Source organism: Dendropsophus ebraccatus, chromosome 12, assembly GCF_027789765.1.
Source record: "Dendropsophus ebraccatus isolate aDenEbr1 chromosome 12, aDenEbr1.pat, whole genome shotgun sequence".
Lineage (NCBI taxonomy): Eukaryota > Metazoa > Chordata > Amphibia > Anura > Hylidae > Dendropsophus > Dendropsophus ebraccatus.
The window spans coordinates 53,400,628-53,688,985 of NC_091465.1; the positions used below are offsets into that span (position 1 = coordinate 53,400,628).

The following is a 288,358-nucleotide window of genomic DNA, read 5'->3' on the forward strand; positions in this document are numbered from 1 at the left end:
TGTACATTGTACGGAGTACAGTGCCATACAGTAGCCACATGTTCCTGTCATGTGGCCACTAATAGTAATTGATCAGGTAGATCTACAGCTCCAGACCTACAGAATGAAGCAGCGATGTGCCAAGGTAGATTGTTTTCCGTATGGTGGCCGGCATGCTCAGCTGCATAGGAGACATGACGGCCAGCTGGGGAGGGAGGATGTCACTGTGCACAAAGCTCCGGTCACCCCTAACCTGGCCAACAGCGCCCCACGACACCTAGCAGGTCTTCATACTATACTGCATGGTGATGATCTCCTCCTCCAGGCGACCGGGGTGTCTCCTATGCAGCTGAGCATGCCGGACACCTGGAGAGGGAGGACTGTGCAGGACCTCCGGGGCCATTCACCAGGGCCCCCCCCGAAATGCCCGGCAGGAAGCCCCTCTCTGGCTCCTGACGACCTGTTTAGAGTGGGGATTTCCATGATTATGACGGGAATCCCTGCTCCTTTACAGTAAGCAGAGAAGCACGATGCGCCACTACTTACTGATTGTCCAGAGGAGGCAAGTGGCGATGTTACACAACTCTTTACACTCTATGGGCCGGCCACTCTGCATCTGACCCATGAAATGTAAAAAAAACAATTAGGGTAGCTTCACACGTACCGCATCGCAGCAGATTTTCTACTGTGGATCTGCAGCAGACTTGACTAAATGAATGAACACAGCATCAAATCTGCACCATTAAATCCGCTGCGCATCCGCAGCAGATATGCAGCAGTTTTGACAGTGCGGATTTAATGCTGTGTTCATTCATTTAGCCAAATCTGCTGCGGATCCGCAGCAGAAGATCCGTTGCGATGCGGTACGTGTGAAGCTAACATTTACATTGTTCCCTATGGGAACACACAGCTCTGTTCTTGAACTGCTCTGTGGAACAGCCTTCCAGAATGGATTGTGTTAGAGAACAGAGGTATTACTGTACTTCAATTAAAACAATCAAGCCTTCCAGTACTTGTCAGCTGCTGTATGTCCTGCAGGAAGTGGTGTATTCTTTCTAGTCTGACACAGTGCTCTCTGCTGCCACCTCTGTTTATGTCAGGAACTGTCCAACAGTAGCAAATCCTTACAGCAAACCTTCTGCTCAGGAGAATTTCTGACGTGGACAGAGGTGGCAGTGGAGAGCACCGTGTTACACTGGAAAAAATACATAACTTCCTGCAGAACATACAGCAGCTGATAAGTATAATAATCTGTTTTTCTTCTAGCTTTAGGGTACTATTACACAAATCGATTATTAGCCTTACTTGGTTGATAACTAGCCATAGATCATAAGTCATGTTTATATCAACGATTAGCCGACATGCATGATTAGAAAGAGGTCCTAAGCACCTTGAAATGCGTTGTCTGTGGTGCAGTAATGGTGTATCTGTATGCTGTATCTTTCATCACTGTGTCCTTGGTGCATCTACAGTCTCCAGCACACTGGTGGTGGTTTTACTATTACCCCAGCACTCCTTACTACAGCTAACAAAACAATCATTTGTGGTGATGGAGATGGCTGCAGCTAGAGATGAACGAACATGTGAAAAGTTCAGTTCTGCAGGTTCGCCAAACTTTAATATAAAGTTCAAGTTCATGCTGCACCAAATTTTAAGAAGCCACTCATTATATGTACATGTTTGTGCTCCCCTTTGGGTCCTTCTTCTCTGGTCCAGTCCCATCGTCTTCTTCAGTGAAGTCTCCCTCAGCCAATCCCATGCTGACTAGGATGAAACAGCACCGCAGCTGTTTGGAAATGGAGTTAAAAAAGGAAAATACTAAAAGTGTAAGAAAAACTGTTAAAATCAAAGTAAAAAAACACTCATTTTCAGCATGTTGTTATAAAGCTATTATATCCTACATAGCATTAAAGAGGTTTCTGATTATGTTTTCCAAGTATGTAATAACCCTACCTTGCCTAGCACTAAAGATCTCTAATTGGCTTCTACTGCCAATTCAGGCTTCTTTGGGGTTTCGGGGGTTGGTCACATGAAGCAGTGATGTTAGTGATTTTGTATATTGTGGGCCTTTAATATCAAATCCTTTCTCTGGTTTATCTCCTGTGTTTCTACAAAGTCTTAGGCCAGTTTCACACGCACAGTTTCACAGCAGATTTCACACTACAAGTTTCACAGCGAAATCCGCCTGGCCTGCCTACTTAACTAACTGAGTACTAGACTTTAACAACCTCATACATTACCTGCCCACACTCCTATCTGCTTTTCTGGCTCCTGGGTCACTGACAGCCCACTCAGTCAATCAGTGCACTGTCCTGCCGCAGCCACTGATGGGCTGAGCGCAGGGCTGGACTGGGACTGAAAATCAGCCCTGGCTATTCCGAGCACACAGGCCCACTCGCCGTTCGGTGATAAGTTATGAGATGATGTTGTGAGTGCAGCATGGCTACATGTTGTATCATCATGGCCATGACTGGAAGTACAGATAATAACATAGTAAATGGAGTCAGAAGCTTCTGTCTCTGTACTGTGTAGCTGAGCTGCAGTTACAGGTCCTCACCACTACACTGTGTACAGAGACAGACTGCTTCCGGCCCCGGTCACCGTGCTGAGGTTAACACCACCACATACTGACTAATACCACCACATACTGACAAATGTCACCGCATACTGACTAATACCACCGCATACTTACTAATACCACCGCAAACTGACTAATTCCACCGCATACTGACTAATTCCACCGCATACTGACTAATACCACCGCATACCTAATACAACCGCATACTGACTAATATCACCACATACTGACAAATGTCACCGCATACTGACTAATACCACCGCAAACTAATACCAATGCAAACTGACTAATTCCACCGCATACTGACTAATACCATCGTATTCTGACTAATTCCACCGCATACTGACTAATACCATCGTATTCTGACTAATACCACCGCATTCTGACTAATACCTCCACATACTGACTAATACCACTGCATGCTGACTAATACCCCCGCATACTGACTAATACCTACACATATTGACTAATACCTCTACATACTAATACCACCGCATGCTGACTAATACCACCACATACTGACTTATAACACTGCATACTGACTAATACCAACGCATACTGACTAATACCACCGCATGCTGACTAATACCACCACATGCTGACTAATACCACCACATTCTTACAATCTCCTCAGCCCCCCCCCCCACCTCATGCCCGTCTAGTGCTCTTCCCCACTAACTAACCTCTCCACCATCACGGAAGAACATCTCTCCAAACTACTCTCCACATCACATCTCACCACCTGCGCACTTGACCCAATCCCATCCCACCTTATACCCAACCTCTCCTCAGCACTTGTCCCAGCACTAACATATCTCTTCAATCTATCACTAACTTCTGGACTCTTCCCATCTCCATATAAACATGCAAAAATCACACCCATCCTTAAAAAGCCATGCCTTGACCCTACTTCCTTATCCAGTTACCGCCCCATCTCATTTCTCCCTTTTTCCTCAAAACTTCTAGAACAGCATGTATACCATAAACTAGCCTCCCACCTTTCATCAAACTCACTTTTTGACTCTGCAATCCGGCTTCCGCCCCCACCACTCCACAGAAACTGCCTTAACCAAAGTGGCCAATGACCTGCTAACTGCCAAACCCTCACGCCAATATTCTGTGCTCCTTCTCCTTGACCTATCTTCTGCCTTCAACACAGTCGACCATTCTCTCCTCTTACAAATTCTTTCATCCCTTGGCGTCACTCACTCAGCCCTCTCCTGGATCTCCTCTTACCTCTCCAACCACATTTTCAGAGTCTCCCACTCCCCCTCCTCTCCTCGTCTGGTCACAGTTGGTGTTCCCCAAGGCTCTGTACTCGGGCCTCTTCTCTTCTCCATCTATACCTATGGCCTGGGACATATCATAGAATCCCATGGCTTCAGGTACCACCTCTATGCTGATGACACTCAGATCTACCTCTCTGGTCCGGATGTCACCTCTTTGCTATCTAGGATTCCAGATTCTGTCGGTCTTATCTTTCTTCTTCTCTTCCCCCTTTCTAAAACTCAACATGGACAAAACAGAACTTATCATTTTTCCCCCATCCCGCTCCACCCTGCCTTCTAATCTGTCAATCACTAATCTGTCTTTTAAACCACATATTCAGACCCTAACCACCTCCTGCTGCTTTCACCTCAAAAACATTTCCAGAATCCGCTCTTTTCTCACCCCTGACTCCACAAAACTGCTGGTACATGCTCTCATTATTTCCAGCTTGGACTACTGTAACATCTTCCTCTCTGGCCTTCCATCTAACTCCCTTGATCCCCTCCAGTCTATCCTTAACTCTGCCGCCCGACTAATCCACTTTTCCCCTCGCTTTGCCTCTGCCTCTCCCCTCTGCCAATCCCTCCACTGGCTCCCTATTGCCCAACATATTCACTTTAAATTGTTGACCATGATGTACAAGGCCATCCACAACCTGTCCCCTCCGTACATCTCTGACCTGATATCCTGCTACCGTCCCTCACGCAACCTTCGATCCTCCAGTGACTTCCGTCTGCACTCCCCCCTTGTTCGTACCTTGCACAACCGCCTCCAAGACTTTGCCCGAGCCTCCCCCATACTCTGGAACTTGCTACCTCGACACATCCGGCTCTCATCCACCATCAAGTCCTTCAAAAGTAACCTGAAAACCCATCTCTTCAAACAAGGCTACAACCTGTAATAATTCTGCATCACACTTTACTGGCTGCACTTTACCTCCTGTCTCTCTCCCATTACCTTATAGATTGTAAGCCCTTGCGGGCAGGGTCCTCTTTCCCATGTATCAGTTTGCCATCTGCCTTCATGTAATGTGTTTTGATCTTGTTTGTTACCTTTTTCTCCTGTATAGCGCTCTGGAATTAAGTGCACATTATAAATAAATAGTATAACACTGATCTCATTGATCTTTGCTGTATAAATTTACAGAATAGATCTCAATAAGAGATCAGTGTGCATATACTAGAAGTCCCCAGGGGGGGCTTCTAGTATATGAGTAAAAAAAAACAAAAAAAGTGTTGTTAATAAAAAGCCCCCTCCCCTAATAAAAGTCAGAATCACCCCCCCTTTTCCCATTTTTTAAATAAAAATAAATAAATAAACATGTTTGGTATCGCCACATGCGTAATCGTCCAAAATATTAATTTATCACATTCCTGATCTCGTACGCTAAACGGCGTAAGCACAAAAAAAAACCAGAGTGCTATATTGCGCATTTTTGGTCGCATCAAACCCAGAAAAATTGGAATAAAAAGCAATGAAAAGGTCGCATATGCTCCATCAAGGTACCGATAGAAAGAACACATCATGGTGCAAAAAATGACACCTTAACAGCCCCATAGGCCAAAGCATAAAAGCGCTATAAGCATGGGAATAGAGCAATTTTAAGAAACATATATTTGTTAATGGTTTGAATTTTTTACATAAAATAAAATAAAAGTTATACATGTTACATATCGTTGTTATATCGTTGTAGTCGTACCGTACATGTCAGTTTTTCCATAGGACACGTGGCATAAAAACGAAGCTCCCCCAAAGAAAAAGAATTGTGTTTTTTTTCTCAATTTCGTTGCGCATATAATTTTTTTTCTGGTTTCGCAGCATATTTTATGCAAAAATTCAGTCTGTCATTGCAAAGTACAATTAGTTACGCAAAAAATAAGGGCTCATGTGGGTCTGTAGGTGTAAAAATGCAAGTGCTATGGCCTTTTAAGCACAAGGAGGAAAAAACGAAAACGCAAAAACGAAAATGAGCCCAGTCCAGAAAGGGTTAAAGGGCTCATCTGGGGAGGTAAAAAGGTTTTACCTCTCCTTGCCAACAGGTGGCTCACTTCCAGTTTGGTTACATTATTTCTAGAGATGAGCGAATGGTGAAGTATTCGATTAAACTGGATTCGATTCAAATAGCTCCCGATATTCGACTATTCGATCGAATATCGAATCCCATTATAGTCTATGGGAGAAAAAACCTTGGGACCTGGAAATCAAGATTCGACTATTTGAGGTCACCAAGTCCTAGACATCTTTAGAAAGTGATGCAAACACCTCTGGAATGCATCTGGGAAAGCAGGGAATTAGTATTACAGGGCACTGTATTTCCGGGGTTAGCGATCCCTGGCAATAATGCCGAATTCTGTAATAGTTAATATTTAATTAATAAAACAAAGTTTCGTTCTAAAAAAGTTATTTTCGTTGTTCAATAGCTTAATTAAAATGAATCCATGCTTTTGCAATTAAATATACTGTTAAAAAATAAATAAATAAATAAATATGTATATTTATTTATTTACAGTATGTTTAATTGCAAAAATATGTATTCGTTTTAACTAAGCTATTGAACAACGAAAATAACTTTATTAGAACGAAAATGTGTTTTATTAATTAAATATTAACTACTACAGGAAGCTCTATTGCCAGCAAAACCTATTGCCGATAACACAGCTGAATGTAATAATTAATACTTTAATTAAAACCGCAAATGTTTCTTCTAATGATGCTATTTTTTTTTATCACAATAGCAACATTAGAAGAAACATTTAGATTTATATGTCCGCTCAGTTCATTGGCTGAGAGGACATATAAAGAGCCAGTCCCGTCACACTAAGCTCAGTGTGCCGCGGACCGGTGAAGAGAGAAGATAGTAGAGAGAAGATAGAAGAGAGAAGATAGAAGACATCGGAGGGTGAGAAGAAAGCTCTCCCCCTTCCCCCTACGCATCTCTCAACATGCAACCCATTCAGCACGACTGTACTCCTTGCTATACTCCTATTACAGATCTGGATCCTGTCAAGTGTACAGAATCCTGTCAATGCACTACTGTATGTTCTGCTGCACACAAGAACTTCACAAGTAAACAACAGATTATTTATGGTAAAGAGACTCTTTGATTCTCCGCCCCGCACTAACACAGTATATACACACTCCTTGGGATATTTCCCCTTTCTGTGGGTGGCAGTACCAATAGTCCAGGAGGGTCACTACACCACTCTGGCCCACCGTGATAACAACCCAAGGGACCCCGTAGCAACCCGGCAGGACACTGTCCACAAGGGAACAAGGTACAACCAGCCCTTTAAACTAAAAGCAGGTGTGCCACCATTGCTGTGTGCCCAACCGTCACTGGCGTCACGACATATCACTGGGCTTAGCTGTATCTCGGCCAACCACCACCGGAGTGGCGTCACACTCTACCATCTGACAAGTGACCGGCCGTACCTTCGCGGGTGCAATAGCACCGTGGGGGGCTCACCACATAGGTAGTGTAATATACAGTAAAATATACAGCCAGGGCCAACGTTAAGGGGGGGGGGGGGGGGCAAACTGGGCAACCTCAAGCCCAAGGATCACCTGAGCCATGTGAGGATGGGAATATTCTGCTATGAGCGGCTTTCTGAGCTTGATAAAGGCAGCAGCACCTCGCCAAAATGCGTTGCTCAATAAAACAAATTATTTTAATATTACATTTGGTACTGGAGAGTGTATTCTGTGTATTCTACAAGTCAAGCGCAGAGGCTCTATCTGCTATCTACAGTCCTTTCTTCACCACATAGGTAGTGTAATATACAGTAAAATATACAGCCAGGGCCAATGTTGGGGGGGGGGGGGCAAACTGGGCAACATCAAGCCCAAGGGGGCCCCTGCAGCTTCCATGATGTCTGTAGGTCAGGGGCTGAAGTGTGTGGGGAGATGCCTGCAGAGAGAGACCTAGGTTGCAGCTGCCCGAGGATCACACACCCTTTGGCATTGTCTAATGCTTTGCCTGTCCGATCTATGTACAGTCTGCACAGGCACTGAGACTGGGCAGCAGTAATACATTTAATCTTGCAGCTACTCAGTTCCTGTACTGTAGTGAGATGTAGAGCTGCCAAGCAGTTTCAGTGCATGTGTAGACTACATAGATCGGGCAGGCAATAGATTCAGGGGCGTAGCTAAAGGCTGATGGGCCCTGGTGCAAAATTTTAGCTTGGGGCCCCCCCCATCTCACCCGATCAGGCAAAGTCATATCTAACGTTATATCCAAATACTCTAATGTGCCACCATGTTCTAATGCCCTGTCACTGCCTCCACCTCATGTACTGCACTACTGCCCCCTATAATTAATGGACTGTACTGTGTCATTGTCTAATCATTGTATTCCAATCTTTAAATCTCCAGCTGAAAAACTACAACTCTCATCATGAACTGCCAGTTGGAAACGATGGGGGTTGTAGTGCTGCAACCTGAAGAGCCACATGCTGCAAAACTACAACTCCCATAATAAACTGTCAGCAAGGCACGATGAAGTTTGAACTTCTGCAACCTGGATAAGTCACCTGATGTCAACTGCAGTCCTATGTAACACCACAGATAACACAGTGGTATCTCTGAGTACAGATAATGTAGTAGTCACCTGCAGTCCTATGTAACACCACAGATAACACAGTGGTATCTCTGAGTACAGATAATGAAGTAGATGTCACCTGCAGTCCTATGCAACACCACAGATAACACAGTGATATCTCTAAATACAGATAATGTAGATGTCACCTGCAGTCCTTAGTAACAGCACAGATAATGCAGTGATATCTGAGTACAGATAATGTAGTAGATGTCCCCTGCAGTCCTATGTAACACCAAAGATAACACAGTGATATCTCTGAGTACAGATGATGTAGTAGATGTCCCCTGCAGTCCTATGTAACACCACAGATAACACAGTGATATCTCTGAGTACAGATAATGTAGATGTCACCTGCAGTCCTATGTAACACCACAGATAACACAGTGATATCTCTGAGTACAGATAATGTAGTAGTCACCTGCAGTCCTATGTAACTCTCTGAGGAGAGGTGGATTGCAGCACAAGCTGGAGCTAAAAGGTACGGCCATAGGACACAACTTGGGCCGCCAACGCAGATGTCTGGAGGAGGGGGCGCTGGTACTTGCTGTCATCTGATTAGCAAAACACAGCAATCGCTTAGCTCAGGGAGACCAGCGGAAAAAAAAATCATCAAATGGAGTACGAGTACTTACTGAAGAGTCTCCCCCTTTAAATTTAAATATGCAAAAGATCTGATTAGGTAAGAGGCCCAATCAGATGACAGCATGTGCCAGCGGGTGCAGCAGCACAGATTAGTGCAGTGCTTCCCAACCTTTTCCACCTCGGGGCACCCCTTGGAAAAAAAAATTAGCTTGGGGCACCCCTACCAAAATAATGTTCTACAAAATAAGAAAACTGTCATTCAGTGACTCACAGGTGACGTCTTCTTTGATCTGAGGCGTCACTTTGCCTTTTCCTCTTCATCCAGTCCAGTCCTCCATGATGATTCCTTCCAGATACGTTTCATCTTTTCAGAACCTGCGAGACAAACATCTTAGGCTCCGCACATTTCTAGCAACTTCCTTTCCTTTCTCCCTCCTGTAGGCTCCCAAAGTAACTGCGCTGTTTGGTGTTATGTGCAGTAAAGCGAGTAGGAATGTGGGATGCCCCCTGTATGTACGATCCCCTGCTGTGCCCCCATGAGCTAATAATGCCCCCAGAGGTGCCCCCTATGAACTAATAATGCCCCCAGAGGTGCCCCCTATGAACTAATAATGCCCCCAGAGGTGCCCCCATGAACTAATAATGCCCCCAGAGGTGCCCCCATGAGCTAATAATGCCCCCAGAGGTGCCCCCTATGAACTAATAATGCCCCCAGAGGTGCCCCCATGAACTAATAATGCCCCCATGAATTAATAATGCCCCCAGAGGTGCCCCCTATGAACTAATAATGCCCCCAGAGGTGCCCCCATGAACTAATAATGCCCCAGAGGTGCCCCCATGAGCTAATAATGCCCCCAGAGGTGCCCCCTATGAACTAATAATGCCCCCAGAGGTGCCCCCATGAACTAATAATGCCCCCAGAGGTGCCCCCATGAACTAATAATGCCCCCAGAGGTGCCCCCCATGAACTAATGCCACCAGAGGTGCCCCTATGAACTAATAATGCCCCCAGAGGTGCCCCCATGAACTAATAATGCCCCCAGAGGTGCCCCAATGAGCTAACAATGCCCCCAGAGGTGCCCCCCATGAACTAATGCCCCCAGAGGTGCCCCTATGAACTAATAATGCCCCCAGAGGTGCCCCCCCTATGAACTAATAATGCCCCCAGAGGTGCCCCCATGAACTAATAATGCCCCCAGAGGTGCCCCCTATGAACTAATAATGCCCACAAAGGTGCCCCCATGAACTAATAATGCCCCCAGAGGTGCCCCCATGAACTAATAATGCCCCCAGAGGTGCCCCAATGAGCTAACAATGCCCCCAGAGGTGCCCCCCATGAACTAATAATGCCCCCAGAGGTTCCCCCATGAACTAATGACCCCAGAGGTGCCCCTATGAACTAATAATGCCCCCAGAGGTTCCCCATGAACTAATAATGCCCGTAGAGGTGCCCCCTATGAACTAATAATGCCCCCAGAGGTGCCCCATGAACTAATAATGCCCCCAGAGGTGCCCCTAAAAAAAACAAACATCCTACTCACCTAATCCGCGCTGTGTGGCTTCGACCTCCGACAGGCGTGATGATGTGAGGAGAGGTCACGTCCCGGCGTCCCATAAGCTGCTGGTATGAAGTGCCGACAGCCTATGGGAGGGAATGAAGGAGCAGGACGCTGACAGGTCCTGCTCCTGCATTCTGCTCGCTTTAATGTTCCGCTCGCTCACTGTGCGGGCGGAACATCAAAGCGATCTGTGCATCCCCAGAAGCTGCGTGGCCGCAGCTTCTCGAGATGCTTAAAGAGACAAGTGGCAAGGGGGGCCGTGCGGGCCCCCCTAGCGTAGGGGTCCGGTCGCCATGGCGACCGCTGCAACCCCTATAGCTACGCCACTGGATAGGTTGCTTGTGAGAATCACCCTGCCAGTCACCTAGGCCCCCTACACACTGGCTGCAGGCTGCTCCTGTATATCAGGGTGTGCTGTGTCCCCTGAGGTAGGAAGCTCACATAGCTGCTACAAGTTGAAATAAAGTGCAAAGCCTGCAGAGAAACTTTATGTGGAGGACAATGGATCAGATAATGACCACATCCCCTATGTCTCCTGTATTGCCTGAACTCACAGTGCCAGGACAGCAGCCTATAACAGAATATACCCTCAGAGATCAGCTGCTGCAGACTGGCAAGATTGGCAGCTTGTGTCACCAGCAGGGGACCACCTCATCTCCTCTGACTGCAGGCTCACCCCCTCTCCTTTTGATCACCAGGTTATCCAGCCCCAATATTCTAGCAAGCAAGTCATATGTGTACATGTGTTTTTATTGTTATGTTGTGTTTAGGTGTGGTATACCCATTCACCTCTGGCCACTCCCATGGTTACATTATGGGAAGCATATTGGTCTTTGAGCAGTGGACCGTTATAGTGGTGTTACTGATTTATTACTGACTGATAATGGTATTATGTCATGATGCAGCTCTTTTATCTGTTCTGTTTGCTTTGTTGAGTAACTTTATGGAGGTCATAGAAATGAGCATATTTACAAAACAAAGTGAATCGCTTTGTTAGCTCAGCAATCTGCTTATCAGTCCCCTGCCTTTGAAGTCCAGGGCCCTGCACCCCGAGTGCCTGCAAAAGGTGGAAGATGTTTCCTGGGACTGGATGCAGCTTTTCCAGGAACCCAAGTTGGAGTGGCAAGGACTTCAAAAGCAACAGGGTAATAAGCAGATTGCCGAACTAACGAAGTGATTCACTTTGTTTGTACTGTTAATTTGCTCATATCTAGTTATAGTTAATTACTGTATGTCAGTAAAATTTGCTCTTGCTATAGTGGTACAGTATGTACAGTGTATAAAGATGTGTGTATAGGAAATATGTAATTGGTTTAGAGGCTGGGGAGGCTAGGGCACGCCATTTCTGACTAAACTGAGTGTGACTGTGTTGCTAGTTCAATATTTTAGCATTTGAGGCCCCACTTTTCATTTTGTCCAGGGCCACACTTTGCCTAAGACCGGACCTTTATACAGCATAAGACTTCCTGCATGTGTAGATGTGCAAAAGCATGTTGATGTGTGTAAAAGTACAGTATGTGTGTAAATGTGTGCCAATGGATGTAAAACAATGTTTGTATGTGTGTAAAAATGTGTGTGTGTGTAAATTATGTGCATGGTAGGGAACCAGTCAGCCCAACTGGGTTCCCTGGAGCACAGTATAAAGCTCCTGTGGCACATATCGGCCATAGCAGCAGGGAGGTAGTCATCTGGGTGTCTAGTCACCGCTCTCTGCCTGACAGCGCGCCCAGTGGGCATGATTGACAGGAAGAGGTGCCAGAAATAGGCCTCTCTGCCTGTCACACATCTCTGCCGAGCGCTGACAGGCAGAGAGCAGTGACTAGACACGAGCGGGGAGCCACCTAGATGACTACCTGCCGCAACGCTTCCTGCTGTGTCCGGGGGGATTAAATGTAATTTTCTCCAGGAAAAGGCTGCAGCTGTAGACTGTATGTGCCGCGAGCTGCACAGCAGCTTTATACTGTGCTCCAGGGAACCAAATCAGCCCAATTGGACTTATTGGTTCCCTTTAAACGCCTGACCGTGCGTAAAACCATGCATGTAAATGTATAAGAATTATATATATATATATATATATATATATATATATAAGCAAAAAAGTTTAAAGACAGCGTCCCTGCAATATCCAAAAGTTTATTTAGCCAAATGCATACACAGAATACACGACGTTTCGGCTCTACGACATACTGAGCCTTTCTCAAGTATATGAGAAAGGCTCAGTATGTCGTAGAGCCGAAAAGTCGTGTATTCTGTGTATGCATTTGGCTAAATAAACTTTTGGATATTGCAAGGACGCTGTCTTCAAACTTTTTTGCTTGGATAAAGAGCTGGGTATTAGCCAACCAGGCGGAGGACTGTGCGCCCACCAGGAGATACCGCTGTCTTCAAGTGGGTTGGATCTATATATATATATATATATATATATATATATATATATACACTTAAGGATGTCCTAAAGCTGTTTTGTTTGCTCTCTGCTGTAGATTTCCCACAGCATTTGTTTTAAATCCACGCCAGATTATAATCTGCTTCAATATTTTTCTCTAGAAAGGAGCCCACACTTCCCATACAGCCCAGGGACCATGGTACCCTTAAAGGGGTTATCCAGCAAAAAAACCTTTTTATTTCCAATCAACTGATATCAGAAAGTTATATAGATTTGTAATTTACATCTATTAAAAAATCTCAGGTGTTCCAATACTTATTAGCTGCTGTATGTCATGCAAAAAACTTTGCAGTGACTAAAGACAAAGCAGCACAAGGCGATGTTCACGTGGGTTTTAGGCATAAAACGATGTTGTGTCCCCAGAACCCTAAGCTGAGGTTTCTCCCCAGCTCTATAGCTACAGCCAGGGGATCCCTGATAGTATATGGAGACGGATGTAGCTGAGCTGGTGGTGTCCTAATCCTATGAAGGGTACAGTGCTGTGTACCTGGTGGACCCATCCCTCTCCCTGCTCATTGCTCTATAACTGCAGCCAGGGGATCCCTGATAGTATATGGAGACAGATGTAGCTGAGCTGGTGGTGTAGCTTTGTTCTATGTACCTGGTGGGCCCATCCCTCTCCCTGCTCTATAGCTGCAGCCAGGGGATCCCTGATAGTATATGGAGACAGATGTAACAGAGCTGGTGGTGTCCTATGAAGGGTACAGGGCTGTGTACCTGGTGGACCCATCCCTCTCCCTGCTCTATAGCTGCAGCCAGGGGATCCCTGATAGTATATGGAGACAGATGTAGCTGAGCTGGTGGTGTCCTATGAAGGGTACAGTGCGGTGTACCTGGTGGACTCATCCCTCTCCCTGCTCTATAGCTGCAGCCAGGGGATCCCTGATAGTATATGGAGACAGATGTAGCTGAGCTGGTGGTGTAGCTTTGTTCTGTGTACCTGGTGGGCCCATCCCTCTCCCTGCTCTATAACTGCAGCCAGGGGATCCCTGATAGTATATGGAGACAGATGTAGCTGAGCTGGTGGTGTAGCTTTGTTCTGTGTACCTGGTGGGCCCATCCCTCTCCCTGCTCTATAGCTGCAGCCAGGGGATCCCTGATAGTATATGGAGAGAGATGTAGCTGAGCTGGTGGTGTCCTATGAAGGGTACAGTGCTGTGTACCTGGTGGGCCCATCCCTCTCCCTGCTCTATAGCTGCAGCCAGGGGATCCCTGATAGTATATGGAGACAGATGTAGCTGAGCTGGTGGTGTCCTATGAAGGGTACAGTGCTGTGTACCTGGTGGGCCCATCCCTCTCCCTGCTCTATAGCTGCAGCCAGGGGATCCCTGATAGTATATGGAGAGAGATGTAGCTGAGCTGGTGGTGTCCTATGAAGGGTACAGTGCTGTGTACCTGGTGGGCCCATCCCTCTCCCTGCTCATATCTCTATGCCGCCCCTCTCCCCGGCCCGGGACTGACACATCAGCTTAATAGCAGCGGGAAGGGCAAATCCCATTTCAAAGATGTCAGCTGTCGCCTCCTCCCCTGGACGTGCCCTGTGCTCTGCCTCCTCCCGGATCTCACGCAGCTTCCTGTTGAAGACGTGGCTCCGGTACTGCCATATTGTGCGGAGGACCGTCGGAGGCCGATCAGCAGGACAGGCCCAGTATCCGGCATTAACCTTCCGCAACCATGGTAAGCAGCGCTCGGTGAGGGGTAGTTGGGACCGTGCGAAGCGGCTGGGTGGCGGTGGTCCGGGAGATGGGGATCAAGCCGGGATCAGCCCGAAGAGTCAGTGACAACTGTCCATACAGGGGGCCGGGATCTGGCCATGTCCGCATCAGAGTGCTGCGGGCGGGTGACGCTGCCTCTTCTACTGTCTGCATCTTGTTATCCGCTGCGACACTTGTCCCGACTGCGCGCCTGATCATGTCTGACACAGGTGACCGGACGTGGTGACTGTCCCTTCCTCATTCCACCTGGAGTCACCCCCCAGTGCCGGCAGTGTGACCGTCATGTAGCTGTCACCTGCGGGAGAGGGCGCCCTCTGTCCCTACCAGCCAGGCCCGGGCTCCTTAGATTGTGGCTTCTATGGGGCGGGATGATGTTGGCATCCAGTGCAGTGAGCAGTGCCATGGTGGCAAGGAGAGACACAGGCTGCCCCTTCACTATACAGGAGGGATTGGGCGTTCAGCTCCACCAGGTTGTTTGTTTCTTATAGTGATAACCAAGCTGCTCTGGTAAAATGAACAGTTTTCTGTGACTAGTTGCTATGGGAAACCAAGACAGTTCTCCTTTTAGGCGGTGTGTGCTGTGCATTGGGGCACAAGCAGGCAGGCAGAAAATGGCTGCTGGAAGAAGAGACCATTATTCATAAGTATAAGGGGGCTTTCACATGTACAGTCCCGCAGGGAAATTCTGTTCTGTAAGCTGCGGCCTACAAGCGAACATGTCACCTGATCGCTCTCCAGCTTGCTTCTCCGTTTCCTGGCTTCCCGCTCAGCCAATCAGTGCTCTGTCCCACCGCAGCCACTGATTGGGTGACCGGGGCGGCAGTGACCTGGGAGCCAGAGAAGCAGGCTGCAGTATGGGCAGGTAATGTATTCCCTTGTTAGCCCGGCAGATGCTCAGTTAAAGGGGTTATCCAGCGCTACAAAACATGGCAACTTTCCCCCCTACTATTTACTTCAATGGAACTGAGTTTCAAAACCCCACCCAGACTGTAAACAGTAGGGGAAAAGTGGCCATGTTTTTGTAGCGCTGGATAACTCCTTTAAGTGGGCTGTGGCTACATTCTCACAGCGGAATGAAAATCCACAGTGAGAATTGGGAGCCATAGGCCATAACATTACACAGTATTGCTGCGGAACTTGCAGTGTGAAATCCGTTGCGATGCGGCACATGTGATGGCAGTCATATTGAGACAATTTATCAAGTTCATCCTATAACTCTACTGTGTTATATAAAGGCATAAAACCTGTGTGGGGCAGATGCCAATTGCCCCAATTCAGGGGTAAAATTCTACCGGCCATCACAGTATCATGTGACACAGGGATAGGAGGCTGCTCAACGCAATCCCGGTATCCAGTAGCCTCTGCAGAGGGAGTGGTGGTCTGTGCCAGACACTGCGATCACACCGGGCAGCCCTGATTGTTAAATCTCCAGAGTACCCCTCCATGTTACACTTGGATTTTTCTGCCACAATAAACATGAACATACCGTCAGCCCCTGGTGAGATGTATAAAGCCATGTTCACTTTTATGAGCCAAAAATGGAATTAAACCTTAAGCAGTAACACAAGATGCCTAATACACAGAACACTGCCTTGTCTTCACTAGCAGTTAAAGTGGTTGTCCAGACTTGGAAAAACATGGCTGCTTTCTTCTTGAAACTGCACCTCTTATGTTCTCAGTTTGGGTGTGGTTTTGCAGCTCGGTTGTATTGAAGTTAATGGAGCTGAATTGCAATACCAAACACAACTTGAGGACTGTAGCTGTGCTTTCTCTTTCCTGGATAACTTCTTTAAGGTGAATGTACCATTAGGCCCAGGCTGAAGCTCAGGAGGCAGGCTGACCCACCAATTAGAATCAATGGAGCCACGTCATAGAGTGGCGGGGGGTTCCTCCCACTGGGGTTGGGTCAGCCTGCCTCCAGTGCTTCATCCTGGGCCTGATGGTACATTCACTTTAAGTTAAAGGAATTTCCCACTGATACAAACCTGTCATCATTTCAGCTCAACCTCTTGTACCACCAGTGTTAATTGACTAAGTATACCATAAAATAAGGGACAGTGTTCCCCTAGGTGCATGTGGTCTGCCATCTGTTTAGCTGCATTGTTTGCGCCATCAACACTGACAATGTACCTAACATGGCAGTACCTTAGCATCAGCGCTCTGTAATACAGGACAAGATCATTGATCCCTAACTAAACATACTGCTTTATCCCATGTAGTTACTGAGTGTTACTTGGTTATTAATGCGGCAGGTGTACTGTTACAGGTGCTGCTAGCTGCTGCGGTCTGTACGAAGGCTGGTAAAGCCATAGTGTCCCGGCAGTTTGTGGAGATGACCCGGACCCGTATTGAAGGACTCTTGGCTGCTTTCCCCAAATTAATGAACACAGGAAAACAGCACACCTTTGTGGAAACGGAGAGTGTGCGCTACGTATACCAGCCCATGGAAAAACTCTACATGGTCCTCATCACCACCAAGAACAGCAACATCCTAGAGGACCTAGAGACCCTCCGGCTCTTCTCCAGAGTGGTATGTATGGTGCTGTAACCTATAAGGGCACACTTATTACTATTAAATCATAGGCACCAGCTATGTACAGAGTCATTGCCTACTTTCTTATTGTAAAGACTTATGACCTGCAGAAATGTGAATGCTGTATCGGGAGGTAGACTGTCACGCTGGCCAAACCTGGCAATACTATTACATAACATGTTTAACCTTAACCTTAACCTTATACACGTTTATACACCCTTGTAGAAAATAAGTCCTTTTTTTCCCATGTAGAGACCCTATATTTTTTATGATGCTCTCATTGACATAAAACATGCCAAGAAGCAGCAGTTTTTGTTATATGTAAGTGATTACAATATTGGCGCAAAAGGAAAAGTTTATTGGAGGAGACTGTACAGCTGACAGGAGACCACACTCGCATCCTTTAGCCTGGACACAAAATAGATGCATTTGGGCAGGAGGCATACAGATTCCATATGGCATTCTGCTGTACATTTACCCACAGATGTTATAGCTGAGCCTGTAAATTCTGCACACTGGTAGGTTGCCAAAACTGGTGTCCACTGGTTTTCGCTCGTCACATAGACCCCATACTATGGCTGGTCGTATACCGTCGAAAAAAATTGACATGTCAATTCTTTCAACGGACAGCGTACTCCTCCTGTGTATAGAAAGGAGTCTATGGCACAGGCGAAGATGCGCGTGGCCACGAGCGATGGAGCTTCTCTGCGTGGATTCCTCAGTATGAACCCACCAGTACTGTGTATGGATGAGCACTATCCTGCTGAAAGATACCAGTTGGAAGCCCTGCTATGAGAGACAACACATGTGGCCACAGCATGTCCTGCACATATCACTGCTGTTTTAGTGTCCCTTGTATCACTACTAGAGGTGACTGTCATATCTGATGGCTTCCCAGATTATCACACCAACATCCCTCTGGGAATGATGAGCTGTTGATGGATTAAACAATCCTCTTTACTAGTGGTCTGTCTGGGCCTGCTAGATCCTGTTTTTTATGTGTGTGCCTTTATCTGGGTGCATTAATAATGGATGTATATACTGTTACACCTGCCCGGCTATTGGACATCCACTATATTTATGTATTATATACATTCATATAGTATATTGGTATTATCTACAGTGGTATAGCATAAACTGGACATAAAAGTTAAGGGTAATGCCACTATGCTTATGCTGCCTTAAAAGAGGGCAGCTTAAACTAGTGGCATAAATACAGAACAGGGCAATGTATTACTTTTACTTACATTCTGTTCAGCTGTTCTCCTGATATGCAGGAGAATGGGCTTTATGCAACAACCCTCCCTCCAGCTGCTGATTGGTAGTTGTCTGTCTATGCTGTGTATAGGTAGACAGCTGTCAACCAGCAGATGGAGGGCAGAGTGTGCTGATCCAATGTAAGTTCTGCTTCTCTCACTAGTTTATGCTACCCTTAAGATAGGACAGCCTTTCACCCAAGTTGTAAGGTTTTTTAAGAGGCTGGGAGAAAATGACACACAGTCCAGTAAGTATACTTTCTTTATTTTTTATTTTCACTGGACTTCTACTTTAAGTTGTTACTGTAATTTTGGTTAGACATGTTAAGTTACTGATTGTATCGGGTCTCTCTCTTGAGACCTGCTGTGACTCCAAGATCCATCCATGGGGATTGTGTGGCAGTTCATTTCACCCTCTTGGCCAGCTTTTTCACTTCATGTGATGACTGTAATGAAGTGAAGCAGTTGTATTTGACTGGGGAACTAGGGGAAAAATGCACCACTACTCTAGCTTGACTCATTGTGACCATTTGCGACTTTTCCAAAGTTACTCGAAGTGACTGTAACGCTTTACGGGGATTTGCAAGTACATTGCTCTATGTAATAGTCCTTATTCTCAGTAGCTCTTTAGACAAATTTACTGCAGACATTTCTTGATTATTTAGTGTTTACAGAGCTGGCTGTAGTGAAATGTTTTCTGGGAAACGTCTGTATATCGGGCACCATATAGGTAGCTAGAAAACAATAAGCTGTTAGAGGTGTTTGTTGGTAGGTTGTAATGGTAACCAACAGAATAATTACTGCAACCGCTGCATGATACGAACTTAGGATGGGGTAAGTAAGACCTTACATTGGAAATCTGCATTGTGCTATATGCCATGAGGGACTCAATTATTATGTTCTCAGTGCCATATAGCTCTTAAATTTGGATTTTTTTCTCACTTAAAGGGACCTTGTCGCTAGTTTAATTCCATGATTCATTTTGAGCAGCTGAGCCTTTCAGAAGGATCTTAGTTGTAACTTTGTCCAGAAGCAGAGCTTTTAGTCATCAGGAATGATGTGCCAGTCTCTCTGTATATTCAAGTAGACCAGGTTCCCTTTAAAGGCCCTCCATTTTTATTAACCATATACTGTAAGTTAAAGGAATCAGTCCCTGTATGGAGCTGGTGGGCCAGACCCCATTGTAATGGTAGACCACTACTACTTTTATTGGCTAGGCTCTGCCAAGCACTGTTGGGCCCCCTGACTTCAGACTATTAAACACAAGGACTTGATGACCCAATATATTACAGGCATATCCCATATCCCATTAGATTGGTCTTTGCTTTGGTCCAGCCTCCCACTTATCTGTGCTTTATGACCTGTCCTTTTGCACTGTATGAAAAGCTATAAGCTGTCTAAACAGATCCAGGGAAATTCCTTTATTCCAGCGTCTGATAATCTGGGACTTGTTTCCAGCTATAAACTGCAATGTTACGTGGAATGAGCAGATTGAGCAGATCAGTTAGGTGATTCCTGCAGTCATAGCTGCAGATCTTGTGGTTAGGGTAGCGGATTTCATGCTGCGAAATCATTGCGAGAATGTAAAGCCCCTTCCCACTTAACCCACCTCTGCCGGGCTGAAAGGGAAGGGGCTTTACATTCTTGCTGCTGATTTTTCAAGCCATAGAAACGTACCGAAGCGGATTTTGCTGCAGAACTCGCAGCAGATTTAACGCTGCGAGTTTGTGTGAAGCTACTCGGCCAGTTTCACATGAGTAAGGTAAGTATGTTCACAATGAGGAACAGGCAAGGAAATGAAGAGGAAAGTTTTCTGCCTAAAAATTTCCTCTTCTTCAACTCTGGTGGAATAGATACAGAAATTCAAAGCCCCAATGCCTTCTATGGAATTTCTCCTGCGGAATCTGCCCAAAGAATTGAAATGTCAATTTTTTGGGGAGAAAAATTCCTTGCCTATTCCTCATTGTGAATATACCCAAAGGCTCTTCACGCCATGTTTTTCTTGCATAGTTTCAGTCAGAATACATGCGTAGCTTTTCAATAGGAGATACACACTATAGTTCATAGTGCGATATGAAATATGATGTTATTTCTTTGATGTGTATTCTCTGCTGTAAAAAAAGTGCCGAATATGCTTTAAATAAATATGAAGAAAAGATGAAAAAAACCACACCTGTAAAATATCCATGTATTTTTTTCAACCTCCTTTTTACACTGCTTAAACATCTACACTACAGATCCAAAATATAGCTAATAGATGAAATGGCTTCAGTATGTCAAGAGTCTTGCATCAGTAATACAGAGAGCTGTTTTCTAGAATGATCAAAAAGCAATATGAATCATGTATGAAATCATTGTAATCATTTCCCATAGCTTTCAGAACAGATGACAATAGTGTGTGCAACCTCTTTGCATATATATATATATATAATTGTGTGTGTGAGAAAAGCCCCTTAGATTTGCTCAGTAAAAATGGCTAAGGCTAAATGGAAAGGATATCTGATACATTTGTAGGCCCCCAGCAATCCTGAATAGCTTGTTTTATACATATGGGTAATATGGTACTTAAACTCTCCCAGCTCTCAAGGAAACATTCTGTATGTTCAGCCCAGCGATTGATACAGCTGTTGGTAAAGATCTGGAACAGAGAAATTTCTCTTAAATTCATATAAAATCTCATATTAAAATAAACAAATTTCTATCTGAAACCATGTGCACTTTTCCCAATCATCCTGAAGAAGTGTGATAGAAGACGTGAAATTTATAGATATGTTTGAGACTTGTAATTCCATTTTTTTAATCTTTATCTGTACACTATTGCAATGTACTTACCAATATACTATCATATAGTCATGTTCTGTAGTAATAGTTCAGCACACACCATCATGATTAAATGACTACTGTGTGCATACTATACAGTTATAGTGACACTCATAGCAGCTGAGCATGTGAATGGGAATTCAGTCAGCCAATTGTTTGGATGAATATAAAAGCTTTCTATCTATTTTATTTTTTATTTGTATTGTAAGCTTAATGTTATGTCATGCTGTATAAATTGTGATCTTGACTGTGGAAGTATTGATATTTGTAAAATTGTAATCACATGTTGTATAACATGTTTTGTGTAGGTACAATCTATACAGCACCCATTACGATACATGATGCATTCTTTTTGTTTTCTTTTAGATTCCTGAATATTGTCGAGCTTTGGAGGAAACTGAAATCTCTGATCACTGTTTTGATCTTATATTTGCATTTGATGAAATTGTGGCTCTGGGATATAGAGAAAATGTTAACCTGGCTCAGATCAGAACATTCACCGAGATGGACTCACATGAAGAGAAGGTCTTCAGAGCGGTTAGAGAGGTGAGAATTACACAGCAATGAGGTCTATGAGGCTATTTTATGGCTCATTTTGTGCGTTATGATCTGTACTTTTTATCGGTACCTTGCTTGCGTATATGAGACTTTTTGAACACTTTTATTTAAATTTCTCTGGATGTAATAGTTCTGCATGCGGCCATAAATTTTATGTATTTTTTTTTTTTTAAAGTAGGAAAAGAGGGGTCATTTAAACTTTTAATATGGGATGAAATTTTTTATCTATGAAAAAAAAAAATTTCTCCTCACACTGATTTGTAGTCCCCTAGGGGACTTCTCTGAGCAATCAGTGCATTAATCCATGTAATCTGTGCTCAATTGCTGGGGGCCTTTGAAGGCGACCTCTAGCGATCGCTGAGTTAGGGCATCGCTGAGGCCCTGGGTGGTAAGTATAACGGATTGGCTTTCTGCGATTGGCTTTTTACAGGATTTAAATGACTGATAGCAGCTGGGAGCCACATGATACAGAGAGGGATCACGTGGTGAGCCCTCTTTGTACTTCCTTAGTGACGCCATGAAGTACATATTCGCCATGGGCCGTTAAGGGGTTACTGTTTTTCATTCATTAGAAACATGACAAATTAATAGCATTATGTAGGAGTTAGATCCCTTACATTTTTGTTTTTCTTTACACAGACCCAGGAACGAGAGGCCAAAGCAGAGATGAGACGCAAAGCAAAAGAGTTACAGCAGGCTAGAAGAGATGCAGAACGTCAGGGCAAGAAGGCTCCAGGCTTTGGAGGTTTTGGAAGTTCTGGTGGTTCCTCTATATCTAGTAATGCTGCAGCATTAATCACAGAGAACATCATGGAGCCAGAGAAAACAAAGTCTGCTCCTGTACCAACCAGGTATACAGCAGCATTTTTTACTTTATTAATTCGTTTAAGCAGTAGCGATCACAAAACTTTTTTTTGTGATTCTAATTTCCATTGAAACTCTTATTTTAGGCCTTCTGGTGCCAATAAAGCCCTAAAACTTGGGGCCAAAGGAAAAGAAGTGGATAACTTTGTGGACAAGCTGAAATCAGAAGGAGAGACCATTGTTACTCCAGCTGCTGGAAAGAGACCATCTGAAGCTGCAAAGGTCCTGCCTCCACCTGTCAATGTTGAGAGGTTAGTGAGGCGATGGCGCCCTACGTGTCTGTACATTAATACTAGGGTTGACGCAGTTGTGAGAATATACATTTATTCTTATATTTGAGTAGTTATCTCCAGTACTTGCTTTTTGACACTTTTACTACAAGCAATTATATCTCTGTTTATTCAGTGTTCACTTGAAGGTTGAAGAGAAAATATCCCTTACCTGCAGCAGGGATGGTGGCCTGCAGAATATGGAAGTCCATGGCCTTATAATGCTTAGAGTGTCTGATGATAAGTTCGGAAGGATCCGTGTACACGTTGAGAATGAGGACAAGAAGGGTGTACAGCTGCAGGTGAGAAGTCAGAATGGCTGGGTCATAGTCTTTGATGTCTGTTGGCTTTTTTCCATAATGGAGGTGTTAAAACCTCCCTTGTTTAGCCAGGCTTTATAGACTTAAAGTAGAATTTGTCCTCTGCAGCAAGACCATGAGCTGCCATCTGGGGAGAGAAGAGCTCAGCTGAAAATTTAATAGTCAGGGTTTTAATCACCCAGTTAAAAACACTTGTCCATATGACACGTCAAAAGCCTTGTATGGGGCATTCTGGAGATACCTTATCTAAGGGCCCTATTACACGGGGCGATTATCGTGCGAAAAATCGTTATATCTTTCGAATTTAAACGATAATTGTTCTGTGTAATTGCAGGCAACGATCGATGTCGTTGATCGTTGATTTAGATATGAACCTTAAATTATTGTTAATCGTTCAAAGACGTACAAAGACGGGCAACTAAACTAATAAGGGGAATGGAGCATCTTAGTTATGAGGAGAGATTAAAAGAATTACATTTGTTTAGTCTGGAGAAGAGACGTTTAAGGGGAGATATGATTAACTTATTTAAATATATAAATGGCCCCTACAAGAGATATGGGGAAAAGATGTTCCAGGGAAAACCCCCTCAAAGGACAAGAGGGCACTGCCTCCGCCTGGAGAAAAAAAGGTTCAATCTCCGGAGGCGACAAGCCTTCTTTACCATGAGAACTGTGAATCTGTGGAACAGTCTACCACAGGATCTGGTCACAGCAAAAACAGTAGAGGGCTTCAAAACAGGGCTAGACAAGTTCTTAGAGCAAAATAATATAGATGCATATGTATAGAACCTATCACCCCTCCCCCTTCCCTGTATCCATCCCCTCCTTGGTTGAACTTGATGGACATGTGTCTTTTTTCAACCGTATTAACTATGTAACTATGTAACTATGTAACTATGTTCGCTGTAATTCGACATTCGTTCGCTCAAGTTCCGCATTTGTTCACTAATCGTTCAGTGTATTGCACATTGTCTGTTGTTTAGCTGGGATCAGAAGGAATAAACAATCATAGTAACAATCGCAGTAACGATAGTATCTAACGACTATCATTCTGTGTAATATGATGAATGATTTCAGGTTAACAATAAACAATCTCTTTTGGGATCGTTAATCTTTAAAAATCGCTCCGTGTAATAGGACCCTAACTGTCCTCAAAGTTCAGATAGAAGAAACTTATACTTCTATACTCCTTTGTTCTCTCACCACTGCCACTATCCAGCCACTATGTCGGTCCTCCCCTGCGCCCGACTTCCTTGTCTGTTTGGCAGAAGGGCAAAACGGGAAGGAGGTGAAGCACCACAGAGACCACTGATTGATTAAACAACACCAACACAGATATCAGCTGGGCAATGAGGGGGATAAGAATAGGTATTTTTCCCCCCACCTATTTAAATGTGTTACGAGAACAGTTAGAATAAGTTTCTTTGGAATACCACTTTAGGGTGCCTTTACACATACTGGATCCGCAGTGGATTTCACGCCGCAACATCCGCTACATTGGCAGTTATTTTCTTTGAGAATACATACTCGCAGTGGGATTGACATTCTGCTGCAAGTATGTAAGTTAACCCGCCGCCGGGTGTAAAGGGTAAATTTAGCGCTTTTCATACCTTATTTTTTATTATACGTCATGGTGCTTGTTCAAGTAAAGTCATCTTTTATCAACTGCAGATTTTGTTAAGTGGGCGGGGCCTCGCAGCATTTGTTCCACTTAGCCCCGCTCACAACGCCACAGTTGGTCCCGCCCCCTCATCGGGCATTTCAACAGGCTGGCTGAAAGGTCTAGACCCCACCCCCTTTACGTCGGCCAACCAATGGACGTCAAGGGGCGGGGTTATGTGGTGCTAATGCCGCAATGCCACGCCCACTTAATACAATCTGCAGTTCATAAAGGGACACTTTTTACTTGAACAAGCACCATGATGTATGATATGAAATAAGGTATGAAAAACGCTAAATTTACCCTTTTACACCTGTGTAGAGATGTCAGAATGCACAAAGGGTGTGACAGTGTCACTTTAAGTAACTCTTGTAGATGCTCATGCAGAGACTGGTAAACATTAGTCCTCTGCACCATATATGTATGACACGAGAGGTAGGGGGTACGGTCTGTATGAAGCAAGCTCACATGCTGACTGTTATCCACCACTCACCGCTAATGTCTAACATCAGTGATTGAGCAAATTTTGGTCATTTAACACCTTAAAAGCCATAGCTAATTTCTGCTGCACCTCTGCTACACAGTTGGTTACTATGGCAGCTGGAGTCCTTTATCAGGCCTCTGTCAGCCACAGTAACTGCTGATACAGTCTGCCTCAGGCACTAATTTAACTGATCAATGCTGTGCAATAGTCAAAATGTTAAAAAACCTAAACCTTCCCTAATAAAATCAACTTGCCCTGTCTGTCTCTTATTGGGTTCTATTAACAATTCATGCTTGTTTTTGTGTTTTGGCGGTTGGTAACGTGACATCACCAAACGGGCACCCTGCTTGTACAGGGGTTTAAAAGACGTGCCCTGTACACCGAACGTCACACCAATGGCGCTCCGTGTATGGTTGTTTCTCTGCAGAGAAGAAACCCTGTATGTAGAACTAAATGATTTACAGGGCTTCTCTGAAGGTAGAGGAAGGGCAGGCCCCACCAAAGGGATCCCAGGTGAGGCTGCTATGTGAAGGAAGATTACAGCAGACTGACTATACCTACCTGCTATTATGTAATGCTGCTCAGCCGGCCCCTTGTGTACACCTCCCCAGAGAGCAACACTAGCGACCCCTCACGAAATACTGTATACACCCACCTTTAGCTGCAGGAGTGGGACAAGGGGCACATGACAGCAGGCTCAATAGGAATCATGTACCTGCTGTTATCTGCCCAGGCTTCCCACTCCAGCAGCAATAGATCGTGTTACTGCTGCCCCTTCATATTCTCAGAGGAGTACACGGGCCCCTGCACTGAATAGAGTGGTGACAGCCTATAGCTGTAGGAGCGGGACAGCTGGGCAGAAGACAGCAGACTCAATATGAATATGTACATGCTGTTATCTGCCCCCTCCCATGAGTATAAAATTTATGAGTTGTTGTCCTTTTACATTGTTTTACTTTTCTTTTTTATTAAGTATTGTTAAAAAGAAGTTAACTATAAAAGTTACAAAAATTGGGTATTGTCGTAGTCGGGCTGACCTGAAGAATTTAGATAACATCAGTTTTACCACACAGTGAACAATGTAGAAACAAAATCCCTAAAGTTAGAAAAAACTGTAGTTTTTTTTTTCTTTTAATTTTACCTTGCATATAATTTTTTTTGTTTCTCTGCATGTTTTTTGGAAAGTTTATGTGCAAACTCTGAAAGCTGTGTGTGGGTAAAGAAGTTCAGCTCCTTATGTCACATGCATATTGACTAGCTTAAGAGACATGACAACTAATTTCATAGCTCAATAGCTGTCAATAATATCAATGTATAGGTATTCATAATTGTGTTCTGCTTTTATGTAATGTCGTTTTTTTTTTTTTTTTTTTTTTCTGCAGACTCATCCAAATGTGGACAAAAAACTTTTCACATCTGACTCTCTGATTGGATTGAAAAATCCAGAGAAGTCCTTTCCCCTTAATAGTGACGTTGGTGTCTTAAAATGGCGACTACAGACAACAGATGAGGCCTTGATACCTCTGACCAGTGAGTTTTCGAAATGTTACACAAATACTTTTTATATTGGACCACATTCATACCAGTTTACGGTATAATACATGTGGGTGGCATTCTGAAATCCTCATCCCTGGGTGGGGAAAGACAGCTCTGGATTTCAGGGAATGGTTTGTCACCACAGATATCAGCTTTTGCATTGATATCTGAATACATATTTGGGGTACATCATCATTTGGACCATCAAAACAGAAGTATCATTGATATCAAAAACAGAAACATCAGGTCCTATACTTCATCTCAAAATATATAGGGAGGGGCAGGGAATAATTAAGATGTAAGACTAAGGTGACAAGGTAAAAACGAATGAGAAGACCTTCCAAAAAATGAACACACCGCTGTACCTTCAGCTTTAAGAATTATAATTTCATCATACAAATGTAAAGGGTACTCAAAGTTTAATAAAATAAAAATGTCTGACACGTCTTAATGACATGTCAGAAGTTTTGTTCAGTGAGGGTTCAGGTGCAGAAACCCCCCACCAGTCACTTAAACAAATGGGGACAAGTGCTTGGCTGCTCTTTGTACTTGGGAGTGTCTACATATAGTGCATTAGACCATTGACCACACTATAGGCCCAATACCGTGCTGCTAGTCTTGCATATTGTCTATATGTTTGCTTGTTTAATCTATCACTAAATCCCTCCCTATATAAACATGCAACCATTACATCCATCGTTAAAAAGCCATCCCTTTTTACCCTGCCTCTTTGTCCAGCTACCGGCACTTCTCCCCTCTGTTTTGAAACTCCTTGAACAACATGTCTACCTTGAACTGTCCTCCCACTTCTCATCCAACTCGCTCTTCAACCTGCTGCAATCTGGCACTTCTCCCACCACTCCACAGAAACTGCCCTCACCAAAGTGGGAAATGACCTGCTAACTGCTAAAGCCTCATGCCTATACTCTGTGCTCTTTATCCTTGACCTATCTTTGACAGAGTTGACCATTCTCTCCTCCTACAAACTCTTCATCCCTTGTTGTCACCAGCTTAGCCCTCTCCTGGATCTTCCTTTACTCCTCCAACCGCACTTTTAAGTGACTCCCACACCACTTCCCCTCCTGGTCCCCCTCACTGTTGGTGTCCACCCAAGGCTCGATCTTAGGGCCTCTTCTCCATCTATACTTTTGGCCTAAAACTTTTGGCCTAAAATATAATAGAATACCATTGCTTCAAGTACCACCTTTATGCCGATGACACTCAAATCTACCTTTTTGCTCCGGGTGTTGATTCTCTGCTATTCAGGATCCCAGAGTGTCTATTGGCTATATCTTCCTCCTCCTGCTTTCAAAATTCAACATGGATGAAATGGAATTGATCATCTTTCCTTCATCTTGCTCCACACTGACGCCTAATCTGTCAATCGCAGTCAATGGCTGCATTCTATCCCCAAGTCCGCTGCCTTGGGGTGACCTTTAATTCTAACCTGTCTTTTAAAACACATATCCAAACCCTGACCACCACCTGTCACCTTTACATCAAAAACATTTTCTTGAATCCACTTTTTTCTTAACCCTGGCTAAATAAAACTTCTGGTACATGCTCTCATTATATCCCGCTTGGACTACTGCAACATTTTCCTCCTTGGCCTTCCATCAAAGAACCTTGCTTTACCTTCAGTCTATCTTTAACTCTGCTGCCTGACTAACCTTTCCCCTTGCTCTGCCTCTCCCCTCTGCCAATCCCTTCATTGGCTCCCCATTGCCCAATGAATTCATTTTAAATTGTTGACCATGACATACAAGGCCATCCACAACCTGTCCCCTCCATATATCTTTGAATTGATATCCCCCTACCGTCCCTCACGCAATGTCAGATGGACCTCAGTTTGTGCTCCCCTTTTTTTTACTGTACCTCACACAACCACCTTGAAAAGCAACCTGAAAACCCACCTCTCTAAATTGCGCTATAACATACAATAATTCTGCATGACACTTTGACTAGATGCCCCCTTACTTTGTGTCTCCCTTCCCTTGTAGATTGTAAGCCCTCGCAGGCAGGCTCCTCACTCCCTATGTACTAGTCATCTATGTGCCATTTACCTTATTCATGAAATGTGTTTTTCATTTTGTAATGTTATGTTAAAGTGAATGTACCATCAGGCCTGGACTGAAGCACTGGAGGTGAGCCAACCCACCCCCAGTGGGAGGAAACCCCTGCCCCGGTATGATACAGCTCCATTGATTCTAAGCAGTGTCATAGAGGGGCGGGGGTTTCCTCCTAATGGGGGTGGATCGGCCCACCTCCAGTGCTTCAGCCCAGGCCTGATGGTACATTCCCTTTAACACTTTTCGCTTTGTATAGCGCTCTGGAATTAAGGGTGCTGTTTTTCCTTTTTTTATGTGAACACTATTGAGACGAATGTGTGTGCAAAAGAAATAACCCATAACCCACTAATGCACAGTTGTTGTTTTTTTTTTTTTAGTTGGGCAGCATTAGTGGGTCTTGCGGGAACTTTATCATGTTAGGGCAAGTTCACACAAAGCAAATTGGCGGAGAGCTTCTGCGGAAGCTGAGGTGCGCGAGCCGTCCCATTAAAACAGACGGCAGGTAGGATTCCGCCGTTTTTTTTTTACTCTGTGTGAACTGGCCCTTTATAACAGCTGGTTTAATTATTAGGAACAGAGAATTCTCAGATCTGGCAGATTAATCCCTTTTAGATGTCATTGTGAAATGTGACCTTAGCATCTAAGGGCCCTATTCCACTGGGCGATTATCGTTCAGATTATCGTTAAATCGTTTGAATCTAAACGATAATCGTTTGGTTGAAATGCAGTTAACGATTAACGACCGAACGAGGAATCGTTGATCGCTTTATAAGGGCCCTATTCCACCAGACGATTATGGTTCGCATAATCGTTAACGATTAACTATCTCAAACGACCGCTATTGCGAAAGGCCTGAAAACGTTCACTCATTTCCATGGAACGATAATTGTTACTTATGATCGTATTTGCAATCGTTTTCTCTTCGCTATTTCTTCGCTATTGCGTTCGTATCTACTGCGAACGACCGAACGACGTCTTATTCAATGCGAACGATTTGCGAACGTTTTGCGAACGAGCAACGATAAAAATAGGTCCAGGTCTTATAAAGCGATCAACGATTTCTCGTTCGGTCGTTAATCGTTAACTGCTATTCAAACGAACGATTATAGTTTAGATTCGAACGATTTAACGATAATCTGAACGATAATCGTCCGGTGGAATAGGGCCCTAAGACCTGGACCTTTTTTTATCGTTGCTCGTTTGCAAAACGTTCGCAAATTGTTCGCATTGAATAAGACATCGTTCGGTCGTTCGCAATAGATACCAACGCAATATGATCATAAGTAACGATTATCGTTCCATGGAAATGAGTGAACGTTGTCAGGTCTTTCGCAATAGCGGTCGTTTGAGATCGTTAATCGTTAACGATTATGCAAACTATAATCGTCCGGTGGAATAGGGCCCTAAGTGGTCTCTGGGGTATCTGTCACCTCATTGGCACCCCTGTAATGTCATCAATGAATGCCTATGGTTTTCTGTGGCACCCTTGAACCTTATGAAGGCCCATCAGATCTTCCATGCATGTTTGGCCTACCTGACCATGCCTTAGAGCGTTAGGTTGGAAAGTCCTGTCTTGGAATGCAGCAACAAGGTTTTTTTTTTTTAACCTCTTAAGGACATATGACGTACCCGTACGTCATATGTCCTCATTAGCACTTCAAAGCGGGGCCGCGGTCCCGGGTGCCGCGTGTAGCCCGGGACCGCCGCTATTGGCGGGCACGGTCTGATCGCCGTGCCCGCTAATTAGCTAATCAGAGGCAGCTGTCAAAGTTGACAGCTGCCTCTGATTACCGGAGGCAACCGTTCCCTGGCGTCTAGTGGGGGAGATCGCTCCTCCGGGACGTTGTCCCGGAGGAGCGATCTCCCTGTCTGATGCTGGCCGGGGACTCATCCAAGATGGCGCCATCCCCGGCTCGGCACTCGTTTACTTATGGCTGCAGCAGCCGAAAGCAAACAAGTGCCTATCTCATTGACCTTTGCTGTATATCTATACAGCAAAGATCTCAATGAGAGATCAAAGTATATATACTAGAAGTCCCCTAGGGGGGCTTCTAGTATATGTGTAAAAAAAAAAAAAAAAAAAGTGTTTATAGTAAAAAGCCCCCTCCCCTAATAAAAATCTGAATCACCCCCCCTTTTCCCAGGTTTTAAATAAAAGTAAACAAATAAATAAACATGTTTGGTATCGCCGCGTGCGTAATCGCCCGAACTATTAATTAATCACATTCCTGATCTCGCATGGTAAACTGCGTCAGCGCAAAAAAATCCCAAAGTGCAAAATTGCGCATTTTTGGTCGCATCAAATCCAGAAAAAATAATAAAAAGTGACCAAAAAGTCGTATATGCGCAATCAAGGTACCGATAGAAAGAACACATCATGACGCAAAAAATGACACCTGACACAGCCCCATAGACCCAAGAATAAAAGCGTTATAAGCCTGGGAATGGAGCGATTTTAGGGAACGTATATTTGTTAACAATGGTTTGAATTTTTTATAGGCCATCAGATACAATATAAGTTATACATGTTACATATCGTTTTAATCGTAACTACTTGAGGAACATGCATAACAAGTCAGTTTTACCCCAGGGCGAATGTTTACACAGTTCCCCCAAATAAAAGAAATGCGTTTTTTTTCAATATCACCACAATTTTTTTCTGGTTTCGTAGTGTACCAAATGCAAAAATCCAGCCTGTCATTGCAAAGTTCAATTAGTGACGCAAAAAATAAGGGCTCATATGGATTTCTAGGTTGAAAAATGCAAGTGCTATGGCCTTTTAAACACAAGGAGGAAAAACCGAAAATGCAAAACGAAAATGGGCCCCGTCCTTAAGTGTCAATATTTTTTTTTTTTTTTTTTTTGCAGAAATCAGTAGTCCAGCCGATTTTAAGAAACATTGTAATTGGGTTTATTAGCCAAATATGCCATTATCTGCATGTAAAAAGCCTTTTCCCAGGTCCCCCCCCTCCTCTCCTTTCTTCCATCCACTCCTCAGAATCAGAAAATCTTGACTCGTCTGGCCTATGAAGAGGGGATGGGGGAGGGGGAAGGAGGGAGATTAGGGGGCAGTAGAAAGCTGAGAACAAAGGATTGCTCATGGGGAGAGCTATTCAGAGCCCTAATTAGAGGTCAGAGAGGTCCATGGTGCCTGTCAAAGCAGAGAGCCTCCGATGTGAATGTAAATTAACTCTTTGTTGTCCTGTTTTGCTGCTTTTACTTTCTCGCTCCATAGGAAAACCAAGAAGACAGGGGGGAGAGCTTCAAACTGCTTTTTCATGATAAAAATTAATTTTTCGGCTAATAAAACCAATTACAAAGTTTCTTAAAATCGCCTGTACTATTGATTTCTGCAATAAAAATGTTAACGACAGTGACACTTTAACCTCTTAAGGACATAGGACGTACCGGTACGTCCTATGTCCTCACTTGCACTTCAAAGCGGGGCCGCGCGGCGGCCCCGCTTTGAAGTGCCGCGATCCCGGGTGCCGCGTGTAGCCCGGGACCGCCGCTATTAGCGGGCACGGTCTGATCGCCGTGCCCGCTAATTAGCTAATCGGAGGCAGCTGTCAAAGTTGACAGCTGCCTCCGATTACCGGAGGCAACGTTTCCCTGGTGTCTAGTGGGGGAGATCGCTCCTCCGGGACCTTGTCCCGGAGGAGCGATCTCCGTTACTGATGCCGGCCGGGGACGCGTCCAAGATGGCGCCGTCCTCGGCTCGGCACTCGTTTACTTCCGGCTGCAGCAGCCGAAAGCAAACGAGTGCCGATCTCATGGATCTCTGCAGCATATCTATGCTGCAGAGATCTCAATGAGAGATCCAAGTGTATATACTAGAAGTCCCCCATGGGGGCTTCTAGTATATGTGTAAAAAAAAAAAAAAAAGTGTTGTTTATAGTAAAAAGCCCCCTCCCCTAATAAAAGTCTGAATCACCCCCCTTTTCCCAGGTTTTAAATAAAAGTAAACAAATAAATAAATAAACATGTTTGCTATCGCCGCGTGCGTAATCGCCCGAACTATTAATTAATCACATTCCTGATCTCGTACGGTAAACGGCGTCAGCGCAAAAAAATCCCAAAGTGCAAAATTGCGCATTTTTGGTCGCATCAAATCCAGAAAAAATGTAATAAAAAGCGATCAAAAAGACGTATATGGGCAATCAAGGTACCGATAGAAAGATCACATCATGGCGCAAAAAATGACACCTCGCACAGCCCCATAGACCAAAGGATAAAAGCGCTATAAGCCTGGGAATGGAGCGATTTTAAGGAACGTATATTGGTTAACAACGGTTTGAATTTTTTACAGGCCATCAGATACAATATAAGTTATACATGTTATATATCGTTTTAATCGTAACGACTTGAGGAACATGCATAACAAGTCAGTTTTACCCCAGGGTGAATGGCGTAAAAACACATTTCCCCCAAATAAAAGAAATGCGTTTTTTTTTTCAATTTCACCACACTTCGAATTTTTTTCTGGTTTCGCAGTGTACTTTATGCAAAAATTCAGCCTGTAATTGCAAAGTACAATTAGTGACGCAAAAAATAAGGGGTCATGTGGGTTTCTAGGTGGAAAAATGCAAGTGCTATGACCTTTTAAACACAAGGAGGAAAAACCGAAAACGTAAAAACGAAAATGGGCCATGTCCTTAAAGGGTTAAAGTCTTGTGCAAAAGTAATAAAACTTAAATGGCATTGCAACTAAAAAAAACAAGAGACATGGAGTCATAGAGACATGTCAGAAGTTTTGGTCAGTTGGGATCTGTGTGTTCAGACTGCCACCGCCTGCTAGGTACGACCAGGAATAGTACACAGTAAGCACTTTGGAGGAGATTTATCAAACATGGTGTAAAGTGAAACTGTCTCAGTCGCCCCTAGCAACCAATCAGATTCCACCCTACATTTTCCAAAGAGTCTGTGAGGAATGAAAGGTGGAATCTGATTGGTTGCTAGGGGCAACTGAGCCAGTTTCACTGTACACAATGTTTGACCTCCCCCATTCTCCTCACAGCTCTGTGCACATGACTGATTTGGACAGCTAATGTAATTCTTCGAGACGTCTCATGCACGCAGAAAGTGGGAAGAGACATGCTCAACCACATGCTTTTCCTCATTTGTTCTTGTGATCGGTAGTGATTTAAACATTGACAGGTGCAATTTAAAAACTATAAAACTATAAACTTGGAATTGCTGTGATGGCATAGACCCAAAAATTCAAACCAGAAAAAATTATAAATAAAAGGAGTACATGACAGGTGGACAAAAACAAAGAGGACTGTTTTTGTGTATAATGTATACCTTTTCCAGCATGAGCACCTGAACTCATATTCAGGTCAGAAACCCCTCTTCTCTTTTTTTTTTTCCCTCTAGTTAATTGTTGGCCTTCAGAAAGTGGAAATGGCTGTGATGTAAATATAGAGTATGAATTACAGGAAGATAAACTGGAGCTGAATGATGTGGTTATTACTATCCCATTGCCGTGAGTAATTTTAATAAAATTTAAGAATGGATATTTTTAACTTTGCATTATTAAATTTAACAACTGAGGGAGCATGAAATGTGCTCCAAGTGCTAGTCGCATCCTTTTTGGGAATAGGAAAGAGTGGTGTTCCTCCAGCCTATGAAATTTTCCATCCAGTAGATCTCCCTGGCCTGGAAATCAATGGGGAGCAAAGGGATAATTATGCTCCTTAAAGCGAGTGTCATAAAGACTTACAGGCCATTCATGCTTCACTCCTAGTTAGGCTGCATTCACACGTCTGTGATATAAGGTCCTTAAGCTGATTGTATATCATGAACTGCTCAATGGAACTCCCTGCTTCATAATTCATCATGATACAGTGAGCTCCGGAATGGCTAGAGCAGTATGCTGCTTAACTGACATGGCTGTGTCACTGCAATAGAGTGCTTTAACTGTTTGTAGCTAAGCGTATCATAGTGAGTTAGGATGCAGGGAGTTCTGTAAGAGTTGAATAGTTGAGTCTATGATATACATTCAGATTACGGACCATATAGCACTGACGTGTGAATGCAGCCTGAGTGTACTATTACATGAAGAGATTATCGTCCTTACTTGGCCGATTACCGTCCATTCCGGCCGATTAGTCGTTTTGTGTATTAGGTCATGTTTTAAATCAACGATCAGCCAACATGCATCATTAAAGCATGACCTAAAATCCAGATAACAATAGCTGCATGTAATAGGAATGGTGGCAGCAGACCACCGATCTCTCCTATGGGCTAAAGGTCGTCCAGGCAGCCCCTTTAGCAGCTCCCCAGCCTCTCTGTCTGTCTGTGTAATAGCACAACCAGCCAGCAGGGAACGAGCAGCAAGCGAGCACTGACCTGACAGGTTGACGCTTGCTTATTGTGAAATATTGTGCTGTTTAATATGTTAATACGATTAATGATAAACGGTTGTAAAAGTGATCGTTTTACGTTAACCTGTAATCATTCACCATATTACACAGAACAGTAATCATTAGTTATGATAGATACTATGATCGTTTACTCCATCTGATCCCAGCAAATAAAGGAACTATTTGGAATTACACTGAACGATTAGCAAATAATCAACAATTATTTTGGTGTCAGCACCAAACAAACGATGAACGATTTCTCGTTTGTCGTTTGATCGTTACCTGCATTTACGCAAAACAATTATCGTTTAAATTCAAACAATATAGTGATAATTTGCACAATAATCATCCCATGTAATAGGGCCCTTAGAGGGAAACACTGACTTGAAGGGAAAGCCACCTTGCTTTGCATATAGTTCTATAGGTTCTCATCATTTAAAATCTGAAACGTGGAATGAAGCATGATAGTAATGACAGTGTCCACTTGCTATCAGCCTAAATAGATTCCTTTGGTTCCGAGACTTCTTTTGACTGCTTTAAAATCAACCAAAGGTATTTTTATCCTACAAACTGCACATTTATAATTCTCTAATCTAGGGCTGGAGTAGGGGCTCCAGTGATCGGAGACATTGATGGAGACTACCACCATGACAGTCGAAGGAATACACTTGAGTGGACTCTACCGGTTATTGACTCCAAAAATAAGAGTGGAAGTCTGGAGTTTAGCATTGCTGGCCATCCAAACGATTTCTTCCCTGTGACTGTGTCCTTTGTATCCAAGAAGAACTACTGCAACCTACAGGTTGGCCAACAGCTGCTTTCTGTATTTTTCAGACGTGCATATTAGTTCTCTTTTGTAATATGGACCATTTAGATCTGTGATATAGAAGCCTTAAGCTGGCTGTATGCCGAGTCTTCAAAGAGTGCCTATTTCTTAAAGGGGTTTTCCGATTGAAACCTACTTGTCCCCTATTCACAGGATAGGGGACAAGTAAGAGTTTGTGGGGGTCCGACCTCTATGCCACCTGGTGATCTCAAGATCGACCCCCAGCCCTTTTGTTTTGAATAGAGCCGCGGGTCGGCATGTGACCATGCAGCTGTATGCATTCTGGATGGAGCTGCCACAGAGAGACGAGTACAGTGCCTTGGCTCAAACCAGTGGCTCCGTAGAGCTTCAGGTCATGTGCTGACCCGCAGCTTTATTCAAAACTAAAGGAGCCAGTGGCCAATCTAGAGATGGGGGGGGGGGGGGGTGTTATTGCAGATGTCTGACCCCTGTGATCTTACTTGTCTCCTATCCACAGGATAAGTAAGTTTTTTGTTTTTTTTGTTAGCCCCTTAAAAATACAAGAATCCTGATGTGTGATAGCAGAATGTCAAAGGTGTTGATTTGTAGGGGTCAACTACCAATAAATGAGCAAGAACTCTCAGCTGAGCACTGGGTTCTCAACAGCATCAGAAATGTATATCTTTGCGGGTGGTTTGTCCATTTCCAGATGTATTTAAAGTGACTCTGTACCCACAATCTGACCCTCCCAAACCACTTGTACCTTCGGATAGCTGCTTTTAATCCAAGATCTGTCCTGGGGTCCCTTCGGCAGGTGATGAAGGTATTGTCCTAAAAAACAACTTTTAAACTTGCAGCCCATGCCAAAGGGGAGTATCTGTGCCCTAACTTTGCACCACCATCCGTCCCTCCTGCCCACCCTCTTCATCATTAGGAATGCCACTGGAACATTTTCTAAGGTGCTTAATGATCAGCCCATGTGCCGGGCTGACACAGGTGGGGAATAGGAGGCAATCTGCGTGGAGCATTCCTAATGATGAAGAGGGTGGGGAGGAGGGACGGAGGGGTGGTGCAAAGTTAGGGCACAGATACTCCCTTTTGGCAAGGGCTGCAAGTTTAAAAGTTTGTTTTTAGGACAATAACTGCATCACCTGCCGAACCCTTTACTGACAGCTGCATGTAAATTGTTGTGACAAGAAGGGGAGCATTAAGCAGGCTCAGCAGCTGCACCCCCTTCCTATTCAGAGGCACTAATGACCAACATATGCCCACAACGGTCACAGTAGGGCAGTTTTTAAGCATTTGTATTTTCTTAAAAGTTTCAAAATAAAAGCTAAATAAATTATCAGATAAAAATAAATTTCCCATGCTTGAAGGGGTTAATGTTATTACTTGTATGGCACTAAGGACAGCTCTGACCAGTGACCTTCTAATCAGAGGGGCCTATATGGAAAACATGACCGTCACATGTAAAAAGGAATCATGGTTTGCAAAGGCATCATAAAGGCCATTAACTGAATGGATGCAGGTTTAGTTTTGTTCTCCTGGGAGAGATGTGGTTGCTCACTGATGAAAAGAATGTCACAAATAGGGAACCTAGGTCAGAAAGACCTACAATTTTTTGCTATTAGAGTGATGCTGGGATGTTTTACATTTTAAACTGTTCTACAAAATGTAGAAATCACTGTTCAAGTCTACAGAACATTTAAGAAATAAATGATTTTCTCTTTCTTGCAGGTGACCAAAGTGACTCAGGTGGACGGCAACAGCCCTGTGAGGTATTCTATCGAGACCTCCTTTGTTGTGGACAAATATGAAATCCTGTAACCAGTTCACAGAATGAGGGTTTATCCTGGAAATAATTTTCTTTAAAATTTCTGAATAGAAGCATCTAAAAGGGTTTTCTCTATGCCTTGCACTTTTTAGGCAGCGTACAGAAAATCCAGATAAGTACTATCTTGCAGATCTTATTCACTCCTCCCATGGAAAGGGGAACCAGATTTTGTTCCATGTACTATTTTTATTTCCTACTTGCAGAAGAGGCAATACGTTTAAATTGTCCTGCAGGAAAAGTGTGTTCCTGTGCTCTTCCCAATATTGAGGGATAATTCTATTTCAAAGAAGAATAATTTATATATCTGTCCTGTTAGCAACACGTTTCTTTCACTTTCTGGAATATTCAAATTTTTATGGTTTGGTTGTCATTTAGCCAATTATTTTTTGAAGGCAAACTGAAGATTTTTTTTTTTGTGGGCAAATAGAAGACTTGGGCATGTGTAATCCTGTAGGAGAATGGTCAAAGAGGATTGGCAGGACATGTTTTTTGTAACCCTGTATAACTACATAAAGAATACACACATTCCATACCACAGAAATATTGTTCTGTAACCCAATAAAAAAGAAAAAAAGTTGAGAATGAGTGTGGTTATTGTGTAATACTGCAAACAGCTTTTACCCTGCACAGTCGAGGATGAATATAACAATTTTGTAAATTAACACACAGGCAAATTTATCAAGGTATCTTTATCAAGGTTTACACAGAGAGATGTATCTGACAGATTTTTTAAGCCAAAGACAAAAACATACTATAAAGGTATGTTCAAACTACTGAATCCAGGAGGAGAACACGCTTCGGATTCCATCGATCGCCCCTGCGTGCTTCTCTGCCCATGCCATAGACTCCATTATGTGCACAGACAGATTCTTCCATCTGCCCAAAGAATGAACCTGTTGATTCTTTGGGTGGACAGTGGAATCCGCCTTTGCATAGAATGAAGTCTTGTCTGTTTTACCAAGTGCAAGTTTTTCTGCATCTGAATTTGCTGTGGTTTTCATATTAAATACAGACGAAGAATATTGTTATGAAGTCCCTGTCTTTAGGAGTGCTAGACACCCCCCGAACCTCATCAGTTCCTTGGAAACCAGGCAGAGCATTCTACCTGATCACTGAGGAAACTAGTGTGACTGTTTATAGGTACAGTCTTTCCATACCAGCACTAATCTGATTGAAGCAGGATGTGTTGTGTATAGAGCAGGCTGAAACCCACCCATGCGTTCGGCATTTGGTTACTGGCGGCCTATGGCTGTATCCATGTTTTCCAGGACTCCATAGGGGTGCATCCAACTTTTTTAGGCTCCAGTAAGCAAATACCGAATGCTTGGGCTTGGACCGACCAGAGCATGTTGTTATAAATAAGCTTATGCTGCTGATGGGACTAAAGAAAAAAACATTTAATCTAGTTACTTGTAATCTTCCCTAGCATCCCATAGCACTACAATAATGGGGATTTATCAGATAGTACCTCCATTGGGAGGGCACCCCTGTTTGGCAGAACTCAATACAGACTTCACGGATGCTGTCTGTTTGGCATTGAGAGAATAACATCTAAGAAACTTGGTTGCTTCATATAGCTGATTGGATATATTAATCAAGAGGTGCACAAGTCTCTGCTCAGAAAGTGGCTAAGGCCCTAGTGGAATGAACTCTAGTAAACTCTGTCGAAGATAGACTGGCTAAATTGAAGATTTTATCCTTAAAGAAAAGCCTAATTCTCTGTAGATACATCTTGACACATCCCATTACTTCCAGAGGTGTAAAGTTCACCACCTCATCAGGAACAAACTGTTATGATAATAGTCTGATTAATATTGGAAGAAGATGCATGTTAAAGGGAAACTATCAGCAGGTTAGAACGATCTAACCTGCTGTTTCCTCCCCATTGCCCATAGGGTGCTAAGGATGAAGGTAAGTTTCTTACCTTTATCCTTGGCACTGTTTTCGTGCCATTAGGACTTTAATCCTTATGCTAATTATGCATTTTGGTGCACTGATCTGTGCTTATATATTTATGCACGGTCGGCGCCCAACCATTTTAGGTCCAAACCTAAACCAACGATCAGCCGATGATTGTTGTCATCGGCAGACCATTGTTTCTATTACGATCGTCTGGTGTAATAGCAGACAACAATCAGCTGACATGAACGATGTCTGCTGATCGCTGTCTGTCAACATGTTGAAAGACAAACGTGAATGATAGGGGCTTTACTCTCCATGCAATAATTCGGCTTAGAGGTGAAGGTGTCTGAGTGCCACATGACTAATAGATGAGGTACCTGTTGAGGCGTCCAGAGACAGGTCAAGCCAAATTAATATAGCTGTCCAGGATCAATATACCTTTTCTGAAAGATAAAAGCTAGTCAAGTGTTTAAAGTGACTGTACTACCAGGCCCAGGCTGGAGGCGGGCCGACCCACCCTTAGCGGGAGGAAACCCTAGCCCCTCTGATAGGGTTCCACTGATTCTAATGGAGTCCTGTCATGAAGGCGCTGGAGTTTTTTCCCACTAAAGGTGGGTCAGTCCCCCTCCGGTGCTTCAGCCTGGGCCTGGTAGTACAGTCACTTTAAGGTAGCCAAGTAATTTGAAAGGTATTGGGACAGTTTATATTAGCAAAGGATCAAAGAAAATTTTACCTATACAGGGTGAGGAAGTGTCTTGGTATCACAGTACCCAAGGAAAATTATCAATTCTCTAGGGAGAGGGTCGTGGTAGCTAGGAAATACACATTTAATAACAAGAATCTGCTTAACTGAAAATTTCTTTTACCGGAGTCTGTAAGCAGCACACAAAGGATTAACGTTTATTCCGCTAGATTGAGGCAGAAGAGACACCAATTAGCCGTAATTGCTTTTGAATGACAGATCCTCATGAAAGGCTGAGGTAAGGAGACACACACTGAGTTGTTTGCAGCAATAATTAATTTACTTGGGGGGGGGGGGGCAAATTTTAGTTATTCCTGGACTTCCTATGGCAACATACAAAGGGACTTGAGAAGCAATTAGTCATAAAGCGGGTAGGGTATTTCGGCAAGATAACATCTTCCAACACTCCTTTGCCTAAGACTGAATTCTCAGACGTGCAACCTGCAGTGCTTGGTGAAAGTGGAGGATGTAGACCATGCTGCAGCCCTGCAGTTTTCTTTCAATGGTATAATAAAAGGATTGTGCCCAAGAGGTAGCTATGTTGTATGTGCTTTTATAGCCAGCAGAGCACAAAGACCTTCCTGCTTGTAAGCGAAGGCTATGACATTTTTGATCTATCTGGCCAAGGTGAAGTTGATATCCTTGTAACCTTTACACTTTTTTAGGTCTTTTTGGAAGAACTGTAAAATAGAAGGTACGTTAGGTTCTTTAGATGGATGTAAGAATCAAGGAAAAGTCTTCCAAATTCTGCTACTTCAGACAGACCTAAGTTCCTTTAGTGCTTGGTTTCTTGAAACTCTGTAACGTAGATGTCACTTCACGTATAAGATAGCTTATTTCATCTTCCATTCTGTCAGTCGCAACATGTCGAGGCCCTCATGGAACACCCCATTCTGAAGAAAGTCTGTCCGAAGAGGCAGTTTCCAATATTTGTTTCTCAAAAGCACTAATGTGATCACAAACCAGGTCTTAATGGGCCAGAAAAAAACCCAGAATTGCTTGTTGGTTTTTTGCTCCAGTTTCTTTAGAGTTTTCAGAAGTTGGTGGGAAGGCATATATGAACTGACAGTCTGTCCAGGGTTAGCATGTGGTCTTGTTTACGTAGGGTGTTAAACTTTGCTAATTTTGGTCCAGAGTGCAAAATTTCTCCATAACTTGATGGTTTACTTGAGGTTTGAGGAACCAATACCTACCCCCTGGCAGGATAGCATGACAGCTGAGGAGGACTTCCTGTGTGTTTCTCTGCCCACCTCATGATGATTCTGCATTCTGACATAAGGACTTATTTCCTGATGCCTCCTTGTTTATTAAATAAAAGAGCCATATAGTCCAATTGGATTAACACCTTGGTGTAACAGAAAAGGTGGAAATGGAGATGTAATAAAAATAAAATAGTAGGCTCTATAGTACTCCTTGTAGTTACTAAAATATAATCCAGAGTAGCAGGCAATGGAATTAATCTATACAAGTAAAATTGTACTTTAAAATGTAATACCTTTATGTATTATATAATAAAATGTAAAATATAAAAGCTTGTATAAGACATAACCTTTAGATGATGATAATTCTAGCTTTTTAGAGAATGTGCTGCAGAGTCCTTGAAAAATCTTACTCTAAATAAAATTAGTAGCCAGATGTGTTGAGTCTGTGTCAATATTCTGACAAAGTGCTTTTCCCACTGGTGGTTTATATACCTGTCAAAGTTTTATTAAAGTTCTTGCAACACTCAAAATCTGTCACTGACACCTGACACTGGCTAATATGTCTCCAAAAGATGTCAGAAAGTCATTGTTTTAGGGTGCGTTTAGACAGAGAGATTTAACTGACAGATTTTAGAAGCCAAAGCCAGGAATGGATTTGAAAAGAGGAGAAATCTCAGTCTTTTCTTTATGACCTGATCCCTGTTTATAGTCTGTTCCTGGCTTTGGCTTCCAAGATCTGTCAGATAAATCTGTCTGTGTAAACGCACCATTATGCTGGGTTTACACGAAACGATAATTGGCCCGATCGTATGATTAACGATGTTGGAGTAACGATTTTTTTTCATAATGATCAGTGTTTAGACGCTACGATATATCGTACGGTAAAATCGTTTTGCTATTGTTTTAAGATCACGCGACCGCAGCCCGGGGTTTCCCGGGGCCGGGTTACATATCCACAGTGAAATGAAAACTCGCAGCGTGAAATCCACTGTGGATCCGGTATGTGTGACGCTACCCTTAAGAAGTTTTACTAGTAAAAGTTGCATCTGGTTAAGTCAATGCTGAACTCTGTAGTTCCTTTGCACCTACACAACTTTAACGGGCCTATGTCTGGGACCCAGAGAGGGTACATACCACATCGGCACCATGACAAGAGCTGAGAAGGTATGCTACCACATGCCCTAGCTAATACCATCTGGCTACCCTGGGTTACTACACTGAGACTTGATGCAATGACGATTGGCATTTTCGTAAAGACCCTGGGTGCTGTGGACAGGCCGACAGACGAAGCAACATAGGCTAGCATTTATCTGGAGGATCCCTGAGTAAGGAACGCTGATAGAAAAATAGACTTTTTAGTGAGTTTAGTAACAGCCAAATTTCCCTTGGGTATCTTTGTCTGACTCAACCACAGAATTAATAGCTTTGATTAACTTAGATATATTTTCTTTGTGAAATAAATAATCTTCTGGTACCCCATAGAGTCTGATGATTTTTCATTAGGTCTATCAGAGGAGGACTCATTAAATGTAATAGGAATATCAGCATTTTTTTTTAACTCAGTTTTTTTAAAGTGTAAAACATATTACAAGGAAATAAAAAATCTTGAAATAAAAGAAATAAGGAAAGTTTTAAAGCAAAAGGGAGAGACATCATAAATAATGATATAGACAATAAACCACAATACAGAGGCAACACAACTGTCACCGTCAAAACAATAGAACAGTTCTGGAAATAGCAAAAATAAGACATATAGAAGAGTGTAGAATCAGCATTTGGAATATCTGCATTATTACAGCGTTTCTTTCTGGCTGTCTGTTTATCCTGAAACAGTTGTGAAAACTGAGAGCGGAACCAGACAAAAAAAAAATATGCTAAAATTATGTTAATTTGTTTTCCCTGAGACCCATTGGCATCACAACATATGGGGTAAATTCGCCCCTGCGAGCCCCTGGGACGAAGGAATATTTAATGAAAAAACAACAATTCAATTTTAATCCCCTCCTCCATGAGGTATAAATAGGCTCCACCTCCCCCTATACCTAAGTCTAATTATAAAGAAACATAAAACACAGGGAGGGAGTCTTGTGATGTCAATGGGTCTCAGGGAAAACAAATTAACATAATAATTTTAGCTTCCCTTACGTCCCATTGGCATCACAACATATGGGGAATTAGCAAGCATTACCCCAATGGGCGGGCTATTTATTACATCCGCATTAAGAACAGATCTTGCAAAGGTTGTTCTTGACAAGAAAGAAGTATCCAGCCTGAAACATCTCACAAAGGTAGTCAAAGTAGACCAGGTAGCTGCCTGGCATATGTCCTCAAGTGGCACAGCGGCACGCTCTGCCCAAGTGGAGGCCACAGCTCTAGTAGAGTGAGCCCTGGTAAATTCTGGTGGATCCAGATCTGCAGAGGAGTAACATAAGGCAATGGAGTCACAGATCCATCTGGGTTTTGAAGCCTTCCTCCCCTTATTCTTTCCTGCAAAATGGATAAAGAAATTCTCGTCTTTACGAAAATCACCTACTCTAGGTAGATAGATCTTGATAGCACTGGATACGTCCAATAAAGAAAGATCCAAGTCTTCTTCAGATGATCCAGCAGGAAAAAATACAGGCAATATTATAGGCTGGTTGATGTTGGCAAATGAAGCCACCTTAGGCAGGAATCCTGGAAGGAACCTAAGGGTAACCTTGTCTTGGGAAAAAATAACGTATGGAGGTGCGGAGCCAAAGGCTTGAAGTTTTTCAACTCTTTTAGCAGAGGTAAAGGCTAGTGAAAGAGAAACTTTTAGGGTATAAACCCACACACCGTATACACAGCGTATTTACTGCTGCGATACGCACCAAATACGCAGCAGATTAGATCTAAATAACTGAACACAGCATCAAATCTAAACCATCAAATCTGCTGCGTATTTGTTGCGTATCTGCTGCGTTTACGGTGTGTGGGTTTGTACCCTTAATGTTAACTTGAAGTCTACTTCCTCCCAAGGCTCAAAGGGAGGAAGACACAGGCATCTCAACACAAATGATAAGTCCCATGGGTCTACCTGCTTTACCAGGTTAGGCCTAGTCTAGCCTTAACAAAACTGAAAATAACCATAATCCTACAACCATAAAGTAATATACTCACAGGCTGGGAGTAGAGGGAGAAATACTCTGTTTGGTCTTCATCTTAGGACACGGGCGGCGATTCTCATTAGCCGCTAAAGTCTTTTGCACATAGTCCTTGACCCATACAACTACATCCTGAACATCAGGCTCCTTATAGGTTTAGGTCTGCATGAAGTACAGCGTACTGAAACACATAGGCATTATAAATATTTTTATGACAGAAAGGATGAATCTTATCTGGGAAAAATGATACTCCTACGGTATCCATAGCCGTCAGGTAGAGGAGTCTCACACTCGGCACATGAAGTGCTTCCTTAGAAGGTCTTTTGCCAGCAGCAGGACTGGTCTCCATTTCAGACATCTGCAAATAATCAATGTATTACAATACATATAAACCACTAGTCTGGCTAGAGTGATACCAGAAAGAGACACTAGGTGGCAGCAACACTTACTTTTAAGTATATAGAAGAGACATCACAGCACTTTGCACAGATGATTTCTATTAGATCCAGATGAGCCACAGAAAATCCTTCCACAGTAAGGCTGCATTCCCACGTTCCGTGATCCTGACGGATCACGGACGTGGAATGCATGTACCGGAGTCCCCCCGCGCCTGGACAGCATCTGTAATTAGATGCTGGGAGCGGGGGAGACTGTATTCATAAGTGCTGCGCTGTAGTAACAGCACCGCGCGGCTGATTCATTACAGCGCGGCGCTTATGAATACAGTCTCCCCCTCTCCCAGCATCTAGTTACAGATGCTGTCCGGCCGCGCGGGGACTCCGGTACATGCATTCCACGTCCGTGATCCGTCAGGATAACGGAACGTGGGAATGCAGCCTAAGACAGCCAGACCTAGAGGTAGCAACAGCTTACCATCTGCCTTAAAAATGAACACACAGCTAATCCGGCGTGCAGAGAGCGCGCGCCGCTGCCGGACCCCGGAAGTGACATCACGCCGACGCCGCAGTGCTGAGATGCACGCAGCGCTGATACGTTCCACAGTCAAACGCGACCGGAAGAGACGCCAGCGCCTCAGGTGACACGCAGAGAGCGTTCCAAGACGCACTAGGTAAGAAAAACTTAAAAGCTTCCCAGCAATCATTACCTGGAGAGAAAACCTGAATGCAACAGGTAAACAAGCATTAAAACGGAGGAGGGACAAAGTCCCCTAGGGCTAACAGCAACAAAGTAAAAAAAGACTGAGGTCTAGGGGGAGGTGGAGCCTATTTATACCTCATGGAGGAGGGGATTAAAATTTAATTGTTTTTTCATTAAATATTCCTTCGTCCCAGGGGCTTGCAGGGGCGAATTTACCCCATATGTTGTGATGCCAATGGGACGTAAGGGAAATATTGTTTGGCCTTAGGCTGTGTTCAGACATTGCAGTTTTAGACTATGTTCCCGCGCAGTATTTTTGCTTAGTATTTTGCAACCAAAACCAGGAGTTGATTGAAAACACAGAAAGGATCTGTTCACACACTGTTGAAATTGAGTGGATGGCCGCCATTTAATGGCAAATAATTGCCCTCATGTTAAAACAGAGGCTGTGTTTTGCAGTTAAAAGATGGCCATACACATGAGGCCTGTATTCACACATGTGGCATGACAAAGCCTTTAAAGGGGTTGTCCGGCGATAAAAAATTATTCACAGAATAACACACATTACAAAGTTATACAACTTTGTAATGTATGTTATGTCTGTGAATGGCCCCCTTCCCCGTGTTTCCCCCCCACCCACGCTAGACCCGGAAGTGTGCTCAGTTGTGCACAGTTATGCTCAGCCAATCGCGGCTGAGCTTCGGATGACGCTGCAGAGGGCGGCCGGCACTCGGGAAGATCCGCCGGCCTCCCGAAGAAGACGTCACTGCTGAGGATCGGAGACCGTGGTCGGCACGTGACAAGTAATGTATAGCGCACCACACTTCCGGGTACACGGGTGGGGGTGGTGGGACACGGGGAAGGGGGCCATTCACAGACATAACATACATTACAAAGTTGTATAACTTTGTAATGTGTGTTATTCTGTGAATAATTTTTTATCGCCGGACAACCCCTTTAAGGGCTTATCCAGCAAAAATATTTTTCTTTCAAAGCAACTGGTTTCAGAAAGTTATACAGTTTTGTAATTTACTATCTATTTTGTATTTACTTTCTATTTAAAACCCCAGCTGCTCTATGTCCTGCAGGAAATGTTGTTTTCTTTTCAGTTTGGCACAGTGCTCTCTGATGATATCTTTGTCTAAAACAGGAACTGTCCAGAGCAGTAGCAAATCCCCATAGGAAACCTCTCCTGCTCTAGACAGTTCCTGTGTTGGACAGAGGTGTCAGCAGAGAGCTCTGTGTCGGACTGTCCTGCAGGACATACAGCAGGTGATAAATACTGGAAAACTTTAGATTTTTCAATAGAAGTAAATTACAAACCTGTATAACTTTCTGATACCATTTGATTTGACAGAGAAAAAGATTTTCACTGGATAACCCCTTCAACAGCTCTAAATTTTCATTTAAACAAATCCAATTTCTATTCTTCTGAAATTAACCAGTTTATTATTATAGCGGTTGTTTTTTTTTTGTTAAAACACAATAATTTTATTTTTGAGGGACAGCATTTTCTTCAGTTAACAGTTGGCCCTATGGCCTTATCTTCTCACCAACACTTGCTAATTTATATATGTCTTGGTGTTTTTTGTTTAGTGACAGAAATGGGTTTGGGGGAGACATAGGGTCCATTTACACAGAAAGATTATCTGACAGATTATCTGCCAAAGATTTGAAGCCAAAGCCAGGAATGGATTTGAAAAGAGGAGAAATCTCAGGCTTTCCTTATTACCTGATCTCTGTTTATAGTCTGTTTCTGGCTTTGGCTTCAAATCTTTGGCAGATAATCTGTCAGATCATCTTTCTTTGTAAATGGACCCATAGTCTGGTACGGCCACTACATCGATGACCTCCTCTTTGTTTGGGCTTGAAATGTGGGGTCCATGTGTGCCTTTCCGTCGGCTCCACAGACACCATGGGCGGCCCGATTCCGCTATCCGCTGAAAGAATTGACATGTCAATTCTTTCGGCGGAATGTGGAATCCAGCTGTGCATAGAATAGTGTCTATGGCATGGGCGGAGAGGCATCTTCTGAGGACACAGATTACAGAAAATTTATGAGCTGGATCTGAGGCTAAAACAGCGGGGATATCCAGTATCAACTACTGCATTTACTACAGTAAACCCAGAGGGGAGACTGTCAACAAGAACTTTATAACAGAGAGGCTTACTGGATCCTTCATTTAGATACCAGGTTTCCAAAGGGGATGAATTTTAAAACAGATCTCCTTTATATTTATTAATTTGCCTTGATTGTTTCCTCAGATCTTGTATTTTATGACATACTGTTCATTTGTCACTGCTCATCATTATCCTAGTAACGGACTTATTCTTCTAATGTCTCTTTCTGGTTAGCATTTACTTCTTTGGACACCAGATGTCGCTCTCACCATACATGTATGAATTGTAAGTGGATTCAATATTATGTATTTTGATAACTAACATGTCATTATGTTCTGTATGATTTTGTATGTTATATATACTAATATTCAATATGGAGAATGCACACAAAATACATCTTGGTATTATCCATTCTGTTTTCCCTTATTTTTCTTACCATTGTTTTTTATTCTTTTTTTTTTCTTCCCCCCCCCCCAGATGTTTGCTGATTCTTCTCATTTTTAGTTTTACTTTTCAACAGATTTTCTTAAGGGTATATAGAGGTGTAATAATCTCACAATTCCTATGCTGTGTTCAAGGCTGTACGTGGCCGAAATATGTCAAGCAAACCTTTGTGAGACAACATTGTCTGTTTTTTTATAGATTTCACAAAAAAAAAAAGTTCAAGCTTTTAACCGAATGGTGGCTGGATCACCCTACTTCTTTTTGTGCATAGAAAATGAACATGCACAGTAATCATTAAGATAAACCCCATAGCGTAGTGAAAGTACTGACACTATAAAGAAATGCAAGGCATAGTCTTAACTAGGGATGATTGAATTTCCAGTACTAGCGAAGCAAAGAACTTTGTTAGGCTTAGTGGTTGTCTTATCCGTCATCTGCCTTTGAACTCAGAAATTTTTTCCCGGGACTTCCTCCAGCTTTTCCAGACTCCTGGAGCCGCACAGTTCAAAGGCAATCCGGCCTGGAGAGGGTACTGGACACCATGTTTGCCGAGTCTAAATAGACGCCAAGCACTAGAGCACGGATGCTCCAAAATTCCTGTATCAGGTTGCTCTACACCCTGAAATAACGAGATTTATTTCAGGGTGTAGTAATTCCAGTTAACCACAAGATGGCAGTATTGAATTTGTTTTCTGACCAGCTTTATCTTTTGCCAGAAATGATCTCATAGATCAGTACCCTGCAGAAAAAGGGAGGGTAATGTGCAGCTATAAATTGGTGGCACAGTTCTATATATCTTAACATGACATGGGGTCATCAAATCACAAGGTGGTAGTATTTCAGTTACAAACTGATACAGGACAAACTAAGGGTACTATTACACCAACAGATCTGACGACAGATTATCTGTCAAAGATTTGAAGCCAAACCCAGGAGTGGATTTGAAAAGAGGAGAAAGCTCAGTCTTTCCTTTATGACCTGTTCTCTGTTTATAGTCTGTTCCTGGGTTTGGCTTCAAATCTTTGGCAGATAATCTTTCGTCAGATCTGTTGGTGTAATAGTACCCTAAGGCATATATAGTAGATATGTACAGTGTTATACACTTGAATGTCTAAAGGCCCTATTACACGGAATGATTATCGGCCGATATCAGCCGTATTCGGCCGATAATCGTCCCGTAATAGAAGGCAAAGATCAGCTGACATGAACTATGTCGGCTGATTGTTGCTGTTATTTGTCTTTCAACATGTTGAAAGACAAACGACAATGATAGCAGCGATCTGCTGCCTTTGGAGCAGTGGCAGCAGACCGCTGCTATCCTCTATGGGCTGCCCGAACGATTTACTCATCACCCGGGCAGCCCCCCCCCCCCCCCCGCACCTCCCAGCGGCCACTCCTTCACTTACCCATTCGCTGCCGACACGTGTAATAGCGCTAGCAGCGCTTGTTTGCTCCTCACATTCGCCCCGTGCAATAGGGGATTAAGATTTTCTACAACTTTTTTTCTGTGTACCTGATTAATGTATGATTGGACATATATCTATAATCTAAATGTTGTATAGTCTTTGAGTTTCTTTTTGTCAAAAATTAATAGTGGCAGTGACAACTTTGCTGTATGAGTAAGTTGCTTTCTGTGTACAGAGGAGGTTCCACTGCGATCAGTGAGATCTATAAAAAAAAGTATAAAAAAGTATATGGTTACCTCCCATGCTCCAGCTGCCAGGGTGCTGCAGGGCGCTGACTTGCTTCCTGCAGGACAGGCAAGGTGTCTGGAGGCTGAGAACATGCTGCTGTGCTGGAAGACGGAAGGTATGGTGCAGGCTTGTACGAAGCAGACAGGTGTTATACATGGCGAAAATCTTCTTTTCTGTCATATTCTTTTGTGCTTATGTTTATACACTTGCTGGCAGCAATTCATTTTTTTGCTGTAGTAATGGGTACATATTGGGGTTTTTTGGTGGTTTTGACCCAGGTGATTCCTCAGTCCATATAATGGATCTATTTCCACTTTTCAGTTTTGGTCATATTGATTGGTAGTGATTTTCTCCTGCTGCAAAGAATCAGTGTGTTTGTCTATGTTCTGCGTGAGCTCACAGGATCAGTGTGATTGTTCTGCCATGTGTGGTCTGTGTATAGTGTCGGACTAGGGTACGGTGGGCCCACCAGGGAATTTGATTCTAGAGGCACGCACTACATAAAAAGATGGAGCCAAACCTTTCATGTTAGGACAGTAACTTTGCATAGGGCTGTTTATGTGACTAGCCATACAAGCACACTGCCAGTCACTTATGCAATAGTTTCTGTGGCACCATATGAAAACAGCATCACATGTCCCACATAAGTTTTAAGTGAAGCAGGGACTCTCCTAGTACTTAGGCTGTGTTCACACATGGCATTTTTGTTGATTTTTTTTTCAAATATATATATATATATATATATATATATATATATATATATATATATATGCCTCTGTAGTATGTTTATGATGTATGCATATATGTATGTATGTGTATTAGGCATATAATTGTTTGTATGTTCATGTAAGGTATGCATATATCTACTTCATGCAAAAATTTTAATTTTTTATTCTTATATATTGCACATACAATATTTTATACATTTAGTATTTGCAATATGGCAGAGTATGAAAATACACTTTTTGTATGAAGGAGATGTAGTCCTAGTTTATAGTGTAGATTGTGTAACAGGGATGCCATGGGTTGGTTGTACTGTGCCCAGCCCCGGGAATCTGCAGTACACAGTGTACACAGGTCAGAATACACAAACTGTAGCGTCAGCACTATCTGTTTACAGCTGGCTATATGTATATGGCCATGTTCACACGATGTAAGACACCGGCCGTGTCACAGAACGGACGGTGTCAGAGAAGATCATCCTGGCAGGTACTGCAGTACCGGCCGAATGACCTTTACTTCTTGTGAATTGGGATGCGGGTGCACCTGTGTTTGCCCGCATCTCAATTCACCACTGCACACAATTGAGCATGCGCCCAGAGCCGCATGTTCCATTGTGGGAACTCACATGTCTGTGCAAGCGCTATTCAATGAATAGTGGCTGCACAAAACTGACTCCAGCCTGGATTCCATTCATTCACATACAACAAATCTTCTGCATAAATCACTTCCGTTGTTGCAAATTGCAACAACGGCTGTGATTTATGCAAAAGATACCTTGTGTGAACATAGCCTATGTCTTTATGTATATATATGTATGTATGCACAGTGTGTAATGTGTGTGTGAGATGTATGCATCTATGTACGTATAGCATGCGTGATGTGTGTGTGAGATGTATGCATCTATGTACGTATAGTATGTGTATGATGTATGCATCTATGTATTGTATGTATAGCATGTGTGATGTGTTGATGTAGGTGAGCAGCACATCCTACAGCACTTACACAACTGGAATAATCTATATCTTAATGTAAATGTATGGTACGTGGGATTCCATAGACAAAAGTCCAGTACTTTCTTTCTTTGAAATAATATTCACAACTTTATTGTAAATCTCTGATACAAGACGCCATTATCATAACATACTGCGGTTGTTGGTAACAATGGTGTCTTGCATGACTTAAGGTATTGCTGAGTCCCTTCGTCTATCCCCTACCGACCACTACCCCCCCACTAAAACCCCGTATACCACACACCCCCTCCCCCCTTTTGCCCATTAATTGAGGACACCTCCTTTAACGTTGGAAAAAATTGGCCATAACAGCCTCTTTATTAAAAGTGCTTCCAATAATTAACAAACATAAAAAATAAATAACAATAATAACCATAACATTAGTTAACCCATTATGACTAGGGAGGTCTGGCAGAGCACCCTGCAGCAGCACCAGTATTCCTGGCTATCCCCCCAGCCGCACCGCGCCGACTCAGGGGCTGACAAATCTGTCATCTGGCACTGCACCATTTCCCATCCACAAGCCACCAAACAAGCGGGGAGTATCATCCCTCTTATGGGTCCCCATCCAAATTACCACCTTAACGTGCCCTGCAAGACCTCCCTACCGCAGGCTGCCATGACAAAGAAAGCACCCAAAGCCCACACCCGAACACCAAAAGCCTGTAATAGGGCGGGCGGGCGGGCTGAATCAGGTCCGGCAAGAACTGTAGCTCCACCTCTTCCTCCTCTTCTTATAACACCGCGTCCGTTGGTAAGTGACTCACCTAGCAACTCCCGCGTTTTCTCCTCAAACCCCTCACCCCCTCCCAACTGGCTCACACTTAACCCCTTACTGCCCCACTTAACCCTTTAAACTACATTCCCAGCTAACCTAGTCATGCTGGGCCTCCGCTAGGTCTGCGCCTCCCGCTCCGTGCCCTTCCTTGACTTAAGGTATTGCTGAGTCCCTTCGTCTATCCCCTACCGACCACTACCCCCCCACTAAAACCCCGTATACCACACACCCCCTCCCCCCTTTTGCCCATTAATTGAGGACACCTCCTTTAACGTTGGAAAAAATTGGCCATAACAGCCTCTTTATTAAAAGTGCTTCCAATAATTAACAAACATAAAAAATAAATAACAATAATAACCATAACATTAGTTAACCCATTATGACTAGGGAGGTCTGGCAGAGCACCCTGCAGCAGCACCAGTATTCCTGGCTATCCCCCCAGCCGCACCGCGCCGACTCAGGGGCTGACAAATCTGTCATCTGGCACTGCACCATTTCCCATCCACAAGCCACCAAACAAGCGGGGAGTATCATCCCTCTTATGGGTCCCCATCCAAATTACCACCTTAACGTGCCCTGCAAGACCTCCCTACCGCCATACGATCAGGCGTGACCCCTTACGCCTGAGAGTCCCGCCACACCTGCAGCGCCTTCTCGATACCCTCCTGAAGCCCCAAGCACCAGATGTCTGTGCCCACCCCATTAAGATGAACCCCATCATCCAGCATATGGCCAGGAGCAGGAGTTTCCAAACACCTATGTCGCACAGCAATCCCCCCATTCCGAACTATAAAACTAGACACGGCCCTGTTAACCTTGCGCCTGGCCCTATTTATGCAGTCCACGGATCTGGCATAACGCCAATTCAGCCGGGCCACAATTTCCGACCAGACTACCACAATGCCAGGGAACAATGACCAGAGGCGGAGGACATCAAACTTAATGTCCCTAATCAATTCCCGTGACGACCTCACACCCAGGTCATTGCCCCCGACATGAATCACCAACACATCTGGAGAGCGATCCATCCTTGAATAAAAATGGACCTCCGGCAGTAGCCCGCTCCACAACAGTCCCCCTATACCTATCCATCTAATGACGGCCTCACTTCTCTTGAAGCCCAGCTGCCGGCCGTCAGGCCTAACGTCGGCTCTCCGAGCTCCCCTCCGCACATACGAGTGGCCCACTATCCACACGAGGCCCGCACCGTCAGCTAAAAGGAGGGGGGGGAAACGCAAACAAAACAACACAGTAAGGAGAAAGTCACCACCATGCAAAACCACAACCCACACCAAAAGTAGGGAAAGGACAGGAAAGACAACAATCATGCACACACCAAGTCAGGCCGCACATAGAGTCGATACCGCCTGGATTCCCAGCGCCCGATACGCATCACCACCTCCTCAGGCAGATTCCACCTGGCCGCCTCCGTGGCAGCCCCAATCCTAAAGGAATGAGAATTAAACTCCGACACAGGAAGATTCAAACATTGCAACAATCTCCTAAAAATAGCCACAAACTGAAACCGCGAAAGGGACCTCCCGTCCCGATGCACCAACAAAGGACCCCCAACTATGGCCCGAACACCCAAAAAACTAGCCACACAACGAACCGGACAAGCCACACAATCCTCTACACCGTGTAAAACCACCCGAACGCCTCTCCCCGTCCGTACAGTCTTCGTCCGCCTAAGCCAGCAAACCACAGAATCACTACCGCACTGCACATCAGCAAACTGCAAACCCCCACTACTCACACAAGAACGACTAACCAACTCCCCGATCCTAAACGCCCCAAAAAAGGCCAACGAATAAGCTGCACTAAACAAGCTATGTTCATAATCATCACGACACACCCCCGCCAACTGACCCAACAACTCAAGCAAAACCCCAAACGTCACTGGTCTCCGGCCGTCCGGCGGAGAAGCCCTTAAAGCATACCCCTTCAAGGCCTGCCGCACCAAAAAATGTTTGGTGACATCAACTACCTGAAAGGCCTTGAACCAGAAGGCCAAACCCGCTAACCTCCGCTGCATCCCAGACTTCGAAACTGACCTAGAAAAGGAATCCCCAATCCAAAACAACAAAACAGGCAACACATCCCCATACAACGGATCACAACTCACCTCAAGACAAAGCCCTTCCCATTCCCGCCATACCGCACTGTATGCCCTCCACGTCACCTCACTCAAGGAGCGCCGCAGAAGCCCTAACGCTGTCCGAACGCCAGGTCCCAGAGTTGGGGAGGACAAGGCTCGCCATGCTGCTCCGCGTCCGGCGCCAACCGACGGAACCTGTCCCACTGAAACCGAGAGAGGGCATCAGCAACAGAGTTAGACACACCGGGAACATGTTCCGCCACCAACCATACATTCAAAGATAGACACAACAATACCAGGTGACGCAATAACCGCACTACCGGAGGGGAAGACGCCGTCAAGGAGTTGATGGCATAGACCACAGCCAGGTTATCACAATGAAACCGTAACCGCCGGCGCCGACCAGAGGGTCCTGTGAGGGGCTCCTGGCACGTCGGGACCGCTTCGGGCTGGATGAGGGGCTGAGACGGACCGGCGGGCGGCTCCTGCGCGCCCGCACAGCTCTGGCCGTCGGAGGGGGGTCCTGGGCAGGGGCTGGGTGGTGGGTGGGGGCCGGTGAGGGAGGCACAGGTGGGGGCTCCATGGCTAACCTCATCTGTTCCTCCAGCCAGGAAGCCCCGTGCTGTGCCACCAACCCCCGGAGGGACTGAAGAAAGGTCTGGTCTGCCATCCGGATCCGCGACAACAGCAGCAGCAGCAGCAGCTCTCCACAGACGAAACCAGCAGCTCCTCGTGGGCACCTCCGCGCTGAATCAGGTCCGGCAAGAACTGTAGCTCCACCTCTTCCTCCTCTTCTTATAACACCGCGTCCGTTGGTAAGTGACTCACCTAGCAACTCCCGCGTTTTCTCCTCAAACCCCTCCCCCCCTCCCAACTGGCTCACACTTAACCCCTTACTGCCCCACTTAACCCTTTAAACTACATTCCCAGCTAACCTAGTCATGCTGGGCCTCCGCTAGGTCTGCGCCTCCCGCTCCGTGCCCTTCCTTTATGGATGTATTATAAAGCTGTGAATTCTACTGCACCAGAACAAAGTGCTGGACTTTTGTCAGTGAGGATATTAAAATAGCTGTTTGCGCACACTTGTAGCAACTATATGGTCATAATCATTACTATAGAATTAAAAGAATTAAAAGTAGAATTATCCAGAATTCGAAAAACATGATTGTTTTCTTCCAAAAACATCACCACCCCTGTGTGATATTACAACTCTGCTCCATTCACTTCCCTGGAGCTGCAGTACCGCACCCAAACTGAAGACAAATGTGCCGCTGTTTTGGCAAGAAAGCGGACATGTTTATCTAATTCTGGATAACCCCTTCTGCAAGGGGCGTTGTCAGGAGGGGGCAGATGACATAAGCATCATCAGGAGGAGGGGGGAAAATGACATAAGTGCCATCAGGAGTATGGGGGCAAATGACATAGGCATCATCGGGAGGAGGGGGGCAAATGACATAGGAGTCATCAGGAGGAGGGGGGCAAATGACATAGGCGTCATCAGGAGGAGGGGGGCAAATGACATAGGCGTCATCAGGAGGAGGGGGGGCAAATGACATAGGCGTCATCAGGAGGAGGGGGGCAAATGACATAGGCATCATCAGGAGGAGGGGGGCAAATGACATAGGCATCATCAGGAGGAGGGGGGCAAATGACATAGGCGTCATCAGGAGGAGGGGGGGTCAAATGACATAGGCGTCATCAGGAGGAGGGGGTCAAATGACATAGGCGTCATCAGGAGGAGGGGGGCAAATGACATAGGCATCATCAGGAGGAGGGGGGCAAATGACATAGGCATCATCGGGAGGAGGGGGGCAAATGACATAGGCATCATCGGGAGGAGGGGGCAAATGACATAGGCGTCATCAGGAGGAGGGGGCAAATGACATAAGCGTCATCAGGAGGAGGGGGGGCAAATGACATAGGCGTCATCAGGAGGAGGGGAACAAATGACATAGGCATCATCAGGAGGAGGGGGTCAAATGACATAGGCGTCATCAGGAGGGGGGGTCAAATGACATAGGCGTCATCAGGAGGAGGGGGGCAAATGACATAGGCATCATCAGGAGGATGGGGGCAAATGACATAAGCGTCATCAGGAGGAGGGGGAAAATGACTTAAGCCCTCCTGATGATGCTCTTTGCAAAGTGAAACTAGTTGAGTAGCCTTGCAGCTTTAAGCTGGGTTCACACTACGTATGTTTCAGGCTGTATTTGGTCCTCTTGTCAGGTCCTCATAGCAACCAAAACCAGGAGTGGATTGAAAACACAGAAAGGATCTGTTCACACAATGTTGAAACTGAGTGAATGGCTGCAATATAACAGTAAATAACTGCCATTATTTCAATATAACAGCCGTTGTTTTAAAATAACAGCAAATATTTGCCATTAAATGGCGGACATCCACTCAATTACAACATTATGTAAACAGATCCTTTCTGTGTTTTGAATCCACTCCTGGTTTTGGTTGCTATACAGCCTCAAATATACAGCCTCAAATATACGTAGTGTGAACCCAGCCTTAAAGTGACTCTGTACCCACAATCTGCACCCCCAAACCACTTGTAAGATCTGTCCTGGGGTCCGTTCGGCAGGTGATGCAGCTATTGTCCAAAAAACAACTTTTAAACTTACAACCCCGTGCCCTACGGGAGTATCTGTGCCCTAACTTTGCACCACCCCTCCGTCCCTCCTCCCCACCCTCTTCATCATTAGGAATGCCACTGGAACATTCTCTCCATGCTGAACATTGCATAGGTCCTTAACAATCCAGCCCATGTGCTGGGCTGACACAGGTGGGGAATAGGAGGCAATCTGCCTGGAGCATTCCTAATGATGAGGAGGGTGGGGAGGAAGGACAGAGAGGTTGTGCCAGCCTAATGCATACACAATCTAGGCCACTCCCGTAGGGCATGGGGCTGCCAGTTTAAAAGTAAATTTTTAGCACAATAACTGAATCACCTGCCAAACGGGCCGCTGGACAGATCTTGGATTAAAAGCAGCTATCTGAAGGTACAAGTGGTTTGGGGGGGTCAGATTGTGGGTACAGAGTTGCTTTAAATATAGGACTGGGTCATCAGTATTGTTCTATGGATAGTAGTGTGCAGCTACTACAGCATAGGCAAAGGCTGTGCGGGCTGCCATATCCATACATTTTAAGTGTATTTTTAAAAGTGTAATAGTGTCACATTTATCTTCATGTTAAACTTATTATTTTATCGGGTATTAATAAACACTGTGTTTTAATAATAGGGTCACATCCAAGGTGTGAGTGGAGCATTGGCCTTTTTGTTGGGGGGGGGGCAGACACTTTGGCTGTATAGTGCCCCATAATTCCTGATGGCGGCCCTGATGGTGGTCTACAGATGACACTCCCATGCTGCCTACAATCACAGGCTAAGCAAGTCTATGCAATACTGATGATGCAAACTTTTCCTAGTATTGTATCACAGGCTGTGAGAAGTATAGAAAGTACATCTATATCTTGAAAATTAGAGCCAATTTCAAAATTTGAACATCATTTTCGATCTCAGCATCCCAAAATTAGTTAAGTTCAACTGTTTTCATGTCGGAACCTTTTTGGCTGTTGACCAGTGTTACAAGAAATGAGAATCAAGACCAATATGACCAATAGAGATGAGCGAACCTTGAGCATACTCGAGTCCATCCGAACCCGAACTTTCGGCATTTGATTAGCGGTGGCTGCTGAACTTGGATAAAGCCCTAAGGCTATGTGGAAAACATGGATATAGTCATTGGCTGTATCCATGTTTTCCAGACAACCTTACAGCTTTATCTAAGTTCAGCAGCCCCCGCTAATCAAATGGCGATCGTTCGGTTCGGATGGACTCGAACCCGAACCCGGTTCGCTCATCTGACCAATGATACCTCATACACAGGGCACAAAGAATCAGCTACACCATGACCACAAATTACTACTCCAAAATAACTGAATAGTACAGCTATACTGTTACTGTACACAAAACAAAATACAAAGACCAACATTAACCCCATATAGTAACTACAGTACAGCTACATCCAGTGACTCACAGGTGACGTCTTTCAATTTCCTTTTCGACTACATGGCCATAGTGAATTCTTCTAGCCATGACTTGTGTCCGCAGGATCTGCCAGACAGATATTTAAGCTCCACACTTTTTAAGTATCCTTTATATACAGTGCTGCTCTTTACCTGTAACACAATGAGCTGCTCCTTTGGGCACCAGGTGAGGACGGCTTGATTTTATTTTTCTGGGACCCTAAATGATCTGTACAGAACCCTGAAAACGCTCCTGTCTTCTACAAAGAAAGTGATTTACAGTTTCCGGTCACTCTTTTTGACTGTTGTTTGTAAGGACTTGCTTTACCACATTAGTTAGCTGCTTATTTTCCTTTAAATTTTCCTTTCCATCCTTCTTTTTTCAGGATGACATTTTGGGGGTTCAAAACCAATGACCAGTTTCCCATAGAGTTTTGGTCCCAACATACAATAGTCATCCTGGAACCAATTAATATCGTATGTTGAGGGACCACTGTATATATAAACTTCCTATACATAGTGTACCACACAATAATAGTGCCTCTACACAGTAGTTTTCCACTCTAAGGGTGGGTTCAGACTACGAAATCCACACGCATAAGTTTCTAATTAGGTTGTTCACACTCGCTCATGGCAGCGCACATATCCGCTGGCTCCATACACACTATTCTATGGCCGGGCTGATAACGATGTCCGCCGAAAGAGTTGGCTTGTCAGTTCTTTCGGTGGAAGGCAGAATCCGCAAGGCCATAGAATGGTGTCTATGGCACAGGCAGAGAGACGCTCGGCCGTGAGCGGTTACGAGTAACGGAATCCACGGGAACTTATCAGCCCGGATTCCGTAGTGTGAACCCACCCAAACAGTGCTCCCTCAGTAGTCACCCACTGTATAGTGCTCCTACAAAATATTTACTCACTTAGTGCTTCCACATAGTAGTCACCCCTAAAATAGTTCCCAACACAGTATTTGGATCCCCATACAAATCCCCCATATAGTACTCTACAAAGTACTCATGGACTCCATTCCTCTAAACTGTGCCCCCTCATTATAAGTGAATGAAAAATATAAAAAGGGGTACCCCGTCCCTTTAATATGTTCTATATAAAGAAAGCAATATAAAGACTCTTCCTGCTGGACACACACAGTATGATGATGTCATCATGCTACCTATGCTGGGATGTGACATTGTTGACTACAGCTAATCACAGGTCACAGGCCTAATGCAGCTACAAGGGACAGTGGGGAGCTTGCAGCGACATCCAGGGATCTGGGGCCTGTAGCCCTGTAATCCCATAGTGGGGCATGCAAAAGAATATAGGCAGTTTGTGTCGTTATGGGCCCCACAAAAGTGCTTGGTGGCCACACAGTCAATATTACAGTATATTCCACCACTGTATTTAGTACATGTTCACATACACACAAATAGGCATATTACAGAAATACACAAATATGCACACACAACACACATTACATATATACACACATCTGATCATACTAACACACACAAATAGACACAACTAGAGATGAGCGAACTTACAGTATTAACAAAGTGAAGCGCTTCGTTAGCTCAGCAGTTTGCTTATCAGCCGTCTGCCTGAACTCTGTGCAGCTCCCCACCGGGTGTCTGGAAACCCTCTCCTATCTTCACTTATCTCTAGACACAACACAGATACACAAATATGCACATATAGAAACATATCACAGATACAAATACACACAGATTAAATATATATACACAGTGGTGCCTTGGATTAAGAGCATAATTCGTTCTGGAACCGTGCTTGTAATCAAAGTGCACTCTTAAACCAAAGCAAAACTTCCCATAAGAAATCATTAATATGCAGACAACGGGTTCCACACCCCAAAAATAATTATTTTTTATTCTGAATAATGTGTAAAACAAACAAAGATTTAGAAACAGCTGAATGTCATATTATAAGTTATTGTATAATATAGCAATCAGCATGTGGTGTATAATGTATAGTAAGTGCATAAACCTGAAAAACAGCAGCGGTTTGTAGATACAGGATGGAACTGCAGATCCCCATAATGGCCAGGATGGGAAACACAAGGGCTGACAGAGACTGCAGGGAGCATGAAGGAATGAGCAGGGCAGATGTGCGCACAGTATAGGAGCACTCTCTGTCTGGGGAGAGAAGGGTTACAGCTATGGAGAGATTACCAGTCCTGTCCCCTGATGCAAGCCCCAGCCTGAAGTGTATCTGCCTGATTTGGAAGGTGAGGGGAGACCTTCTGGGATCAGAGTACAGTGCTGTAGACCATGATATGCAGACTACGCCCCTCCCCCACTCGCGCTCCCACCCAGTACAGGGAGCTCTTAAACCAAAACAATGCTCTTAAACCAAGCCACAATTTTGTAAAAATTGTGAGCTCTTAAAGGAAAATGCTCTTAATCCAAGTTACTCTTAAACAAGGGACCAGTGTGTGTGTGTGTGTGTGTGTGTGTGTGTGTGTCTATATATATATATATATATATATATATATAGATATATATGTCATGGCCAAAAGTTTTGAGAATGATACTAATATTAATTTTTACAAACTCTACTGCTTCAGTTTTTAAAATGCCAATTTGCATATACTCCACAATGTTATAAAGAGTGATCAGCTTAAAGGGGTATTCCCCCCAAGAGGTAAAAAAATTAAATGCTCCCAAACCTAGCCAGTCTTACTCACCAAGTCCACCTGAGAATTTTGAGCTGTCTCCCGTCTTTCTAGCTGCTTCCGTTCCATTACAAGTTTTTTAAAAAGCCGAACTATATCCAACATGGCGTCGGCCAGAAAACTACATCTCCCATCATGCAATGCTTATGTCTGATTGGTCCATGATGTAGCAGAGCTCATATCCACAAGATATATTAGAGCTGAGTTAGGGGCATAGCAGAGATGACAGAGCGATATAGCAGAGATGACAGAGCGGTATAGCAGAGATGACAGAGCGGTATAGCAGAGATGACAGAGCGGTATAGCAGAGATGACAGAGAAGAGTTGTGAAAGTGACATAGCCGAGGTGCGCTGGGTGTGTCGGGGGGGGGGGGCTGGTTGATGGCAGAATGTCAGTCGTGGGGGGTGCCGCTAAAATCCTGGTGGGGTTGGCGGGATGCCGCTGCAGGCGGACACCGGGCTGGTTGCGGGGCGTGCGGTGGGGTGTTAGGTGCGCTGGCTGAGTCGCAGGGGGGGGGGGGTGTGGATGGCAGCATGTCAGTCGCGCGGGGGGGGGGGGGGGACCGCTGTGAATCGCGGGGGTCTAGGGATGATTGGTTGGTGGGATGCCCCCGGGTCAGTTGCGCTGGGTGATTCGCTGGGGGGGAGGGCAGATGGACGGCAGCATGTGAGTCGCAGGGGGGGACGGGGTGCCGCTGCCGGGTGCTGCCTCGTGATTTGCGGGTGGGGGGCGGTGGGCCGGTGGCATGTAAGTCGCGGGGGGGGGGGGCACATGTCTGCACCTACATCCGCGCTCTTCTGGCTCGTGCAGAACTACAACTCCCAGCATGAACTGAGAGAAGGATGAGCATGCTGGGAGCTCTAGTTCTGCAAGGTGGGGCGGGGTGATGCACTCACTACTGTTGGGTGAGACGCAGGGGAGGGTGAGCTCCGGGCAGGGGAATTGACCAGGCAAATTGATCCAGGCAAAGGGGCTTCTGGTGGCATGGCTGTACTGAGAGGGGGAGATCGGGTGGGGGGTGCTGCACTCACAGGAGTGGCCACTGGGGAGCTGCGGGGAGAGGGTAATACAGGGTGCGGGGCGGGTGAGCTCCGGGCGAGGGGGAGCACACAGTAGGAGGGGGGGAATGGGGTTACACAGTGTGTGTGTGGGCGGGTTGGTGTCAGTGAGGCAGACAGTGAACAGCAGCAGCAGCTGTCTGCGTCTCACTGTCCTCCCTCTCATCAGTGGACTGGGTTAGAAGCGCTAAATCAGCCCATTAAAGAGACTGAGGACACGTGATGCCGTCTCGGAAGGTACGGGCCAGGAGCAGGGAGCCGTGTCGGAGTGGACTGAGATGTGATGATTCTATGCAAACGGTGGGGGTGAATGCTTCTAGGTAACAGCAAAACTGTGCAGAATCCTTAACAACTTTATATTGGAAAGATGGAAAGCGACGGGTGGGCAATGTATTAATGCAAAATTTTTTGGGGGGGAATACCCCTTTAACAGCAATTACTTACAAAGTCAATATTTGCCTAGAAAAGGAACTTTATCCCCCAAAACACATTTCAAAATCATTGCAGCCCTGTCTTAAAAGGACCAGCTAACATTGTTTCAGTGATTGCTTCATTAACACAGGTGTGGGTGTTGATGAGGACAGGGCTGGGGATCAATATGTCATGATTAAGTAAGAATGACACCACTTGACACTTTAAAAGGAGGCTGGTGCTTGGCATCATTGTTTCTCTTCTGTTAACCATGGTTAACACGTGCAGTCATCATTGCACTGCACAAAAATTGCCTAACAGGGAAGAGTATAGCAGCTGGAAAGATTGCACCTCAGTCAACAATCTATCGCATGATCAAGAACTTCAAGGATAGAGGTTCCATTGTTGCCAAAAAGGCTCCAGGGCGCCCAAGAAAGGCCAGCAAGCGCCAGGACCGTCTCTTAAAAGTGTTTCAGCTGCGGGATCGGGCTACCAGCAGTGCAGAGCTTACTCAGGAATGGCAGCAGGCAGGTGTGAGTGCATCTGCATGCACTGTGCGGCGGAGACTCTTGGAGCAAAGCCTGGTCTCAAGGAGGGCAGCAAAGAAGCCACTTCTCTCCAGAAAAAGCATCAGGGACAGACTGATATTCTGCAAAAGGTACAGGGATTGGACTGCTGAGGCCTGGGGTAAAGTCATTTTCTCTGATGAATCCCCTTTCCGATTGTTTGGGACATCTGGAAAACAGCTTATTCGGAGAAGACAAGGTGAGCGCTACCACCAGTCTTGTCTCATGCCAACTGTAAAGCATCCTGAAACCATTCATGTGTGGGGTTGCTTCTCAGCCAAGGGAATCGGCTCTCTCTCAGTCTTGCCTAAAAACACAGCCATGAATAAAGAATGGTACCAGAATGTCCTCCAAGAGCAACTTCTCCCAACCGTCCAAGAGCAGTTTGGCCATCAACAATGCCTTTTCCAGCATGATGGAGCACCTTGCCATAAAGCAAAGGTGATAACTAAATAGCTCAGGGAACAAAACATAGAGATTTTGGGTCCATGGCCTGGAAACTCCCCAGATCTTAATCCCATTGAGAACTTGTGGTCAATCATCAAGAGACGGGTGGACAAAATGCAAGCATTGATTGTGCAAGAATAGACTTCTATCAGTCAGGATTTGGTCCAGAAGTTGATTGAGAGCATGCCAGGGAGAATTGCAGAGGTCCTGAAGAAGAAGGGTCAACACTGCAAATATTGACTTGCTGCATTAACTCATTCTAACTGTCAATATAAGCTTTTGTTACTCATAATATGATTGCAATTATATTTCTGTATGTGAGGGCAGAGGGCAGCAGATCATGTGATAATATAATATTTGTGCCATTCTCAAAACTTTTGGCCATGACTGTGTGTGTGTGTGTGTGTGTATATATATATATATATATATATATAATGTATGTATATAATCTACACATCTATAGTACTAATACACAAATAGATACATCACAGATGCACAAACACACAGATTACAAAGATACACACTTTTTATGCAGTATAGGACTCTCCAGGACATGGGTCTCCAAACTGCGGCCCTCCAGTTGTTGTGAAACCACAACTCCCATCATGCCTGGACAGCTAAAGCTTAGGATTTGGCTGTCCAGACATGATGGGAAATGTAGTTTTGCAACATCTAGAGGACCGCAGTTTGGAGACCCATGCTTCAGGGGATCCATTTGTGAAGTTTCCAGCTCTACTTTCTCTGCTCCCATCCTAGACTGTGCAGCCCCTCCCTGTCTACACCGACTGCAGAGCTTTATACAGGAGGAAACAGACATTGGGGGGAGGGGGCTGATTCTTCCTGCCTACCACTTGGGGAGCACCCTGGTGACAGGAAGGAAGATAGTGTGCATGTGCCACTCAGGGAGGCCGTTCAGAGAGGGAAGGGGGAAGGGTCGGGTCTGCATTACATGCGTGCTGCACAGTGATTTCTAATCGCACAATCTTGAATTTATTGCGTTACCGTGATGCGGTAAATTCACCATTTACATAGCTAAATGTTACAACTTACAAGCGTCTGCGAATCCGGGAATGCAAACCGCATCGATCCTGGATTATATATGGGCTGATATATATGGGCCACAGAAAATAGTAGTGTGGAGATGATTCATTGACATCTATTGGGGAGTGCTCTCTGCATGCTTTTTGACTTGTGAAGAAGTCATATGCAGGGAAGGGGAAGAGACAAGCATAATCAGCAGCTAGTCCAGACATCAGTTATCTACAATAAAAGGCAAGTATAAGTGTAATGTGTATCAGGGCCGTTTTTTTTTTTGGTACAGTAAAAAGCCCATACTATTTGACTAATGTCATTAATTAGAACATTGTACTGTACATTTTTCAAGAAATATAAAAAAAAGTCGGGAGTTTCTTCTATGTAGCACTACTATTTGAGTTCTCTGATAGATAGTACTATTACCCATAACTTTCATTATTGATAAGTATGCTGCTATGTCATCATTTCTAGGTATGGCCCTGCTGGTTACATATTACTTTAAATCCACTGACAGGTCAGTAATATTGATTATCCATGTTTATGTGTGCGTGTGCATATAAATATTTGTGTAATGTGTATATCTATGTGTGTTATGTGCACATTTGTGTGTAATGTATGTTTTCTTTCATGGGATTGTGGAAGTTAAAGCGACTCTGTACCCACAATTTGGCCCCCCCCAAACCAGATAGCTGCTTTTAATCCAAGATCTGTCCAGCGGCCCGTTTGGCAGGTGATGCTATTGTGCTAAAAATGTACTTTTAAACTGGCAGCCCCGTGCCCTGTGGGAGTGGCCTAGATTGTGTATGCATTAGGCTCCTTCCCGGAGGGATATCTGGCTAGTCCTGTGTTTTGAGACTCTTCAATGAGGCTCCACGGACTCCTCTTTTGCATACTCATGTTTCCCAGGGGGCAATGCACCTAGGACTTCACTGCATTGAGCGCTTTCATTAGCAGCCGGCAGTGTTGTCATTTGGCTGTTCTCCCTGAGTTCAGCAATCTGTTTCTCTTATGCATTAGGCTGGCACAACCTCTCTGTCTCTCCTCCCCGCCCTCCTCATCATTAGGAATGCTCCAGGCAGATTGCCTCCTATTCCCCACCTGTGTCAGCCCAGCACATGGGCTGGATCTTTAAGGACCTGTGCAATGTTTAGCATTGAGAGAATGTTCCAGTGGCATTTCTAATGATGAAGAGGGTGGAGAAGGAGGGTCGGAGGGGTGGTGCAAAGTTAGGGCACAGATACTCCCGTAGGGCATGGGGTTGTACGTTTTAATGTTGTTTTTTGGACAATAACTGCATCACCTGCCGAACAGACCCCAGGACAGATCTTGGATTAAAAGCAACTATCCGAAGGTACAAGTGGTTTGGGGGGTCAGATTGTGGGTACAGAGTCGCTTTAATTTCTTTAGGAAGGGGTGTTCTTGGGGGCAAAATCCTTAGATTTAATTAACTGTACTGTAATACATTGCAATAAGGCATGCTGTCTCGGGCAGCATCAGCACTAGATATGGGCCTGTGAACAGATAATTGTCTAGGGTATATGGCTTCTCATTGCTGAACAATAAGCAGACATTCTATAGTTTACATTGTAAGAGCTATGAAATGTGCCACTGCCTATGATGAAAAGCATCACAGTTGTTGTCCTGCCAGTTTAAAAGCCATCCCAATCCTTTTATAAACACAGGGAATCTGATTTTACCCCCAGATGCTACATCTTCATTTTACAGAAGAGGAACTCCAGGTAGAAGTTCAAAAAAAGGAAACTTCTGCAGAAGCATAACGCATTACTTACCTATCTATTCCAGTTTTGAAACTACCAAAAATCCATTTGCTTTGGGGGGTTTTGTTCTCTTTTGTGTTTTTGCACTTACTGGTTTATCAGTTGTACACAGTACTACAGGTTCCAGAATGCAATGCTTTCCCTCAGCTGTTCATCACAGTCCCCCACCCTGCACATTCCCTGCCCAAAGCTGTTGCAAAACACCTAGGCTGTGTTCACACATTAAAGTTTTATTGTATTACTGAATTATTTGCAGTAATTTATGATTTCATTGTTGTCCCACCCACACAGCACACTGTATTCTCTACCTGTAAAACCACACAGCACCCTGTATTCTCTACCTGTAACACCACACAGCACGCTGTATTCTCTACCTGTAACACCTCACAGCATGGGAAAGGGGGCCATTTACTTAAATAACACACATCACAATGTTGTATAACTTTGTAATGTGTGTTATTTAGTGAAAAAATGTTTTACACCCCATGACCACACACCCAAAGAAACCTAAACTAGAAAAATGTACCAACAGCCATCATTGCACTAAGGAAAGGCCAAACAGCTGAATGACATCCGTTATTTTAGCCTCAAAATGACAGACGTCATTTTAAACGGAGCTGAAAAAACCTGTAAACATAGCCTTTGACATGCCAAGTTATAATGACAGGTAAACAAAAAACATTTTTTCTCTGAAGTACCCCTAAGATTGAATAAGGCTACGTTCAAGCAACGTTTTTTTAGCTCCATGTAACCCCTTAAGGACCAATCCCAAAATGGCCTTAAGGACCGGACCAAATATCAGTAATATGACATGAGTCAATTTATCCATTAATAACTTCGGGATGCTTTTACCTATCCTGCTGATTCTGAGATTTCTTTTCTCTTGACATGTTATACTTTATATTTCTGGTAAAATTGAGTTGATACTTGTAGCCTATCTTTATGAAAAACCCCAAAATAACGTGAACAATTTAGAAAAATTGTATTTTTCTAACTGAAAATTTCTGCTTGTAAGGGCAATGGTTATGCCACATAAATTAGATATTAAATAGCATTAGCAATATGTCTCCTTTATGTTGCCAGCATTTATTAAACTTGCCTTCAATTTTTTAAGACAATAGAAAGCTTCAAAGTTTAGCAGCATTTTTCCAAATTTTCACAAGAATTTAAAAATCTGACTTTTTAAGTGACAAGTTCATGTTTGTGTATTTAAGGGGACTGTCAGGCCTGTATCTGCCATGAGGCGATGTGAAGTCTTCGCCTCAGGCGGCAGATAACACAGCCCTTGAGGGGGGCGGCATCAGCGTCCTGTGTCCTTATCATTACAACTAGTTACGGCTCAGTGCCCAGCTGTGTTTCCTGTCAGTTGCCTCATGAGAAGTGCTGAGGAGGCACTGGAAGCCTCGTATTCACAGGTATTCACATCACATAAGACATAGATATAGTGTCTCCTGCTGTTAACCCTTTCAATAATGCAGAGTTATTATACTCTGCATCACTTACACACTGTAGAAAAGAAAAAGTTAACAGCAGCGGGGACGCTATATTATGTCTTCTTTGCACTGCCGAACTCCAAGCTGACCTCAGCACAGTGCAAGAGCAGGAGAAGAGGCATAGAAGTAATGTTCTGCTCTGCTGTTAACTGTTTCTGTATTGCAGAATTTAAGTGATGCACAGTAATACTCTACATTCTGCATTACCGAAAGAGTTAACAGAGCAGCCCGTTTTATGGCTCTTCTCCGGCTCCTGAGGTCAGAGGTCAGCAGTTGCAGATTGTTGTTTGTTTTGAAGCTCTCATCTGGTCACCGCACGGCGCACACTATTATCTATAGTGCTGTCCCATACACACTGTGCACACTGTTATCTATAGTGCTGTCCCATACACTCTGCGCACACTGTTATCTATAGTGCTGTCCTATACACACTGTGCACACTGTTATCTATAGTGCTGTCCCATACACACTGTGCACACTGTTATCTATAGTGCTGTCCCATACACACTGCGCACACTGTTATCTATAGTGCTGTCCCATACACACTGCGATGCTGCACTGTGCCTGTCCTGGATCTTCTCTCCCTGACTATTGCTCTGAGGTCCCTGCAGTTTAGACTGCTGTCAGGTCACAGGATAGGACACTCAGCTGAGGCATTAATCATGTTGAATGGGGGGACCTGGGAGTGCTGGAGTTCTTGTATGGAGAATGTGAGGGGCACAATGGGCATGGCTATATTACAGGGAATGTGAGGGGCACTATGCACATGGTAATATTACAGGGAATGTGAGGAGGGCAGGGGGAATGATAATCTTGTAGGGGGAATGTGGGGGAACAGGGATATAATGCTGAAATGCAATTTTTCAGCTCATTCAAGTACAGCTGCTAGTACTGCTTCATCTGTGTCTTGGTGTATTTTTTCTGCTTATTTAACATAAAAATAGAAAATCGAGATTTAAATCAAGAATTGTCTCAAAATAATAAAAAACAAAATAGAGACCGGAAGGGGGGGGGGGGGGGTGCGCTTTGTCAGTTCTCGCCTCAGGCGGCAGAAAAGCTAGAATCGGCCCTGGGGACTGTATGTTAATTTTCTTTGCAGAAATTATATTGTGATCTAATATCTCTCATATTAGAAAACCTATTCCCAGAGAAATGCTCCAAAATTTTTATTGCCCCATTTCTGCAGCTTATAGAAATATATGATATGTGGCCACTTCTGGTTGGCAGAGGCTCTGGGGTGCCAAAACCTAACAAACACCCCTAAAAGGACACCATTTAGGAAACTACACTCCTCAAAGAATGTAACAAGAGGTATAGTAAGCATATCAAACCTACTGGTGACAGACACAATGTGCTATGGTAAGCTCTGATGCGGGCGCGTGCTGATGCGCCTGCATCAGAGCTCTGCGGCCGGATGGATTATCCAGCCGGTACTTAATTAATGGCCGAGATGATCCGGCCAGAGACCGGCCATTCCGTGAACCGGCCGGGGTCACGGAACGGCCGGTCTCATACGTAGTGTGAACATAGCCTAAAACTGTTAACTTGCAAACGGATGTAAACTGAAATACCTACTGTTTAGATCCGTCCTCATTGACTATATTGTAAAAAAAAAACAGAAGTGCACTTTGCGTTTGTGTTCTGTTTTTTTCAAACGGAGGGAAAAAAGCTGAATGCAGGATTTTTTTTCCGTTAACAAAAAACAGAACCCTGACGGAATACATGCAAACGGAGCACAAATATGACAATCTGAGTACAATAAAAATACATAGAAATTAATGGGGTGATGGACGGATACATCAGATTCCGTTTATGTTGTTTAAAAACGGAACAGCTAAAGGGAACTGTGGTGGAGAGAAAAGCGTCAGTGTGAACCCTGCCTAACTGTGGTGAAAATGAGAAAACAACAAATGTAAGAAATCCTTTGAATAATAATGGTACATGAATATGGGTCCATTGTAATTTGGAAATATCTTTCTCATTCCTTTCTTTCCTGCATGTTTGTACTTGTAGTGTTCTGAACTTCTTAGTCCCTGTGACATTTTTCTTGTGCATAAATCTTGCATACTTTAACCATTGTACAACAAAAGAAAACAAATTTACCTGTGTTATGTCTTAAGAAGACTACTGGTTACAGCTATGCAGAGTCAGATGTTACAATTTGATATGTGAAATTTTCACTGTTATTTTTTATGAGACACTATGTATCCTATACCAATAAACTGACTAAAGTATGATGAAAAGTTTACCATTGTAGCCAACACTAAGGGGGAGACTTATCAAAGGGTGTAAAATTCAGACTGGTGCAAACTTCCCCCAGCAACCAATCACAGCTCCTATTTCCTTCCACCAGAGCTGGAAGCTGAGCTGTGATTGGTTGCTGTGGCCTGTTTGCACCAGTCTAAATTTTACACCCTTTTATAAATCTCCCCCTAAGTCTGTTGAGTAAAGAAACCGTGTGGATCAGACTCCAGTGATGGTTACCAAGTCTAAGGACTCACAGACTCACTAACAATAAGAGCACTGTTGTTTACAGCTGTCAATTGAGGAAAATACAGTTGTTGCAAACACACATAATTCTGCATTCATGTATAGCACAAAAACATCCTTGTAGCAGTATTATTGGACTATTCATGCTTATAAAGAGGGGAAGTCTGTAGTAATAATAATAATAATATTAATAATAATATTATAAAGAATACTGCTCAAACCATTTTCTTAATTTAATCTTAATTTAATCTCAATTTAATTTTTTCATTCAAGCTCTCTAAGGGCTTTTGTACTTTTTAATGGATTTTTGTCTCTCTATTTCTTTGCATTTCAAATATACACCATACACAGTGAAGTAAACATAACATAATACTTTTTATTCTCTGCATCAATACCATTACATTCATACCAAATTTATAGTATATAGTTTTCTAAGAAACTCTAGTTTGGCGCAATAAATAACATCTAAAACAATTGTGTCTCCAAGACATTTTTTTTCATTGAGGTGGGTGTAAAAGCTGGCAGTTTTTGCTGGTATGATTTTCCAAATTATATTGCTTTCTGATTGTTTTTTTTTAAATTTATACCACCAGTGTTTACCATAAGGTTTAATGGTTTAATATATGAAGAGTATATATTAGTTCATGCATTTGCATTTATTTAAACTTAGACTTGCCAAGCTGACATGGAAACCCATTGGAAGCTGATGCTCATGTCACTGGACTGCTGATGGGGTAAGTGACACGCCTAGAACTATTACATGCCATGGTCATGGTTTGACTGAAGCATGTAGTGGGTTAAGCTGCCAGGGTTGAATGTTTCTCTCTTCTTGGCAACAAGTGCTGGAACCTGTGTTGGGCTGCTAGGCTGCTGCAGTAAAAAGGCAGGTGCCTAGACCTAAATCCCCCTAAATCATCCTAAAAACACATATGGGTCGTCACTAAGGGCATATACCAAGGCTAGTTGAGAAATTCAATTGCAGGTGGCACCTTCATTTACACAAACAATGGGAGCCACCCTAGTTGTAATAAGAAGGGCACTAACGGCTCATTGATAGGACATTCTGTGGCAAAATTTGTTGTCTCTCAAGGCATCCATCTGGCATTATACAGCAGGATAATGCTTGCCCACACAAAGCAAGGGTTTCCTAAGAACGTTTCTATAAGATTGCAACAGTTCCACTTCTTTGGTCTGTCACCAGTCACATATTTAGGGAATCTTTGGAATATATTCCAACAAAGACCCACTGGCCTGCCCCAGACCAACTTAACAACTTCCTACAAAGGGAGGTAACTACGATGACGTAAACAATATAATTCTCTTTATTGATGTCAAACACGGTAAAATTACACAAAGTGGAGTAAAATTATGCACACATGGAGTATTGTCACAACAATGTAAATACCATCACAAAAATACAAACCACTTTGCTCTATATGCACAAAATGCACTAGTATGCATCAAAGCAATCTTTGCCCTCATAGGAACATCAAATAGAGACCGCAAAATTGCATAGGCTCTAATGCTATTGCACTGATGTCCCTCATATGTAGAGGCCAGATAAATGTGGTATGTGGTATGAATGTGGAATGTGTTTGGAAATCAGTCAAGAAAAACAAAGTGACAATACCCGATGTAAACTGCATGCTGTGCCACTGTTCACCATCTTTGGAAACCTAATAATGTGCACAGGCCTAGCTGCAACACCTGTGAGCAAATGTGCCGCAGAATGCCACATGGATTATGTATGCTCCAATGCCCAATTGTATGTTATCTACTATCCAGGCTAATGGTCACACAACTAGGTACTAGAGTAGTGATGGCTAACTTTGACACTCCAGCTGTTGCAAAACTACAATTCCCATCATGCCTGAACAACAAAAGATATGGCTTTGGCTTCCCAGGTATGATGTGAATTGTAGTTTTGTAACAGCTTGAGAGCCAAGGTTAGCCATCACTGTACTAGAGCCTCCTGCCAACTGCCAACAGCTTTCCCCCTAATAAACACATCCTTTTGCGCTAGCATTATACTTGCTTAAATATGTCATTGTTACATTCACACACAGAAAGTTTCATTTGATTTGAACAACTCCTTCATGGTGTATTATTTTTTATTAAGTGTATGTTTTAGTTTTTTCCTATTATTTCATAACCAGTGAGATGCACCTTTGACCGCTCATTAAATTTCTATTTCCATGTAGAGACCATTGTGAAGGAAACAGAGGTAACATTTAAACTATAAGCCTGTATTTTCCATCTTTCAAGCAGGAAGGACAGTGAATATTTATGTTCTGACTCCAGAATAAGCCGCTCCTTGTTCTTGGACTGTGGAGGGATGAGGGCGGCCTCATGGCCCAGGCTTCTAGCTTGTTATTGGTAAAGCGAGTGCAGCCAGCTGTAGGAGGGACAAGCCCCTCATCCCAGATGGGACAGTGAGTCTTCTGTCTGCTCACAGCTGCCTGCATCCCACACTGCATTCTGTGTAGACGTGGTACAGGGAGGGGGAGAGCAAAGGAAAGACTGCATGTCTGAAGATCACAAGGTAAAAAGCAATGCTTCATGTCTGGGGTGCACCTATAGCATGGGCATAATAATACACATATGATATTCTTTGTGTTTTCACTACTAATATGTCTTAAAGATGCTTTTTTAATCTTCTCTATGTTAAACTAAACATATCAATAGATGTGCAGATGTGGTATTATAAGTAAATGAGTACATATTATTTACAGTGGGGTATGGGATCAATGTTTCTTTAGTGCTTATAGGTCATATCTATTAGAGGAGGTACCTGTCCCTCATATTCCCCAGAGAGAGGGGTGTGTATATAGGGATACGGTGATGCTCTGGCAGCTCCAGTCCATGTGACTGATGAAATAAGAGCTGTAAGTAGCTTTTGTAATGTTTTATGTTATAACTTTGCATTCCTTTGTACGTTCTGCCACGTTAGCTCAGCTTCCCCCACCCAAATTCCTGCAAAACTTTTCTTCCTGCAAAGTGACTGTCATTAATCCAGCAGGTTAGTTAATATTTTCAAAAGTAAATCTAGCAGAGTATAGCAAAGGGCCACGTAGGCTAAAAATCAACTGGAATAAACACAAAGATACAAAGTTTAATCATTTTATGGGTGTTCCCTGTTTACAATGAGCAGCAGCAGCCTATACAGAAGGTTTTAGACTTGTAAGGTTTTAGATCTGAAAATCTCTGACTTTATGTTATCATCATTGTCATGTTTTTATTGTTACTGATCAACTCTTGTTACCGGGGCATTGTCAGCCTGTGTGAAAGGCCCTAACTCAGGGAGAAAGGAATCTGACTCCATTAAGGTTATGACTGTGAGAGCTAGAGATTCTCCTCATCGCTTCCCCTAGTCAGCACATAAAACAGTCTTTCCCCATCTATTCTGTATACAACTGTATAAACTGGAGGAAGCCTGCAAAGTCTGGGTAACAAAGATGTTTCACATCCACTTAACTTTGACTCATGGTGACCATAAGAATTGTGTCTCTCCAGAATGTCCTGCCATGAATGTGTGTCTTCAGGTTATGTATCACACATGGTGCATATTATTGTATGGTAGTCATTAAGGCCTTAACCATAGAAGCTATTTCTGTACAACATATAACTGAAGAAAAAGCAGAGTGCAGTAAAAGGGTGGAGTTGCATGGATGGCTTTCCAATTGCCTTTTTTTTCAATGTAGGATACTACTTCTAGCTGTTTTTCCTTGTTCGCTTTCCTCCTACACATACAGGAAGCTTTGCAGAATGCATTACATTGCCACTAAATAAGGAGTATATTAGTTATTAAAAAGGGGTATAAAATGGGTTATTTCTTTTATAAAGAAAAATAACTTTGTAATTTTTTTTGTTGCATTTATACATTAACTGGTGACAGTAAGGTGCAATATAGCTCCTTTGCTGTGTCAGGAACTGCAGGGCTGTACAAGCCCTGGTCCCCACTCAGTTACTGCATGCAGTATTAGTGATACTGAGCCTCCCCTAATGTCTCTTCTAATGCATATTAGCATTAGGATAGAAATTATACTTAGTGAAGTAGCCTGTATTGCTAACACTGCAGCTGCAGAGAAGTGAATTAGAGTGAGCAGTGATTGACAGTTATCCCCACATGCTCTGTGGTGATCAGGGCCGCTTCTGCCATGAGGTGAAATGAGTTTATTGCTCAGGCGGCAGATTTGGGCCATAAATTATACTGTCTTCTACTCACCACTGACTTCATTGACCCCATGACCTACATGTGATAGCTAGACACAGACATTGAATGCAAGGAAGTCAGGACTGCAAACAGGTATTGTTATATGCTTTAGACATCTCTACACAACAAATGATCACAACCCATTTATATGAAGCACAAGGTGTAATTGTAGTATGACCATGAATAAGATCAATATGAGTTGTCAGGTGTTTTTATTCTTGCAGAAGCAATAAAGAATTGGGTACACACTCGTGGAATTAGAAACTTTCAAACTTCATCTGTCTTGTCCTTACTACAGATGGAAGGTAGTGCTTAAACAGGGCAATTTATGATGGAGCTGGATTGTGTATGTACTTATTATTATAAGCTGCAGGTTTTATGAATACAAGCCTTACTTATGATTTTCTATAGGCTTAGGGGAGGGGGGTGATGGGGTGGCAGTGTGATAGCAGGAGGGGGCGCCATTTCAGATTTCGCTTCAGGCAGCAGAAAACCTAGAATCGGCCCTGGTGGCGATATAAAACTGTGATAGGACCAGAACTTGTGCCTTACAGAGGCATTAGTGGCAACAGAAAGATAATGCCCCTTACTGCTGCCAGTGTATAAATGGAATACCCCTTTAAGGATAAATGGAAACTAACTGCAAGTTAAACGACACTAACCTATTATTATGATGCCATAGGGCCAGGAACACTGAGAATGTTTTCTTACCTTCATCCTCACTGCCATTTTTATTAAATCCTTTGATTTTTACAGCCTGCCTGCCTCTCATGAATTTTTATCCAGTGCTTTGCACTGATAAACACCACTCAATATTGACGAGGAGGGGCTGGCAGGTGGGGTGGATTGGAGCAATGAAAGTTGTAGTACCACCCCCATTGGTACTAATTTACTTAATAAACTGCTAACCTATGCATCATAACAGTTATAATAAACAGAAAACCAGCCCTGAAGACACCGCTGAACAAGCTCCTATAGTTTAATCACACATGATAAAAACTGACTGAATTACATATCAAAACATAATTAGTAATATGAAATAAAATAAATCCACAGGGCCCTGGAAAAGATAGTTAAATCACCAGGAGTTAAAATACCGTAGCTTTTAGCTATTGGTGATTTAACTATCTTTTCCAGAGGGGCCCTGTAGATTTATTTTATTTCATATTACTAATTATGTTTTGATATGTAATTCAGTCAGTTTTTATCATGTGTGAATAAACTATAGGAGCCTGTTTATGGTGTCTTGAGGGCTGGATTTCTGTTTATTATTCTAGTACTTTTCTTTATGCATTTTTAGGCTATGTTCGCATTACGTAAAATCGGTGCGGTATGTAACAATGCCTATCTTCTATGGGATCTCGGCCGGAGCGTATACACTCCGGACACGATCCTGTATAGGTCCACAAATAACTGACATTTCAGTTTTCTGCGGCCACAATTCAATGAATTGCGGCCGTAGGAAACTCTGTCAGTTCACACAGTGAAGCGACCGGCTCCGGCCACTTGCTTCACTATGATGCGCCCGCATCAGAACCCTTCGGCCGGAAAGATCATCCGGCCGGTACCTAAGTACCGGCCGGGATGTTGCATGCAGAGACCGGACGTTCTGTGACCCGGCCGGGTCACGGAACGGCCGGTCTAATACGTTGTGTGAACATAGCCTTAGGGTGTGCATTTTACATTGTTACCTCAACACCAGTGCCTTTTAGGTATTAGTGAGCTACACTCTTTCTTTTTTGTATAATATTAGTTATGTCTTGAGTGTTGCTTTAATTAGATCATGCAATGACAGAGTAGCACTTTAGCTTAAAGGGAACCAATCACCGGAAAAACGCATATAGAGCTTTTGAAATGTGCTGTTAGAGCACACAGCACACTTGCCACACGTGTTTCCATAGCCTCCGTGCCTTCCCCGTGTAAGCCGCAAAGTAACTTTATAAAACTGGCGCCCTGTATGCTAATTACCTGAGGTAGTCACCTGGGCGGTGTTCGGCTAGCAGGTAGTCACGGTCCCCTGGGCGTTCTACCGCTGTAATCACGCCCCTCTGGGCGTGATTCAAATGGCCGAGTAGCTGTGACATTCTGATGCCGGACGCCGCCGCACATGCGCAGTGCAGCCGCTTCCATTCCGGCGGTACTGCGCCTGTGCAGAATAGCCTCGAATAGCCTGTTAGCCGGAGTTCGAGGCTATTCTGCACAGGCGCAGTCCAACCGGAATGGAAGCGGCTGCACTGCGCCTGTGCGGCGGCGTCCGGCATCAGTACGTAAGCGCGCCGACGTTGGGCCCGGCGCGCTCCCTGAGTGACGCCACAGCCACTCTGACATTTGAATCACGCCCAGAGGGGCGTGATTACAGCGGAAGAACGCCCAGGGGACCGTGACTACCTGCTAGCCGAACACCGCCCAGGTGACTACCTCAGGTAATTAGCATACAGGGCGCCAGTTTTATAAAGTTACTTTGTGGCTTACACGGGGAAGGCACGGAGGCTATGTAAACACGTGTGGCAAGTGTGCTGTGTGCTCTAACACCACATTTCAAAAGCTCTATATGCGTTTTTCCAGTGATTGGTTCCCTTTAAAGGGAAACTAACAGCAGGTTAAATTCACCTAACCGGTTATATCCTAATAGCACATAGGGTGCTGAGGACAAAGGTAGATTCCTTACTTTGATCCTCAGTGACATTGTAGTTTAATGTATATGCTAATGAGGCAGTTTGGTGCACTGGGGGCGGGACTACCAACCTCAGTGTACCGATCAGCCCCAGCTATCCCACCCCTCCTAATATATATTCTTCTGGTACTTTGCAGTGAAGAGCACCCAAATGACGTGACTGCAGAGCACTGGCCCATTATTCATTAAAAGGTCTGGGGTGGACCGGCGCCCCTAGTGACCCAAACCCCCTCATTAGCATATGGATTACCTTCACACTCAGTGCCTTGTTGTCTGTGTCGGGACATATAAGCAGGTTAGATGTGTCTAACCTGCTGTTAGTTTCCCATTAGAGAATCTGTCAGTTACAATTCAGGTAACCCAACTGCTGACACTGTTAGCTGTTAGATCAAGGAGACACATTGTACCTTTCATATATTTCTCTGTGCTTTCAGAACATAGAAAAATGCTTTTGTCCTCTAGTAAAATGTGTCAGAGAGACTTTTCTGAGCTCCTGCTCTGCTGCAAGCTGGAATACCTTCTTGTTCCACCTCCCATCCCTATCCCTCCTTGAACTTGAGAAAGCTGTCTCTGCACAGCACACCTGCAGCATGGTTCTCAATGACCACAGCTTTATGCTATTTATACAAAGCTATATAGGAAAGGTTAGGTAAAGTTCCTTTTCCTTTGATGCTTAAATACATCTTTTTGCCAGATTTTCTAACTGACATATATTACATCCATCTAACTACAAGACTATGTTTGCTGTTACTTTTAACTTGAATGGCTGGGCATCAAATGTTCTCAGTCTAGTTGTCACTTTCAATCTTCCATACTGAACTGACAAGGATTGGAATTCAGATCACCCAATAGGGCATTGCTGGACTTTGAACTAATGTTCTCAGGAGAGCAATTGCATTATACATATCCATAACATAGATGACAATTATGTTAGTTTTTATTTGTCACTTTATTATTCAGGAATTTAAGACTTAGACACCAAAATCCATTGTTTCACTATGGAGGTGTCATCAAGTACAGTATTTCTTTTTTCCACAAAAAAGAATTTATCTTCAAGGAAAATATGTTTTATGGAGAGAGAGACATTTTAATGTTTTCAACAATATCCTGATATATAGATTGGATCACAGTTACAAGTGGGGTACCGCAGGGGGCAGTATTGGGTCCACTTCTTTTAAATATGTTTTTATATGCACTACATAACTACCCTTACACAACAGGAGATGTGCGGCCAATAATACATGGTCTTGTAAAGGCGCTATAAGCAAACACCAATCTTGCTGATCTAGTTTGATCTCGCTGGGTCCCGCGCACTCTAGCTGTCAGCCCCTCAGCCAAAGCTAGCAGCCCTTGAGCGTGGATAGGTAAAGTATACCATCTAAACAAGGGCTGCAAGGACATCGGTAAAAATGTCCTTGCAGCCCTTGTTAAATGATTATCGTGCCGTGTAATAAGCCCAGTAAACGAGCGCCAATCTAGTAGATCGGCGCTCGTTTACAGTGGTTATCGGGCCTCTATCGGCCCGTCTAAAAGTACACTTAGGGCCCTATTCCACCAGACAATTATCGTTCAGATTATCGTTAAATCGTTTGAATCTAAACGATAATCGTTCGGTTGAAATGCAGTTAATGATTAACGACCGAACGAGAAATCGTTGATCGCTTTATAAGACCTGGACCTATTTTTATTGTTGCTCGTTCGCAAAACGTTCGCAAATCGTAAGCATTGAATAAGACGTTGTTCGGTCTTTGCAGTAGATACAAACGCAATAGCGAAGAAAAAACGATAGCAAATACGATCATAAGTAACGATTATCGTTCCATGGAAATGAGTAAACGTTTTCAGGTCTTTCGCAATAGCGGTCGTTTGAGATCGGTAATCATTAACGATTATGCGAACGATAATCGTCCGGTGGAATAGGGCCCTAGTAGTTGCCACATTATAATTGGCATTCCCATCTCAGTAGCTGTGTCTCATCACAAAAAGTCAGTATGTAGCCTAGCGGGTTTATCTGATTTCACATACCCTTTAACAGCCAGAAAAATAGACACATGGCTTCGACGGGAACAAAGGAAAATTGAATTAAAAAGCATTGAATTAAAAAGCAAGATTCTTACAGATTTTTAAAGATAAAAACAGGAGGAAAGAGAAGCCAACCATGATTTAGCAGTCAACCTATAAGAATAATGGCCAGTGTCTATGGGTCCAGAATCTTTTTTTATATGTTTTTGTTATTAAAGGAATTGGTATGCCATTTGGATGGTATTCCCATCCAAAATACTGGCATGAACTTTTGCTCTGGATGTGAGATTAATATGTGAGTATGAGATCCTGGCACGTTACTTCACTATCCGTCTTAACCTGTATCACATTCCCCTCCTTGAATTGCCATATGATAAGAGACTGTACCTTACAAGTGGTAGTTTACATTTATATTCTATGCTCTTGCATGTTTTGTATTATGCCTATTATATGTATATATTGTATATTTGTCATGTGACTTTCCCCAAGGTTATAGTAGTGCATCTTTTGAGGAACTGCTGTTTGCGACGACTAAGGGTAGATAGACCCGAAACTTGTTGGTACAGTGTTTTATGTGGATTTTTTCTGCACAATAAAGAACACATATATGTGCTGACATTGTGTTGCTGGATTCATCTTTTCAGTACAGTGTTGTCTTCTTATGTGGCAGTGAATTTTTGGGGCCTCTCAGGCACCAGGCCCTGGTGCAACTGCTAGTTCTATAGCTATAGACACCTATGGGTAGCTACAGAATTTCTGATGAGCTTCTCATCAGGAAATAGTAAGCAAGATTCTTATGTAACAGATTGATTTTGTAATTGATGTATCACAAATTGATAGAAAAACATTTGTGGCAGATTTTTTTCACTATGCCTGTACTCCTCCATAAGCAGGTGAAACCTGGACTTAAAGGAGAAGTTCGGGCTCAGACTTTGTTTTTCAAAACTGCTGGTGAGGAGGTGGGCGAACAAAACAACATGCACTTACCTCTCTGGCTCCAGCACAGGGGTCCGATGTCCTCTGCTCTAGTTCCTGGACGTGATGTGTTAGGCCTGCTCAGCAAGTCAGGGGCAGAGGGGGGACGCCGCTATGACCGCTGACTGGCTGAGCGGGCTTGGATGGTCACATCCCAAGTCCCCTCTCTAGACCAGGAAGCGGCTGGGGACCGGGAACCGGAGTGGAGGACAGAGGACCCCTGCGCTGGAGCTGTGGAGGTAAGTGCATGTTGTTTTGTTCACCCACCTCCTTCAGTTTAAAAAAAAGGCTATGCCCCGACCTCTCCTTTAAAGGGGTATTCTGAGTTAAAATCACTTTTACTTATCCACAGGATGGATAAGTGTCAGATTGCAAGGAGTCCAACCAGCCTCCCACAATCTCCAAAACTGGGTTTAAACTTTGTTATTAATAGAGGGGTGGGTTGCACATGTGTTCCACTAATCCATTCTTGGTCTTTGTCTGCTGCTAAAAGTGGCTCTGCGATCTATTCATTGAAAAGATTTGGGGTCCCATTCTGGATATTGCGGGGGTCCCCTGGCAATCCGATACTTGTGCCCTATCCTGTGGAGCAGAGGTAAGTATTTTAAACTTCCAATACCCACTTAAGCTGCTGCCATAGGTGTCTCCCCCTGCTCCACAATTAATGAAGTAAATATGTACATTTTACTCAGAATAGCCTGCAGGTTTATGGAGAGGTCAGGGAATGTAGGTATCCATAAACTGCTATCTTGAATTCTGTTGGTTTGCACTCCACCCATGTCTCGTGGGTGCTATAAATAGAGATTTGCCCAGTTGTAGGCTTATTTAGCCCAGGAGAGGCCATTGCTAGTGTGAGAATGCTAGAGTAGGACCTCTGAGGACACCTTAACGTGGTGATATGGTACACTCTGTTTAATCAAATACAGTCATACCTTGGTTTAAGAGTAACTTGGTTTAAGAGCGTTTTGGTTTAAGAGCTCACAGTTTTTTAAAATTGGGACTTGGTTTAAGAGCTCCCAGTACTTGGTTGGAGGTGGAGTGGGGGAGGGGCATGGTCTGCATAGCGGGGTCTACAGCCCTGTACTCTGACACAGGAAGTCTCCATCACCTTCCCAATCATAGCAGATCCATTTCAGGCTGGGGCCTACATCAGGGGACAGTACTGTGGAGGTAATCTCTTCATAGCTGTAACCCCTCTCTCCCCGGACAGAGAGTGCTGCAAGTATGTGCCCACATCTGTCCTGCTCATTCCTTCATATTCCCTGCAGTCTCTGTCTGCCCTTGTGTTTCACATCCTCTCCATTACTGTACAGTAACTTATAATATCACAGATTCTGCTGTTTCTAGATGTTTGTTTCATTTGTTTTACATGTTATTCAGAATGATAAATATTTATTTTTGGGGTTGTGGAACCAATTGTCTGCATTTCTATGATTTCCTATGGGAAAATTTGCTTTGGTTAAAGAGTGGATTTGGATTACAAGCACGGTCCCGGAACGAATTATGCTCGTAATTCAAGGCACCACTGTACTTTGCTAAGATCCTAATTTTTTAATATCTGTAGAGCAGGTTTTTATCGTGTGTATGTCGGGAGGAGTAATTATGGTAAGCACTTGCACCTGTAGGTTGCTGTTGCACTTTCAGTTGTTTGTTTTTTTTTTGCTGTCTTGAATGGCTGGATGTAGTGACAGACAGATATGGGCTGATTGTTTAGAAATTGATCAAAAATCTGTTTTGTATTTTGTAAACATGCAGTTGAAAACATGCAGCATCAAACATGCTACAAGCACTTTACCTGTAAATGGACCCTAAGGGAATATTCAGATGCAACAAATTTGATGCAGAGATTTGTGAGACTAAAAATAAGTTCCATCCATCGGAATGGGGTTGTTTCTGCAGTAAGCAGAGGAATTAGACAATAGTAGAAATTTGAGAAAGATCTTCTGTTATAGGAGAAGCAGTCAGTCCGCGGAAAGTCAGTTGAGGGTGAATCTGTTTAACTTCAGGGTGTGCTTGTTTATTCCTGTGAGCTATGACATATATATTTTACCAGCCCATTACCAGACATAAATAAAGAATGGAACGTATAATTATAACAAATGCTGCCTTGTTGCCATCCTCCTTCCTGCAGGATTGGTGAAAAGGGCCTGCACATTAGCTATTTGCTGACATAGAATAAAAAGAAATAAATTAATTTTGTGTTTAAACAAAATGACAAAACCTAAAGAACTATCACCATAAGGGTAGGTTCACACTGAGGAATTCTCAAGGAATTAAAGAGGAAAGTTTTCTGCTTGAAATTCCTCACCTATTCAGCTCCTATGGCCTATGGCACCTATGGCAGAATAGGAGCAGAATTTGAGCAGAATGCAAGCAGAATTCAAGTGGAATTCAAGCTGAATTTGAAGGGGTATACCCCCCAAAATTATTTTTGCATTAATATACACACAGCTCACCTCGGCAACACCATCCCCGTTCTCGCCCGCGAAACCTCGGCACCCCCCAACCCCCGTTCTCACCCGCGGCACCTTGGCCTTCCACAACCCCCCCCCCCCCCCCCCCCCCCCCCCCCGTCTCACCCTCTGCACCCCCTTCCCGTCTCACCCGCAGCCCTTCGGCACCGTCATCCCCCGTTCTCACCCGCGGCACCTCGGCCTTCCACAACCACCCCCCCCCCCCCCTGGTCTCACCCTCGGCACCCCCCCTCTGATGCAAAATGTACCCCTCACCAGATCTGCAGTGCCGGGCTGGCTCTAAGCTCCCCTCATCTGCAGCTTACAGCGTTCTGTGTGGGACGGGGCGTGGTGAGCTGCTGCAGCTGAGGGGAGCTGAGAGCCGGCCCGGCGCTGCAGATCTGGTGAGGGGTACACAGGGTCTGGAGGGGGTGATGTATTTGGCATCGGAGGGGGGGGGGGGGTTGGACCGATTACTGAGCGCCGTATAGCACCCCCCGCATCCCGGGAACCAAGAAAGCAGAGCAGCCGGTGGTGGGCGGTGCTATACTGAGCTGTGTGGGGTCTGGGGGTGTTGGTACCGCCGCTCCCTGTCAGCTGTGCGCTCCCTGTCAGCTTGTACCGTGTCTCACCCAAGCCTTCACCTCCTCTCCCCCCTTCACATCTCTCTCTCCCCCCACCCCTACACCTCCTCTCTCCCTCCCTCCTCCATCTCCCCCCCATCACCTCCTCCATCTCCCCCATCACCTCCTCCATCTCCCTCCCTCCTCCATCTCCCCCATCACCTCCTCTATCCTCCATCTTCACCTCCTCTCTCCCTCCCTCCTCCATATAGGATCATTGTACTTCGAAACTCACCTGCGGCACTACACGCAAGCCCCCAGCCTCCCCCCGCAACTCAACAACTCAACCCGCGGTACCCAAACCCCCCCCCCCCCCCCCCCCCCGCACGGCTCACCGGCTGACCTGCGGCCCCCCTCACTCAACTAACTCAACTCTGCTATGCTACGCTCTCAACTCTGCTATGCTACGCTCTCAACTCTGCTATGCTACGCTCTCAACTCTGCTATGCTATGCTCTCAGCTCTGCTATGCTCTCAACTCTGCTATGCTACACACTCAACTCTGCTATGCTATGCTCTCAACTCTGCTATGCTACATACTCAACTCTGCTATGCAACGCTCTCAACTCTGCTATGCTACGCTCTCAACTCTGCTATATCTTGTGGATATCAGCTCTGCTACATCATAGACCAATCAGACGTAAGCATTGCATGATGGGAAATGTAGTTTTCTGGCCAGCGCCATGTTGGATATAGATGGGCTTTCTAAAAAACTTGTAACTCAGGAATGGAAGCAGCTAGAAAGACGGGAGACGGCTCAAAATTCTCAGGGGGACTTGGTGAGTAAGCTAGGTTTGGGAGCATTTTATTTTTTAACTCTTCCATAGGATTCCGCTAGCAGAATCTGCCCAAAGAATTGACATGTCAATTATTTGGCCCCGTTCACACTGAACAAGAACGGCGAGCGCTTGTGCGCTCCTTCACTGCTGCCGCTCTCCAGTCGAAGAGTTGACATGTCGTTTCTTTGAGCGGAGAGGGGAGGAAGCGGACGTACGTACATCCTCTCCTTCACTCAAAGCAGGACACCGAGCATGGTGGGATTCCGCCGTTCTTGCTCAGTGTGAACTGGGGCCATTGGGCAGAAAGCAGATCTGTGGCAGAAATTTCTGCTCTGAAATTCTGCAGTGTGAACAACAGAGTGGAAATCCCATTGAACGCAGTGGGACATTGCTCTGTTCATATTTTACGGGAGGAATATCAAGCTGAAATAAGAGTGGATTCCTCTTCAATTTCTCTCCTAATTCCTCACCTTTTCCTCAGTGTGCACATACCCTAAGGGGTTATTTTGTGGGATGATTTTTACACATAATGATGCTCAGGCTGGTAGTAAAAACAAAACTATACCTTAAAGGGGTAGTTCATCACCAACAAAAGAATTTTTCAAATCAACTGGTGCCCGAAAGTGTCAGAGATTAGTAATTTTTTTCTATAACAAAATCACAAGTCTCCCAGTACTTATCAGTTGCTGTGTGTCTTGCAGAAAGTGGTATTCTTTCCAGTCTGAAGAGCAGGAGAGGTTTTCTATTGGGATTTGCTGATACTGTGGACAGTTCCTGTTACAGACAGAGGTGGTGGCAGAGAGCATTGTGTCAAATTGGAAAGAACACACCACTTCCTACAGGACATACAGCAGCTGATAAGTACATGAAGACTTTAGATTTAGAAGTAAATTACAAATCTTTGGCACTTTTTGGCACTAATTGATTTGAATTTTTTTTCTTGTTGAACTACCTCTTTAATGGGTTTGTCCAACGAAAACCTTTTTGTTTGGCATCAACTGATTTCAGAAATTTATATAGATTTGTAATTTACTTCTATTAATCAATGTCAAGTCTTCCAGTATTTATCAGCTGCTTTATGTCATGCAGGAAATGTTGTTTTCTTCAGTCTGACACAGTGCTCTCTGCTAACTCTCTGTTTTTGTCTTGAACAGAGATGTCAGCAGACAGCACTGTGTCAGACTAAATAGAAAACATTTCCTGCAGGATATACAGCAGCTGATGAAGTGTGGGAAGACTTGATATTTTTAAATAGTTTAGTGTAATTGTATAGGTATTTTTGGTAAAAAAGTAACCACTTTGTTTGGTCTCAAATGTGGTGTCACATGTTTTGTAGCTTCTACAGGGAAAACCACTATAAAACCACTATATAATAAATGATCTAACATGTCTCATTCACAGTGATAGCCAAAGTATACCCACAAAAGTGACCACTGTGCCCATCTAAAAGTGGTTGCCACCGTGCCCTTGTGGTGTGAGCCCCCTGTGATGTTGTGTTGGAGGATTGGCTGGTCACTTGTTAGGTGGTGAAGTGTGACTCCATTCCGGTTGTGATTGGCCGAGATACAGACGAACCTTGGGGTGTTACTTTGTGATGCCAGTGCCAAGGTGGGGATGGCCACCTGCTTTTATTTTACAAGGCTGGTTGTACCTTTTCCCCTGTGGTCAGTGTCCTGACGGATTGCTACTGTGTCCCTTGAGATAGTGTTCATGGATGGCCAAAGTGGTGTAGTGACCCTCCCGGCAGGGCCGCATTTGCCATGAGGCGAAGAGAAGCCTTTGCCTCAGGCGGCAGATCACACAGCCCTGAGGGTGGTGGCACCAGCCTCCCCTGCACTGTGAGGAGCTAACATGTTTACATCACATGGATGAACACTCACTGTGCAGGGACTGGTTGTGCTGTGTGGCTGACGGCCCGACCAAATTACAATAGCAAAGAGGAGGAGGAGGAGGAGATCTGCAGCACAAGGCACAGTATACAGGTGGTTACTGGGTAGTCTCCGTCCCCTGCAGGGGAAGCTCCGCCCACACGCCGCCCGGCAACAAACAGGAGAGAAGAGGAGGACTATGTAAGTACCTCAGCATTGTGTATGTGTATATACAGTATGTGCCTGAGTGTGTGTGTGACTGTATGTGTATATATGTGCTTGAGTGTGTATGTTACTGTATGTGTATATATGACACTATGTGTGCCTGACTGTGTGGATATATATGTGACTGTATGTGTGTATGTATATATATATATATATATATATATATATATATGTATATGTGCCTGACTCTGTGTGTGTATATGTGACTATGTTTATGTGACTGCATGTGCATATATGTGACTGTATGTATATATGTGCACCTGACTGTGTATGCGTCTGTGTATATGTACTTGAATGTATCTTTCTATATGTATGTTCAAGTCCATATGTGTATATGTGACTGTATCTATGTGTGTGTGTGTGTGTGTGTGTCTCTGAGTGGGTATATATGTTCCTGGTTGTATGTAGATATGTGACTTTATGTGTTTCTTTGTATGTATGTGCCTGGGTTTATATACTGAATGTGTTTGTGTGTATATAATATGTATAGAAATAGAAGATGCCCAAAAAGCCAACCATATCCCCCATGTATGTGATTTTTGTTCGGTATGGTGGTTTGACTTCATTAGTGGACATCATGTGGTGAGGATTTGGCAATCAGATTTGCCCCTTGTATAGCGTTGTTATTGGCCTTTATATACTGGGTTTTATGCTTTAACAATAGGATGATACCCAGCACAGTATGGTGGTAATAAAAGTTTGTGGTGTGGTGGTATTATTTGTTCTGTATATCACATTCAGTATATTAATTTGGCCAGTAAGTATGGTGGCAATATGTATGGTTATATTTTTTGTACACTATATAGACCATACACTTTGCTGGTACCATTGTACTTGTGGCAGATTTAAAATGCATTTGTTTTGGTGGTGCAGAAATACCGTACTGTAGATCTGCAGCAGGACCACAACGTCTTCAGAGGATCTGGTCCACTTACTTATCATCTTTAGTGTGGGATGGGGGCGCCATGTCAATTCTTGCCTCAGGCGGCAGAAAAGCTAGAATCGGCCCTGCCTCCCGGACTATCGGAACCGCCACCCACAGAAAGAAGAAGTTTCCCAAGGCTGTGTTATACACTGTGTCGGTGGAAAGTGAAAGATCACTAAGTCTCTTTAACTTACACTACCGTTCAAAAGTTTGGGGTCACCCAAACAATTTAGTGTTTTCCATGAAAAGTCACACTTCTTCACCACCATAAGTTGTGAAATGAATAGAAAATAGAGTCAAGACATTGACAAGGTTAGAAATAATGATTTGTATTTGAAATAACATTGTTTTTACATCAAACTTTGCTTTCATCAAAGAATCCTCCTTTTGCAGCAATTACAGCATTGCACACCTTTGGCATTCTTTTAATCTGTTGAGGTAAGCTGGAGAAATTGCACCCCACGCTTCTAGAAGCAGCTCCCACAAGTTTGATTGGTTGGATGGGCACTTCTGGCGTACCATACTGTCAAGCTGCTCCCACAACAGCTCAATGGGGTTCGGATCTGGTAACTGCGCTGGCCACTCCATTACCGATCCATTACCAGCTGCCTGCTTCTGCTGTAAATAGTTCTTGCACAATTTGGAGGTGTGTTTAGGGTCATTGTCCTGTTGTAGGATGAAATTGGCTCCAATCAAGCGCTGTCCACTGGGTATGGCATGGCGTTGCAAAATTGAGTGATAGCCTTTACCCTGTACAAATCTCCGACCTTACCAGCACCAAAGCAACCCCAGACCATCACATTACCTCCACCATGCTTAACAGATGGCGTCAGGCATTCTTCCAGCATCTTTTCATTTGTTCAGTGTCTCACAAATGTATTTCTTTGTGATCCAACACCTCAAACCTGGATTCATCCATACATAACACTTTTTTTCCAGTCTTCCTCTGTCCAATGTCTGTGTTCTTTTGCCCATCTTAATCTTTTTCTTTTATTGGCCAGTCTCAGATATGGCTTTTTCTTTGCCACTCTGCCCTGAAGCCCAAAATCCCGCAGCCGCCTCTTCACTGTAGATGTTGACACTGGTGTTTTGTGGGTACTATTTAATGAAGATGCCAGTTGGGGACCTGTGAGGCATCTGTTTCTCAAACTAGAGACTCTAATGTGCTTATCTTCTTGCTTAGTTGTGCAACGCGGCCTCCCACTTCTTTTTCTACTCTGGTTAGAGCCTGTTTGTGCTGTCCTCTGAAGGGAGTAGTACACACCATTGTAGGAAATCTTCAATTTCTTAGCAATTTCTCGCATGGAATAGCCTTCATTTCAAAGAACAAGAATAGACTGTCGAGTTTCAGATGAAAGTTCTCTTTTTCTGCCCATTTTGAGCGTTTAATTGACCCCACAAATGTAATGCTCCAGAAACACAATCTGCTCAAAGGAAGGTCAGTTTTGTAGCTTCTGTAACGAGCTAGACTGCTTTCAGATGTGTGAACATGATTGCACAAAGGTTTTCTAATCATCAATTAGCCTTCTGAGCCAATGAGCAAACACATTGTACCATTAGAACACTGGAGTGATAGTTGCTGGAAATGGGCCTCTATACACCTATGTAGATATTGCACCAAAAACCAGACATTTGCAGCTAAAATAGTCATTTACCACATTAGCAATGTATAGAGTGTATTTCTTTAAGGTTAGGACTAGTTTAAAGTTATCTTCATTGAAAAGTACAGTGCTTTTCCTTCAAAAATAAGGACATTTCAATGTGACCCCAAACTTTTGAATGGTAGTGAGTGTATATATATATTATATAAACAAGGATGAAAAAATATCACCATGTGTGGTTCAAAATAGGGAAAAGGTCCGGTTGTTTTCAGAGATGAGCGGACTTTTCGGATTTCTGGTTTGTGAACCAGAAATCCGAAAAGTCCGCTCATCTCTAGTAGTTACTAAAAATAATTCACCATTGAGTACAAGAAAATTTGCCATTGATTATTGGTACTATAATGTAAAAACATTTGAGCAACTATATGACTATGTGCCAGAATCACTACCCATAGACTTTTTTTTTTTTTTTTTTTTTGATACATCGATATATAACTTTGCTAAAGGACAATGAGAGTTTTATCAGTTGTCTCACTAACACAGGACAAATATGGTGATGACTGCCAAACAATAGTTACATTGCATAGGGAACAATAGAACTACAATATCCTCCCTCATGTAACCCTTAATAGTCTACACCAGATTCTTATATTTTCTAAGGTTCATCATTTGCTGTAAGCGAATGTCAAATGATTGTGCAACAAGGACTGCACGGACATCATTATTGATGTCCATTCAGCCTTTGTTGCATATAAATAATAAAGAATAAAGAAGAAAATATAGAAAATAATAAAGTTTTACTTACCTTTCCACGGTCCCCAGTGTCCTGCTGGCTTTTCCCCACTCACCGCCGCTGCCAGAGCCGGACTATGAGTTGGGAGAAGTAAGTGCTTCCTCACTCCCTGGTTCTCGCTATTGATTTAGACAAAAAAAAAGTATTTTTATTGAAAAATACAAAATACACTCTTACAATTTTTATATTTTGCTAATTCCAAACAGTTTTTAGACAGAATATTTACATGCAATAACAGGTAATGAACAAATATGGTCTGTCTCTTACTGTTCATTGTCTTCTATCTGTTCCCTTACTAAAGATTAGTTATTTTCAGTTTCCAGGCTGCATTCTTGTGTATTTTCCTTATGTAGTCAGTCCCACACTGGCTCCACTATGTTATCTGCACTGCTGAATTCCAGACATTTTTTAAGATTTTGTGATTTACTGTGCAGGAATCAAAGCCTAAAAGGAGGGGGCAGTGAGTACAAATATTTCAGGTATTAGGATAAAGGAAATATAACAAACTAGAGGCAGCAACGAGATCAAAAAAGCAAAACTAATAAAGGGAAAAAAGTAAAGGCTCAAAGGAATATTTATATGTATTTCAGATGGTAATGCTACATGCAATAAGGTTTAGGGCATGACGTGCACTTAAGAAAGTAGATGTTCAGATCAGGACCTTTATTTCTCTTTTAATGGGGCATGATCTTATCAAGAGTATAACAAACAGATTTGTAGGGAATACAGCCTAGCAGAAAATGATGGCTAGCCCTGGGTTCCAGGCTACCATGGAACTATCATGGAACAGTTTCTGAGTGTCACGTGACCCCCACATGTAGGCTGCGCCTGCTTTCGTAAAGCAAGCTTTAAGTGATCTGGAACAACTGATAACATCTGGCCAGCACATCATTCCACGGCCTGGCAGAAGACACAACCATTTGAGATGGGAAGATGGACGGTTGGGTTGTTTTGTTTTTTTCCGTTGGTGTGAAGAGGAGCACTGTGGCGGGCTCATTATAGTTTCGCACACAGATGTTTGGAGGCACATAAGGAGCCTTATAGAAGTGTGAGGACACAGAAGGGGGTCTTTTCTGAAGCCTGAGGGCATGGAAGAGGACCTAAAACAGTGTATGGACATAGAAGCTAAGTTAAAACAAAGCAAGGAAGCAAGAAAGGTGCCTTATTGGAGTTCAATTGGAATGTTCTCCTTGACTTGCACCTCCAACTAACACCAGTGATGAACAAATTTCTTCTTATGGGGATAAAGAAGGAGGCCTAAAAAATAGTGAAAAAAAATATAAAGCAGACAGTAATCCATGGTATAGAGAAATGTGTTAAACATTAGAGAGTAGGAAACTCTCACCTCAAACTGTTGTGCAAACAGAGGCAGAACACACAATTTATATAGGCTCAGGGTTAATAGCCAGACATCCACTACAAGACGTTTCAAGGCCATTTCGGTGCTAATAGAGGGGCCAGAGGGGCCTTGAAACATGTTAGAAACAAAGAAACATAGATTGTTAACAGAAACAGACCACCTGGTCCATCTAGTCTGTCCTTTTACATGTTGTGTTTTCTTATATCAAGGAATAAAAGTATTTTTGGTTCTATGAGATGGGGTCCATTCAGTCAGAGTGCTGCCTCAGTAATCATGGTGAATTGAGGGTTGTAGTCTTGCACCCAGACTGCCTAATTTACAAATGATTTAAACCGAAGAGTTAATAAAAATGGTGCTGATGATGAAGGTAACAAAATTACCTTCATCCTCATCATTACAAGCACTATGTGAACATATTAGCAGGTATAATAGCAGTTTAGAATCTTCTAATGTTAGTTTTCCTTTAAAAAATTAACCCTTCTGAGTGTTGACATTTGTCATCTTAGTGCTTAGCTCCCTCCATGGTGCACTACATTCCAGGGGTCAGTAGTACACATGCAGTTCCTTACGTTCCCTGACTTCCTAGCCAATCACAACACAGCCATTACATACTTCTCTCTGCTGTGCTATGCACTAGACCTGGTAAAGGTGCACCCAACAGGCTTACACTTTGCTGGGCTGGGGATCCCAGGTCCCCGCTGCAGGAGTGACATCACGTGTCCCGGGTAGCTGGGAGAACAAACAGCGGGAGACTGCGCAGGGCCAGGTGAGTATGTGTATGTGGCTGCACCATAAAGGCAGACCATGCTTCGTTGGGCCCCCTTACCCCGCAGGCCTCATAGCAGTTGCGTGGTGTGTCTTCATGGTAGCTACGCCACTGTATACTATAGATTGAATGTGGAGATCTGAAGGAAAAAGGGGTCCTTGATGTAATGAGTTTGTAAGGTGCTGTCTGAGCAGATGTTAAAGAAACTTAAAAGGGTAACAAATCTAACCTATTAATATAACCATTTTGTGCAGGAGGTGCCTAGGAGGAAGGTAAATCTCTTACCTTTTATCCTCTGCTGGACTGGGTTAGCAATGTGTCATGTGACCAGAAATCAAATAAACATCAAACAAAGAAACTGCTGCTGCTGTGATAAGCTAAGAGAGCAGCTTTTACTTTGTAAGGACAGTGAAAACTGTCTGTAGGCTTGCAGCTTGCAGGTACACAGGTTTTCTTAGAATTTCATACATTAAGTGATTTACAACAATGTTAGGAATAACATAGGCTATGAAATAAAGGGAAGTTGTTTGAAACAACCATTTAAGTGACCATTTAAGATCATTAAGCCAGAAGAAGAGAAAGATACAAAGACAGTGTTATATCTCAGGAATGTGATGGATACACAGCATAGACTGGTCACTACTGCTCTCTAATGTTCTCTATGCTGCTTCTTAGGACATACTATAGAGATATAGGGGAGCATGATCCCCTCCCCTGGGTGTATACAGTGTATTAGCGAAATCATAGAGCTAGGTTCCACCCACTAGTTTAAGGTCAAACAAAAACTGGAGACTGAGCCTGTAGAGAGGAAGACTGGTGAAATATAGAATGCATAGCAGTTTTTACAAATTATATATTGCGTCTTCAACTGTCCAGAAATAAAGCAGAAAAAATATATACAGAAATCCCTAAGCACAGAAGCTAAGCTGGCATCAACAAATCACAACAGGCCCTGCTAAATTTAGACAAAATCATGAGCACTTCTTTATGTGACCTCTCTCAAGGGAAAGCAACTGTAATAAACCTATGGAACTGAGAACTACAAGAACAATGAATCATAGTCATCATTCTTATATAATTATTAACCATTCCAGGTCAATCACATTAGGAGAGCAAAGGCACGTATGATTACCTTCCCATTATTTTACCACAAGATATAACTGTTCTCACTTTGATTCCATCTGTCTTCTTAAAGTATAAGGCATTTTAAATTTACAAGTCGGGGGTATTTATCATAGTTGGCGGAAACCTTCACACAAGTTAGAAAATTTATGACCATAAGTGCCAGCAATAACATACTACCATAACATTACCTTTCAAGTAAAGACATGAAGGGAAGAAATCTGTACATAGTTATCTACATGCATGCTCATCTGACAGACATCTGCTGCCTGACTTAGCCGCTTTGGAAAGTTTCTAACTGCACAACATATGTATGGCCTATGAATCCTTTGTATGGGAAACAATGTATTTTATATTCTTTAGCAAAAAAAGCATTTTTTGTAAAATAATGAGATGTAGAGCATGATGTATTAAGGGTCCTATTACACGGAGCGATTTTTAACGACTAACGATAAACGATCGCAAACGAGATTGTTAATCGTTTACCTGAAATCGTTCACCATATTACACAGAATGATATACATTAGTTACAATCGTTATTGCGATCGTTAATATGATCGTTTTTCCCTTCTGATCCAAGAAAAACAATGAACAATGTGCTATTACACTGAACGATTAGTGAAAAAATGCGGAACTTGAGCGAACGAACATGGAATTACAGCGAACGATTAGCGATAAATTTTTAGGTTCAGAACTTTATCAACGATCAATGACATACGAACAATTTTTTCGATCATTGCCTGCAATTACACAGAATGATTATTGTTTAAATTCAAATGATTTAATGATTTTTCGCACGATAATCGTCCGTGTAATAGGGCCCTAACACTGCATGGCCACTATGTGTGATTGGATGGCCGACACAGATTTTTATGTATGGATCCCTGACTTGATAGATGATAACTATAGAACCACCTTTGGCCAGAGCTTTTCTTAAAGGGGTCATCCAGTGCTACAAACACATGGCCACTTTCTTCAGCACCAGAACCGCTCTGGTCTACAAATTTGGGTGGGGTTTGCTGCTCTGTTCCTTTGAAATTAATAGACTGGTGCTGTCTCTGGAAGAAAGTGGCCATGTTTTTGTAGCACTGGATAACCCCTTTAACTGGTCTGTGTATCACAAGAAATGCATTAAGATGAATAACTATTAGTTGAAATACGAGCAAAAAGATAGAAAGAGAGGGGTGAAAAGTGCAAAAGAAGCTATCATCATCGGTGACATGGGAAGGAATGGATGGTGGTCAAGGAAAATGCTAATTTGCTGCAAAATCCTAGATATGATCTAGTACAGGGGTAGGGAACCCTTCCTCTTCAGCTGTTGCAAAACTACAAATCCCATCATGCCTAGACAGCCAAAGCTTCAGCTTTGGCTTTCCAGGCATGATGGGAGTTGTAGTTTTGTAACAGCTGGAGAGCCAAGGTTCCCCACCCCTGATCTAGGATATAAACCACCACCTATATAATTTGATACCAGAAAATAAAGAACATAAGCCATAAGAAAACAGAAAGACATAACTAGGAAACTTGCAAACATAATATATCATATCAGGCGTTCATAGCATACGGGCGTATACAAAGGGCTTTGCTAAACATTTATTCTGTGTGTCTACTGGTTGCCACCACTAGGGAGAGCTGATCACACATGCATTTATGTAGCTCCATAACACTCCATAGGGAAATTTATAAATATACAGTGCCTTGAAAAAATGTGGAAAACTTTAAGGCGTATAAATACTTTTTTTTTTAAGCTACACTCACAAATTTAAATGTATTTTATTTGGATTTCATGTTATAGACCAACGCAAAGTAATAAGTAATTGTGAAGTGTAAAGAAAACGATATATGGTTTTCAGGAAGCTTGTGACACAGTTGCATCTCTTTACTCATAGAGGGCAGACTTGATATCTGCAATACCTTACCAGGGAACCTAAGCCCCATACAACTTTGCAAGGATCTAAAAATGAACTTGTTTTAAAAAGTATAAAACTATACTTTTTTTTTTTTTTGCAGGTATAAACCCAAGCCATGAGGACTAAAGTACAATTATGAGAAATGGAACATATGAGAAATCTTCTATCCACATTTCTAGCCACAAACAGATGCCACTGTCCTACAGGAAACACAAGGATATAAAATAAACTGGACGTTTTTGTCTGCCAATAACCTCAGCTGCTGAGACAACTCCCACGTAAGTATAATCTACTCTTTATTAATTCTCTATTCTAGTCTGTGTAGTGTTTTCCTGTTTGTCTCTTGTGAACACTGGTACAGGGGAGGTGTCATGCCTAAACACAGAAGTAGCTACAGAAATCTAGCTACTACCTCAGTGCTGCCACAGCTTTCTTTCTATTCAGTGTACAGTTGCTGTATTACACATCTGTCAGAAATAGTCATATACATGGTGTAAGTCAGGCTAAAAACTGTGCAGTGTATTGTGGTCATACTCATCGTAGAATTTGTACATTTGTAGAAAAGTACGATATCCAGCTCCATCTACCACTTTCTGTTGCTCAGTAGGAGTCTGCCTGCTCTTATTTGGTCCTCTTTAAGAAATCCTGGCTCTAAGCTATGTGTAGCAATACTCTGTAATAACAGTTTTATTATAAGCTATTAACGCGTGATTGATGGAGGACCAACCTCTGAGAGTCCTATTAGGATAATAAAGGAGTCATGGTGCTATCAGTTCAATTCATTGTTCACACTAGCACATAGGCTTATTTTATGGTACTGTAATTTGTCCTATTCACTTGAATGAGATAAACTACAATACCAGGCACAACAGTCAGTACAGACTGTATGATCAGTGCTGCCTTTTCATTGTGCTGCTCGAAACTACATTTCCCATCATGCAATGCTTATGCCTGATGATGGTGAAGTAGCAGAGCTGAGACAATGAAGGAGATGATGACAGTGTAGCAGAGCTGAGATGGCTGTGTCGGTGTAGCAAAGCTGAGTTGGAAGTGACGGTGTAGCAGAGCTGCGTTGGCTGTGTCGGTGTAGCAGAGCTGAGTTGGGGACGCCGGTGTAGCAGAGCTGAGTTGGGGACGCCGGTGTAGCAGAGCTGAGTTGGGGACGCCGGTGTAGCAGAGCTGAGTTGGGGACGCCGGTGTAGCAGAGCTGAGTTGGGGACGCCGGTGTAGCAGAGCTGAGTTTGCGAGGACGCCGGTGTAGCAGAGCTGAGTTGGGGATGGCGGTGTAGCAGAGCTGAGTTGGGGATGCCAGTGTAACAGAGCTGAGTTGGGGATGCCAGTGTAGCAGAGCTGAGTTGGTGGGAACGCCGATGCAGCAGAGCTGAGTTGGGGATGCCGTTGTAGCAGAGCTGAGTTGGGGATGCCGATGCAGCAGAGCTGAGTTGGGGATGCCGGTGCAGCAGAGCTGAGTTGGGGATGCCGGTGCAGCAGAGCTGAGTTGGGGATGCCAATGCAGCAGAGCTGAGTTGGGGGTGCCGATGCAGCAGAGCTGAGTTGGGGATGCCGGTGCAGCAGAGCTGAGTTGGGGATGCCGGTGCAGCAGAGCTGAGTTGGGGATGCCGATGCAGCAGAGCTGAGTTGGGGATGCCGGTGCAGCAGAGCTGAGTTGGGGATGCCGGTGCAGCAGAGCTGAGTTGGGGATGCCGGTGCAGCAGAGCTGAGTTGGGGATGCCGGTGCAGCAGAGCTGAGTTGGGGATGCCGGTGCAGCAGAGCTGAGTTGGGGATGCCGGTGCAGCAGAGCTGAGTTGGGGATGCCGGTGCAGCAGAGCTGAGTTGGGGATGCCGGTGCAGCAGAGCTGAGTTGGGGATGCCGGTGCAGCAGAGCTGAGTTGGGGATGCCGGTGCAGCAGAGCTGAGTTGGGGATGACTGTGTAGCAGAGCTGAGTTTGCGGAGACGCCGGTGTAGCAGAGCTGAGTTGGGGATGCCGGTGTAGCAGAGCTGAGTTGGCGGGGACGCCGGTGTAGCAGAGCTGAGTTGGCGGGGACGCCGGTGTAGCAGAGCTGAGTTGGCGGGGACGCCGGTGTAGCAGAGCTGAGTTGGCGGGGACGCCGGTGTAGCAGAGCTGAGTTGGCGGGGACGCCGGTGTAGCAGAGCTGAGTTGGCGGGGACGCCGGTGTAGCAGAGCTGAGTTGGCGGGGACGCCGGTGTAGCAGAGCTGAGTTGGCGGGGACGCCGGTGTAGCAGAGCTGAGTTGGCGGGGACGCCGGTGTAGCAGAGCTGAGTTGGCGGTGATGCGGGCGATTGCGAGTGGCGGAGCTTGTGGCGGAGGGCGGAGCTAGTCGCGGGCGACTGCGGGGGGCGGAGCTACTCGCGGGCGATGGCGGGGGCGGAGCTAGTCGCGGGCGATGGCGGGGGGGGGCCCGCGGGTGAGTGCAGAGGCTATGCCGCGGGTGAGTGAGGGATGCCACGTGTGATGGGGGGGGGGGCGGCTGCTTGTGGGGCGGGGGGCTGTGTGCTGCGGGTGATTGCTGGACGGTGCCGGGAGGCTCTGGACACAGGGGTGAGCTCTGGGCTAGGGGTGACCGGGTGGCTGCTGTTAGGGAGGGAGACAGTGACATCTGCGCTGATCATTGTCTCCCTCTGTAACAGCAGCCACCCCATCAGTGTTCTCAGTCACTTCACTGTGCTGGGACTGAGGACACGTGATGCCGACACGGAGGGTGGGGGCCAGGAGCAGGGAGCGTGTCGGTGTGGTCTGAGGTCTGATGATTCTCTGCAATCCATGGAGGTGAATACAGCTGGATAACAGCAAAACTGTGCAGAATCCGTAATAACTTTATATTGGAAAGATGGAAAGCTACAGGTGGGCAGCGTATTAATGCAAAAATAATTTTGGGGGGAATACCCCTTTAACCCCTTAAGGACCGGGCATGAAATGGCCTTAAGGACCGGAGCAAATTTTATGAATTTGACCAGTGTCACTTTATTCATTAATAACTTCGGGATGCTTTTACCTATCCGGCTGATTCTGAGATTGTTTTCTCGTGACATATTGTACTTCACATTTCTTGTAAATTGGAGTCGATACTTATAACGAATCTTTATGAAAAAACTCAAAATAGCGTGAAAAATTGTGAAAAAATGCATTTTTCCAACTTTAAAACTTTTCTGCTTATACAGAAAATGGTTATACCACATAAATTATATATTAAATAGCATTAGCAACATGTCTACTTTATGTTGGCGGCATTTATTAAACTATATTTCATTATTTTTAGACAATAGGAAGCTTAAAACATTAGCAGCAAATTTCCAAATTTTCAGTAAAATTTCAAAATCAGATATTTTTAGGGAACTGTTCAGGTTTAAAGTGTATTTGAGGGGACTGTGTGTTAGAAAGCCCCACAAAGCACCCCATTTCAGAAACTGCACCCCCTAAACTCTGCAAAAGCACATCCAGAAAGTTTTTTAACCCTTTAGGGGAGTCACAGAAATAAAAGCTAAGTGTGTAAGAAATTTGAAAATTTTAATTTTCTGTGCAGAGATTTTATTGTAATCCAATATTTTTCATAATTATAAACCTATTACCAGAGAAATGCACCCCAATATTGATTGCCCCGTTTCTGCAGTTTATAGAAATACCCCATATGTGGCCCTATTGCGCTATTTGACGCAACCACAAGCCTCAGATATAAGGGAGCGCCTAGTGAATTTCAATGTCTCCGTTATTTTTGGTCTTTTTTGACTGTACCACTTCAGGTTGGCAGAGGCTCTGGGGTGCCAAAACCTAAAAAACACCCCTAAAGGGACACCATTTAGAAAACTACACCCCTCAAGGAATGTAACAAGGGGTGCGGTGAGCATCTGGACCCCACAGGTGCTTCACAGATTTTCCAAACAATATGGCTTGAAAAAAGACTAAAGTATTTTTTACACTAAAATGTTGTTCTAGCCTTCAATTTTTCATTTTCACAAAGGGATAAAAGGAAAAAAAAAAGTTTCTCCCGAGTACAGAAATACCCCACATGTGGACATAAAGTGCCAAGCGGGCGCAGGACGAGCCTCCAAAGGGAAGGAGCGCCAATTGGCTTTTGGAAGCTGGATTTCACTGGAATGGATTTCAAGGGCCATGTCGCATTTACAGAGCCCTCGTGCTGCCAAGACACTGGAAACCCCCCACAAGTGACCCCATTCTGGAAACTACACCCCTCAAGGAATCTAACAAGGGGTGCAGTAAGCATATGGACCCCACTGGTGACGGGCACAAATGTGGAAAAATGTGACGTGAAAGTGAAAATTTTCATTTTTTCACTTTCATGGCACAAATGTGCCCGTCATCCAGGGGTCCATATCCTCACTGCACCCCTTGTTAGATTCCTTGAGGGGTGTAGTTTCCAGAATGGGGTCACTTGTGGGGGGTTTACAGTGTTTTGGCAGCACAAGGGCTCTGTAAATGCGACATGGCGTTCATCATCCATTCTAGCCAAATCCAACCTCTAAAATCCAAATGGCGCTCCTTCCCTTCGGAGGCTTGCCCTGCACCCACATGGCGCTTTATGTCCAGATGTGGGGTATTTACGGACTCGGGGGAAATTGCTCTACACATTTTGTGTTTTTTTTTCTCTTTTAACCCCTTGTGAAAATGATAAATTCAAGGCTAGACCAACATTATAGTGTAAAAAATTTAATATTTCATTTTCACGCCACATTGTTCCACATTTGTGCCCGTCACCAGTGGGGTCCATATGCTGACTACACCCCTTGTTACATTCCTTGAGGGGTGTAGTTTCCATAATAGGGTCACTTGTGGGGGGTTTAACTGTCTTGGCAACACAGGGGCCTTTTGAATGCAACATGGCCCCTCGAAATCCATTCCATCCAAATCCAGCCTTCAAAAACCAAATGGCGCACCTTCCCTTTGGAGGCTTACCCTGCACCCGCATGGCGCTTTATGTCCACATGTGGGGTATTTCCGTACTCAGGGGAAATTGCTCTACACATTGTGTTTTTTTTTATCTTTTAACCCCTTGTGAAAATGAAAAAATCAAGACAAGATCAATGATTTAGAGTAAAAATTAAAAAAAAATTACACTAAATGTTGGTCTAGCCTTGATTTTTTTCCATTTCCACAAGGGGTTAAAAAAGAAAATGAACACAAAACGTGTAGTGTAGTTTCCCCTGAGTACGAAAATACCCCACATGTGGACATAATTTGCCATATGGGCACAGGGCAAGTCACCAAAAGGACAGAGCGCCATTTAGAGGCTGGAATGGGGGATGGAGGCCATGTCGCAATTACAAAGCTCCTGTGCTGCCAGAACAGTAGAAACCCCCGACAAGTGACCCAATTCTGGAAACTACACCCCATAAGGAATCTAACAAGGGGTGCAGTGAGCATATGGACCCCACTAGTGATGGGCACATGTGTAGAACATGTGCCGTGAAAATAAAAAATACCATTTTTTTCATTTTCACGTCCCAAATGTGGCCGTCACCAGGGGGCCATATACCCGCTGCCCCACTTGTTAGATTCCTTATGGGGTGTAGTTTCCAGAATGGGGTCACTTGTGGGGGGTTTCTACTGTCCTGGCCGCACAGAGGCTTTGTAATTGCATCATGGCATCCTCTAATGGGAATGGCGGCCATACCTACTTAGCTGGGGAAAAGGGACAATTCTAATTTATTTGGGGGTATTAGGCCAATTATTAGTTTATAAGGTTGAAAATGACAGGTGTCCATCAAACTCAATCTGTGTTGATCCAGAGGAAGGCAAAAACCCCTCGTGAGGCAGACGACAGTAGCCTCATCACAGGGGAAAAATTCCTTCCCGACTCCATATTGGCGATCAGAATAATCCCTGGATCAACGTGACCCCTGAAATAGGAATAAGGGACAGAATTTAGATAATGTAGAACCCCAGTGACGTGTGGTGCACCTTGGAGCGATCCAGTATGCAGAGGCCGGGGTGATCAGGACCCTTCCTGATCCCCCTGTTACCCCACACTCTGCACTTCTTCTGGGGTCTCCCTTTCTCCAGTGTGGGGGACGTCACCTGTAAAATGTTGCCCTGGTGCGATACGGGGTCCTTCATATCCAGAAGCGCTGGGTCCGCTCCATGGCTGCTAAATATTAGAGCTCTATTACTATTACTATTACTTCTGATATGTTCGGATCGTGCCGCAAGCTACAGTAGCTCGGGCAGCGAGGGACCAGAAGAGGGGGTGCTGGTATAAAGGTTATCCCCGTACAGGTGGTGACCTTTATCCAGCAGTGGGAAGATCAGTTCCCGGGCGATGTCCCCACTAACTCCGAGGATGAAGGGGGAAGGGGGCATCTGGGGGCTGGATTCGAGTGTCCCTTCCTTCATACACTCTAAGGGTACGTGCACACTGCGGAATCGCGAAGGATAACCCTTTGTGCATTCCGCAGTTGGCACCCGCCGGCGGACTGATGCAGGCGCACGTCTCCGTCCGTGTCGTAGACTCCATTCTATGCACGGGCGGATTCCGCTCTGCGTCCAACGTGTTGATGGAATGACGGATGATGGAATCCGCCCATGCATAGGATAGAGTCTATGACACGGGCGGAGACGCGCCCCTGCATCAGTCCGCCGGCGGGTGCCAGCTGCGGAATGCACAAAGGGTTATCCTTCGCCATTTCGCAGTGTGCACGTACCCTAAATCTGTAAGTGTACCCTGAGGTACTCTCACAGAGTTTGTAGAATTTCACGCCATACCGTCATCTCTTATTGGGACGGTACTGGCGGAAAAGACGTGTCTGGGGGGCAGCGTACGCTACGCTACCCCCCAGACATGTCACTGGATGATGAGGAGGATGAGGATGAATGGAGGAACAAAGGACCCCCCATTCATCCTCACTGGCTGTTTCGGTGTCGGAGGCAATAATAATGTATGCGTCCGATACCGAAAACACCCTGGGGGCCATCTTTATATGGGGATTGGTATATGGGGTATGTAGTGGTGTAGTGTAAAACTTTATTCAATGTAGTGTGGTGTAATGTAGTGTTTTTTACGTGTTTTTTACAGTAAGTATACAAAAAAAACCTACGCCAAAAATGGTGTTGCTGATGAATGCCGCACTTATGTTCGGCACTTATCAGCAGACCGTGGCAGTAGGATATAAAAAAAAAACCACCCTACACCAAAAAGGAGGAGTTGCTGATTAGCAGCGCACTTTCGTGCGATGCTGATCAACACTCAGCGGCGATAGGGTGCGGAAAATAGAAAAAAAAAAAATTGGGAAAAAAATTTTTTTTTTTACTACATTCTGAACATCCCTGTAGTGGCTGATACGTGTATTACACTTATCAGCCGCTAGGGGGCAGCAGAGCGCAAGATCCGAAAATAGACGACGCTGGAGCCGGAAAAATACGAAAATAGACGACGCTGGAGCCGGAAAAAGCCGATCGGGACTCACGGAAGAAGCCGAAGTCCCGACAAGATGAAGAGGACGCCGGGAACCCGGAAGACGCCGATCAGGACCCCGGGACAGGTGAGTAATGTACAAATACCTGCTCCGGACCCCTCAGCTACCTAGCTGAGGGGTCCGGAGCAGGTATTTATTACTTGTGGGGACTTTGATCGCCGTGAACGGCCGGCCGGCTGGCCGGCCGTTCACGGCGATCGGGACGGTGGTACCGTGACCACCATTACTTTTTACAGTAATGGCGGTCGGTGCCGTCCTCGGACAGCACCGAGCGCCATTTTTTTTCCGGGTCATCGGGCCACCGATGGCCCGGAAAGGTTCCGATCGCCGCTATGGGCTTATCAGCCAATAGCGGCGATCGTCGGCATGGGGGGGGTTAACAACCCTCCATGCCGACAGGGAGAGATGGCCTGCTATGTATTATAGCAGGCTATCTCCCCCGATCGGGACCCGGCCGGCCGCGGCGCCCGTTTAAAGGGCTGACGTACCGGTACGTCATGGGTCCTTAAGTGACAGTGATCCATGACGTGCCGGTACGTCATGGGTCCTTAAGAGGTTAACCCCTAGACGACCCTGGACGTAGAGTTACGTCATGGAAGTCTGTCCCCAGACGACCCATGACATAACTGTTCGTCCTGGGTGTTTCTCCCGCTATGAAGCGCGCTCCGGAGCGGAGCGTGCTTCATAGGAGGTGGGGGCCGGCTGCAGTGAGCAGCCGGGACCTCACCGGTAATGACACGCTGCAGCGATCGCGCTGCCGCGTGTCATTAACCCCTTAAACGCTGCGATTGCGGCTCGACCGCGCGTTTAAGTGTAAGTGACAGGGGGAGTCCCCTGTCACTTACCGATCGGGACCCCCGCAGTGTGACTGCGGGGGTCCCGATCGGTAAAACGGACTGCCAGAGGTCTCTCACCTGCCTCCGTGCGGTCCGATCGGCGATCTGCTGCACTAAGCCTGCACAGGCAGGCTCAATGAGCAGATCGCCGATAACACTGATCAATGCTATGCCTATGGCATAGCATTCATCAGTGTTGAAATCAAAATAGTGTATGTAAAAGTCCCCCAAAGGGACTTCAAATGTGTAAAAAAAAAAAAAATTCAAAACACTATTACACTACCCCAAAACCCCTCCCCCAATAAAAGTCTAAATCACCCCCCTTTCCCATTATATAAATAAAACATATAAAAATAAATAAATAGATAAACATATAATATACCGTAGCGTGCGTAATTGTCCGATCTATTAAAATATAACAAGCGTCATTGTGATCGGTAAACAGCGTACACGAAAAGAGGGAAAAAAGTGCGCGATTACCGATTTTATGTTACATTATGTATTAAAAATCAATAAAAAGTGATCAAAACGTCCGATCTTCACAAAAATGGTATTAACAAAAACTAGAGATCATGGCGGAAAAAATGACACCCCACACACCCCCGTAGGTGAAAAAATAAAACCTTTATAAGCGTCACAATAGGCCCATTTTATTAATATTTAATTGCCAATAAAAAGGATTTCATACAAAAAATACATATATAACATTAGAGAATCTGTGTAACCTGCATATGGTTGTGTTCGGGCTGATCTATAGAATAATAGTATCATGTCACTTTTACCATATAGAGCATTACGTAGACACAGGAACCCCCCAGACGTTACCATACTGCATTCCATTACAAAGTACAACTATTCCTGTAAAAAACAAGCACTTACATGGCTTGTAGATAGAAAACTGAGAGTGCTAGAGCTCTTAGAAGGGGAGGAGGGAAAAACAAAAACACTAAGATCAAAATTTGCGCGGTCCACTGGGTCATTTTGGGCCTGGTCCTCAAAGGGTTAAGCCTATCTCACACACAAGGTAAATCAGTGAAAGACTGTTTACACAAAGCGATCTGCGAATTTTTAGCGAGCGAACAACGATGATTTGAGAACATGATTTGAAAGATCAAAATGAACTATTTCTCGCTCATCACTTGATCGTTCACTGTGTTTACACGAGCCGATTATCGCTCAAATGCGATCGTTATCACAAAAATTCAAACGATAATCGTTCTGTGTAAACGCAGCATTAGAAGGAGGCTTTACACAGCTCAATTATTGTTAAGTGCAGGGGTACATGAACAATCACTTGATTGTTCCTGTGGCCATTCACTCTGTCGACTATTGATTATTTTGGTGCTGCACAATCCTAGTAATCAGCCAATGAATGAGGGTTTGCTGATCACTGGGTCTTTTACTCAATAATTGGCCTATTCAGCTGATAACTAAATAGGCCATTGAGGCTAATGTATAAGTTGTTAAATTAAATAATGTATAATGTATAATTCAAATATCACCAGCATGCAGTAAATATCATGAAACTACACAGAAATGCGAAGAAAATATGTTCTCTGAGCATCAACACACAGAAAAAAATTATTATTATAGTGCTTGAAAATTCTTCTTCTTCTTCTTCTTCTGTTTCTTCTTCTTCTTCTTCCAGCTATTTTTCTGCGCGTAATACAGCCCGAACCGCTTTGCGCACAGACTCCGTTCAAACTGCATTTCGAAGCCCTCGGCGGTGTGTGGTGTGCTATTTTTCGTCTCGATCGGATTTGTCGTTTTTAAGAAATTTACGTTTAAAGACCCCGAATTTCCCATAGAAAATAATTGCCCATTGCAAATAATGGCCACACTCTAACCGCTAACAGCCAATCACAGCACATATGCAAATAGCTGAAATACAGCAGCCAATAGGAATTCTAAGGTCTTGTCAGGCATGTATCACAACATCCACAGTCACATGTCCACTATTGGCCAATAGAAGATGTAATATATGGAAGGTCCTTAACGATTTTGTCTCACTGACATGAGTAAGATTGTCATGGTAACCGAGCAATGATCTTTACCATTATAAGTACCCAGATCGCTCTTAAAGGGACCCAAGTCGCTCTTAAAGGGACCCAAGTCGCTCTTAAAGGGACGGGAGCCATGACACTCTTAAAGGGACCCAAGTCGTTCTTAAAGGGACCCAAGTCGCTCTTAAAGGGGCGGGACCCAAGTCGCTCTTAAAGGGACGGGACCCAAGTCGCTCTTAAATGGTCCCATGTAGCTCTTAAAGGGATCCAAGTCGCTCTTAAAGGGACGGGACCCAAGTTGCTCCTAAACGGACGGGACGCATGTTGCTCTTAAAGGGACCCAAGTCACTCCAAAAGGTATGGGACCCATGTTGCTCTTAAAGAGACCCATGTCTCTAGAGCGACCTGGGTCCCTTTAAGAGCAACTCGGGTCCCATTATGAGCGACCTGGGTCCCTTTAAGAGCGACCTGGGTCCTTTTAAGAGCGAAATATGTCCCTTCAAGAGTGAAATATGTCCCTTTAAGAGCGACCTGGGTCCTTTTAAGAGCGAAATATGTCCCTTCAAGAGCGACCTGGGTCCCTTTTAAGAGCGATCTGGGTCCCTTTTAAGAGCGATCTGGGTCCCTTTAATAGCAACCTGGGTCCCTTTAAGAGCGATCTGGGTCCCTTTAAGAGCGACCTAGGTCCCTTGAAGAGCGACCTGGGTCCTTTTAAGAGCGAAATATGTCCCTTCAAGAGTGAAATATTTTCTCTTTAAGAGCTAAATGGGTCCCTTTAAGAGCAAACTAGGTCCCTTTAAGAGCGAAATATGTTCCTTTTAAGAGCAAAATGGGTCATTTTAAGAGCGACCTGGGTCCCTTTAAGAGCTATCTGGGTCCCTTTAAGAGTGAACTGGGACCCTTTAAGAGCAACCTGGGTCCCTTTAAGAGTGATATTGGTCCCTTTAAGAGCGACCTGGGTCCCTTTAAGAGCGAGATGGGTCCCTTTAAGAGCGATCTGGGTCTCTTTAAGAGCAAAATGGGTCCCTTTTAAGAGCAACCTTGGTCCCTTTAAGAGCGACCTGGGTCCCATTAAGAGCGAAAGGACCCCGGTCGCTCTTAAAGGGACGGGAGCCAAGTTGCTCTTAAAGGGATGGGACACAAGTCGTTCTTAAAGGGATGGCACCCAGGATTAAAGTTTCTCTTAAAAGGAAGTCACTGGTAAAGGGGCGCTCTGGAAGTCACTGGTAAAGGGGTGCTCTTTTCAAGCACTATGTATTTCCCTGGAAATGCAAATCTAGTTTACTCTTTATGAACCCAAAATAAATATAAAAAATATAATGTGCTGGTACTATAGATGATCAGGGAATAGCTGTGCCATATGAACTGAGGATAAAACCTAGAAAAACACTCAGCACCTTCTCAAGGCATGCCATTGGTCAGAGGATATAGCATTGCCAGTCACTCATCTGGGCTGATGGTTTCATACTTTAACCCTTAGAGGACCGGGCCAATTTCAATTTTTGCGTTTTTGTTTTTCCCTCCTTGTGCTTAAAAGGCCATAGTATTTTTTCACCTAGAAACCCACATGAGCCCTTATTTTTTGCGTCACTAATTGTACTTCGCAATAACAGGCTGAATTTGTTCATAAAGTACACTGCGAAATCAGAAACAAATTCAATGTGTGGTGAAATTGAGAAAAAAAACCCATTTCTTTTATTTTTTTTTTTTCGTTTTTACGAAGTTCACCCTGGGGTAAAACTGACTTGTTATATATGTTCCTCAAGTTGTTACAATTACAACGATATGTAACATGTATAACTTTCATTGTATCTGATGGCCTGTAAAAAAATTCAAACCATTGTTAACAAATATATGTTCGTTAAAATCGCTCCCTTCCCAGGCTTATAGCACTTTTATCCTTTGGTCTATGGGGCTGTGTGAGGTGTAATTTTTTGCGCCATGATGTGTTCTTTCTATCGGTACCTTGATTGCGAATATGCAACTTTTTGATCGCTTTTTATTACAATTTTCTGGATTTGATGCGACCAAAAATGCGCAATTTTGCACTTTTTTTGCGCTTACGCCATTTACCGTTGGAGATCAGGAATGTGATTAATATTTTGGGCGATTACGCACGCGACGAGACCAAACATGTTTATTTATTCATTTCTTTTTATTTATAACATGGGAAAAGGGGGGGTGATTCTGACTTTTATTAGGGGAGGGGCTTTTTATTGATAATAACACTTTTTTTTTTTCTTTTACACTTATACTAGAAGCCCCCCTGGGGGACTTCGAGTATAGGTACACTGATCTCTCATTGAGAGTGCCGATCCGGGATCAGCGCCATTACGTCGCTGACCCCGGACGCAGTAAGATGTGTGGATCCACCCCACTAGACACCAGGGATGGCTGCATTCAAGTAATCGGATGCATCTGTCAACTTTGACAGCTGCATCCGATTACTTTATTAGCGGGCACAGCAATCAGACCGTGCCCGCTAATAGCCGCGGTCCAGGCTACAAACGGCACCCGGGACTGCGGCGGACTCATGGAGGTACAGGTACGTCCAGGGTCACCTAAGGGTTAATGGCTGATGACAATATTTGATATTGACATACAGTATCTAGCTGAAAACCTAATATGTATACACATAGGCCCAAATCTGTCAAAGGGTGTAAAATATACACTGGTGTAAGCTGCCCACAGCAACCAATTATAACTTCTCTTTCATTTTACCACAGCTGAATGCTGAGCTGTAATTGGTTTCTATGGGTAGTTTACGCCAGTGTATATTTTATACCCTTTGATAAATCTCCCCCTCAGTTTCCAGTCATAAACCATGATAAATTAGGCACAGGAAGAGACTGCCCCCCCCCTCCCTGCCTTGCTGCACCCCCCCTGTGAGCCCATCAGGTGAGCAGGAGATACAGCTGGCATACAACATTTAAAAGGTAAGAATCTGTGCCTTTTCCATGGCTTACGCCAGGAATGCAACTTTAGGGTACAAACCCACCCCTTTAGGGTACAAACAACGTGTTTGTTGCGTATTTGCTGCGTATCGCAGCAGTAAATAAGCTGCGTATACGGTGTGTGGGTTTATACCCTTAAGTGAATATATACTGTATAATATATATAAATATATTTAATAGTATAATAAATCAGGAAATGAAGTGACTAACAGCTGAGAAGAAAACACTAAGGGGGACATTTATGAATAGTCCGCCCGAGGCGTACGCCAGGGAGAAGGTACAGATTCGCCCCTTCTCTCTGGCGTACGCCTCCTGTACGACCCGCTTTCCCGATGGGCGGGCTGGGGGAGCTTGGGGAGCGTGATAAGGCGTGGAGGAGGCGTGGCCTCCTCAGCGACTCATGATCCAAACCTACACCTGTAGATTTAGTGAAGATTCGGGTGCCCGGACTGCCGGATTCACTAAAAGGCGCACGCCTCTTAGTGAATTCGGCCGTCCGGGCACTCGAATCCTGCCCGGGAAAAGGGAGTGAAGCCTAATATAAGATTACAGTCATGGTTTGCATTTCCTTTCACAATAAACATTCCAGTATTACTACTTTGTAGCAAAAAAAGGTATTTTATCATTTCCTGCACTAGCGCAGGGTGGCAAAATTGTGCAAAAAAGTTTAGTTTTTCATCTGTACAGTAGTTTCATGCAATTCAATATTTGCATTTTTTTTTTTAACTTTTGCTTCAACACCTCTGGTGAAAATTGATTGTAAGGGGATTTGTCTTTAAAGGGAAGCAATGAGCACATGTGTGCTGATTGGGCTCCCAGAACGGCTGCACAGACCTCACAGCCGGGTCTCCTATGGTGTCAGGGGTTCCAGGCTCCTCATGTTGGGTAAAATGCTTTTTAATCCTGCGTGCGAGGCAGGGGTAGAGCAGTGAACTGGTCATTTGGGCTGTGACTAGCCTCCTTGCCTGTCAACCACCCTGAAGAGTGCCCTGACAGGACAGAGAGCCGGGACTAATCACAGCCCAGATGACGGCTCTTCTCCTGCCTTGCACGTGGGATTAGAAAGAATTTTATTCGACATGAAGCCTACGGAACCTGGAACCCCCGGCACCATAGGAGACCTGGCTGCGAGGTCTGGGGCAGCCTATTGTGCTTATGTTCATAGGGTTGTTTTAAAGAATGTCTCTGAATGTTGTTAAAAGCAATTAAAGCAAGATGTTCAGAAAAATGAAATGAGTTGGCCAGACCTGCACCTCTCGCAGGGATTACACAAAAATCAAATCATTCTAAATTACTAAATTAGGTGTGGGAGGAAACCATGCCTTCTCTCTGCCTTTCTTGCCCCCCAAAAGTTACATTAATTGGCAATATACACTTATTATGGGGAAATGCACATAAAGTGTTTTTTTTCCCTACACTTACTACTGCCTCAAGGCTTCACTTCCTTGATAAAATGGTGATGTCACGACCCGATTCCCAGAGCTGTGCGGGCTGTGGCTGCTGGAGAGGATGATGGCAGAGGGATGCTCAGTGTCCCTCCAGTGCCCTGTGTCCCTCAGTGTCCCCCTGTCATCATCCTCTCCAGCAGCCACGGCTCGCACAGCTCTGGGAGTTGGGTCGTGACATCACCCTTTATCCAGGAAGCCTTGATGCAGTAGTAAGTGCAGGGAAAAAAGCACTTTATAAACATTTCCCATAATAAGTGTATATTGGGAATCTGTAAAAACTTTTTTTGGGGGGGAGGGGCGGGGGCAATACTCCTTTAATGTTCTTTAAATGTTAGAAAGACTGCTTACATGTATACATAGAGTGAAACATTGTCAGTACAACAATAACCCCACCTGACCCGCCTGCCAACACATGACCCCACCTGACCCCCCCCCCCCCCCACACACACACACACAAACTACCCCACCTGACTCGCCCACACACTCGTACACTACTTAGGGCAGTAGTGGTAGTCACCCAGCTTTCTTTAGAGTCCTGAAAGGTAACTCTGCCAAGGTAGCCCCTGAATTATGTACTTCCAAACTAATGCAATTCCCCCCCACAGAGACTACCTTACCTGTCCCCCCAACACGCACACAGTGAGTGTGATAGGATGAATGAGTCTGATAGGATGCGTGCGCCACGCCTAGCTGCAGCACCGCCATGCTCCTGCTTTGCCTCTGTAAACAGGGAATTCCCCTCACAGGCGAATTACCCGCTTGCAACGGCGGAGCAGGAGCATGGGGCCTGCAGTGCCGCACACATTCAATCAACGCATGCTAGATGAAGTCACACACTGGAGGAGCATGCATCCGGATGCTATATGGGGAGAGCGTTAAGGCCCTATTCCACCAACAGATCTGACGACAGATTATCTGCCAAAGATTTTAAGCCAAACCCAGGAACAGACTATAATCAGAGAACAGGTCATAAAGGAAAGACTGGATTTCTCTTCTTTTCAAATCCACTCCTGGGTTTGGCTTCAAATCTTTGGCAGATAATCTGTCGTCAGATCTGTTGGTGGAATAGGGCCTTTAGGTGGCCTAGTTGTGCAGTCCATGCCATAAAAGTTTGCTGGAGGCTGTGGCTACTATCATTGCGGTGCCATGAATCCCCCGGGCTCGCTCGATTTGTCTGCGAGTCAGCTGCAGCCATCAAAAGAGCCACATCTGGCTTGTGAGCCATAGGTTTCCAAGCCCTGCCATATATGATATGTTGGTTTCTAAAGTTAAACCTTTTACACATTTGCTACTTATCTCTCACATCCTTTCCATTACTTCATAAAGTATTGCTTGCTATTTTCTCTTTCCTCTACTCCCAGTTTCCTGAACATACAATAGGTATCTCCTCCCTCTCTTCCTTTATCCGTATCCTGTACAAGTCACAGGGAGAGGCCTGCGGCCACTCGATGTGACTTTGTGCGATGTATTCATATACCTGGTTGAGGTCACAGGCATGGTGAGTGGCCCATTATCCCTACACACCCCATTCGGGGAGATATGGAAAGGTGCTGTGGTTCATTGATTGAGCTGTACCATAGAGTTATCCCCTCTTGCTGGCATCAGGACCACAACCTACAAAAGGTAAGTAAGGTATTTGGAACAACAAAAAATTGCTTATAAATGTTATGTTGAGCTGTACAGGAATCATCAGCTAGTCTTCCTTTACATTATGTACACTCTTTACAGAACTTCTACTTGTCTAATATGTGAGCCATACCTAGACAAATTCCAATAGATAAACCCCAGCACCAAATCTCTGTCAGGGTCATTAAACAATTTCTTCTCTTCCTTCCATGTGGAAGACAGACGTTTTGAACCCCTCAATACGGGGCACAAATATTACTCTGACCTCTACATTGCCTATAGCTACCCATCTGATTTAAATGCTGATATTTTGTAAATGAATTCTGAAAAGTAGATTTACTTGTGTTGATATGGTTTATAGAGGCAGATAAACACACAGTACATCTGAATAAATGCTGTGTGATATATGAAACCCTATAGTTAAGCACACTTAGCAAGAAGGTCTCCTGCTTCCTGCCGTAGGAGAGTTGACTTGGAGATAGTAATTGCAGCCTAGCTTCACACGACTTAGTAATTAGCTCTTAATTACCGGATAAAATGGGAACCGAGAATACAAATCTTATTACATAAGTTTCAGTGTGACATATTGTTACTTTTTTTTTTTTAAGAAAGTTCTTTAGTTCTTTTATTTTCCTTCTGTTTGTGTGTATCATTACTTCCACATATCTACTAGTTAAAATACTTAGTTGGAGTCCAGCCCCAGGAACACTACAATCTTGAGACTGAAGGGGTTGTCCATTTTTTAAAGGGTTTTCCAGCTGCTTGTTGTGTGCAGTACACTGAGAATGGAGCCGGAAGCAGTTGTCTGTCCTTGTGTAGTGTCGCTGACAGGATACTGCAGCCTTAGATCCTATTTACTTCAATAGGAAATGGAGCCAAGTGCTTCCGGCTCAGTTCTTAGTGTAGGTAGGTTATGAGTGAACCACCAGTAAAGCATTGATCTGGGGATAGTCTATCCAAAGTTTTTGGGAAAACCTCTTTAGGATACATTTGACGCATGAAAACTATTTTCTTATACTATGACATGTACTTCTGGCTTCCAAGTTACATAAACAGAGATGCTTGCGGTGCTAGGTTTTTTATACAAATCCTATTACAGTCAAAAAAGGAGTTACTCAAAATGCTTAAAAGAGTTCACTAGGGAGCAGAAAATGTTTTACCTGCCATGCTCCACAATGCCCACTTCCACCCTTTGAACATCTCGGAAGTACAGTATACCTTCTAAGAAGAGACTGGGCGGGTTCCAGTAGCCATTATTACATGGCAAAACCACCTGCATCTATTAGATTTTATAGATCTAAAATTGAATGTTCTCAAAGGCGACTCAATCAACACAATGTTGTAGAACAAGGGTCCTACAACAAGAAATATTAAAGTAACTGGTATTGAGTTATACAGTATGAGAAGCTATGAGTGTCAGTTACTATTAAATTATACTCTGTGGATATGCTATGAAAGTGGAGATGAGTATACTTTTTTATGGGTAAAAGGGTATGGGTAAACGGAGTTTTCCCATGAGCAACTTTTAGTCTCTGATGGCACGTTTACTTTAATGAATTGTTCTACTATGTTACCTGACATCACTCACTTGTCCCAGCCCCCATGTTGAATGACCGGGCAGACAGCCAAGTGTTGGGTGATAAATGTTGATTGTAAGAACATGAGTTCAATTTTTTTGGTGACCAAAATATGTTATTTTAATGGTGAAATCTGTGGACAGGTAAAATTATATTACTGCTCCAAATGAGAGACTATACCCCAAAAAGAACCCGTAAATTTAGCAGACACAGGCCCAAGATGTTACTGCATTGATGTGACTCATGGATTTATTGTAGAGAGTCGCATATGACTTGCAAGCCATTTGTTATATGACTCCTGATTCCTAAAAAATGACAAACAGGTAGGCTGTTGAAAGACCAATCATGGATGTCTTCTGCCTTATAGAATTCTATTAGGATTGAAAGAGGAAGACAATTGTGTTTAAGGATAGCTTCACACACACTGTATCGGGGCGGATTTTCTGTTGCGGATCCGCAGCAGATTTGATCTAAATAAGTTAACACAGTATCAAATCTGCACCATCAAATCTGCTGCGGATCCGGTGTGTGTGTGTGTGAAGGCACCCTAAGGGGATCTTGAGTGGTTGCTGAAACCCTTGTTAGTCATGTGGTACAGGGTCATTTTTGCAAATTACTAGATTACTATGTAGACATTTAGCACATGTAAAAGTTGTTTTATGTGGAACTATTCTGTACTGGGATAGGGCTGCTGAGAACATGGTTACCGAGTGCAGGAGCGATGGAATGTAACTGTATTTAATTTAGTATACAAGGTTTTATTTCTCTTGGCAAATATTGTTTATTGTGGATTGTTTACTATTGGGCCATAATGTAGCCAAATAATGGGCCTAACAATTGTACAAAATATATCATTTTGGTTTACTGTGGTTGCTGAAAAGTTTCTGTCTTTGTAAGCAGACGGCAAATGAACAGGAGGGGGTAAGAAAAGAATGCTCTAATTTGGTAGAGGGTAACACAGACAGAGTTTCAAGTGTTACAGTATATATAGTAACACAGAGGATGTCATTTGCAGTCTATGACATGTGGCAGGAAATCTGGCCTTGGAACCTGCTCATAGCACATTCCTGTGTTTACAAGGGTGAGATTTCCTCCCTGCCCTTCACTGCATTATACACTAAAAGACTTCTACTTTGCTATTATTAAAGTCTAACTTCACCTTTACTTCACTATTGCAAAGTTTAAAAATAATTTAAAAAAAATGGAAACCAGCAAATTGTATTGAAGACTTTGCAAAAATGCCACACATAAAACCAATCCCCTTGGGGACAAAGGAACCCTGTCTTGGTGATTTTAGGGTTCCCACAAATATCAGCTGTGAGCTGTTGACTATCCTATGGGCTGATGATAGGTTTCGATCTTGAAATAACCGTGATAGATGAAAATGATACAGTGATCCAGCATAAAAAAATGCTACATTTAATTGATATTATTTTTTTGCCAGAGGCATGCACAGGTACAGTAGGGATGTGTAGAAGTCTAGAGGTGCCATAGTATACCTCATTAACTATTACCTTCCCCTTCTTTGCTTATCCGCAAAAATTAGATTATGGATAGAATATGGATAGATTCTTTATGGATTGCAGACGAAGTTTGCGGATGACTGCAGACATTATATACAGTCCTGAAAAACTACTGAATGAGTGAAAGTAGCCTAACTTAGAAATAGTAAAATATATTCCACAATGTGTCATAGTAATGGTGCATCCTTAAAATAATGTTTATTATGCCTTCCATCTGAAGTCAGCAGAAAGAAGGTTAACTGAGAAAGATGGATCCGTGGTATATTGTCCACTCTCAAAGAATATTTTTCTTAGCTACTGTGAAAATACAGCTGTTCTACGGGTCCACATTCCTTGAAATTACAGATCAGCTTACACACAGCCAATATTTTGACCACAGCTCATTTCTATCCTTTGCTGAGCAGCATGTTTAGTAACCCATTTAAAGGTAATCTGTTAGCACCTGGACCCGACCTGAGGGGCTGACAGTGTACTGTGGGTGTCAGGCTCTTCTGTGTGCAAGATTGTGTGCAAGCCCAGCTCTTGTATGAAGAGTCAAAGAGGAGTAGTGGCTTGGTGTTTGTGCCGTACTTTGGCATGCCTCACCACTACTTCCTCCTCCCTCTTCTCCATTAATATTTTCTGCAGGCCAGCCTTTCTTAAGACTGAAGAAAGCTAAGTGGCACTAGACTGTCATACAGTGGTCCTTCAACTTACAATGGCCTCAGCTTACAATATTTTTGACATACAATGGCTCTTTCTGGACAATCTTAACTTAAGATCAGACTCAACATACAGTGATACCGACAGAGGCTTAGCTAAAGGATCACAGGCCCTGGGGCACAATTTCAGCTCCCCCCCCCCAATCAGATGTAGTCAGAGGCAGAATAACCAGTTATATACAGTGACCAGTTATATACATCTTCTCTGAAGTTGTTCTTTTTCGCTTTCTTCTCTGTTGGGCCCAGACTGGCATAAAGACGACTTCAGGTCACAACTCATCTAGAGTTTGCTGCCCAGGTGTCTTTAAATCCTTACTATTTCAAACTCTTGTCACCAGGGCCATATTAACAGCTGCTGCTGCCCTAGGCACTAAGTCTGAAGATGCCCCATCTTCACTCACCAATTAGCATCATGATTTTCTGAACATCATATTGATATCTGATCAGTCTTAGGCCGCGTTCCCACATTTACTGTACGTCACCACATGCAGCCAAAACTAGACCCTCATGTGGTAACCAATAGGCATATGGCCAATAATTCTGGTAATCCTGGTAATAACTAATGAGGAAGAAATGGGAGCGTGGTTTCGGACACATGCCTTTCTCTACATGTAAAAACATTGTCTGAATCGTGTTTTTCATGGTTTTTAACTGCTTAAGGCTGGGTTCACACTACGTATATTTCAGTCAGTATTGCAACCAAAACCAGGAGTGGATTAAAAACAAAGAAAGGATCTGTTCACACAATGTTGAAATTGAGTGAATGGCTGCCATATAACAGTAAATAACTACCATTATTTCAATATAACAGCCGTTGTTCTAAAATAACAGCAAATATTTGCCATTAAATGGCGGCCATCCACTCAATTTCAACATTGTGTGAACAGATCCTTTCTGTGTTTTTAATCCACTCCGGGTTTTGGTTGCAATACTGATTGAAATATACTGACTGAAATATACATATACTGACTGAAATATACGTAGTGTGAACGCAGCCTAAAATATAAACAAATTATCACATTGAATCAATGATTAGAGCCGTCTGCATATTGTCTGAAGGAATTCTCACCACAGGATTGGTAGATTGGTAGGTAATGGCTGCAGGCGTCACATTTAACTCCACCACACCAGACCTCAACAATACCGCCATACTGTGACTGGGTAACACTGCAACCCCCTTAAAAAAAAAAGACACAATATTTGCTGGCAAGTCTGAACGGGAGGTGGGAGACTAAAAAAAAAACAAAAACAAGAAAGTTGTTTCCATTACCCTGCTCCCCGGTGTTGCCCTAGGCACCGGACTAGAGGTAGATATGGCCCTGATTGTCACACAATGCCACATGTGTGATCCCTGATCTAAATAATTAGGCCACAATGACGCCTTAAAGGGATTGTCAGAATTATCTAAAATAAATAAATGTATCTGTGATGTGTCCAATGCTGCCACTTTGCCCCTATATTTTCATTTACCTCCCTGCAGACATGATGTGCCGTATACACTGTAGTCAATGACTGACCTCAGCAGTAGATGGCACAAGACCCCTGAAGCCAGTGACTGGGCAGGTAATAGCTGCGGGAAAGTAAACAATGGTGGCATACAGGACCAGGGCGGGAGAACTGGACAGGGTGGGGATAAAACAGGTGATAATAGCATACTGAAGAAACTAACAGGGCAATTGTTCCCTAATGAACTGGGCAACCATGCCCAAATGATCTATACGACTGTTCCCGTAAGATATGCCACCATATCCTAATGAACTGTGCCAGTGTTCCCTAATGTACTATGTGAATGCCCCCTTATGTAATGTGCAACGGTCTTCCTCTTGTTTACTGTGCCACTGTCTCTCCCTGGTGTACTGTGCCACTGCCTGCCCCCTCATGTATTGTGCCACTGTCTCCCTTCTCAATTTTCCATAGAGTTTTGGTCTCAATCTATATCATAAAAATCAAAGTGTCTGTCTGTCTGTCTGTCCTCTATAGACTTCCAAACGCCTGAACCGTTTGACCCCAAATTTGGCCCACAGATACATTGGGTGCCCGGGAAGGTTATTGCGAAGGTCCCGTCCCCGCCAGATGTACAGGAGGGGAGGGGGAGGGGAAAGAGCGCCCCATAGGGATGAATGGGAAAATCTCCTCACTGCAAACAGGTGATATAATTAGCTGCAGCAGACACGGCAGTTGGAGCCTTAGCAACCAATAGGATTACTGCTTTCATTTTCATAGGATTACTGCTTTCATTTTCACAGGGAGCAATGGTTGCTAGGGAAGCTGCCTCACAACATCCACAGTAATAACTGGTAGACCCCCTACTCCATCTATACAGTACATGTATATACAGGACCCCCTACTCCATCTATACAGTACATGTATATACAGGACCCCCTACTCCATCTATGCAGTACATGTATATACAGGGCCCCCTACTCCATCTATACAGTACATGTATATACAGGACCCCCTACTCCAACTACACATTACATGTATATACAGGGCCCCCTACTCCATCCATACAGTACATGTATATACAGGACCCCCTACTCCATCCATACAGTACATGTATATACAGGGCACAACAGGTATACCAAACTGTGACTGGGTAACACTGCTACAGCAGACCTGACCAATACTGTCATACTGTGCTGGATAACACTGTCATACTAGACCTGACCAATACCGCCATACTGTGACTGGATAACACTGCCAGACCTGACTAATACCGCCATTATGTGACTGGATAACACCTCCATACCAGACCTGACCAATACCGCCATACTGTGACTGGATAACACCTCCATACCAGACCTGACCAATACCGCCATACTGTGACTGGGTAACTCCGCCACACCAGACCTGACCAATACTGCCATACTGTGACTGGATAACACTGCCACACCAGACCTGACCAATACCGCCATACTGTGACTGGATAACACTGCCACACCAGACCTGACCAATACCGCCATACTGTGACTGGATAACACTGTCATACCAGACCTGACCAATACCGCCATACTGTGACTGGATAACACTGTCATATAAGACCTGACCAATACCGCCATACTGTGAATGGATAACACCGCCACACCAGACCTGACCAATACCGCCACACTGTGCTGGATAACACTGTCATACCAGACCTGACCAATACCGCCATACTGTGACTAGATAACACTGCCATACCAGACCTGACCAATACCGCCATACTGTGCTGGATAACACTGTCATACCAGACCTGACCAATACCGCCATACTGTGACTGGATAACACTGCCATACCAGACCTGACCAATACCGGCAAACTGTGACTGGGTAACACCGCCACACCAGTCCTGACCAATACCACCATACTGTGACTGGATAACACCATCATATCAGACCTGACCAATACTGCCATACTGTGACTGGATAACACCGCTATACCAGACCTGACCAATACCACCATACCGTGACTGGATAACACCGCCACACCAGACCTGACCAATACCGCCATACTGTGACTGGGTAACACCCCCATACCAGACATGACCAATACCGACACACTGTGACTGAATAACACTGCCATATGGGTAAATACAACCCTGCAGGTATACAGGACACTACAGGTATACAGGACCCCAAAACTATACACTACAAGTGCACGGGACCTCCACAAAACTATATACTACAGGTATACAGGACCCTAAACTTTACACTACAGGTATACAGGACCCAAAAACTCAATACTACAGGTATACAGGACCTCCACCAACTATATACTTCAGGTATACAGGATCTCCACCAACTATATACTACAGGTATACAGGACCGCAAACTATACACTACAGGTATACAGGACCCCAAAACTATACACTACAGGTATACAGGAACTCCACCAACTATATACTACAGGTATATAGGACCCCAAACTATACACTACAGGTATACAGGACCTCAAAACCATACACTACAGGTATACAGGACCTACACCAACTCTATAATACAGGTATACAGCACCTTCACCAACTCTATACTACAAGTATACAGGACCCCAAATATACTACAGGTATACAGGAACTCCACCAGCTATATAGGACCCCAAACTATACACTACAGGTATACAGGACCTCCACCAACTCTATACTATAGTTATACAGGACCCTCAAACTATTTACTATAGGTATACAGGACCCCTGAACTATATACCACAGGTATACAAGACCTCCACCAATTATACACTACAGGTATCCAGGACCCTCAAACTATAAACTACAGGTATACAAGACCTCCACCAACTATACATTACAGGTATACATCACCAACTATATACTACAGGTATACAGGACCCCCGAACTATACAGTACAGGTATACAGGACCTTCACCAACTGTACACTGCAGGTATACAGGACCTCCCTCAACTATACACTATAGGTATACAGCCCCCCCAACTATGCACTACAGATATGCGAGACCCCTAAAAACTATACATTGTGGGTATACAGAACCCCTCCAACTATGCACTACAGGTATACACTAATTCCACTGATTAACAATACCTTTAGCTTGGCCTCCTGGGCACCTTAGAACAAATCTAATTAACACACTGACACTTTATACCCGGGCAGCGCCGGGTACATTTTCTAGTATACAATATTTTTGACATACAATAGTTGTCCTGAAATCAATTATTATTGTAAGTTGAGGGACCACTGTAACTAGAAAGACTGGAATCTCCTTTCTGTAGAATTAACCAAAATGTAATAGAGTAAAGTACAGTACAGTACAGTAAAATAATGACTGAACAGAATGTGCCCAGTGCAATCAAACGTGCAAGCATGCTGGTCCATAATAGCAGGAAAACCCAAGGTTACCTCTGTTGAATACAATACTGCAGGCTTCCTTTCATTTACATGTTTATTGTTTTTTGTTATGTTTTCTTATCTCCCAAGAGTTAAAGTTAAGTTCATTGTCAAGACTAAGACAGCAATGAATGGAGTGTCATTTTATTATGTTGTTGGGTTTGTATCATTACACTAAGAGATTAGAAAATCAAACCAACAAATACACCAACCCACCGACCTATAGAACACAATGGGGAAATTAATTCTCCTATTGTTCAGCGATGATAGCCATATACATACAACAGCTGTATAGTAGGATCAACAATTAGAGAAAAAAAAACACCAATTGTTGAAAAATATGTAAATATACTGTATTTAACTTAAAAAATTAGATTTAAAAAAGTTAGTAATTTTTCGATAACACTTTATGTTCAAGATAGCTGACTGTTATTTCTTGCAGAATTGCTTGGAAACAGAATCCCTTTCTGAGACAGAAGCCGAAACCGAAGTTGAAGAGGCAATGAAATCAGTAACAAGAGAAATGGCAAGTCCCTGCCGGAAAACACACACGGTTGTACAGGTAATTTAACAACATACCATATATAGTATATCCAGAAAGTATCTATTAGGCTTTTAGGCACAATGTTATGAGCGCAGCACAAATAAAAGTGTTGGGCAAAGTTTTTAAGATGGCTGCGAATCTGAAGATATTTCAGACCGTCAGTTAAATTCAGATTGATACCACGAGGCAGCTGATGGATATTTCAACAAAGAATTTTGCAGGGAGTTTTAAGCAATGGCTTCTTGTCGGCTGATCGTTGCAGTCGTTTGTTTTTTAACATGTTGAAAAACAAGCGACTGCTATAGCAGCGATTTGCTGCCGTCGTTCCGTTGAATAGGAGCATCGGCAGCAGATGCTACTGTATCCTATGGGCTGCCTGGACGATCAGCGATCACCCGGGCAGCCCCCCCCCCCCCGCAGCTCCCCGCCGCCCCTCCCGCACTCCACTCACCCGCTCGCTGCTGCCGCGCTGAATAGCGGCGGCTGCGAACGGGGAACGAGGAGCAAACGAGCGCTGAGAGCGCTCGTTTGCTCCTCTAAACGACCCGTGAAATAGGGCCATTAGAGCAACTTGGTCAAACAATGGTCACAGGTGCTCCATGTCCCTTTAGACCAGGTCTACAGGTATACACGTAGATTTACAGTTAGAGAGTTAGAGCTAGAGCTTCTTTGTAGCTCCTTTGACAGCCAGAGTAAAATGCTTCTATACCTTATACCTTGCACATTGCTTTGTTCAGTTTGTTTTATCCTAGCGAGGGTAATTACAGAATATTCATGGGCCTCTTCGAGGGCCCCCAACTTTCTACTAATAGATCATTGCTGAGAAGAAGGGTTGGGAGGGATGGCTTTTCAATGAGATAAACTGGCACCAGACCTGTCTGGCTGTATCTCCTGATACCTTACCTCTCCGCGCTCCTGGTTTTCTCTCCCGTGCTCCGCATCTTCCTGTTTCCAGCGTCTGAGCGTCCTGTGAGCTGAACAGCTGCTCAGCCAATCACAGGAGAGAAGACTGGGAGCCGGGAGAGGTAAGGTATCAGGTATTTGGGCAATTGTCAGCCATCGCCTGTGCTTTGCTGTTACACATAGCGATGCGTGGTCGGCGCCCGACGATTTTAGGTCCAAACCGAAACCAACTATCGGCCGATCATCGATGTCATCAGCTGATCGTTGTCTCTATTACACGCAGCGATAATCAGTGGCGGTCTTTGGCACCAAGCACCCCAAGCGATCGCTTGGGGCCCCCAACATCCAGGGGGGCCCCCACGCCCCGCTCTTGTGCTCAAGACCGCTGGACAGGGCCGCTGCCCTGCTCACTGCTGCGATCTGAACTGTAACTATGAGCACTCGTAATGAGCGCTCATAGTTACATGCAGCAGCACTGACAGGGCGGGAGACATTGGCTCCCTTCCTGTCAGTCACTCTTGTGGCCACAGGAAGTGCTTTCACAAGTGGCCGCTCTGTCCTTGTGGTGTCGGTGCTCCAGTGACATCACTGGAGCATCGGCGCCAGGACAAGGGGAGTGCGGCCTCTTGTGATCGCAGGGAAAACCCTTCCTGCGGCCACACGAATGAAGAGAAGAGGAGACGCCCGGACCCAGGTAAGTATAAGTGTTTGTTTTATTGTGTTATATACTATATGGGAGGGGGAGCACACAGGGGTCTGTTTAACTGGGGGAGCGCACATCGGGGGTCTATGTAAATGGGGGAGCACACAGGGGGGCTATATAACGGGGGCTATAGACTACTGGGGCTTCACAGAGGGGTCTATATACTACTGGGGGCAGCACACAGGGGGTCTATATACTACTTTGGGCAGGAGAATGGGGTCTATATACAACTTGGAGAGCACACAGGAGGTCTATATCCAAGTGGGGGAGCACACAGGGGTCTATATACTACTGGTGGGGCACACAGGGGGTCTATATACTACTAGGGGAACATACAGGGGGTCTATATACTACTTGTGAGGCACACAGGTGGTCTATATATAACTGGGGGAGCACACAGGGGTCTGTATACTACTGGGGCAGCACACAAGGGGTCTATATAATACTGGTGGGGCACACAGGGGGTCTATATACTACTGGGGGAACCACACAGGGGGTTTAAATACTACTGGAGGAGCACACAGGGGTCTATATCCAAGTGGGGGAGCACACAGGAGGTCTATATCCAAGTGGGGGAGCACACAGGGGGGCTAAATACCCCTGAGGGAGCACACAGTGCAGCTATATACAAGTGGGGAAGCACACAGGGGGTCTATATACAACTGGGGCAACACACAGGAGGTCTATATATTTCTGGGGGAGCACACGGGGGGGGGCTTTATATAACTGGGGGAACACACAGGGGTCTATATACTACTGGGGGAAGCAAACAAGGGGTATATACTACTGGGGGCAGGACACAAGGGGTATATACTATTGGGGCAGCACACAAGGAGTATATATTACTGGCGGTAGCGCACAAGGGGTATATACTACTGGGGGCAACACACAACGATCTATTGTTTTGGAATGCGTGTCGAGGGGGGGCCCCAGACATAACTTCGCTTGGGGCCCCAGAAATGCCAAGACCGCCCCTGGCGATAATCAGCTAGATTGGGACAATTATCACTGCGTGTAATAGGGCCTTTAGGGTCCTTTTACAAGCACATATAGATCACTTAATCGCTTGTTTAGCGAACGTCAAGTGATGATTTTTTCCTTTAAAAAATAGGCATTTAGACGAGAGGATAAATCGCTATGAAAAGTCGTTAATGCGATTGTAATTATGTTCGTATCCATATACCAAAAGACTTGAGAACGATTAACAATGATTTGGAAGTCAGCTCAAAAGATGTGATCAGTGACATATAAACGATTTTTTATTTGTAGTTTGATTGTTGCCGTGTTTACACCACAAGATTATCACTAAAATTGGAATGATTTTTCGCATGATAATCGGCCTGTGTAAAAGGCCCTTTGGGGAACACATTCAACATGGGGAAGCTGGGAGAGATAATTGTTGGCCCACAGTTATTAAAAGTGTATGGGCCCCTTTAGACCGATGTATTTTTGTGCTGAATTTTTAATTCAGCACAAAAATTTTTAATCATTACATATTAAAATTTTTAATCATTACATATTAAAGCGACTCTGTACCCACAATCTGACCCCCAAAAACCACTTGTACCTTTAGATAGTTGCTTTTAATCCAAGCTTTTGTCCTAAAAAACAACTTTTAAACTTGCAGCCCTGTGTCAAATTGGTGTGGCCTAGAGTGCCTGTGCAATAGGATTGCGACACCCCTCCGTCCCTCCTCCCCGCCCCCTTTGCCATTAGGAATGCCCCTAGAACAATTTTTCCTATTTATCACCTGTATGAACACTGCACAGGTGCTTTAATGATCCAGCCCATGTGCAGTGTTCACACAGGTGATGAATAGGAGAAATTGTTCTAGGGGCATTCCTAATAATGAGGAGGGCAGGGAGGAGGGACAGAGGGGTGTCGCAATCCTAGAGCATGGGTACTCTAGGCCACACTAATTTGAAAAGGGCTGCAAGTTTTAAAGATGTTTTTTAAGACAATAACTGCATCACCTGCTGAAAGGAAACCAGGACAGATCTTGGATTAAAAGCAGCTATCTGAACGTAGAAGCGGTTTGGGTGGATCAGATTGTGGGTACAGTGTGGCTTTAAGTGCAGTGTCCTTACCACTATAGGAAATAAAAGTATGTCCAGTGCAGAAGTGTAGCTAGGCTCTCCTGCACCTGGGGCAAAGATTGATTTTTGCACCCCCCCCCCCCCCCCCTTGTGCACAGTAAGCACAGGTGGGCCCATGTCGTCCTTTTACTGCTGGTATATAACATATACAGTATTTTTTTTTAATGAAGTTTAGATGAGCGATTCGCTCATCTCTCCTTGCAGCACTAGTGTGGTGTTCACAATATGGGATACATAATGTCATATTTACGGTGTACCTGGAATCTTTTTACGAAGAATGATTATCAGGCAGCTCTGGGCTCAATCAGCATTTTTTAAAGTAATTCCATTTTTCCCATTTAAAATTTGGTCCCGAAGTACCTTAACGGAGGCACCATTGTCTCCGCTCCCTGCTGTCTGTACCTGTGGAGGCGCCGTTGTCTCCGCTCCCTGCTGTCTGTACCTGTGGAGGCGCAGTTGTCTCCGCTCCCTGCTGTCTGTACCTGTGGAGGCGCCATTGTCTCCGCTCCCTGCTGTCTGTACCTGTGGAGGCGCAGGTGTCTTCGCTCCCTGCTGTCTGTACCTGAGGAGGCGCAGTTGTCTTCGCTCCCTGCTGTCTGTTACTGAGGAGGCGCAGTTGTCTCCGCTCCCTGCTGTCTGTTACTGAGGAGGCGCAGTTGTCTCCGCTTTCTGCTGTCTGTACCTGAGGAGGCGCAGTTGTCTTAGCTGCCTGCTGTCTGTAACTGTGAAATAGGAGGCGAAGCTTCCTGATTAGAGATGAGTGAACCTCGAGCATGCTCGAGTCGATCCGAACCTGAACTTTCGGCATTTGATTAGTGGTGGCAGTTGAACTTGGATAAAGCCCTAAGGCTATGTGGAAATCATGGATATAGTCATTGGCTGTATCCATGTTTTCCAGACAACCTTAGAGTTGATCAAACATCGGGAAATCCTAGGTCCAATTGAACTTAAACATTCACAAACCTGCCACATTAGATTGCTGATGTCTTCCCGGTCTGTGGGAAAGGAGGAGACTTCCCGGGTACTGACTGGAATCCCGGAATTCCAGGCGGTACCCGGGCCCTCTCTTCCTTCCCCACAGACTGGGAAGGCATCAGCAATCTAATGTGGCAGGTTCGTGAATGTTCGAGTTCCATAGAACCTAGGATTTCCCGATGTTTGATCAACTCCACTGAGCAGCGGAAACAACAGCAGTAATACCTCCAGTAAGGTATCCCGTCACCAAATTCAAAATAGAAATAATTTAGAAAAATTACTCTAGTATCATGGTCTCTGTAAATAAAGATACAGGTGCTTTATAGATTGGCGTAGGGAACCTTGCCTCACCAGCTGTTGCAAAACTACAACTCCCATCATACATGGACAGTCAAAGCTAAAACTATGGCTGTCCAGACATGATGGGAGTTGTAGTTCTGCAACAGTTGGAGAGCCAAGGTTCCCTACCCCTGTAGATAGTAGGTAAGGTTTATATAAATGTGATATATATTTGGATAGGGCAGTTATTAAGGGGTTAAGTATAGAATAATGTACAACCAGACCAGACCCCTAAATAAACACTGGACCGAACTCTCTTATGTGTCTCCCCCCCATCCCAGACTGGTGTCACCTTGTACCCCCCTGCCCCCCTCTTCACTCCACACTGGGCAACCATCACCCCCCTCCCCACACTGTGCACCCCTGATTGTCCTCCCTTTCCCACACACCTGTATCTTCTTTCTTCCTCCTCCATAGTGCAGTGCACATACAGGACCTTCGGTGACATCATAGTCACATGTCAAGGTCCTTCACCATCTCTTTACTGTACTGTCTCCTGGCTGCTGTTTAGCCCTGATTTGCTCAAAATCACGGTAAAAACACCGCGATTTTGCGCAAATTATAGCTAATCAGCAGCCAGGAGACAGTACAGTATGGAAAATACCTCTTTTGATGAAGTAAAATCGCCCCATGCCTCCTCACACTGACAGAGGGCAGGAGGCTTCCAGGCTGCCTCATCCACTGTCATCCTCTCTCTGCTCCCTGCTCTGCAGCTGCCCCCTTTGCCTCCCCCTAGCTACGGCCCTGGTCCAGTGGATGGTACAGGCACAGAAGCTATCAACTGTAGATCCTATCTGTAATATATAGTGAAGTACCTGAAATATGAGTTGCCTCAAATCATGGCCATGCTACATGCTGCAATATTGGGTCTGCAATTTTTGAACCTGTGTGAACAGGCCCTTAAGGGGTAAATCTTTATTAAAACCGGTTTAAATTTTTTTTAAAACCATAAAAGAATAAATAAGACAAGAAAAAAATGACAAATGTTAACATGTTCACATGTTTATATTCACATACATGTAACATGTTCACTTGAATGGTGCACACTAACTATCTCAATATATTGAGATGTTTCTATCTCAATATATTGAGATTGCTAGTGTGCACCATTTTTAAGTAAAAACTTCTTATAAAATATTAGTTGTATTTAGGGATAAGCGAACTTTTGAAAAGTTCGGTTCAGTTCGATCCGGCGAACTTTCGTGAAGTTCGCATTCGGCCGAACCGAACCTAAAACGAACCTTGCAATAACAGCTGAATAATTGCAGCTACAATAGTGAGAGTCTGATAGGGTATAGTTTCATTTAGTTGCAGTTGCTATTACAAAGAATAAAGTGGAAAAAATCAAAGTGCAAAAATAGTGAAAAAAAATTAGCCAAGGTGTAAGTGATTACACGGGACATAGGACACAAAGTTCCTTGGACCCAGTAGGGTGGAAAACACTTGACAGTGGAACCAGCAGCAGTAATAGTACTGTATTGGACCCAGTGTGGAGGAGGGGGAGGAGGAGGCAGTTGTACTTGATTGCAAACAGCCCAGTATGGTTAAAAAGAGACTATTTGAGGAGGAGGAGGCAGTACCTGATTGCACTCAGGCCAGTATTATTGAGAACAGACTAGTCATGGAGCAGGAGGATGGTCAGCCTTGGAGTGGTGGCCTGGGATTCCTCGCTGATGATGTTGATTACCACACTTTCCAGAATACAGACGAGTGGGATGATGTCGTTGATGCCTGCTCACGGAGTCCCGTCCTCAAAAGGGATCAACAATTGGCACGACATGTTCGAAGAAACCTGTGCACTATGAGGTTTATCACATGTGCCATACAAAGTGTATGACTCCCTGCTGCACTGCAGAGACAATGTTCCTCCCATTGTCAGCTACAACACTTCCCACCGTTAGTTGACCTGGGGTCAGCCATTCATATATCTCCTTCTCCTCCCTGATGGTCCGGAGGAGCTCCTGAGCAACTGTGGCTTCGTTCAACCAGGCTCACAAAATGGAGGACAGCCTGAGAACGCCGGGCCTGATATCATTGGTAAGACACCAGGGCAGGTTGGACTGCAGTCAAAGAGGTGGATGGTTGCAAGCTGGTGGAGGCAAAACTTGTTCAGAACTGGCCCCCTAAAGCACCGGGGAGGTGACAGTGGCAAGAATGGGCTGACTTTCTGGTGGTCTTCTGGGGAAATGTTGACCCAATGGGCACTGACAAGACATGTACTGCCCTTGCCCATAATTAAAGGACCAAGATACCCAATGAGTCGCAAATATTTTTCTACACAACTGTGCAGTGATGGGACAGGCGATGGGACAGTTGATGGGACGTTTTTTTTGGACTTTCTTTCTTTCTTTCTTTCTTTGACAGTGATGGGACTTTTTTTATTAACTTTTTGTTGTTGCAGCTAAACGGGGTTCTTCTATTTTTTTTAACCTGATTTTAAAGAACTGATTTTATCTTAATAAATTCGATAAGTTTGAACATTGAAGTTGCTTTCATGTGTCTTGGTTGATACTCACAGACAGCTGTCACATTACATTTTTGATTAGGCAGCACCCAGGTATATCTGAGGAGACTAATTTAAAGTGACTTTACCACCAGGCCCAGGCTAAAACCCTGGAGGCGGGCCGACCCACCCCCAGTGGAAGTAAACCCCAGCCCCTTCATGACGTGACTCCATTAGAATCAATGGAACCCTATCATAGAGGAGCTAGGGTTTCCTCCCACTAAGGGTGGATCAGCCCGCCTCCAGTGCTTCTGCCTGAGCCTGGTGGTACAGTCACTTTAAGGTCTCCCCCTAACAGGGGTGACGTCACACATCTTGATATTCACAGAAAACCAGGATACAAGGGATTATAGGAGTATTAATCCCTTGTATCCTGGTGTATTCTGTGAAAAAAGTACAATTTTGCGTCGCTGTGTTATTTTCAACAGATTCGGAACAAACTTTTTGCAAATGAAATCTTATACAAGGCCTGAGGGAGACAAAGTAACTAGGAGCATTATAGGAATTGTCAAAAAAGACTTAATCAAATCAAAAGTGAAAGAAAAAGGATGGAGGGACATGGGACATTGTTATCAACATTGGTGATGTGCTACAGGTTATTTATTACAGCTAATTGGATTTATCCCAAGAATGATATCTCGTGGCATTAACAGCTAATCTTATAATTAGATGAGGAATGAGAGCTCAGAAGCAAAGACTGAAGGGCTTACTACTTATGGCTGGGTTCACACTACGTATATTTCAGTCAGTATTGTGGTCCTCATATTGCAACCAAAACCAGGAATGGATTAAAAACACAGAAAGGCTCTGTTCACACAATGTTGAAATTGAGTGGATGGCCGCCATATAACAGTAAATAACTGCCATTATTTCAATACAGAAGCCGTTGTTTTAAAATAACAGCAAATATTTGCCATTATATGGCGGCCATCCACTCAATTTCAACATTGTGTGAACAGATCCTTTCTGTGTTTTTAATCCACTCCTGGTTTTGGTTGCAATATGAGGACCACAATACTGACTGAAATATACGTAGTGTGAAAACAGCCTATAGGAGCACAACAAGAACAGCAACACAGATTCAACCCCCATTACACGGAGCGACTGAGAGGAGCAAACAAGCGCTGTCAGCGCTAGTTTGCTCCTCGTTGCCCGCTTGCTGACGCAGCTATTATACATGGCGGCAGCGAGCTGGTGAGTACAAGGGGAGCTGCGGGGGGGGGGGGGGGGGGGGCTGCCTGCGTGATCACTAGATAGATAGTGGGTGATCACTAGAGGATAGTGGCGGTCTGCTGCCGCCACTCAGATTGTTGCTATCACAATCGTTTGTCTTTCAACTTGTTGAAAAACAAACAACAGCAACGATCAGCCGATATCATGTCAGCACGAACCAGTGTAGTCCACGCCACTTCCGGTAAACGCGTGTAAGCCGGACATCACTCCTGTCCTGTTGCTCCTGCCGCGATCTTCATCTGGTCTTCACAGCATGGATCACGGCACAGATTGTGTGAATGAGGCCTTTTAGTCTTTTCCAACCAGTAATGTACAGTAACAACATGGGTCATGTGACGAAGCAAGACATGGTCTGAAACTGATACCTGCCAGTAAAAGCCAACATCAGAGATAATCATAAAGCCAGTAGGAGCTTATCCCTACGCCTGTATTTTACGGATGCTACAGACAGGGAAGCCCTGTAGTGGAGCCTGGTATCAGTATCATGCCAGGAGTGTTTGAATCTTCGTGGCACTGTAATTACAGGAAGCAAGTCCCCATAGAAAACCTCTCCTGCTCTAGAGAGTTCCTGTCAGAGGTGATAGCAGAGAGCACAGTGTCAGACTGGAAAGAATACACCACTTCCTACAGGACACACAGCAGCTGATAAGTACTGGAAGACTAGAGATTTTTAAATAGAAGTAAATAATAAATCTATATAATTTTTTTAAACCAGTTGATATAAAAAGAAAAACATTTTCGCTAGAGTATACCTTTAACTCTTAAGTTGTCAAGATAAGTAGCAACTGCTTTATTAAAACAGTATTTTTTTAAACACAAAGGGGGAGATTTGTGAAAGGGTGTAAATATACACCTGGTATAAACTGCCCACAGCAGCCAATCACAGCTCAGCTTTCAGCTCTGGTAAAATATAAGAGGAGCTGTGATTGGTTGCTGTGGGCAGTTTACACCAGGTGTATATTGATACCCTTTCATAAATCTCCCCCAAAGTTTTTAAAGCATTACTGTTATTTTTAATAATAATTTTGACATGTCATCCTTAGATCCACTGAACTATATAAAAAATTATAAAATTCCAAAATAGCTCATATTAATCGGGTTATCAAGCGCCCCTTTCTAACAAAGACAGCACCACTCTTTTGTTTCCAGGTCAGGTGTGGTTTGCAATTAAGCTCCATTCACTTGGAACTAATGCTAAGTTTACACGGAGTGATAACTCGCCAGATAATACGATTAATGATTTAGAAGTAACAATTTTCTTTTTTATAACGATCAGCATTTAGACGGTATGATATATCGTATGGAAAAATCGTTTGGCGATCGTTTTGCGATCGCGCGCCCGCAGCCCGGCTTGCCCGCCGGCTCGCAGCCCGCCCCCCCGCTCAACCGCATTCCCCTGCGCCGCTCCGATCGCCCCCCGCTGCCGCACCGATTGCAATCTCCGATCGCCACCCCCGCCGCCGCCGATCCGGTCGCCCCCCCCCCGCGTCCACTCTGATCGCCCCCCGCTCCGATCGCTGCCCCCCCCCGTTCCGATCGCCCCCGCCGCCCCGGACATGAGCATACGTTACCTGCTTCGCGTAGCAGGTCTTCAAATCCCTGTGCCGTGCATTGATTGGCTGAAGAGGGGAGCCGGGAATTTCAAATGGCTCCTCTTCAGCCAATCAGTGCTGCTGTGCATTGATTGGCTGAAGAGGGGAGCCGGGAATTTCTAACGGCTCCCCTTCAGCCAATCGGTGCTGAAGAGGAGCACTGATTGGCTGAAGAGGAGCCGTTTGAAATTCCAGGCTCCCCTCTTCAGCCAATCAGTGCACTGAAGAGGGGAGCCGGGGATGTGGAAGACCTGCTACGCGTAGCAGGTAAAGTATGGTCGCGGCAGGGGCGATCAGAGCGGCGGCGGCGGGGGTGGCGATCGGAGAGGTGGCGGCAGAGGTGGCGATCGGATGGGTGGCGGCGGTGATCAGAGTTGCGGCGGGGGTGGCAATCGAGCCGGCGCAGGGGGCTGTGGATGAGCGGGGCGGCCGTGCTGCGAGCGGGGGCCGGGCGGCGGACGGGGCTGCGGGCGGCTGGACTATCGCGCGGACGACGGTTTACACGGAACGATCTGTGAAATTTTTGCGAACAACGATTTAAGAACCTGTTAAAAGATCAAAATGAACGATTTCTCGCTCGTCATTCGATCGTTCGCCGCGTTTACACGTACGATTATCGTTCGAATTCGATCGTTATCGTGCAAATTCGCATGATAATCGTTCCGTGTAAACCCAGCATAAGGGTCCATTTACACAGAAAGATTATTTCACAGATTATCTGCCAAAGACTTGAAGCCAAAGCCAGGAGTGAATTTGAAAAGAGGAGAAATCTCAGGCGTTCTTTTATGACCTGATCTCTGTTTATAGTCTGTTTCTGGCTTTGGCTTCAAATCTTTGGCAGATAATCTTTCTCTGTAAATGGACCCTAAATTGCAAAACCCCACCCAAACTGAGTCAAGAGTAGTGCTGTCTCAGAAAGAAAGTGGCCATGTTTTTGTAGCAATGGATAACCCCTTTAAATAGTCACATCAAGTACAAGAAAAATGGAATAAAAAGTGATCATACCTATTCCAGTAACAGACCATGTATTGAATCCCGATAAATCTTCCCATAGCAGTGGAAAGCGTTAAAATAAATAGCTAGCTGCTGTAGTCCACAGTATACATTGGCATTCCTCTTAGTGCAGTTCCGACGTATATTTGTGACAGACAGTATAAACACAATGTGAACCTAGCGACGTCACGTATTACATACATATTCTACATAGAAAGTGTCTGCTTGCCAGGACATGGATCAGCCCCATTGGACTGAATGGGGCTAATCTGTTCCTAAATCCACAGCAACATCTGCAGTAATACAGAGTGAAATATGTGGCAGAAATCCAATAGAGATTTGCCAAGTGAGCTGTACACAAACATCACAATCTTGCAAATGAGTAGGGCGGAAAGCAAGCTAGATGGTTGGTAGATCCAGAAATTTTAAGTCAAATGTCTATGGTGCGTGGATGTACAGTACACAGTGCATAGTACAGGCTGTGTGTTTTATATAATAATTACAAGTCTAATAAAAATGTTATATGCAAGAGAAACATGATCCAGGGAGGAAATGCAGCTTGCACTCTGTATATATGTGGTGTATGGATTATATTATGGAACTGTCTCTATCATTTGCTTCGTATGCAGAGTACCCCACTGGATCTGATAGATACAGGGAAGGGCCTGAAAGTGCAAACGGAGAAACCTCATCTTGTCAGTCTTGGGAGTGGGAGGCTGAGCACTGCCATCACTCTGCTGCCCCTGGAAGAAGGTATTGTGTTTAAAATATCATTTTCAGAGACTACATTTTACATAGTAAGGCTGGGTTCCCACTACGTATATTTCAGTCAGTATTGTGGTCCTCATATTGCAACCAAAACCAGGAGTGGATCAAAAACACAGGCTCTGTTCACACAATGTTGAAATTGAGTGGATGGCCGCCATTTAATGGCAAATATTTACTGTTATTTTAACACAATGGCTGTTATATTGAAATAATGGCAGCTATTTACTGTTATACGGCGGCCATCCACTCAATTTCAACATTGTGTGAACAGAGACTTTCTGTGTTTTTAATCCACTCCTGGTTTTGGTTGCAATATGAGGACCACAATACTGACTGAAATATACGTAGTGTGAACCGAGCCTTAGGTTGAAAAACAAAAAATGTCCATCAAGTTCAACGGAGGCAGGGGATGGATGAAAGGAAAGCGGATGGGTGATGGACACAATTTACTCATGTGTTAGTATTTTTTGACAGTGACTCTTGTACTCTCCTCTAGAGATGATGAACTATGAGCACACTCAAGTTCAAGCTCTTGGCATTTGAAGCAGTTCGATGTAGTCCTAGGGCTGTCCGGAAAATGTGGATATAGGCCGTGTCTGTATCCATAGTTTCCAGGCAGCCCTAGGGCTGCATCAAACTTCATTAGCCACCAGCGTGCTTGAGGTTTGCTCAACTCTACTCTCCTCCTTTCTCCCTCTCTTTACAGAGGGAAATAATGCAGCATTTTCACATTTACTGATCCACATCAAATAATGCAGATCTGTTGTGCATTTGCTATTTGGGAGCTGAATAAATAAAAGATCTGCAGATCGTGCTGTTTGCAGCTTTATGCCAGTCACCAGCATCCAATATTGGATGCTGCTGTACAGTGGTACCTTGGTTTAAGAGTAAGTTGAGAGTTTTGCAAGAAGAGCTAAGTTTTTCAAAATTGTAACTTGGTTTAAGAGCATTGCTTTGGTTTAAGAGCTCCCTGTACTGGGTGGAAGAGGTGCTGCATGTATGTGCCCACATTTTCCCTGCTCATTCTTTCATGCTCCCTGCAGTCTCTGTCAGCCCTTATATTTCCCATCCTCTCTATTTCATAATGGCCCTGCACTCACAGCTATACACACACTGCTGCTATAATGTGCCTGCACTCACACTCAGCTTTACACACTGCTGCACCTCACAGACCTCTGACAGCAGCCCTGCTTCTGTATTCTAGCCTGTTGTACTTTGCTACTGCATAATGGGGAATCTGCAGTTCCATCCTGTATCTACAAACTGCTGCTGTTCTTTCAGGTTTATGCAGTTACTTTACATTGTACTACACGTGCTGCCTGCTATACTGTACAGTAACTTATAATATGACAGTCAGCTGTTTCTAAATGTTTGTTTCATTTGTTTTACTTGTTATTCAGAATAAAAAAATCCATTATTTTTGGCGTGTTGAACCAATTGTCTGCATTTCAATAATTTCTTATGGGAAAATTTGCTGTGGTTTAAGAGTGATTTGGACTACAAGCACGGTCCCGGAACAAATTATGTTCGTAATCCAAGGCACCACTGTATATGAATGCTAGTGTGAAAAAAGTCAAAATGCTTTACACATTATTCAGATACATTCCCTGCTGCACAATAAAGGTGGGGAAAAACAACACAGCCATATACAGTAAGTTTTGCTAAATTTGCAGGCATACACAGATGACTGATAAGCAGAAAAGGTAGTTTAGATCTGCCATTTGGACACCATCTATTGCATGGCCAGTTTTTCATGTGTAAATGATAAAATCCAAATAATGTTTCTTTTTGTCACAGGGAGGACCACTTTGGGCCATGCATCTAAGGATATTTTGTTACGTGGTCCTGGTGTTGCTGCTGAACACTGCTTTATTGAGAATATCCGTGGCACTCTGACCCTACACCCATGTGGGAATCCCTGTTCTATCGATGGACTTCCAATAACCCAACCTACCCGTCTGACACAAGGTACTTACAGCCAATGTCTGATACAATCTGTAACATACTCATGGCTTTATTAAATAGAATTCCACCCAGTGAGAAAATTCTGATATGCAATGACTTTATGACACCTCAGCCCAACCCCTTACTTACTGGCTGCTAACAAAGTACAAGATTCTAGAAAGTTATACTGACATTGTTGGATAGACCTGCGTTCACACCCCTTTTCTTTATGTAAAGAAAGCATAGCCTATGTCACTTTCCTATACAGGTAGATATTGAAATAAAAAAAGCATATTACACAGTATACATCCAAAATATGCTTCCAAAATCAAAAGGATAAAATGCGTGTAAAATTGTCCTTCAGATACTTGTAATGACAAACTACACCATGACACTTTGCTTTCACCAACAATTCAGCAATGTTGTCTTTTGGTTGGAGTTCTAAGGGTTTTTGCAGATTAGCCAGAACTGTAATGTGTCACACAAATTCTTGGGGAATCACTGAATTTTATGCCTCGGATTTTGTGTGAAGCATTCATGGATTGTGTGTAAAATGTGTATAATGGTGATATTGTTTCCTAGAAGCATTGGTTCTAGCGTAGAATAACTCCATATATGAGGCATCAAATAGGAGGACATGTACTTATTCTCAGTAGTTAATCAGACATGAATCAGACATTCACAAATGGTATTTTTGCAAATATTTTTTTCGCATCTGCGCTAGTGGGATGGAGAGAGGGCGTTACGAGGTTTGCGGCAGCACGCAGCAGGCTGGGGGTGCGGACGGTCTCTGCGTGCGCCGCATTTATTATTTTTCCGGTGGAAAAATTATACTGAAACCTACGCCAGCTCTGAGCCAGTCCGTGCGATCAGGATTTATGTAGAGGCAATGTGCCTCTATATAAATCCCCTGTGCTCCGGGGATATTTGTAAGCCCGGCATAAAAAAATGCCGGACTTCATAAATGTTGCCCTAAGGGTATGTTCACACTAAGTAAATGTGGTGGAATTCCATGCTGGATCTCTGCCGCGGAATCCCACCTGCCTCAGTGTGCCATAGCCTGTCTATAAGAGGGCTCGCCTCCGCTACTCTCTGCGCAAAGAATTGACATGCCTGCCCATCAGGTGAGTAGGCTGTACGCCATGTAAAAGGTAAAAATTTTCACAGTTTCCATGGTGTACGCCTGGGGTGCATTTTTGAAAAATGTGCCCATCTAATACGCTTCCTGCACATGCATGTCAAAGACATGATTATGCATATGTGAATATGCATAGTAGGTGTCACAGAAAGAGGCAGCAGGCAGGCTTAGGGGGTGCTCAGTGGGGCCGAGGAATGCCCTCAGTGCTCTTAACCCCTTTACATCAGTAATACGCAGATAAACATTCCTACTGCACATACCCCGTGCAGTAGGAATGTACCGTATTTTCCGCCGTATAAGACGACTGGGTGTATAAGACGACCCCCAACTTTTCTGGTTAAAATATAGAGTTTGGAATATAATCGCCATTTAAGACCACCCCTCTTCCAATGCACACCAAATAATCAGACAGCAGTGAGATCTGAGAATTAAAGAAGAAGGTACAGTAATACCAGTAGGATACAAAGGTGGGCCAGACTGGTGAAAGAGGCGTGTTTTTCTGGGCACAGTGCCACTCTACCGTTTTTGAGCTCTCCCCACCATATGCGGTGACCACAGTTTTTCCAGTCCGGTTCCAAAATTTTTCAGCATCCACCCTATGAGACGACACCCAGCGTATAAAACGACCCCTGACTTTTGAGAAGATTTTCCTGGGTTAAAAAGTAGTCATATACACAGGAAAATACTGTATATATACAGTATGTTCCTGACACTGAAGTGGTTTGATATGTGCGGGACCGCTGCAATGAGAGCGTCAGTGTAGCTGAGGATAATGAGCGGCAGCTGCGATCCCGCATTAACCCCTTAAACGCCGCAATCTAAAGTGCAAATATACAGGAGATAGCGCTCATCTACCAGTAGAATAGTTTAAATCAAACTCACCCGGTGTAAGTGGGTATAGGGTATAATACCCTTCGCCACCTCCACCTCTTGTCCGCCGGTAGTATAGTGTATATATCAGTCTCGTCCCCGTCCAGCAGGATCATCCAAAAAGGAGGGCGCTTATTCAAACCCGAATGTGTAATACACACCGGTCATATACATGTGCAGTAAAAGAAAAAATGTAACAGCGCTCAGGGATGTATCTGATAGCATAATACATATAAGGATGAATGGGTGTCAGTTGAACTTACTTCACCGTGGGGGAAAGGAAGTATACACAAACCTATCCCCCTCCAGGACGCTTCCAATAGTATATATAGTAGTTATTCCTCGTTAGTATCATCCGATATTAAGACGAACATTTATTGATCATATGCAAAATGGCGACGCGTTTCAGTGGGTCATCCCTCACTTTTCTCAAGCCAGTGGATCATACAGATACATTACAACATATATAGTATACTTACAGTCAGCAATCTAAAGTGGTCGCGGCCGAGTGATTGGGACCCCCGCTTGTGCCGACCGGCGGGGGGTAATCCACTTACCTCCGTCCTGTCAGATTGGCCATCTACGGATAGAGTCTGCTCTCAGGCAGGCTCTATGCATAGATGGCTGATAACACTGATCTATGATCTAGCATACAACAGTACATGCAATCTAATGATTGCATGCTTTACTGAGAAAAAAAGTTATAAAAAAAGAATGTTTTTAAAAGTATTAAAAAAAAACCTTATAAACCCGCCTCCCAACATATTGTATATCCTAGCGTGCAAAATTGTCCGATCTATTAAAATACAACATTATGGTTCCTGCACAGTGAACGGCGTAAACGGAAAAAAAACACCAAGATTGCTGATTTCTTTTTTAATTATATATCAGAAAAAATTAATAAAAAGCGATCAAAATGTTTCTGGTACACCAATATGATATTAATAAAAACTAGAGATCTTGACGCAAAAAATTACACCCCAACCAGCCTTGTAGGTGGAAAAATAAAAGCGCTATGGCTCTTAGAAGGTGGGGAGGAACATTGCATTCATTTTAATCCAGACATCCATGCTTCAATGGGCTCCGTCTAGAAAAGGTTAACAAGCAGATCTGCATATTTGCGCTTAAACTGAACTAAAACAGCACAACTGACAGAAAAAAGAGGGATAGCAGCGCAAACATCAGGTATGCAGCTGCAGGGGGATATCAGCAGGTTTGTTTGCATGAAGTTGCTGATAGTTCCCCTTTAAGAACAAAAATGGCAAGGGGACATTCTTTATGTATGGAGAATAGTTGATTTAGAAATAATACAGGAAAAAATTCTTTACAATTTGACCATGCTCAGACAATGGACTAAAATGTGTGTTGCTATCATGGTTGTGCTGTATGTGTGCAGCAAGGAATATTTTCCTCTTTTTTAACAAAATAAATGATATTAGTATGTAAAAATCTGTAAAAACACCACATGTGAAGAGGAATAGATAACTGGAATTTTGAGAACAAAATTAGAAATGAGCAAACTTTTCAATGGTTTGCTTTGGCAAATTTGCCAAACTTTAATGTAAAATTTGGGTTCATCCGAACCAAACTTAACTGAACCACACTAAAACAGCTAATCAACTGCAGGCGTTCAGCTGTTTTACTGCAGTTCAAAAAATTAGCTCATCTATGCTTATACTGTATGTCCATGCCTCTTCGGTGTCCCCTGCAGATGCCAAAATCCCGATTAGCCAATCACTGACTGAGATGGGACAGTGCAGTGGCTAAGTGGCCTGTCACTCTCCGGCAGGCTTACCGTGAACGGGCAAGAAAACCATCTTTTGGTTTTTTTTTTAGATGTGCAGCTGCATCTTTCTGAACTTGTTCCACACTTTTTGCAGTTTTGAACGAATGTCGGCTTGGGAAGTTCAGTTCGCTCATCTAAGCAATCGCAGCAATATCAAGGCGCTTGTGCCCGCTGCACCTTTTTCATTTTTTCATTTGGAGTGAGCGTGGCTACGTTAAGGGGATTCGGCTACACGTTAAGAGTACAGATGAGCGAACCAGGCTCTGGTTCGAGTCCATCCAAACCCGAACGATCGGCATTTGATTAGCTGGGGCTGCTGAACTTGGATAAAGCTCTAAGGTTGTCTGGAAAACATGGATACAGCCAATGACTATATCCATGTTTTCCACATAGCCTTAGGGCTTTATCCAACTTCAGCAGCCACCGCTAATCAAATGCCGAAAGTTGGGGTTCGGATGGACTCGAGCATGCTCGAGGTTCGCTCATCTCTAGATAAGAGGATGCTGTTTTAGATGTAACATTCTCAGTCAATAATGTGTCTTATAAAATCCGGCCAGTGTTTATACTAGTACAAAAAGCTAATAGATAGACTATACATTTACACAAACCTATGATGATTCTTCAAGTTGTCTCGCACTGGCTGTTGTGAGTAGCAAGTACAGAGTATTACAAAGTTCATGCCGTATTTTCCAAAGTTCAGTACTTTTACATTCTTTATTTGCCTTGTGTATATGCACATGTAATGTCATTTATAAGTTTTCATTCACAATTTGTGGCAGTACTTTGTGCCGTATAAAGCCTCTGCTATAGAAAAGCAGTATGTCCTACACTTTGAACAACTTTGCTTTTTCTCCCCATAAATGTCAATGAATAAAAATATGACTGTATATGTTATTCTTATACAGAATATCATCATATAAATATCACTTGTACAGGTTGAGAAACTTCAGAAAGCTAAAAGACAAAACTAGCATTCTAAAGAAGTTATCTCAAGACTAAGGTGTCATGATTTATGTCATGACAGCTACACTTTGAGGAATTCTCGCAGATTTTCAGGCGGCTTCCGCATCAAAATGCGCGCGGAATCCGCACGGAATTCCGCCCGTAAAGAATGAACATTGTGAATGTACATTGGCTTTAATGGGCTTTCCGCTTATTTGTTCACACAGCAGAATTTCAACGATGAAAATTCCGCCGCAGATCCGCTTTCCGTCTGAAGAATTGACATGTCAATTCTTTGGGCGGATTCCGCTAGAGGAATCCTATAGGAGTCAATGGGGCTTTAATTCTGCTTGAAATTCTGCTCGAATTCCGTTTACATTCCGCTTGAATTCCGCTCAAAATCTGCTCCTATTCTGCCAGAGCTGAATAGGCGAGAAATTTCAAGCAGAAAACTTTCCTCTACAATTCCTCGAGAATTCCTCAGTGTGAACCCACCCTTAAGGCTATCTTCACATGCTGTATAAACAATGAATGTTACTTAACACTACCTACAGCTACCTACCTACGTTCATGTGGAACGGCCGTTGTTTATACAGCGTGTAAACATAACCTAATATTGAAAAATAAAACTTCTAACAGTAAATTTACCAAGCGGTCCTCTCAGAGCGGTTTTCTCCCTGCTCGTTCTCCCGATCGATAGGAGTCTGAACACTCAAACCTGGAGTGAATAAAACTTTTGAAATAGCTCTATGACATGTCAAAAGTTTTTTGTAACGACAGGTACACTTCAAGGTGTATTAGATGGCCCGATCACTAATGTAAACGAGCACTGATAGTCCAGATCTGCCTATTACTAGGATCGATAATCATGCTCTAGTGTAAAATAATAAATCTTATACATACATCTCCGCACTCGCCAGTGTGGAACCTGTATTGCAGCTGACAGATTCCCTTTAAACTCCACTAGACTCCAGTGTCTAGCTCATCTCTATAACAATGGTGCTGATGTCTCCATACTGCCAGCCCCCACCAAGCATAACATTGTGAATAACAGGAGGCATCAGGTCACAATTACCCCATCTGTCCTCTTTTCTCATGATAATTATAATTTAGCAAACTGGTGAATCTGCAATACCCTGGGATGGCTGGAAGCAAATGTTACTGGGAATCCTGTGTGGGTGTATTTAGGAAAACAAACCAGTCACCATCAACACAAATAGATATCATACAGGAAAGTAGCTGTATTATCTCAGACATTTGACCGAAGCAGAATCTCAAAGTCTCATATAATAAAGATTACTATAATCAAGATAATCCGCAAGCAGGAACTTGTATGGTGATGGAGAATTAGCAGCCGGCCCAGTCACTCGAGAAGATCCGGTTGGTGCATAGGTACATCTTGGACCAAGACTGTTAAAGAACAAAAGGGCTCTTTGAGGCTAGGGCTATACAGTGACTTTGGTTGCATGACATAAAGATCACAATGTCCCACTGCAAAATCGGATCTACCATTGCCAATGTGTTGCAGCTCACGGTGCAGTATGACTGACATGTCACAATACGCCACCTGAATGGAGCCCATTTGTTCTGAAATCTGTTATGGTCCAAGCCTGTTAGTATGTCACCTCTTTGCCAGGGGACCCGATACCACTATTCTTGGACCTGGTGTGAGTCTGACCACTGTAACATATCAATATACTATAATTATCTCTGAAAGAAAAGCCGATGGTGATGCCCTCTGAGAACAAATGAATAACGCTTAAATAGGACCTGCCAGCAGTGTCAAAATCTCCCACACCACTTTAAAATACACCAACACCAAAACCTGTGACAGGCTTCCTTTAAATGCTGATGTTCTCCCAGTTCTAATACACTCAGCAGTAATCATGGTTGGAGAATGAGGATGGGCGCACTCGTTCTTAGCTTATGGTTCAGCACACGAACAGACTACATAGAACCCTATGGAATTAACCTATATTTATAGACAACCCCCGCCCCGAGCCTTCTGAAATATAAATGCTCAGGGATTGGTTGATAATAAGAGCACCATGAAGGCTTCCAGAGCTGCTATTATGTGTATATATTCTATGTGTTCAAGTCCTCCTGTTGTGTTGTGTATAGAAGTAGTTCTGTGAAAGGACTACATGTATTGGAAAGATGGTTCATTCAGAGCTGTCAATTATAATACAGTATATATTCCTTCTAAGAAACAGCTCCTTCCAGGGCACTGGTGTAAGAAAGGCATGTAAAAAATGGGAAGACTTGGGAGAGTGGGAGGAGGAGAAGGAGAAGAAGGAATGCAGGAAGAGGGGGGTGGGGGCAATAAAACATGAATACAATATACATGACAACAAGAGACTCTGTGACGTGGAGAAAATAATACGTGACCTACACTTACACTATATGGGGAAGTGACATATGCAACACCACACATTTCTGACTAAATACTCACACATATACACAATCTGGATCTGAGAAAAATAGATATTCCACAGCACAATTATGGGGTCTGACTGTATATCCTTTCATATATACAATCCATATCTAGCTGTATATGCTTACATAAATACAATCAACGTCTGACTTTACATCCACATATACTGTACATAAAATCCAGGTTTGGCTGTATACTTCATATATACACAATCCAGGTCTGACTGTATACCATCATATATACACAATTCAGGTCTCACTGTATAGCCTCATATAAACACAATCCATGTCTGACTGTATTTACACTATCCAGGCATGCCTATATAAACTCACACATACACAATCCACATATGACTGTATATTTTCACATAATACCCAGTCCATGTTTGATTGTATACTCTCGTCTATACATAATTCAGTTCTTTCTGTATTACCCTTACTTATACGCAATCTAGATCTGACAGTACTTCTTAGGGCCCTATTCCACCGGACGATTATCGTTCAGATTATCGTTAAATCGTTTGAATCTAAACGATAATCGTTTGGTTGAAATGCAGTTAACGATTAACGACCGAACGAGAAATCGTTGATCGCTTTATAAGACCTGGACCTATTTTTATCGTTGCTCATTCGCAAAACGTTCGCAAATCGTTCGCATTGAATAAGACATCGTTCGGTCGTTCGCAATAGATACGAACGTAATAGCGAAGAAAAAGCGAAGAAAAACGTAATGATTATCGTTCCATGGAAATGAGTGAATGTTTTCAGATCTTTCGCAATAGTGGTCATTTTAGATCGTTAATCGTCAACGATTATGCAAACGATAATCGTCCGGTGGAATAGGGCCCTTATGGTCCTTTTACACGGGACGATTATCGTTCGTTTTTGCACGATAACGGTCGAATTCGAACGATAATAGTACGTGTAAACGCTGCAAACGATCAAACGACGAGTGAGAAATCGTTCATTTTGATCTTTCAACATGTTCTTAAATCATCGTTGATCGTTCGCAAAAAATTCGCAGATCGTTCAGTGTAAACAGTCTTTCAACGATTTCCCCTATGTGTGAGATAGGCTTAAACGATCGCATAGCGAATTTTCCGTACAATGTATCGTTCCGTCTAAACGCTCATCGTTATAAAAAAAACATCGTTCATTCAAAATCGGTAATTGTGCGATTGGGCGAATTATCACACCGTGTAAAAGTACCATTACACATATATACCGCTGAAACTGCATCCTTACACAAAGACACACACATATTTATACATACACACAGCTGACTACACACACTACACTGTTGACTGTACATCCTTAGGCTACGTTCCCATGAGTGGATGGCCGTCATTTAATGACAAATAATTACTGTTATCTTTAAACAATGTCCGTTATTTGCCATAAATTTCAACAGTGTGTGAACATAGCCTTTCTGTGTTTTCAATCCACTCCTGGTTTTCGTTGAAAAATACTGACCAAAATACTGTGTGAACAACAGCTTTACAAACATATATATGTACAGAGCTGACAGTACGCCCTCAAACATATATACTCGTACAGCTGGTTGTACACCTTTACGCACATACATTATATATATATACACACACTGGTATAAAAAAAAAATATATATATATATACACACAGCTGACTGTACACCCTTACACACATACACGTTTATATATCCACAGAGAGCTGACAGTACACACTTATGCTGCGTTTACACGTAACGATTATCGTGCGAATTTGCTCGATAACGATCGAATTCGAATGATAATTGTACGTGGAAACGCAGCGAACGATCAAACGAGAAATCGTTCATTTTTATCTTTCAACATGTTATCAAATCGTCGTTCGCAAAAAATTCGGCTCCGATCGCCCCCCCCCGCGCCGCTCCGATCGCCCCCGCCGCTCCGGTCACCCCCGCCACGACCATACATTACCTGCTCCGCGTAGCAGGTCTTCGACAGTGCTGCCTTGCATTGATTGGCTGAAGAGGGGAGCCAGGAATTTCAAACGGCTCCTCTTCAGCCAATCAGTGCTTAAGGGCCCTTTTACACAGAAAGATTATTTGACAGATTATCTGCCAAAGATTTGAAGCCAAAACCAGGAACAGACTATAAACAGATATCAGGTCATACAGGAAAGCCTGAGATTTCTCCTCTTTTCAAATCCAGTCCTGGCTTTGGCTTCAAATCTTTGGCAGATAATCTGTCAGATAATCTTTCTGTGTAAAAGGGCCCTTAGAGGAGCCGTTTGAAATTCAGCCAATCAGTGCACTGAAGAGGGGAGCCGGGGATGTCGAAGACCTGCGACGCGGAGCAGGTAATGTATGCTTGTGGCCGGGCCGGCTGGGGCAATCGGAGCGGTAGCGGTGGCGGCGGCGGGGGGGGGGTGTTGGCGATCGGAGCTGCGGCGATCGGAGCGGTGGGGGTGGGGATCGGAGCGGCGGTGGGGTGGCGATCGGAGCGGTGGCAATCGGGGTGGCGCAGGGGGCTGCGGTTGACCGTGGGGCCGGGCTGTGTACGATATATTGTACCGTCTAAACGCTGATAGTTATGAAAAAAAAATCGGTACTCCGACATCGTTAATCGTACGATCGGGCCAATTATCGTTTCGTGTAAACGCAATACACACATATACACATGCAGCTGACTGTACACCCTTACACACATATATACACATGCAGCTGACTGTACACCCTTACCCACATATATACACACATGCAACTGACTGTACACCCTTAGCCACATATATACACACATGCAACTGACTGTATACCCTTACACACATATATACACATGCAGCTGACTGTACACCCTCACACATATATACACATGCAGCTGACTGTACACCCTCACACATATATACACATGCAGCTGACTGTACACCCTCACACACATATATACACACGCAGCTGACTGTACACCCTTACACACATATATACACACGCAGCTGACTGTACACCCTTACACACACATATACACACGCAGCTGACTGTACATCTTTACACACACACACACACATATATACACATGCAGCTAGCTGACTGTACACCCTCACACACATATATACACACGCAGCTGACTGTACATCCTCACACACATATATACTCACAAGCAGCTGACTGTACACCCTTACACACACACACACATATATACCCACAAGCAGCTGACTTTACACCCTCACACACATATATACACACAAGCAGCTGACTGTACACCCTCACACACATATATACACACACAAGCAGCTGACTGTACACCCTTATACACACGCAGCTGACTGTACACCCTCACACACATATATACACACAAGCAGCTGACTGTACACCCTTACACACACACACACACACATATATACACACAAGCAGCTGACTGTACACCTCACACGTATACAGCTGAGCGTGCACCGGTGACACACAGAGGGAAGGGGTGAGTCAATGCACGCAGCTATGGGTGGGACGGAAGGGGGCTGTGGAGCTGCCGCTATCATCCCTCCCTTTCCTGCCCCTTCCATGGATGGATAGTAAGCGCGGCTGTGATTGGGTCACCTCCCCGGGTGTGCGGCCACAGCTGTGGGGAGGAAAGAAGAAAGAGAAGAATGGAGCTGGCACCGGTGTGTAATGTATGAAGGCGCCCTGAGCTGGCAGGACCCACCGCAGGGATTAGTGTGCCCCCAGAGATGCCAGGCTGCCCGACTACACGGGAAACTTTGCGGAGTGTTCGTCTCCCGTAAATCTGGTCCCGACTCCTGGTAAGTGCGGGCACAGCGCCGGGCACATTGTGTGGTATGCCAAGCATTACTAGTCCACAGCACTGCATGCCAGGGAGGGAGAGGCTGGCACACCTGTCTGTGGCACACTATGCTGAAGTTATTAGCGGGGCAGCTACAGTCTTGTACCGTTGGTTATGTATATAGTCTATTGTTTCCTGTTATCGGGCTGACTGTAGTCTTCTATCATAGGACTAGTGCCAGGAAGTCTGGAGAAATGTCTGCCTCATGGGCACTACTTTATGTGTGTGTCCCCTCCAGGCACTTCTTGGCTGTAGTTTTACTTTTGGATACTCCCTCACACCCCATAAGGTGCCCCCTATAGACCCCTGTCCCTGGTGACTGTGAATTATGATGATTTCATGTTGAAGGAATATGGGGGCACATGGGGCCCCCTGCATTTCCTGTCCTGTGCCTTCTAGGGTATCTGCTTTCAGCCATGCCTAAATATACCAGTTCTAAGTATATATTTACTCCTTGAAATAAGCTGCGTCTTGTTGGCCCTGTGTGTCCTGCAGGGCATGCCCTGTGACTGGTGCTGTAATCCATAGTATGCCACCCCATATGCCAGCTGCTCCTTACCCCTGATGGCTAATCTCTTTGTTCTTGGAGTGTGTATATAGGGCACTGATACGCTGACTCATCTGCGGACAGGGAAGCTGCTGTGTCATTCTGGAAAGTAAGATAATGGATGGTGGTAAAGCCATTGTTTGGGATGAATTCTGGAGCCTAATAATTATTCTTTCTGCTTTTATGTAAAGTAGACTCCTGGTGATGTATTTATAGGCCAGTGACTGATGCCAGTGGTCATAGTTGCCCCAAGAGCCTGGTTGCTGGGCAGCATCGTCCTGATCATGAAACTTATGGATCAGATTGGTAGCAGATTTGTTATGACAATAATTAAGCAGATTTTGTTTTAGTGTAATATATAGGCTGTGGCGACATCAATCATTCATCCAGGACCAAGATATTCATGTGAATGAATTTATTGCAGTTAAAATGTTGCTTCAAAACAGTTTGCAGAGAAGACGTAAGTTAAGTAAGTTGCAGTTACTTGACTTATATTGTAACCAAGAATCCATAGTTGGATTTTGTGTAAATGTCGTGTTTCGATGGCAAGCATTATGCCGCAAGTCACATCTCGACCACATTGACAGTCATTAGATGCAACATTGCAGTCTTGCTGTTGTGTTACCTAAGTTGCCATGTAGCGTAAGAAATTGTAGACACATTCTTAAAGGATGTTTTTAGGAGTTGTATACCCTGCCCCCCTCCCCATGTTGAACCTTTCCCATTTTTGTTACATAATGACATTGAAGAACGGATCTCCTAAATGCCATTGTCATGTTGTAAAGGTGTGAGTATTGTAGTCTTCATAGAGGATCCCTGACTCCAAGATGGTCCAGACTGTAGTGGAATGACTGGTAGATGACAGTGCCTAAAATGACAACCTCACAAAGATGTTAGAAAGAATGAGGAAGTATTGTAGATAAGGAAGTACATTTGTAAAACACTCTCTCTGCAGGGATTGTTGGGAGTTGTAGTTTTTTTTATTGCAGGCCGCTGCTCTACAGGCTAAAGAACTAAAGAAAGTTTATTAAAAAGTTATATAACTCATGTATCCATGTTTTCTCGGATTCCCTAGAGCCACATCCAACTTCTTCAGCCCCCCTCAGTTTAGTCCCCCCTCCTTTTATGTGTTCCTTGAGTTCAGCTAAACTAGAAACATATTGGAATATTACAGTGCCTTTTCCTTAAAAGAGGCGGCTATGTACCCATATATGGCTTCTTTTTGTGTGCAAAAAAAATAAAATAAATAAACCAGAACTTTTTTTTAGCAATTTGTAATTAGAAAGTGTAAGGGGCGTCGGGAGGGTGACACATACACCAGGACTTTATTACTATGTGACGACACATTCATTCAGCCTGGCTGATCAAGCTGTGCGCTGGCTTTTCGTGTCTGAGCAGATTTTTTTTTATAGCCCCAGGACAAGGATTTGTTAGGAAACGTCTAAAATAAACAACACGGCTGTGGTTGGAATAGGAGTAGAATCCAAGCGCTCTGTGACTCGTCTTGTAAGTATTCTTGAACAACTCCCTACAAATCCTTCTGTATGTTGAAAAAACTGTGGACCCTGTTCACACTGCCATGTATTCTCCACGTTCTAGCTTTATCTAGATACAGAAGCATTTAAGTTATTTCGATTGAAAGTTTAGGCTTTGTGTGATCTAACAAGGCAATGTATGTTTATTCATCACACAGTCCATTTAGGGGGGTTGTCCAATAATGTATATTTACTTCTAAATGTGACAAGGTGCAATAAAAACAAATAAACTGTACTTATTTGTCTTTGGTAGTGTTGGGTTCTAGTATATTATCTTATGCCGGTCAGTGTTAGTATTGGGTCCTAGTACAGTATTATATGCCTGTCAGTGGTAGTATTGGGTCCAAGTACAGTATTATATGCCTGTCAGTGGTAGTATTGGGTCCAAGTACAGTATTATATGCCTGTCAGTGTTAGTATTGGGTCCTAGTACAGTATTAGATGCCTGTCAGCAGTAGTGTTGGGTCCTAGTACAGTAATATATGGCTGTCAGTGGTAGTATTGTGTCCTAGTACAGTATTATATGCATGGGAGCTGTAGTGTTGGGTTCTAGTATATTATCTTATGCCGGTCAGTGTTAGTATTGGGTCCTAGTACAGTATTATATGCCTGTCAGTGGTAGTATTGGGTCCAAGTACAGTATTATATGCCTGTCAGTGGTAGTATTGGGTCCAAGTACAGTATTATATGCCTGTCAGCAGTAGTGTTGGGTCCTAGTACAGTAATATATGGCTGTCAGTGGTAGTATTGTGTCCTAGTACAGTATTATATGCATGGGAGCTGTAGTGTTGGGTGCTAGTACAGTGTTATTTGCCTGTCAGTAGTAGAGTTGACTGCTAGTACAGTATTATTCGCCTGTCTGTAGTAATGTGGATTTCTAGTATGTCCCTGGGAGTGGGAGTGGTAGTGTTAGGTGATAGTATGGTATTATATGCCTGTGAGCAGTAGTTGGGTGCTGGTACAGTATTACCGGGTAAGCCTATGAGCAATGGTGTAATATATGCTAGTACAGTATTATGTGACTGTAAGCAGTAGTGTTGGGTGCTCGTACAGTATTATATGCCTGTGAGCAGTACTGTTGGGTGCTAGTACAGTATTATATGCCTGTCAGCAGTAGTGTTGGGTGCTAGTACAGTAATATTAGCCTGCAAGCAGTAGTGTTGGGTGCTCGTACAGTATTATACGCCTGTCACCAGTAGCGTTGGGTGCTAGTACAGTATTATGTGACTGTAAGCAGCAGTGTTGGGTGCTCGTACAGTATTATGTGACTGTAAGCAGTAGTGTTGGTTGCTAGTGCAGTATTATGTGACTGTAAGCAGTAGTGTTGGGTGCTAGTACAGTTTTTCACAAACGTGGTGAATGCTGAGTTCATTGCTGTGCCTATACATATTCCTGCTTTAGCACAACGGGTCCATCACGATAAGTCAGCTGGTTCCCAAGTCTAGACTTTTGCCTCAAAAGCCCCTATTACACGGGGGCGACGGATAGGAGCAAACGAGAGCTGTCAGCGTTCGCTTGCTCTTCTTTTTCCGCTCGGGCACAGTACAGGGGCAGGGGGGGGGGGGGCTGCCCAGGTGATCCAGGCAGCCCATAGCAGACAGCAGTGGTCTGCTCCCGCCTGCGCCTGTTCCACTGAGCAATGGCAGCTTATGGCTGCTATATTAGTTGTTTGTCTTTCAACATGTTGAAAGACAAACGACTGCAAAGATCAGCCGACATCGTTCATGTCAGCTGATCGTTGTCTTCTATTACACAAGACAATATTGTCCGAATACTGCGATAATCGTTTCGTGTAATAGGGCCTTCACACTTGTAGTAGTCTTGTCCGCTGTGAAGAGAAGCTGCTGCCATCACAGTGAGCCTGATATTTCACTATTGTGGACAAAATCAAAATCGTGGCTCATTGAGATGGTGACTTGATTTACCACAGTTTTTTGACCAGACTTACCAACTAAGAAATCATTTCTCATACTTGACTATCTCTTTATATAGATGTTCACTGAACAAGTGTTACGTTCTGAAGCCAGTCAAAAGCTATTACTAGTAGAATAAAACATTTTCCCACAATTTCTTTTTGGAAGGAGGAGTCAGGAACCATCTATTCAGCGAAAAGAGAATTGGTTAGAAGAGCTTAAAGCGACTCTGTACCCACAATCTGACCCCCCAAACCGTCTGATAGCTGCTTTTACTCCAAGATCAGTCCTGGGGTCCGTTCAGCAGGTGATGCAGTTATTGTCCTAAAAAAACAACTTTTAGGGTGCGTTCACACGTACAGGATCCGTAGCAGATCTGCAGCAGATTTGATGCTGTATTCAGTTGTTTAGATCAAATCTGCTGCGGATCCACAGCATAAAATCTGCTGCGATACAGTGTGTGTGTGAAGCTACCCTAAAACTTGAAGCGATGTGTCAAATTGGCGTGGCCTAGAGTGTGTGTGCCCAAGGATTGCGACACCCCTCCATCCCTCCTTTCTGCCCTCCTCATCATAATGAAAGCCCAAGTGCAGGATATTTCCTATTCCTCGCCTGTCTGAACACTGCACAGGTGCCTTAACAATCAAGCACTTGTGCAGTGTTCAGACAGGTGATGAATAGATATGAGCGAACCGGCCGAGGTTCGGGTTCGTATGAACCTGAACTCTCGGCTTCTGATTCCCGCTGTCTGCCCGCTCCGTGGAGAGGGTGGATACAGCCTGAGGATCGCCTGGAAAACTGGGATACAGCCATAGCCCTAGTTCTAGGCGGTCCTCAGGCTGTGGGTTGTGGGTACAGAGTCACTTTAAATTTAGTGAAATGGTCAAGCATAGTGAAATTTAGTGAAATGGTCAAGCATAGAAAACTGTGTCTATATAGGTGCAAATGCTGCCATCAAAAGGAAAACATGGTTGTATCTCCTCACCATGATCCTTCCCTTTATTAGGCAAAGATAAGCTTTCCAATCTGTCATAATCTTTCCTGAAAATCCAGTAAAACAAAACCTTGGACATTGAAGAGGATTACAGAGCCTAAGCCTTCACAATGAGGAACTGGAGGTGTGAAAGTAAATCTTCCTGATCTCTCCAATGTTAATGATTGGTCAGATTGGACAAATTTTTTGCTTCAAAACTTCATTTTTGTAATTAGCACACACACACACACACACACATATTTATGTACAATCTTCATACATGAATAATAATTTTGAAGCATTTAGAAAAAAGAAACTGTTGCTGGTATCCATTACATGCTAAGTTGAATGATTACACCAGCTGTGAAGCTGCTGGTTAAGTGGATATTAGGGTATGAAATACACCTTGAGGCTATGTTCACACTACGTAAGAGACCGGCCGTTCCATGACCCCGGCCGGGTCACGGAATGGCCGGTCTCTGGCCGGATCATCTTGGCCAGTACTTAAGTACCGGCCGGATGATCCTTTCGGCCACAGAGCTCTGATTCGGGCGCATCAGCGTGCGCCCGCATCAGAGCTTCCCATAGCCCACAGTGAAGCAAGCGGCCGGAGCCGCTCGCTTCACAGTGTGAACTGACAGGTCTTCACTGAATTCCGGCTGCAGAAAACTGACATGTCAGTTGTTTGCGGCGGTGCATGGGATTCCGGCCGGAGCGCACACGATGTGTGTACGCTCCGGCCTGGATCCCATAGAGCGACAGGCATTGTTCCATCGTGGTAAAATCGACAACAACGGCCGTACTTTTACGTAGTGTGAACATAGCCTCAAACTCTAGAATCTGCTATTGAAATCAAAATCAAAAAGGGTCTCCGAATAGCCACTACTCATGAACTATACACCTATAAATGTATTCGGAGCCAACATAACAAACCATATCATACAAATTCAGATATAATTAACAAAAGCTTTATTAAGAATTATCGCAGAGAGGGAAGATTAAAAACAAAGACCTGGGAGGTGGGAGACCATATATGAGGACAAGGTATATGTTGCCAAATAAAGTGCAAGTGCACATATCAAATAAGTGTCCAGTACCTCATTGCAGCATGGTTACATAAAGGTAAAATAAAGTGCAAGTGCCAAACAAATACATGAACCACTAAGCTGTATATGATAAGTGCTCGACAAAATGTATGCAGATGCACATGAACAAAGTTACCCAGGGATAGAGATCCCAAAGCCTCAGGCCTCCCACCTCACACTCCAACGCTGTTTCGCCACCCGCTTCCTCAGGGAGTGACATTAGGGTATGTTCACACTGAGGAAAAGAGGCGGAAATTACGAGCGGAATCCCCGCCAAATTCCATCTGTCTCAGTGTTAATCATAGGGTGCCTTTGAGCCAATTATTTGAGCAGAGAGCCGCGGAGGCGCCCTATACTTAACATTGAGACAGTGAGACAGGGAAAATTCCAAGTGAAGTCCACGGTGGGGATTCCGCTCTGAATTTCCGCCTCTTTTCCTCAGTGTGAACGTGCCCTTAGTGTTACACCCAGAGACTGTGGATAGGATCCTATACCTATATGGATGTGTAATAATTGGTTCTAATCCACATGAGTTTACGTAAAATTGGTTCACAATTAGATGGTTGTATAACTAGTTCCACAAACAGAATAGGTGAAAAAATGTTAGGTAACTTGGACCCCTGCCTTGGAGACCCTTTGATGACATGTACTGGGGTACTGGGCCACCTACCACAGGAGGTGTAGAGCAGTGGCCAGCCATGTGTTGCTGCCCTATACATTTTTATGGATGATACAGGTACTGATGAGTTGTACAAAGCGGACATGTGTAGAGGGCCAGGCTTCCATCTCATTGGACTTCTCATTGGTTTCTTATAAAAGCCTCAATTATATTAATAGGGTTTAAGGTTATTTTAGGTAATACGGCTACGACAACCTGGCAGTCAAGAGGCTGGAGATGTGTCTGTCATTAGAGGTAAATTTTCTCTTGTAACCACATACTAAAAGGATCTCTGGATAGATTGTATATTTAGAGGGGAAGGAACAAAGCTTGTTGAAGTTCCGGTAATTTGACCTCACTTTATGAGGACTTGGAGATGTGTTACTCTAGCTTTTATGGCCACTTGATGAGTGTTTCTGTAGAATATCGTTATATTTTCACCAAGCTTCATCATCCCTGATGGTAGGTTGTTGTTATTTGAATGTCAGATTATATCTAGAATTGTCACAAAATGAGAATATCTTTGTAGCCTTTGTGCCATGTTTTACATCAGGAGTTGTGGGTTCTCCATTTTGTGTATCAGGATGCCAGATTTCTATAAAAACATACTTATAAGATAGGAGTTTAAAAGTGTGACACAGTAGTTAGCATATGCTGGCTATGACTGAACAATAATCCTAACTTCCCCGTTTAGCATGTATAAAGTCAATGCACGTGTAGTGGACTGTGTGGTAGACAACTGCGTGGCGGAACAGCAAGCAGTTTTGCCATGTTTTTCATCCATGTTTTTGTCCATTAAACACCTGGCGTTAGAGTTACTATAAAAAACCACTAACAGGATGCACTGACATTATTTTAGTAATGATCTTTTATACACAGAAGATGTGATCAGCAATATCTACTGGTGCTTCCAAATAACCCCCTGACTGACAACAGATGTAGACTGACATGAGGATTGGGCATGTTTGATTTCAGCATGCCTGATCCCTTGTTCTGCTTTTTACCTCTTCCCTATGCAAAAACATGGAAGCTTGGCTGGGTGAAGTGTGCATACTGGTGGAGACATTGGGTGGTTGTTTGCTGAACCAACTATCTTTTGCACATATGAGATGGCTTAATATTTATTTGGCCAACAGCAGACTCTCTAAACTGCACACTTAATATATCATGGTTGTAACGATCTGTTCACTTCTGCAATTTTGCTGCTGTTATAATCCGAAAGCCACAGTTCTGTCCAGTGGGTTTTGTAGAGGTGTCTGAGTTGCAAGATTTGGACTGTAAAAAAAATGACACAATTTGCAATGGATGTTGTAAGAGCCTTATATAGGGGATATTAGGTATTTGTTGATATGTGCACTGTATTTGGGCAGATCTCACAGTACTGTATTGATACCACAATGACTGGTAATCTAAACAGCGAAAGAATACATAATTGGTCTTCATGTAGAAGAATGTGTTTGTCCTAAAGGTTTTATGGTAACCCATCATCGATTTCTTTTTTGACCCAGGAGTAATAAGGGTGGTCCACAGTGGCCTCTGACTGCCCTGCCCTCCTTATACCCAAACACAAAGAGATCTGTCAGTAAAGACAGTGAGAGAAGGGAAGCCAACAGGGACTGCTAGGATAACTTGTGGTTCAGGTAGCATAAAAGTGATGACAGGTTCCCTTAGTGGAACATTTTAATCAATTGTGAAGCTCACCTCCAAGCGATCACTTTCATGTAAAGGGCCTTTAACCCTGGCCGATTATTGTGTAGTAAATTGTTAAATAGTTTAAAGTGTAAGTGTGCGTTCACATATTCTGCACAAACTGTCCATAATACGAAGTGTCCTGCGGAGTGGATCTAAGAGCTCCCTGCATGATTAATTATGATGTCAGGAGCTCTGATACTATATGCAAGTTTGCGCTGGTGTATTTTCATAGCCGCACGGTTGTAATCTTAGATATTTATCTTTTGGTCTTAAAGGGGTACTCCAGTGGGGGGGGGGGTCATTTTTTTCCCCTGGGACCGGGGAGGAGGTGGCTGAGGGAAACGACGTCCACTCACCTCCCCAGTTCCAGCGGCGGGTCCCGCATCGCTGCACTCCGGTCCCCGGTTCCCGGCCGCTTCCTGGTGTCTGACGCGGGCCCGAGACGTGACGTCTCAGGTCCGCTCAGCCAATCAGTGACTGAGACGGGATCTGTTTCAAGTCCTCCCAGATCCCGCCTCTGTCACTGACTGGCTGAGCGGACCTGAGACGTATCGTCCTGTCGTTTTAAAGGAAAAGCTCTTTGCTTGTTGTTTACTAAAGCAGTGCTTAAAGCGACTCTGTACCAACAATCTGACCTCCCCCCCCCCCCCCCAACCGCTTGTACCTTCGGATAGCTGCTTTTAATCCAAGATCTGTCCTGGGGTCCGTTCCGCAGGTGATGCAGCTGTTGTCCTAAAAAACAACTTTTAAACTTGCAGCCGGCGCTTAGATTGTGTATGCATTAGGCTGGAACACCTTCTCTGTCCCTCCTCCTGCCCTCCTCATCATTAGGAATGCTCCTGGCAGATTGTCTCCTATTCCTCACCTGTGTCAGCACGGCACATGGTCTGGATTGTTAAGGCACCTGTGTAATGTTCAGAAAGGAGAAAATGTTCCAGTGGCATTCCAAATGATGAAGAGGGTGGGGAGGAGGGATGGAGGGGTGGTGCAAAGTTAGGGCACAGATACTCCCGTTGGGCACGGGGCTGCAAGTTTAAAGGTTGTTTTTTAGGACAAAAACTGCCGAACTACCGAACGAAATGAAAATGAAGCCGCCCTCACCTGGTGCCCAAAGGAGCAGCTCATCCTGGCACAAGTAAGAGCAGCACAAGACATGTAGTATCACACTGTACTCTGGAGAATCACTACTAGACAGCTGATGTATGCATTTTAGTAATACTGAGGTTTTACAAGTAAAATGGCCAGTTCCATTGGTTGATCATCTAGTTATTCACATGTGCTGCAAATCCTGACTGTCTGTAGTATTGTATGTTGAGTCTGGTCTCAAGTTACGATGATCCAGAAAGGACCATTGTATGTTGAAAATATTGTATCCTGAGGCCATTGTAAGTTGAGGGATCACTGTAGATAGTTAGCAATGTCCATGCAGTCCTTACTTTTACATAGAAATTATTAAAGTTTATACTCACATGTTCAAGCTCCGCCGGTGTCCTGGTGCCTTTTCCTCGCAGCTTGTTTTGACACTTCTGACCACGACACTTCAGTGACAGGCCACTTAGTCAATGGCTGAGACAGGACATCCCTATGGCCAGTGATTGGCTGAGTGACCTGTCAGTACAGATACAGGGCTAGAAGTGTCAGAGGTGGGTTAGGGGAGCAGGAAACCCAGGGTAAAGGCTGCAGGACACCAGGGGAGCATGGATACGCATGTATAAACTTTTTTTTTTTCCTCATCAGCCTTTGGCCATGCATTGCTATTACATGTAGTGAAGCACGGTTGGCGGCTGATGATTTTTCAACATGTTGAAGTGAAGTCAAACAACTTCTCGAGCCTTCCATACAATCGAGGCATACCTTGGGATATCAGCAAAAGGTATGCCAACGTATACTGCGGTGTACTTTTGCCAGGTTTGTACTGGTGACAGTGACTGGTCTACTAGTGACAGTGTTTGGTCCACAAAAAGGTAAATGACTAAATGACTTCTATGACTGTTTTTTCTTGGTATTTTAAACAGAATTTTACAAACACCATAAGTGAAGCAATACAGAGAAAAACTATAATGGAAAAGACTTGGATCCAAAAATGGTTTGAGCTAAAAATACTGACCAAATAACAGAGCAATATATTAGTGAACATAATGAAGTCTGAAAAATCTTTTGTGTTTTTTTTTCTTTCTTCAGTAGCGTCTGCCTGTGTCTATATAAGAAAATATATTGTAATAAGTTCTCATCTCTTCACAGGTTGTATGATCTGCCTTGGTCAATCTACATTTTTGCGATTTAATCACCCAGCTGAGGCTAACTGGATGAAAACCATGATTCCTTCCACAGGGAGGAGCTCCTCTACAGGCTTACATTCTGCAGGTAAGATCTGTGTATGGGACACATTGTCTGATAGCTACCAGTAGCATTTGGTTGCAGGGGTTTATAGGGTAGCAGAGACTGGACATTAGTAGAAGGCAGAGAAAAGCTGTCCAGGCTTTAAAAGTTAAATGCTTAACCTTAAAACCGTTTATGATGTTGAGTCACATGTTAGGGCCGTATTACACGGCCTGATGTTAGGAGCAAGTGAGCACCCAACGATTATCGGCTGGAGCGGTTAGTAACCGGCCAAGAATGGCTGATAATCATTTGGTGTAATAGGGCCCTTAGGAAAGGTGCCAGGGAAAATGACAGTTGTATTATCATTCAAAGCTGTATATAAAGAAATTTTGGAAAACTTTCTCATTTTATTGCTAAAAATAGATGGCAATGTAAAACTAAATATTGTTGAAACAAAAAACAAAACAAAAACATAACCCCTGGTTCTTTAATAATTGCCAGGAATACTGACAAAATTTACCTGTAAACTATAACCTTTATTACTATTAAAATATCATGTTTGTAGAATTATTCTATAATACAGTAACATACAGTTCTGCCGCTAACTCCCGCTCGTGCCTGCGCGCATCTCAACCCATGCCTTAGACTTCATTCTATGCTTCCCCACTTGTTTATAGACCCCCCTGTATGCTCCCCCACTTGTTTATAGACCCCCTGTGCTCTCCCCCAGTTGTATATAGACCCCTGTGAGCTGCGCCCAAGTGTATATAGACCCCTGTGGGCTGCCCCAGTTGTGTATAGACCCTTATGTGCTTCCCCACTTGTTTATAGACCCCCTGTGTGCTCCCCCATTTGTATATAGACCCCCTGTGTGCTGCCCCACTTGTATATAGACCCCCTGTTTGTTCCCCCACTTGTATATAGACCCCTGTGTGCTGTCCCAGTTGTATATAAATCCCCTGTGTGCTGCCCCTAGTAGTATATAGACCCCTATGTGTCCCCCAGTTGTATAGACCCCTTGTTAGTCCCTCTCCCAAAAAAAACAACCATTTATACCCACGTGGGTCTGCGCATCTCCCCTTCCCGGCACTCTTGCGGCCGCAGGCAGTGTTTTGCCTGCGGTCACAAGAGGCCACTCTCTCTTTGCGGTCACTCGAGCGCCGACGCCGGGACTGCAAGGAGAGAGTGGCCTCTTGTGACCGCAGGAGAAACACTGCCTGCGGCCGCAAGATTGCCTGCCAGGGAGCGAGCCAATGGCTCCCACTCTGTTAGTGCTGCTGCCTGTAACTATGAGCGCTCATTACTAGCACTTATAGTTACAATGCAGAGAGCCCTGTAGGGGGCGCCATGCATGGGTAAGTGGATTAATTACTTACCCATCCCGATGGCGCCCCCCCAACAGGCTGTCGTCCAGCGCCCTGTGCGACCGTACTGGTGATCACTAGAGCAGAGATCCCTTGTCCTTTGTGAACGGAGTGACAGTGCACATGCTCAACTGCCCTTTCATTCACTCACTATAGGATTGCAGAGGGTGGCACACGGCTCTCTGGATGTCATAGAAACTGAAGGAGAATTACTAAAGGACTTAACAGACCTTTTTAAAAAAATGTTTCCATAATTGTTTCCACTACTTGATCTGGAAAATGTATGCTATGAATTATAATGCTTTACTTACTTTTGCTTGAGGGATATTTCCAGACTACAGAATTTTCAGCTATTAGCCTAATCTTTTTGTTGGCATATTTGTTATTTGTATGTTTAGGCTGGGTTCACACTACGTAAATTTCAGTCAGTATTGTGGTCCTCATATTGCAACCAAAACCAGGAGTGGATTGAAAACACAGAAAGGCTCTGTTCACACAATGTTGAAATTGAGTGGATGGCCGCCATTTAATGGCAAATATTTGCTGTTATTTTAAAACAACAGCTGTTATATTGAAATAATGGCAGTTATTTACCGTTATATGGCGGCCATCCACTCAATTTCAACATTGTGTGGACAGAGCCTTTCTGTGTTTTTAATCCACTCCTGGTTTTGGTTGCAATACTGACTGAAATATACGTAGTGTGAACCCAGCCTTACTATGTAAGAAAAGCTAGGTGACCATTGTCTAAGTGTGGGGATTTTATCAATTTTTCCAGTGGTTGTCTGTGTTGACTTTTGCTAACATCTGTTCTGCTGTGTTTAATGCCTGCTTGTTGTTACATGCTGACCTTATGGTACAGTACATGTTTGCTATATCTTACCTGTTTGTCAAAAAATTGACTTAGTAGAATTATTATATTCTTTTTTTATATTTCGGAGGAAATCCAATATAAATAAATCAGAATTTCAAATTTTGTTTTTCAAGGAGAGCTTATCATTGTACTACCTCTGTACATTGCACTGTTCTGGGCAGAAAACCAGGAGGTGCAGCCACATTGCTTGTCACCCTTAATTTTAGTATTTTAGAAACGTTAAAATCCTGATTTGCATTAATACATATACACCAATGTGCTTGCTGGATATCTGACCACATTTTTAAAATGTAGGGTCCTCATAGTAATGCAGATTTCTAATCGTTTTTTTCCCTTGTTTTTGCATTTTTTTTTATTCCAGAAAACTCCACTGTCCTCTTAAATGGTTGCCATGATGGTGCATACCAGTCTAATGTTCCATCACATACTTCATTAGTGAGCTCTATTGAGAAAAATCTTCAGGACATCATGGACTCTTTGGTTCTGGAGCGGCCTACTTCACCAGTCAGGAAATTGTCTCAATCTTCGACTCACAGCCTTTCTTGTTTATCTAATGGAGGAAGCCGACGCATGCTTTCACCACCTACCAGTCCCCTTTCCAACTCTGGATATGAAAATGCCTTTACGTCTCCTTTGTCTTCTCCTGGAAGTGGTAGCCTCACCAGCCCTCCTTCTGGCCAAGATGGTGTAACTTCAGCAATACCCCCAATTGTGCCCCACAGAACCTCTAGCTTTAGTCATTCTTTGCCACGTCCAACACCAATTTATGGAGGGAGCAGTTTGGATCTTCGTTCATCACGGGGAACAGGAGGAAGTTGCCTTCTCAGTCCTCCAAGTCCAGGAGCATCTACCCGAATGGGTGGTTTAAGCGTTCCAAGCAGTCCTCTACTTGGAAGCAAATTTCAGCATTCAATTTTTGATCGACCTTTAAGTCCCTACAGGCCGTTGGTGGGGATAGCAAGAAGTTTGCCTCCAGAGAGTCCCAGACTGACTCGAAAAAACCCGGAGAGTATGCGAAATCTTCCTCCTCTTAGTCCTTCTTTATCACGAAGAGCAATATCAGGTTCATCAAATACTATCTCAGAGAGTCCATCAAGAGTTCCTGATAGCCCCCGAGCTCCAAGCCGCCGCAGAGTGGGTAGCGCAAGTTCTCCTGGTTCTGAGGATAATTTCTCTAGGCTGGTACGCGATCGCAGCCCTTCACCTTCCTCTTTTCAGGAAATCTCCTGTCGATTGACTCCAGCCTATAGCCATGGATCCTTGGTATCTCCAAACCAGAGCCCTAAGTCTCAAAGGAAGGTGCATACTCTCAGAGAACGTAAAAACAGTATTAGTGACATTAGTGACAATCAGGAAGATTTACTGGATTACCACCGGAGACAACGGGAAGAGAGACTGAGAGAACAAGAAATGGAGAGACTGGTAAGTCTTACGCTTAACCCTTAGGGGACACAGCCAGTTTTCATTTTTGCGTTTTTGTTTTTCCCTCCTCGTGTATATAAGGCCATAGCGCCTGCATTTTTCCACCTAGAGACCCAAATGAGCCCTTATTTTTTGCGCAACTAATTGTACTTTGCTATGGCAGATGTAATTTTTGCCTAAAATGTGCCGGGAAACCAGAAAAAAATTATATGTGTGGTGAAATTGAAAAAAGAAATGTTTTTTTATTTTTTAATTGGGGGGGGGGGGGTTGTTTTTACTCCGTTCGCCCTGGGGTAAAACTGACTCGTTATATATGTTCCTTAAGTTGTTACGATTACAACGATATGTAACATGTATAACTTTTATTTGATTTGATGGCTTGTAAAAAATTTAAACCTTTTAAAGAAAATATATATTCCTTAAAATCGCTCCATTCCCAGGCTTATAGCGCTTTTATCCTTTGGTCTATGGGTCTGTGTGAGGTGTCATTTTTTGCGCCATGATGTGATCTTTCTATCGGTACCTTGATTGCGCATATATGACTTTTTGATCGCTTTTTATTACAATTATTCTGGATTTGATACAACCAAAAATGCGCAATTTTGCACTTTGGGATTTTTTTGCGCTGACGCCGTTTACCGTGTGAGATCAGGAATGTGATTAACTAATAGTTCGGGCGATAACACACGCGGCGATAGCAAACATGTTTGTTTATTAATTAATTTATTTATTTTTATTTATAAAATGGGGAAAGGGGGGTGATTCAGACTTTTATTAGGGGAGGGGATTTTGTGTTATTAAAAATACATTTTTCTTTTACTTTACACATATACTAGAAGCCCCCCTGGGGGACTTCTAGTATATGCACTCTGATCTCTCATAGAGATCCATGAAGTATAGTTATACTGCATAAATCCATGAGATCGGTGTTCTATTGCTTTTGGCTGCTGCAACCAAAAGCAATAGAATGCCGAGCCGGGATCAGCGCCATTACGGCGCAGACCCCGGCCCGGGATGGATGCGGGGATCGCCCCCCCCCCCCCCCGCAATCGCGCCGCAGGGGGCGATCCCCCCCACTAGACCACCAGGGATGGATATGAGCAAGTATTTAGAAGCAGCTGTCAACTTTGACAGCTGCTTCTAAGTACTTAATAGTACTAATAGCCGCGATCCCGGGCTACATGCGGCACCCGGGATCGCGGCAGTTCAGAGGCGACCCCCCTCTGAACTCCCATAGCGGCACGAGGACGTTCAGTAACGTCCTGGTGCAGCTATGGGTTAAAGCACACAGGAATGCTAATTGATGTAAAATGAGTTAAAGGGGTATTCCCATCTCAACTAATATAGTTATACTTTAAGGCACATCAACATCAATGCAATCATTTAGCAAACGTGCTTCCTTCTCCTGATATGCCCGCTCTTTCCCTCCCATTGTTAACAACTCTTTGTCTAGGTTACCAACCACCACTCTGCTTTAAAAGCAGTGGTCAGAATGATTATATATATATATTGATGTATAAAGATATAGGGGGACAGTTATCATGATTGGTGTACTGGTACGCCAGTCTTAAATAAAGCTCACCCCCTTTCCTTCGGCCAGATTTATTAACAGGCATACTCCTCTTAGTGAATCTACACCTATTTCTTTCATGATTGAAATCATGATAAATCTGGCACTGGATGAGACCGCACCTTCTTCCCAACTGGCCAGAACCCTCCCGACAGTTTTTTTTAAAGCTTTAGAATTTTGGTTTTAATTGCAGTTGTGACACGCAGTATTTTTTGCATGGTGTTACCTGTGTTTTTACAGATGGCTCATGTTTGTTGGAAATCATTAACCAAAATAATATCTGTCTTTATGGGTTAGCTTGTGATGACATATTTGCAATAGGAAAATCTTTTGCATGTGAACATACCTCTAGAGCTGTTTACCATGCTAACAAATAATAACATTATGCTGTGTACCTTAAATATAGTCATTTATTTGCATCTACTGTGGAGCAGTGGTCCCCGACCAGTGGCTCTCCAGCTGTGGTAAAACTACAAGCATAGCTGAACAGCTCTAGGCTGCCCCAGCTCTAGGCTGCTTGTAGTTTTACCACAGCTGGAGAGCCACTGGTCGGGGACCACTGCTCCACAGTAGATGCAAATAAATGACTATATTTAAGGTACACAGCATAATGTTATTATTTGTAAGCATGGTAAACAGCTCTAGAGGTATGTTCACATGCAAAAGATTTTCCTATTGCAAATATGTCATCACAAGCTAACCCATAAAGACAGATATTATTTTGGTTAATGATTTCCAACAAACATGAGCCATCTGTAAAAACACAGGTAACACCATGCAAAAAATACTGCGTGTCACAACTGCAATTAAAATCAAAATTCTAAAGCTTTAAAAAAAACTGTCGGGAGGGTTCTGGCCAGTTGGGAAGAAGGTGCGGTCTCATCCAGTGCCAGATTTATCATGATTTCAATCATGAAAGAAATAGGTGTAGATTCACTAAGAGGAGTATGCCTGTTAATAAATCTGGCCGAAGGAAAGGGGGTGAGTAGCACCATGTCGGCAGTGTACACTACTTGTCCTACCATGGTATAAGTTATTGAAGTGGACTGGCAAATAAAAAAAAACATCAATGTAAACTAAATGTAGCCTCCCAATGTAGAATGATGGAAAGAAAACATACATAGAATTAGTTTCACCCATTGTATGTATATGACCCACTGTATTGTCCCATGTATTCCTTTTGACTGTACAAGGGCTTTATTGCAGGGATGCTTGATGTGATTGCAAGTTCCTAGATTCAGAGTAACAGGGTCTATTGTCTCTTGCATGTTAGAGGATTCACTGGTGGTCTTTTATTTTTAAAGCTATCCTAAAGGCAAATCCAGCATTTCCTAAATCTGTAAATATAATTCAAAATATGAAAGAAAAGCTTCACTCACCACCTGATTCATGCAAAATAAGGTGCTTTGTTTATTTCAAATGTCCATGTCAACAAGCATGTTAGCAGGTAAGTTGCCAGTAATCCATGTTGGAGTGTCACTGTCGTTTCACAAAACTTTTGACATGTCATAGAGACATAAAACAAGGGGAAATTTTGGCAGCACATCTATGACTCTGTTCCCACTGCAGGTTGCACGCTGCTTGTGGCTTAAGTACAGACAAAAAACAGAAGGTGCAAGGGCTTACTGTATATACTCCTCCCAATGTACACACAGTAAACACCTGCTCTGTAGATATTAAAAATTAATATATAAAAAAATTCTATCTGCCCAGTTGTAGGCTTTTTCAGCCCAGGAGAGGCCATTGCTAGTGTGAAAATGCTAGAGTAGGGACCGTGTCTCTGGGGACGCCTTAACGTGGCGACATGGTACACTCTGTTTGATCAAATAGTTTGCTAAGATCCTCACTTTTTCAAAAAACATTATTTTATATTTTAATTTTTTATATCTACAGAGCAGGTGTTTACCGTGTGTACACTGGGAGGAGTATATACGGTAAGCCCTTGCACCTGTGGGTTGCTGTTGCACCTCCTGTTTTTTGTCTGTACTTAAGCCACAAGCAACGTGCAACCTGCAGTGTGAACAGAGTCATAGATGTGCTGCCAAAATTTCCCTTTTTTTCTGTTGAATGTGGGGTGTGGCTACCTCCTGTTGGCTTGCACTCCACCCATGTCCCAAGGCTGCTATAAAAGAGATCATTTGCGTCCTATCTGCCCAGTTGTAGGCTTATTCAGCCCAGGAGAGGCCATTGCTAGTGTTAAAATGCTAGAGTAGGGACCGTGTCTCTGGGGACGCCTTAACGTGGTGACATGGTACACTCTGTTTGTTCAAATAGTTTGCTAAGATCCTCACTTTTTCAAAAAAAAAATTTATATTTTAATTTTTAATATCTACAGAGCAGGTGTTTTACCGTGTGTACACTGGGAGGAGTATATACGGTAAGCCCTTGCACCTGTGGGTTGCTGTTGCACCTTCTGTTTTTTGTATGTCTTAGAGCATGGGTCTCCAAACTGCGGCCCTCCAGCTGTTGCTAAACTACATTTCCCATCATGCCTGGACAGCCAAAGCATTAGCTGTCCAGGCATGATGGGAGTTGTAGTTTCGTAACAGCTGGAGGGCCGCAGTTTTGAGACCCATGTCATAGAGACATGTCAAAAGTTTTGATCGGTCTGGATTTAAGTGTTCAGACCCGTACTGATCAGGAGATAGAGCCGGAAAAAAGACCACACTAAGCACAGTCCTCTCCCGGCTCTGTGTCACGTGACCGGTCGGACTCATCAATTGGGCTGCATGCCGCCTCTCTCTCTCTCGGTAAGGGTCTGAACACTCAGACCTGGACCGATCAAAACTTGTGACATGTCTCTATGATGTCAAAAGTTTTATGAAATGACAGTGACACTTTAATGCATGACTTTTTCTCACACACCTGTTCTCATTAAATAGTCTCAAGACAATTACTGTATTACATGAATAAAACTGAAAGGGTTAATTTCTCTACTGAATATATTAAAGAGATCTGCTTACCCCTGTATAATGATGACTGGTCATACACTGAGGTAGGGGAGGAGTATGTGAAAGATCCTTAGGGCTTCCTTGCAACTCCCAGCTGCTCACTTCAGATTTATCAGAACCTCGTGTAATAGAATGGATCGGTGGCAGCGGCATAACTCATTTCCCCTTTCAGCACCCCCTGAAAGACGAGATGATAACTATTTTTACCAGTTCAGCTTAGCACAGAGCAGAAGGCAGTCGGTCATAAGACAGGAGGTACTGTGAATTTTTTTTTCTACAGGTTGTAGAAAAATGTGTGACTTTATGTCTGTACTGTTCTCTCTGTCATATCCATGTGAATTCTTCCTGTGTATGTGAAGGCATTTCCTATCCTTGCTATGAGCGGTTGACAATAAGCAGAGAGCCTCTACACACTAGTCTGTAGGAGGGACATGAGTTTTGCAATATCTGAAATGTTGGTATGACTGATATACATATCATTGATGTGCCATAATGAGTATGGATTATTAGGTGCGTGGGGCCAGAACTGAATGTGAATAGGGAAAAATCCTTACAATCTAGGATCTTGTATAAACAATATGGTGCCCTGCATGTGCTGGCAAAGTTGTGTCACACAAGTGATAAGACTTTCTTTATATCTGAATTGGCTTTGTTGTAGATTCTGTTTAAACTGGCAGCAAAAAAGGGGGTCCACTAAGCATCATTGGTGTCTGTCAGGTGAAGGATGCAACACAGCCTTTATTTCACTTGTCTGTTTTTATAAAGAAACAAGAAAACGGAAATATGTACAGGCTTTAAAGCTTTACTGTCAATTAAGAAGAAAAAATTTTGACATTGATTTACAAGAAAAAAACTTTTGACATGTTATGGAGACATTGCAAAAATTTAATCCATCAGGGTCCCAGTACTGAGATATAGCTAAAAGAAGTGTACAGCAGTGCATTTTACCTGTTGGGCTCTATAGACTTACAGTGGAGCCCATCTCCTGCATTCAGACTGATCAAGCGACAAGCTGGGAAGTAAAGTACGCCGTAGAGTGCTGCTTCTGGTTATATCTAGGGATCAGTGGGGTCTTAGCACCCTAAATGATCTAAACTTTTAGCTTGTCTAAATGAGACGTCTACCTTTTTTTTTTTTTTTTTATCAATGACAGCAATTCTCTAAAAGTAATATTCCAGAGGACCAGGGCATGGGAGATTAAGGCCCCTTTCACACAGCCATAATCCTATCATTAATTGCGGACGTCAATCCATAACCCTCTGGCAATCTGCCAGTATTATTTGTGGCATGGATCACAACCCCATCACAGATCCATAACAACTACGGATGTGTGTATTGAGGTGATAGAACTGGTCCTTATGAAAGGGGCTTTATTCTTTGTGTTCAGGTAATAGGAGATTGTCTAAAATGAATACAGTTGTAGAAAACAATTAATTTTACATTAATTTAAAAACACAAATGTTTCCTTTCCCTTAGAGCAGACAGATCTTGAAAATGATGTGAAATTAAGGCTAGGTTCACATTTCCGCTGGGGCTCCGCTAGTGTTTTTTAACAGATGTTAGGTGATACAGATCAATACCCAAGAGATCTCTTTGGGGTCCATCGCATTTCTGTCTATTGTCCTTTTAATTTGCAGGAGTCCTGGTGGAAGTGTAATGATAACAAAATATATTTACAAAAGGCAGAGAGTGCTTTATTTGTATAATGGTTCAGCCACCATATGCAAAAAAGAGTAGTCTTCATAAAGGTGAATGGGCCAGTCACCAGCCAGTCTCTCTATGTACAGATAGAAAAAGCAGGTGGGGGCACTGCCGAATAAAAGGTGAGGGAAAAGTAGTTGAGGTTGAATATATATATATATATATATATATATATATATATATATATATATATATATATATATATATATATATCCTATTTAGGATATAGAGAGGTGCAGCACTGTGGAGAGCTTTGTAGGTGAGAGTGAGAATTCTGATCTGAATCGGCAGCCGGTGTAATGACTGGCACAGGGCGCAGGCATTTGTGTAGTGACTGGCATTGGGGGAGGCACATTGGTGTAGTAGCTTGACAGGTAGATGAGCCAGGCTGCAGTGTTCAGGCTGGACTGGGGAGGGATAGTTTAGAGAGGGGAAGGCTTATTACTAAGAAATTACAGTAGTCAAGATAAGAATGAATCAGACGCAAAGTTTAAGCTGTTTCAACAGAAAGAAAAGGACGGATTTTGGAGATGTTTTTGAGGCGCAGGTAACAAGTGCATGAGAGGGACTGACTGTAGGGGGCAAAAAATAGATCTAGAGTCTAGCACCCTAAGACAGCTGTCGTGCTGCCTAGAAGTTTGCATAGGGCCACAGATAGAGATGGCAATTTCAAGTTTCAGGATGTAAGTAAATACAGAAAACACAAGACGTTTAGTTTCAGGAAGATTAAGATTGAGTTTCAGATGCAGAAAGTACATGATGTATGAGACCGCAGGCGGGCAATCACTGGTATTTACATGAGTGCACAGATGTTGTCACAGGAATAGGTATATACCTGGGTGTCATCTGCATGCAGGTATATAACTGGGTGTCATCTGCATGGAGATATAACTGCCAAATATAAAATAATATAAAGCCAAATCTGCTGAAGTCTACAATATGGGCTGCATAAAGAGAAAAGGGCACACGACCCAGGACTGATCTCTGAGGAATCTCAGTAAGGGGAAAAAGAAGAGAAGTAGAGTCAGTAAGGAGCAGCCAGGAAGCCAGAAAGTAAGTCATAAGAACAGAGTTCTGGAGGCTTCTTCCTCTATTACTGGGTCAGAAGCAGAGTTTGATAAAGAGGACATTAAGAGAGAATGAGATCAATACTACTTGGGGACTGGGAGATGTATTCAGAATGCTCTGTAGGCTCTATGACAGAATTGAAAGCATCAGAGTCATGTTGGATTTTAATGCATAGAGAGTATGAGAAAGGTAAGATTGGTCAGCTTGGCAAGGTGAACAGTGGTGTAGTAGGTTTGGGGCGTGAACCTTAATGAAGAAAGTCTGGTGACTTGTCCTATTTCCTCCACAACCGTTTAGCACATCTAGAACAGCTCTAAGGAAAACAAGTCAGTGTGGCACGGTTGCTGCTTTCTGTGCTGTACGCCAGGTGTAAGCCCCGCTTGCCTAATGGATGGGCGGGGGGTGCCAGCAAAGCGTGGAGGAGGAAGTGTGACCTCCACCGGCGTCTAATTTATCATGGTTTACACCTAGAAACAGGAGTAGACCATGGCACAAATCTACTTTTGCTCTAGAGCAGGTGTAGATTTGTGCGCCTCTTAGTAAATCCGGCAATGTGAATGGGGGCGATGCTTGATTTAAGACTGGCGTTTACAGTCCACCAATACAAGTCCTTTCTGGTAGAAGTCGCCAAAATGCAGCTGCAGCACCCTTGAAAGCCCTCGTTATGTAAAGCTGCTGTACTTCTGCATTGGGCAACTCAGCGCATAATGCACACTTCTAAAACTTCCACCATTCCCTCAGTGTGTGACTGGTATCCTGTAGCCCACCCAGCATGCTCAGCCAACCAGTGCCGTACATGCACATGCGCTAAAAAATTATTCACAGAATAACACACATTACAAATTTATACAACTTTGTAATATATGTTATGTCTGTGAATCGCCCCCTTCCCGTGTCCCACCACCCCCGCACGTGTACCCGGAAGTGTGTGGTGCATTATACATTACCCGAGCCGCTCAGCCGAGATTGGCTGAGCATAACTGTGCTCAGCCAATCGCTGCTGAGCACAGTTATGACGCGGCGGAGGGGGGGGGCGGCCGTGCGTCCGAAGATGACGTTTGGCACAAAATGGAGGACGGCCCTCGACACGGATCAGGTAATGTATAATGCACCAACACTTCCGGGTACACGGGTGGGGGTGGTGGGACAGGGGAAGGGGGCGATTCACAGACATAACATACATTACAAAGTTGTATAACTTTGTAATGTGTGTTATTCTGTGAATAATTTTTTAGCGCCGCACTACCCCTTTAATGTCATCTATAATCTGTCCAATTCAATTGAAAAACAGACTAAAATCTTTCAGGGTGGAAAAATAAAGAACTAAAATAATGTGGTTGCAGGAAACACTGCAACCAAAACTGCCCAGTGTAAGCGCAGCCTTAAGCAATGACATTATTTTAGTTTTGGTATTTCTTTTTTCCCCTCTAAAAAAAGGAATTGTTCAGATTATGGGTCACAAAATAAATCTAAAGAATTAAATATACATAACAAAAGCCTGTCATTTTAACAGGGATGTGTAGATGGTACTTAGTAATTATGTAAACCGTCCCCTAGTCCCAGCATGCTCATTTTGAGGATCAGCCTTTCTTGTGGCACAGTATCAAATGCCTCTGAACCTGAACTCCATGCTTGTGCTGTGTGATAAGGTTATTTTGATTAGGATATTGTATATCAGATTAGCATCTCTTAGCAAACCCTCAAGTACTTAAAGGGGTTATCCAGATATAAAAAGCAGTATATATGTCATTGCAAATGTATATAAAACAATAAAGAAGCTACAGATGATCCGGCCTCCACTTCCACGAAGGACTCATCTCGGGGGTGACAGCCAGCCTAGCCAATCACTGGGCGCGGCGAGCCACTGTCTGTGAGTGGCTGAGTGAGCTGTCACCATTGAAACAAGTCTGTCACAGACGTAGAGGCCGAAGCACCTCGTCCGGAGACCCATACGAGGGCACTGGGAAGAGCGGAGAGGTAAGTACAGCTACTTTTGTTTTCTATACGTTTGCAACAACAGATACAAATTTTCTATCCGGATAACCCCTTTAATATATGTTAAGCTTGCATTCCTGTAGTTTTCAGGATCACTTTTTGACAGAATATAAGAAAGTTGTCGGTCTCCAGCTTCTTTAAAATTCTAATTCTTTATTTAAATTGTCAACATCTAAAAGCTTTTAAAAAAAACACGCCAACGCGTTGCGATGTAGAACCTCTTAATCATGGCACATATTTTTTGTATACAAAGGTATAAATACACTCTGCAAGATGTGATGCCCCCTGCGGGAACCACCCGAAGCCGTGGGGAACACCCGACTTGAGGAAGCCACATGACCTGCTTACATAGAACATATCAAAAATGCGGAATGGATGTAAACTCATATCAATAGATATAAAATAAATCACTCCTATAATTTAATCCTTTTGGATATTGTGTATCAAACTTAAGGATCCAAAATGCTTTGCGTTTTCTTAACAGGCCTTCCCAGTCCCCTCGCCTGGAGGGTCTATTAACACGTTCCAAAGCACTAATCTGCAAGGTATCTAGACTACCGTTATGGCAATCCAGAAAATGTTTCGAGAAAACAGAAACAGACTTGTGTTGGTTGTTTGGACCCTGATTTCTAATATCACTGAGATGTTCTCCTACTCGTATTTTTAGCTTCTTTTTTGACCCCTTGTTAAATATTGGCACCACATGTACTGTGTCCTATGAAAAAAATCCTTGTCATAGAATCAAAGGCTTGATTAGCACAGCACTGCAGATGGATGACAGCTGGCTGGCGAGGTAATTTGTGTATTTTATTGTATTTACAAAGGTGCTGCACTTCTTGTCTGTTTAAAGTGTAACTACCATTTAAAAAAACTTCTGACATGTCTTACCGACATGTCAGAAGTGTATATTGGTCGGGGTCCGGCTGCTGAGAACTACCCAGATAGCTAGAACGAAGGGGCTGCTGCTCGTGGGAGCATGCACTCTTCCCCTTAATCAGTCTAGGGAATTAAACTCCCTGTAGCAGAGATAAAGCGGCAGAGCGTGTGGTCCTGTGCAGCAGCCCTTTCGATCTAGCTTTTGGGGGGGTTCTGAGCAGCCGGACGCCAACTGATTTATACTTCTGACATGTCGCTTTTTAAAATGGTAGTTACAATTTAAGTAGCAGAGATTTGCTAGAGAATTTTAAATTATCCTTGCTCAAGTCATCTGTCATTGGATTTTTTCCTGTGTGAGTATATTAAAGAAGATGATGATATTTGGGAGGTTGGCCTTTTCCTCATCTGCCTCCACCATTACACCACTGTACTACAGAATAGTGGCTTGTCACTTATTTGATGTGCATTTGTGTGCATTCAGTGTGTAGTAGCCTGGAGAAATCCACTGTATGAACATACCCTGACTTTAACAGGTTCCTTGTAAAATATTAATTGTATAAAACATGAACAAAAAATAATAATTTTTTTTTCTTTGTGAAAAAGTATATTGATTACACAAAACTTTAATTATATCACAAACAGCCAAGAAAAAAAGAAAAGAATTCTCCAGCATAGCCTTTATCTGCTATGTGAACAACTTTTGAAATGCAGAAAGGGAGAAAATAAGAAAATTGCTGCACTATTAAGGCCTAAACAGGCCTGGTCATTCTGGGGTTAAATCAGTTTGTATTCTATTTGACATTATCACAATGCTGCATGGAAGTTAATCCTCCACAAATCTTGCCTTAAGCCGCACATAGACATTTATAATTCTCAGTTGTCAGTGACTTATTCTATCACTTCCTTTTTTTCGGTTTCCAGGATTTAAAAACAAGCAAACAAATTAAAAAAAGAAAAGAAAAATCTATTAGGCAATGTTTGTCTTTTAAGGTTCTACTAGGAATGTCAACTTATCAAAGAATATATAATGTCCTTATATACCACAAATTCTGACAAAAGCCAAAACTCCTAAGAAAAGTAAATTCCATCGATACATGGATGTGTATATGATAACTAATGTGCTGAGCTGTGGCTTTCTGCTGGCATTACAAGTCTGTTTGCATTGGCCTGAAGGCAAAAATCACAGCAACATCAGATAATGCTGCGTGAGCCCTGAGGGAAGTATGCAAGTTAAACCCCATGTGTTAACCGATACGTAAAAGGGAAGGTGGTTCCCATTAATAAAGGGCTGTTCCTAATATATTTATCACATATAACATATTACTACAGAAAAAATGCTGCAGGTTTCTCTTACAGCCCCTGAAAAATCCAGAAGGCATTGCAGGGAGCGATTGCCATAAAAGATCTGTATAACTTCATTGATTATGCCCAGAAGAGAAACCCGTTGGGTAAGGATTCTGGGAAGTTCATAATGGTCATGAAGAAATGCTAATACCTAGGGCTGGGCGGTATACCGCAAAAATACCGATACCGTCTCTGGCGTCGGTTAACCGACCTCAACTCTGCCAGGACGGTATCTGCGGTATTTCGCCCCTCCCTCCTCACCCTGCGGCCGCATGCTCTGCTCCACTCCGTTTAATCTTCCTGAGGAGGAAGACTGGAGATGTGACAGGCTGCGCACAGGTGTGCTGTGTGCTCAGCGCTGCCGCTGCTTCCGGGCGGCTCCGGAAGCTGCACGGTGTGCCCTGCCTCCCCTCTCCCGTACATAAAGTGGCTGCTGGGGTCAGGTATAGGTCGGCACATCCTCCCCCCACCGGGCACCGCACTGTGTCCCGCACAGGAATCCTCGGCGTCCCGTTATCTTTTGGCAGTGCTGGAAGCAGCCGTGTGTGACGCTCTGCCGGTGACGCTGCCGGCAGATATATGTGCTACAGCACTGAGGTACGGGGGCAGAGGATTCCTGTGCAGGAGAGAAGAAAGGATATGCAAAGTAGCTGTGCAGGAGAGAGAGAGAGAGAGAGCGGTGCCCGGTGGAGCATGGAGGTGCCGACCTATACCTGACCCCAAGTGTATGTGCGGGAGAGGGGGTGGGGGGGTCCAGAACAGCTTGTGACTGGGGGCAGATATTGGGTAGAAAGAGATAGATAGATAGATAGATAGATAGATAGATAGATAGATAGATAGATTAGGAGATAGATAGGAGATAGATAGATAATAGATAGATAGATAGGAGATAGATGGATAGATAGATAGATAGGAGTCCTATCTATCTATCTCCTATCTATCTATCTATCTATCTATCTCCTATCTATCTATCTCCTATCTATCTATCTCCTATCTATCTATCTCCTATCTATCTATCTCCTATCTATCTATCTCCTATCTATCTATCTCCTATCTATCTATCTATCTCCTATCTATCTATCTCCTATCTATCTATCTCCTATCTATCTATCTCCTATCTATCTATCTCCTATCTATCTATCTCCTATCTATCTATCTCCTATCTATCTATCTCCTATCTATCTATCTCCTATCTATCTATCTCCTATCTATCTATCTCCTATCTATCTATCTCTCTGTGTATCTATCTCTCTGTGTATCTATCTCTCTGTGTATCTATCTATCTCCTATCTATCTATCTCCTATCTCCTACACAAACAACAAAAGTCCACGGCACCCGGGCAGTAAATAAGGAGAGTGGGTGCCACCCCTGCACTGTGGATCCTCGAGTGCAGAATATACACGTCCAAAATTAGGGTACCGGCACTCCAAATGAAGAATAAGTGTTTTATTTCAGCTCACAGGAACAAACTAGCCAAGGCTAGTGTATATATACACATACACACACACACACACACACACACACACACGGAGAGACTTATCAAACATGCTCAGTTGCCCCCGGCAACCAATCAGATTCCACCTTTCATTCCTCACAGACTCTTTGGAAAATGAAAGGTGGAATCTGATTGGTTGCCGGGGGCAACAGCCAGTTTCACTTTACACCATGTTTGATAAATCTCCCCACAGTATAAAGATAGATATAGCAAAAAATATAGGCAGCACAATAAACAAACTGTGGGTGACAGCAGATGAATCCCAGACCTTGGATCAAGTCAGCTAGTAAAAAATACTCCGATGGTAATAGAAACGTGAAAACGTGAATTTACTCCATATAAGAATGTGCAGCAAACTTCACAAGTAATATACAATGTTTTGGCATCTCCTATGCCATTTTCAAGTGCCACTTGTAGGAGGTGCCAAAATATTGTGTATTACTTGTGAAGTTTGCTGCACATTGTTCTATGGAGTAAATTCACGTTTGTATTACCATCGGAAAATGGGGTTTTCAAAGGGGTGTGGCTTTTAAAGGGGGCGTGTCATAATTATCGTTCAATTTATCGTTACCGCGGCTACATGTACGATAAACCGCGATATTGATTTAGGCCATTATCGCCCAGCCCTACTAATACCTCTGAATAGTAGGGAATTCATTTACAAGACCAAATAAAGTGTAAAAGGTTCCCACCTCTGATTGACATTCTGAGTCACAAGTACCAAGCCTCAGTCAAGGCCGGCAGGGCAGGAAGAAACTACCGGGGACTAGTAGGCAGCATGAAAGGGATGACTTTCTATCTTGTAGTCTATATTGAATTAAAAAAATCAAAAGTATTCACAGCAGATGTAAAATAAGAATTGGAAGGTTTGGTAAGGTTTGGAATGTATTTAAACCATTTAGATAAGACTACAAATACATGGTTGCTTTCTTCCAAAGTCAGCACCACTCTTTACTCCAGTTCAGGTGTGGTTTCACTTCAATAGAACTTGTAATAGAGTTACAAAACCCCACCCAAACTGGAGATAAGAAATTGGCCATGTTTTTGTAGTGCTGGATAACCCCTTTTAAAGTAGAACTGTCAGCAGGGTCACTTGGGTGGACTGGAAGTACCAACATGTTTTGCTACATTAGAGAGCTCAGCCTGAAGGATGTCAGGGGAAATGTATCATTGTTTGTGATCTCTGGATTGGGCATAACTTGTCAAGATGGGGGTATCCCTTTAAGGGCCTTTGACACGGGGCGATTGTCAGCTGAAATTATTGTTATTGGACACTAGAGCTGCACAACCGATCCAACAGTTGTTTATGTGGTTCTGCCTGTATCATGACTGAGCTGTGTAAAGGCTCCTCAAGTGTATTTTAGGCTCACATTAAGCTAATAAGAGTTATAGGGGACAATAGGGAGCCTGGTATAATTTTGTGAAATTTTGATTTTAACTTTCACAAGATTTTAAAATTTCGATTTCAGATTTAATATAGATTTTTCCCTATTAAAATCAGTGGCAAAAAGTCCTCAAACAAATCATAGTGTTGCAGATTTTGCTGCAGATTACCTGCTGATCACGTCATTGTAAAAAAAAAAAAAAAGTTTATCTCTGTTCATGAATGATAGAATTTTGGTTGTATACACTACCGTTCAAAAGTTTGGGGTCACCCAAATAATTTTGCGTTTTCCATAAAAAGTCACACTTATTTACCACCATACGTTGTGAAATGAATAGAAAATAGAGTCAAGACATTGACAAGGTTAGAAATAATGATTTGTATTTGAAATAACATTGTTTTTACATCAAACTTTGCTTTCGTCAAAGAATCCACCTTTTGCAGCAATTACGGCATTGCACACCTTTGGCATTCTAGCTGTTAATCTGTTGAGGTAAGCTGAAGAAATTGCACCCCACGCTTCTAGAAGCAGCTCCCACAAGTTGGATTGGTTGGATGGGCACTTCTGTCGTACCATACGGTCAAGCTGCTCCCACAACAGCTCAATGGGGTTCAGATCTGGTGACTGCGCTGGCCACTCCATTACCGATAGAATACCAGCCATCTGCTTCTGCTGTAAATAGTTCTTGCACAATTTGGAGGTGTGTTTAGGGTCATTGTCCTGTTGTAGGATGAAATTGGCTCCAATCAAGCGCTGTCCACTGGGTATGGCATGGCGTTGCAAAATTGAGTGATAGCCTTCCTTATTCAGAATCCCTTTTACCCTGTACAAATCTCCGACCTTACCAGCACCAAAGCAACCCCAGACCATCACATTACCTCCACCATGTTTAACAGATGGCGTCAGGCATTCTTCCAGCATCTTTTCATTTGTTCTGCGTCTCACAAACGTTCTTCTTTGTGATCCAAACACCTCAAACTTGGATTCATCCGTCCACAACACTTTTTTTCCAGTCTTCCTCTGTCCAATGTCAATGTGTTCTTTTGCCCATCTTAATCTTTTTCTTTTATTGGCCAGTCTCAGATATGGCTTTTTCTTTGCCACTCTGCCCTGAAGCCCAAAATCCTGCAGCCGCCTCTTCACTGTAGATGTTGACACTGGTGTTTTGCGGGTACTATTTAATGAAGATGCCAGTTGGGGACCTGTGAGGCGTCTGTTTCTCAAACTAGAGACTCTAATGTGCTTATCTTCTTGCTTAGTTGTGCAACACAGCCTCCCGCTTCTTTTTCTACTCTGGTTAGAGACTGTTTGTGCTGTCCTCTGAAGGGAGTAGTACACACCATTGTAGGAAATCTTCAATTTCTTAGCAATTTCTCGCATGGAATTGTCTCCATTTCTAAGAACAAGAATAGACTGTCGAGTTTCAGATGAAAGTTCTCTTTTTCTGGCCATTTTGAGCGTTTAATTGACCCCACAAATGTGATGCTCCAGAAACACAATCTGCTCAAAGGAAGGTCAGTTTTGTAGCTTCTGTAACGAGCTAGATGTGTGAACATGATTGCACAAGGGTTTTCTAATAATCAATTAGCCTTCTGAGCCAATAAGCAAACACATTGTACCATTAGAACACTGGAGTGATAGTTGCTGGAAATGGGCCTCTATACACCTATGTAGATATTGCACCGAAAAAACAGACATTTGCAGCTAGAATAGTCATTTACCACATTAGCAATGTATAGAGTGTATTTGTTTAAATTTAGGACTAGTTTAAAGTTATCTTCATTGAAAAGTACAGTGCTTTTCCTTCAAAAATAAGAACAATTCAATGTGACCCCAAACTTTTGAACGGTGGTGTATGCTACCACTTTATGATCTGTGAGGGTTCAACCTATAAGTCATAATCTATAACAGTTCCGTGCTGGATTATCTGATGTTGGATTTATTTCCCTGTAGTTTTATTTATTCCCCTTTTTGTTCTGTTTCACAGGAGCGTCAAAGACTGGAAACTATTCTGAATTTATGTGCAGAATACAGTAAAACAGATGAATCTAGCAGTCCCCCGGCACGGCTAGAGGAATTACGGGCTTTCCCATCTCCGGGCACTAAACTAGATGACCCCTTATCTTTGGATACAAGAAGGCCATCCTGGGACAGTGCAAAGGATCGCAGTCAGGAAAACAGTGGAAACCAGAATAAAGCACAACGAGAACTTCATGATGAAGAGACCCAGAAAGAGGAAAACAGCAGCACAGAGAGCACCCAACACGAGGTAAATCTTACTGTTAGAAAACAGGCCAAATCTAATACAATAGGACTGAGTACAAATTGCTTAGAACATATTTGTACATCCGTCCCAGCCTAATTGCACGTCTAATGAACCAAAGTGCCAATACAGGGAGAGGAAGAAAAGACAACGTTGCGCTCACCAATTTTTATTAAATCTTCTAGTTTCTTTATTCCATTCGTGAACTACAGGTTTGAATTAAAACTGGTCAGAGACACTCTTTCTTTTCTTCTTCTCCCCACATTGGCATTTTTGAAAGAACTGTCTCTGTTGAGTTATGCACCACCATTCATTATCTTATCCATTTTGATATCTTGCACTGGACACTGTTACTGTCTCCAGTCCTTTCAATTTTTTGGGTGGGAACTGCAGTGTCGGCTTATGAGTTCCCTACAGTATGCTGCTTTAATTGTACATAAAGACTAAATCCACATGGGCCAAAAAAGCTGCCTTCAGCTCGCTTCTTTAGGTCGGCAGGGTAAATCTGTACATGCTGTGGTGTGGTTTTACCATCTGCATCATGGCTCAATTACCATTTAGATTCTCTGTTGCTTTTTTTCCCCACAAATGGAAATACCTATAAAGTCCGAAAGACAATCTCACTCGGTTTAACACATTGATATGAGGATTCCTCATATTTGGGTTATATAGGCATAGTGTGGACTGTATTTAGACTCTGAATTCAGATATTCAAATCTAGGTCTACATCTATTTCTACCTATAGGTCACGAGGAGGGGACACGAGACACAGTTGTTGTTTGCTGGTATTTTAAGGGAATAAAACTGCAGTATCAGACTACACAATGTCTGTGCCTTGTAGTCTGTTACTATGGAACCATTTGCAGATTTGCTTTATTTTTCATTTTAGTAGCACTAGAGCAGAATAAACATGTTAGGAAAGCTGTAAATAGCCTTTTGGTGAAGAATAAAAGAAAGCTGGTAAAACTTTGTAGAAAAACTCATTTATATAAATTTACATGTACAACAATTCCTCCTCCAATACACCTGGCTGGGTTCCTCTAATTTAATGTGTTTTATAAGGCAAGTCCAGTGCACCTGTTGTTAAAGTATATATCTTCTGTTAATGCATTGTCAAGGCTGTATAGCGTCCCTGTCCCCTGGGGATGTCAGAACTTGTGTGGGAAAAAATGTGCACAAGAATCTAAGGTTATTAGCATAAAAACAAGACAAATATTATTATGTGATAGTGTTGTAACTCATACGTAAGGTGGAGCTAGGACTGAAAATTGTAGCTTTGGTCTAGGCCACAAATGTAAATCAGCTTCAGTATCAAATTATACATTTTTACTCTGTTTTAAAGGTTTGTATCTGATCAGTGGGCGTCCCAGTGGTTGAAGCCCACCAGATATTTAGTATCTTGTGAATAAGGGATCATTTTTATTCTTGGGATAACTGCTGTACTGACTGCGTCCGCCAGTTTTGACAGTCATTTATTTAGCAGCAGCTTTCTGAAGAGCGTTACAGCTCCAGTATAAAGAAAAGTAATCCATACAAATGAATATGATAATGTAGATAAGAAGTCATTTTCTGTTTGGTTTCTAGCAAGAAGATGCTGTGTCACCTGGCAATGTCAGCGGTGAGTTGCTTACTTTGGAGGAACAGCGCAGGACGACATTAAGTCGCGTTGATCAACTAAAGAACAGAGTGACCGAGCTTGAAAGACAATTACAGGAGAGTGCGCAAGAGGTTAGTGCATTTGGGAGGTTTTGCTTTTTTTCTCTTTGTTCGGACTAGGGCAGGTTTTAATGTGTGTTCACGCTAGAAATTACATCCTACTTCAGTTTTTTTCTGTCTTTTTTTTCAGTGTTTTTCATCTGTAGTGGATCTTTTACCAACTATAACCTAAGCCTTAGGCTATTCTTTAAAGGGGTTATCCAGCGCTACAAAAACATGGCCACTTTTCTCCCTTACTTGTCTCCAGATTGGGTGGGGTTTCAAACTCAGTTCCATTAAAGTAACCCCTTTAAAGGGAATCTATCAGAAGGTTAGTCACCACTAACCTGCTGGTATCTTCTTGTAGATCTCCTTACCATGAATCCAGCAGTCCCTGTCCCAAAAAAAATCGGTTGTGGTATTTCCATAAAATCCACCAAAAATGAAATATGCTAACAGCACCACAGCAACACCATACCCTCCTGGCAGCTAGTTCAGGAACGTCCCCTAATCCATATTCATCGACTTCACAAGCCTTGATGTAGCTTGTCTGGACTGCAAGATTCTTTTATTTGGTGACCCTGCAAAGTTAGTGCACACGTGCTGGATTCTGCGGTGCAGACAAGTTAGGGCAATGAATATGGATCAGAGGGTGTTCCTGAATTAGTTGCTGAGCAAGCATTGCGGTGCATTGGGGGGCAACCAGTTTTTAAGGTAAAAATGGAGTTAGTGGTGAGTCTCTTTAATACCAAGGTCAATATGTGATAGGATGAATTTCCCTCTGGGAAAGAAAGAAAGTGATCCTGTAAAAGTTTTTTGTTTTGCCATGACAGGAAGGTTCCTTAGTCTTGTCATTACGTGCACCTAACCTCAGTCACAAATATGACAAGAACTAGGAAGCTTTAATGGAATTTGTAAGAGCAGAACTGTGTGTTTGTCCTTCCTATATGCAGGCAGAGGTGGAGCGTGCCCTACTGCAGGGGGAGAGAGAGGCTGAGCTGACACAGCTGCAGCAGGAGCAGAGGATGGTTCAGCAGCTTCAGGACAATCTAAATGCACTGGAAAGTAACATCCAAAAGGAAAAAGAAAAGGTACCAAATATGATGTAATACTGTAATGCCCTAGACCCAGGTGTAAAATCCCTTCCTCAATGCTCTTTCTCTCTCTGTCCCTATTCTTCTATCTGCTGATCGTTCTTTACCTTTCTGACCTTTTGAGTGGGAAGGGAACTTACCATTGACTGAAATAAAAGGGTGAAATTCTGTTATGAATTGGCAGTACAGAAAGGTAACATTACTGTATTCTTCCATTGCCAGAGAGGCCTGACAACAACTCTTTAACAATGTGTAGAATAAGCCTGCCTCCCTGTGAGAGCTTTGCCTAGTCCTGCTGTACATCTAATGTCATGGAAGGATAAGGATAGCCACATATAGCCTGGCTTTATGCTGGATGTGCTCATGTATATGTTCCATTATAGACATCTACTACCCTTTCCAGCATTAAGTATAGGGAGGCTATGCCGTGCCGCAGCTTACATTGTATTGTCTATGGGTAGAAGTGTGATTTCTAATCTGTTATTACATGTATATTTTTGAGTGAAAGAGATATCTATGTGGTCTCACAACCAATTAATAAATGCACTTTTTAGTTGATTTTGTCCTTTTTTTCATCTAATAGATGAATAATTGGACATTCCGGATAATTTCTTCTAAATTGTTAGCAAGGGTTTATATAGTACTGGTGAAAAACATGCATGTGTATCAATCTGAGGGACGTATTTGGGTGAATTTTTACGTGCAGATTGGCAGCGGATTTTATCTGTGGATCTAAACAGGTAAAATCTGCAGTAGATTTAGCAAACCTCTTCTACGGGGTGCAAACTAATTCCACGTAGAAACTGACCTACAGGCTATCCCTGTTCTGGTTTTTCACATGGATTTTAGCCATAGTGAATCTGCAGCCTTAGCTGCATAGAACACATTCAGATTTTTCTGTGTGTATTTCCACTATTGATACAAAAGGAAGACAACACCTCCAGAAGGCATCATCCAATTTACACTAACCGCAGAATAAAAATCCTTCCTAACCAATCAGACTGGGTCCATTCATACAGGATTTTTTTTGTTGACAGCTGTCATTTTGAGGAAAAATTTGGCTGTATTTTTCCAGTAAAATTACATCCGGCCACAAAAAACTGCCGAAAAAAGACATTGTGTGACCATAGCCTTAAAATGACAAACATTGGTGGCATGAAATTTGCTTTAGCAGATGGCCAAGATAATTTATACAGAATAGTATTTATGTACCAATAGAATTACAAACCCCACATCTAGGAATAGCCAGGTACTTAAAGAGGTTGGACACTTTATAGTAAAATTGTTTTGTGTGTAGTGTAAGTAAGTGTACTCACTGTATATACTGACAGCAGCTCCCTGTGTACCTCATAGAGCTAAAATCATATTCCCCTCCTCAAGGCTGTACCTCCCTGCTCTGTGGTGAGTCTGTCCATAAGATGACCGACCATGGAGGAGCATGTAATCTATGAGATACACAAGGAGCTGCTATCAGTATATACAGTGAGTACATTTACTAGTACTGTACACTGAATAATTTTACTGTAAGGTGACCAACCCTTTAAAGCCCTTTTATGCTGACTATTGGGAAAAAGAGCTTTTCTAGGCACGCTCAGTCGCGACACTGAGCCCATGTAAAGGGGCCAGGAATCAGATCTTTTGTGCAACCACTTTAAATGCCGCCATAGGCCTAGTTGCATGAAAAGTTGTGTCAAATTTATTAGGACAGTGCATGCCCCACAGTACATTTGGCGCACCTCACGACATACAAAACACTATTACTCATGATCCTCACACGTTTACCAACAAGTGCTGCTTTATAGTGTGTGTGGTGTAACCATTGGAAGTTGATGCCCTGTTCTTTATTTACTAGCTCCACATTTTGTGCTCGCACTGGCAACTGTGCCAGAAATTCTGCCATGTATTGCTTAATATCTCTTTCTTGCACTCACAGGCCTGCGTTTTGTAGAAAACGGGTTTCCCTATTCCAGTAGTAGTTTTAATCTGAGATTGCTGTTTGTGTCTTGTAAATGAGGTGCAGTTTTTCTGGATAATGGCACATATAACACATAAAGATTGGAGCTATAGTTATGTAGTCTCTATATAAAAGAAGCAATATTTGAAAAGCTCTTGTCTACTGTTTATAGTAGAGTACTGTATAATAGATACATAAGTAAGATATGTTAAGTACATGTGGTGCAGTTTATTCTATGTAGACTTAAAGGGGTGTTTCCATCTCAACTAATGTAGGTTAACTTGTAGGGCTTTTCAGGTTTAAAACTTTTGCGTATACATTTATTTAGCAAACTCGCAACCCTTCTAAAATACCTGCTCTTTTCCTTCCATTGTTTACAGCTCATTGTCTAGGTTACTGACCACCACTCTGCTTTAAAAGCAGTGGTCTGCCTGGTGTATATATTGTGTGTGTGTGTGTGTGTGTGTGTATATATATATATATATATATATATATATATATATATATATATATATATATATATATATATAGATATATATATTTCATTATATACACTATTGCAGTCAGTTAAATCGCTGCAATAGCAGACGTTTTTTTAAATATCAAAATCGGCCACCTTTTTCTTTATTTTTGACGTTGTGTGAACATAGCCTTAAAGTGAACCTATCATTACAACAACATACTTGTCAGAGGTTTGTATGTGCGGTAGTCGAGGTGCTGAAATCCCTGAAGACTGACGGACTCAGCCGTACTTGCTCTCCACTTTCACTGCTAAAGTAGCAGTGGACTGAATCCTTATGGAGTTTGTAGAGCTTCCGCTAATTGCGTCTACCAGAAGTTCCACAGGTTCCCATTATAATTCCATCTCCTGCTACTATGTCATAGCAACATGTCAGAACATGTCAGTTTGTTGTAATGATAGGTACAATTTAGCTTGATAAATCCCCCCCCCACCATATGTACCGTATGTATTTAGCTATCTGTCTAATCTATCTAGGGAAAGAGAAGCATGTCAGAAGAGAAGAAAGCAAGTTTGCTGAATGAATATTTGTGAAATTGTACTGGAAGTTATTGCCTTGATGAACCTTATAAGCGTATGTGAGTTGGTTGAGATGGCACTACCCCTTTAACACTACCCCTTTTAATTGCACAAATTGAGCTGTATCCGATTTTACTAGACAGAAACAACGGCCATGAATAGTACAAACATGGAGGTAGCTTTACAGGCTGCAGAGAATGAAAAGAGCAAAAAGGTGGCTTATAAGCATGTAGCTTTTATGTAGTTGCAGTGCGTGACCCAGCTTCACTCCTATGCTCCGGTGTTTATACATTTCAGGTTTTCCTTTGCTATGGTTATAAGAATTTATGTCTACCATTTATAATATCATTTTATTAACCTGGCTTAATGATACTAACACCTCTTCCACTCTCACTTTGCATGCTGTAGTTGCAGTAGGTAAGTAAATCTGCATAATAAAATCCGAGAATGTCTGTCAATATTATGAAAATTTAAATGAGAATTTATTAGCGATTCCCAATCTTTATTTTTTTTTTCCTCTTTTCTTGGTTTGACAGATTTGTGTAAATATATATGAATATATCATATGACACGAAGGTTGGGAATTGCTCCTGCCTGTAATCTCCCACTGGTGTTTGCCTTGCTGCTGCGCAGCAGAGCTGTATGTGTTGATTAGTGCATTAATGTCAGTAGTTGTATTTGCATTAGTCCTAGAGCATAGTCCACATGCGTCTTAAATGCAGCCAATGTAGATGGTGAACCAATGTCTCTAATATATTACAGAGAGCTGTTGCAGTGTCCTCTGGCAGTGAAGCAGAGCTTATGAATACCCTAGGTGCCCTGTCATCCACTCTTCTTACTTTGTATATTCTTCTGTTCATATTCCTAAAATCTCGCTTTTTCATTTTCTCTACTTAAATTTTTCAACCACTCTGTTCCCTCTTAACCCTTTTATTAAGTCCTACATCTTATGGCTGTGCATGGCTGAGGTTACAGTGCCGTGTCCTGTTCCCCATTTTTGTCTTTTGGATAACCCCACGGGATTAAGGTGCGGGAGAAACTGGAGCAGCAAAGGATGGAAATGCAGAGTGTTCAGCTTTCTCACCATGACCTCCAGAGACAACTCCATAATTGCCCCGAAGCTCTAAGGGAGCAAGTGCAGTGCCAGCTCACACGGGTCAGTCTGCCAATAGTGGACCCTTTCTGGCACTACTTTCTATCACATGCTGCACTCTTTTACTCATTACATTTATTCAGCTCTTTTATGTTTTGTTAATACATGGACAAGTTTGTGTTGTGTTCATATTTTACCTTCCCTAAATGCTAGTTCAATATCATTCTCACTGACTAATGTGTGTTATGGTGTTGTGTTTTTCTCTGGCTTATTTATTATAGAGCTCTATCTTGCTTCTCCTCTTGTCTCCCTTAATCCAAACCTTCATTTGTTCATTCACCCATCCATAATTCAATGCATCCTTAGGCTATGTTCACACAACGTATGGAGACCGGCCGTTCCGTGACCCGGCCGGGTCACGTAACGGCCGGTCTCTGCCTGGATCATCCCGGCCGGTACTTAAGTACCAGCCGGATGATCGTTCGGCCGCAGGGTTCTGATGCGGGCGCATCAGCGCGCGCCCGCATCAGAACCTCCCATAGCACACAGTGAAGCAAGCGGCCAGAGCCGCTCGCTTCACTGTGTGAACTGACAGAGTTTCCTACGGCCACAATTCATTTAATTGCGGCTGCAGAAAACTAACATGTCAGTTATTTGCGGCCCCGTGCAGGATCCTGGCCGGACTGATACGATGTGTATGTGCTTCGGCCGGGATCCCATAGAACAATAGGCATTGTTTACCTGTACAAAGTACGGCCGTTGTTGCCGATGGCAACAACGGCCATACTTTTACGTAGTGTGAACATAGCCTTAAAGAGGTTGAACATAGCATCTGTCCTTAGGTTTCATGTGGTATTGCAACTTTTTTCTATTCACTTCATTGGAATCGAGCTGCAATAGCACACACAAACTGACAAAAGTGGCACCCTTTCTGGAAAGAAAATCCTGGATAACCCCTTTAAGGGGAATCTGTCAGGTGCGTGAAGCAAGATGATACAGGACCAGACTCCCTCATTACAATGCACTCATCATTTACTCTGAGCTATAAGCTAGAACTCTGAGTTATAATCCAGGCTATATTTATGTGTCGTGGATTTGTTACCTTATTAATTTCAACAAAAAAGTAAAAATCTGCAGCTAATCTGTAACTCACCAGTTGAGCTGGGAATGGGGTCAAGGAGGCGGGTCACCGTGAGCTGCTCCCTGCAATGCTAGGGTTTATGGTCAGGTTTCTCCCTATTTATGTATAGACAGGGATCTGTCAGTTAAGCCCAGGGGGGCGACTTGCTTGGCTTTATACTTGGTTCTCATCTCATCTGTAAATTATTATTTCTCTGAAATGCAACATTTCTGAGTAAATCCTTTCTCGGGAACATGTGCTTGTTTCATGCTGCCAGGGCCCTCAATAGAAACCGTTTTCTGTTCATAAATAAAAGATTACATTAATTTTGCAACATCTGCAAGTGCAACATTTTTGTTGCTCTTATATTTAGCTGCTCCAAGGAATTCTGAATATTTGTTGAGTGCAGGTTACTGTTCTCTCCTTAAAGAAATTATGACAGATAGATCCATTGTGCAACAAAATCCATCAATGCATCCTTTTTATGAGGTAGAATAGCAGACTACACCCTATACTATATCTTTTTGACATTATAGAAAGTCTTAAAGGGAATATCCACCTTCTAACACTTTGGTGTGACTAATTTTCTGATATTTTGTGAGAGACCAGAAACCTGTTTTTCTAATATAGAGCTGCAAATCCCCTGGATAGATTAACAGGCTGCTGTCGGTAGAGGTGCTTACTTCCTACTCAGCAATAACACAGTATTCAGTAAGCTGCTATGCCCCTTGTACCTTTCTGGTGGTCACAACAGTTATTAAGAGCTCTGGCAGCTATCAAGGTATGTTGTGGAATTCTTGAAAATTTATTTTACTTTAGTTTCATTAATTAATAAAAAAAAACATTGCCAGACTTCTTCTTTAAAGTATTGTATTGCCCCCCAAAAGTTATACAAATCACCAATATACACTTATTACGGGAAATGCTGATAAAGTACTTTTTTCCCTGCACTTACTTCTGCATCAAGGCTTCACTTCCTGGATAAAATGGTGATGTCACAACCCGACTCCCAGAGCTGTGCGGGCTGTGGCTGCTGGAGTGGATGATGGCAGGGGGACACTGAGGGACACTGAGCATGCCTCTGCCATCATCCTCTCCACGTGATTGGACCAGAGACAAGCAAAACAAAGAATAACTGTTAAATAGCTGAGGGATCTATGCAGGGATCTCTTGCAAGATCAATTATTGAGGTAGAAGGAGTAGGACAGTGTTCAGACAGCGCTCAAATACAAAGACATGATACAAATACGAAATCTCTCGGCCGCATACCATAAGCCGAGGGCCGCACCGAGTTCAGAACAGGCACAGGCATGACGCCTACTTGGACGTATCCCTGGACTAATAAAGTCTCTAGGAAGAGATGGCATGTTTCCACTTCCTGGAGAAATGCAAATCCTTATCTGTTTAAGTATTGTGTTATGGTGTTACTGAGTTGCTTTCCATTATAGATAATAGCAAGGAGTTTTTTATTTAATTTATTTTCAAAAATTGCTAATATGTCTGAAGTTTTGCTCATTGGGGGTCCAGTTGTTGAGTGTGGGAACATGCGGCTCTCTGCCTCTGTGGGAATGATTGACAGGCAGGGAGCTGTGACTAGTCATGGGCGGTCCCCCACCCAAATGACTAGTTGTCGCCACTCTCCCATCTTTGCACTCTGGAATAAAACTACTTTTCCCCCATGTAAAGCTACTGCTGCAGACATGTCCAGTAGCCTCGGGGAACTGCACAGTAGATCTATACTGAGCAGCTGGGAACCATATCAGCTGATTGGTTCCCTTTAAAGGGGTTGTCGAGAAAAGTGAAATGTATACATTCAAGGTATTGACAATTTAGTGTCAAAACGAAAGCTAGAACCGCTGTTGAGTCTGGACCTGAAATAATGGGACCAACACAGCAGGGAAATGGGACAGGTGAGTATTATTTTGTTTTAGTTTTTTAAACAGTGTGTGGATCTGCAGCTGTAGAAGACAGGTCATCTATTACTGGGATGTTTACTAGTGTACAATGAATGAAAGACGTGTACACACTTTTGTGCATATTTATTGGTAATCAACTTTTGCTTTAATTGTTGCATGCATAAACCTCTCACTAAACACATTTCTATTAACACATAACACTAATATTTAAAAAAACAATATATCTATGAGATAAACGATGATTGTGCAGTTATCCTCGTATGATATTATACTTATGCACAGACTGTTTATAGAATTGATTACCCCAGAGGACCGCAGAGGCGCAGCTGCAGTCTCCACCCCACCCCCCCCATACATTGCATAACTGAACCAATTGGTGTTTGAATCTGATATATATACCCCGAAAACCTATTTAGTATGCATGTCACAATTCTAGTTTTTGCTATAGACTTTCTCTCTAGGTTAACAACTTGATTTGTCATTGTTTTGACAATTGAAACCAATAAATTAGACCTTCTATAACATAAATCAGTGAATTGTTCAATAGTACGTATTAGAAAAGTTAAAAAGCGTATTTTCAGATCTTTGTTCATATGTGACAGTTCTTTTTCTCTAAGGCTGGTTTGACACTGCATTAAGCAACATCAGAGAGAGACCCCAACATATATGTCTGACATTGCAGCGATTGGAGTAAGGGATCCACTGGACTGCTGCTAGCGATGGTGTAAGCCGCACCAGGAAGCGGAGTCTAGGAGGCCACTGGTCTTTGCCAGAGCCCGCCGCAAGGCAGGATGGACTGGCAGGGGACCCCCAGGTTGCTACTCCTGCCTTGCCTTGCCTTGCTAGCAGTGGCGGGCGAGGTGCAGCAGGAGGCAATGTAGACTGGTCAGCAGGCAGGAACACAGCAGGTAGCATGAACAGGACTCACAGGCAGAGTCTTGGGCAGGAATCACTATGCAGGACTCCTGGGGCAAGAGTCATGGGCAGGAATCGTAGGCAACAGAGCTGGGACCACAATGCTAGGGTTAGCTTAGCCAAGGCTCTAACAGGAAAGCCAGGGAAAGTGCATTAATTTATATCCACAGCAGCCAGTTAGGGGCATGCTGGCCCTCCAAAAGCAGGGACGTGCTCGGCAGCCAGCAGAAGCGTGGCAGAGTAAGCAAGCTTGCAGGGAAGCGAGAGTGCAGGTGGACCTGAGCCGCGGCATCAGTGACGCAATGTACGCCACAGCAGGAGAGGAGGGGGGGGTTGGCCATGGCTCATGGTACAGGTCCCACCCGCATCTGTGTCCAACCTACATCTATCGATGCCACTTAGTGACATGTTAAAAATATATATATATATATATGACCTGGAAGTCTGCGCTATTCTAGACATCAAACTCTAAAGCAAATGTACACAATGAAGGCCAAAAAGTTACACTATCAGTGTCAGGGTCCATCAGAGCATCCTTCCATGGGTCAGTCTGATGGTGTGTGTGTGTGTGTGTGTGCAGTGTCTGGAAGACCTCATAGCACCTAGTTTCCACCTACTCAAAGACAACTGAAATGCAAGTTATGTAAAGGCCTGAAATACAGAATACAAATTCTCATTATCACACACATATGACATCTTATCCTAAAAAGGTTGTTGAACAATTTTAAACCATTTAGCCTGTTTTTTATTCTTTTTGTTTGAGTAAAGGTTGAATACAAACATACAAACTTGGACAATCATCTTTAAATATATTGTACAAAAAGTGCAAAGTTTAATTTGTATGTGGATTGAGTGCCACAAAGTGTCAATAGATACAGTAGGGTGTAAAAATAGTTTGGCAAATCGTGGTGACAAAGAGTGTTTCTGGTTGTGTCTTTAAAGGGGTTATCCAGCGCTACAATAACATGGCCACTTTTCCCCCTACTGTTGTCTCCAGTTCAGGTGCGGTCTGCAATTAAGCTCCATTTACTTCAATGGGACTGAGTTTCAAAACCCCACCCAAATTGGAGACAACAGTAGGGGGAAAGTGGCCATGTTTTTGTAGCACTGGATAACCCCTTTAAGTAGTAATAGTGGCATGAGTTATCGTCGAAAAAGCATTCTCAGGAACATGTTGGGGTTTGGACCAGAATAAACGTCCTTGGTCAGGTGGGATGTGAGCCTGTTCAGCTCTTATATGGAGTGGGGTGTTTTGCGTATTAATCAGCGCTACTAAGATGTATGGTATCATAATAGAGAGAGGGGTCTGGTAGAGAAGTACCTCCATCTATTCTCTTACAGAAAGCATTAAAGGGGTTATCCAGCGTTAGAAAAGCATGGCCACTTCTTTCCAGAGACACCACCACTTTTGCCTCCAGTTCAGGTGTGGTTTGCAATTAAGCTCCATTCAATGGGAAAGAGTTGCAAAACCCTGCCCAAACTGGAGACAAGAGTGGTGCTTTCTCTAAAAGAAAGTGGCCATGTTTTTCTAACGCTGGATAATTACTTTAAACATTGTTTTTCTATAACTTTCATTACTTATCGTTTTATAGATACCAGCTGTATCCAGTTGATTGTCTCCCTTCTCCTGTTAGATAATGAAAAAGGTATACATGTACATGGGAAAATTAGTCAGAATAATACTTGAGCTTTTTATTATTATTATTACTTTTTACATTTATTACAAGTCTATTTAAAAATCCAAATAGAAAACAGAATACACTCACCTTAGATAATACATCATGGCCCCCAATTTCTTACATATTTATATGACTTGACCAGCACGCCCTACCGGCCCAATCGGCTTCACTCCCATTATCCTATCTACCTCTACTCTATGGGGGAGATTTATGAAACATGGTGTAAAGTGAAACTGGCTCAGTTGCCCCTAGCAACCAATCAGATTCCACCTTTCATTTTCCAAAGAGTCTGTGAGGAATGAAAGGTGGAATCTGATTGGTTGCTAGGGGCAACTGGACCAGTTTCACTTTACACCATGTTTGATAAATCTCACCCTATATCTCTTACCCCATTATACCAAAGTGAGACAAAAGGGGGAAAAAGAAAGGGAAAAAATAAAAAAAGAGAGACAAAAAGGAAACAAAAGGTAAATACTTGAGCTTTATTACGTAGCAAAAAGTTTATTTAGTATGCATAAACAAAGCAAGGGGTGAGGTGTATCTTATCCTCTGTTCATTGGTTTTTTCCATCTGTCAACCAGAGATAAGAAAAGAATCTTGAAGTGGCACAGGATGGGGGTAACATCATTCACAACAGTACAGCAAGTGGTTTAGTTTTATACTACTTTATACTACTGTCTATCAGAAGCGGAGTTTGTGAGGTATGTAGAAGTTAAAAAAATATATTTCTTCCTATGCAGAGTAGGTATGGGACAGGTAGTGCTTCTCAGTTCCAGTCCTCAAGTCATGTTTTGAGGATATCTCATACAAAGAACTCTTGTGATAATATGTGATGCACTAAGTATGTGCACTGATGTCACCTGTGAAATACTAAGGATATCCTCAAAACATGTTGGTGGGCAATGAGGACTGGAATTGAAAAGCACTGGGATAGATATTGTATATAGTTGAGATTTAATTAAGGGGAGAATTTATTAGGAATAGGTCACAGTCGTTCTGAGGGAAAGAATTCCCAGAAATTTTATATGCTTTGTTGGTCTTAAATAGGGCCTTTTTTTTTTTATAGAAGAGAGGTTTTTTTCAACGCAGAGCTTCAGTTACTGCTGATAATCATCTCTTGTGATAGAAGACAACGTTGTCTGTCATTTGTCCTTCAAGATAGTAGCGATATGCTGCCATCGCTCCGTGGAATAGGAGTGGCAACAGCAGACCGCTGCTATCTTCTATAGGCTGCCCAGATGATCTAGCAATCACGCAGGTAGCTTCCCCACGGTGCCCCCGGCTCTCACTCACTCACTGCCGACGCAATTAATAGCGGCAGGAGTGAGCGGGAAATGAGGAGCAAGTGAGCACTGACAGCGCTCGTTTGCTCCTAAATATTGCCCCGTGTAATAGGAGCTTTTAGTTTAAGGAGGGTTTCTATTACAAGCACAAATAGGGAAGGGAATAGTGGGCATCGTCCTGTTTTTAATTTGAAACTATTTAGCCTTTCTTCACTAAATTATCCTTAAGGGTAGCTTCACACATACTGGATTCGCAACTAAATCCAGTGCAAATCCTGGTACTGTGAACTTCAATGGGGTTACATACACGCTGCGGAATTTTCATTCCGCTGCGAGTATGTAACACCGGCCCCTTTAACTCCTCACCGCCTATAGCATACGTTACCTTCTCAGAGACCTACGAGAGCCTCAGATGCAGCCGGACGCTGAACAGGTAAGGTATGCTGCGGGCGATGGGGAGTTAAAGGGGCCAGTGTTACATACTCGCAGCAGAATGAAAATTCCGCTACGGGTATGTAACCCTATTAAAGCATTATAGCAGGAATGGAGAGGATGGAAAACACAAGAGCTGACATAGACTGCAGGGAGCATGAAGGAATGAGCAGGGTATATGTGGGCATAGTATAGCAGCACTCTCTGTCCAGGGAGGGAGGGGTTACAGCTATAAAGTGATTACCTCCACAGTCCTGTCCCCTGATGCAAGCCCCAGCCTAAAGTGGATCTGCCATGATTTGGAAGGTATGGGAGACTTCCTGGGTCAGAGTACAGTTCTGTAGACCGCCCTGTGCAGACAATGCCCCTCCTCCACTTACACTCCCACCCAGTACAGGGAGCTCTTAAACCAAAGCAATGCTCTTACACCAAGTTACAATTTTGAAAAACTGTGAGCTTTTCTTGCAAAACGCTCTTGCAAAACGCAAAAGTTACTCTTAATCCAAGGTACCACTGTATTTTCTTTTCCGTGAGAAAGTTTCACTTTGTTACTTGTACTAACATGAGCAACAGCTTCTCTGGGGAATTGTGGAAACATTTCAGTATTGGCAGTAGTCTGGCCACTTTTAAATATTGATTTATATAAAGAGAGCCAAGCCCAAGCCAAGAAAAACAAGCACAAAAGAAATGTAGAAGAAAAGTATTCAGTTTAGGGTTATCAAGTATAGCTAAATGTAGCAGAAATAAAAAAAAAAATTCTGGATCTTTTCATTAAAGCAACTGAAGTTTTAAAAGCTACAATATATTAATATGAACAGAACTTATAAAGTATCTAGTGTCATTTTTGAAATAAAGAGCTGTTGGTTAAACAGTATGATGTCGTAACAATCATGCGTGATGTAGTAATTGGCGTATGTATGTTCGGCCATTCTGATCTTTGTGGGACCACACCTATTGACATCAAAAACCAGACCGATGTATCTCTAGAGATCTCTTAAGTTCTCATTCTCGAATATTAGATGAATTTTTAATTTAAAGTGAAGTTCATTGAAGATCCTTTTACCTCATCCATTTCCTTTTCCTGACTGAGGATTGTCTTGATCTGGAAGTGTTGCTTTTTATATACAATACAATACAATTGTATTTTCTATTTCTTTCATAGTGGTTATAATGAAACGAGTCTATAGGTTGGTTACCTTGTCTGTGCACATAAGAGCAAGTTTATATCAATACTGTAAGGAATTGATATGGAAAGTACATTTAAAACATGCATTTAACCTTCTGGTATTTGCCCCGTTCCCACTGAGCAAAACTAGCGGAATTCCGCGCTGAAGAATGAACATGTTCATTCTTCAGCGCGGACAGGGCAGGAGCACGCGCCTTCCATAGACTCCCATTATGAGCGGGAGGCTAACAGCATTCTGCGGCGGACAATTTTGCCGCGGAATTCCGCTAGTTTTGCTCAGTGGGAACGGGGCCTTTTCCCTCTAGAGCATAGTAACAATAAGCTGCAGAAAAGGTGGGCACCACTAATGTCAACCAATATTACAAAGGGGTGCTACAATACAATGTCCAAAAGAAAAAGAAAAATAGCTTTATTAAAGGGAACCAATCAGCACGATCATGCTGATATAGCTCCCAGCTGCACCAAATAGATCCTCTACCATACGAGCGTTGTCTTCAGCCACTAACATGGTTGTTAATTATAGCAAAACAATGGGGGAGATTTATCAAACATGGTGTAAAGGGAAACTGGCTCAGTTGCCCCTAGCAACCATTTCGATTTCACCTTTTTTCAAAGAGTCTGTGAGGAATGAAAAGTGGAATCTGATTGGTTGCTAGGGGCAACTGCTCCAGTTTCACTTTCCACCATGTTTGATAAATCTCCCCTTATGTATCTATTCCCATTTAGGAATACCCATTTAGGGTTGCTTCACACACACCGTATCGCAGCGCATTTTCTGCTGAGGATCCGCAGCAGATTCGATCTAAATAACTGAACACAGCATCAAATCTGCACCATCAAATCTGCTGCAGATCCTGTGCGTGTGAACGCACCCTTAAGCTATGTTCACAACGTATGTTTTCGTAAAAGTACGGCTGTTTTTGCAATCGGCAACAACGGCCGTACTTTGTACGGAAACATACGTTGCATAGTCTTCTATGGGATCCCGGCCGGAGCATATACACATCGTATATGCGGCGCAACAAAGAACTGAGATGTCAGTTTTCTGCGGCCGCAATTCATTGAATAGCGGCCGTAGAAAAGCATGTCAAGCGGCTCCGGCCGCTTGCTTCATAGTGTGCAGTGGGGAGTTCTGAAGTGGGCACGCATAGATGCGCCCGCATCAGAACTCTGCGGGCTGAAAGATCATCCAGCCGGTACTGCAGTACCGGCCGGGATGATCTTTTCAGAGACCGGTCGCTTCATGACCCGGCCAGGTGACGGAATGGCCGGTCTCTTACGCCATGTGAAGATGGCCTTAAAGGTGTTTTTCCATATCAACTCTGCGCAGCTTTTCCGCTCCCAGCATGATACTTGATATTGATACATCATGCCTGGCGGAAACATTCCATTACAGGGCTTCCCCATCCGTAGGCCTGTAATTTACGGGACGTGTGAATAAGTCCTTAATGTCTTCTACAAGTTTAACTAGATTAGTTGAAATGTGAATACCCCATTAAAGGGGTTGTCCAGCTAATTTTTTTTCTTTCAAATCAACTGGTGTGAGAAAGTTTTATAGATTTTTAATTTAAAAATCTCAAGTCTTCCCATGCTTTTAAGCTACTATATGTCCTGCAGGAAGTGTTGTTTTTAGAGATGAGCGAACCTCAAGCATGCTTGAGTCCATCCGAACCCGATTGTTCGGCATTTGATTAGTGGTGGCTGCTGAAGTTGGATAAAGCCCTAAGACTATGTGGAAAACATGGATATAGTCATTGGCTGTATCCATGTTTCCAGACAACCTTAGAGATTTATCCATCTTCAGAAGGCACCGCTAATCAAATGCCGAACAATCGGGTTGGATGGACTCGAGCATGCTCGAGGTTCGCTCATCTCTAGTTGTTTTATTTACATTCAGAAACACTGCTCTCTGCTGACACCTCGGTCCATGTCAGGAACAGTCCAAAGCAGTAGCAAATCCCCATAAAAAGCCTCTCCTGCTCAGGACAGTTCCTGTCTCGGCCAGAGATGTAAGCAGAGAGCACTGTGTCTGAATGTAAATAAACAACGCTTCCTGCAGGACATTTAGTAGCTAATAAGTATGGGAAGACTTGAGATTTTTAAATAGAAGTAAATTACAAATCTGTATTACTTTCTGGCACCAGTTGATTTGAAAGAATTTTTTTTTTTCGGTGGACAACCCCTTTAAGCCCTCTAACTGAGAGGCTGTACAGATGCACGTAGAGTGTCTACACTCCTTGTACCATCATGTAGCGCTCTTTATAGTAAAATATCATGGAGATATTATTCCTTTAAAACAACAGAACAATGGAATCTGGGGTAGAGGTACAGAGCTGCCCTATACAAATCTGTGAGTACCATATTATGACTCAAACACCTAAGATATTGTATAGGCAGACATTGTCTTAAGCAGCCTTTTGTGTAGGATTCCAGTATTCTTTGGCTACTGTTTAAAAGCACATCTTGGAATTTTTCTTCTTTTGAAAACAAGCATGCAATCACTTTAGCTTTATGTATTTTCTCTTTGTCTTTAGATGTCCGTGTATTTGCATGGATGTGGTGTGGTGGTTGTGTAGCCAGTGTCCTGTAAGCTTATGACTTTTTCCATATACTTTACTTTTACGCATCTTTCATTGCGATCAACCACTTCGTTCTCTGTTACTTTTTGTTACTAGTAAGTTAGTGCACTGTCCATACCGAACAACATATTGTATACCATCAGAGACTTCTGTTCCCCTGTTTAGGAATCTGAGCACCTTGAGACACAGATGAAGCTGTTTGAAGATCTTGAATTCCAACAGCTGGAGAAGGAGAGTCGCCTGGAAGAAGAGAGAGAAACTACAAGCCAGCAACTGTTAAAGAATAAAGGAGACTGTCAAAGAAGTATTGCTCACAGGAAAGTAAGTATCAAATGTGGGTGTTTATGTTTGTGCAGATAGACCGATAGGTATGTGCAGATAGGAGTGGTACAAAATCCCTGCTGCAGTGTGTGCGAATTTGGTCAAGAACTACTGAAAACATCTGACCTTAATGGATTCTCTACCAAATATTAAGTTCTATTTTTTTCTGTTGTATAAATTACTTATTTCATGCAATAAAATGCTAAATAATTATTTAAAAATCATACAATGTAATTTTCGGGGTAAAAGGGCTGAGCTGTGATTGGCAACAAAAGAAATTCTTATAAGACTGCTATGTTGAGGTTATGGCTGAACAGTGTGTATATATGTATATTTGTATACAATATCATATGCAGTATAAGGCCATGTTCACACAATGTAAGTTAAGTATTAATCACGGCTGTTGTTGCCGATTTGCACCACGGCCGTGAATAATACTTAACTTACATTGTGCTGCAGCTAGAGGGAATCCCAGCCGGAGTGTATACACATAGTATACACTCTGGCTGGGATCGCTAGTGGCCCCGCAAAAAACTGACAGGTCCGTTTTCTGCGACCTCTATTCAATGAATAGCAGCGGCAGAGAACCTGTCAGTTCACACAATGCGGAGCTGCACGCTCGATTGTGTGAAGCGGGGAATTCAGATGCGGGCACACACTGATGCACCTGCATCCCAATTCAGCAGAGGTGAAGAGCATCCAGCCAATACTGCAGTACCGGCCGGGATGATCTTCTCTGACACTGTGACACGGCTGGATCACAGAACGGCCGGTGCATTACGCCATGTGAACATGGCCTAAGTACGTGTTCACATAACATGTTTTTTCAATTAATAATGGGCGTTTTTGCAGATTGCAACACCGGCCGCTATATATTGAAAAAATACATTGCATTATTGTCTATCGAACAATGCAGTCGCACAGAAAACTGACCACGTTCCAATTAGCCATTGCAGACAATGTTCAATAAATAGCGGCCGCACAAAACTGACAATGCTGACAATGAAAAGTCCAGCTTTGGCCGGACTTTACATTGTCTGCAATGGCTAATTAGAAAGCGGGCACACCTGTATGTGCCCACATTCCAATTCAAAAGAAATGAGGTTCATCCAGCAGGTACTGCAGTACCAGCCAGGTTGAACTTCACAGACAGCTGCCGTTCTGTGACACAGTTGTATGTGGATGGTTTATCCCTTGTCATTACATTGACGTATAGGGCCACTTAATATGGTGGTTTTGGTGGTTTCCTAACAGGAGCTGGCCCTTGGCTGGGTCCTTCCCGTAGGGATATCTGGCTAGTCCTGTGTTTTGAGACTCTTCAATGAGGCTCCACGGGCTCCTCTTTTGCATATTCATGTTTCCCAGGGTGCAATGCACCTAGAACTTCACTGCATTGAGCGCTTTCACTAGCAGCCGGCAGTGTTATCTTTGGCTGGTCTCCCTGAGTTCAGCAATCTGTTTCTCTAACAGTTGTGTCACGGAACCAGGTTTGTGTGAACATTGCTAGCGATTTTGCCGCAGCCTTTTTCTGTAATCAGCCATTAGCCGTGGATTAATTATTACACGGAGAGATGTTCGGCTGGCAAAAGATTATTTTTTAACATGTTGAAAGACCTTGATCAGCTGAAAAGCCAGTGATTGGTCGCTCAGCTGCTGATCACTGTCTCTATTACATGGAGATATGATTTGGCAGATAATTTCTCTATGTAATATTGCCCTAATGGCAAGGTTTTTACTGGAGCTGTCATGTACTTTTAATAAATTCCATACAATTATACTTTGGTGTTTGTGCCATTGATGGTAAAGAAACACAATACTGGAAAAAACTGCTTGGTTGTCAAGAAATAGCCCAGAATTACTAAACCTGTCTAATTCTTAGAAACTACAAACTTTTAAATGTGCCATATTTATTACAGTGTGTCAGGGTGCGTTTACACAGAGAGATTTATCTGACAGATTTTTGAAGCCAAAGCCAGGAATGGATTGCAAAAGAGGAGAAATCTTAGTCTTTCCTTCATGAGCTGTTCACTGGTTATAGTCTGTTCCTGGTTTTGGCTTTACAAATCTGTCAGATAAATCTGTCTGTGTAAACGCACCATTAGGCTAGCTGATAAATATGGCAAATTAGAAAATTGTCTAGTCTAATGGTGCGTTTACACAGAGAGATTTATCTGACAGATTTTGGAAGCCAAAGCCAGGAATGGATTTCAAAAGAGGAGAAATCTCAGTCTTTCCTTTATGACCTGTTCCCTGTTTATAGTCTGTTCCTGGCTTTGGCTTTCAAAATCTGTCAGATAAATCTCTCTGTGTAAACGCACCATAAGTTAAGATACCAGCAAAATTTTGGTGTAATGCATCTAGGCTGTGCACATCCCATTTTATCAACAAAAATCCTGTTGTCTGACCCGATAGAAAAGTGTCGAAATAAATGCAATACAAGTCATGTAAGACAGTTGTTGTTACAAATTGTACCAGTATTTGCACAAGTGTATATGGACCACAGTCTGATTTGCCTTACTATATCTACCAGGAACGGCTAGCTGCATTGGAGCATCAGGCCAATCAGATCCGACTCCAGGCTACACAAGATGCTGAACATCTTGGTCAGGAAAGAAGTGCTGCTTTATTGCAGTTACATAAGGTAAGATCAACACAGATTTACCATTTACATTGTGGTGCTAATAAAGGAAATTATTATTATTATTATTATTATTATTATTATTATTATTATATATTAAAAATTATATATTTTTTATCCAGATAGCATCCATGGTGCAGTTGAGTAAAATTGTTTTTGGGGATGCAAATAATAATAATCTAATCTAGCAATTAGATTAATCTAATCTAGTGATTAGAATATTTAGGTTTAGTTTTCCATTAAGAAAAAGAAACCTATTCTTTGCACTGTATAAAGATTATAATGCATTGTGCCTCAGCCTGTATGTTTGAGTGAGCTCTGGAGGCATCCTCACAAGTTTGCAGATGCTATTAATTGTGTCTGTTCAATTACGTACATCAATGCGCAAAAAAGGTCCTTTTTGCATATTGATGTTTCCCAGGGGGCCTTACACCTAGGATTTCACTGTATTATGTGCGCTCTGGAGGAATGCTTTAACCAGCAGCCGACCAGTGTCTTCTTTGCCTGGTCACTCTGTTTGTTGTGCTGTTATGTACATAGAAGAGAGACAGAACCACTTCTATTTTGTACTAATGCCACACACTGTGTCACATAGTTCCTGGTGTTGCATACTCTGGCAGTAGTAATTTCAGGAGTTCTGAGGAAGTATATTTTACGACTAGTGTCAGTCGGGGCAGCATATAGCTCATATGACATCACCTCCCCTTCCTATAAGGTTTTGGTATGCAGTTTTATAAAATATGCTCAAACTTCATCTTCCTTATACAGGAGAAGGAAAAGTTGGTTCAGTTAGAGAGAAGACACCAAATGTTGTCTGGGCGAAGGGGTTTCTTATCTGGATCCTCTGCTGTTCGAGAGGTAAAAGATGTTATTTATGACTATATTCCTAGAAAACATTCTCATGAGTTAAAGAGACTCTGTCAGTAGTTTTATGCTGTACTATCTAAGGGTACCATAAGCTAGTGACAGAGAAGCTGGACAGAATAATGTATCACTTAAATAGTTTTGTGCAGCTGGTTCAGAGATAACCTAAATAACATGGAGTGGTGCAGCACAAATCCTATTCTTCTGCATATTAGGAGAACTACTGAACAAAATGGTTAAGTAATACATTGATCAGTTCAACTTTTCTGTCACTAGTTTATGTTACCCTTTAAGGCAGCATAAAACTAGTAAGAGATTCCCTGTAAAGTTGCCCTGTCACTTAACAAAACTTTTAAGAGTTGTTGATCAGTCAAGGTCTGGGTGTTTAGACCCAACTGATCCTTAGAGTGAGTGAGAAACCGCACATCGCTGAGGGCTTCATTCCATAACACTCTGTGACCTCTTACCAGTTACAGGAGATGCTGATCATAGACTTGCAACTGGACGAAGATTGCAGTGAACAGGGTCGTGAAGTACAGTACCAAAGCATTGATTAATCAACACTCTGTCAGATGTCAAAATTTTTGCTACATGACAGGGACACTTTATTACTTACTTGTATATGATTTGAGTATGACGGTGGGGGATAGCGCTCATCCAATATAAAAACACAGTAATGGTCAAACTCACCCGGTGTATGTGGGTATGGGATATTTCCCCACTCACTCCATCTGTATCCAGAGTCGTATGTTAAGAGATATCACTCTCCGTCCCAGTGGGATCATCCAATCATGGAGGGCGCTCAGTCAAAAGCCCGGGGTGGAACCACACCGATGGAGCAACAGAGTAAACACAAAAAAAAAGGAACAACAATAGCGCTCAGAGGTAGATACTCATCAATGGGCAATGTGATGGGGATATTGCCAAGAAGGGTAAAATCCACTTACTTCACCATGGGGGAAAGATCATATCCACTGACCTGACCCCCCTCCAGGATGCTTGATATCAAATGGCATGCTGCAGATGTATATTCGAAAAATGGTTTATTCCAAATACAGAAGGCAACGCGTTTCAGTGGGTACTAATTCCACCTTTCTCAAGCCAACAACATTCCCAAAAAATAGAGTTTTTATAAGGATGATTACTTACATGACCACCGGAGAGCTGCATGGATCTCGCGCCGGGCCGGAAGTGACGCAACACACGGTAAACTGGAAATGCCTTGCGTTCCATCATGCGTTCCACCCCGGACACGTATCTCCAAGGATTGAAGCTGACCGGATATGATGTAATAAATTAGTTTGGCAATTATACATTGTATGATATAAACATATATGTAGTTTTAAGGCAAAATAATCACTCTCAATAGTATGTAAAATAAAAACAAAATAAAAATAAAAAACAATAATATATTTACTCTAATGATTGACACTCAAGTTTGTTAAAAACAACAATTGCTTGAGTTGCAATCCCGAACACCCCATGTTCTAACTATATATAAATAGAGTTATTAATAAACAGAAAAATCTATTATAGGTGGAAAGATGTAAGTATTAAAATTGTGAAAGGATAATATTAACTAAGGTATTTGCTTAAAAGGCAATCCCATATATAGTAAAATAAATATAACTATAAATATAGCAGCAAAAGGAGAATAGCTAATAATCCATATAGATACAGACCCACATATACAGATTACGAGCATAATTTGTTCCGGGACTGTGCTTGTAATCCAAATCCACTCTTAAACCAAAGCAAAATTTTCCATAAGAAATCATAGAAATGCAGACAATAGGTTCCACACCCCCAAAATAATGATTTATTATTCTGAATAATATGTAAAACAAATGAAACAAATCAGAAACAGCAGAATATGTGATAATATAAGTTATTGTACAGTAATGGAGAGTATGGAAAACACAATGGCGGACAGAGTCTGCAGGGAGCATGAAGGAATGAGCAGGACAGATGTGGGCACATACATGCAGCACTCTCTGTCTGGGGAGAGAGGGGTTACAGCTATGGAGAGATTACCTCCACAGTCCTGTCCTCTGATGTAAGCCCCAGCCTGAAGTAGATCTGCTATGATTTGGAAGGTGAGGGAGACTTCCTGGGTCAGAGTACAGTGCTGTAGACCCCGCTTTGCAGACCATACCCCTCCCCCTCTCGTGCTCCCACCCAGTACAGGGAGCTCTTAAACAAAAACGCTCTTAAACCAAGTTACTCTTAAACCAAGGTACCACTGTATATGTAAACTTAACTATATCTTAAAGTAATGGGCGAACATTAAAAGGATAATCCCATGCATAATATTAAATGATGTAATAAGATAACCATCATGGTAATAAAATATGTAAAATCAGACACATAAATATAAATATGAGTGTTTGGGCCTCAGGTTGATCATATAGGTCTTATGGATAGATGTGTGGACATGCGTAATGTGGAAAGCACTCCTACACACCCCCACGTATCCATCTTCTTCCATTTATATAACATATCCAGGACATTAGCAACTATAATGATTAGAAGTATTCTAATTAATCTAATCATTATAGTTGCTAATGTCCTGGATATGTTATATAAATGGGAGAAGATGGATACGTGGGGGGGGGGTGTAGGAGTGGCATGTCCACACATCTATCCATAAGACCTATATGATCAACCCGAGGCCCAAACACTCATATTTATATTTATGTGTCTGATTTTACATATTTTATTACCATGATGGTTATCTTATTACATCATTTAATATTATGCATGGGATTATCCTTTTAATGTTTGCCCATTACTTTTAGATATAGTTAAGTTTACATATATATGTGGGTCTGTATCTACACTATATGGATTATTTGCTATTCCTCTTTTGCTGCTATATTTATAGTTATATTTATTTTAGTATATATGGGATTGCCTTTTAAGCAATTACCTTAGTTAATATTATCCTTTCACAATTTTAATACTTACATCTTTCCACCTATAATAGATTTTTCTGTTTATTAATAACTATTTATATATAGTTAGAATATGGGGTGTTCAGGATTGTAACTCAAGCAATTGTTGTTTTTAACAGACTTGAGTGTCAATCATTAGAGTAAACATATTATTGTTTTTTATTTTTATTTTGCTTTTATTTTACATACTATTGAGAGTGATTATTTTGCCTTAAAACTACATATATGTTTATATCATACAATGTATAATTGCCATACTAATTTATTACATCATATCCGGTCAGCTTCAATCCTTGGAGATGCGTGTCCAGGGTGGAACGCATGATGAAACGCAAGGCATTTCCGGTTTGCCGTCTGGGGTGGAACGCATGATGGTACACAAGGCATTTCCGGTTTGCTGTGCGTTGCGTCACTTCCGGTCCGGCGCATGATCCATGCAGCTGTCCGGTGGTCATCTAAGTAATCATCCTTATAAAAACTCATATTTTTTGGGAATGTTGTTGGCTTGAGAAAGGTGGAATTAGTACCCACTGAAACGCGTTGCCTTCTGTATTCGGAAGAAACCATTTTTTGAATATACATCTGCCGCATGCCATTTGATATCAAGCGTCCTGGAGGGGGTCAGGTCATTGTATATGATCTTTCCCCCATGGTGAAGTAAGTGGATTTTACCCTTCTTGGCAATATTCCCATCACATTGCCCATTGACGAATATCTACCTCTGAGCGCTATTGTTGTTCCTTTTTTTTTTTTTTTTTTTTTTGTGTTTACTCTGTTGTATATGATTTGATACATTCCTGATTCTAGTTTTGGTGCCTGAATTCAGAAATTTCAAGTACATTTTAAAAAAATAAGTCAATTATCAACATACATTGTACACTGTCCGTTCAGCTGTGATTGAGCATAAAGGAAGAATTTGGTGCTGCTTCCAGACCGGTGCTTGAATGCTGATGCTGTTCCCAGGAAACCTTCTGTTTTTCTGAGGCTCATGGCTGCTTACTCACATAGGGCTGCTACCCTCCCCACCCCCTCCTCTTCTCAAACATGCATTTGGCTGCATATTTAACATGGTACATCTACATCCGTTTGTTATCCTTATTTTTAAAGCAGTTTTAAAGGGGTTGTTTAGTGCTATAAAAACATGGCCACATTTTTCCAGAGACAGCACCATTCTTGTCTCCAGCTTTGGTGAGGTTTTGCAACTCATTGTTTCATTAGTTAATAAAGCTTAAAGGGGTCACCTGGTTAAGTAAAATATATGTTGAATCATTCCCCCTCCTTGAGACTAACAATTCATTCCCCTCCTCTTCCCTCCCCCCCTTTCCAGATGGCTGATGTAAACAAGTCCCTGGCAGGCTTTGTCTGCAACATTGTGGCTTCTTTGTAATGTCGGGAGAGTTAATGTAAGGTCAAGTTGCTAATGAACTCACTGTGATTAATTCCCCCCGAATTACAAAGTTGCCACAAAGTTGCAGATAGAGACTTATTTAGATGAACCGTCTCGGAAGGGGGGGGGGGGGGGACATAGATTTTTGTGTCTTTAGCAGAAAGCAGCAGCAAAATTAAAGGAAGGAGACAGAAAAGTTAATATCATGTATGGAATGAAGTGTTAGTCTCCAGGAGATGGCATAATTTAACATATATTTTAACTGGATAACCCATTTAATTCCAAACCACAGTGGTGCTGTTTCTGGAAGAAAGCGCCCATGTTTTGATAACACTGGTTAACCACTTTAATTACATGGTTTCTGCACATGACACGTGAGTTCTCTTGATTTTCAGTAGAATTTCTTTTTGTAAGTGCATCCTGCCAATGATAAACCACTAACATTCTGTCCCTGCCATTGAATATGTACATTCTAACTATAAGTTTGCAGCGGACAGTTGTAAATGTTGCAAGCAGTGAATGTACTGTCTTTTTTCCCTTATGGTGGCATGGGTTTAGAGGATAATGAAGCTTCATGTGTATAGCTGCGCTTTTTGATGACCTTTGGATCACTTTTATGGGTCCTTTGCTTTGCTTTGCTGTTTTTTTTCTCTGTTTTCCCTTCCACTGCTTTACTTGCTTTTAGGAATACCTGTGTCTGGCTGATGCTCTACGCTTGTGCAGCAGTTCTCCTCATGCTCATCCCTTCCCCTCTCTCACATCGCTTATAGCTGACTCAGAGGTACACAGTTACAGATTTGCCTTTACTTGTGCTATTAAAACTCCTAAGCTGCATGTCCACGTTACAGTATATGAGAACAAGAGACAATAAAAAAAAAAACTCTTAAAGGGTTACTCCGGGCAGGAGGCTTTTTTTCACTACGGACAGGGAGGGGGTGGATGAAGGGAATGAGGTCCGCTTACCTCCCCGGTTCCAATTCTGGGGCCCGCATCACCCTGCTACAGTCTCTCCATCCCCGAACTCTTCCTGGTCTGAAATAGGGCTTTAGGCATGATGTTTCAAGCCCGCTCAGCCACTTGACGACTGAGGTGGGACCCTGCTACAGTCGCTGAATGGCGAGTGAGTGAGCTTGAAATGCTACATCTCAAGCCCCTTTTGAGACCAGGAAGCGTCTGGGGACCAGAGCGATGTGATGCAGGCCACAGTGCTGGAACTGGGGAGGTATTGGACATTGTTACTTTCATCCAACCCCTTCCCAGTCATATTAAAATGGCCTTCCCCCCAGAGTAGTCCTTTAGGAGTGTTGAATAATTGTTGTGTGTATCATTACAATTATAAGTTACAAGTGGTTATCAAAGGTTAATGGCAACTTGGCTCCATTCAATTAAGAAGAATGGAGCCGATAAGTTGTAATGACGCAAACAAACTGCAGACACAAGTGGTGCTGTTTTACAAAGGAAGAATCTATTTTTTTCTAACCCTAGATAATGCAAGATAATGCAAGAGTTGTGTGCAACCTTTACATGACCCATCATTGTAAATGCAATTTATACTTCATGAGAGGTCAATATGAGCGTTATTATGATTTTTACACAACATTTCCGATTTCCGGTGAAATCGCATTTAAGTCTTGTGGATATATGACCACATTCTGTTTGGCATGAACATCAGCCATGCTCTACCTTTCTATCTACTTAGTATAAATGGGGATGGCTCTTGATAAAAAGAAAGTGTATACAGTCATTGTCTGTTCTTTGAACTATATTTGTATATATTTTTTTTAATTTATATGATTTCTGAATGAAATTGAGACTTCTCTATTCGAGCATTAGGAATCTTTAAACTGTTGTGTAACCTATTTGCTGTATTTTCTTTAGTATATCACTTTAGACCAGCTTCATGACATACTTGGACACATGACTCCAGCCCCTGCTTCTCCTGCTACCCATTTTGCTGATTCTGGTGCTAAACCATCTTCTTGCGCCCCTTCCTGTGAAGATCCCTCTCCTGTTCATCTCTCCTCCTCATCCTCCTCCTCTTCTCCCTCCATCTCTACGGAGGTTTGTTTACCCAATGTAAACTGTGTAGGTCATAAAGAATTATATTTGTTTCTTCAGTGTTCATCACCTTGTATGAACCAGATAAGTTTCTTAGTGTTGGGCTAGGCTACCCAAGGGCTATAGGGATGTAAGTGAGAACAGACCACTTAAGCTCCTTGTGTGTTTATTAGGTTGAGTCCAAGAACAGAGAAAGGCTTCCTTTAGACACAAAGTTTGCATAGGATGTTTTTGTCTACAAAAAAAAGCCACAAAATCTGGCATCAATTTGGCAATTGGAATTGTTTTCTGGTAATTTTACAATTTATTGTGTGTTTAAAATAGTTTTAGTATTTGACATTTATCCCCTATGTTTTGTGGGTTTTTATTCATTACACAAGTCACATGATTCATTCATCGTGTGACACTTTTTTAATGAACAACTGGGGAAACGCCAACATGGAATTTTTTCTGGTGTTAGAAGACCACTAGTCTGTGTGAAACCAGCATTAGGAGAAATTCTTACCTAATATCCATCAGCAGTGGGATATTACATGATTTTTACTACATTTATTGTTTTTGAGTTTTAGACATGTTAATATCTGGTCAGATAAAAGCAGCATGGCCTCAGTTAAAAGGAAACTGAGATCTTAGATATGCATATACCTGTGCTGTTAGTTTCCATATGCCATATCACACAAGCATGGCGTGTATACCTTTGGTGATGCTGTGTGATCTAGTGTCTCCGGGAAAATCGTTCTTTATTTCAGGCTGACAGTGTCACAGAGGCTTGTCTGTGACACTGTCATGTCCCGCCCCGCTCTCCGGTCAGTTCTCTATATATTTAAGCCGCCCTACCTACTGCTGAATGATTGATAGCCAGAGGAGAAGGGGCGGCAGCCTGAAGACACAGCAGTGGTCAGAGAGCAGGGCATTTGCAGAGCGTGTCAAAGACCCACCTCTGTGACACTGTCAGCCTTGACTAAAGTCCCTATTACACAGGGCACTGTCAGCGCTCGTTTGCTCCTCGTTCCCTGCACACTGCCGGCGCTATTACTCGCGTCAGCAGCGAGCAGGTGAGAGGCGGGGGGGGGGGGGGTGGGGGGTGGAGAGGTGTGGGGGGGCTGCCTGGGTAATTGCTTGATTGTGTCAGAAGCCCAAAGCTTCTATTCCACGTAGCAATGGCAGCAGATTATTTTGAAAGACAAACTACTACAACAATCAACCAACATCGTTCTTGACGCCTGATCGTCGTGTTGTATAATTTTATGATTTTATAAAATATATAATATTTTATAATAATTTTTATAAATATAATAAATGATTTTACCAAAGATGCCGAAGCATACAGCATCGCTAAAGGTATGTATACAATGCTTGTGTGACAGGCATCTGAAAACTGGCAGCGTGGATTTACGCATAGCTGTACTGTCAGTTTTTCCTTTAAGTTTAAGTGAAGTGAATGCACCAAAATTTTTACGCAAACGTCTGGGTTTGAAGTTAGTAATAGTAGTAAGCTAATAGTAGGTCTATATTTAGTCTTCAAATATGCCAGATTATTAAGTCTGTCTAATAGTTTGTAGTAAACTATAGTAAACTGGTTCAATTGAAGACTGCCCTTTTAAGAATTAGACAGATTTTGAAAATCTTGTGGCATTATATAGTTAGTACGAATGTAATAGTAGATAGTTCTCTATATGCATTCACTTTATGACCTATTCCCTCTAATGGAGCTGCAGTTTAGGACAGGGTGGCCGTGGATCTACTGTGATGGTGCCGCAGCTCTAAATCAGCGCTGCTGTTCTCTCGTTCTCAGGATCTGTGGGGACCAAAGAAGTCAGACTACCAGCAATAATAATGTGATAGCATATCTGATCTTTTTTCACATCAAGTTGACACTTTGCAGAAATACATTGTCGGTATACCCTGAAGGAATACCTCTAAAAGCCCTTTTACATAGGCCGATTATTGACCAGGAGCAGTGCTAAAAACACTCCTTCGCCCTATAATTGACCTGTGTAAGAGAGTCAGTGATCAGCAGCCGTCTGATCCTCATCTGATCGCATCTTTTGTACTGCTGCAAAATTTATTGCTATTGGCCACACATCTTTCCATGTAAACAGGGGATGTGCGGCAGATGGCAATACAGTGACTGTTAGTACAGCCCAGCCGCTCTATTCTCCATGCCTTCTATTGGAACTGCAAATGAGCGCTGATGGCGCTCAATTGCGCCCTTGCACGCTCCTATATTTTACATGGTTGTGTAATAGGACCCTGAGGCACTATTCACACATCAGATGGATTTGTATCCTTTCCTCTCTGCATTCACATGGACCGATTGATTTAAATATTTGAAGTACATATCAACCTGTGCTGCAATTAATATGACTTGGCAGTAGTTTTTACAGGACAGATCACAGCCCCATCACGGATGCATAGCAATTACAGATGTGTCAAATGGTCCATAGAAATCAGTTGGGTATTACACTGTCCGTAGTTATGGGTCCATAATTGTCAATAGTATCATACGGATATGTAAAAGTGCCCTAGTCATAAATAGGCCACCAATTGGCCACAACAGTTGCTGGCTCATACCACCCTGATGGAGGCCTGTTGGTACATTCTGCATATGTGTCAGGAATCTATCCAGCTAATTATATGAACATATCCGTACAAGGATAAGTTTGAGCAGAAAAGTAAAAGCAAAGGAAATATTTAATTTTTAATTTTGCATTAGTTCCCTAGATTTATAGTTATGTCCAATCTCTCGTTTTGTTCCAGTCCTAAATATCATTGCCTTCTCATCATGTCCTGCAACCCACCCTGTCTTTTCATTTCTTGTCCACTACTTCAGGTGGATTGTGTTTCTTGTGAGGTTCCCTCTGCAGCAGCTGCTCCTGACGTGGAAGAGCACTACCAGACAATCACTTCTGATCCTTATAGCATTCCTCATCCTTCCCCTCCTCCCCTTCCTGCTAAATCTCACACTTCTCGTAAATTCCAGCAGGTAATCTCCTCTGCCTTGTCCTGGTGGTAATGTAAGATTGAAAGGCTGGGGAATTCTTTCACCTACTGAAATGCAGCAAGCTCCAATAGAGTGTGGTGTGACAAAAACCTATGGCTCCACTGTCGACAGGCATTGGCTGTGAAGTCAACAAATGTAAATTCTAAAATCTTTGTACGGCTCTGTTCACATTGGAATTATGGCTAATGCTCTTACTGGAAGCCACAGTGCTGTGTAGGATCTGTTTTGATGGACTAAAATGACTTCTGAAGGAATCTGTCAGGATTCTGTTGTGGTTTCTATTGTTTGGCATCAAGAATAGCTCTGCATGCTGCATCCTTCTTGCCTTTAATTCTGGCAGATCTGTCTATAAAGGTTCCGATGGAAACAGATTCTGACACTTCATTGCTCTTTAACAATGTGAATAGAGATTAATAGATCTGTATTTACTACAATACAGTTTATTTTTACATGAGGCTGCTGCTAATAAATCTCCCATTGAAATCTATGGGGGCAGAGTTTTGTAAAGGTATACAGTGTGTTTTCTAATGCAGAAATCATCGTGATTTCCATGTCAAAAACCACACAGGTTTTGCCTGTGTGAACATACCTTTATCGGCAACCTGAATGTTAATGGTCTTCAGGTAGCAATGTTTTTTTCTGTACTATATAGTTATCATATATGTTTTTAGAGCACAGAAATGCTTGAGTTTACATTTACTGTCTAAGCAGCCAGTGTTGGTTAAAGATGGATGGCCACTTAAACGTTTTACTGGCATGATAGCATGGCAGATGTTTTGCCTTTCCTGTAATTTTTGATTTATATAACATTCGTTAACTTGCCCATCCTTGTAGATGTCTCGTTCTCGAACGGAAATTGATGGGGGTGCTACCCTTCCACGGATGAAATCTGTTTCTCCAGCATCTTCCCAGTTTTCTATTGCTACCCTTGGCCGCAGTGTTTCTCCTAAGGTAAGTGTGCTGTTCTTGTTTACCCTAATGTATGATTTTCTCACGTCAAAATAAGCGCATTGTGTTGGCTAATATACTTAGCTCTTCCTCTCTTAGAATACAATTTTGACACAGAATGGCTCAGGCAGCCTTTCCCACGGATTGGCAGTCACACTGCAGGACATCCAGAGCAAGAGACAGCTAGCCCTTCAACAAAAAGGTGACAGACCTTGAGCCACATTATGTAGCAATATTAATAAAACAAAGTGCACACTAATACCAGTAACTACTACTATTACGTCACACTCTAACATTGTGTCCCTATATGTTTCTTGCCTAACAGACCACCTATTGTCTTCTTACCTCACATGCTAAAAATCTGCAACGCTTTAATATATAGTAATTTACATATTGATTTGGGGAGGGCACCAGTCCTTCTGTCACTTTCTTGCTCTCCTCTTGCTCATTGTTTCTTATCCTTTCAAATTCATTTTCCAATCTGTGTGTCTTTTTAGCTGATGACATGAACATAGAGAAGCCTTTCCTGTCTGAAGTCACAGGTAGCCAAGAAGTTTGTTCTGTGTTGTCACTACGTAGCTATGATAGTAGCTGTGTTACTTATGGAGGGCATGAATTGCACATGGTGTCACAGACTTTTTGTTGTTGTTGGGTCATGGATTGAATGCCAAAATGTGTATTGTAAAACCTTGATTGTAGAGTTACCACTTACACCAATGAGTACTGTCCCCTGCTGTCATTTTACAGCATTACAATACTAATGTACCACACTTGGCTACTCCCATGGACTGTCCTTGGGCATGTTGGCCCAAATTTACTAAACAGAAAGCCAACACTTTTCATAGGTTTTTTTCCCTTCGTTTTAGTGTTTTTAGAATTTTCCAGACAGATTTAGACTGTGTTTCCACTACACAAAAATGACAGACGTCTTTCTGGATGACAGTAATTTTAGTGCCTAATGACTGCCGTGTTTCCGTAATGAGAGCCACAAACAATGTTAACAAACACTTTTTGTAGCCGTCATTTGGGCCTAAAATTTTTACGTTGTGGAAACATAGCTTTATTATGTGTCGGGTTTTTCTTGATTAGAAGACCGACTGAGCATCTCAGAAACCCAAAAGTAGGATATTTCCTTTCTTCTTTCAGTTGTCCCATCATCCCGACAGGCTGATATCACCCCTTGTTATATGGCTGGCAGTCAAACGTTGAACAAGTGAACGCCCACTCATTGGCTGATTGCTCGCTTTTGACTTGTCAAAAAAGAATCCATTTTCGGCCTCAAATTTCAGGAATGCCCCATTATTGTGCAGTGGCATGATCTGGCGTGAGAATTTTCATTCCCCCCTATATTTCTATACATGTACACTATATATAAATAATCAGTCTGCTTTGAGTGGTGATTGGTAACCTGGACAATGAGCTGTCAATAATGGGAGGAAAAGAGTGGACATATCAGGAGAAGGACAAGGTTGCTAAATGAATGTATTTGCAAAAAATATTTAGTTTTACAAGCCCTAGAAGTTATTTTAGAGGGGAGTACCGATTTTAAATGTTTCCCTACAGTTTTAGGTACAGCTACTTTGCTGACCAACTTTAAAGTGGTTGGTTTTCACATTAGTGATGTCATTTGTCCAGTACGGTGCAAACTGGCACCAGTTGGTGCACAGTTATATGTTAAAAAACAGCAAAATACATAAAGGGCGATCAGATATGTAAATCTAGCAGGATGAAAACTAAAACCATAATGTAAAGGGAGTTTGTCTCGACAATCTGGGCCTGAGTTTTGCATCCTTTGTTTTGGTTATTTATTCCTAGAATTATAGAATTTTTTTTATGTCTAAGAGTTTTGCTAATTTCATATTCTGTTATGCATGTCACACTCTTTGCTATCTGGGGGCAATTAATCCCTCCATACCCGACCTGCCAGCTAGCAGTTAGCAGGTAGCATTCTGTATATAAATAGAGCAGAAGCACTGTCACAATTTACTTTCAGCCATCATGGTATTTTTTCTGCCAGACTCCTTGAATGGGGCCTTTTCCTTTTGATTGCCTGTATCCTTTTAATGGACAACTGCTAAGCAGGATGGGATAATGGTCTGTGGATATTCTCCCTTATTAGCCACAGTGGACCAACTTTAAAGGGATATATTTGAGATTGTGAGTTATTCCTGTGTTTTCTTGGTTTTTCATATAATCCAATTTATTATTTGGGTGATTTTGGATCGCTTTTGTCCCACCACTAGATCCTGTATAGTATTTTTGTAAGGAGCTGTGTACTGTCTGCAGTAAATATATATGGTCAATATGCAGGTTTATCCTCTTGGTCTTTTACACTGATCCATTTCCTTGCAGGGCAGCAAGTGATAGATGAACAGCGCAGACGTCTTGCAGAGCTAAAGCAGAAAGCTGTTGTTGAGGCTCAATCACAATGGCAGTCTCTCCATGGAGCGTCACCTCAGAGCTACCTTCCAATCATGCACCACTCCATCCTGCACCATCAGAGACCTTTACACTCTCGGGAAGATGATCCTTCACATGGATATGACACATTGAGTTTGGAAAGTTCTGATAGTCTGGATACCAGTGTCTCCACAGGGAATTCCGCCTGCTCCCCTGATAACATGTCAAGGTTGGCTCTTGCGATTACTTTGTTAGGTAATTTTTATTTACAGTACCTTTTTCTTACATTCTTCTTTTGTTCCCCTAGTGCTAGTGGACTAGACATGCTGAAGATTGAGGAAATGGAGCGGATGCTTCTAGAGGCTCATGCAGAGAGGGCAAGACTTGTAGAATCCAGGGTGAGCTGCCACTCTGTTTTAGAAGTTTTGTTTTTCATGTGCTTTTGATCAATGGTCCAGATATATAACTTTTTCAGTGACTCTTAACGGTTATTTAATTTACAGGAGCGTGAAGTTGAGGCACGCAAAAGAGCACTGGAAGATGAAAGGAGAAGAAGAAAAGAGTTGGAAAAACGTCTGCAGGATGAGACTTCTCATAGGCAGAAACTGATTGAGAAAGAAGTCAAAATGAGAGAAAAACATTTTTCACAGGTAAGACCCCCACTCTATTTGTACTGTAACACAATATGAGTGTGTATGTCCAGTGCATTATTAAATTAATTTTCTGGATTTACTTCAAAGGCCCGACCTCTCACCCGTTACCTCCCTATTCGAAAAGAGGATTTTGACCTGCGCACTCACATTGAGTCTTCGGGTCATGTAGTAGATGCTTGTTCTCATATTATCCTAACTGAAAAAATGTGTAGAGGATTTCTGACCAAGATGGGTGGCAAGATCAAGTCTTGGAAGAAGCGTTGGTTTGTGTTTGATCGCTTGAAACGCACTCTGTCCTACTATGTTGGTAAGTGGCCTCTTGAAGAATTGTTTGTTTACTATAAAAGCAACTTTTGTGAGAAAGCACTTTTTTGGTGAAGTCACATTTTTATTATTATTATTAGTAGTAGTAGTAGTAGTAGTAGTAGTAGTAGTAGTAGTACTTATAATGGCAAATTCTTTTTTTGTCCTAATCTATGCACAGGGGTTGAAATCAGCAACACAGTCACAATAGTCAGTTCAGTAAGGAGATGCCCACAAAGCCATCGCTGATAACTTATAACATGCCATCTACCCACATACACGGCACTTTTAGTTCTGCACCACTGTGCTATTATTATTATTTATTAATATTATAATAAAGCTCTGCACCTCTTGTTCACAGATGGAGAAGCAAGTGACCAGTAGAAGTCGCTCTGCCTCTTCCGTTGCACCTGTTTTTTGATGCAGTGTACTGCTATGGAACATGGGAGTGATGTTTGTGTCACATGCCCCTCTATCAGAAGCCATCTTTATGGACAGAGGGGCCATCCAGCTGGCAACAGGGGATGGGGGTGCAGAGCTTCATTTGAAAGAGTAAGGGTGCAAAACTAACAATGCTGTGTGTGTAAGTGGCATGTTATTAGCAATGCTGTTTGTTTAAAACCAGCTTTAAAGTGTCCAACTGCTTTAAGTAAAAGTCTGTAGGGGTAAGATGCACCACATGTATTAAGAGGCGCAAGCTGCATTAAAAGTGTTAAGAACAATTTGCTGCATGTTTTACTTTTCGTGCAACAGCTATACCATCTATCAACAGACATAGATTTTTGGCCTAAGGGGTACACTGACGTCAGAAAAAATTTACAGAGTGCATTGCTTTCTTACAGCCCCCCCCCCCCAATCCTGCTTACTCCTTTTTAACAGCACTTTGCTCTCCCAGATCATTCAAGCTGCTGAATACATTCCCTGCCTGCTCTTTTGTGTGTGGCATTGTCAGAAAACTCATTCAGAGAATGATGTCCTGTCTTAGGTTAAAGGGAGGTGCTGAGGAGCTCCTGAAATAACACCACACTGAAAGTTAAAGGAATGCACAACTTCCTGTCAGCTGTAATTCAGGCTAAAACCTACTGAAGCCAGTGCAATACATTATCGTACAATGTGATAACACTATATTTATTATATCTTGGGGTAACAGTTCTATCCTAACTGTCTGCTCAGACTACCAGCGTGCAGAGTGTTATGCACTCTAAAGTACATAATACATATTGGACACCTGCTCCTCTGATTATAGAAAATATGGCCTTACTAGCTTGCATATTCTTGTACTCTCTTCCTCTAGCCACAAGCAAGTTAGAAATTACCTCCTAGCTATAATCTATGCTGAAAGTTATTTTTAGAAACTAGACCAGGTGCATGTGTTCAGCTGTTTCCCTGGATTATAATACAGTGATTTACGTCTGCTGCTTTGTAGTCCAAGAAATAATTTTTAGCACCAGTCCAGGTGCTGTATTGAGCAGCTCAGCTGTCATTTGAATTGTATGCCTGTAGCTTATTAAGGATGTCTGTCAAAAAAACACAGGGACGTTGAGACCCTTTAACTTTATTCTGCAGGTCAGTCTGAATATGGTGAGCCAACTATATATATAACAAGCAAATGCTGTTCTCTTGTTTGGCTGTGTGAACGAGGGCTTGCACCTCGTAAAGTCCAACCGTAGAAAATCACTCAATGCGTTTTTTTCTTTAATAAATGATTTCTATATTGTAAATTTCACAAATATTCAGGGTACAGAATATTCACCCATATAAGTGCAGAATGTCCAGATGCTGACACAAGAGAGGAAAAGTTCATATGCTCACTGTTGAGCTGCAGTCATCTCTTTGAAGGTGAACGGCGTCGCGGCTGCAAACACCGAAGATTGCGGCGTTTCAATGAATGAACCTCTTTTTCAAGCATGAAAAAGAGGTTCATTCCTTGAAACGCCGCAATCTTCGGTGATGACTGCAGCTCGACAGTGAGCATATGAACTTTTCCTCTCTTGTGTCAACATCTGGACATTCTGCACATATATGGGTGAATATGCTATACCCTGAATATTTGTGAAATTTACAATGTAGGAATCATTTATTAAAGAAAAAAACGCATTGTGTAATTTTCTACCGTTAAGCCAAAATATATAGACTTCTTTATAGTTTACCACTTTTACACCATAAAAACATTTTTTGTGTAAAAAAATTGATTAAGGACAGATGTATGATTCATGTTTTTCTGTCTTTGTTGCCCATAGTGACCAGTCACAGCTCAACTTTTATTATTTAAGTATTCCTTAAAGGGGCACTCCAGCAAAAAAAAAAATTCCAAATCAACTGCTACCAGAAATTACTTCTATTTAAAAACTTTAAGTCAGATTCTATGTCAGTTGTTGTATATCCTGCAGCAAGTGATGTTTTTTTTTCCAGTTTGATACAGTGCTCTCTGCCGCTTCCTCTGTCTGTGTCAGGAGCTCTCCAGAGCTGGAGAGGTTTTCTCTGGAGATTTACTACTGCTCTAGACAGTCCCTGTCACAGACAGAGGTGGAGGCAGAGAGCACTGTTCAGACTAGAAAAAATATACCATTTCCTGCAGGACATACAGCAACTGATAAGTACTGGTTTGAGAGCTTTAAAGTGAAGTAACTTACGTATCTCTATATCCTGGCACCAGTTGATTTGAAAAAAAAAAAAAAAAAACCTGTACAGGGTGGGAGGGCGATTTGGGAGGGGCATGGTCTGCATAGCGGGGTCTACAGCTCTGTACTCTAACCCAGGTAGTCTCCCTTACCTTCCAAATCATAGCAGATCCAGGCTGGGGCTTACATCAGGGGACAGGACTGGGGAGGTAATCTCTTCATAGCTGTAACCCCTCTCTCCCTGGACAGAGAGCAGGGCCGTTTCTAGGTAATTTTAACTACAGGTCGAGTCTTGCTAAAAGCGCAGCCCCCCCCCCAAGGCGATGCCGGGGGGGGGGGGGGGCGGGGGCGTTTGTTACTAGGGAAAAGCAGTGTATGTATTATGGCATAGAGCAGTGATTTTCAACCAGTGTGCCGTGGCACACTAGTGTGCTGCAACACACTAGTGTGCTGCGACACATGGTCGGGTGTGCCGCGGGGAAAGTTCCTCAAACTATGGTGCCCCTGTGAAACAGGGGAAAACAATGGGGGAGAGAAACCTGGGGATGGGGGAGAAACGGGGGAGAGAAGTTTGGTGGAGAGAAGCATTGGGGGGGAGAAGCAGGGGGGAGAAGTAAAAAACAGGAGAAAACAATGGGGGAGAGAAACCTGGGGATGGGGGAGAAACGGGGGAGAGAAGTTTGGTGGAGAGAAGCATTGGGGGGGAGAAGCAGGGGGGAGAAGTATGGTGGAGAGAAGCACAGGAGAGAAGCAGGGTGGACAGAAGCACAGGAGAGAAGTAGGGGGGAGAAGTATGGTGGATAGAAGCACAGGAGAGGAGCAGGGGGGAGAAGTATGGTGGATAGAAGCACAGGAGAGAAGCAGGGGGAGAAGTATGGTGGGGAGAAGCACAGGAGAGAAGCAGGGGGGGAAAGTATGGTGGAGAGAAGCACGGGAGAGAAGCATGGGGGAGAGAAGTACAGGAGAGAAGCAGGGGGGAGAAGTATGGTGGATAGAAGCATAGGAGAGAAGCAGGGGGGAGAAGTATGGTGGATAGAAGCATAGGAGAGAAGCAGGGGGGAGAAGTATGGTGGAGAAAGGCACAGGAGAGAAGCACAGGGGGGAGAAGAAAACAGGCCCAGGTTTCACACTGAGTGAGTATAAATACATTTAGAATCTATATTATTAACTATATGTATAATATGTACTGTTTTAGTGTCATTTTGTGCCATTTTGGTTGGTGGTGTGCCCCGGGATTTTTTAAGTATAAAAAGTGTGCCGCGGCTCAAAAAAGGTTGAAAATCACTGGCATAGAGCACAGTTATTCAACCCTTTTCAATTTGGGGCAAAAAAAAGTCGGTTACTCATGGGTGACGTCTTCTTTGATCTGAGGTGTCACTTCCCCTTTTCCTCTGTTTCTGGTCCGTACCCCCATGACAATTTCTTGCAGCCACAATTCATCTCTTCTGAACCTGCCAGACAAACATCTTAGGCTCCGCACTTTTTCAACAACTTCTACTTTTTTTTGAGTCATCTGCAGTAAAGTCAGTAGGTATGTGGGTTGCCCCCTGTATCTAGGATCCTCTGCTGTGTCCCCCAATATAGTAATAATGTCCACAGGCCACCCTGTGTGCATCTGTTTAGAAGTTAGGCCTCCCTGTGCAGGATGCCCCCCCCCTCCCCCAATAGGTAGTGTCTGCAGTGTAGCTAATCCCCTGTAGGTAGTCTCCACAGCACGTAGCAGGTAGGGATCCCCCCAATTGTAAGCCCACCAGTATGTAGTATTCCCTCTGCAGGTGATCCCCCGTTAGTTAGCCCCCACCCCCTTAGGCATTTAGCCATAACCCCTGTAAGTAATCTCCCTGATAGTTAAACATCCCCCCCTATATATAGTAACACCCAATGTAGGAGACATCCCAGTTTAGGTAGTTAGTTAGCCCCCCAGCAGATAGCATCCCCATGGTAGGCATATCCCCTCTATGTAGGCATATCCCCTGTTAGATTCCCCCCCCCCATGTAGGCATCTCCCCTGTTGGATCCCCCCCTATAAATATATAGGCATCTCCCCTGTTAGATCCCCCCCTATATATATATATATATATATATATATATATATATATATGTAAACCAACAAAACACAACAATCACTGAACTCAGGGAGAACAGTGAAAAATTCCAATGGAGTACTCATTTACGAGTCTCCATTGATTGTCCCATACAAAATTTAAATATGCAAAAAAGGGGTCCGTGGAGCCTCAGTTACGAGTCTCCAAACACGGGAATAGCCAGATATCCCTCTCTCCAGAGAAGGAAGCCCATTGCCAAGGGGTGCCTCCTAGTGGGGAGAGCACCAAACCACACTGATACGTAGTCCCTCAGGTCCTCACTCTGTTGCGAGCTTTAGGACCTAAATAGGGAAACACCAGGGTGGCCCCTGTGAGTCAAAGTCTAACTCTGTGGCGAGTATAACGACATAAGACAAGGGTTACCAAGGCTAGGCATCCATCCACAGACTGCAGTTTCGGGGTAATTGCCCCTCGTCAGTGTGGAGCAGGATTCTGGCTACTGGGGCAATGATAAATAGACCAACAAAACACAACAATCACTGAACTCAGGGAGAACAGTGAAAAATTCCAATGGAGTACTCATTTACGAGTCTCCATTGATTGTCCCATACAAAATTTAAATATGCAAAAAAGGCGTCCGTGGAGCCTCAGTTACGAGTCTCCAAACACGGGAATAGCCAGATATCCCTCTCTCCAGAGAAGGAAGCCCATTGCCAAGGGGTGCCTCCTAGTGGGGAGAGCACCAAACCACCCTGATACGTAGTCCCTCAGGTCCTCACTCTGTTGCGAGCTTTAGGACCTAAATAGGGAAACAGCAGGGTGGCCCTTGTGAGTCAAAGTCTAACTCTGTGGCGAGTATAACGACATAAGACAAGGGTTACCAAGGCTAGGCATCCATCCACAGACTGCAGTTTCGGGGTATTTGCCCCAGGGTGGTTTGGTGCTCTCCCCACTAGGAGGCACCCCTTGGCAATGGGATTCCTTCTCTGGAGAGAGGTATATCTGGCTATTCCCGTGTTTTGAGACTCGTAACTGAGGCTCCACGGACCCCTTTTTTGCATATATATATATATATATATATATATATATATATATATGCATCTCCCCTGTTAGAGCTATATATATATATATATATATATATATACACATCCCCCCTGTTAGATCCCCCCCCCCTATATATATATAGGCATCTCCCCTGTTAGATCCCCCCCTATATATATATATATATATAGGCATACCCCCTGTTAGATCCCCCCCGTGTAGGCATCCCCCAAGTAGCTATCCCCCCTGTTAGATCCCCCCCTATATATATATATATATATATATATATATATATATATATATATATATATAGGCATCTCCCCTGTTAGATCCCCCCATATATATATATATATATATATATATATATATATATATATATATAGGCATCCCCCCTGTTAGATCCCCCCTATATATATAGGCATCCCCCTGTTAGATCCCCCCCATGTAGGCATCCCCCATGTAGCTATCCCCCCTGTTAGATCCCCCCATATATATATATATATATATATATATATATATATATATATATATATATATATATATGCATCCCCCTGTTAGATCCCCCCCTATATATATATAGGCACCCCCCCTGTTAGATCCCCCCCATGTAGGCATCCCCCATGTAGCTATCCCCCCTGTTAGATCCCCCCCCTATATATATATAGGCATCCCCCTGTTAGATGCCCCCCCTATATATATAGGCATCCCCCTGTTAGATGCCCCCCCTATATATATATAGGCATCCCCCCTGTTAGATGCCCCCCCTATATATATATAGGCATCCCCCCTGTTAGATGCCCCCCCTATATATATAGGCATCCCCCCTGTTAGATCCCCCCCTATGTAGGCATCCCCCATGTAGGTATCCCCCCTCCCTCCCTCCCTATCTCCCTATCTCCCTATGTAGGCATCCCCCATGTAGGTATCCCCCCTCCCTCCCTATGTAGGCATTTCCCCAGGCTTTCTGTATAAAACAACAAACAGTTATACTCACCTCAATGCAGCACAGCAGGTCCTGTGTCCCGCGTCACTCCTGTGCTGGAGCTCTGGGGGGAGACAGCGGCCTCTTGTGGCCGGAGGCAGAATGCAGCCTCCGGCCTCAAGCTGAGGGCGGGCGGCGCCACAGCAGGTGATGGGGTAGGCAAAGGGGCGGCCAGAGGGGCAGATGATGGGGCGGACGGGCGGGCGTTCGGCCGCGGGTGACATCAGCGCCCCCTAGCTGTCGGCGCCCTGTGCGGTCGTCCGGCCCGCCTATAGAAACGGCCCTGACAGAGAGTGCTGCTATACTCTGCTCACATCTGCCCTGCTCATTCCTTTTTGCAGTCTCTGTCTGCCCTTGTGTTTCCCATCCTCTCCATTCCTGCTATAATATGCCTGCACTTACACTCAGCTATATACAGTGCTGCTATAATGTGCCTGCACTTACACTCAGCCATTCACACTACTGCATACAAAGGTTTCTGTCACTGTCCTCCTGCACAGTTCTGTGATGCTCACTTCCTGATTCGTCCAGGCTGAATACCCCCTTTCCCTATTGCTGTCATGTGACCACACAGACCTCTGACAGCAGCCCTGCTTTCAGAGCAGAGTGGTGATCAGTAACCTAGACAACAAGCTGTCTACAAAGGGAGGAAAAAGCTGCATATCAGGAAAAAAAGACAGGTTTGCTAAATGATTTTTCCAAAAACTCTTAACTTGACGAGCCCTAGTTTAAAGGGAACCAATCAGCCGAATAATATGGTTCATATACAGTATATATATATATATATATATATATTATATATCACATTATCATTAGCATTACTGTACAGTATGTGAAAATCAATGAAAATAAAACGTGCTGCAGTATATAAAAGTAAACAACCAACAATAAAGAGTAGAAGATTTCTGTCTATTGAAGTGTGGATGTTTATGTAAATATAGTTGTGTGTGTGTATACTGTATATATAAAATGTGTGTGTTCATGAAAAAATATTAATAATAATAATATATAGTTTATTTTGTTTTTTAAGAGCTTCTTATTTTTGCTAACCTCACAATTGCTCAACTTGCAGACAAGCATGAAGCAAAGCTGAAAGGTGTCATCTACTTCCAGGCAATAGAAGAGGTTTATTATGACCATCTTAGAAGTGCAGCCAAGGTAATGAAGACTGTTCATACCGCATCATGTTCTCCATTCATTTGCAGCTAAAAGTAGTATACAAGTAACATCTTCTCTATCCTTACAGAAAAGAATTTTTAACCTCAGTCTGGCTTCTGTACGTATATTGCATCCCAAGCCATTTATGTACTTGTCCACATACCTGACTCTGCTAAGATAATCCCAATGACAAGTGCACTCTAGAAATAACACTGGTTCAGGACATGTGTTTTGTTTGTGTGATGATGCTTTTAAGCAGCTCACTTTTGGTTTTTAATATTAACTGCATGTCACTTGTCCTAACATTATTTTGACTTCTGGACATATTAATGTGAATTGGAGGCTTGTAATCCACTAAGCCTGTACGTGTTACTGATGCTTATTGCACACACTGTATTCTTTGGCACCAGCGATGCATGAATCTACAGTATTCTATAAATGTGGACTGTCTAAGAACTTTGTGGAAACATCTAAATACAAAATATGAAGGAATATTTGATAAAATTGTTCTTATGGACGGTATTTTAAAGTCTTTCTGCTACTTTTATCTAGAAGGTCCGTTGCTCTTTATATATGCTAATGAAGTGGTTTGGTATGCTGAAGGTGGGCCATGCGCCCCCAGTGCTCCGATGTCTCCTACCCTGGATGACAAGCCGATGTAGAGCCGGTCAGGGGAGGGACTTGATTCACAAGGCGCTTGTCAGCTGAGGGAGGAGATATTGGGGCATTGGGCCTGCCTCCAGTGCACTGAACTACTCCATTGCAGCCCCACAAAAACTACCACTCAGCTAGTCAGTGACCGCAGCTGTGTCCCGCCTCACTCATTGATTGGCTGAGTGAGAATTTCTGAGTGGGACCGTGACATCACAGGATAGGCAGCCCAGCAGACAATCATGAGCTGTGATGCTGCACTGCAGGGGCATGGGGATGTGTAAATAGGACTTAATATTATCATCTCACCACCCCCCTGAATTTTTCACTGTTGCCCAGAAGACCTCTTTATTTCAACACGCACAGCCTGCTGCAGCCATAGCACAAACACACAGCCTGCTGCAGCCATAGCACACTGGAGAAAAACACAGTCTTCTCCCAGAGAGAAAACACCACATTGAGGACAGAGGTTACTGCTACACTACTTATGGTTTCCCCTCCTCCTTCTTTATATTACACAGAATATCTTAATATTACACTGGTGCTTATATACAATCATCCAGCAACCAGGAAGAGAACAGCACAGAGCACCCCCACACACAATCGACTCTTCCAGCTCAGAAATAAACTGCCAAATAGTGACCCCCAACTATTCCAACTATATACCATCCTTATCTAATAGGGCCAGTGCTTTATTACTGATATATGGAGGAAATGCTTCACCCCGTGTAACTACCAGTAAATGTATGTGAGAAAAGTGTTTCTGGTTTTAATAAATAAGGTCCTTAGATTGATAGAACATTTATAAAGTTCATTTGAAAACTCAATTATAACATTTTTAAAGTCAGCACATTTTTTCCAACTCCAGCAAAAACTAGCTCCCACTCCATAGCCCTGGTTGAGATGCCTATTGTCATGTGTGCTCATTCAGTACCATGGACACTACAGCTTTACTAAACGCTTCCGATCTCACTCTTAATTTCCACTTGTTTGCTTAAGGACATGTAAAAAGTAACTGCAAAAGACAGTAACGTTTTAAAGGGTTATGTTACATTGTACAGAATAACTTCTTCACTAAATCATATCAGTGCTGAGGGAAGTTCTGTGTTTTGCCACCCACTTTGCTTTTGTTTGCTAGAAAGTCCGTCCTGTGACTTGTTTTTGTATATTATTCGGTTTGCATGTTAGTGCAAGTAACAAGGGACACTCATGTTTATGAGAAATGTCAATATAATGTCAAAATGGGGTATATGAAAATGGGACTCTGTTAGAGGTATACATTGGGGCTTTTCCTGGTGTCAAAGTAGCAACATATACAGTGCAGCAGTATTGCGTACAGTGACCCTCAGATAAATTTTAGACAATAGTGACAATGACTGTTATGATGAAAACATCAATGAGGCTCTTGCAAGCAAATCTTCTTCTTGCTAGGGGAGGGCAGGGTGGAGGTGGATGGTTTTGTCTGGTTATGCTGGTTTGTGATGACAACTACTATACAGTATATAATAAATGTTCATTTCTTTTTGTTCAACAATAAGCATTAATTTTTCTTCATGGAAAAATAAGACATGCCCTGAAAATAAGACATAGCACATCTTCGGGAGCAAAAATTTATTTAAGACAATGTCTTATTTTTGGGAAACTGGGTATCATCATGGGCCTTAAAGGAGTAGTTCACAAAAAAAAAATAACTGGTGCCCAAAAGTGCCAGAGAATTACTTTTACGAAAAAAATCTCCAGTACTGTATGTCCTGCAGGAAGTGGTGTTTTCTGTCCAGTCAAGACAAGCTGTCCAGAGCAGTAGCAAATCCCCATAGAAAACCTCTCCAGACTGGAAAGAATACCACTTCCTGCAGGACATACATCAGATGATAGTACTGGAAGACTTGAGATTTTTTTTTAATAGAAGTAAATTACAATTCTTGATTTGAAAGAAAACATTTTTTTGTGAACTACTCCTTTAAAAGATGACTGTGCCTTGCATATACCACAGTAGAAACTGCAGAGCACTGCTCTTTGATTTCATTGCCTACATGCATACATATAATCAGTGTGCTCAAAGCCTGTACAGCAATTCACATCTAGTACAGAGCAATTTAGCTACAGTTGGTGCCGGACAGCCTACATCAGTAAGCATATGTATGTATCTGCATTCCATATTACATGTAATGAAACATGCCCCAAACTCTATGACATGTAATGAAAGACATCCCAAGTTTTTTTTTGGTGTGTAAAAAATTGGAGGCATAAGGAAGTACATATGAAGCCTCATGAAGTAGAAATGGAGCCATAGTTAAGCTTCATACAAATTGGTGCCATTTGTGTAAGGCCTTATTTTCTGATGTAGAAATAGGCAGTTTTATATGAAAGTATGCTGTTATAATTTTACGCTGCCACAAAGATATCTATCAATGATGATGATTTGTATTTAAAGGGGTTGTCTCACTTATTATCCAGAACTCTGTGGGACAATCTTTTATTATGGTGGGCCCAAGCTGTTCTTGTATTACTGTAGCTGCAGGGGAAATGTCTCCCGAGCCATCGCTTCCTCTGGCTAAATCAAATTTTCGCTTGAGGTGACTGGAATGACAGCCAATTGCTGCAGTACTTAATAAAAGATTGTCTCTGGTGAGATGGCCACTTTTACAGGGGTCTCAACTAACAAAGTAAGACTGCATTCACACATTCCGCGTTCCTCACAGAACATGGACGTGGAATGCATGTAACTGACTCTCCCCCGCCCGGGCAGCATCTGTGATTAGATACTGAGAGCGGGGGAACTGTAAAGATATGCCCTGCAATGTAATGACAGAGCCGCACGGCTGCTTCATTACAGCGCGGCACATATCTGTACAGTTCCCCCGCTCCCAGTATCTTATCACAGATGCTGCCCAGGCGGGGGAGAGTCTGTTACAGGCATTCCACATCCATGTTCCATGAGAATGAATCCTTAAACTTGTAGGGCCCATCAAGTTATACATCTTTGCAAATACATTCACTTAGCAAACTTGTCTCTCCTGATATGCCACTTTTTCTCTCCCATTGTTGACAGCTCATTGTATAGCTGACTGACTCCAACTCTGCTGTAAAAGTCTTGGTCTGGCTGATATATATGTGTGTGTGTATATATATTAGTTAGTTAGTTACAGTATAGGTCAATAACCCAGGCAGTAAGCTGTCAACAACGGAATGGAAAGAGCAGGCATATCAGGAGAAGGAGGCAAGTTTGCTACTGTAAATTATTGTATGTGCAAAAACATTTAACTTGAGATGGGAATAGTTTTAGTTGGTGATGGGAATATCCCTTTAACAATGCGGTAATATACTTTGCCTGTAAATAACCCCATTACTTACCTAGTTAGTGTCTGCAGCATTTCCTTGCAGCTCCCTCACGTGATGCCTGCATATTGCTATATGGCTATTCCTATCTTATTGTTTTACTCTGAAACTTGCTTCAAGCAAATAAGCAGGCAGCAAAAATCTGGATGACAGATTGTTGTACAAGTGGTCTCTACACTTTACAAATGTTGTGTAGCATTCTTGTAGATGTTAGGTTGTGAGAAGCACTTTTCATCTTTTACCAGGAGGTGAAGGTTGGCACAATAAAACCTGCAATGTCTATATTCTTCTAAAGACCCATTTACACAGGCCGATTATCACAAACTAGTGTTTTAAGGAATGCTCATTCAGACGATAATCGTTCTGTGCAAATGGTTCCGCTCATTGGATGATTTGATCTCAGCACAAAAGATCATTTCTTTGTGTAATCAGGAGATATGCGGACAATAACAAGGAGTGTTAATGCCCACATGAACGATCCAGTAATTGTTCATGCAGCCCGGCTGCATTATCTCCACAAAGCATGATAAATTGTGCAAATGTTTGCGTCCTCGCATGCCATGTTAAAGGACCCTAAGGTGTCAAGTTGATTTTACTGTTTTCCAGTTCTTGTCTTAACCCCTAGACGACCCTGGACGTAGGGTTACGTCATGGAAGTCTGTCCCCAGACGACCCATGACGTAACTCTACGTCCTGGGTGTTTCTCCCGCTATGAAGCGCGCTCCGGAGTGGAGCGCGTTTCATAGGAGGTGGGGGCCGGCTGCAGTGAGCAGCCGGGACCTCACCGGCGCGACCGCGGCGTTTAAGTGTAAGTGACAGGGACTCCCCTGTGACTGCGGGGGTCCCGATCGGTTAAAACGTACCGCCGGAGGTCTCTCACCTTCCTCCGTACGGTCCGTTCGGCGATCTGCTGCACTAAGCCTGCACAGGCAGGCTCAATGAGCAGATCGCCTATAACACTGATCAATGCTATGCCTATGGCATAGCAATGATCAGTGTATAAATCAAACTAGTGTATGTAAAAGTCCCCCAAAGGGACTTCAAATGTGTAAAAAAAAAAAAGTTCAAAACACTATTACACTACCCCAAAACCCCTCCTCCAATAAAAGTTGAAATCACCCCCCTTTCCAATTATATAAATAAAACATATAAAAATAAATAAATAGATAAACATATAATATAGCGTAGCGTGCGTAATTGTCCGATCTATTAAAATATAACAAGCGTCATTGCGAACGGTGAACGGCGTAGAAGAAAAGAGGGAAAAAAGTGCTCGGATTACCGATTTTATGTTACATTATATATTAAAAAAAATCTATAAAAAGTGATCAAAACGTCCGATCTTCACAAATATGGTATTAATAAAAACTAGAGATCATGGCGGAAAAAATTACACCCCATACAGCCCCGTAGGTGAAAAAATAAAACCGTTATAAGCGTCACAATAGGCCCATTTTATTAATATTTAATTGCCAAAAAAAAGGATTTCATAAAAAAAATACATATATAACATTAGAGAATCTGTGTAACCTGCATATGGTTGTGTTCGGACTGACCTATAGAGTAATAGTATCATGTCGCTGTTACCATATAGTGCATTACGTAGACACAGGAACCCCCCAAACGTTACCATATTGCATTCTTTTTTACGATTTCACCTATTTATATCTTCATAAATAATATATTTGGGATTCCGTCATACATGTTATGGTAAAATGAAAGACGCCATTACAAAGTACAACTATTCCTGTAAAAAACAAGCACTTACATGGCTTGTAGATAGATAACTGAGAGTGCTAGAGCTCTTAGAAGGGGAGGAGGGAAAAACTAAAACACTAAGATCAAAATTTGCGCGGTCCACTGGGTCATTTTGGGCCTGGTCCTCAAATGGTTAATGGACAGTTTGAGTGTCCATTTACACAGAAAGATTATCTGACAGATTATCTGCGAAAGATTTGAAGCCAAAGCCAGGAACAGACTATAAACAGAGATCTGGTCATAAAGGAAAGCCTGTAAGTGTTCCTCTTTTCAAATCCATTCCTGGCTTTGGCTTTAAATCTTTGGCAGATAATCTGTCAGATAATCTTTCTGTGTAAATGGGCCCCTAGAATGCAGTGTTGCATGTATATTTTTTTAAGGACATATTAATTCCCCATTGACAGTGTGTGTTTGTGTGTGTGTATTGTTTCCATGCTTTTTATCTCATTGACTATCTTAGATGCATCTTTACTTGAATTGAGATGAATCTGCATGGTGTATGTGTTGACTTGGTGGCTGTCACAGTCATTTAGGAGTCATTTATGAACCAATTGCAGCTTATATTACTATGTATAAACATCTAATACTGCATTTTTGGAACACATTTAGTAGTGCATTAGTGCAGTAGTAAATAGTCTCCCTGTCCACACCATACACTGCAGCTTTACCTGTTGGGTGTTACCACAAATTTTAAGTACAAGCTCCTGAAGACACAAACACACAGATCAGATTAGGGTACAATGATTAGAAACTAAAAATAATATGAAGCCTTTAAAGGGGTGTCATCTCATAAAACTCCTTTTACGTATGCCTGACACATTAAAAATCTTTAGACACTAGCAGATTATTAGATTATGTGGGATTCTGCCCATTGTGTTACATACAGATGAGAGGCCTCCTGTGTAATTTGTGGACATCCATAATCTGTAAAGCCCGTATTCCACGGGTCGTTAAGAGGAGCAAACGAGCACTGTCAGCGCTCGTTTGCTCCTCGTTCCCCGCTCGCTGCCGCCGCTATTCAGCGCGTCGGCAGCTAGCGGGTGAGTGCGGGAGGGGCGGCGGGGAGCTGCGGGGGGGGCTGCTCGGAGGATCGCTGATCGTCCGGGCAGCCCATAGGATATAGCAGCGTCTGCTGCCGACGCTCCTATTCAACGGAGCGACGGCAGCAGATCGTTGCTATATCAGTCGCTTGTTTTTCAACATGTTGAAAAACAAGCGACTGCAACGATCAGCCGACATGAACGATGTCGGCTGATCGTTGCACTCTATTCCACGGAACGATTATCGTCCGTAGCGGTCGATATCGTCCGAAAACGAACGATAATCGTTCCGTGGAATAGGGCCATAAGGCTCAGCTTCTTAGCTGTTCTATGCTCTGGCTATGTATCTGCATAGAGCAGGGTACCTAATACACATAATAACAGTATAAGCCATCCACCATCTCTTTTGCTAAGTGACTGTCACCACAAGCTGTCAGTAAGAATAAGTATAGAGAATAAAACTATGTATGTGGTGAGATGGTGGCATTTGGTCTGACTGTTTGCCATCTCCATCTTGCTACTTTTCTTAGTTAAAGGTCCATTTGATGATGTAAAAATAGTATTCCATATTGTAATGATTGCAAACCGCACACAAATCCAAATAAAGAAGCAGTACAGGTCTGTACTGTTCTACTGTTCTTGTTTCATAAATCAAGTAAAAGGTATCTGTGTGAACTAAATTCACTATCTCATGTGCATGTCAATCACTCACACAGGTGGTGTGCACTCTCAGTTGCGCAGGCTGCCACTAGCCCGTGTATGTATATCAGCATAAAATATAAAAAGTTACTGGAGTGCCGTACAGGTACGTATGCTATAGTTCCTTATGATTCCAAGGTTAAAAGAGAGATGGACTCACGTTTCAGTTGCTGAAGTATTTTCAGTTTTATTTTCAGGGATCTTGGCATGATGTATTCATACTAATCACTTGCGGGCTCTCTCGGGTGTGCATAGAACGTAGTGGGCGTTCCTTACTGCCGTGACGTGACGTTTCGGGGTGGACCCCTTACTCATGCGTATTGGCTAGTAGGACGTGCTCCTCCTTATTCACATTAGCCCGGCCCCCTACATGTCGTCACTAAGAAAATAATACAATATAAGTTATACAAGCATAAATAGTACAAAACTGTATGGCATCAACGTAATACTTATAATGAATTCATGCTTGTGTATATAAATATAAACATGACCATGTTCTGTTCTAGTGGCCAAGCCTATGTTATAAAAAGTAAGCCGGGGATCGATCTCTATTGTTGTTACAGGAACGGTTTAAAACTGCATATTTCATTTAAAGAGTCACTGTCGTATTTTTTTTTTTTTTTGCAGAAATCAATAGTCCAGGCGATTTTAAGAAACTTTGTAATTGGGTTTATTAGCCAAATCTGCCATTATCTGCATGTAAAAAGCCTTTTCCCAGGTCCCCCCCTCCTTCCTCTTTTTCATCCACTCTGAAAAATCTGAAAATTGTGACTTGTTGCAGGAGACGTACCCTGTCTGTTCTAGGGAGAGGGGAGGGGGGAGGAAGAAGGAGGGAGTTAGCCGGCAGCAGAAAGCAGATAACAGAGGATTACAGGCACGGAGCTGGGTGACAGCTCTAATCCGAGCTCAGACAGGTCACTGGTGACTGTCACAGGAGATATCCCGTGAGGGATTTGTAGATTAACTCTTTGTTGTCCTATTTTGGTCTTTTCTTTAGCTCTCTCCATAGGAGAACAATGAAGACAGGGGGGAGAGCTTCAAACTGCTTTTTCATGATAAAAATGCATTTTTCGGATAATAAACCCAATTACAAAGTTTCTTAAAATCGCCTGGACTATTGATTTCTGCAAAAAAAAAAAATTCACGACAGTGACACTTTAAGCCTTGCGGCTCTAGACTATTTAATGTTTTGATCCAATAACATTCTCGCTGTAGCAACTTTTTCCTCACTTCTGTCTGTGTGCCACTCATATTTACTTGTTCCAATATTACCCATTTCAACTCATATACATGATGTCCCATTAGTTTAAAATGCCGGGCTACTGTAGTTTCTCCATATGTTTTTTCTTCTTCCTTTACCTCTTTTTTTTGCATATTTCCTTATTAATGCTCTATGTTCATTTAATCTGATTTTAATTTGTCTAATAATTTGGGTAATATTGGAACAAGTAAATATGAGTGGCACACAGACAGAAGTGAGGAAAAAGTTGCTACAGCGAGAATGTTATTGGATCAAAACATTAAATAGTCTAGAGCCGCAAGGCTTAAATGAAATATGCAGTTTTAAACCGTTCCTGTTACAACAATAGAGATCGATCCCCGGCTTACTTTTTATAACATAGGCTTGGCCAATAGAACAGAACATGGTCATGTTTATATTTATATACACAAGCATGAATTCATTATAAGTATTACGTTGATGCCATACAGTTTTGTACTATTTATGCTTGTATATTGTATTATTTTCTTAGTGACGACATGTAGGGGGCCGGGCTAATGTGAATAAGAAGGAGCAGATCCTACTAGCCAGTACGCATGAGTAAGGGGTCCACCCGAAACGTCGCGTCACGGCAGTAAGGAACGCCCACTCCGTTCTATGCACACCCGAGAGAGCCCGCAAGTGATTAGTATGAATACATCATGCCAAGATCCCTGAAAATAAAACTGAAAATACTTCAGCAACTGAAACGTGAGTCCATCTCTCTTTTAACCTTGGAATCATAAGGAACTATAGCATACGTACCTGTACGGCACTCCAGTAACTTTTTGTATTTTATGCTTGTTTCATAAATGACTTTTCAGCTTGTATACATGGGCACTTCATCTGTCCGGTAAATTGACTGGTAAACCTGCAGTATATGTATGTTTACTGCAGACTTTCTACAGCCTACCAGCACACATGTATCACAGCTTCCTAAGAGACCCAAGATACCCTGTTGGTGTACCGGTACCCTATAACTTGTGTACAGAAGAAGTGTTCATGCAGACAGGTTCTTTGTGCATATTTGAGTGTCTGACGATGTAACTCTGGCCTGTGTCATTACTTGCACTGAACTCCTCTCTTATCCTCTGTAGCAGATATCCGATTTTCTCTCTGTACCCTTGTTGAAGGAGGTGGGTGAGAGTGTGTCCACAGTATTCTCTGTATTTTACCGATTTGCATTTACAGTTGGGTTATTCTTCAGAGCTGTAGCTCATTGTGTTTTTATTATCACAATTTTTTAATATCAACAGATGTTTTCTTTACTTTCTTTTTTTTATTATTAAAAAGGCAAGTTGCAATTTAATAAAATAATCAATCACTTCTGTTTCTCTTTAATAGAGTCCAAACCCAGCGCTAACCTTCTGCGTCAAAACTCATGATCGGCTGTATTATATGGTAGCTCCTTCACCAGAGGCCATGCGGATTTGGATGGATGTCATTGTGACAGGAGCTGAGGGATACACACAGTTCATGAACTGATACAAAGAAAAGTTTCAGCACTCCTTACTGTTACGCTCCTCAGGAACCACAATGGAATTGAAAAAAGAAAATAATGCCATGTATTGTATTGTTAAAAGGACTATATAATAAAACTGTTTCATTTTTATTGGTTTGTACATTCTTAAGGTAAGGTATTCTTCTATATATTGTCATATATCAGGTTTTATCTCCATGTATCAATAGCTTGTGCTAAAAAAGAAAAACTATTGGAGGAAACTAGAACTAACTATCCTATTGTCTTCTGTAGATGTGTACTACTAGGGCGATTTTGTGTATATGTGTGTGTGTATATATATATATAGAAATATCAACAAGGAAAACTGGTAAGCAAGTCCAACGTGAAGATGCAAGATATTCACAGGACATTCAAGCTTGGAAAATTGTAGAGACTTGATTGCGCACTGTATGTGTTACCATTGGATGTGTTAATTCTGGAAGTGTTTATTGATTGTCACATGAAGCCATTTTCCTCTCCCATACATGTGAGCTTCATGTCATTGTGGAGTAAAGTGGAAGGGAAGACACATATCCCTCGTAATATGTAAGTCAAGACCTGTTTCTGATCACTTGTATGTGCAATATTGTGCCAACGAAAGAAAGATGGACATCCTCCCATGGAAAATAAAGACCCATTGACTTTAATCAGGCAACAAGACAATATCTTGTATGGTGCTTTTCTCTGTAGTCTGTCCTGTCATACTTTGACATTCTACATATTTTAGCTTTTCATTATTATATATCTAAAAGTAGACATACCCTAAATGACATAAATGACATACCCTAAAGGATGAAAGGGAAAAAGCTTAAAAAGGACATGAACCCCATGTAATGGTACCAGCTGAATCCCATGTTTCATTGCCATGTGAGTGCAGCTATAGATTGTGTGCTTACTTTATCCAGTTTTATTAATAGAAAAATAGAGTGGTATTTTTTTTAGGCTTATACCATGTTAATGATCTAAATGGGTATTTACATGCCGTTTTATATCTGTATATTTTTTAATATCTAATTATTTTCGAGTTCCTGTGTTACAGTAATGCAGTCTCTGAAATGACAAGCCAGCCATGTAGAAGCATCATGGCAGCAACAGATACATATATAAATATATATATATTATATTATTACAGAGGACACCTTTTGTTGTGTTAATCAGTTATACCACTTGTGCCTTTATCTTGTATTCAGATAAACAGAAAACCTTCAATGTACTTTGCCTAAAGAACAGCAAATTCAATAGCCATCTTCAGGTTCAAAGCAGGATTGTTCATTTTGGTTTGTTTTTTTTCTGGTTTGTTGAGGCTCCCTTGCTGGCCAGAGAGAATCACTGAATGTAGATACACTACAATGCTTTTATGTGTCAGAGACATTTTAACACCTGTATCTTGTTGACAAATCATGTGGAGAGTAGAATGAGTAAATGTATTCCATATTTATGCCCAGTCCTAATCATATCACATTTATTCCTAAATAAAAGGGAGGTGACCAAAAACCTATTGTGAGTCTTTGTTTTATTTTAGATAAGATGGAACCTTCTTAATCCTCTCTGGAATATTTAAATAGTAAATTTTAAGTCAGAGTGTCTTTTTTGGGTTACAGTTGTGGCCAAGCTGAGGGTTTTTCTTTTTCGTGGGTCAATAATCATAATTGTGCAAATGTGTGTTTCTTGCTGATAGCCTGTGTAGTTGGATTGGACTTCAAGGGAACCTTTTTCACTTTCATGCAGCTGAAACCATGAGTCCTCTAGACAGTCCCTGCTGCTTCATCGCACCCTACTAGCTTTCATAGATCCCTTGCAATCAAGGACGGCAGGGCACACCAACTAGCAATACGCTTTATGCCAGCCAAAACATGCCACATGCACTGCTGGCAGGGCCGGGACAAAGAGTAGGCAGGGGTAGGCGATGGCCTAGGGCGCAAAACTACAGGGGGCGCAGTCTGGATGGGTAATTAATTTTCTTACCCATCCATCCTGTCCCCCGCTCGCCCGCCAGCCCACCCTGCACTGTAACCAGGGCCGCATTGACGGGAGTGCTGTAGGGGCCAGGTGACTCACAGAGAGGGGACGGTGCTGCTGGCTGTATACTGCATTGCTTAGTGAGAAGAACAGACTTTTACAGAGCTGTCCTTCTCACTAGGATGCAGTCTGGGGTCGTGCTCCCTCCCCTGTCAGCAGTCTGTAGGTCTCACCGGCTCTCACCTCATGGCTTCAGTCTCCTGTCTGTGCAGGACAGGAGGGGGAGGGGCGGGAGAGCATAGTGCCGGTGAGGAGGATGACAGAGGAGCTGCAGGTGCTGGGAAGATAGAAGGAGGTCCCTCATGAAATGTAAGTGCCTGCATGGGAATGTGTGTGTGAGAGTGGATGTATGCATGTATGTGTGAGAGTGAGTGAGTGAGTGTATGTGTGTGTATCCCTCCCAGTACTTGCTGGCAGTTGTAGTGTTGTCACAGGTTAGCTGTCAGCCTGTGACAACACTACAACTCCCAGCATGTACTGACAGCTAGCCTGTGACAACACTACAACTCCCAGCATGTACTGACTCCCAGGATCCCAGTGCATGCTGGGATTTGTAGTGTTGCCACAGGTTTGTAGTGTTGCCACAGGTTGCCAGTACATGCTGGGAGTTGTAGTGATGTCATAGGCTGTCAGTGCATGCAAGGAGTTGTAGTGTTGTCACAGGTTAGCTGTCAGCCTGTGACAACACTGCAACTCCCTGCATGTACTGACACAACACTCCATCCAATCCATACCGGTACTACTACACCCCTTATCTATACCTGAACTACTACACCCCTTATCTATACCTGAACTACTACACCCCTTATCCACTCTACCTCCACTACTACACCCCTTATCTATACCTGAACTACTACACCCCTTATCCTCTATACCTCCACTACTACATCCCTTATCTGTACCTGTACTACTACACCCCTTATCCTCTATACCTGAACTACTACACCCCTTATCTGTACCTGAACTACTACACCCCTTATCCACTATACCTCCACTACTACACCTCTCATCTATACCTGTACTACTACACCCCTTATCCACAATACCTCCACTACTACACCTCTCATCTATACCTGTACTACTACACCCCTTATCCACAATACCTCCACTACTAAACCCTACCTAAATGGAGGCACAAAGAAGATCTCCTATACTGTATGAGGGCACATATTTGGCAAACCAATTTATATGGGGTGCTTTGGGGGCTTGTCTACTACATGGGGGCACAGGGGGAGCACTGGCACAGTGGGAAGCAATACAGTTGCTGTCTCAAACCTTCCCCGCTGCTGTGTGATCCCGTGTCTTGCTAAAAAACATTTTTATCCCAGGGAGGTGGGTCTGTGACGATGTCTGTGCACGCCCTGCTCTCTGGCCACTGCTGTATCTTCAAGCTGCCACGTCCTCCAGAATAAGTGACAGCTGGAGGAGTGGAGACGACCTGAAGATGCAGCAGCCATAGAGCAGGGCGTGCACAGACATTGTCACAGACCCACCTCCCTGACACTCTCAACCTGTGATAAAAATGTTTTTTAGCAAGGCACCGGATCCCACTGCAGTGGTGAAGGCATGTACAGTATGTGTTGCAGTAAAATGATAGAATCAGTCGTTTGTTTTTCAACATGCTTGAAAGACAAACGATGCAACGATCAGCCGACATGAACGATGTCGGCTGATCGTTGCCTACTATTCCACAGGACGATTATCAGCTGAATATGGCCCGACAATCGTTCCTTGGAATAGGGCCTTTAGGGAAACTGACCGCCGATTCTGATAACGCTGGGTTCGGGGGGGGGGGGGGGCGCAATTTGCCTTCTCTGCCTAGGGCACCAAAACTCCTTGTCCCGGGCCTGACTGCTGGAGCTATGAGCTCACAGCCAGGGCTCCACTGAAACCGAGACCATATGTCAGGATGCACTGGCAGAGCTAAAGGCTAGCGGGCCCTTGTCTAAAAATTAGCTGCCCCCCTCCCCTACAATTAGACAAAGTCAGAGGCAGAATATACCTTAATATCCAGTGACTCAAAGGTGACATCATCTTTGTTGTTTATTTTTGCTTTCTTCTCCATCCAACCCAGACTACCATAAAGATGACTGTAGTTTAGGTAACATCTCATCTATGCAAATCCTGATAGATAGATAGATAGATAGGGAGATTTATCAAACTGGTGTATAGTAGAATTGTCTTATTTGCCCCTAGCAACCAATCAGATTCCACCTTTCATTTTTCAAAGAATCTGTGAGAAATGAAAAGTGGAATCTGATTGGTTGCTAGGGGCAACTGAGACAATTCTACTTTACACCAGTTTAACAAATCTCCCCCATAGTCTGTCATTGACAAATAAATTAAATATGGTATCCTCACCTGTTTTATCTCCATGTCCAGTGGTGCTGCTCTGCTTCTCCTCCCCGCTAACTTTATTTACTTTCCTGCAGAGAGGATATGCCTGTATACTCCCAATCAACGGCCTCAGCAGTGGATGACACATGACCCCTGAAGCCAGTAATTGGGCGTGTATTATCTGTAGGAAGGTAAACAAAAGTGGCTTGGAGCACTGTACATGGCATGGATAAAACAGGTGAGGATAGCGTACTGAAGAAATTAACTGCCACTGTGCCCCTTAACATCATTTAATGATGCCACTACCCCCCTACTGAACGGTGCCATTGCCCTTTACTTTGTTGTGCAATTATGTCTAAATGATATATACCACTGTCCCCTACTGAAGTGCCACCATGCCTAAATTAACTGTGCCCCTGCCCCCTTTAGTGTACTGTACCACTGTCTCCCCTTCATGTACTGTGCCACTTTCTTCTCCTTCATGTACTGTGCCACTTTCTTCCCCTTCATATACTGTGCCATTGTCTAATCAATGTTTTCTAACCTGTGGCTCTCCTAGTTGTTGCAAAACTACAACTCCAATCATTTACTCAGTAAGACAAGTTGATGGTTGTATTTCTGCTGCCAGGAGAGCCACGAGTTGGGAAGCACAGTCCATATTACTCTGTTCACCTGCCTAGGCTCCTGCTGTGCTCCAATGTTCTGGCTTCTTCTGGTCAGGTCTGTATAATGTAATCCAGGGATCTAAAGCTTTGGCTGTTAAGGCATATTGAGAATTTTAGTTTTGCAAAAGCTGTAGGGCAGAAGGTTCCCCATCTCTGATGTAGATAGAGCTAATCACTCTGCCGGCATTACACAAAAAATGGAAGGACTCCCTGGCTCCTGCCAGCACTCTGTTCAGTTGTATCAGCGATGTGCTGATACAATTGAATAGAAGGAGAGCTTGTTGTTTTCTGACCTGGTCACCGTGGTGACCATTGTGACCCTTATAGCCACGCCACTTCCAGGATTCTACACACTACCCCTCATAGAGTGCCAGAATGATGATCAAGTTGGGTGATTTCAAAGAGACAGTGGTCTAAGCCAGAATTGTGAAGGACGGAAACTGACTTTGTTCGCTTTCCAATGCCCAGCAATTTCTTCACAGGAGAAACACTGCGCTGGTTCCCCATTCCTCTTTAGTCAGTCCCTATTAGGGGCAGGTAAGTAGATGGGGCTGTTAATCTGTGCTCTCTTTTACAATGGTGCCATAGAGATGAAGATCGAAAAATGCCTTTAGAATGCATTATTACAAAGCGTAAAATTTTGCTCTAGTCACAAAGGTCTGAAACACCCCTTGTTATGAACATGTTGGAACTCTGTCTGCCACATGTTGGACTGTACGAGCAGAAATTGTCAGTGATGGACTTTCTTATGGGCCATTAGGGCAGCTTCACTGGCCACTGGCAGATGATGTATGATGCCTCCCGATTGCTCATACCATTTGAGGATGCCACTCTGTTTGTCAACAGGCAGGAGTATGAACAGTATGAACTGTGTCCTGACAGACATCATTAGCAAGGGGACCAAGACCACTACTACCATTTTAAATGTCAACCTAAGCTTACATGCACTTTGACAGTTGCAGTTCAGGCATTCACATGAGAGATGACTATTTGCTGGCCAGCGTCAGAGAGGGATGCCAAACAGGGGTAATACCGCAACGGAGTTCTGTTTGTGATTGTAGAGTGGGAATGTGCTTATTTCATTAGTTTAATTATAATACAACAAAATGTATATCTTAACCAAAAAACACGGCCACGCCTCCTCCCCGCCTTATCACGCCCCAGCAAGCTCCACCAGCCCACCCATCGAGCGAGCGGGGCTAATGGGAGGCGTACGCCAGGGAGAAGGGGGCGAATCTGCACCTTCTCCCTGGCGTACACTTCGTAAATCCCCCCCTAAATGTTTATGTACAACCTCCAAATGTGTTTCTGTCACCGATATAAGTGGTATCATCAGGAGAAAATGGATACATCTTACTAGTCACTTGCCAGACTACAATATTAAAATAGCTAGACACAACGCTACATATCATATACCACACAGTGAGATTATCCCCCCAGGTTTGAGTGATGTACTCTCTAGGTGGACAAGTATTATGCAATGTCTAGCTTAGGCTAAATAGTAGTTTATGCATAAGCAAGATAATTTTGTCGCTGTGCTGCTGGCCCTGTCAAAAAAGTGTTACATGGAGATTCACATGCTGTGTACAGGATAATCTGTGAAGAAAAACTTATATGGACATAGAAGTCCATATAAGAATAGATAGACTTCTCTTCTGACGGCAGCTGAAAGGGAGCTAGGAGCATAACATCGTAGAACTTGGAGTTTTTTCTACTACTTGCAGAGACCTTTTCCATATGTTGTTGTTCCACCTTTGTTGTTTCTTGATAGGTAGTGGAGTGTACCAGTCTTGATGAATCCAAGAAGACCATAAATTCTGTTCACACTCCTCGTTTGGTGATAGGTTTGTTACAAGCAGACACTTGGAACGTGAATGTATCTTGTTTGACCTTCCACAACAACCATGGCTGTGCACAGGAGGAGCATCAGAGTTTAGATCTAGGTCATTTAAGTTGATCGCGTGATCGTCTGAGGGAAAGGCTTTCATTGGCTCTTGACTATTTGAGATGATCTTGTGAAGTCTAAGATTCGCTACAGAAAGCATCTTTTCCGTTGTGGTGAGAAGATCAACTTCCTCTTCACTTGTGGGTAAAGATTTAAGTCCATCATCTACATAGAAGTTCTTCTCAACAAACTGATGAGCATCAGAACCATACTACTCCTCACCTTGTTGGGCTACAGCAGGAGATGGGCTGTTGCTGAAGACATGTACCTTTATCTGATAATTTATGACTTCATTGTTGAAGTCATTGTCTTTGTGCCATAGGAACCTTAGATAGTATCTGCTATCTTCTCTTATGATGAAGCAATAAAACATCTGTTGGATGTTGGCTATTAGTTAGACATTGACAAAATGGGGCCACCCTGGTGTTTCCCTATTTATGTTCCAATACTCGCAACCGAGTGGGACTTAAGGGGCTATTTATCAGGGTGGTGTGGTGCTCTCCCTATCATGGAGGCACCTCGTGGCAACAGGCTAGAGATATCTGGCTATCCCGTGTTTTGAGACTCGCAACCGAGGCTCCACGGACTCCTGTTTTGCATATTTAAATTTTTGGGGGCATCAGTGGAGACTCTTGATTGAGTACTTCATTGGAATTTTTTCACTGTTCTCCGTGAGTTCAGTGACAACTGTGTTTTGGATGTCGGCCATTAGTGCAACAAGTTCCTGTCTGAAGCAGATAAGGACAACTAGGTGGCTGTAATTTGGGGTAGGGCCAGTAAGAAGCATATTTTTGAGAGAGACGCCTTCATACTGTGCACTTGAATCAAACACCACTCTGATTCGGTTAGGTTTACGAGGGTGGTACACACCAAAAGATGGAAGGTACCAACATTCTTCTGCTTCCCTTATTAATGGTGCGGGTTCTGCGTGATCTTTTGAAACACTTTCTGCATGAAGTCTATAAAGTGTAGGAGTAAGAATTCCTCATCCATAACTTATTGCCCTCACTTGTAGTATTGAACACTGTAGATCTAAAGCTATCATCCCAAGGTAGGCAAGTGTTTATGTTATCCTGCTGGTCATGCTGCCCCTTACAATTACCGTATTTTTCGCTTTATAAGACACACTTTTTTTCCTCGCAAAGTGGGGGGAAAAACCAAGTGCGTCCTATAAAGCGAAGACTGCTCCCAAGCAGTGCCGAGCACCGCATGGAAGCCGTCCCGCCCGCGCCCTGTATTGCCGCTCACTATGTATATGCATAGGGAGCGGCCCTGAGCGATCCCCTCCGCCCGCCCAGCCCGCCCCTTCTATCGCCACTCAGCTGAGCCGATCAGAAGCCCGGGAAAGTGCTATGAGCAGAACTTTCCTGGGCTCCTGATTGGCTAAGCGGCGATGGAGGGGGCCGGCTGGGCGGGCGGAGGGGATCGCTGTTCTACTCACCTGTCTGCCGGTCCCAGCAGCTCCTCTCCCGACACTCCTGTCTCCCGTCATCCTCCGGGTACAGGCAGCGGGGTACAGAGACGCTGCCTGTGTCCCGAAAGTGTTCTGCAGCGGCAGTCTCTCTGTCCCCCGCTGTCTGTGCTGGAGGATGACGGGTGACTGGAGTGTCGGGAGAGGAGCTGCTGGGGCCGGTGGACAGGTGAGTAGCCTGTTTGTTGTTTTTCTAGTCGCAGGGATGATTGGCTACCATGGGGGGCACTGTATGGGGGCATTGGCTACTATATGGGGGCATTGGCTACTGTATGAGGGCACTGTATGGGGGCATTGGCTACTATATGGGGGCATTGGCTACTATGGGGGCACTGTATGGGGGCATTGGCTACTATATGGGGGCATTGGCTACTATGTGGGGCCATTGGCTACTATGGGGGCAATATATGGGGTCATTGGCTACTATGTGGGGCACTATATGGGGGCATTGGCACTGATCACACTGCTGCTATCTCCAAACTGTGACAATGAGCAAAATATTTTTTTTTCTATTTTTCCCCCCTAAAATCAGGGGTGCGTCTTATCAAAAGGCGCATCCTATAAAGCGAAAAATACGGTACTTAGCTTCCCTTTCACCTGGTAATGAGGTGAGCGTGGGTGAAAGTGCTGCAACCATTAGGATATCTTGGTAGGCCTTTTCATCTTTTCTATACAGGCATTGCCTATATTAACCCAACCTAAAGCAAGGCGTTGGGCAAACGGTGCATCATGTGACCCATTAAATTGTTGACGTATTTTGTGCATCCTGAGGATGTCTCTTCCCAGTAAAAGTAAAATGTCTGCATTCTTATCAAGGGCTGCTATTTCATTGGCTATGGCCTTTGGATAAGGGTGCTGGAGAGCAGCTTCTGGTGTAAGGATCGCCTCGCTGTAATATGGTATCTGGTTGCATTCACCAAGTTTGGGTAAAGGTATCCCATTTAGAGAAGCTACAGTAAGACCACTGGCACATCTCCCTAAAACCTCTGTAATGCCACTAGATGTACCCAATGTATATGGGTAAGCATCCCCCTTTAAGTTAAAAAGTTCTGACCTTGCTAGAGAACTGAGAAATAGAGGTTGAGATGAGTAAAGAGCTTCTACATGGTCATCACTGTCACATTCTATGCACCTAATAGCAGTCTTATGGTGGTTTTACACGGAGCGATAATTCGCCCGATCGCACGATTAACGATTTTGAATGAACGAGGTTGTTTTTATAACTATCAGCGTTTAGACGGAACGATACATTGTACGGAAAAATCGTTATGCTATCGCTTAAGCCTATTTCACACATAGGTGAAATCATTGAAAGAGTGTTTACACGGAATGATCTGCGAATTTTTTGGGAACGATCAATGACGATTTGAGAACTTGAAAGATCAAAATGAACGATTTCTCGCTTGTCGCTTGATCGTTCGCTGCGTTTACACGTACGATTATCGTTCGAATTCGATCGCTATCGTGAAAATTAGACCGATAAATCGTGTAAAACCACCATTAGTCTTTAGCAACACGATTAGTGGAAGCACAACATCTGAAGCATACTGTGAACTTCGTTAGAAGCTCCTTGCGTTCTTGGAGTGGTTTCTTTCTAAAGGAAGGATGTGTCTTCTCATGAATAGGACATTGCGGATCATGATTTTCAACTTTCTTAGGGTCCTACTCCACGGGCCGAGGAGGGCCTGATCAACGATGTAAACGAGCGGCGATCTGCTAGATTACTGGGCCTATTCCACGGCCCGATGATCGTTGAGCGAGGGCTGCAAGGACATCGTTACCGATGTCCTTGCAGCACTTGCAGCATCATACATTACCTGGCTGCAGGGCTTGTCCTCCGCTCCGTCTCCTCCCCGGGTCCCCCTCGCTCAGGCCCGGATTGGTAATCTGGCCTAGCGGGCAAATGCCTGCTGGGCCGTTCAGATTACCAATCAGTGGGCCGCCTGTCCCCCCGCAGATCTGCACCGGCCCTCTGCAGGGGCCGAGTGAACAGAGCGGCCAGCCGCCGCACTATTCACTCAGCCTCTGCCGGTTCGGTCCCGGCCTCCCAATCCTCCTCAACGGCCCCCCAAGAACTCCTAAGGGCCGCTGCCGCTTTATGGCCGCTCCGCCCCTTTAAAATCCTTTGTACAGCAGACGTGCCACACGCAGGCACATCTGCTGAACCCTACCCGACATCTGACGTCATCTTCCGGCCGCAGAGGAGCCTGGAAATCAAAGGAGGGGATGCCGACAGCTCCAGCAGGGAAGAGCTGCTGTGCACTGGAGCAGAGAATGTAAGTACGGGAGATGGCGTAGTGAGGGGGGGAAGCAGGGGGGGCAGGCTAGTGGAGGGTGCCAGCCTCCCTGCAAACACCTGTCCTCTCTGCTGTGGTTATTCTTCATGAGGCAGGGCTGGTGTTACAGGTGGCAAGGAAGGAGCAGGGCCGGCACTTGGTGGGGGGGGGGATGTTGATGTGGAGTTATGGTCCCTGACCCTGGTACACGTGACAGGCAGACAGGAGACTGTACTGTGGAGAGAAGCAGCGCCCCTCCCCCACCCCTGAGCGTCCTCACACACAGCCCCCTGCACTCTATGCTTCTTCCCTGTGTCGGGACACTGGAGGAGGAGAGGCTGTCAGCAGGGCCTGAAACTGAAGATGTTTCATTATGTGGGCCCTCCCTGCAGAAAGGGTAAGTCTATATGTGTGTACAAAAAGTATGTATGTGAGTATGTACTGTCCATGTGTGTACTGTATGTATATATGCATGGTCCATATGTGTGTGTACTATGTACTGTTGTAACGCCTGGAGTAGTGGATCCGCTGGACCGTCACTAGCGATAGCAAAACCTCACCAGGGAGCGGAGTCTAAGGGGCCGCTGGTTTTCACCAGAGCCCGCCGCAAGGCGGGATGGACTTGCTGCGGCAGGCGACCCCCAGGTCGCTACCCCTGGCTTGGTTGCTAGTGACGGCAGGCGAGGCGTGGCAGGAGCAGTAGGCAGGAGATAGTGCAGGCAGAGGACTGTAGACGTGCTCGCAGGTGGCGGACAGGACTCAGGAACAATGGGAAGGCAGCAGGCAAGGACTAGGGACAAGGACTGAAGACAGGAACAAGCGACAAGGACTAAGGTCAGGAACAACAGGTCCCGGCCTGTGATTGGCTGAGCGCTCCGTCAGCTGACCGGCCATTCAGAAGATAGAGCGCGCGGGATCCAGGGATGAAGACAGCGCAGAGAAGAAGCCCTGCAGCCAGGTAATGTATGATGATGCTGCTGCTTTTTCTTCTCAAATCGTCGGTCGCCCGCCGAGCACCGCTATTCAACCGTAGCGATGCGCGGTGGGGGAACGATGATTTTAGGTTTGGCCCTAAATGAACGATCAGCCGATGACACGATCATCGGCTGATCGTTCTCTTTGTTTCACCGAACGATAATCGGCCGAATCGGGCCAAATGGGGCCGATCCGGCCGATTATCGTTACTGTGGAATAGGGCCCTTACTTTTGTTGTTTTTACCGCTGGTTTCTAATAAAGCTGATATGGGTATAGAAAGAACATCAATCTTTTTTACAGACACTGGACTCACCATAGGAAAAGCTTGGGTCATTTCTGGATTCTGCAATGTTTCTGATAAACTCACAGAAGTAGGCAAACAGAGGAGAGGAGAATTGATTTTCTCTTTTATATCTTGGACTAATTGTAGTCCATTTTTCTTTATACTGTGAGGCATCTTGGAAACTATTGGGTTTACCCCACGAGCAGTGTCCAGGTAACTGAGGCCAGGTAGGTGAGTGTCTGTCTTGACCAGCTTGAGCTCTAAGAGTAGGTCACTAAGCTCTTAGAATCTCTGGTTATCCTTTCGAGACATTTTGGGAAAACCCTGCAAGCGTTTGAATAGAGCGTTCTCAATTGCCTCAGGATTGCCATAGGTTTGTTCTAGCCTCTCCCAAGCATCTGTAAGCACGCAGCTGGTTTGTCAATGTGGACAGGCCCGAGCCTCTTTATACGTTATGTGGACTGTGGGCCAAGCCACCGGATTATCAGATCTAGCTCCTCTGCAGCCTTAATACCTTGGGGTGATCTAATACTTGTAGCTCATGCTGGCATTAAAGGGGAACTCCGTATAAGAAAAAATTGTTTTCTATTAAAAGTACATTAAAAGTTATATAGATGTGTCTATACAATGTATGGCTATGTTCACACTACGTAAAACTACGGCCGTACACACATCGTATGCGCTCTGGCCGGGATCCCATGTGGTTCCGGAAAAAACTGACATGTCAGTGTTCTGCAGCCAGAATTCAGTGAATTCCGGCTGCAGAAAGACCTGTCAGTTCATACAGTGAAGCAAACGGCTCCGGCCTTCATTGCTTCATTGTGGGCAGTGGCGTAGCCACCGTGGTCGCGGGGGTCGCCGCCGCGACCGGGCCCACCACAAGGGGGGCCCGCGGGGCCCCCCGATCAATCACTCTTGTGACCGCAAGCATTGTTTTGCTTGCGGTCACAAGAGTCTGGCTCCGTCTTTCCCACGGCTGCTGCGCGGCTGCCGGGGGTGTCGCGTCTTATCCCCGGCAGCGCGCGCATCCCAGAACTCCTTGCGCGCCTTGGGCCCTGACTTCCGGTTTCCGGCGCGCAGGGAGTTCTGGGATGCGCGCGCTGCCGGGGATAAGACGCGACACCCCCGGCAGCCGCGCAGCAGCCGAGGACAGACCGAAGGAGTGAGGATCAACGTGGGAGCGCGATGTCAGGTAAGCTAAGTTTTGTTTTTTTATCAGCCTGTACGGGTGGGGGGGAAGGAGGGGGGAAGGAGGGGGGCATTTATGAGGGTGGGGGGGAAAGAGGGAGGCATTTATGAGGGTGGGGGGAAAGAGGGAGGCATTTATGAGGGTGGGGGGGAAAGAGGGAGGCATTTATGAGGGTGGGGGGAAGGAGGGGGCCATCTATAAGGGAGGGGGGGAAAGGGGACCATCTATAAGGGAGGGGGGGAAGGGGACCATCTATAAGGGAGGGGGGGGGGAAGGGGACCATCTATAAGGGAGGGTGGGGGGAGAGGGGGCCATCTATAAGGGAGGGTGGGGGGAGAGGGGACCATCCATAAGGGAGGGTGAGGAGAGAGGGGGCCATCTATAAGGGAGGGGGTAGAGGGGGCCATCTATTTGGGGGGGGCAACATAGGGGGAGAGGGAATACACAGAGGGGGGCATATATTATTAGGAGGTCACATAGAGTCAGGGCTACCCACTAAATGAGGGTGTAAAGGGGACAGTACAGATGTGCAGTGTGTAGAGAGATCGAGATGGTGTCAGAGTGTGGAGCCTAATATGTCTGTCTGGCAGATTCTGTGGATTCGTGGTTCGGAGAAGTTCTCATAACGGCCCAGGACAGATGGAGAAGAAGATGAAAAGGAAAGAACTCCGATCAGAAAAGACGTCTCCTGTGAGTCACCTGATATAACTGCACAGTAATGTATATGGTGTATAGAGCCTGTGTAGAGCTGGGGCCACCTCTATATGACTGGATGAGGTGATTTAGTATACTGGATTTGGTCAGTAACAATATGGTGGTGATGGTAGTGGTTGTGGTGTGGCGGTAATGTTTCCTCCCTATATACTGGTATTACTGGTAATATTGGTCTCAGTATACAGGATTTGGTCGGTAACAGTATGGCGGTAATGGGTAATATCTGTCTTGGTGTGTGTGTGTGTGTGTGTATATATATATATATATATATATATATATATATATATATATATATATATATACATATACATACAGTGGTACCTTGGTTTAAGAGTAACTTCGTTTAAGAGCGTTTTGGTTTAAGAGCTCACAGTTTTTCAAAATTGTGACTTGGTTTAAGAGCATTGCTTTGGTTTAAGAACTTCCTGTATTGGGTGGGAGCGCGAGTGGAGAAGGGGCATGGCCTGCATAGCGGGGTCTACAGCACTGTACTCTAAACACCTTCCAAATCATAGCAGATCCCCTTCAGGCTGGGGCTTACATCAGGGGACAGGACTGTGTGTGGGGGGGGTAATCTCTCCATAGCTGTAACCCCTCTCTCCCCGGACAGAGAGTGCTGCATGTATATGCCCACATCTGCCCTGCTCATTCCTTCATGCTCCCTGCAGTCTCTGTCAGCCCTTGTGTTTCCCATCCTCTCCATTACTGTACAGTACAGAATAATAAATATATTTGGGGTGTGGAACCAATTGTCTGCATTTACATGATTTCTTATAGGAAAATTTGCTTTGGTTTAAGAGTGGATTTGGATTACAAGCACGGCCCTGGAACGAATTATGCTCATAATCCAAGGCACCACTGTGTATATATATATATATATATATATATATATATATATATACACACACACACACACACACACAACAATAGCATCACTTGGTCGTGAAAGGAGGGGGGGGGGCCCAAGTTGGCCTCTCGCACCAGGGCCCAGGAGACATTAGCTACGCCCCTGATTGTGGGCTATGGGAAGCTCTGATATGGGAAGCTCTGATGTGGGCGTGCGCTGATGCGCCCGCATCAGAGCTCTGAACGGAACGGCCGGTCTGTTACGTAGTGTGAACATAGCCTATTACTGTATCTGTACGGTTCTGCCACATTGGTAGCTGATAGAAATCCAGGAAGTGAAAAAAATGGCCTCTGTGCGGATCCACATTGTCTCCTGCTCCCACTGCTCTCCCCCCTTAGGAGACAAATCTTCCATGTCTCTGTCTCACATTGTGTGTGTTTGCTGAGATCAGGCTGATGATGCAGAGAGGGGGCAGGGCGTGATTCACCATCTCAGACTCACCAGAAGCAGGTGTTTCAGCTTCGCTGATTGTGCAAAAGTCTACAGAGAAATTAGGGCTGTGTTTACACATGTTGGAGTGCAGTGTCGGACTGGGCCACCGGAGGATCCTCCGATGGGCCCCTTCCCCGCTCCCACTGCCTGACCAGCAGCTGGGACCCCCAGACAGCAATAGGATGATGCTGCCTGTCCTCAGCGGGCCCCAGCTGCAACAGGATAAATACATGGTTTTGCCGGGTCTGCCTCTGAGGAGACAGCCCCGCCAAAACCATGTCCTGGGTACTCCCGGGAAGCTCCTCCCCCCGCTGCGGGAAGTCCCGCCCCCTCCGGCGTTCGTTCTCACTCAAGCAGAGCGGGGAGAGGAGTCGCTGGGGCACAAGAGGAACCTTACAGGTGAGGTAAGTATATCTGTTTGTTGTTAAAGCGCAACTATAAAATATTTTGACCATTCAGTTTTAGTTAGCTTAGGTCATGATAAGACTTTTTGCAATACACATTAATAACCTAAAATGAGCAGTTTTTTAAATACATAAGGCTGACTATGCCCTTACAGCTCTGTCTGGCTCTAACTTATTTCTGCATTCCTGCTGGACACGCCCCCTCCCTGCAGATCTGTCCTGAGTGTACAGACTCTGACAGGAGGATCAGATAACAGTCCTGACACAGAGAGAGACATAAACAAAACCTCCTCCCCCCTCCTAGCAGCACGTTCTCCCCCCTCCCCTCACAGAGGTGACTAAGCAGAGCTGAGGGTGTTGTGTGTGGGGAGCAGCGCAGGGGAAGAGCTGGATGGAGGTACAAGTACTCAGTGCTTCAACAAGGAGGGACATGCCACCATCACTCCAATGTACTGCATGAGGGAGAGTGGGTGAGTCACTGAGGGGAGGACTACAAGTCCCAGCACAACACAGCTGTAGTCCTTCCATAGTACTTAGAACATTCACTATCAGATGTCTGCAACAGGTCCTCCCCCTGTCTGGCTGACATTATCCTACAGTGTTATGAGAGCAGATGACTGTATCTAATCCCACTGTGTGTGATACCATCTGCTGGGGCTCTGTATCTAATCTTACATTGTGATACTGTATGCTGGGGCTGTATCTAATCCTGCTATGTGTGATACATCTGCTAAGGTGTTGATCAGTGAATGGAGGGACCCAGCCAGGGAGATGAGGGATAGGCCACGCCCACATTCTCTCAGCCAGAAGAAAAATTCATTTATTCCTCTGAGCCAAACAACTCGGGATATCTCAGCGAGCGCACACACTATGAACACAGTTTAGGGCTCTTTTTAAAAGGTAACACAAGGGTTTTATTTTAAGGGATTTCATTTTTTGGCTACTGAAATTATAGTTGCGCTTTAAATACAGATGGAGTGGCTGGAGAATGATGAGGGAGGTACTGGTATGTTGATGAGGGGCAAAAGGATGAGGGGGTACTACTATGATGATGATGGAGGTGCAGGAGGATGAAGGGGGTAGTAGTATGATGGGGTAGGAGGATGATGGATGGGTAGTAATATGATGGAGGAGCAGGAGGATGAGAGGGGTACTACTATGATGATGGAAGGGCAGAAGGATGAGGGGTTACTACTATGTTGATGGAAGGGCAGGAGAATGAAGGGGGTAGTAGTATGATGGGGTAGGAGGATGATGGATAGGTAGTAATATGGTGGGGCAGGAGGATGAAGGGGTAGTAGTATGAAGGGGTAGGAGGATGATGGATGGGTAGTAATATGATGGAGGGGCAGGAGGATGAAGGGGGTAGTAGTATGATGATAAAGGGCGTAGTATGATGATGGAGGGGCAGAAAGATGAATGGGTAGTAGTATGATCTTGGAGGTGCAGGAGGATGATGAAGGAGGTAGTAGTATGATGATTGAGGAGCAGGAGGATGAGAGGGGTAGTAGAATGATGAAGGAGGTAGTAGTATGATGATGGAGGAGCAGGAGGATGAGAGGGGTAGTAGTATGATTATGGAGGAGCAGGAGGATGAGAGGGGTAGTACTATGATGATGGAGGTGCAAGATGATGAAGGAGGTAATAGTATGATGATGGAGGTGCAGGAGGATGAAGGAGTAGTAGTATGATGATGGAGGTGCAGAAGGATGAAGGGGTAGTAGTATGATGATGGAGGTGCAGGAGGATGAAGGGGGTAGTAGTATGATGATGGATGATTTGGTCAGTAACAGTGTGATGGTATGTTGAGAGGTACAGTATGGTGATAATATATATCTTAGTGCGGTTCTGGGGTCACTTCCACACACTGAGCCCCCACATAACTCTGTATTCTGATCTCCCGCAAAGCCTCCAGTATACACTACACCAAGAATCCTCCAGGTACAACAGCTGCAAGCACTACAACTCCCAGCATTTACTGTCTGCATCCCTCAAGATATGCTTGGAGTTGTAGTACATATGAGCTGCCACTGTAGAGACATATAGTGCTGGACCTTTAGGGCTGACGGTTGTAACAGATTATGGCCACCAGCAGCTTCTGCACAACAATCAATTATTAAAGGTTTGTTCTGTCTGAAACTACAACTCCCAACATACCCTGCTTTAAAGCTTCATAATTGTAGGGTATTCTGAGAGTTATAGTTCGACTGAAAACATGTCATTCACAAGGGAGTTATCACAGATCCAGATGAATCCATGATAGAGCCGGGTCAGTATATCGCTTTTTTCCGATTCTTCTTTGGTGGGCCCCAAGGATCATTTCCTCTGGTGAGCCCCAGGTACCCCAGTCCGACACTGTTGGAGTGTCATTGCAGTACTGCAGCATTTGCACAAAAATGATGCAGTAACACAATTAGATAATGCTAAACAGCAGAGAGGATAAGAACCAACACTGCCAATCCCACCTGCACAAAAAACAAGGCATAAACATTATATCCCATGTAAGATACTATCGGAGAATTTCCTTATAGTGAGAATCAACTTCAAAGATAAAAGATGCTTGATCATAATATGTGCGTGGAGTAGGGATGGGCCGAACCCTCCGAGGTTTGGGTTCGTATGAACCCGAACGCTCGGCATCAGATTCCCGCTGTCTGCCCGCTCCGTGGAGCGGGTGGATACAGTGGGAGGACCGCCTGGAAAACTCCGATACAGCCTATGGCTATGGCTGTATCACAGTTTTCCAGGCGATCCTCCCGCTGGATCCACCCGCTGCACGTAGTGGACAGACAGCGGGAATCATTACCGAGAGTTCGGGTTCGTACGAACCCTAACCGAACTCTGTTCGGACCATCCCTAGCGTGGAGATGAAAAGAAAAAAAAATGAAAATTTAATTAAAAAAAGTTCTTTACTTTATTCCAATATAGCATTACAGGCAGAAAATACAGCGTGCTGTGTGGGTGGGACCACAATGAAATTATAAAGTACTGCAAATAATTCAGTAACACAATGAAACTGCAATGTGTGAACACAGCCTAGATATTCTGCAACAGATTTGGGCGGGGAAAAGGCAGGGTTGGGGACTGATGGAACAGCTGAGGGAAAGCATTGCATTCTGGAACCTGTAGTACTGAGTACATCTGCTCAACCAGGAAGTGCAGAAACACAAAACAGAACAAACCCCCCAAAACAAATGGATTTTTGGTAGTTTCAAAATGGGATAGACAGGTAAGTAATGCTTTATGCTTCTGCAGAAGTTTCATATATATTTTTTTTTTTACCTCTACCCGGAGTTCCCCTTTAAAATAGCAGTGTTGCCTGATTGAGAAAGGGACCTGGAGGGGACCCGAGGGAAGTGGATGATTGACTGTATAGGTAATATAAGGATATATGGAAAAAGCCATGTATGACATACTCTTTAGGAGGTACCATGTAATGGTTGGCTGCTGTTAATAATATACCACACATAGGTAGTAAAGTTTTTATTTCCCAGAACTCCCTATATCTGTGCCCTATAGCCTACGTGGAGTGTCATCCTAATAAGTGAGGCCCCAATCTGGAACCTTCCTGTTATGTCCTGTATACCCTAATATAACGAGTGAAACTAGCTTATTGGTCTATTAATGTGGTGTCCCACCACGGGTGCTTCTGTTTTGAACAACTCTCGCAAAAGCCTGGTACTTCAAAACTAAAGTGGTGATGAAGTATTGTAACATTTTGCCACTAGATGTCACTATGTTTATGTATATATGTATATGCAAAAGAGGAGCCCGTGGAGCCTCATTGAAGAGTCTCAAAACACAGGACTAGCCAGATATCCCTCCGGGAAGGACCCAGCCAAGGGCCAGCTCCTGTTAGGAAACCACCAAAACCACCATATTAAGTGGCCCTATAAGTCAATGTAATGACAAGGGATAAACCAAAGCTAGGTAACCATCCACAGACACTAGCAGCCGTCAGTGTTGTCGTTTGGCAGGTCTCCCTGAGCTCAGCAATCTGTTTCTCTTATGGCTCTAGTAGGCATTGCTCCCACCTAGCCAGAATCCTGCTCCACACTGATGAGGGGCAACACCCCGAAACAGCTGTCTGTGGATGGTTACCTAGCCTTGGTTTATCCCTTGTCATTACATTGACTTATAGGGCCACTTAATATGGTGGTTTCCTAACAGGAGCTGCCCCTTGGCTGGGTCCTTCCCGGAGGGATATCTGGGTAGTCCTGTGTTTTGAGACTCTTCAATGAGGCTCCACGGGCTCCTGTTTTGCATATTCATGTTTCCCAGGGAGCAATGCACCTAGGACTTCACTGCATTGAGCGCTTTCACTAGCAGCCGGCAGTGTTGTAGTTTGGCTGGTCTCCCTGAGTTCAGCAATCTGTTTCTCTTATGGCTCTACTAGGCATTGCTCCCACCTAGCCAGAATCCTGCTCCACACTGATGAGGGGCAACACCCCGAAACAGCTGTCTGTGGATGGTTACCTAGCCTTGGTTTATCCCTTGTCATTACATTGACTTATAGGGCCACTTAATATGGTGGTTTTGGTGGTTTCCTAACAGGAGCTGCCCCTTGGCTGGGTCCTTCCCGGAGGGATATCTGGGTAGTCCTGTGTTTTGAGACTCTTCAATGAGGCTCCACGGGCTCCTGTTTTGCATATTCATGTTTCCCAGGGAGCAATGCACCTAGGACTTCACTGCATTGAGCGCTTTCACTAGCAGCTGGCAGTGTAGTCGTTTGGCTGGTCTCCCTGAGTTCAGCAATCTGTTTCTCTTATGTATATATGTTGCACAGCTGTAGTCATGTAAGGGTTACTGTATTGTATCCAGAGGCGGACATATCACTTGTGCAGCCTGTTCAGCTGACCCAGACCAATAGAGGGGCGGCCAGGCTCAGACTTTAAAGTGTCAGCTCAGCATGGCACTTGTCTGTCGTGGGCCCCCCAGGCGGTATTAGCACCCGGGAAGTGCGGGCCCCCTTCACCTGTGTGGCCCACTTAGTGACTGCATGCTGTGCCTGGCCGGGGATGGTTCTCCTCTTTCCTCCTACACGATGCTGCTCACAGCCCCTCCCCCTCCTGTACTCCACTGTCCGACATACCTTGTGTGAGAAGGAGAGGACAGAGAGCATGTGGTTACAGGGGCTGGAGGGATGCTGCAGGGTTATGGCTGCTAGGGACAGGACTGTGAAGAGGAGCAGCAGCTCTGACAGTGAGTGATTATTGTCAGTGTGGCTGTCAGGCTGCTGGAAGTTGTAAAATAGATTGTGGACTGTTTAAGAGAAAGCACAGAGCCCCCACCCCTCTGGTGCTGTAAGTTTTATTGTAAGTTTATGCCTTTTTTAGCCAATAACTGTTCCCCCTCCCCCCTGCAGCCTTGTTGTTTTTCTCTTTCATCTCCCCCCTAAGCAGCCACATACAGTACATGTCTCCCACCTCTGCCCCCAACAGTGATTAAAGGCCCATGTGTTTTATCCCCTATTAGGGCTGTTCTAAGGTCACTTCCACACTCTGAGCTATATACTCTCATCCCCCACACAGCATCCAGTGTACAATGCACCCAGGACCCTCCAAGTACAACAGCTGCAACACTACAACTCCCAGCATTTACTGCAGTCTGCAGCCCTCAGGATATGCTGGGATTTGCAGTACAAATGAGCAGACAACTCAAGGGGAAACTACAACTTCCAGCATTCTCTGAAAGCTTCATAAGTGTAAGGCATTCAGAGAGTTTTAGTTATTGTTATTCTGGAAGTTGTGGTCACAGATACATCAGTACAGGATGGGACTAGATCTGCATGTTGCTTCTGACAGGTTCTTTATTTGGGTGCCCCCTATGATCAATTCTATTGATCCACAGGTACCACAGTCCCACACTGGGACCTGCACAGACTACAGTACAGTCCTTTAGTGGGCCCTGGCATCTGTGCTGTAGGGACCTCCCGAGAAACCAGGTCACATGTACCAGGCATACATATGTATGCGCCTTTAAGGCAGAAAGTTGGAGAAACGAATAGGTTATGGGGGCCCAAAACATTTTTTGCACAGGGGCCCTTTGCAGTCTGTGTCCTCCCCTGATTGTATCTTATGATTATGTGCACCTTCTACCTACCTCTATCCTCCTTTATTCTCACACTCTCTTCTTCACCACTCACAGGAGCTGTTACACACACCCTGTAGGAAGCTGTCACACGGGGAAAGAAAGTGTAGTTCAGTTCTTCTCTGTTTCTCAGTGGAGCAAGATACACAGATCAGGCATCCCTGCTGCGCTTAGCCAGGAGCCTGGCTCTGCCAGGTTCCTTGTCCGGAACAGACCAGCTGTAGTGTACACACTTATGGAAAACACAGAGACTTTTTTTCTTTATCCTCAAGATGCAGTGCTAAACACCTACAGAGACGGATCACCCCAACCCACACCGTGAACATCTCTAAAAATACAGGACAGTATCCCAAAGCAGAGGAACTGATCCGGATAGAGCAAAGCAGCCAAGAGCCTATGTACTTTATCTTGCATCGCAATTGTCACCGGAAAATTTCGGACACTTAGCTCAACTCAGGAAACTAGGACTGGGGCTTGTGTCACCCTGATAGGACGCATACCCCAACACTGCAGAGCAAAAGGTCGTATAGCAACAAAGGTCGAAACACAGGCACATGTATTTTTCTTCTTTCAAGTATTCACTTCTCAAGTCTTCGTCTTCTAAAGTTCCAGCAGAGCACAGTACTACATTGGGTTGGGACTCTCAAGACAAACTCCTCTCCACTACTCTAAACTCTCTACTCTTCTTAGCACGCAACCAAGTCAGCACGTCTTTCTTACTCTCTACCTCAGTATCTCTCAGCACAGATTCAGTATATGCAAGTCTGTACCTTCATCGCCACTTATTGTCCTGTATTACCAGAGACTTGTTAGTAAAGAAAGTGTTATTTCCACTCGTCCCTACGGCAGCACAACAGAGGGTTAACATTATTTCTCTTTTCCTACTAACAGAAGAACCAAAACAATAGTAATACACATATACTATCAATTAAGAGTAATTAGCACTAGGCACCTCCCCTACTGGCTATATAAACCCCTAGAGAACACACACACACATGTTTTTTCTTCTGTTCCTTCTAAGAAGAACCTTTGTGTTATCTTCCCAGGCATACCGAGAGTGTCCTTGGCTCAGCCGGTCCCTATACATACCTATGGTCCGGTGTCGGGCTTCAAGGTAGGGTTTGTTGCTCCCGGCTCTGCCTTCAGTGAAGGTCTCCGGTGATGCAAATGGCTGGACGTTTCCTCTGGCAGTGTTGTACAGAGGTGACTACCCTGCAGCCATGCCATGCCGTCCCCGTGAGGATGGGGGAGTGGCCCCGTACATGTAGTATCGGCATGTATGGGTTAGACCCCGCCTACTCATGGCGCTGCGCCATACAATTTTTGGGTACTCCTGCATTGTCCGGTGGCCTCCGGGGGGGGGGGGGCGGGGTTTGCCTACGGTTTCCCGCGCGCGTGGTATCGGCGGGTGCGGGGGTGCTGTGGGCCGGCTCTGCTTCTCTCCCGGTGCGTCTGCCCCACTTCCGGGTTCCCTTGGCAGCGTCTCTGATGCGCGCTGCCCCACTTCCGGCCACCTCGTCATCGTCACTTCCGGCGGTGACGTCAGCAGGTCCGGAGGCCGCAATTGGAGGTCGGGTAAGTCCGGCCCCTCTGTATTTGCCTGGGGCTTATGAATTTAAAGGTGCTGTGGACTTGAGCTAGCTCCCAGCACTCTGCCAGGAGCTCCCTCTCTGTTGGTAAAAGGTATGTTAGCAGGCATAGGCTGTGCCCCCACCTGCATCTTCCATACCACTTTCAGCCTCCTTACTTACCTGCTTATATTTCAGGATGGACAATCAGCAGCACGGATCTTCTGGAAAAAGGAGACGCAAGGACAGACACAGGATGTGCCGCAGCTGCGACCAGCCACTACCAGATGACAGTAGATCGGATGTCTGCCGCATTTGTGCTGCCCCGTCTTCTCGAGGAAACCTGCAGTCGGAGGCTAAGGAGTTTATGGGATGGTTCAAGAGCCAACTGTCAGATGTCTTCAGAGAGGTACAAAGCCATCACCATGCTGTGCCTACGACACAGGCTCTTGTCCCAGCCTCTGTTCTCTCTTCACCATGTCAGTCATCCCAGGTCTCAGAAGCCTCTCCGGATAAAGGTACCCCTGATCGTGGCCTCCCGGATGATTATTACTTACTGCATAAGGATCAGGTAACCTCCCTGCGGTTAAGAAGACGGTAGAGGGCGAACCTAGGTCTTCCAAGCTTCCTAAGAAGGAGGCATTTTTTTATTTTTCTGAGAGCTCTAGTCACTCCTTGCCTAAACAGCCGCTGTTGGACTCCCTCATGGAGGCCGAATGGGCGAAACTGGAGAAAAAGGCGGATCTAGGTTCCCGTTTCAAATCGGTCTATAAGTTAGACCCTGAGTGTTCAGAAGCATGGGATTCCATTCCCAGTGTTGATATGGCGGTCGCCAGGTTATCTAAAAAATCGATGTTTCCCTCTGATGAGTCGGTGCTGCTTAGAGACCAGATGGACAGGCGGGCCGATGGTTCTCTTAAGCGTGTTTACCTGGGGGCCGCCCAAGCTGTTAAGGCTTCTGTTGCTTCTGTGTCGGTCAGTAGGGCACTCAGGGTCTGGCTAAGCCGTTTGTCCAAAGATCTCAAGGATGGTGTCCGGAGGGAAGATATCTTGAAAGATATCCCCGATATGAAGCTAGCCGCTGAATTCCTTTCGGACTACCCCTTGGACATGATCCGCCTTAATTCCAAGAATATGGCCTCGTCCACAGCGGCAAGGAGGGCATTATGGTTGAAGGAATGGGCAGGTGACATTTCTTCTAAAAACCATTTTTGTTCCTTGCCTTTTCAGGCTGGGAACCTTTTTGGCCCTCAGCTTACCCCCATCCTGGAGGGTATGAGCTCAAAGAAAGGGGTGGCATTTCCTCAACCCCCTAGGAAGCCTAGGTTTCGCCCGCAACAGAAATCCTATCGGAGGTCTCCAGCCAGAAGAAGATTTCAGCAGAAGTCTAAGCAGAGGAAGCCCAATTACCAGGCCGATACATCATCCACGTTTAAGAAAAAGCCCTCTGCGGGAGGAGCGAAGGGCTCATCCTTCTGACGCCAGCAGGCTTGTGGGGGCCAGACTCGCCCAGTTTGTTGCAGTCTGGTTTCAAACATCATCAGACTCCTGGGTCCGATCTGTCATCAGCAGGGGCTATGCTCTGGAGTTAACCAGTATTCCCCCACACACATTCTTCCGCAACCGCAGCAGTCCGCATATCCTTGGCCTGGTTCAAGAGTTCCTGGAAAAAGGAGCTCTAGAGGAAGTTCCTCGACACCAGAGAGGTTTCGGGGTATACTCCCGAGTATTTGCGGTTCCAAAAAAAGGAAGCTCTTGGAGACTGGTGGTCAATTTAACATTCCTGAACACCTTCATAGCAAAAAAGCACTTCAGGATGGAATCAATAAGGTCCGTCAGCGCAGTCCTGCATCAAGGAGATTATATGGCGACATTAGACCTCAAGGATGCCTATTTACATGTGCCTATCCTCAGAAGTCATCGGAGGTTCCTGAGGATTGCTTTTTCGGCAGCAGGCCAGACGCGCCACTATCAGTTCACCTGTCTGCCATTCGGCCTGTCATCAGCGCCCCGGGTATTCACCAAAGTCGCGGTAATCTTAGCTGCTCATCTGAGGCTTCGGGGAGTATACATAATTCCGTACTTAGACGACTGGCTAGTCAAAGCCCCGTCTCCGAAGGAATTAGTTCACCATCTTCGCCTGACTCAGCAGACGCTAGAAGATCATGGCTTCATCGTCAACAACGAAAAGTGGTGCCTCTTCCCAGCAAGAGTCTGCAGGTTCCTGGGCTTCAGCATCAACTCCATCTCGATGAGACTGTTCCTCTCCGCAAAGAGGTTGGAGCGCTTGGTGACAGAAGTATCTCGCTTACTTCAGGAACCAGAGGTGACGGTTCGCTCCCCCATGAGCGTGCTGGGGCTCATGACGTCTTCGCTGGACGCTGTTCCATGGGCCAGGGCTCACCTCAGACCCCTACAGCTCGATATCCTCTCTCAGTGGAACAGGAGGCCTTGGGGGCTGGACAGACTAATAAGGTTATCATCTCCCACAAGATCAGGTCTCACGTGGTGGCTTCGGCCAGACAAGATCTCGGTAGGCAAGTCTATGTCCAGTACCCCACGTCTGGTTGTGACCACAGATGCGTCAGCTCGAGGTTGGGGAGCCCACTTGAACGGCAAGTGGGTTCAAGAAAGGTGGTCCAGACAGGAAGCCTCGTACTCGTCCAACCGCAAAGAACTGCGTGCGATCCGCCTAGCCCTGCGTCATTTCGCTCCTCTGGTTCATCACCAAAGCATCCTGGTTCAGTCAGACAACCTCCCAGCGGTATTCTATGTGAACAAGCAGGGGGGCACCAGGTCCTCGGGTTTGGTGGAGGAATGCAGTCTCCTTATGTCATGGGCAGAGAATCATCTCCTAGACCTTCATGCAGTTCACATCCGGGGCTCGCTCAACATCCAAGCCGATCTCCTCAGCAGAGAACAGCTGAATCCGGCAGAATGGAGCCTTCATCCGGAAGTATTTGCTCATCTAGTCACCTTGTTCGGGAAACCGCAATTGGATGTGATGGCAACGATACTCAATCGCAAGACAGAGACCTTCTGTTCAATTTACAGGACGGACGATCCAGATTACTTAGACGGTCTCTCGATCTCGTGGAAACACAAGTTCCTGTATGTCTTTCCCCCGTTTCCTCTGATCATGAGGGTTCTGACCAAGGTCAAGGAGGAGAAGGCATCAGCTCTGGCGGTCCTGCCTTATTGGCCCAGGAGGGCTTGGTTCCCTTTGGCGGTGTCTCTTGCCAAGGGTCGCTTCTGGGAAATCCCTCTGAGACCAGATATTCTTCTGAAAGCAGGCCTCTTCCATCCGTGCCCAGAGAGACTGAGGTTGGCTTCTGACAGGGTAGCCCTACAATCTATAGGGTTATCAGAAGATGTAATCCATATTCTGTCAGCTGCCCACAGACCGGCTACGGTGAAGGTGTACAGCCGCATCCTGAGGAAATTCAACGACTGGTGTAATGCACATAATATCCTTGCTCCAGCGATTTCGCATGTATTAGAGTTTCTCAAGGAAGGTTTCAACAAAGGCCTCAAGTTCAACACCTTAAGGGTCCATTTTTCAGCGATCAATTTTCACTTTAATGGCGCATTTTCGAACTTGTCCCTTGTTACTAAGTTCTTCAGAGCCTTGAAGAATCTTCGCCCTCCCGTCAAGAGTCCATTACCTGCCTGGGACTTACCATTGGTGTTAGAGGCCCTTTCTCAGGCTCCGTTTGAGCCATTACAAACTACTGATATTAGATCCGTGTCTTGGAAGACTCTATTTTTGGTGGCCATCACCTCGGCAAAAAGAGTTGGGGAAATACAAGCTCTGTCGGCAGATCATCCATTTCTGAGAATAATGCAAGATTGCTTGATCCTTCGTATGAGACCTTCCTTCCTACCGAAGGTAGCATCCCTCGCCAACATTAACCAGGAGATTTTTCTCCCAGATTTCTTTCCAGACCCTCAGGATGAGGCTCAAGCCAAACTCCACACCTTAGATGTTAAACGTGCGGTCCTAATTTATTTGGAGAAGACAAAGGACTTTAGACTCTCTGACTCTCTCTTTCTCCAATACATAGGACCAAATAAAGGGAAACCAGCTTCCAAAGCGTCCTTAGCACGGTGGATTAAAGGTACAGTTTCTCAATGCTACTCTTCCTCAGGTGTATCTGCTCCAGAAGGCATAAGAGCCCATTCGACCAGATCGACAGCTGCTTCCTGGGCGGAATTGGCACAAGTATCCATGGACCAAATCTGCAGAGCTGCATCGTGGTCATCACCTGATACTTTTATCAAGCATTACAGGCTGGATGTCCTTCCTAACAGAGAGGCATCCTTTGGCAGGAGTGTGCTGGAACTGGCGACTACGTAAATCCCACCCTCTTGTTCTATTGCTTTATATGTCCCTCTGTTGTGCTGCCGTAGGGACGAGTGGAAAGTTCAGATTTTCCTTACCGAAATCTTTTCTTTCCATGAAGTCCCAAGGCAGCACAAGTTACCCACCCTCATTAAATATTATTGCTGCATACTTCACGTGTGTGTGTGTTCTCTAGGGGTTTATATAGCCAGTAGGGGAGGTGCCTAGTGCTAATTACTCTTAATTGATAGTATATGTGTATTACTATTGTTTTGGTTCTTCTGTTAGTAGGAAAAGAGAAATAATGTTAACCCTCTGTTGTGCTGCCTTGAGACTTCATGGAAAGAAAAGATTTCGGTAAGGAAAATCTGAACTTTATTCTACTGGGATCATTGCACCAGCACCTACACAGGGCCAGATCAACGATGTAAACGAGCGCCAATCTACTAGATTGGCGCTTGTTTACTGGGCCTATTCCACGGCCCACAGCCCTGGTTTCATACTTTACCTCACCAGGCTGCAGGTCTTCTCCTTCTCCCAGTCCCACGCCGCAGCAGCTTCGGAGCCGCCTTCTGAACTGACAGCCAATCACTGGCCGCGGCGGTCCCAGCCAGTGATTGGCTGAGCGGTCTTTCAGCTCATCCACGTAGCGATGAGCGGGTGGCGACCAATGATTTTAGGTTTTACACGATCATCGGCTGAGCGTTCTCTCCATTCCACGCAGCGATAATCGGTCGAATTATCGCTCCGTGGAATAGGCCCCTTAGCGGACTTTTTCAGCTGCAAGGCAATAGACCCTCTGCAAATGGTGTCTGAATGCTCAAGTATATCAAGGCCTAACTTGCAAATGGAATGGAATAAATGAATTGGTTTTACTCTCTCAATCCAAGAGAGAACCCGGAGGCTATAGATGCCCTTGTACAACCTTGGAGCTTCCAGCTGATGTATGTGTTTCCTCCACTGCCACTAATAACAAGAGCACTTCTGAAGATCACAGAAGGCCAAACAAGGTTAGGATTTATAGCTCCAATCTGGCTAAAGAGGAGCTGGTTCTATCTACTGAAGTCTTTAGCGGTGGAGAACCCTTTCAGAAGATCTGCTGTCCCAGGGACCAGTAAATCACTAATTCCTGTAAAATCTTCGTCTTGCAGCATGGATGTTAAGAAGTCCATCTTGAAGCAAAGGGGCCTGTCAGACAAAGGGGCCTATTCCACGGAGTGATAATCGGCCGAATCGGAGCGATAATCGCCAAATCGGCCCAATTCGGCCGATTATCGCTCCATGGAATAGAGAGAACGATCAGCCGATGATCGTGTCATCAGCTGATCGTTCATTTGGGTTCAGACCTGAAATCATCGTTCGCCACCAGCGCATCGCTACGCTCAGCCAATCACTGGCCAGGACCCCGGGAGAAGGAGAAGACCTGAAGCCCGGACAGGTAATGTATGGTGCAAGGGCTGCAAGCAGGCCCGGACTGGTAATCTGGCAAGGCGGGCAAATGCCCGCTGGGCTGGCCAGATTACCAGTCCGTGGGCCGCCCGGCTGTCTTATCACCGCTTATCACCGCTGCGGCCCGCTCCTGACATGCTCCTCCGCTCCAATCCAATCAACGTGGGGCCGATGCGGCCCCTCGTTGATTGGCGGAGCACGTCAGGAGCGGGCCAGCCGAGGCGAGGTGAGCGGGCTGTGGTGGCGGGAGGGGGCTGCGGTGGCGTGTCTCTGCCCTGTTATCCCCCCCCCCCCCCAAGTGCCGAGGGCCGCAGACGTGCCGCGCGCAGGCACGTCTGCAGCCACCTCCACCAGGCCCCCAGCGGTGACGTCACTTCCCTGACGCGCCGCTGAGGACCTGGAGGAGAGAGAGGACGAGCCGCCGCCGCCGTGGACCGAAGATGCAGCCGAGGAAGAAGCTGCTGGGAGCGAGGTGAGGTGAGAATGTTTTTTTTTTTTTTTTTTAACCCCTTCACATGTGGCCATGCAGGGGGGCTATTCTATATAGGAGGGGGGTGCAGGGGGGGCTATTCCATATTGGAGGAGGATGCAGGGGGTCTATTCTATACAGGAGGGGGTGCAGGGGGCTATTCTATATGGGAGGGGGATGCAGGGGGCTATTCTATACAGGAGGGGGATGCAGGGGGGCTATTCTATATAGGAGAGGGATGCAGGGGGCTATTCTATACAGGAGGGGGATGCAGGGGGGCTATTCTATATGGAGGGGGATGCAGGGGGCTATTCTATAGAGGAGGGGGTGCAGGGGGCTATTCTATAGAGGAGGGGGTGCAGGGGGCTATTCTATACAGGAGGGGGTGCAGGGGGCTATTCTATACAGGAGGGGGATGCAGGGGGCTATTCTATACAGGAGGGGGTGCAGGGGGCTATTCTATACGGGAGGGGGATGCAGGGGGCTATTCTATACAGGAGGGGGATGCAGGGGGCTATTCTATAGAGGAGGGGGATGCAGGGGGCTATTCTATAGAGGAGGGGGATGCAGGGGGCTATTCTATAGAGGAGGGGGTGCAGGGGGCTATTCTATACAGGAGGGGGTGCAGGGGGCTATTCTATACGGGAGGGGGTGCAGGGGGCTATTCTATATGGGAGTGGGATGCAGGGGGCTATTCTATATGGGAGGGGGATGCAGGGGGCTATTCTATATGGGAGGGGGATGCAGGAGGGCTATTCTATATAGGAGGGGGATGCAGGGGGCTATTCTATACAGGAGGGGGTGCAGGGGGCTATTCTATATGGGAGGGGGGTGCAGGGGGCTATTCTATACAGGAGGGGGTGCAGGGGGGCTATTCTATATGGGAGGGGGATGCAGGGGGGCTATTCTATACAGGAGGGGGTGCAGGGGGCTATTCTATATGGGAGGGGGGTGCAGGGGGGCCATTCTATATGGGGGGATGCAGGGGGCTATTCTATATGGGGGGGATGCAGGGGGCTATTCTATATGGGGGGGATGCAGGGGGGCTATTCTATATGGGGGGATGCAGGGGGCTATTCTATATGGGGGGGATGCATGGGGGCTATTCTATACAGGAGGGGGTGCAGGGGGCTATTCCATATGGGAGGGGGGTGCAGGGGGGCCATTCTATATGGGAGGGGGATGCAGGGGGCTATTCTATATGGGAGGGGGATGCAGGGGGGCTATTCTGTATTGGAGGGGTATGCAGGGGGCTATTCTATACAGGAGGGGGATGCAGGGGGGCTATTCTATATAGGAGGGGGGTGCAGGGGGGCTATTCTATACAGGAGGGGATGCAGGGGGGCTATTCTATATGGGAGGGGGATGCAGGGGGCTATTCTATATGGGAGGGGGATGCAGGGGGCTATTCTGTATAGGAGGGGGGTGCAGGGGGGCTATTCTGTATGGGAGGGGGATGCAGGGGGGCTATTCTATATGGGAGGGGGATGCAGGGGGGCTATTCTATACGGGAGGGGGATGCAGGGGGGCTATTCTATACAGGAGGGGGATGCAGGGGGCTATTCTTTATGGGAGGGGGATGCAGGGGGGCTATTCTATATGGGAGGGGGATGCAGGGGGCTATTCCATATGGGAGGGGGATGCAGGGGGGCTATTCTATACAGGAGGGGGGTGCAGGGGGGCTATTCTGTATGGGAGGGGGATGCAGGGGGGCTATTCTATATAGGAGGGGGGTGCAGGGGGGCTATTCTATATGGGAGGGGGATGCAGGGGGCTATTCTATATAGGGAGGGGGATGCAGGGGGGGCTATTCTGTATGGGAGGGGGATGCAGGGGGGCTATTCTGTATGGGAGGGGGATGCAGGGGGGCTATTCTATATAGGAGGGGGGTGCAGGGGGGCTATTCTATATGGGAGGGGGATGCAGGGGGCTATTCTATATGGGAGGGGGATGCAGGGGGCTATTCTATATTGGAGGGGGATGCAGGGGGGGCTATTCTATATGGGAGGGGGATGCAGGGGGGCTATTCTGTATGGGAGGGGGATGCAGGGGGGCTATTCTATACAGGAGGGGATGCAGGGGGCTATTCTATATGGGAGGGGGATGCAGGGGGCTATTCTATATGGAGGGATGCAGGGGGCTATTCTATATGGAGGGGGATGCAGGGGGCTATTCTATATGGAGGGGGATGCAGGGGGGCTATTCTATATTGGGGGGATGCAGGGGGCTATTCTATATGGAGGGGGATGCAGGGGGCTATTCTATATGGGAGGGGATGCAGGGGGGCTATTCTATATGGGGGGATGTACAGCAGGGGGGCTATTCTATATAGGGGGATGTACAGCAGGGGGTCTATTCTATATGGGGGGATGTACAGCAGGGGGGCTATTCTATATGGGGGGGATGTACAGCAGGGGGGCTATTCTATATGGGGGGGGGATGTATAGATGAGGATGTTGCTGGAGCATGAAGCCTAAAATGTCTGTCTGGCAGATCCCGTGGAGAGGAGTCCTGGCCAGAGAAGCCTTCATGATGGCCGGAGCCAGATGGAGAAGAAAAGGAAAAGTGGACGTCTGGTCATGCAGAGAAGACGCCTACTGTGAGTGACAGGATGTAATTGCACTATAATCACTTATCAGGTCTGCAGAACCTTTACACAGCTGGGATCCACCTCAGTATCAGGGGTGTCAAACTCCGGCCCTCCAGGTGTTGCAAAACTACAATTCCCACCATGCTTTAGCTGTCCAGGCATGATGGGATTTGTAGTTCTGTAACAGCTGGAGGGCCGGAGTGTGACATCTGTGTTCTATTGTCACTGTTCTGGGAGAATATTGGTCTTTATATAGTGGCTGTTATTTGGTGCCAGTATAGTGGTATTATCCAGTCACTGTATGCTGCGGGCAGTGGGCATGGTGTGATGGTATGGTGAGGGTATTATCCAGTCACTGTATGGTGAGAGTAGTGGGCATGGTGTGATGGTATTACTCGTATTATTGGTAATATTAGTGTTGGTATGGTGTGATGGTATAGTGGTATTATCCAGTCACCGTATGCTGAGGGTAGTGGGCATGGTGTGATGGTATAATGGTATTATCCAGTCACTGTATGGTGAGGGTAGTGGGCATGGTGTGATGGTATAGTGGTATTATCCAGTCACTGTATGGTGAGAGTAGTGGGCATGGTGTGATGGTATTACTCGTATTATTGGTAATATTAGTGTTGTATATAGTGGATTGTATTCAGTCACAGTGTAGCGGTATTAGTCATTATGTGGTGATAATGGCAGTGCTCATGGTGTGGTGATATTATTTGTTACTTATATACTGGTAGTATTGGCAGTATTGGTGGGTTTGCTTAATAACAGTATGGCAGTAACGGGTACACTATGGTGATATTTGCTTACTGGTGTTATTAACTATGACACTGTTATCATGCACATAAAATTCTTACCTATGTTACCATTATATATCCTTCAATTTTTCATGGGGCCCTACTGATAGATAGATGGATAGATAGATATCCAGTAGGAAATGGCTATCTAGCAGCTTATTATGTAGCTTTGACCGCCATTATATGGTGTGCAAACATAGTCAGGATAAAAGGGATTTAAAAAATATAGTAACTTTTGTCCAAAAACAGCACCATCCTGTCCTCAGTGTATGGTTATTACAACTTGGCTCCATTCACTTCAATGGAACTGAGCTGCAATACCTCACACAAACTGAAGAAGAGTGTGGCGCTATTTCTGGAAGAAGGTGGCCATGTTTTTCTCCTATAAAGGGAATCTGTGAGGTCCGTACCAGGTCTAGAGCTATAGATCTCAGCAGACAGATGTGAGCGAGATATCACAGACAGGACCTTTAGTCCAGTGTAAACTTATATAATTGTCCTTTTCATTTCCAACTAAAGTTTCACAACAGCAGCGGCAGCAGCAGCCCCACCCTATACGTCCATCAGTCAGAGCAGGAAGGGGCGGGGCAGAAGGTGCTGCTGTGGCTCCACCTCTGTGACACTTCAGCTGGTAATGAAAAGAACGATTATAGAGGTTTACACTGGACTAAAGATCCAGTCCCTGATCTGTACGCTGGGATCTACAGCTGTGTACCTGGTATAGACCCCACAGGTTCCCTTTAAGGGCACGTTCATACCTAATCCAATGCGGATTTGATGCTTCTGATTTAATCAGTTGAATGAGTGCATATATATGCCACATCAAATCCACAGCAGATCATGTTATAGCATTGTTTTTAGGTGCTGATGGTGGGGTTCACATGTTTAAGGGAGTAGTGGGGACATGGATAAATGAAGCAGAATTTGCTACAGCTCGTATTTTACACGGCTATCCATGATATATAGGGAAGGATATGGTATGTGGGCTGCTGGGGTTTGATTGCCAGGGCTGATTTTAAGTCCCAGTCCGGCCCTGGCTGCAAGGACATCGGTAATGATGTCCCTGCAGCCCTCGCTTAACGATCATCGGGGCCGTGGAAAAGGCCCAGTAAACGAGTGACGATCTAGCAGATCGGTGCTCGTTTACATCATTGATCGGGCCCCCATCGGCCTGTGGAATAGGACCCAAAGTCATCTCTACTTTGTAGAAAAAAAATAGAAAAATTACAACCTTTAACATCTGCCAGAATTTAACATGAATTCCGTGACTGGTGTTGTGAAGGAAAACCAGATATGGAATCAATTAAAATCCCTCACATCCTGGACTTCTTGCAAGAAGGTCTGGAAAAAGGTCAGTCCTATAAAAGACCAAGTGATATTTTGCCTAGATCAATAACCTCATTCTTCCACATGTAAATATAACTGGATACTACAGCACATATGACATTCCATAGTTTAACTACTCTTCCTGGAACTGACCCTTTCTTACATTATGGAACCTCATTTTCTTCGCAAGAATGAGGTCTCCAAACCTTTCTACAGTTCATGGAATGAATCCTTTATATAACACTTTTTATTGACCTTGTTGTAAATATAATACATGTAATCACGTGTAAGGGTGGGTTCAGACTACGGAATTCTGCGCCTGTACGCGCTCACGGCCGCGCCCCTTTCCGCCGGCTCCATAGACACCATAGACGTGACAATTCTTTCGGTGGAATGCGGAATCAGCCGGCCCATAGAATGGTGTCTATGGAGCCGGCGGAAAGGCGCGGCCGTGAGCGCGTACAGGCGACGGAATTCTGCGAAATTTATCTGCGAGAATTCCGTAGTCTGAACCCGACCTAATACCTCATGTACACAGAGCACAGAAGCAGATATGCTGCAGTTATAATTCAATGATTTTGGTGCAAAGACTTCTTAATCATGACAGGGCTGGAGCATTATGTGATTTGCCATTTATAGTCTACAGAAAGTTTTTTTTTTATGGTTAATTTTCACATTTTACATTAGATCATACCTCAGCTATTCAAGATTCAGCTCTATGGCCCTGCCAAAGTTAGCAAAAGTATGCACCTTATAAAGAAATATGAAGAATGGGCAGGATTTAAGCTGGCCGTGTACAGTAAGAAATCTGTCTCCAGTACAGCAGGGCCCAATCCTCCTTTTTGCATAGTCACAAGAAAATGTTTTATATTCTACAGCTAATGCTATAATAATGGTCATGCAGTAACACTGCATTGTCTATGTAGGGGGATTCTCTGTATGAAGACATGTCCATGATAAATGCACAAGAACTTCCTGCAACAAGTTCCTGCAGAAGGTGAATGATGCTTGGAAATAAAGCAAACATTTTTGAAGCATATGTACAAGGCAAGAATAAAAAAGTAAAAATCACTTAGTATATAGGTATCACCTATTTTATTGACATAAAGGAAAATATACATGATGAATTTAGTGTACCGAAGTCTGGAGGGAACACAATTTTTCCTAGTAATAATATATTCACACTTTACAAATGTCTTAACGGTGAGGTTTCATGGTTCACTTTAACTTCAGTCTCTTCCTTATTTTCAGGTCGACAAGACCTTTTCCTCCCAGCGATGGGATAGATGAAAGCTACAAGTATACAAATGTTATTAAAGTTTGCTTATTTATTGCAGTTATATCTATACAATATCCAGATACAGTTTAACCAGAGATTTTTTTTACTTTTTTTTTTGTTTTACATAGAATTGTATTTTTTTCAGCCTTGTGATTTCCCTGGTAGTCTTTGTTGGGGCAGCATTTTCAAAATAACGCTCTTTAATCCCAGCTCTTGGTATGGGGGCAGAGCTGCAGTGACATGTGGTCACACTTAATTGGTACCCTGAGTGTTGGCATCTTAGCGCTAAGCCAAGCACTTGGGCTGCTGCAGCTCCACCATCACTTACCGGGAGTGGGGATTAAAGAGTGTTACTGCTTCCCCACACCCGGGGATGCTAAAATGGATGCATGGTGTTCTCTTGGTTTTAAAAAGCTGCATCCAGGTGTTAGCTGAGATTCAATAGGGAAATATGAAACACTGCACCTAAACCTATTTTGTGGATTTTTTTTTCAGGGCAGGGCTTTGCATGTGACATATCAACTGCTGTATGCCCTGCAGGAAGTGGTGTATTCTTTCAAGTCTGGACAGTAGTAGAGGTTTTCTACAGGGATTTTCTCCTGCTCTGGACAGTTCCTGACATGGACAGAGGTGGCATTAGAGGGCATTGTGTCAGACTGGAAAGAATACACCACTTCACTCAGGACATATAGCAGCTGATAAGTACTGGCAGACTTGAGATTTTTTAGTAGAAGTAAATTACAAATCTCTGGCAGTTTCTAGCACCAGTTGATTTGAATTACATTTTTTTTTTTGCTGAATTACCTGTTAGCACTGGATGGTGGCAAGAGCAGTAAGACAGATACACACAGACAGTGAGCCCTGGCTGTTCCAGCCCACTGTCCCTGCCTACTTGCCACGGACAGCCCTAGGTGGCTGCGGACAACCTCAAAAGCGGTCCCTGCTCTGTAACAAGTGAAAACACAAAACAAGGACAGACAAACAAACACAATAATCCAAGGTCAACAGTCTGGGTCGGCAATGGCAGGCAGCAAAGGTACAAAATCGTCATGCAAAGAAAGGGTCAAAAGTCAAGCAGAAAAGTCAAGGCAGGAGAACTACAAGTCACAGCAAGAATACGCTTAGCCTAGCAGGAACACTAATAGCCAGCGTCTGTCTGCTGGGCAAACCCACTATTTATGGAGGATCAGGAACTCAGTCGAGCAGCTGATAAGACCGGCCCCTGGTCCTCCACACAGCTCACCTGTACAACAGTGGGTTAACCCTCAAGCTGCCTAGATATAACAAGCAAGACTGGTGGGGCTGAACAAACCTAAAATAAACTTGTGCTCAGACAGGGTTCTGGCACTGCACCAACTCAGCGCCTTCTCGGCCGCACAGCTCGAACCGAGGAGCGCCAGCACACAGTCCTGATACTACCCTTTTAAACTTTGCTGTAGGCCAAGATTAATGCTGCCTGTTTCACCCCCTCCCCCCTCTCTCACATCAGCCCAGCAGTCTGGACAGAAAAGGAGTACAGGGGATGAAGCAGACACATCATGCCTCTCTGCTGTCATAATAAACTGGCATGCAGGGGAATTGCTCTGTTTGCCCCCCCTAATGCTGACCCTGCCCACAATAAACTACAGCTATAAGGGACTGGAGTGGGTTTACATAAGGGACCATAAGTCAATCACACAAAGTGTTCTTAAAAAACAAGGTACCTTATGTTAAAACTTTCCAATATACATTCGCTATATGCATAAGACACTTTGGTAGTTTTACTGCAATTAAGTGTTCCTAGTATTGTGTTTATGTAAGACCACATCAATATATGACTGTAGTTTCAGTTATTAGATGTGGTTTTAACACAGTAGTTTCCTTCACTGAATTCAACTTGGAAACTAGGCCTGGACTGGTAATCTGGTGTACTGGGCAAATGCCCTCTGTGCCTTCCAGATTACCAGTCAGTGGGCCGCTCTGCATCTGTTATACACCAGCACAGGACACTTGCAGTGACTGGGTGAATAGCCTCTGTGGCAATGTGGTATCCCACTAGGGGTGTTACTGCTATTCACACCCTTTGTAAAAGTTTGTACTTCGTGGTTTTATTACAGCTAAAGTATTACTAGAGATGTGGCTGTATAGCTGAAGTGTCTCAAAGAGTTGTGTTTGTGTGTACCGGATTCTGTGAACCATTAGGAGCTTTCCTTTCTTCTGTCCTATCACCTCTTCCCTATCCACTCTTCTGTTACACTCCTTACACCCAACCACACCCTTCCACCTTGCACGCTGGTTAGGAAGTTAGTCCCTTGGGTGAAGGAGGAGTCTTAGTTGAGATTCTGTGGAGAAAGTTAGAAGGGCTATAAATGAGAAAAAAGGGGCATTCAAAAAATATAAATCAGAGGGGTCAGCTGTAGCATTTAAACATTACAAAGAAGTCAACAAAACCTGTAAAAATGTAATAAAAGCAGCAAAAATTCACAATGAAAGGCAGGTAGCTATAGAAAGCAAAAGAAACCCCAAAAAATTCTTCAAATATATTAATGCAAAAAAACCAAGGTCAGAGCATGTAGGACCCCTAAATAATGGTGAAGGGGAATTAATAACTGGGGATCAGGAGAAAGCTGAGTTACTTAATGGGTTCTTCAGTTCTGTATATACAAAAGAGGATGGAGCTGTGGTGGGTGGGGCCAGTACTGAGGTGGGTGGGGCCAGTGCTGCTAACACATGTAATGTACTGAACTGGTTTACTATAGATATGGTCCAAGATAAATTAAACAAACTCAATGTAACCAAAGCTCCAGGGCCTGATGGATTGCACCCCAGAGTTCTTAGGGAACTCAGTTCTGTAATTTCTCTACCCTTGTATGAAATATTCCTTGATTCTTTGCTTACTGGTATTGTGCCGAGGGACTGGCGTAAGGCAAATGTAATGCCGATCTTCAAAAAGGGCTCTCGAACTTCCCCAGGTAACTATAGACCCGTAAGCTTAACGTCCATTGTGGGGAAACTATTTGAGGGGCTTATAAGGGACTACATCCAGGAATATGTAGTGGCTAATAGTATTATAAGTGATAACCAGCATGGTTTTACTAAGGACAGAAGCTGTCAAACCAACCTAATATGTTTCTATGAAGAGGTAAGTAGAAGCCTGGCTGTGGATATCGTGTACCTGGATTTTGCAAAAGCATTTGACACAGTTCCTCATGGACGTCTGATGGGTAAGTTAAAGTCTATCGGTTTGGAAAATTTAATGTGTAACTGGATTGAAAACTGGCTTAATAATCGTACCCAGAGAGTGGTGGTCAATGATTCCTACTCCGAATGGTCCCCGGTAATAAGTGGTGTACCCCAAGGTTCAGTACTGGGCCCTCTTCTGTTTAACTTGTTTATTAATGATATTGAGAATGGAATTAACAGCAATGTTTCTATCTTTGCAGATGACACCAAGCTTTGTAGTATAGTACAGTCTATGGAGGATGTGCAGATGTTACAGGATGACTTAGACACACTGAGTGTTTGGGCGTCCACTTGGCAAATGAGGTTCAATGTGGATAAATGTAAAGTTATGCACCTGGGTACTAATAACCCGCATGCATCATATGTCCTGGGGGGAGTTACTCTGGGAGAGTCGCTGATGGAGAAGGATCTGGGTGTACTTGTAGATAATAGACTACAGAACAGCACACAATGTCAGTCAGCTGCTTCTAAGGCCAGCAGGATATTGTCATGCATTAAAACAGGCATGGACTCACGGGACAGGGTAATATTACCGCTTTATAAAGCTTTGGTGCGGCCCCATCTGGAGTACGCCGTCCAGTTTTGGAACCCGATTCATAAAAAGGATGTTCTAGAGCTGGAGAGAGTACAAAGACGGGCAACTAAACTAATAAGGGGAATTGAGCATCTTAGTTATGAGGAGAGATTAAAAGAATTACATTTGTTTAGTCTGGAGAAGAGACGTTTAAGGGGAGATATGATTAACTTATTTAAATATATAAATGGCCCCTACAAGAGATATGGGGAAAAGATGTTCCAGGTAAAACCCCCTCAAAGGACAAGAGGGCACTGCCTCCGCCTGGAGAAAAAAAGGTTCAATCTCCAGAGGCGACAAGTCTTCTTTACCATGAGAACTGTGAATCTGTGGAACAGTCTACCACAGGATCTGGTCACAGCAAAAACAGTAGAGGGCTTCAAAACAGGGCTAGACAAGTTCTTAGACCAAAATAATATAAATGCATATGTATAGAACCTATCACCCCTCCCCCTTCCCTGTATTCATCCCCTCCTTGGTTGAACTTGATGGACATGTGTCTTTTTTCAACCGTATTAACTATGTAACTATGTAACTATGTAAAAGGACGCAGCTCAAATAGCTCGCCACAGTGGTTCTACCTGGGCCCTCTGCCAGGTTCCCCCCCTAACAAGTCGTAGTCTTAAGCAGTACCCCACATGGGTAGGATGCAGGACGGTGCTCTCTTACAAACTTCTTTCGTGAAGCACCCACACGCTGTGTGATGCAGTGCTAAACCCTTCCGGAGAGGTCTAGCCAACAGATCACCTCAATCCCTGCCGAGGTCTAGGAGCTACAACAGTGCAGGACAATATCCACTGAAAAGCCAAAGAGCTAGGAACTGATCCGGGTGGAACAAAGTTACTGGAAAGTCTACGAATTCCATCTCGCAGCGCGAGTGTCAGCAGGAAACTCTCAGCACTCTGCTCACCCCAGGTAACAAGGTCTTGGGCCTGTGTCATCTATTAGTATCAGTTCAGCCAAAGCAAGTGGGCATAAGGTGGTGTGAAGACTATAGGAAAAGGTCAATACACAGACACAGGTTGTCTTCTTCTTCTACAAGTATTCTTCTATACACTCCAACATCCCAGCAGAGCACATTACTACTTGGGTTGAGACTCTCACGGCATCCTCCTCTCTACTACGCTAAATCAGTACAACTCTACCAACTCTACTACATCCTACACTTATCACTCAGATCTGGTAGTTCTATGTTTGAGTATTTATTGAAACTGTATCAAGTGTATGCCAAGATCCGTTGTATTATCTGCTGCACATTTACAAGTAGTAAACAAAGTCAATGTTATCAACTGAGTCTTCGATTATTCACCTCCACCTGCACAGCACCTATACCGCAACCAGGGCCGGCCTTAGGGGTGTGCAGCCAGTTCGGTTGCACAGGGCGCAGCATCACTCCCGGCCAGCAGGGGGCGCTCCTGCTGTTAGATGTTCTGTCTGCAGACGCGCCCTCCTCCTCCCGCAGGGGTTTGTTCCTTTCCCCTCTCCTGCCTTCCTGACAGCGCCCTCAGGCCACACAGGCACTTGCCAGACCATCAGTACCTGGCAAGTGCGGCCCTCTCAGCACCCGGATGTCGCCTCTGGCCCAGGCTGGTTCTCTCCTCACACTCACATGCTGCACGGAGCTGCTGACGGCCCCTTCCCCTCTCCTACTGTGTGTGAGGAGGGAGGAGAAGGAGTGATGGCGGCAGCTGGAGGCCTCCTACCAGGGACTGGACTGTGAAAAGGAGCAGCAGCAACTCTGTCAGTGAGTGTCAGCATCAATGTGCTGTCTCTCAGGCTGCTGAGTGCTGCTAGTATTTCCCAAACCCCCATTATACCCTGATAGCTGGTGTGTGTTACATGACTACAACCCCCATCATACCCTGGTAGCTGGTGTGTGTTACATGATTACAACCCCCATTATACCCTGGTAGCTGGTGTGTGTTACATGATTACAACCCCCATTATACCCTGGTAGCTGGTGTGTGTTACATGACTACAACCCCCATCATACCCTGGTAGCTGGTGTGTGTTACATGACTACAACCCCCATTATACCCTGGAAGCTGGAGTGTGTTACACGATTACTACCCCCATTATACCCTGGTAGCTGGTGTGTGTTACATGACTACAACCCCCATTATACCCTGGTAGCTGGTGTGTGTTACATGATTACAACCCCCATCATACCCTGGTAGCTGGTGTGTGTTACATGACCACAACTCCCATCATACCCTGGTAGCTGGTGTGTGTTACATGATTACAACCCCCATTATACCCTGGTAGCTGGTGTGTGTTACATGACTACAACCCCCATTATACCCTGGTAGCTGGTGTGTGTTACATTACTACAACCCCCATTATACCCTGATAGCTGGTGTGTGTTACATGACTACAACCCCCATCATACCCTGGTAGCTGGTGTGTGTTACATGACTACAACCCCCATTATACCCTGGTAGCTGGTGTGTGTGTTACATGATTACAACCCCCATTATACCCTGGTAGCTGGTGTGTGTTACATGACTACAACCCCCATCATACCCTGGTAGCTGGTGTGTTACATGACTACAACCCCCATCATACCCTTGTAGCTGGTGTGTGTTACATGACTACAACCCCCATCATACCCTGGTAGCTGGTGTGTGTTACATGACTACAACCCCCATCATACCCTGGTAGCTGGTGTGTGTTACATGACTACAACCCCCATTATACCCTGGTAGCTGGTGTGTGTTACATGACTACAACCCCCATTATACCCTGTGTAGAAGTGTCACTGGAAAAGTGTTCGAGGGGAGGTACATCTCACCCAGGCTACTGCATATGGTGAGATGGTGAATCCAGGAGAGATCTGTCACTCAGCAGTATTATGCTGCTGAGTTGTTCTTTCCATTTTCCGGGCCTGGATTTACTGGAATGGTGGGTAGGTTGGTAGTGGGACCTGCCATTCCCTTCCCCCCGATCCAGTTCGGGTGTTGCAGTCAGGTGTGCCCTGTTGAGCCTGCAACAGGGTAAAAGCTCCACAGAGCTGCAGAGGAAGGCTCTCAGCCAGGGGTGAACAGCCTGCATGCTGTGTTTCCTGGGAGCAAGGAGTACTGTCGCTGCTGGGGCCTATTCATACCCCGCGATACCGCCTATGGAAGTGTCAGAAAGGTGACCTGTGTATTAGTAAGTGCCCAGATGGGCAGGACGTTTTGTTTTATTCTTAAAGCACGGTGTTGCTGTATTTATTTTGCTGGACTTTTTATGCCACAAATAAACGCCAAGCTATTATTTTCAAAGCCAAGTCTGCTGTGAACTGTGTCAAATCACACCATCCCCCGGGAAGATCCCTACACCTGGTAGCTGGTGTGTGTTACATTACTACAACTCCCATTATACCCTGGTAGCTGGTGTGTGTTACATGATTACAACCCCTATCATACCCTGGTAGCTGGTGTGTGTTACATGATTACAACCCCCATCATACCCTGGTAGCTGGTGTGTGTTACATGATTACAACCCTCATTATACCCTGGTAGCTGGTGTGTGTTACATGACTACAACCCCCATTATACCCTGGTAGCTGGTGTGTGTTACATGATTACAACCCCCATTATACCCTGGTAGCTGGTGTGTGTTACATGACTACAACCCCCATTATACCCTGGTAGCTGGTGTGTGTTACATTACTACAACTCCCATTATACCCTGGTAGCTGGTGTGTGTTACATGACTACAACCCCCATTATACCCTGGTAGCTGGTATGTGTTACATGATTACAACCCCCATTATCCCCTGGTAGGTGGTGTGTGTTACATGACTACAACCCCCATCATACTCTTTTAGCTGGTGTGTGTTACATGACTACAACCCCCATTATGCCCTGGTAGCTGGTGTGTGTTACATGACTACAACCCCCCTCATAGCTGCAGTGTTACATGACCACAACCCCCATCATACCCTCATAGCTGCAGTGTTATATGACTACAACCCCCATCATACCCTCATAGCTGCATTGTTATATGACTACAACCCCCATGATCCCCTAAAAGCTGCAGTGTTACATGAACACAACCCCCATCATCCCCTGATAGGGTATAATGTAGAAAATAATAGCGAGACGGCACTCACTGGATTCAGCTGGATGCTGTTTAGTTGCAAAAATCACCAAATACAAATGCAATGGCATACAGGGAAGCCTTGCAAATAAACAGCATCCAGCTGAATCCGGTGAGTGCTGTCTCGCTATTATTTTCTACATTGTATTCTTGTAAGTACCGCTCATGGACTGAGCACCGCTGTGTGTCACTGTCATACTACCATTTACCTGCACAAGCTTCCTGTGCCCCAGCGTCTGTACGCTTGGATGGATGACGGGCGAGGATAAGTAGTGCAAGGAGTTGCTACTATTACTGGATTTTTGTACCCTGATAGGGTATGATGGGGTTGTGGTCATGCAGCACTGCAGCTGAGAGTGGGGTTGGGCGGTAGGTTTTGGTGGTGGTGGTGGGGGCGCCGAAAAAGGTTTCGCACAGGGCGCCGTCTACCCTAAGGCCAGCCCTGACCGCAACCTTGGGACATCTCCCCTTTCTGTGGGTGGTGGGTCCTACCACTATTCCGGAGGGTTATTACACCGCTTTGGCCACCTGTGACTACACTATCCCAAGGGACTTGGCAGCAACCCGACAGGACACCGACCACAGGGGAAAAGGGTACAACCGGCCTTACACTTTAAAAGCAGGCGTGCCAACACACCTGTGTGCCCACCAGGCACTGGTGTTACGTGACAAAACCCTAAGGTCTGGCTGTATCTCGGCCATCCACCACAGTAGTGGCGTCACACTTCCATCTAGCAAGTGACCAGCCTTCCCACCGCTAGAACATCATCCGGGGGCTCACCACAGCAACACTTACGGGCCACACCCCCATACTACAATACTGTATGGGGATACAGAGAGGGCAGACTACTATAGAGCCACTCAATCTATAGTGTGCACTGACAGGGTTTTCTGCGGCCGCTATTCAATGAATGAAAACTGACATGTCAGTTATCTATGGCACCGCTAGGGATCCCAGCCGGAGTGTATACTATGGGGGACATTTATTAAGTCCGACATTTTCTGCGCCGGACTTAAAGAGTCACTGTCGTATTTTTTTTTTTTTTGCAGAAATCAATAGTCCAGGCGATTTTAAGAAACTTTGTAATTGGGTTTATTAGCCAAATCTGCCATTATCTGCATGTAAAAAGCCTTTTCCCAGGTCCCCCCCTCCTTCCTCTTTTTCATCCACTCTGAAAAATCTGAAAATTGTGACTTGTTGCAGGAGACGTACCCTGTCTGTTCTAGCGAGAGGGGAGGGGGGAGGAGGAAGGAGGGAGTTAGCCGGCAGCAGAAAGCAGATAACAGAGGATTACAGGCACGGAGCTGGGTGACAGCTGTAATCCGAGCTCAGACAGGTCACTGGTGACTGTCACAGGAAATATCCCGTGAGGGATTTGTAGATTAACTCTTTGTTGTCCTGTTTTGGTCTTTTCTTTAGCTCTCTCCATAGGAGAACAATGAAGACAGGGGGGAGAGCTTCAAACTGCTTTTTCATGATAAAAATGCATTTTTCGGATAATAAACCCAATTACAAAGTTTCTTAAAATCGCCTGGACTATTGATTTCTGCAAAAAAAAAATTCACGACAGTGAAACTTTAATAATGTCCCCACAGCTCCAGCACTACGGAGATTTATGTAGAGGCGGACTGCCTCTACTTAAATTCCATGCGCGCCAGTGCGCACGGCAGAAGACCTAGGCCAGCTGAGAGCTGGAGTAGGTTTTCTGCGTATCTTAGCGCGAAAACAATGATGAATCGCGCGGACTCTGAGTCCACGCCCCCGTTCCGCCCCTTCCACACCCCCTCCGCACCCCACTGGCGGAAAGTGCCTATTTGCGAATATTTTATTCGCAAATCGGCCATTTGCAAATAAAATCATTCGCAAATGGGCACTTTCCGCCAAAAAAACACAATTCGACGCTTGATACATGTCCCCCTATGTGTATACACTTGGGCCAGGATTTCCTCAGAAGGCAGCACTACTAAAGTTCCGTGGGAATCACGGGGAATGTACCATTATGGTCACTGCTTAGGAAGAGTATTGGTCTTTTATATAGTAACAGTATAGTGGTATTATTCAGTTACTGTATAGTGAGGGTGCTGGTCATGGTGTGACGGTATTAATTGTCCTTGGTATATTATTGTATTATTGGTAATATGTCTTTATATGGTTGATTTTTTTTACGGTGGTCACTGGTCATGGTGTCAAGGTATTATTTGTTACTTGTGTGTTTAGTAGTATTGGTCTCTGTATACTGGGTTGGTCAGTAACAGTATGGTGATAATATTTGCTTGTATACTGCTGTTTTTTGATATGATGGCTATTTACAGGTATACAATATTACCATGCAGTGAAAATTGTCCTATGTTAATATTTTATAAGTGTTTTTTATACAGTATATATATTTATATATTCTAAAATGTGCCCCAGGGCCTTAGTTACACCTCTACTCACTGCTGTAGCCACATGAATAGATGTGTGGGAGAGAGAGAGATAGGCAATAGTTTCATCATGTATGTTGGATTTTACATACATGTAAGACCCCAACATGAGAACACACCCAGCTGACTTCTCGTATTATCTATACCAACATTATATGTAAGCAGAGAAGGGGATAAAGGATATTACATAATTCTTCCAAAAACAGTGACATACCTGCCCTTAGGTCACTGTGACTGGACATTTAGTCTATTGTAACGCGCTCCTGCCTAGTGTGAATGGTGAGGCTACCTTATCGTGGTGGGGTGGTTTACACTGTTTGCAAATGGTAACCAAAAGCCTCATTATTTTTGTGGGAATTTTTTTTAGCAGTTGGGGGGCTGCTTTTAACTATTTTTATGCCTGTAGTGGGTCTACATCTTGCCATTGTGGTGAGCTGTTGCATTTTTCTGTGTTTTTGTGTTTACAATTTCAGCCATAGCAACGCGCTCCTGCCTAGTGTAAATGGTGTTCAAGGAGAGCTGACCAAATTTGTCTTTTTTATTGTAACAGTGGTAGCAGCAGCATCGCCCTGTATCACTCAGTCAGTGATGTAAAGGGCGGGGACAGGGGATGATGCTGTGGTTCGGCTCTGCCTCTATGACACTTCTATTTGTAATAAAAAGGATGATCATAAAAGTTTACGCTGGACTAAAGATCCATTCATTTATACTTCCCTCACACCTGTATTCACTTTAAGGTTCATACCTAATCGACTGTGGATTTGATGCTGCTGATTTAATCAGTTTAAATAAATGTGCATCGAATCCACAGCGGATTATGTTATATCTGTTTTTATGTGTTGATGGGTGGGTCACATAGTTAAAGGGGTTGTCCATTATTATGCTGCGTTTACACGTAACGATTATCGTGCGAATTTGCGCGATACCGATCGAATTAGAATGATAATCGTACGTGTAAACACAGCGAACGATCAAACGACGAACGAGAAATCGTTCGTTTTGATCTTTCAACATGTCATCAAATCATCGTTCGTTGTTAGCAAAAAACTCGCCAATCGTTCCGTGTAAACAGTCGTTGCACGATAGTCCGGCTGGCCACCGACCGCAGTCCCGCCCGCAGCCCGGCCCCCTGCTCAACCGCAGCCCCCTGCGTCGGCTCGATCGCCACCCCCGCTGCTGCCGGCGCTCTGATCTGCGCCGCCGCTTCTCCGATCGGCACCCCTGCCGCCGCTCCGAACGCCCCCCGCCGCCGCCGCTCCGGTCGCCCCCCACACCTCTGCCGCACCGATCACCACCCCCCCCGCCGCTGCCGCTCCGATCGCCTCCGACTCCCCTCTTCAGCCAATCAGTGCACTGGAGAGTGGAGCCAGGGATGTCGGAAGACCTGCTGCGTGGAGCAGGTAACGTATGCTCGCGGGCCGGCGGGGGCGACCGTAGCGGCGGCGGCGGGGGGATGGCGATCGGAGCGGCGGCGACAGGGTGGGGGACGATCGGAGCGGCGGCTTGGGTGGCGATCGAGCCGGCGCAGGGGGTTGCGGATGTGCGGGGGGCCGGGCTGCGAGCGGGGGGCCGGGCTGCAGGCGCGTGATCGCAAAACGATTTTTCTGTATGATATATCGTACCGTCTAAACGCTGATCGTTATGATCGTTCCGTCTAAATAGACGTTGCGCGATAGTCCAGCCGCCCGCAGCCCAGCCCCCCGCTCATCCGCAGCCCCCTGCGTCGGCTCGATCGGCACCCCCACTGCCGCCGGCGCTCTGATCGCCACCCCTGCCGCCGCTCCGATCGCCCCCCGTCGCCGCCGCTCCTGTCGCCCCCCACCGCCACCGCTCCGATTGCTGAAGAGGAGCACAGATTGGCTGAAGAGGAGGCGTTTGAAATTCCCGGCTCCCCTCTTTAGCCAATCAGTGCACTGAAGAGTGGAGCTGGGGATGTCGGAAGACCTGCTGTGCGGAGCAGGTAACGTATGCTCGCGGGCACGGAGCGGTGGCGGCAGGGGGGTGGCGATCGGAGCGGCGGTGGCGGGGGGGCGGGCGACTGGAGCGGAGGGTGGGACGATCGAAGTGGCGGCGATCAGAGCGGCGCAGGGGGCTGTGGATGAGCGGGGGGCCGGGCTGCGGGCGGCCCGGACTGCGTGCGCGCGATTGCAAAACGATCGCAAAATGATTTTTCCGTACGATATATCGTACCGTCTAAACCAGTGGCGGATTATAATGTGGGCGGTTTGGGCGGCCGCCCGGGGCTCCGGGGGGGCCCATGCTGCGCCGCCCACATTATAATCCGCCCACGCCGCTGCGGCCCGGCCCGCCACTGCACTCTTGTGACCGCAAGCATTATTTCGCTTGCGGTCACAGGAGTCCCCGGCTGCCTCCAGCTGATGTGCGGCTGCCGGGGGTGTCTCCGTCCTCTTCCCGGCAGCGCGCGCATCACACAGCTCACTGTGCCACCTAAGCCCTGACTTCCGGTATTAAGAGCGCACGTTAGAGACGCTCTGTACCGGAAGTCAGGGCCCAGGCGGCACAGTGAGCTGAGACACCCCCGGCAGCCCCATCATCAGCCGGAGGCAGCCGGGGACAGACCAGGAGCCGACAGGATCGACGGGGGAACGGATGGCAGGTGAGTTGTGTTTTGTTTTTTTATTTACTGACTGCTGTGCAAGGGGGGGGGGGGCATCTATAAGGGGGGGAAGCAGAGGGGGACCATCTATAAGGGGGGGGGAGCAGAGGGGGACCATCTATAAGGGGGGGAGCAGAGGGGGGCCATCTATAAGGGGGGGGGAGCAGAGGGGGACCATCTATAAGGGGGGGGAGCAGAGGGGGACCATCTATAAGGGGGGGGAGCAGAGGGGGACCATCTATAAGGGGGGGGGAAGCAGAGGGGGACCATCTATAAGGGGGGGAGCAGAGGGGGACCATCTATAAGGGGGGGAGCAGAGGGGGACCATCTATAAGGGGGGGGAAGCAGAGGGGGACCATCTATAAGGGGGGGAAAGGGGACCATCTATAAGGGGGGGAGCAGAGGGGGACCATCTATAAGGGGGGGAGCAGAGGGGGACCATCTATAAGGGGGGGGAAGCAGAGGGGGACCATCTATATGGGGGGGGGATCAGAGGGGGACCATCTATAAGGGGGGGAAGCAGAGGGGGACCATCTATAAGGGGGGGAGCAGAGGGGGACCATCTATAAGGGGGGGGGAGCAGAGGGGGACCATCTATAAGGGGGAAAAAAGAGGGGGACCATCTATAAAGGGGAAAAAAGAGGGGGGCCATCTATAAAGAGGGGGACCATCTATAAAGGGAAAAAGAGGGGGACCATCTATAAAGGGCAAAAGAGGGGGACCATCTATAGAGAGGGAAAGAGGGGGACCATCTATAAGGGGGGAAAGAGGGGGGGTCATCTATAAAGGAGGGAAAGAGGGGGACCATCTATAAAGGGGGGAAAGAGGGGGACCATCTATAAAGGGGGGAAAGAGGGGACCATCTATAAAGGGTAAAAGAGGGGGACCATCTATAAAAGGGGAAAGAGGGGGACCATTTATAAAGGGGGAGAGAGGGGGACCATCTATAAGGGGGGAGAGAGGGGGACCATCTATAAAGGGGAAAAGAGGGGGACCATCTATGAAGGGAAAAAGAGGGACCATCTATAAAGGGGGAAAGAGGGGGACCATCTATAAAGGGGGAGAGAGGGGGACCATCTATAAGGGGGAAAGAGGGGGATCATCTATAAGGGGGGGAAAGGGGGACCACAGAGGATGTCAGGAGAGGATCAGCCCCCTCCTCTCCTGACATCCTCTGTGCTGCTGTGACCTCTCCTATAAGATCAGCCCCCTCCTCTCCTGACATCCTCTGTGCTGCTGTGACCTCTCCTATAAGATCAGCGCCCTCCTCTCCTGACATCCTCTGTGGTGCTTTGACCTCCCCTATAAGATCAGCACCCTCCTCTCCTGACATCCTCTGTGCTGCTGTGACCTCCCCTATAAGATCAGCACCCTCCTCTCCTGACATCCTCTGTGCTGCTGTGACCTCTCCTATAAGATCAGCCCCCTCCTCTCCTGACATCCTCTGTGCTGCTGTGACCTCTCCTATAAGATCAGCGCCCTCCTCTCCTGACATCCTCTGTGGTGCTTTGACCTCCCCTATAAGATCAGCACCCTCCTCACCTGACATCCTCTGTGCTGCTGTGACCTCCCCTATAAGATCAGCACCCTCCTCTCCTGAACTCCTCTGTGCTGCTGTGACCTCCCCTATGAGATCAGCACCCTCCTCTCCTGACATCCTCTGTGCTGCTTTGACCTCCCCTATAAGATCAGCACCCTCCTCTCCTGACATCCTCTGTGCTGCTGTGACCTCCCCTATAAGATCAGCACCATCCTCTCCTGACATCCTCTGTGCTGCTGTGACCTCCCCTATAAGATCAGCACCCTCCTCTCCTGACATCCTCTGTGCTGCTGTGACCTCCCCTATAAGATCAGCACCCTCCTCTCCTGAACTCCTCTGTGCTGCTTTGACCTCCCCTATAAGATCAGCACCCTCCTCTCCTGACATCCTCTGTGCTGCTGTGAACTCCCCTATAAGATCAGCCCCCTCCTCTCCTGACATCCTCTGTGCTGCTGTGACCTTGGGGGGGGGGGGGGCGCAACATCAGGGTGAGTTGGCAATATGTTTATTGGGGGCAGCGGAAGTGGGGTGGGCAATGCTTACTGGGGGTAGCAGCAAGGGACCAAACATTATGTTTATTGGGGTCAGCAGGGAGGGGAGGCAGGCAGTGTTTTTTGGGGACAGCGTGGGGGGGGGGGCAGTAGCGGATCATAATGTGGGCAGATTGACTGGGGGGGGGGGGGCCCAGGTTGGGTGGACAGCCCAGGGCCCAGGGTACATTTAATCCGCCACTGGTCTAAACGCTGATCGTTAATCGTACATCGTTAATCGTACGATTGGGCCAATTATCGTTTCATGTAAACGCACCATTAGAACAATATGGCTACTTTCTTCCAGAAACAGTTGTCTTCAATTTAGGTGTGTTTTTCAGCTGATTTTAGTTGTGAATAGATCTTAAAGGCAATATCACACACAACCTGGAGACAGGGGTGGTGCTGGTTTTTAAGAATGTGGCAGTGCTTTTTGTAATTCTGGATAACCCCTTTAAGGAAGTAGTGGCCAAGGGACATGGCTAATTAAAGCAGAATTCACGACAGTGTGTATTGTACACAGCTAATCATGATATATCGGGGAGGATATGTTATGGAGTTTTCTGGAGTTTGAGTGCCATGGCTGGTTTTAATTCCTTAGTGACTGCCAATACGCCTTTTTTACGGTGGTCACTATCGGGCTTTATTCCGATACATACGCCTTTTTATGGCGTATGTATCAGAAGGCTCTGCTGCGCTCCTGCGCCAGCATTAAGGTAGATCGACTGTCAGTATGACAGCTGATCTCCCCCTTAACTACCCAGAGTGGAGAATTCCCTGCTCCGGATAGTTTAACCAGTTAAATGCCGCTTTTAAATCATAACTGCAGCATGTAAGGTGTTTCGGTGTCCGTGCGGGTATACTCATGTGATCGTAATGTCCTGCAGGGAGGCCCTGGCTCACGGGATTTGAAGGCCCCAGGCATTACCATCTATATGCCAGAAGCTGTGTAGATTGCCTGTTAGTTCAGTGCTGACCATAGACAATACACTGTACTACAGTAGCAGTAAGAGGAAACATAAAAAAAAAAAAATCCCCCCATCCTCCCCCAATAATAAAAATCCATTGTATTTCCCATATTAATAAACTGTTAGGTAAATAAACACAAAACCTATACATATTTGGTATTGACACATGCATAATGACCCAATTCATAAAACTATATCATTTGTTATATTGCACGACACATGCTGTAAACATTTAAAAAAAAAACAGCACCAAAATTGCTGTATTTTATCAATCCTTTTCAGAAAATACGTCATAAAAGAGACCAAAAAGTCATATACTGTATATATAAAATTTGGTATCAATAAAAACTATACCGTCCTGCAAAAAATGAGCTCTGTCACATGAAAGATAATACCAGTATGGATCTTTCAATGTGGCGACAGTTTTTTTAATGTATTTTCAGGAGGATAGCTTCTATTGTACCAAAGTTGTAATAAAAAAAGAAAGTATACAAATTTGGTATTGCCGTAACCTTAGTTACCCAGAGAATAAATTTATTATGTTATTTTTAGCATAAGTTTAAATTAAAAAAATATATAAAATAACTGACATTTTTCTTTTATCCCTTTAATAAAGGGTTAACAAAAATAAGTCAATAGGTTTTAAGAATCTCAATATGCAGCTATAAAAAGTACAAGTTTTCCCGCATAAAACAAGACCTCATCTGGCCACAAGGGCAGAAATAAAACAACGGTGCGAATCTTGTAAGACGGTAATGAAAAAAAGTATTAACATGACCTGGTCATTAAGACCCAAAATAGGCCAGTCACTGAGGGGTTAAGTCCCAGTTCGGCTCTTTTGGAAACCCATAGCAAATCTGTAACCAAAATAGTGCTGAGCATTTTAAAAACCAGCGGCATGTCCTGAAAATCTCCAGTGTAATTCATTATGGTGCAGAATCTGGCTGCCGCAGAAAATGACTGCAGTAAATGCTAAAGCTTTCAAGACAAAGATAATAATTTTATGGCCAAGGTTATAAATGTGGTTATAAGATGATTTCTGAAAACATCTATCACACTGCACATGATGTCACCTGTGGTTAAATGGCTGACAAGGTGGATTCTAAGCATTTTGGTCAATCAGTCAAACGATGTTACAACTAATGCTTACACGGAACGATTATCGGGCGAATTTCTGCGATAACGATCGAATTCGAACGATAATCGTAAACGCGGCAAACGATCGATAAATCGTTCATTTTGATCTTTTAACATGTTCTTAAATCGTCGTTCACAAAAAATTCACTGATCATTCCGTGTAAACAGTTGTTTACTGATTTTACCTATGTGTGAGATAGGCTTAAGCGATCGCAAAACGAATTTTCTGTACGATATATCGTTCCATCTAAACGCTGATCGTTATAAAAAAAAAATCGTTACTTCAAAATCGTTAATCGTACGATCGGGCCAATAATCGTCTCGTGTAAACTTAGCATAAGGGTCCATTTACACAGAAAGATTATCTGACAGATGATCTCTCAAAGATTTGAAGCCAAAGCCCGGAACAGACTATAAACAGAGATCAGGTCAAAAAGAAAAGGCTGAAATTTCTCTTCTTTTCAATTCTATTCCTGGCTTTGGCTTCAAATCTTTGGCAGATAATCTGTCACATAATCTTTCTGTGTAAATGGACCCTTAGTGTATCTGTTACTTTAAAAACTTTTTACATCTCAGAGAGGCATTTTAAAGTTTTAATCAGTGGGTCTAGGTGTTCAGTAAACAGCTGAACGCTGCTTTATTTACTATGTGAGCGCCACAGTAAACTGAATGATAGACTTTCTATAGAGGTCTATCTTATCCCTTTACTTAGGGCGTACTTCCTCTGCTAATGAGGAGTGGAGGTCTCAGCACTGAGACTCCGAATGATCAAAATTTACATTTTTCCTATACTTTGTTATGGCTTATATTAATGACAGGTCTAGGGCTGTATGATGTATTGAATGTATAGCAAAAAATCTGTGTGGAGTCAGCCAGTCAGCCAGCCAGTCTATGTGGTGTTAAAGGAGGCCGTCCTAAGGCTGCTTTATATGGCCTCTCTTGTTTGATTTTAATTTTGTCTTATGGCCCTATTCCACGGGCCGACTGTGGGGAGCGAACGAGCACTGTCAGCACTCGTTTGCTCCTCGTTCCCTGCTCGCTGCCGCCGCTATTACACGCAGCGAGCGGGTGAGTGCGGGAGGGGCCGCGGGGGGCTAGATCGTCTGGGCAGCCCATAGAGGATAGTGGCGGTCTGCTGCCACCGGTCCTATTGCACGGAGCGATGGCATCAGATCGCTGCTATTACAGTCACTTGTCTTTCAACATGATTGAAAGACAAACAACAGCAATGATCAGCCGATATGAATGATGTTGGCTGATCGTTGCTTTCTATTCAACGGGGCGATTATCGGCCATAACGGGCGATAATCGCTACGTGGAGTTGGGCCTTTAGACCCATAAAGACCACTGGCGAAAAACGACTTATCCTAATCCTGATTTAGGCTTGATTTGCACCATATTTTGCACCATATATGTCAGGAGACTTGTATCCTGACATATAATGTTTACCACATAGTATATGTTTTTTACTGGATTCTGTGTTATCAAATAACAAGGTCTACTTTATTCTATCTAGTAGATAAACTGAAGATTTTGGTGGAAACCACCAGAACTGAGGCCATAATTACAGATGATTGGGCAGATGATTGAGCTTTATGGATATGTTTGCTATGTGCTGTGGGGGATTTTACAAAGCATGGATTGGTGTGAAAGGAGCCTCAGGGGCTTGTTTGGATGTGTACAATGGTAGACAGAAGTACTTTGGGTTCACTGTCAAAATATGTATGAAATGTGCATGCCTTCTTTTTACTGTGTTTATTGTGACAATAGAATTGTGTAATACATTGCTGTCACTGTACACAGGACAGATCAGCAATAAGAATCAGTAGCTTCTTTATGTAAAAGCTCCCAAAAAAGCAATGAACTCCTGCAACTAGCAAGCAAGGTATTCTAGGTTGTTCACACCACTGACACCAAACAGGAAATTTGTCTCCATTCATTGTGTAGCAGATGTGATATGTAACTGCAGCTTAGCTTACATTTAAGTGAATAGGAGCTGAGCTGCAGTTACAGTTGTGTAGTGCTATGGGCAAAATGTATCAGGTCCTTCTTTGAGCAGTGGTACCAGGGAGTTAACCCTCATTGAGCTGTAAAAGGCTACTGCTTATTGAGGGTTAACTCTTCCCAGAACACTACTTGTATTGGGTAGCTTGCTAAACGGTGGGGGTGGGAGAGGAGGAGGGACTCCACAGTGCTGTACCTCCATGGACACACATTTTAAATAAAAAAAATATTCTCCCATATCTGTTCGCTCTGTCTACTCTGGCCGACCTAAAATTTGGGAAGCAGGAGTGGCAACTTTTTTAATTTGGCAGCGGAGGTGGCTGGTGCTGGAAAATGGTCCTGAGCCTGGCCAGGCTGATGGTGATGTGCCCAGCGGTGGGGAAAGGCAAGAGCAGCATGCTGGCATTTAGCGCCAACATTTTTACTTCATAAGACCCACAGAGTTTTTCCCTCCATTAACCCCCCCCCCCCCCGCACTTACCCACTTGCTGCCGGCATGTGTTATGAGCGAGGAACAAGAAGCAAGCCTGCTTGCTCCCGTTGATCGCCCCGTGTAATAGAGGCTTAAAGGGACCCTTACTTACTGTGTTCTCTAATGAAGATTTATTTAATCCTTCCAGAGCAAAAAGTGAATTAACAAACAATTGGATTTGCAAAATCTTCCGGAGTCCTTGAAGAAGAGGTAAATTAAATTAGACATGTATTATTCTTAAAGATAACTGTGCAATGTTTATTCATGTGCTGAATGTTAAGAATTACAGTAAATTACATCTAGAACATGGTGGAGCAGGTAAGTACTGAAGACCACATTCAGTATTCTTATCATATATATCTATAGGTTCATACATGTGCCATGGCATTTATTTTGCAGATTGAGCTAAGCATATTCTCATTTCCGCACAATGCAGTAAAGCTACAGAGCAATGACATGAGTGTTCTGTATGTTGTATAACCAATGGTGCTGCAGTAAAGTGTGTGCTACTTACCTGTGCACTTGACTCCAGAATCAGACTGAAATGCGTGGCTGTGTGGGAGATTGGTAAAAGGACAAGCCAGTAATTCTTTTTCAACACCAGTACACTGGAAATAAGTCAGGCCACTATACGGAGCTCCTGGCCCATATTTGCCGTTTGTTGATGCTTCAATTGCTGTTCCACAGTTCAGCTCTCTGCACACTACTTCAGCATCATTTAAATCCCAATAGCCTGAACAGATTGTTCCCCATGCATTGCCATAAAAAATCTCTACACGGCCCTCACAAGGATCTGGTCCAGTCAGACGGACTGTGGCCTCTGAAAAACATAGAAATACATTCTAAATTTATTTTTTTAAACATATTTTTTTTATTTACATTGCATCAATCTAAAGGCTAAGCCCACGTACGCCAGTCTTAAATTAGGCCTGCCAAGCACCCAATTCTGCGCCCGGCATACCAAATCTACACCTGCTTCCAGCAGGTGTAGATTTGAATCATCATTCACGCCTGCAAGCAGGTCTGAGATCAGGTGGGCTGAAGTAAAAGAGAGGGAGGAAAGTGCCGAGGGAGATGGAGGTCCTGACCAAGGAAGTGAGTGAGGGTAGATGTCATGGGCTAGGTGAACCTATAGTTTAGAGTCACGTCTATGCAAGAGATCAAGAAGACTGGCGCGCATGGTGGCTAGGTAGTACAGATGGCAGTTAGGTAAACCCACCCCATCCGCCACTTTGGTAATCCTTTGCCGATTCAGGGTCTCCACCAATGACCATAAAAAAGCCCAAACTGACGCTGGAGTGAGCACCAGTAGGGAGTAGGTATGTATGTAAGGAGAGATTGAAAATTATGACAGGACAGTAGCGTGAGATCTGAGAGGATTCGTACTTGGTCAATATTTTTCAACCAAAACCAGGAGTGGATTGATAACACAGAAAGGCTATATTCACACACTGTTGAAATTTAGCCGATGGCTGACATATGACTGCAAATAATTGCCATCATTTTAATATTGTTTTGAAATAACTTCCGTTATTTGCTGTAAAATGACAGCCATCCACTTAATTTCAACAGTGTGTGAACATAACCTTTGTGTTTTCAATCCACTCCTGGTTTTGGTTGAAAAATACTGGCTAAGAAATACTGAGCAAAATACTGTGTGTGAACATAGCCTTACTGTGGTGCACAGCACCTGTAATCTAAAGGGAATGTTCTAGGAAATCTTACCTATTATGTGTGATAATATTGCCCAGAAAACAGGACCCACAATAATCATGTTTATTCACAGCAGTTGGAGTTCTTGTATATAAAATATATAATATAATGCTGCTCTTTAGATCCTTCTGGTCATAATATATTCACCTGAAAGTTTGCAAAAACATAATTATTATACAAAGTCTAATCTTGTATTTTATTGTAATTTATTAAAATGTGTTAATTAAACTATAAGTCGAAGGGTCTTATTCCACTTGCCGATGGGGGCCCAATCAATAATTTAAACGAGCACCAATCTGCTAGATCGGCGCCTGTTTACTGGGCCTAATCCACGGCCGGTTAATTGTTCAGCGAGGGCTGCAGGGACATCATTCCGATGTCCTTGCAGCTTTGTTTAAACAGCATACATTACCTAACCATGCTGCAGGTCTTCTCCTGCGCTCCTTCTCTCCCGATCCCACACGCAGCAGCAGCTTCGGAGCGGCCTGCCTGAGCTGACAGACCGCTCAGCCAAACACTGGCTGCGGTGGTCCTGGCCAGTGATTGGCTGAGCAGTCTGTCAACTCAGACAGGCCGCTCCGAAGCTGCTGCTGCGCGCGGGATCGGGAGAGAAGGAGCGCAGGAGAAGACTTGCAGCATGGTTAGATAATGTATGCTGTTTGTGAAATCGTCGGTTGCCGTCTGTGCACAGCTATTCCACGTAGCGATACGCGGTCGGTGCCCGATGACTTTAGGTTTGCACCTAAATAAACAATCAGCCGATGACACGATCATCAGCTGATCATTGTCTGTATTCCACGGAGCGATAATAATAATTATCGCTTTGTGGAATAGGCCCCTAAGTATATTTAGGCATTTACAGTGAATTACCCTTTTTCCTATTGTTTGACAGTAGAGGCTGCACAGATACTCACATAAAGATTAAGGTCTTATTCACACGTTCAGTAGTTTTTCCAAGTCCGTAGAGTCCTCCCGCTATCCACCCGTACAATCTGCTAAAAATTATGCATTGGGCATCCGTATTGCATCCGTATTTCCGTAAATCAGTTGTTTTTTTTACTGACTGTACAAT

The 288,358-nt window shown here is 44.1% G+C and overlaps 2 protein-coding genes across 18 annotated transcripts; both read left to right on the forward strand.

Moving 5' to 3' along the window:
* The first annotated feature begins 14,573 nt into the window (after positions 1 to 14,573).
* ARCN1 (archain 1) lies at positions 14,574 to 38,662 on the forward strand. 2 transcript variants are annotated; one of them, XM_069947279.1, is made up of 10 exons: positions 14,574 to 14,687; positions 16,992 to 17,255; positions 21,701 to 21,880; positions 22,532 to 22,743; positions 22,843 to 23,007; positions 23,162 to 23,327; positions 26,872 to 27,019; positions 34,471 to 34,579; positions 36,057 to 36,261; positions 37,984 to 38,662. In XM_069947279.1, the coding sequence occupies exons 1-10, from the start codon at positions 14,685 to 14,687 to the stop codon at positions 38,071 to 38,073; spliced, it is 1,542 nt and encodes a 513-aa protein (XP_069803380.1). In that variant the 5' UTR covers positions 14,574 to 14,684; the 3' UTR covers positions 38,074 to 38,662. The 2 variants fall into 2 exon arrangements, with proteins under 2 accessions (XP_069803380.1, XP_069803379.1); XM_069947278.1 differs by lacking the exon at positions 14,574 to 14,687 and adding an exon at positions 14,981 to 15,195.
* Positions 38,663 to 73,455: 34,793 nt separating this feature from the next.
* On the forward strand, positions 73,456 to 231,955 carry PHLDB1 (pleckstrin homology like domain family B member 1). Of its 16 annotated transcripts, XM_069948946.1 has the most exons (28): positions 73,456 to 73,559; positions 95,426 to 95,603; positions 120,719 to 120,838; positions 132,787 to 132,910; positions 134,723 to 134,893; positions 156,474 to 156,596; positions 159,154 to 160,214; positions 176,588 to 176,869; positions 178,448 to 178,591; positions 179,512 to 179,649; positions 183,673 to 183,801; positions 195,014 to 195,169; positions 197,700 to 197,810; positions 198,576 to 198,665; positions 203,698 to 203,793; positions 204,891 to 205,073; positions 207,904 to 208,056; positions 208,909 to 209,025; positions 209,122 to 209,224; positions 209,520 to 209,564; positions 211,375 to 211,651; positions 211,730 to 211,820; positions 211,926 to 212,072; positions 212,163 to 212,382; positions 220,140 to 220,225; positions 220,314 to 220,343; positions 230,068 to 230,106; positions 230,315 to 231,955. In XM_069948946.1, the coding sequence occupies exons 3-28, from the start codon at positions 120,779 to 120,781 to the stop codon at positions 230,453 to 230,455; spliced, it is 4,317 nt and encodes a 1,438-aa protein (XP_069805047.1). In that variant the 5' UTR covers positions 73,456 to 73,559; positions 95,426 to 95,603; positions 120,719 to 120,778; the 3' UTR covers positions 230,456 to 231,955. The 16 variants fall into 16 exon arrangements, with proteins under 16 accessions (XP_069805047.1, XP_069805039.1, XP_069805041.1 ...); XM_069948938.1 differs by lacking the exons at positions 73,456 to 73,559; positions 95,426 to 95,603 and adding an exon at positions 111,510 to 111,637; XM_069948947.1 differs by lacking the exons at positions 73,456 to 73,559; positions 95,426 to 95,603 and adding an exon at positions 119,924 to 119,943.
* The last annotated feature ends 56,403 nt before the right edge of the window (positions 231,956 to 288,358 follow it).

Excerpts from the sequence above, each read along its gene's own strand:
- ARCN1 (XM_069947278.1), top strand. The coding sequence starts at position 15,094 with ATGATGTTGGCATCCAGTGCAGTGAGCAGTGCCATGGTGGCAAGGAGA. Across the intron at positions 27,020-34,470 it reads GGCCTTGATACCTCTGACCA|TTAATTGTTGGCCTTCAGAA; the intron begins GTGAGTTTTCGA and ends TTTTCCCTCTAG. Across the intron at positions 34,580-36,056 it reads GTTATTACTATCCCATTGCC|GGCTGGAGTAGGGGCTCCAG; the intron begins GTGAGTAATTTT and ends TCTCTAATCTAG.
- PHLDB1 (XM_069948938.1), top strand. The coding sequence starts at position 111,554 with ATGGAAAGGTGCTGTGGTTCATTGATTGAGCTGTACCATAGAGTTATC. Across the intron at positions 179,650-183,672 it reads TCCAAAAGGAAAAAGAAAAG|GTGCGGGAGAAACTGGAGCA; the intron begins GTACCAAATATG and ends CACGGGATTAAG. Across the intron at positions 212,073-212,162 it reads GAGAAAAACATTTTTCACAG|GCCCGACCTCTCACCCGTTA; the intron begins GTAAGACCCCCA and ends TTTACTTCAAAG.